The 288,358-nt window shown below is 39.8% G+C and overlaps 2 protein-coding genes and 3 pseudogenes across 6 annotated transcripts; 1 reads left to right on the top strand and 4 right to left on the bottom strand.

Moving 5' to 3' along the window:
* Nucleotides 1-4,244: 4,244 nt before the first annotated feature.
* Nucleotides 4,245-5,307, bottom strand: LOC150056637 (uncharacterized; annotated as a pseudogene).
* Nucleotides 5,308-119,302: 113,995 nt separating this feature from the next.
* On the top strand, nucleotides 119,303-159,547 carry Naalad2 (N-acetylated alpha-linked acidic dipeptidase 2). Of its 4 annotated transcripts, XM_090342478.1 has the most exons (21): nucleotides 119,303-119,379; nucleotides 120,120-120,249; nucleotides 123,941-124,074; nucleotides 124,944-125,055; nucleotides 126,447-126,633; nucleotides 128,610-128,711; nucleotides 129,817-129,942; nucleotides 131,681-131,867; nucleotides 135,869-135,962; nucleotides 137,193-137,291; nucleotides 139,589-139,674; nucleotides 139,827-139,946; nucleotides 140,045-140,127; nucleotides 142,843-142,906; nucleotides 144,075-144,142; nucleotides 144,569-144,660; nucleotides 147,588-147,678; nucleotides 150,591-150,855; nucleotides 153,859-153,940; nucleotides 155,877-155,969; nucleotides 159,357-159,547. In XM_090342478.1, the coding sequence occupies exons 2-21, from the start codon at nucleotides 120,185-120,187 to the stop codon at nucleotides 159,544-159,546; spliced, it is 2,340 nt and encodes a 779-aa protein (XP_090198604.1). In that variant the 5' UTR covers nucleotides 119,303-119,379; nucleotides 120,120-120,184; the 3' UTR covers nucleotide 159,547. The 4 variants fall into 4 exon arrangements, with proteins under 4 accessions (XP_090198604.1, XP_090198606.1, XP_090198605.1 ...); XM_090342480.1 differs by lacking the exons at nucleotides 155,877-155,969; nucleotides 159,357-159,547 and adding an exon at nucleotides 152,819-152,867; XM_090342479.1 differs by lacking the exon at nucleotides 119,303-119,379 and having other exon boundaries at nucleotides 120,184-120,249; nucleotides 123,830-124,074.
* Nucleotides 159,548-172,854: 13,307 nt separating this feature from the next.
* Nucleotides 172,855-195,567, bottom strand: Chordc1 (cysteine and histidine rich domain containing 1). Of its 2 annotated transcripts, XM_090343058.1 has the most exons (11): nucleotides 195,395-195,566; nucleotides 191,438-191,487; nucleotides 190,174-190,230; nucleotides 189,441-189,598; nucleotides 188,241-188,344; nucleotides 187,779-187,837; nucleotides 183,650-183,720; nucleotides 182,475-182,580; nucleotides 176,385-176,504; nucleotides 175,921-175,983; nucleotides 172,855-175,677 (listed from the first exon to the last, which is right to left on the bottom strand). In XM_090343058.1, exons 1-11 carry the CDS (start codon nucleotides 195,456-195,458, stop codon nucleotides 175,534-175,536), a joined length of 996 nt encoding a protein of 331 aa, XP_090199184.1. In that variant the 5' UTR covers nucleotides 195,459-195,566; the 3' UTR covers nucleotides 172,855-175,533. The 2 variants fall into 2 exon arrangements, with proteins under 2 accessions (XP_090199184.1, XP_090199185.1); XM_090343059.1 differs by lacking the exons at nucleotides 182,475-182,580; nucleotides 183,650-183,720 and having other exon boundaries at nucleotides 195,395-195,567.
* Nucleotides 195,568-198,437: 2,870 nt separating this feature from the next.
* Nucleotides 198,438-248,635, bottom strand: LOC150056634 (protein O-glucosyltransferase 3-like; annotated as a pseudogene).
* A 2,893-nt stretch (nucleotides 248,636-251,528) lies between these two features.
* LOC150056633 (transcription factor A, mitochondrial pseudogene) lies at nucleotides 251,529-252,282 on the bottom strand (annotated as a pseudogene).
* Between the last annotated feature and the right edge of the window lie 36,076 nt (nucleotides 252,283-288,358).

Here is a 288,358-nt window from a genome sequence, read left to right as displayed (position 1 = left end):
CAACTCAGGCAGAGGCTGTGTGGATTTGATTCTATTTCTTTTATATCCCTCAGCAAACCGGAGGTGGCCATACAGGTCATTGTGTTAAAATATGGGTGGTCTTCATACCTACTAGTCTCATGCCAATACCGAGCCGTTTAACTCAGGATAACAGAGTATGAATTTGGCATTGAAATTCCTCCTGCATTTTTCTATCTGCTAATAATTGTTTTGTCTAAAAGGGGGTCTTTTATTCTTCTGTAAGCTGGCCTCATCAGTGTATCTGCTTTTACTTTGAGGTCTTTGTTCCATTTGGAGTTATCACTCCTGGTGCATGGTGAAAAAGATGGGTCCAAGTTTAGATTTTGCCAGTGATTAACCAGATCTGTCATCATCACACATGTCGGAGGCTAGTGAGGCTTTATTCTATTACTTTTATCTCCATGAGCAAACCTTAGGTGGCCATATAGGTCGTTGGGTTAAGATCCGGTTGGTCTTCAGGATTTCTTGTCTCATTCCAATACCAAGCAGTTTAACTCAGTATAACAGTGTATGAATTTGGCATTATAATTCCCCTGCATTGCTCTATATGCTAAGAATTGTTTTGTCTAAACAGGAGTTTTTTTCATTCTTCTGTATGCCTGCCACTTCAGTGTATCTGCTTCTATGTCGAGGTCTTTAATCCATTTGGAATTATCATTACTGGTGCAGGGTGACAAAGAAGGATCCAACGTTAGATTTTGCCGGTGCTTAAAAATTCTGCCAGCACCATTCATGAAGACGCTGGGTGGATTGATTCTATTTCTTTTATTCCCCCAGCAAACAAGAGGTAGCCATATAGGTCAGTGGGTAAAGATACGGGTGGCCTTCTACTAGTCTCATGCCACTACCAAGCGGTTTAATGCAGGATTACAGAGTATGAATTTGGCATTGAAATTCCTCCTTCATTGTTCTGTCTGTTAAGAAATGTTTTGTCTAAACAGGGGTCTTTTTTTCTTCCGTATGCTGGCCTCTTCAGTGTCTTCTATTACTTCGAATCTTTGATCCATTTGTAGTTACCATTCCTGGTGCAGAGGGACAAGGAAGGATCCAACTTACTTAACAAGGTCTGCCAGCACCAGTCATGAAGAGGCTCTGTGCCTTCAATTCTATTTCATCTCCATTAGCAATCCTGCGGTGGCCATATAGGTCGGTGGGATAATATCCGGGAGGTCTTCAGGCCTACTAGTCTTGTGCCAGTACCAATCAGTTTAACTAAGCATGTCAGACTATGAATTTGGCATTGAAATTCCTCCTTCATTGTTCTATATGCTAAGAATTGTTTTGTCTAAAAGGGGGTCTGTTATTCTTCCATATGCCTGCCTATTCAGTGTATCTGCTTTTACTTCGAGGCCTTTGTTCCATTTGGAGTTACCACTCCGGGTGCAAGATAACAAAGATGGATCCAACTTTAGATTTTGCCAGTGATTAACCAGGTCTGTCATCATCACACATGTCAGAGGCTGTGTGGATTCGATTCTATTTCTTTTATATCCTTCAGCAAACCGGAGGTGGCCATATAGGTTGTTGTGTTACAATATGGATGGTCTTCAGACCTACTAGTCTCATGCCAATACCAAGACGTTTAATTCAGGATAACAGAGTATGAATTTGGCATTGAAATTCCTCCTGCATTGTTCCTTCAACTAAGAATTGTTTTGTCTAAACCGGGGTCTTTTATTCTTCTGTATTTTGCCTCTTCATGGTAACTGCTTTAACTTCGAGGTCTTTGATCAATTTGGAGTTACCAGTCATGGTGAAGGGTGTCAAAGAAGAATCTAAGTTTAGATTTTGCCGGTGCTTAACTAGGTCTGCCAGCACCACTAAATGAAGAGGCTGTGTGGTTTTGTTCTAGTTTTTTTATTTTCCTTAGCAAACTTGAGGTGGGCATATAGGTGGGTGGGTTAAGATCCGGGTGGTTGCTATGCCTACTAGTGTCATGCCAATACCAAGCGTTTTAACTCAGGATTACAGAATATGAATTTGGCATTGAAATTCCTCCTGCATTGTTCTATCGGCTAAGTCTTGTTTTGTCTACATAGGGGTATTTTATTCTTCTGTATGCCTGCCCCTTTAGTGTATCTGCTTTTACTTCGAGTTCTTTGATTCATTTGGAATTTCCACTCCTGGTGCATGGTGACAAAGATGGATCCAAATTTAGATTTTGCTGATGATTAACCAGGTCTGTCAGCACCACATATTTCAGAGGCTCTGTGGCTCCAATTCTATTTTTTTTATCTCCATTAGCAAACCAGAGGTGGCCATATAGGTCAGTGGGTTAAGATATGGGTGGTCTTCAGACCTACTAGTCTTGTGCCATTACCAGTTGGTTTAATGCAGGATTATAGAGTATGAATTTGGCATTGAAATTTCTCCTGCATTGTTCTATCTGTTAAAAATTGTTTTGTCTAAATGGGGGTCTTTTATTCTTCCATATGCCTGCCTCTTTAGTGTATCTTCTATTACTTTGAAGTCTTTGATCCATTTGTAGTTACCACTCCTGGTGCAGAGGGACGAGGAAGGATCCAACTTTAGATATTGCCAGTGGTTAACCAGGTCTGCCAGCACCACTCATTGAAGAGGATGTGTGGTTTCGATTCTATTTTTTTACAGTAAATTTAGTACTTTAATTTCTCCACTGTATATGATTTATCACATCACAGACAATGTTATTTCATTTATTTTTGTTGTTTGTGGGGCCTGTGCCCTATACCTGAGCTTGCTTTCTTTCTTTCTTTCTTTCTTTCTTTCTTTCTTTCTTTCTTTCTTTCTTTCTTTCTTTCTTTCTTTTTTGGTGGGTTATGGGTCTTGAACTGGCTTGGACACTGTTCCTGAGCTGTTCAGCTCAAGGCTATCAGCCTGCCCTTGGGCTAAACCCCACTTCTGTTTTCTTTCTTTTTTTTTGCCAGTCCTGGCCTTGAGCTCGGCCTGAGCACTGTCCTTGGACTTTCTCAAGGCTAGAGCTCTACCACTTGAGCCTCAGCACCACTTCCGGCTTTTTTCTATGTATGTGGTACCGAGGAATCGAACCTGGGTCTTCATGCATGCTAGGCAAGCACTTTAACCACTCGGCCAAACTCCAGGCCCCCCCACTTCTGTTTTCTAGATGTTAATTGGAGATAAGAATCTCAGGTCCTTTTATGCCAGGACTGGCTTTGAACTCCAATCCTCAGATCTCAGCCTCCTGAGTAGCTAGGATTACAGGCATGATCTGCCAGTGGCCAGATAAATTTTTTGTATTTTAACTGGCATATGCCTAGGGCATATTTTACCCATCTGCTTCACAACCAACAAACATCTGTGTCCAATTTTAGCTGTTCATGCCACAATGAACAGACTCGTTGGTATAGGATGCCTTGGGTGGCGTCCACTTCTTAGACACATATAGTATGTACTCAGAATTAATAGCTAAGTATTCTGGTATTTAGTAATTCTAACCCCAAGGTTTTATGAATATTATTTAGGATATTTCTAATTTTCAATTTTTGTACTGTAGCCTTCAACACCTCAAAATTTGTCATAAGCAAATGCTTTAACCAACATATAATAATGACAGAGGCTTATTTTTCCATAAGAAGAGCCAACAACCATGAGACCCCTTTATCAGTCATCACAATCTCCCAAAGAATCTGGGCAATATTACCAGTACTAATTATCAGTTCCCTTTAAATTCATGCACACACATCTACATTCAATATTCTGCCTCAATCTCAACTTTCAACAACTGCAGCGACAAGTAATTCTGATGATTACAAGTTCAAAAATTACATTTATAGTAAAGGATGTAATAAAACTAATGTTACCTCTTAAAGTTAAAATCCTATCTCTCACACCCTGTCTTAACACATTTGGCAGGCCATCCAGTGACATGCTAGTGTCTCTGACTAGATCCTAATTTTGTATGTGCCTGCACATACCCATGAAGGTCCTGGGGCTTGAACTACCCCTGGCCTTCTTCTGCACAAGGCTCACCACAGTGCCAAATCTGTCTTATTCTATGTTGTACTGAGGGATTGAGCCCAGGGCTTTGTACATGCTAGGAAAGTACTCTACCACTAAGCCACATTACCAAACCCCGATATTTCTCATTAAACATCTTAGTCTTTCAGCTTTGAGTTGGTGAAGTCCCCATGTGAATATCACTTTCATGTAAAAACAAATTTGCTGATAAATCATCAAGTGTAAATTCTACAGTTTTTCCCCAAATGTGAAATGTTCCCTGAGCTTTAGTGAGTGTGAATTTGTTGGTGTCTGATATGGTGTGACTTGTGGCTGAAAGCTTTGCCACACTCACTACACTGACAAGGCTTTTCACCAGTATGGATTCTCATGTGCAGAGCAAGTGTTGAGAACTGGGAGAAGGCTTTTCCACACTCATTGCATCCATAGGGTTTCTCACCAGTATGGCTTCTCATATGCACAGTGAGTGAAGAGCTTTGACAGAAGGCTTTGCCAGATATTTTACACTCATAAGGTTTATCCCGTGTGAATCCTTGATTCGAGAAAAGGCTTTTCCACATTTATTGCATTCATAGGGCTTCTCTCCTGTATGGGTGTTGTGATGTTCAATGTGGTACTGCTTCTGCCTGAAGATTGTTCTGCATTCATTGCATTTATAAGGTTTCTCACCAATATGAATTTTCTCATGCTCAGTGAGATTTGATTTGCCACTGAAAGCTTTGCCACACTCCTTGCATGTATAGGGTTTCTCTCCAGTGTGACTTCTCTGGTGTCTGATGAGGCTTGACTTCTGAGTGAAAGCTTTCCCACACCCTTTACACTCATAAGGCTTCACTCCCGTGTGGATTCTCTGGTGGATGAGGAGGTTTTCTTTCTGGCTAAAGGCCTTGCCGCACTCATTACACTGAAAGGGTTTCTTTCCACTATAGATGTTCTGATGCTTAATGAGGTACTGTTTCTGGCTAAAGGCTTTGCCACACTGATGACATTTGAATGGTTTCTCTCCAGTGTGGATTTTCTCATGCTCAGGGAGATAAGATTTGCCACTGAAAGCTTTGCCACATGCCTTACATGCATGTTTCACTCCTGGATAATGTCTCTGGTGCCTTGTGAAGGCTGGCATCTGATAAGAAGCTTTTCCACAGTCATAGGTTTTCTACCATATGTTTCTGATGAGAAAGGAAGTTTCTCTTCTGGCTGAAGGCTTTCCCACACTTTGTACATTCGTATGTTTTGTCCCTATATGACTTTTCAAATAGTAAGAGATGATACTTAAGAGAACATTTTGCCACATTCAGTACATTCATGTGATTTCTCTCCTGGAAGCATGTTTTTGTTTTTCGTGGGAGCTGGCCCTGGGGCTTGAGCTCAGAGCTTGAGCTCTGTCTTGACGGTTTTTTATTTACTGATAGTAGCACTCTACTTGAGCCACAGCACCACTTCTGGCTTTTGTTGCTAGCTCACTGGAGATTAAGATGGACTTTACAGCCAGTTGTGGCATTAAACCATGGTCCTCAGATCCCAGGCTCCTGAGTAGCTAGGACTATAGGCATGAGCCAGCCACACCTGGTCTTCCAATGCATTAGGCTCTATAAAGTTTTGCCTCACATAAGAGGTTTTTATGCCTTCATTATAATCATGAGATTTCAATTCTGAATGAATTTAATCATACTGAGGATCTGCCTCAGGCAGAAGATGTTCAAGCATTCTTGGCATGCAAAGGGATTTTACTTCCAAGTTTTACTAGTAGTTTCTGGTTAAGCAGAAAGCTTTTCACAGTCACTCAATGTAGATGATCTCTTTTTAAGATTAATTCTCATTTAATATGGTATTTTCTAAGTCTTTCCATTTCCTTACAACTGGGGTGATGTGAAAAAATCATATTAAGTGAAGTAAGCTAGACTCAGAGGAACATGAGCTCAATGGTTTCCCTCATTTGCCATAATCACTAGAAACCTTGCACTCTTCTAGCAGAGATTTGCAATAGAGCAAAACCTAGATACATAAGGCCATACAGTATGACACTAAATGAAAGGACCTCTAGGATATAGAAACCAAAGCCATATAAAGTGTGATTGTTGTCCTTAATGTACTGTTATCTCTCATCTCTTTTGCTTTCCCTTGATTATCTCATATTGTTACAGTATTTCACATTGTTATCTGATATATTGGATATATGCGTATTTGGTTATTTGAAATTGGATATTAAAGGGGGGAAAACAAGATGAGGGTGGGGGTGGGGGGAGGGAAATGGGGACAAAGACATGAGAAAGGGTATCAATGTATATGAAGTAATACACCTTCCATCTGGCGATTGTAATGTAACCCTTCTGTTAATTACAATAAAAATATATGGAAAAAAGATTAATTCTCACATAGTATTCAATAAGGTTGAAATTATAGCCAAAAACTCTTCTCATGTTGATTACAAAAGAGGATGTAATGCCATTGTCTCTATATTAATAGTTCTCTTTCATAATTAATTAGATGAGTATGAATTATGTGTGTAAATTATGTTGCAAACTACCTTAAAATGAATCCCATGTATAGAAGAACGCCCATGAGGAATCAATGTCAATATTCAGAAAAGATGACATTAAACTTACAAGTTTTTTCATGCTGCGTCCTGATCTGGGAAATTTATAATCTTCTCAAGCTGCTTCAGCAGACAAAGACCCTCGATTCTATTTTTTAATCTGCCTTAGCAAATTTGAGGTGGACATAGAGGCCAGTGGGTTAAGATCTGGATGGTCTTCAGGCCTACTAGTATCATAAAAATACCAAGCAGTTTAACTCAGGATAACACAGTATGAATTTGGCATTAAAATTCCTCCTGCATTGTTCTATCTGCTAAGAATTGTTTTGTCTAAATGGGAGTTTTTTTATTCTTCTGTATGCCTGCCTCTTTAGTATATATGCTTCTATGTCAAGGTCTTTGATCCATTTGGAATGACCACTACTGGTAAAGGGTGACAAAGAAGAATCCAACTTTAGATTTTGCTGGTGCGTAAACAGTTCTGCCAGCACCACTCATGAAGAGGCGGTGTGGATTCAATTCTATTTCTTTTATATCCCTCAGCAAAGCTGAGGTGGCCATATAGGTAGGTGGGTTAACATCTGGGAGGTCTTCAGGCCTACTAGTCTCATGCCAATACCAAACGGTTTAACTCAGGATAACAGAGTATGAATTTGGCATTGAAATTACTCCTTCATTGTTCTATCTGCCAGGAATTGTTTTGTCTAAATGGTCTTTTCTTCTTCTGTGTGCCTGCCTCTTCAGTGTATCTGCTTTTACTTCGAGGTCTTTGATCCATTTGAAGTTACCATTCCTGGTGCAGGGTGACAAAGATGTATCCAACTTGAGATTTTGCCAGAGATTAACCCGATCTGTCAGCACCAAACATTTCAGAGGATCTCTTGCCTCAATTATATTTCTTTATCTTCCTTAGCAAACCTGAGGTGGCCATATAGGTCAGTGGTTTAAGATCCGGGTGGTGATCAGGCCTGCTAGTCTCATGCCAATACCAAGTGGTTTATCTCAGTATAACGATGAATTTGGCATTGAAATTCCTCCTGTATGTTTCTGTCTCCTGAGAAATGTTTTGTCTAAATGGGGGTCTTTGAATCTTCCGTATGCCTGCATCTTCGGTGTATCTGTTTTACTTTGAGGTCTTTGATCCAGTTAGATTACACCTCCTGGTGCAGGGTGACAAAGAATAATCCAACTTTAGATTTTGCCGGTGCTTAACCAGGTGTGCCAGGACTGCTCATTGAAGAAGCTGTGTGGCTTCAATTCTGTTTTTTAATCTCCCTTAGCAAACCTGAGCTGGACATGTAGGTCGGTGGGTTAAGATCCAGGTAGTCTTCAGACCTACTACTCTTGTGCAAATAGCAAGCGGTTTAACTCAGGACATCGAAGTATGAATTTCTCATTGAAATTCCTCCTGCATTGTTCTATCTGCTAAGAATTGTTTTATCTAAATGGGGGTCTTTTATTCTTCCCTAGGCCTGCTTTTACTTCAAGGTCTATGATCCATTTGGAGTTGCCATTCCTGAAGCAGGGTGACAAGGAAGGATCCAACTTTAGATTTTGCTGGTGCGAACCAGGAGTGCCAGCACCACTCATTGAAGAGGCTCTGTGGTTTCGATTCTATTTTTTAATCTCCATTAGCAAACCTGAGGTGGACATATAAGTCAGTGGATTAAGATCCCGGTACTCTTCAGGCCTTCCAGTCTCATGCCAATACCAAATGGTTTAACTCAGGATAAGAGAGTATGTATTTGGCATTAAAATTCCTCCTGCATTGTTCTATCTGCTAAGAATTGTTTTGTCTAAATGGGAGGTTTTTTTTATTCTTCTTTATGCCTGCCTCTTCAGTGTATATGTTTCTACGTCGAGGCCTTTGATCTATTTGGAATTACCAATACTGGTGCAGAGTGACAAAGAAGGATCCAACTTTAGATTTTGCAGATGGTTATACAGTTCTTCCAGCACCACTAATAAAGAGGCTGTGTGGATATAATTCTATTTCTTTTATATCCCTCAGCAAATCTGAGGTGGCCATATGGGCAGGTGGGTTAAGATACAGGTGGTTTTCAGGCCTACAGGTATAGTGTCAATACCAAGCCCTTTATCTCAGGATAAAAGAGAATGAATTTGGCATTGAATTTCCTCCTGCATTGTGCAATCTGCTATGAATTGTTTTGTCTAAATGGGGGACTTTTATTCTTCTGTATTTTTGCCTCTTCCATGTACCTGCATTTATTCGAGGTCTTTGACCATCAGAGTTACCACTCCTGGTGCAGGGTGTCAACAAAGAGTCCAACTTTAGGTTTTGCCAGTGCTTAAGCAGGTCTCTAGGCATGACATATTTCAGAGGCTGTGGTTTCCATTCTATTACTTTTATCTCCCTTAGCAAACCTGAGATGGCCATATAGGACTGTGGGTTAAGATTCGGGTGGTCTTCAGGTCTTCTAGTCTCGTGCCAATACCAATTGGTTTAACTCAGGATAACAGTATGAATTTGGCATTGAAATTCCTCCTGCATTGTTCTATCTCCTAAGAATTGTTTTGTCTAAATGGGGGTCTTTTATTCATCCGTGTGCCTCCCTCTTCAATATATCTGCTTTTACTTCGAGGTCTTTGATCCATTTGGAGTTACCACTCCTGGTGCAGGGTGACAAAGAAGGATCCATGTTTAGATTTTGCCGGTGCTTTACCAGTTCTGCCAGCACCACTCATTGAAGAGGCTCTGAGGCTTAAATTATATTTCTTTTATCTCCATTAGCAAACATTAGGTGGCCATATAGGTCAGTGGGTTAGGATCCGGGTGGTTTTCAGGCCTTCTAGGGTCATGCCAATACCAAGCGGTTTAACTCAGTATAACAGAAGAGCAATTTGGGATTAAAATACCTCCTGCATTGTTGTATCTGCTAAGAATTGTTTTGTCTAAACTGGACTTTTTTTTTATTGTTCTGTATGCTTGCCTCTTCAGTGTATCTGCTTCTCCGTGGAGGTCTTAGATCCATTTGGAAATACCAATATTTGTACAGGGTGACAAAGAAGGATCCAACTTTAGATATTGCCGATGCTTAAACAGTTCTGCCAACACCACTCATGCAGAGGCTATGTGGATTAGATTCTATTTCTTTTATATCCCTCAGCACAACGGAGGTGGCCATATAGGTCGGTGTTTTAATATCTGGGTGGTCTTCAGGCCTTCTCGTCTCGTGCCAATACCAAGCAGTTTAACAAAGTGTAACATTGTATGAATTTGGCATTGAAATACTTCCTGCATTGCTCTATCTGTTAAGAACTGTTTTGTCAAAATGGGAGTTTTTTCATTCTTCTGTATGCCTGGCACTTCAGTGTGTCTTCTATTACTTCGAAGTCTTTGATCCATTTGGAATTACCACTCCTGGTGCAAGGTGACAAAGAAGAATCCAACTTTAGATTTTTCCAGTGCTTAAACAGTTCTGCCAGCACCATTCATGAAGAGGCGGTGTGGATTCAATTCTATTTCTTTTATTCCCCCAGCAAACTGGAGGTGGCCATATAGGTCAGTGGGTTAAGATACGGGTGGTCTTCAGACCAGCTAGTCTCATGCCATTACCAAGCGGTTTAACTCAGGATAACAGAGTATGAATTTGGCATCGCAATTCCTCCTGCATGGATCTATCTGGTAAGAATTGTTTTGTCTCAACTGGGGTCTTTTATTCTTCTGTATGCCTTCCTCTTCAGTATATCTACTTTTACTTCCAGGTCTTCGATGCATTTGGAGTTTTCACTCCTGGTGTAGGATGACAAAGAGAGATCCAACTTTAGATTTTGCCGGTGCATAACAAGGTCTGCAAGCACCACTCACTGAAGACACTGTGTGGCTTACATTCTATCATTTTATCACCCTCAGCTAACCTGAGGTGGCCATATAGGTTGGTGGGTTAAGATCTGGGTAGTCTTTAGGCCTACTAGTCTCGTGCCAATACCAATCGGTTTAAGTCAGGATATCAGAATATGAATTTGGCATTGAAAATCCTCCTGAATTGTTCTATCTACTAAGAAATGTTTTATTTAAACTGGGGACTTTTTTTCTTTCCTGTGTCTCCCTCTTCAGTGTATCTGCTTTTACTTCGAGGTCTTTGATCCATTTGGAGTTTCCACTCCTGGTGCAAAGAAGGATCCCACTTTATATTTTACTGGTTCTTAACCAGGTCTGACAGCACCGCTCATTGAAGAGGCTGTATATCTTCGATTCTATTTTTTATCTCCCTTAGCAAACCTGAGGTGGCCATATAGGTCTGTGGATTAAGATTCCGGTAGTCATCAGGCCTACTAGTCTTGTGCCAAAAACAAACGGTTTAACTCAGGATAACAGAGTGTGAATTTGGCATTGAAATTCCTCCTGCATTGTTCTATCTGCTAAGAATTATTTTGTCTAAACGGGGGTTTTTGTTCTTCCATATGCCTGCCTCTTCAGTGTATCTGCTATTACATCGAAATATTTGATCCATTTGGAGTTACCACTCCTGAAGCAGGGTGACAAGGAAGGATCCAACTTGAGATTTTTAGGTGATTAACCAGGTCTGACCGCAAAACACACTTCAGTGGATCTGTGGCTTCCATTCTATTTCTTTTATGTCCCTTAATAAACCTGAGGTTGCCATATAGGTTAGTGGGTTAAGATCTGGGTAGTCTCAGGCCTTCTAGGCTCGTCCACAATGACACTACTTACAATCTCAACTTGATTTCCAGACTGCAGGAGTCCTCCAAAATCGTCAAGGCCTTGATCTGCTTAAAAAGGCTGTGGGAGGTTCTCAAATGCCTCCAAAATGAACTCAATGCAAACTATCTATGGACTGGACTAGGGTTGACTCCCTTACCTTCTCCCCTTTGTGGGCGGGACCGTTGGTTACAGTGGGTTTTGTATTCACATTCAGATCTTGTGTAATCAATAAGCTCCTTCAGTGTCTTAGAAAGCAGGATCAGGGAAAGCTGTACAGCTAATGGTTGTGTGGCAACAATATGCTGTGCTGTGAGATGGTGAACTGGGAACACTGTGAGGTTGACCCCAGCCCTTACCAGGATGTGCAGGTGTACAGAAGGGTTTCCTTTGCTGATGTTGGCCATCCCCCTTATTTCAAACCTCCGTTTGGGTCTGCCAACCCTACAGGTAATTTTCCTGAAGTGCTAGAGTGATAGTCAATGATGGGTAAGATCTCCAGAGGGGGACAACCTAAGACAGGCACACTTCTGAAGTAAGGCAAATACCTGCTTAATAAAACAAAAGGGAGGACATGTGGGGCACATCACATCAAGGGTAAAAGGCCTACCTCATGGCCCAGTGCTCACTTCCTGGTTTTGGAGATCCAACCTGCCTGTCTCCTGGTTGGGGGGTTTGGCTGTGGTTTGTGATATAAAATAAGGCTAGCTCGAACCCACCACCCTCTCTGACCGCACCTACCTCCCCCGTCCCACCTACTTTTATGTTAATAGACAATCTTGCTTCTTAATTTAGCCTCTGGTATTTTTCCATTAAATGAGTCTGCTGTGACATTCTCCCTGAAGCATCTGTGTCTTCCCTCTAGAGAGGGAGGGCTGGGTGAAGGCTACCAGCTGGCCCTATTCTTTCTCAGTCTCCTCTTTGTCGGGGCGTGTTCTCTTTGCCCTTCCTGCTGGTCAGGAGGCAAAGAGTGCTAAAAACCCGACAGTTGATAGTTGATGTTGAGGGTGAGGGAGAGGGGTTAGGGTGAGGGTGTGGGTGAGATTTAGGCTGAGAAGAGGGTGAGGGTGAGGGGTAGGTTTAGGGTTAGGGTTAGGGTGAGGGTGAGGTTGAGGTTTGGGGTTAGGGTTAGTGTTAGTGTTAGGGTTAGAGTGAGGGTGAGTGTGAGGGTTCGGGTTAGATCTATGGTTAGGGCTAGGGATAGTGTTAGGGTTTAGGGTTTAGGGTTAGGGTTAGGGTACTGTTTAGGCTTAGGGTTAGGATTAGGGTGAGGGTGAGGTTGAGGGTGAGGCTGAGGGTGAGTTTGAGGGTGAGGTTAAGGGTTAGGGTTAGGGTTAGGGTGAGGATTTGGGTTAGGGTGAGGGTTCAGGTTATGTTTAAGATTAGGGTTAGGATTAGGGTAAGGGTGAAGGTGAGGGTGAGAGTGGGGGTGAGGTTTAGGGTTAGGGTGAGAGTTTTAGTTTGAGGGATAGGGTTAGGTTTAGGGTGAGGGTTAGGCTTATTGTTATGGTTAGGGTTAAGGTTAGTGTGAGGGTGAGGGTGAGGGTTAGGGATAGGTATATGTTTAGAATTAGGTTAGGGCTTTAGGGTTATGGATAAAGTTAGAGTTACAGATAGGGTTAGTGTTATTGTTATAGAATTAGGGTTTTAGGGTTAGTGTTAGGTTTAGGGTTGGTTTAGTCTTAGGGTTTGGGAAAGGGTTAGATTGAGGGTTAGAGTGAGTGTATGGGAGAGTGTGAGGTTTAGGCTTAGGCTTAGGCTTAGGCTTAGGCTTAGGCTTAGGGTTAGGCTTAGGGTGAGGGTGAGGGTGATGGTGTGGGTTAGGGTGTGAGTGAGTGAGAGGTTTACGGTTAGGGTTAGGGTTAGAATTATGGTAGGGTTTTACGGTTAGTGTTAGGTTTGGGTTTAGGGTTAGGGTTTTGGTAAGGGTCAGGCTTAGGGTTTGGGTTAGGGTGCGGGTGAGTGTGAGGGTGAGGTTTAGGTTTAGGGCTAGGGTTAGGTTAAGGGTTAGTGTTAGGTGGAGGGGAAGGGGAGGGGGAGGGTGGGGGTTAGGGTGAGGATTAGAGTGAGGGTTAAGGTGAGCTTTGGCATTATGGTTAGGGTTAGGCTGAGGGTGAGGTTTAGGTTAGGGTGAGCTCATGGTTAGGGTGAGGATTAGGTTAAGTTAGGGTTAGGGTTTGGGTTAGGGTGATGGTGAGGTTGAGGTTGAGTGTGAGGGTTAGGGTTAGTTTTAGATTTAAGGTTAGGGTAAAGTTAGGGCCAGAGTTATGTTTAAGGTGAGGTTGAGCGTGAGGGTGAGGGAAAGGGTTAGGGTTAGGTTTGCTTTATGGTGAGGTTGAGGTTTAGGATTAGGGTTAGGGTTAGGGTGAGTGTTTGGGTTAGGGCGAGGGTTTTAAGGTTAGGGTTTTAGAGTTACGGTTAGGGTTAAGGTTAGGATTAGGGTTAGGGTGAGAGTGAGGGTGAGGGTCAGGGTCAGGGTCAGAGTGAGGGCCAGGGTTAGGGTTGGGTTAGGGTGAGGGTGATGGTTAGGGTGAGTGTGAGGGTTAGGTTGAGGGTTGGGTATGAGTTTGGGTGACGGTTAGGGTTGGGGCTGAGGGTGACGGTGAGTATGAGGGTTAGGGTTAGGGTTAGCATAGGGTTATGGTTGGGTTATGGTTAGGGTTAGGGTTAGGGTAGTGTTATGGTTATGGTTAGAGTTAGGGTTAGGGTTACGGTTAGATTTAGAGTTATATTTAGGGTTAGGTTGAGGGTTAAGGTTTCAGGGTTAGAGTTAGAGTTAGGGTTTAGAGTTAGGCTTTTAGCCTTAGTATTAGGGTTAGGGTAAGTGTTAGGCCTAGGTTTAGGGTTAGGGTGAGGGTGGGGTGAGGTTTAGGTATAGGGCTAGAGATAGTGTAAGGGTTAGTGTGAGGGTGAGGGTGAGGCTGAAGTTTAGGGTTAGGTTTAGGTTTAGAGTTAGTATAGGGGAGGGTGAGGAGGAGGGGAGGGAGAGGTTTTGGGTGAGGGTTAGGGTTAGGGTGAGGGTGAGGGTGAGAGTGAGGTTGAGGAAGAGGGTTATGGTTATGGTTAGGGTTAGGGTTTGGGTGAGGGTTTGAGTTATGGTTAGTGTGAGTGTGAGGGTGAGGGTGAGCATGAGGAAGAGGGAGAGGGTGAGGGTTAGGGTTAGGGTTATGGTTCTGGTTAGGGTAAGGGTGAGGGTGATGTTTAGGGTTAGGGTGAGGGTTAGGGTGTGTGTCAGGGTTAGGGTTAGGGTTAGAGTTGGTATGAGGGTGTGGGTGAGGGTTAGGTGTAGGGTAAGGATTAGGGTTAGGGTGAAGGTGAGGATGAGTGCTAGGGCTGGGTTAGGCATAGGGTTTGGTTTAGGGTTAGGGTTAGAGTTTTAGGGTTAAGATTAGGGTTAGGTTTAGGCTTAGGGCTAGGGCTAGGGGTAGGGTTAGGGATTTAAAGTTAGGGTTTTAGGGTTAGTGTTAGATTTAGGGTTAGTGTTAAGGTTAGGATTAGGGTAAGGGTTAGATTGAGGGTGAGGTTAGGTTGTGGGTGAAGGTGTGGATCAGGGTTAGGGTAAGGATTGGTGTTCGAGTTAGGGTTTTAGGGTTTGTGTTAAGGTTAGGATTTAGGGTTAAAGTTTTAGGGTTAGGGTCAAGTTTAGGATTAGGCTTAGGCTTAGGCTTAAGGTTAGGTTTAGGCTTAAGGTGAGGGTAAGGGGTAGGGTGTCGGTGTGGCTGAGGGTGAGGTTTAGAGTTTGTGTTAGGCTTATGGTTAAGGTTACGGTTAGGCTTTTAGGGTAAGGGTTAGGTTTGTGTTTAGGGTTTGGGTTTTAGGATTAGAGTTACGGTTTTGGAAAGAGGCTTAGGGTTAGCGTGAGGGTGACGATAATCGTGAGTTTTAGGATAAGGCTGAGAGTGAAGGTGAGGGTGAGGGGGATGGTTAGGGTTAAGGTTAGAGTTAGTGGGAGGGTGAGGGTGTGTTTGAGTGTTAAGGTGAGGGATAAGTTGAGGGTTATGGTTATGGTTATGGCTAGGGTTAGGGTTAGGGTTAGGCTAAGGGTGAGGGTTAGGTTAGGTTGAGGGTTGGGTTTAGGAATAGGGTGAAGGTTAGGTTCGGTTAGGGTTAGGGTTAGGGTTGGGGTTAAGTTGAGGGTGAGGTTTATTGTGATGATTAAGTTAGGATTAGGGTGAGGGTTACATTAGGAATAGGGTTAGCATTAGAGTTTTAGGGTTTGGGTTTTAGGGTTATTGTTAGGTTTATTGTTATGTTTAAGCTTAAGTGTAGGGTAAGGGTGAGATTGAGGGTAACGGTGAGGGTGTGGGTGAGGGTGAGGTTTAGTGTTATGGTTAGGCTTAGGATTAGGCTTAGGATTAGAGTTCGGGTTAGGGTTTTAGGATTAGGTTTAGGATTTGGGTTTAGGGTTAGGGTTAGGGTTTTAGGGTTAGGGTTAGATTTAGGGTTAGGGCTAGGCTTAGGCTGACGATGAGAGTGAGGGTGACGGTGTGGATGAGGTTGAGTTTTAGGGTTAGGGTTAGGATTAGTGTTAGGGTTAGAATTAGGTTAGGGTTCAGGTTCAGGTTCGGGTGAGGTTGAGGGTGAAGGTTACTGTTAGAGTAAAGGTTAGGTTGAGGGTTATGATTAGGGTGAGGGTGAGCCTTAGTTTTAGGTTTAGGGTTATGGTGAGGGTGAGGGTGAGGGAGGGGAAGAAGGAGTGGGTGAGGTTGAATGTTAGGTTGAGTGTTATGGTTAGCTTGATTGTTTGGATTAGGGTTAGTGTGGGGGTGATGGTGAGACTGAGGGTTAGGGTTAGGCTTAGGCTTAGGGTGAGGGGAGAGTGAGGGTGAGGCTTAGTGTTGGGGTTATGGTTAGGTTTAGGGTTAGGGTTAAGGTTAGGTTGAGCGTTAGGTTGAGGGTGAGGGTTAAGGGGAGGGTGAATGTGAGAGTTAGGGTTATGGTTAGGGTTAGGGTGAGGGTTAGATTTAGGGTGTTAGTGAGGTTGAGTGTGAGTTTTATGGTTAGTGATAGCGTTGGGTTTAGGTTTAGGTTTAGGGTAAGGTTTAGCGTTAGGGTTAGGGTTAGGGTTATGGTTAGGTTAGGGTTAGCCTTAGGGTACTGTGGGAGTGAGGATGAGAGTGAGGGTGAGGGTGAGGGTAAGGTTTAGAGTTATGGTTAATGTTAGGGGTAGGGTTAGGCTTAGGCTGAGGGTGAGTGTGAATATTAGGGTTAGATTTAGGGTGATTTTGGGGGTGAGTGTTAGGGTTCAGGTTAAGTTAGATTTAAGGTTAGGGTTAGGGTTAGGGTTTGTTTAGGGTGGGGGTGAAGTTGAGGTTGACGTTGAGGGAGCGGCTAAGGGTTAGGGTTAGGATTAGGGTTCGGGTTAGGGTTAGGCGCAGGGTTAGGGTTAGTGTTAGGGTTAGGGTGAGGGTGATGGTGAGGGTGAGGGTGAGGGTGAGGGTGAGGGTGAGTGTTAGTGTTAGGGTTAGGGTGAGGGTGAGCGTGAGTGTGAGGGTGATGGTGAGATTTATGTTTAGGGTGAGGGTGAAGATGAGAGTGAGGTTGGGGGTGAGGGTAAGGGTGATTTCTAGGGTTATATTCAGTTTTAGGGTTAGGTTTAGGTTGAGGGTTAGGGTAAAGGTGAGGGTGAGGGTGAGAGGGAGGGTTAGGATTAGGGTTAGTGTTTGGGTGAGGGTTAGGGTGAGGGTGAGAGTGACAGAGAGTTTGAGGGTGAGGGTTAGGTGTAGGGAAAGGGTTAGGGGGAATGTTAGGGTTAGGGGGAGGGGAGGGGAATGGTTAGGGTTAGCGTGAGGTTTACGTTGAGGGTGAGGGTAAGGTTTAGGTTTAGGGTGAATGTGAGGGTAAGGTTTATGGTTAGGGTTAGGTTTAGGGTTATTGTGATGGTGAACGTGAGGGAGAGGTTTAGGGTAGGGTTAGGGTTACCGTGGGGGTTAGGGTTAGGGTGAGGGTAGTGTGAGGGTAAGGTTAAAGGTTAGGGTTATGGTTCTGGTTTTAGGGTTAGGGTTTTGTTGAGTGTTAGGTTAGTGTTAGGGTTTTAAGCTTAGGTGTCAGGGTTTTTAGCACTCTTTGCCTCCTGACCAGCAGGAAGGGCAAGGAGAATACGCCCCGATTAAGACGAGACCAAGAAAGGTTAGGGAGGGCTGGCTGCCTTCACCCAGCCCTCCCTTCTCCAGAGGGAAGACACAGATGTGCCTGGGAGAATGTCACAGCAGACTCAGGTTATTGGGAAGATACAAGGGTCTAAAGTAAGAAGCAGGAATCTATTAACATAAATGTAGGCAGGACAGGAGGAGGTAGGTGCCGGCAGAGAGGGCAGTGGGGCCAATCCATGGGTTCCAGGTAGCCTTATTTTACATCACAAACCACAGCCAAACCTCCCAAGCAGGAGAAAGCATGGTTGGATTTCCAAAACCAGGAAGTGAGCAATGGGCCACGAGGTAGGCCTTTTACCCTTGATGTGATGTGCCCCACATCTCCTCCCTTTTGTTTTATTAAGCAGGTATTTACCTTACTCAAGAAGTGTGCCTATCTTAGGTTGTCACCCTCTGGAATCTTACCTGTCATTGACTACCAGTCTAGCACTTCAGGCAATTTACCTGTAGGGTTGGCAGACCCAAACAGAGGTTTGAAATAAGGGGGATGGTCAACGTCAGCAAAGGAGTACACCTGCACATCCTAGTAAGGGATGGGGTCAACCTCACAGAGTTCCCAGTCCACCCTCTCCAATTTAAGTGAGTCAGTTCATGTAACCCATGAGATAATTGAAGTTCCTGGCGAGGCTGAGCAATAGCTGTAATAATCCCATTGGTTGCCAATTGATCAGCCATTTGGTTTCCTCACATCAGCGTCCCAGGCAAATCCTGGTGTCCTCTGAGATGTTGTAAAAAATGGGATTAGCTCATTTGTTTAACAGGGATTGAACTTGAATCATTAAAGGAATAATTTGGTTCCTGTCTAGTTTTATATAGGCAGTTACTAAGGTTGGTATCAAACTGACTACATATAGGCTATCAGAAAACAAGTTCATTGATCCAGGAACATGGGTTAAGGCCAAGGCAACTGTGTACAGCTCCTTAAACTGTGCAGATCCTATGACTGGCTCAAAGTAGCGAGTGCCTTTCCTTTCCTTGGTAGGTAGGGAGGCGGGACATATCACGACCATATCTGGACCATAATGCCTCAGGGAAATATCTCTACCCTTAATTATCAGGTCTGCCAACTAGTCAAGTTGTGAATAAACTCTAGGAGCCCCTCCTGTCGACACATGTATCCATTGAAGGGGCTGGCCTAGCTGAGTAATTGCTGGGAAAAATAGGTTAGAGCAGGGGAGAATCCAAAGACAGAGGGAGAATTGGGGACTATAATGGGCCAATTGTGCTGCATTTAAGGCTATCTGAATTTTGTTAAATATTGACTGATGTAATGAGGTCATGGTAATAACATCTGTAGGGGCCTTATCCTTACAGAATTAAAAAGCGGAAGGAGTTCTTCTGTAGACAGGTGGAGCCAAGGCCTCAGCCAATTGAGCTCACCTAACAGTTTCTGTAATTCTACCAATGTGTAGGACGATTGGAAGAATAATTGGGGTTTGAGAGGACAGGCAGAGTCCAGTCTAAGTTCAGTCCCCAGAATCATAAAGGGAGGCAAGATCTGGACCTTGTCATTAGATATATGCAATCCTCCTTTCTGTAAAAGAATCTGGAGTTCTTTATAGGCAGAGCTTAATGTCTCATTGTCAGTTGCCCCAATAATAATATCATCCATGTATACATATATAGTTATATCCGATCTCCTCTGAAGGGGTTGCAGTATTTGTGAGACATAATGTTGACAAAAGGCTGGGCTATTGGCCATGCCTTGGGGCAGCACCACCCACTCATATCTTTCATCTGGCCCCTGAAAATTGATTGAGGGAACAGAGAAAGTGAATTTTTCACAGTCCTGGAGATCCAGAGGCATAGGAAAGAAACAATCCTTAATATCAACTACAATGAGGGTCAAATCCCGATGGATGGAAGGAATCCAAGTCAACCCTTGCAAGGGGGTAGCAACATGAACTATCTGCTCATTAATCTTTGTTAGGTCTTGTAATATTCTCCATTTTCCCGAGGACTTCTGTATGACAAACACAGGACTATTCCACGGGCTTAGAGAGGGCCTGATATGCCCTAAAGTCAACTGTTCTGATATTATCTCTCTTAGCTTTTGCAATTTATATAGAGAGAGCGGCCACTGTTCCACCCAGACTGGAGGGCCTGGAAGCCATTGGATGGGGGGGACGGTGGGAACAGTGTCCTCCAGGACTGGGGGTGAGGCTTTGCACTGGGTTCAGGAGTATCCTGCCTTGTAGCAAAGGGCGAGTTCCCCCTACACTCTAGGGCATCATTGCAAAATCTTTCGTAGTCTGTAGTGATGAATGCCTCTGCTTCTCCCAAAATATCTTATCCCAGTAAGTTGGCTGTTAGGCCAGATGCCACTAGGGGACGCACCTCCCCCTGGCTACCATCCACATCCTTCCAAAGGAACCAGTCCCTAGTTTCCTCAGACTTGGTATCAACCCCCACCCCTAACAACTGGGGTCCAGGAATCAGCTTCCACTGGAGTGGGACCTCCTCCTTTTTCAGCACTGTCCGATCTGCTCCGGTGTCAGTTAGGCAGTGGAACCTTTTTCCCATTATAAAATATCCATTTTTGGCCTAATCCCTGGGATTCCTGGGACGGTCCAGGGAGCCCTAGGCAGATCCCTAGATAAGACACCTCCTTTGGGTGGTGGAGCTGGAGGGTGCCCCGTTATTAGTTTAAAGGCTTTCCCTTGATATCAAATTTAGATTTACAATTTCTTTGCCAATGGAATCCCTTCCTGCAGCTGGGACAGGGTGTTTTAGGTGGAGTTTGGACTTTGGTCTGACTTGAAGGATGTCTCTGTGGGGAATCAGGTATCTGTCCCCCAGGGCAATCTCTTTTGAAGTGGCCTTGCTGGCCACACCCAAAACAAACTCCTCTCACAGCCCCATTGAAAGAGGTAAGGGCAGTGGAAAGAGCCTCAGTAAGTGAAGCCGTTTGGGCTTGTAGGGTGGCAGTCAGCGTCTGTGACTGGTGGGCTTGAGTGCCCACATGCTTAGTGGCAATTATCCACTTCCCCATAGAGTTTTCCTTCATTCCCGCACAGGTCAGTTTGTGGTCTGTAGTCATCTCCTCCCAGACCAGCATCCTGATAAACTGGTGGCGAAGGAGCCCCAAGGGGAACTTTCTATGGAGGCTCCATTCTACTCTGTAGCCTTCTGAGTAATTCCTGCTATTGGAGGCTGTGATGGGCCTTCATCCAATTTTTTCCACACAGCTAGTCCCAAAGCCCACACCTGTTCTTGGTAGGGGGCAGGGATAGCGGCCTGCTGGGGGCCTGTGGAAAATGCATCATTGGTTCCTGACAGCATCCCATAAGTCACAGAGACTGGGGGATTAGTAGCCTGGTTCCTGCTGGCCTGGGCATGGCACTCCTCATAAAAAATGCACACCATTTAAGATACAGGGGACCAGGGAGCACAGCCTTAGTTAAATCTTTCCAGTCTTCTGTGGTGCATTGCTGGTGAGCCAGGCCTTGGAGGATGGTTTCTGCCCAGGGAGAATTAGGTCCATCCTCAGAGACTGCCTTTTTAAGCTCTTTTAAATCTTGGGTGCTCCCAGGGATACCACTGGGCCGGTCTATTGCCCCCAGGGCTAGCACTTACAGGAAAAGCCAAGCATGGTAGGGAGCAAAATGGCGGCTGAACCCGCCCTTCCGGTTCAGGGGAGGAGCTGCCGCTGTATGGCGAGTTAACCTCCTCTTCCAGTGCAGGGGAGGAGCAAGATGGCGGCTTGACCTCCTCTTCTGGTTTAACACATGGTGAAGCATGGGAGGAAGGATAGCAAAATGGCGGAGGCTGCTCTGCTCCCCAATCATCTGAGCAGGAGCACTCGGTATAGGGCTTAGAGGCCCTACCTCAGGATCAAGGGGGGCCAAAAATCTCTCCTCCTCCTGATCGGCGGAGGGCCCACTCGCCACGACCTTGAGCACCCCTCAGTAAAGGTTTCCCTGGCTGGGTAGCCCTTGGAGGCTGCCCTAGGGGCATCTCCCCTGTCCCTAGATATCTCCTTAACTGAGCCAGGATAAAAGCAGGCCTTAAGGGCAGACAAAATCGGGTAGACCCCGAAGGGAAGGTCCTCTCCCAAGTCAGACTTCCTCCTTCTCATCAGGTTTTCCATGTGGTCCGAGGTAGCCCAATTGTAAAGATTGGCTGCCATTAACCAGGGATCAGCACATGTTAAGGCCTCCCAGACCTTCTCAGCCTGGGGATCTGAGATCTCTAAACCTTGGCTTCTAAGAATAAACTTAGGGGCTGGGAGTTTGGCCTAGTGGTAGAGTGCTTGCCTAGCATACACGAAGACCCGGGTTCGATTCCTTGGTACCACATACATAGAAAAAAGCCAGAAGTGGTGCTAAGGCTCAAGTGGTAGAGCTCTAGCCTTGAGAAAGTCCAAGGATAGTGCTCAGGCCCTGAGCTCAAGCCCAGGACTGGCAAAAAAAGAATAAACTTAAACATTTTAAGCACCAGATCCTCACTCTTGGCGTAGAATTGCCCCATCTGTTCAGGGAGACCCGTACCTTGTAACCTGCTTGGCTCTGCTTGCAGACAATTCCGCTTCTGATGAGCTTTCCTTTCGTGTCCCATGTTCGGGTGCCAGAATGTCGGGGTTTTTAGCACTCTTTGCCTCCTGACCAGCAGGAAGGGCAAAGAGAACACGCCCCGATTAAGACGAGACCAAGAAAGGTTAGGGCCGGCTGGCCACCTTCACCCAGCCCTCCCTTCTCCAGAGGGAAGACACAGATGCACCAGGGAGAATGTCACAGCAGACTCAGTTTATTGGGAAGATACAAGGGGCGAAAGTAAGAAGCAGGAATGTATTAGCATAAAATAGGTACGACAGGGGGAGATAGGTTCGGGCAGAGAGGGAAGTGGGGCCAATCCATGGGTTCCAGGTAGCCTTATTTTACATCACAAACCACAGCCAACCCTCCCAACCAGGAGACAGCATGGTTGGATTTCCAAAACCAGGAAGTGAGCAATGGGCCACGAGGTAGGCCTTTTACCCTTGATGTGACGTGCCCCACAGTTAGGGATTTAGGGTTAAGTTTAGGGTTGGGATTAGGATTAGACTTATAGTTAGGGTGAGGGTGAGGTGTGTGTGAGGGTGAGGGTGAGGGTTATGGTTAGGGTGAGGGTGAGCTTTAGGGTTAGGGTTATGCTTAGAGTAAAGGTGAGGGTTAGGTTAGAGTTAGGGTTATGGTGAGTTTTAGGGTGAGGGTGATGGTGACAGTGAAGTTTAGGGTTAGGCTTAAATTGAGGGTTAAAGTTAGGGTTCGCGTTAGGGTTAGGGTTAGTGTTAGGGTGAGGTTGAGGATTAAAGTTAGGGTTAGGTGTAGGGTTAGGGACAGTGTTAGGTTTAGGGTTAGGGTTTGGATTAGGGTTGGGGTGTGGGTTAGGGTTAGTGTTAGTGTTAGAGTTAGGGTGAAGGTTAGGGTTAGGGTTAGTGTTAGAGTGAGGGTAAGGGGAAGGGTTAGGGTTAAAGTGAGGGTTAGGGGTAGGGTTAGATTTAGGTTTATGGTTAGTGTGTTGATGAGGGTGAGGTTGAGGGTGAGGATGAGGTCAGGGTAAGGTTTAGAGTTAGGGTTAGGGTTAGGGATAGGGATAGGGTGAGTGTGAGGGTGAGAGTGAGGGTCAGGGTGAGGGTCAGGGTTAGGGTTAAGGTTTGGGTTAGATTTAAGTTTAGGGTTAGAGTTAGGGTTACGTTTATGGTGGGGGTGAGGTTGAGGGTGAGGTTTAGGGTTAGGGTTAAGTTAGGGTTAAAGTTAGAGTTAGGTTTAGGGTGAGGGTGTGGGTAAGGGTTAGGGTAGGGGTTAGGGTGAGGGTTAGGTTTAGGGTTACGGTAAGGGTTAGATTAGGATTTGGGTTACATTTAGGTTGAACGGGAGGGTGCAGATGAGGTTTGGTTTAGGGTCATGGTTAAGGTTACGGTAGGATTATGGTTAGTGTAAGGGTTACTGTTCGTGTGAGTTTGAGGATGAGGTTGAGTTTCAGGTTAGGGTTAGGGTTTGTGTTATGGTTAGGATTTAGGGTTAGGTTTAGGGTGAGAGTGAGGGTGAAGGTTAGTGTTAGGGTTAGGTTTAGGATTAGTTTTAGGGTTAGGTTTAGAGTTAGTGTGAGGGTGAGTGTGAGGGTGTGTGTGAGGGTGAGGGGTAGCATTAGGGTGAGGGTGAGGGGAAGGGTACAGATTAGAGTGAGGGTGAGTGTGAGGATGAGGGGGAGGGTTAGTGTTAGGGTTAGGGTTAGAGTTAGGGTTAGGGTTAGGGTTAAGGTGAGGGTGACGTTTAGGTTTAGGTTTAATGTTTGGGATAGGGTTAGCGTTAGTTTTATGGTTAGGGTGAGAGTGAGGGTGAGGGTGAGGTTGAGGTTTAGATTAGAGTTAGGGTGAGGGTGAGGGTGAAGCTGAGAGTTAGGTTTGGGGTTAGGGTTAGTGTTAGGGTTAGGTTTAGGGTGAGAGTGAGGGTGAGGGTTAGGGTTAGGGTTAGGGTTTGGGTGAGGTTGAGGTTTTGGGATAGGTTATGGTGAGGATTAGGGTTAAGGTTAGGTTTGGGTTAGGGTTATGGTGAGTGTTAGAGTTAGGTTTAGGTTTAGGGTTAGGGTTAATTTTGGGGTTATGGTTATGTTTACATTTACGGTGAGAGTGAGGGTGAGGGTTAGGTGATGGTGAGGGTGAGGATGAGGTTTATGGTTATGGTTCGGGATAGGGTGAGGTTGAATATGAGGGTGAAGGTCAGGTTTAGATTTAGGGTTAGGGTTAGAGTGAGGGTGAGGGTGAGGATGAGGATGAGGAGAGGTTGAGGGTGAGGGTTAGGGATAGGGTGGGGGTTAGGATTAGGGTGAGGGCAAGGGTGAGGGTGAGGTTTGGGGTGAGCATTAGGGCTAGGGTTCGGATTAGGGTTAGGGTGAGGGTGAGGGTTAGGGTGAAGTTGAGGGTGAGGGTGTGGTTTGAGTGAGGGTTAGGATTAGGGTTAGGGTTAGGGTGAGGTTGAGGTTTAGAGTTAGGCTTAGGGTTAGGTTAGGGTGAGGTTGAGGGTGAGGATGAGGGTGAGGGATAGGGTTAGGTTTAGTGTTAGGTGTCCAGTTAGGTTTAGGATGCGGTTGAGGATGAGGGTGAAGATGAGGGATAGGATTAGATTTAGGATGAGGGTGAGGGTGAGTGTGAGGTTTAGGGTTAGGGTTAGGGTTAGATTTACATTAGTGTTAGACTTAGGGTTAGAGTTAGGTTTACGTTGAGGGTGAGGTTGAGGGTGAGGGTGAGGGTTCGAGTTAGAGTTAGGGTTAGGGTTAGGGTTAGGGTGAGGGCTTGGGTTAGGGTTAGCGTGAGGATTAGGGTGGGAGTGAGGGTGGGTTTTACAGTTAGGCTTAGGTTTAGGTGAGGGTTAGGGTTAGTGTTAATTTTAGGTTTAGGTTAAATCTTAGAGTTGGGTTAGGGTAAGGGTTAGGCTTAGGGTTAGATTTACGATTAGGGTTTTAGGGTTAGGTTTAGTGTTAGGGTTAGAGTTAGGGTTAGAGATAGGGTAAGGTTTAGGGTGAGGGTTGATTTTAGTGTTAGGGTTAGGGTGAGTGTGTGTGTGAGGGTGATTGTTAGGGTTAGGGTGAAGTTTTGGGTGAGGGTGAGTGTTAGTGTGAGGGTGAATGTGAGGAAGAGGGGGAAGTTTAGGGTTACGGGTAGGGTTAATGTGAGGGTGAGAGTATGGTTAGGGTTAGGGTTAGGGTTTAGGATATGGTTAGCGTTAGAGTTAGGGTTAGGGTGAGGGTGAGGTTATTGCTTAGTGTGAGGTTAGCATGAGAGTTAGGGTTAGGGTCAGGATTAGGGTTAGGGTGAGTGTTAAGATCAGTGTTACAGCTAGGGTTAGGGTTAGGGTTAGAGTGAGGGTGAGGGTTAAGGTAAGTGTTATGGTTCGGTTTATTGTTAGCTTCAGGGTTAGGTTTAGGGTGAGGGTGAAATACAGCTTTATGGTTAGGGTTAGGTTGAAGGTGAGGGTGAGACTTTCTGTTAGGATTAGGTTTAGGCTGAGGATTTGGGTTAGGGTTAGCTTGAGTGTTAGGGTTAGGGTTAGGGTGCCGGGAGGGTGAGGGTCAGGGTTAGTGTTAGGTTTAGGGTAAGGCTTAGATTTTTGGATAGAGTTGGGTTAGGGTTAGGATTAGGTTTAGAGTAGGGTATGGTCAGGGATAGGGTTGGGGTTTTAGGGTTTCAGTTAGAATTCTGGTGAGGGTTTTAAGGATAGGGTTTTAGGGTTAGGGTTAGTTTTAGGGATAGTGTTAGGCTTAGGGATATGGTAAGGTTGAGGGTGAGGGTTAGGGTGAGGTTGAGGGAGAAGGTGAGTGTGAGTGTCAGTGTGAGTTTGAGAGTTAGCTTCAGGGTGAGGGTAAGGATTAGGGTGCGGGTTATGGTGAGGGTGAGTGAGAGGATGAGGGAGAGGCTTAGGGTTAGGTTAGGCTTAGAGTTAGGGATAGGGTTAGGGTTAAGGTAAGGGTGAGGATGAGGGTTAGGGTGAGTGTGAGGGTAAGAGTGTGGGTGAGGTTTAGGGTTAGGTTGAGCCTTAGGGTTAGTTTTAGTGTTGTTTAGCGTTAGGGTTGGGGTTAGGGTTAGGTTTAGCATGATGCGAGGTTGAGGGTGAGGGTTAGGGTGAGGCTGAGCATTAGGGTCAGGGCCAGGGTTATGGTTAGGATTAGGGTGAGGTTAGGGTTAGGTTAGGGTTAGGGTTAGGTTTAGGTTGATGGTGAGTGTGAAGGTAAAGGTGAGGGTGAGGGTTAGGATTAGTGTTGGGGTTAGGGTTAGGGTTGGGTTAGGTTTATAGTTAAGGTTAGGATACGGTTAGGGTTAGGGTTAAGGTTAGGTTGAGGGTTAGGGTTGAGATGAGGGTTAGGGTTTGGGTGAGGGTGAGGGTATGGGTGAGGTTCAGGGTGACGTTAGGGTTAGGGTTTGGTGAAGGATATGGTGAGGGTGAGGGTGAAGGTGAGGGTGAGTTTGAGTGTCATGGTTTGAATTAGTATAAAATTTATGGTTAGGGTTAGAGTTAGGAATAGGGTATGGTTTAGGGTGAGGGTGAGGGTGAGGGTGAGGCTTGGGTTTAGGGTTAGGTTTATGGTTAGGCTTAGGGTTACGTTTAGGGTGAGGGTGAGGGTGAAGGTTAGGGTTAGGGTTAAATTTACTTTAGTGTTAGAGTTAGGGTTAGGTTTAGGTTTAGGGCGAGGTTGAGAGTGAGGGTGAGGGTTAGGATTGGGTTTAATTTAGGTTGAGGATTTTGGTTAGGGTTAGCATGAGGATGAGTGTGAGGGTGAGGGTGAGTGTTAGCGTTAGGGTTAAGGATAGGCTGAGTGTAGAGTGAGAATGAGGGTTAGTGTTATGGTTAGGGTTAGGTTTAGGTTTAGAGTTGTGTTAGGATTAGGGATTGGGTTAGGATAGCGGTAGGGTTAGGGTTAGGGTTATGGTTTTAGGGTTAGGATTAGGGTTCGGGTTAGGGTTTTAAGGGTCGGGTTTTAGGGTGAGTGTGAGGGTAAGGGTTAGTTAGATTGAGGTTGAGGATGAGGGTGAGGATTAAGGTGAGGGTGAGTGTGAGGAAGAGGGAGAAAGTCAGGCTTAGGTTTAGGATTACAGTTAGGGATAGGGTTAGGGTAAGGGTGAGGATGAGGTTGAGGGTGAGTATCAGTATTATGCGTAGGGTAAGGTTTAGGAGTGAGGGAGAGAGTGAGGATCAGGGTTGGTTAGGGTTAGGGTTAGGGTTAGCATTATCGTTAGGTTTAGGTGAGGGTGCGGGAGAGGGTGATGTTAGGGTTACGGTGAGGTTGAGGGGAAGGGTTAGGGTGAGGGTGAGGGTTATGGTTAGGGTCAGGGTTTGGGTGAGGGTGTGTGTGAGGATGATGGTGAGGCTTAGGTTGAGGGCTAGGTTTAGGGTTAGGGGGAGGGTTAGTGTTAGGGTGAGTGTTACGGTTAGTGTTAGGGTAAGGGTTAGGGTGAGGGTGAGAGTGAGGATGAGGTTAAGGGTTAGTTTGAAGGTTAGGTTTTGGGTTAGGGTGAGGGTTATAGTCAGGGTGTGTGTTAGGGTTAGTATTAAGTTTAGGGTTAAGTGAGGGTTAGGCTGAGGGTGAGGGTGTAGGTTGATGGTGAGGGTGAGGTTGAGGGTTAGGGTTAGGATTAGGGTTGGGTGAGGGTGAGAGTGATGGTGAGTTTGAGGGTGAGGGTTAGCGTTAGAGTTTGGTTGAGGGTTAGGGTTAGTGTAAGGGTTAGTATGAAGTTGAGGGTGAGGATGAGGTTGAGGGTGAGGGTAAGCATTCGGGTTAGACTTAGGTTTAGGGCTAAGTTGATGGTGAGGGTTAGGGTGAGGATGAGGAAGACCTTGAGCGTTAGGGTTAGGGTTAGGTGAGGGTGAGGGTGAGTGTTAGGGTTAGGGTTAAGGTTAGGGTGAGGGGAGGGTGAGGGTGGTAGTGTTAGGGTTAGTGTTAGGTTTAGGTTTACATTTGGAGTTGGGTTAGGGTTAGGGTTAGTTTTAGGGTAAGGGTAGGGTTATGATTAAGATTAGGGTTTTAGGGTTAGGGTTAGGGTTCTGGTGAGGGTTTTAAGGTTAGGGTTAGGTTTAGGGTTAGGGTTAGTGTTAGGGTTAGTGTTAGGATTAAGTTTAGGGTTAGGGTTATGGTAAGGGTGAGGGTGATCGTGAGTGTGAGGGTTAGGGTGGTGGTTAGGGTTAGGGTGAGGGTGAGGGTGAAGGTGAGGGTGAGGCTGAGGTTGAGTGTGAGGGTTAGGGTTAGGATTTGGGTGAGGGTGAGGGTTAGTTTGAGGGTGAGAGTAATGGTGAGCTTGAGGCTTAGGGTTAGGTTTAGGTTGAGGGTGAGAATGAGGATTAGGGTTAAGTTTAAAGTTAGGGTTAGGGTTAGCATTAGAGTTAGGTTTAGGTGAGGTTGCAGGTGAGGGTAAGGGTGAGGTTGAGGGTGAGGGTTAGGGGTAGGGTTAGGTTTACTGTGAGGGTGAGGGTAAGGGTTAAGTGTAGCGTTCGGGTTAGGCTTAGGGTTAGAGTGAGTGTGAGGGTTAGGGTGAGGATTAGTGTTAGGGTTAAGGTTAGGGTGAGATTTGGGTTAGGGTTTGAATTTCGGTTAGGATAGATTGTTAGCATTAGGTTTAGGTTTAGAGTTAGGGTTGCGGTTATGGTTAAGTTTTTGGTTAGGGTTAGGGTTAGGGTTAAGATGAGGGATAGGGTTAAGGTGAGTGTTCTGTTGAGGTGAATGTGAGGCTGAGGGTGAGATTGAGGTTGAAATTTAGGTTTAGGTTTATGCTTATCATTATGATTAGGGTAAGGTTTATGTTTAGGGTTAGGGTAGAATTAGGGTTCGGGTGAGAGTGTGAGTGAGAGTGAAGGTTAGGGTGAGGATGAGGCTGAAGGTGAGAGTGAGGTTTAGGTTTAGGTTAGTGTTAGTGTTAGGGTGAGGGTGAAGTTGAGGTTGAGGTTGAGGTTGAGGGATAGGATTAGGGTGAGTGTTAGGAATAGGGTTAGGGTGAGGGTGAGGATGATGGTGAGGGTGAGGGTTAGGGTGAGGGTGAAGGTGAGTGTGAGGGTTAGTTGTAGATTTAGGTTTAGATTGAGGTGATAGGGTGAGTGTGAGGTTGAGGGTCAGGGTTAGAGTGAGGGTTTGGATTAGGGTTAGGGTGTGGGTGAGGGTTAGTGTGAGTGTTAGGGTTAGGGCTAGTGTTAGGGTTAGGGTTAATGTTTGGGTGAGCGTTAGGTTTTGTGTTAGGATTAGGGTTAGAATTAGGGTGAGGGTTATAGTGAGGGTTAGGATTATGGTCAGTGTTAGGGGTGGGGTGAGGGTTAGGGTTAGGTTAGGGTTAAGGTTAGGTTGAGGTTGAGGGTGAAGTTGAGGGTAAGGGTGAGTGTGAGGTTTAGCATTAGGGTTATGATGAGGGTTAGGTTAGGTTTGGGGTTAGTGTTAGGGTTAGGGTGAGGGGGAGGATTAGGGTGAGTGATAGGGTTAGGTTTAGGATGAGGGTGAGGGTGAGGGTGAAGATAAGAGTGAGGGTGTGGGACAGGGTTAGGATGAGGGAGAGGGGGAGAGGAAGTGTGATGATTATGGTTAGGGTTATATTTATGTTAGGGTTAGAGTTAGGGTTAGGCTTAGGGTGAGGGTGAGGTTGAGGGTGATGGTGAGGGTGAGGGTTAGAGGTAGGATTACGGTTAGGGTGAGGGTTTGGGTTAGGATTAGCGTGAGGATGAGGGTGGTTGTGAGGGTGAGTATTAGGGTTAGTGATAGGGTTAGGGTGAGGGTTAGTGTTAGGCTTAGGTTAAGGGTTAGAGTTGGGTTAGGGTAAGGGTTAGGCTTAGGCTAGAGTAGTGTTTGGGTTTTAGTGTTAGAGTTATTGTTCTGGTTCGGGCTTTAAGGTTCAGGTTTTAGAGTTAGGGTTAGTGATAGGGTTAGGGTTGGGGTTAGGGATAGGGTAAGGTTGAGGGTTAGGGTTAGTTTTAAGGTTATTATTAGAGTGAGTGTGAGTGTGAGGGTTAGGGTTAGGGTCAGGGTGAAGGTGAGTGTTAGGATGAGGATGAGTGTGAGGTAGAGGGGGAAGGTTAGAGTTAGGGTTAGGGATGGATTTAGGTATAGGGTTATGGTTAAGGTGAGGGTGAGGGTTAGGGTGAGGGTTAGGATTTGGGATATGATTAGAGTTAGGCTTAGCTTTAGGGTGATGGTGAGGGTGAGGGTGAAGTTATGGGTGAGAGTGAGGTTAGGTTAGGGTTAGGTTGAGTGTTAGGGTTAGGGTGATAAGGTTAGTTTTAGAGCTAGGATTAGGGTTAGGGTTAGCGTGAGGGTGAGGCTGAAGGTTATGGTTAGGATTAGGGTTAAGGTTAGGTTTTTGTTAGGTTTAGGGTTCAGTTTAGGGTGAAGGTGAGGGAGAGAGTGAGGGTTATGGTTAGGTTTAGGGTAAGGATGAGGGTGTGGGTGAGTGTGAGTGTGCGGTTAAGCTAAGGGTTAGGGTTAGGGTGAGGGTGAGGGTGAAGGTGAGAGTTTGGCTTAGGGTTAGGGTTAGCATGAGGGTTTGGGTTAGATTTACCTTGAGGATGAGGGTGAGAGTGAGTGTTAGGGCTAGGGGGAGGGGAGGGTGAGTGTCATGGTTAGGGTTAGGGTTAGGGTTGGTCAGGGTTAGTGATAGAGTTGGGTTAGGGTTAGAGTTAGGTTTCATGTAGTGTAGGGTTAGGTATTTAGGGTTTGGTTAGAATTATGGTGAGGGTTTTAGGGTTAGGGTTAGTGTTAGGGATAGCGTTAGGGTTAGGGAAAGGGTAAGGTTGAGGGTGAGGGTTAGGGTGAGGTTTAGGGTGAGTGTGAGACTGAGTGTCAGTATGTTTGTGAGGGTTAGCGTTAGGGTGAGGGTAAAGTTTAGGGTGCGTGTGAGAGTGAGGGTGAGTGTGAGGATGAGCGAGAGGGTTAGGGTTCAGGTTAGGCTTAGAGTTAGGGTTAGGGATAGGGTTAAGGTTTGGGATAGGGTTAGCGTTAGGGTTAGGGTGGGTGATGATGAGGGTGAGAATTAGGGTTAGGGTTAGGGTGAAGTTTAGGGTGAGTGTGAGGCTTAGGGTTAGGCTTAGATTTATGTTAGGGTTATAGTTAGGTTTAGGGTTAGGTTTAAGTTGAGGGTGAGTTTGAGGGTGAGGGTCAGGTTTAGGGTTAGAGTTAGGTTAGGGTTAAGGCTAGGATTAGGGTTAGGGTTAAGGTGAGGGTTAGCATTAGAGTTAGCGTTTCGGTTACTGTTAGGGTTAAAGTTAGCGTGAGGATGAGGGTGAGGGTGAGGGTAAATGTTAGAGTTAGGTTTAGGGTTAGGGCAGGGTAAGGGTGTGGGTTAGCATGAGTGTGAGGGTGAGGGTTATGTTTAGGGTTATGGTAAGGTTGAGGGTGAGAGTGAGGATGTGAGTTAGGATTAGGGTTAGCATTAGGGTTAGGTTTAGGTGATTGTGCAGGTGAGGGTGAGGGTTATAGATATGGTGAGGTCTCAACCTCACGATACGGTAAGGGTTAGGGTGAGGGTGAGTGTTTCAGTTAGGGTTAGCTTGAGGATGATGGTGTGGGTGAGTGTGAGTGTTAGAGTTAGGTGTAGGGTTAGGGAGTGGGAGGGTATGAATGACGGTTAGTTTTAGAGTTAGGGTTAGATTTAGGTTAGGGTTAGGAATATGTTTAGAGTTGGGTTAGGGTTAGGGTTAGGTTTAGTGTAGTGTCAGGGTTTTGGTTAAGGTTAGGGTTTTCGGGTTAGGGGTAATGTTAGGGTTAGATTTTGGTTTAGTGATAAGGTAAAATTGTGGTTGAAGGTTAGGGTTAGGGTTAGGGTGAGGGTGAGGGTGAGAGTGAGGGTGAGGGTTAGCATTAGGATGAAGGTGAGGGTGAGATTGCGGGTTAGGGTGAGGTTGAGTGTGAGGATGAGGATGAAGTTTAGGGTTAGGGTTAGGGTTAGAATTACAGATAGGGTTAGGGTTAAGGTAAATGTGAGGGTTAGAGTTAGGATTAGGATTTGGGATAGGGTTAGGGTTAGTGTTAATTTTAGGGTTAGGGCTACGGTAAGGGTGATGGTGAATGTGAGTGTGAGGGTGAGGGTTATCATTAGGGTTAGGGTACGAGTGAGGTTGAGGGTAAGTGTGAATATGAGGGTTAACGTTAGGGTTAGGGTGAGGGTGAGTGTTAGGTTGAGGGTGAGAGTGAGGGTGAGCTTGAGGTTTAGGGTTAGGTTTAGGGTGAGGGCAAGTGTGAGGGTGAGGATTGGGGTGAAGGTTATGGTTATGGTTAGGGTTAGCATTAGGGTTAGTTTTAGGCGAGGGTGTGGGTGAGGTTTAGGGTAAGGGTGAGATTGAGGGTGAGGGTTAGGGTTAGGGTGAGGGTTAAGGTTAGGTTTACTGTTAGGGTGAGGGTGAGGGTTAAGGTTAGGTTTACTGTTAGGGTGAGGGTGAGGGTGAGGTTGAGGGTCAGGGTGAGAGTGAGGGTGAGGGTGAGGGTGAGGTTTAGCGTTAGTTTTAGGCTTAGGGTTAGAGTGAGAGGGAGGGTTAGCGTGGGGGTTAGTGTTATGGTTAGGGTTAGGGTTAGGGTTAGGTTTAGGATGAGGGTTAGTGTTAAGGTGAGGGTTCTAGTGAGGGTGAATGTGAGGGTGAGGGTGAGGTTGAAGGTTAGGTTTAGGGTTATGGTTAACTTTATGATAAGGGTGAGGTTTAGGTTTAGGTTTAGGCTTAGGGTTAGGGTTAGGGTTAAGGTGAGGGTGAGGGTGAGGATGAGGGTGAGGGTGAGAGTGAGGTTTAGGGTAAGGGTTAGTGTTAGGGTAAGGGTGAGGGTAAGGGTGAGGTTGAGGTTGAGGGATAGGATTAGGGTGAATGTTAGGGTTAGGGTTAGGGTGAGGGTGAGGGTGAGGGTGAGGGTGAAGGTGAATGTGAGGTTTAGTGTTAGATTTAGGTTTAGGTTGAGGTGAGAGTTAGGGTTAGGGTGAGGGTGAGGGTGAGGGTCAGTGTGAGTGCTAGGGTTAGGGCTAGTGTTAGGGTTAGGGTTAATGTTTGTGTGAGGGTTAGGTTTTGGGTTAGGGTTAGAGTTAGGTTTAGGTTGAGGGTTATGGTAAGGGTGAAGATTATGGTCAGTGTTAGTGTTAGGGTCAGGGTTAGGGTTAGGTTTGGGGTTAGGGTTAGTGTTACAGTGACGGTGAAGGTTAGGGTTAGGGTTAGGATCACAGTTAGGGTTAGGTTTAGGAGCATGGTTAGTGTTAGTGTTAGGGTGAGGGTTAGGGTTATGGTTAGGATAGCATTAGGGTTAAGGTTACGGTGTCGGTGAGGGTTTGTGTTAGGCTTAGGGTTATGATTAGGGTGTGGGTTAGGTTTAGGGTTAGGGTTAGGTTTAGGGTGAGGGTGAGGTTGAGAGTTAGGGATAGGGTTAGGGTTAAGATGAGGGTGAGAGTGAGGGTGAGAGTGAGGTTGATGATGAGGTTGATGGTTAGCATTAGGGTTAGTGTTATGATTAAGGTGAGGTTTAGGTTTAGGGTGAGGGTGAGGGTGAGGGTGAGGGTGAGAGTTAGGGTTAAGGTTAGGGTTAGGATGAGGTTGAGAGTGATGATTAGAGTTAGGATTAGGGTTAGGGTTAGGGTTAGGTTTAGGGTGAGGATGAGTGTGAGAGTGAGCGTGAGGGTGAGGTTGATGGTGAGGTTGAGGGTTAGTGTGAGAGTAGGGTAAGTGTTAGGGTTAGGGTCAGGGTGAGGGTGTATGTTAAGGGTAAGGGTGAGCGTTAGGGTTAGGGTGAAGCTTAGGGTTATGGTGAGAGTGAGGGTGAGGGTGAGGTCTAGGTGAAGGTGAGGGTTAGGGTGAGGGTGAGGGTGAGGTTGATGGTGAGGTTGAGGGTTAGCGTTAGGGTTAGCGTTAGGGTTAGTGTTATGATTAGGGTGAGGGTTACGTTTACGGTAAGGGTGAGGGTGAGGTTGAGAGTTAGGGTTAAAGTTAGGGTTAGGATGAGGTTGAAAGTGAGGGTTAGAGTTAGGATTAGGGTTAGGGTTAGTGTTAGGTTTAGGGTGAGGATGAGTGTGAGAGTGAGCGTGAGGGTGAGGTTGGCGGTGAGGTTGAGGGTTAGCGTGAGGGTAGGGTAAGTGTTAGGGTTAGGGTCAGGGTGAGGGTGTATGTTAAGGATGAGGGTGAGGGTTAGGGTTAGGGTGAGGCTTAAGGTTAAGGTGAGAGTGAGGGTGAGGGTGAGGTCCAGGTGAAGGTGAGGGTTAGGGTGAAGGTGTTGGTGATGGTTAGGATTAGGGTGAGTGTAAGTGTTAGGGTTAGGGTGAGTGTCAGGGTGAGGGTGTAGGGTGAGGGTGATGATGAGGATTATTGTTAGGTTTAGGTTTAGTGTTAGTGTTAGGGTAGGGTTAGATGTGGTTTTGGGTTAGGGTTTGGGTTACGGTTAGGATAGGGTTAGGGTTAGGGTTAGGGCTAGTTTTAGAGTTAGGGTTACAGTTATTGTTTATTTTAGGGTTAGGCTTAGGGTTTGGGTTAGGATTAAGGTTTTTGGTTTAGAGTTAGGGTTAGGGTTAGAGTTAGGGTTAGTGTTTTAGGGTTAGGGGTTTAGGGTTAGGGTTAGGTTTAGGTTAGGGTGAGGGTGACTGTGAGGGTTAGGGAGAAGGTCATGGTGAGAATGATGGTGAGGATTAGGGTTAGGGTGATGGCTAGGGTTAGGGTTAATGTTGGAGTTAGGGTTAGGATTGGGTTTAAGGTTAGAGTTATGGTTAGAGGGTTAGGGTTAGGGATAGAAGGTTAAGGTTAGGGTTGGGGTAAAGGTTAGGGTTAGGGTTTGTGTTAGTGTGAGGGTTAGGGTGAGGGTAAGTGTTAGGGTTTTGGTTAGGGTTAGAGTTAGGGTGAGGTTGAGGTTGAGGTTGAGGATGAGGTTAACGCTTATAGTTAAGGTTAGGGTTAGGGTTAGGTTTAGGGTGAGGATTAGGGTTAGGTTTAGGGTTAGGTTTAGGATTAGGATTAGGATTAGGGAAAGCTTGAGGGTTAGAATGAGCGTGAGGTTTATGGTTATGGTTATGGTTTTTTAGGGTTAGGGGTATAGGGTTATGGTTAGGAGTAGGGATAGGGTTAGGCTTACGGTTAGGATGAGGGTTAGGGTGAGGGTGAGGTTGAATGCGATGGTGACGGTTAGGTTTAGGGTTAGGGTTAGGCTGAGTGTTAGGGTTAGTGTTAGGTTTAGGGTTAGGATGAGGGTGAGGATTAGTGTTAGGGTTAGGTTTATGGTTAGGGTTATGGTGAGGGTGATGTTGTACGTGAGGGTGAGGGTGAGGGTGCGGGTGAGCATTATGTTTAGGTTTAGGGTAAGGGTGAGGGTAAGGGTTAGGTTTACTGTGAAGGGAAGTGTTGGGGTTAGGGTTAGGGTGAGGTAAGGGTTAGTTTGAGGGTCAGATTAGAGCTAGGAATAGGCTTTGGGTGAGGGTTAGTGTTAGGGTTAGGGTTAGGATGAGGGTGAGTGTTAGAGTGAGGATTATGGTTAGGGTGAGGTAAGGGTTAGGGTGAGGGTGTAGCGTGAGGGATATGGTGAGGATTAGGATAATGGTTAGGGCTAGGGTGAGGGTGAGGTTCAGGGTGAAGGTCAGGTGAGGGTTAAGATTAGGGTTTGTGTGAGGGTTAGGTTTAAGTTGAGGGTTCTGGTGAGGGTAAGTGTGAGGGAGAGGGTGGCAATGAGGGTGATGGTTAGGTTTAGGGTTAGTGTTAGCATTATTATTAGTGTGAGGTTTAGGTTTAGGCTTAGATTAAGGGTAAGGTTAAGGTTGTGAGTGAGGGATAGGGTTAGGGTTAGGGTTAGGGTTTGGTTTAGGGTGAGGATGAGTTTGAGGGTTAGGATTAGGGTGAGTGTTAGGGTTAGAGTTAGGGAGACGGTGAGGGTGATGATGAGTGTGAGAGAGAGTGTTAGCTTGACAGTGAGGGTGAGGGTGAGGTGAGGGTTAGGGTTAGGGTTATGCTGAGGGTTTCGGTTAGGATTAAGGTTAGGGTTTGGGTGAGGGTGAGGGTGAAGGTTAAGGCTAGGGAGGCGGTTAGGGTGAGGATTTTGGTTAGGGTTAGATATAGGGTGAGGGTTTGTTTTAGGGTTAGAGTTAAGGTTAGAGTGAGGGTTAGGGTTAGGTGAAGGTGAGCGTGAGAGTGAGTGTGAGGGTGAGGGTGAGAGTAAGTTTGAGGGTTAGGTTTAGGGTTAGGGTGAGGGTGAGGTTGAGCGTGATTGTGAGGGTGAGGGTGAGGGTTATGGGTTAGGGTGAGGGCGAGGGTGAGAGTAAGTTTGAGGGTTAGGTTTAGGGTTAGGGTGAGGGTGAGGTTGAGCGTGATTGTGAGGGTGAGGGTGAGGGTTATGGTTAGGGTTATGGTTAGTGTAAGTTTGAGGGTAAGGGTTAGGATTAATGTGAGGGTGAGAGTGTAGTATGCTTGTTAGGTTTAGGGTGAGGATGAGGGTGAAGGTGAGGATCAGGTGAGGGTTAGGATTAGTGTTCGGGTGAGGGTTTGGGTTAGGGTGAGGCTTAGTGGGAGGTGAGGGTGAGGGTGAGGTTGAGGGTGACGGTTAGGTTTAGGGTTAGGGTTAGGTTTAGGGTGAGACTTAGTGTTAGGGTGAGGTTTAAGGTTAGATTTAGGTTTAGGGTTAGGGTGAGGGTGAGGGTGAGTGTGCGGGTTTAGTTTATTGTAGGGTTAGTTTTAGGCTTAGGTTGAGGGTTAGGGTTAGGGTGAGGGTTAGGGTGAGTATTAGGGTTAAGGATAGGGTTATGGTTTCATGGTTATGGTTTTAGGGTAAGGTTTTAGGATTAGGGTGAGGTTAGGGTTAGGCTCATGCTTAGTGTTAGGGTTAGAATGAGAATGAGGTTGAGTGTGAGGGTAAGGTTGAGTGTGAGGTTCATGGTTGGGGTTATTGTTAGAGTAGGGTTTTATGGTTAAGGTTTTAGGTTTAGGGTTAGGATTAGGTTTGGGCTGAAGATTAGGGTGAGGGTTAGGGTGAGGGTGAGTGTGATGGAGAGCTTGAAGTTGAGTGTTAGGGTGAGGCTGAGGGGGAGGGGGAGCGGGAGGGTGATTGTGAGGGTTAGGGTTAGGGTTGGGTATAGGGTTAGGGTGAGGGTTAGGTTCAGGGTTAGGGTTAGGGTGAGTGTGAGGGTTAGGGTGAGGGTGAGGGTGAGAGTGAGGTTTAGGGTTAGGATTAGGTTTAGGATGAGGGCTAGTGTGAGGGTTAGGGTGAAGGTGAGGGTTAATGTTAACGTGAGGTTTAGGGGTAAGTTTAGGGATAGACTTAGGGTTCCAGTTAGGGTAATGGTTAGGGTTTAGGGATAGGTTTACGGTTAATGTTAGGGTTTTAGACAGCGTTTTAGAGCAAGGGATAGGGTGAGGGTGATGGTGACGGTGAGGGTGAGGCTGACGCTTAGGGTTATGTTTAGGGTGAGGGTGAGGGTGAGGATGAGAGTGAGGGTTAGGGTTACTGTTAGGGTTAGGGTGCAGCTGAGGCTGAGGGTGAGGGTAAGGGTGAGGGTGAGGGTTAGGGTTAGGATTATCCTGAGGGTTTCCATTATGGTTAAGTTTAGGTTTAGTGCTAGGGTTAGGATGAGGGTGAGGGTGAGGATAAGGGTGTGAGTTAGGGTGAGTGTGAGTATGAGTGTGAGGGTTAGGGTTACAGTTAGTGTGAGGGTTAGTTTTAGGCTTAGGGTTATGATTTGGGTTAGGGTTATGGTGAGGGTTTGGTTTAGGGTTAGTTTTAAGGTTAGAGTGAGGTTTTGGGTGAGGATGAGAGTGAGGGTGAGGGTGAGGTTTAGGGTGATGGTGAGGGTTAGGGGGAGAGTTAGTGTTAGGTTTATGGTTAGGGTTAGAGTGAGGGTGAGGGTTTTAGGGTTAGGGATAGGGTGAGGGTTAGGTTTTAGGGTTAGGTTTTTAGGGTTAGCGTTAGGTTTAGGGTTACGGTTAGGCTTAGGGTTAGGGTTAGGCTTAGTGTTAGGATTAGGGTGAGGTTGAGGTTGAAGGTGAGGGTGAGGTTTAGGCATAGGGTTAGGGTTAGGGTTAGGGTTATTTTAAGGGTTAGGGTGAGGGTGAGGGTTAGTGTGAGGGTTAGGTTGAGGGTATGGGTGAGGGGAGGGCGAAGTTGAGATTGAGTGTAAGGGTTAGAGTTAGGGTGAGGGTTATTGTTAGGGTTAAGATTAGGGTGAGTGTGATGGTGAGGTGAGGGTTAGGGTGAGATTGAGGGTGAGTGTTATGATTAGGGTTAAGTTTAGGGTTAGGGTTAATGTTACAACGAGCATTAGGGTTTGGGTTAGGGTTATTTTTTGGGTTAGGGTTAGTGTAAGGGTTTTGGTGAAGGTGAGTGTGAGGTTTAGGGTTAGTTTTATGATTAGGGTTAGGGTTAGGGTTGGGTTAGGGTTAGGGTAGGGTTAGGATTAGAGTTAGGATTATGGTTAGGATTAGGGTTTGGGTTAGGGTGAGGTGGAGGGGGAGTGTGATTGTGAAGGTGTGGTTTAGGCTTAGGTTTAGGGTTAGCGTGAGGGTGAGGGTGAAGTTTAGGTTTAGGGTTAGGGTTAGGTTTAGGGTTAGGGTTAAGGATGGGATTAGGGTTAGGTTTAGGATAGCGTTAGGGTTAGGTTCAGGGTTTGGGTTTTAGGATTAGGTTTAGGGTCATGATTAGTGTTAGGACTTTAGGGTTAGGAATTTTGGGGTAGGGTCAGGGTTAGGTTGAGGGTGAGGGTGAAGGTTAGAGTTAGGGTTAGGGAGAGGGTAGGGGAGATTGTGAGGGTGAGGGTTAGTGTTAGGGTTAGGGTGAGTGTGAGTGTGAGGGCTAGAGTTAGTATTAGGGTTAGGTTAATGGTTATGATTAGGGTTAGGTTTGAGTTAGGGTTAGGGTTAGGGTTAGAGTTAGTTTTCGGGTAGGGTTAGGGTTAGGGTTAAGGTGAGGGTTATGGTTAGGGTTAGGATGAGGGTTACGTTTAGGGTTAGGTTAAAGGTTAGGGTTTGTCATTGGCTTTTAGGTTTAGGGGTATGGTTATGGTTATTTTAGGGTTAGAGTTTTAGGGTTATGGTTTTATGGTTATGGTTAGGGTGAGGGTGAAGTTGAAGGTGAGGATGAGTGTGAGGGTGAGGTGTAGTGTTAGCATTAGGGTTAGGGTGAGTGTGAAGGTGAGGATTAGGGTTAGGTTTAGGGTGTGTCTTAGGGTTAGGGTTAGGGTTATGGTGAAGATGAGGGTGAGGTTTACGGTGAGAGTGAGATTGAGGGTGAGGGTGAGCATGAGGGTTAGAGTTAGGGATATGAGAGCGTGAGGATTGGGTTAAGTGTTTGGGTTATGATTAGAGTGTTAGGGTTAGGATTAGGTTTAGAGATAGGGTTCAGGTGAGGGATAGGTTTAGGGTGAAATTTAGGGTTAGGTTTAAAGTTAGGGTTAGGGTGAGAGTGAGGGTTACAGTTAAGGTTAGGGATGGGTTTGAGTTAGGGAGAGGGTGAGGGTTAGGGTTGGGTTTAAGTTTACACTGAGGTTCAGGGTGAAGGTGGGGTGAGGGTGAGGGTTAGGCTGAGGGTGTGGGTTAGGGTGAGAGTGTTAGGATAGCATAGGATTATGGTGAGGGTGAGGGTGAAGGTAAGGGTAAGGGTTAGGGTTAGGGATAGGTTTAGGGTTAGGGGTTTAGGGTTAAACTTAAAAGGTTAGTGTTAGGTTTAGTGATAATGTTAGGCTTGGGGCTAGGGTTAGGGTTAGGTGGAGCGTGAGGTTGAGGGTGAAGGTGAGGTTAAGGTTTAGGGTTATGGTTATGGTTAGTATTACAATGAGATTGAGGGTGAGGTTGAAGTTTAAGGTTAGGTTTAGGGATAGGGTTAGGGTAAGGATGATTGTGAGGGTGATGTTGACGGTGAGGGCAAGGGTAGTGTGAGGGTGAGGGTGAGGCAGATGGTTAGGGTTAGGGTTAGGGTTCAGGCTATGGTTTGGGTGATGGTGAGGGTGATGGTGAGGGTGAGTTGAGGGTTAGGGTTCGTATTAGGGTTAGGTTGAGGTTGAGGGTTAGTGTTAAGTTTAGGGTTAGGGTTAGTATGAGGTTTAGTGTTATGGTTTGGGTTAGGGTGAGGGTGAATGTTGTGGTGAGGGTGAGGTTGAGAGTTACAGTGAGGGTGACTATGAGGGTGAGTGTGAGTGTTAGGGTTAGGATTAGGCTTAGAGTTAATGTTAGGGTGAGGGTTAGGTTTTGGGTTAGGGTTAGGTTTAGGGGTAGGTTTAGGGTGAGGGTGAGGGTGAGAGTTAGGGTGAGGGTGACAGTGAGGGTGAAGTTGAGTGTGAGTGTGACAGTGATGGTGAGGGTGAGGGTTAGGATGAGGGTGAGGTTTAGGTTGAGGGTGAGGGTGAGTGAGTGTGAGGGTTAGGGATAGGAGTAGGGTTAGGTTTAGGGTTACAGTTTGGGTTAGGGTTAGGGTTTAGTGTTCAGGTTTGGGTTAGGGTTATTGTCAGGGTTTTAAGGTCAAAGGTTGGGTGAGGGTGAAGGTGAGGGTTAGAGTGAGACTGAACCTTAGGGTTAGGGTTAGGATTAGGGTGAGGATGAGGTTGAGGCTTATTGTTATGGTTATGGTTAGGGTTAGGGTGAGGGTGAGGGTGAGCATTAGTGTTAGTGTTAGTGTTAGCGTTATGCTGAGGGTTTTCTTTAGGGTTAGGGTTAGGGTTAGGGTAAGAGTGAGGGTAGGGGTGAGGATGAGTGTGTGAGTAAGGGTGAAGTTAAGGGTGAGGTTGAGGGTAAAGGTGAGGGTTAGGGTTAGGGTTAGGTTTAGGGTTAAGTTTAGAGGGTTAAGGTGAGTGTGAGGGTGAGGTTTAGGGTGAGGGTGTGGGTTAGGTTTAGAGTTCGTGTTAGGTTTAGGGACATGATTATAGTGAGGGTGAGGATGATGTTTAGGTTGAGGGTTTTAGGGTTAAGGATAGGTTTAGGTTTTATGGTTAGAGTTTTAGTTTTATGGTTTCAGGGTTACAGTTATGTTTAGAGTTAGGGTTAGGCTTAGATTTAGGGTTAGGGTAAGTGTGAGGTTGAAGGCTAGGATGAGGGTGAGGGTGAGTTTTATGGTTAGGGCTAGGGTTACGGTTAGGTTTAGGGTAAGAGTTAGGGTGAGGATAGGGTTAGGGTTATGATTAGGTTTAGGTTTAGGTTTAGGGTTAGGGTTAAGGTCAGAGGGTTAGGGTGAGAGTGAGGGTGAGGTTTAGGGTGAGGGTGAGTGTTTAGGGTGACAGTTCTTGTTAGATTTAGTGATAGGGTTAGAGTGAGGGTGAGGGTCAGTTTTAGGGTTAGGCTTTTAGGGTTAGGGATAGGGTTAGGGTTAGGGATAGCATTAGGAATAGGGATTTAGGGTTAGGGTTTTAGGGTTAGGGTTTTAGGGTTATGGTTAGGTTTAGAGTTAGGGTCAGGTTTAGTGTGAGGTAAGGGTTAGGGTTAGGGTTAGAGTAGGGTTATGCTTAGGGTTAGGTGAAGATTGAGTGTGATGGTTAGGGTTGGGGTGAGGTTTAGGGTGAATTTGTGGATAAGGGTGAGGTTGTGGGTAAGGGTTAGAGTTAGGGTGAGACTGAGGTTTAGGGTTAGGGTTAGGATTAGGATTAGGTTTAATGTTAGGGTGAATATTAGGTTTTGCATTAGGGTTAGGGTTAGGCTGAGTGTGAGGGAGAGGGTGAGGGTGAGTGTGACCATTAGTGTGAGGGTGAATGAGGGTGAGGATGAAGGAATAGGTTTAGGGTTAGGATTGCGGTTAGGGTTAGGGTTAAAGTTAGGGTGAGCGTTAGGTGAGTGTGAGTGTGAGGATGAGGGTTAGGGTAGAGGAGGTTGAGGGTAAGGGATAGGGTTAGAGTTAGTTTTAGGGTTACGGTTATGGTTAGGGTAAGGGTAAGTGTTAGGTAAGTAAGTTAGGATTAGTGTTAGGATTAGGGTTAGGGTTTGGGTTAGGGTTAGAGATAGGGTGAAGTTTAGGATGAGGGTTAAGTTTAGGGTGATGTTTAGGCTGAGGATGAGGGTGAGCTTTAGGGTAAGAGTTACGGTTAGACTTAGGGTTACAATGAGCGTTCGGATGAGTGTTCGGGTGAGAGTTAGGTGTAGTTTTAGGGTGAGGCTGAGGGTGAGGGTGAGGCTGAGGTTGAGTGTTAGGGTGAGGGTTTGGGTTAGGGTGAGAGTTAGTGGTAAGGTTACTGTTAGGGTTTGGATTAGGGTTAGATTTAAATTTAATTTTAGGGTTAGGGTTAGGGTTAATGTTACGGTTAGGGTTAGGCTGTGAGATATGGTTAGGGCTGGGTTAGGGTTAGAGTCAGGGAGAGGATGAGGGTGAAGGTGAGGCTGAGGTTGAGGGTTAGGGTGAGGGTTTGGGTTAGGGTGAGAGTTAGTGGTAAGGTTACTGTTAGGGTTTGGATTAGGTTTAGATTTAAGTTTTGTTTTAGGGTTAGGGTTAGGGTTAATGTTACGGTTAGGGTTAGGCTGTGAGATATGGTTAGGGCTGGGTTAGGGTTAGAGTGAGGGAGAGGATGAGGGTTATGGTTATGGTTAAGATTAGGTTATGGTTAGGGTTAGTGTTAGTGTTGGGTTAGAGTTAATGATAAGCTAAGGTTAGGGTTAGATTTAAATTTAGGTTTAGGGAGATGTTGAGGGTTATTGTAAGAGTTAGGGTTAGGATTAGGGTTAAGGTTAGTGTGAGGGTGAGGGTGAGGGTTAGTTTTAGGGTGAGGGTTAGCTTTAGGGTTAGTGTTCGTGTTAGGATTGGATTTATGGCTAGAGTTAGCATGAGGATAAGGGTGAGGTTGAGGGTGAGGAGAGGTTTAGGATGAGGGTGGGGGAGTGGGTGAGGGTTTGGGTGAGGTTTAGGTTAGGGTTAGTGTTAGGGTAGGGTGATGATGAAGGTTAGAGAGGTGGTTAGGCTTAGGTTTAGTGTTAGGTTTAGGGTTAGGGTGAAGGTGAGGGTGAGGGTGAGGTTGAAGGTGGTGGTGATTGTTAGGGTGAGGGTGAGGGTAAGGGTGAGGGTGATGGTAAGGGTGAGGGTGAGGTTGAGGATGAGGGTGAGTGTGAGAGTTAGGGTTAGCATTAGGAATACAGTTACAGTTGGGGTGAGTGTTAGGGTTTGGGTAAGGGTTAAGGTTAGGGTTAGGGTTAAGGTTAGGGTGAGGATGAGGGTGAGGTTGAGGGTGAAGTTGTGGGTTAGGGTTGGGTGTAGAGTTAGGGTGAGGTTGGGGGTGTGGTGTAGGGTTAGCGTCAGTCTGAGTGTGAGGGTGATTGTGAGAGTGTGAGAATGAGGTGAGGGTTTGGGTTAGGGCTATGGTTGGGGTAGGGTTAGGGTTAGGATTAGGGTTAGGGTTAGGATTAGGGTTAGGGTTAAGGTTAGGGTGAGTTTGAGGGTGAGAGTGATGGTGAGGGTTAGGGTTATGGTTAGGGTGAGGTTAAGGTTGAGGGTTAGGTTTAAGGTGAATATTAGTGTTAGGGTGAGGGTGTGGGTGATGGTGAGGGTGAGGTTGATTTTTGGGTTGAGGGTGAGGGTGTGGGTTAAGGTGAGAGTTAGTGTTAGGGTTAGGGTTTTGGTTAGGTTTAATATTAGGGTGAATGTTAGGTTTTGCATTAGGGTTAGGGTTAGTGTTAGGGGGAGGGAGAGTGTGAGGGTGATGGTTAGGGTGGGGTTAAGTAAGGAATAGGCTGAGGAATAGGTTTAGGGTTAGGATCAGGATTTGGGTTAGTGTTAGAGTTGTAGTTAGTGTTAGGGATAGGAAGAGCTTAACCTTTTGGTTTAGGGTTAGGGTTAGTGTTAAGTTTAGGGTGAGCCTTAGGTAGAGGGTGAGGGTTAGTATGAAGGTGAGTGTTAGGGCAATATTGACCGGTCAGTTTAGGGTGACGGTTATGGTTAGGGTAAGGATTAGGGTTAGAGTTAGAGTTAGGGATAGGGTGAGTGTGACAGTGAGAGTTAGATTTAGGCTTAGTGTTAGGGTGATTGTGATAGTGAGTGTAAGGTTGAGGGTGAGGGTGAGGTTGAGGGTTAGGGTTTGAGTTAGCATGATGGTGAGTTGATTGTTAGGTTTAGGGTTGGGTTTAGGGTTAGGTTTAGGGTTAGGACTACAGTTATGTTTGGGGTTAAGTTCAGGGTGAGAGTGAGGGTGAGGGTGAGGATGTGGGATAGGGTTAGGTTTTGGGTAGGGTTAGGTTGAGGGTTAGATTTAGGGTTAAGTTTATGATTAGGTTTAGGGTTAGTGTTAGGGTTGGATTAGAGTTAGGGTTAGGGTAAATGTAGGGTTAGGGTTAGGGTTAGGGTTAGGATGGGGTTGAGGGTTAGGGTTAGGTTTAGGGTTAGGGAGAGGGTGAGGGTGAGGATGAGCGTTAGGGTGAGGGTTAGGGTTAAGTTTAGGTTGAGTGTTAGGGCTACGGTGCGTGTTAGAGTTAGGGTTTGGGTTAGGTTTAGTGTGAACATGAGGATGAGGTTGAGGGTGATGGTGAGGTTTAGGTTTAGGGTGATGGTTAGTGTTAGGGTTATTGTTCATGTTAGGATTGGGTTTATGGTTAGAGTTAGAGTTGAGATGAGAGTGAGGGTAAGGATTAGGGTTATGTTTAGGGTTAGGCTTAAGATGACGGTGAAGGTGAGGGTGAGGATGATGGTGAGTTTAAGAGTTTGGGTTAGGGTTAGGGTGTGGGTGAGCGTGATGGTGAGCGTGAAAGTGAGGGTTATGTTTAGGGTTAGGGTGAGGCTTAGGGTTAGGCTGAGGGTAAGGTTGAGGGTTAGGGTTAGGGATAGGTTTACGGTTAGATTTAGGGTTAAGTTTATGGTTAGGGTTGGTTAAGGATTAGTGCTAGGGTTATGGTAGGGTTAGGGTTAGGGTTAGGGTAAGGCTTACCCGAATGTGAGACACGAAAGGACCGCTCATCAGAAGCGGAATTGTCTGCGAGCGAGCCAAGCGCATTGCAAGGTATGGGTCTCCCTGAAAAGATGGGGCAATGTCACACCAAGAATGAGGACCTGGTGATCCCAGCATCTAGATTTAAACGCAGAGGTTTGGAGAATGAGGACCAGGTTCTCCCAGCGTCCAGATTTAAAAGCAGAGGTTTGGAGATTTAAGACCCCCAGGCTGAGAAGGTCTGGGAGGCCTTAACAGGAGCTGCGTTAATGGCGGTCATTCTTTTCAATTGGGCCGCATGGGACCGCTAGAGAAGGAGCAAGATTAACTTGGGAGAGGATCCTCCCCTTGGGGTCGCTCTGGCCTTGTCTACCGTTAAGGCCTGCTTCTATCCTGGCTCAGTTACATCTAGGGACAAGGAAACTTTAATTGAGGAGAGCTCAGGCTTGTGGAGAGTTGGCCGTCCCGCTGCTCAGGAAGAAAAGGGTTTAGAGCCTCGCTCTGAGGAGGGATTTTTGGCCCCTTTGGTCCTGGGATTGGGCCCCAGAGCCCTACACCAAGTGCTCCTGCCTCGGAATTTGCGGCAGACAATTGGGGAACAGAGGGACCCTTGCCATTTTACTATCCCTCTTCCCTTGCTTCACCTCATGTTCAGAGGAGGTTAAGCTGCCATACAGCAGCAGCTTCTCCCCTGAATGGAAAGGGTGGGTCAAGCTGCCTACTCCTCCCCACCATGCTTGATAAATGCTAACCCTGGGGGCAATAGACCGGGCCCTAAAAGAGCTTAAGAAAGCAGTCTCCAAAGATGGGCCTAATTTGCCCTGGGCCAAAACCATCCTTCAAGGCCTGGCTCATCAGCAGTGCACCACCCAAGACTGGAAAAATTTAATTAAGGCTGAGCTTGCTGGCTCCCTGTATCTCAACTGGTGTGCCTTTTTTAATGAGGAGTGCCATACCCAGGCTGAAAGGAACCAGGCTGTTAATCCCCCAGTCCCTGTGACTTATGGGATGCTAGTGTGATTAAAAGTTTATCTCCTTATAATTTGGTTTCATACAACTTTGTAATTGGATGTATCTTAGACAAAGAAGGAAACTAAGTCCAGATTTACACTTTGGTGCACTGATGATGTTTGTAGTTCTTGCATTAAGGAAAAACTTATTTGAATTTAAACTATTGGAGTTCAAGGCAGTAATCGAAACTGCAGGGAAAAAAAAGCCTCTTCTAAAAGGCAAAGGGAGTACCTTGAGCCCTTAAAGGTTTTTCAAATGCAAATAAAGACTAAAGTGTTAAGTGTTTAAGCAAATATCTGTAAAATTTTTAAAGAACATTAGAAATGGGTTTCTGGGAGAAGGAAGATGGCGCCGAGACAATAGGGAGGCTGCCTAGCTCTCTCTCACAAAAAGAGAGAACAAGGGAGTCCCACGAGCCAACTACCTTAAGAAATCTAAAACAACAAACTCAAAAAGCAACAGAGAAGGACTCAAATAGGAAAAGAAATCCAGATAAAGCTTACATCCAACTTTCTCAAAGAATTCGGAATGCGAGGACCCCTCTCCCACCTCTCTCCGCCAGCTCCAAGCCGCAAAAAGAGGCGGCGGGTGCCAGCTCCAAGCTGCGAAAAGGGGTGGCAGTGGAGGGCGCCAGGCCGGGAGCACAACTGCTGCAGAAACCAGCATAGAACCGGGCCAGTAAATGGCGGAAGCAGCGGAACCCAGACATGGAACCAGAACAGCAAGCAGTGGAACCCAGATGCAGAACACAGGCGGTGGTGGAGACCCGAGGGGAGTGAAAGACTCCCCACCGCCGTGGAGCACCCGCAGATGGACGCAGAGGAGTAAGTAATACAGCGTGTCCCCAAACACATCGGGAAAGCAGAGCGTTGCCAAGCAATAGAACTTAACTCAGACCCCAACACCTCGCCCGAGAAAGACTGGCCGGAACAGGGGGGCAAGGAATTTAGAATCCTGTCCCTTCCCTCAACAGCCCCCTCCATCAGGCCATTGACTGGAGATTGACAGACAGGCTACCTAAGACCCAGCACCCCACCAAGGGAGGCGGGGCTGTCCCAACTCCCACCCGCCCAATGGGCTCAACCCCCAATCCTCTGACTGGAGACTGACAAGCGGGCGGACTCTAAGACTCAGCACCCCACCAGGGGAGGCGGAGAAATGGAGCTGTCCCAGCTCCCACTCTCCCACCAGGCTCCTCTCCCAGGCCTCTGGAGAGTGGAGGGCGTTGGGACCCTGCCTTACAACAGTGGGTAGGGGGTGCGGGAAAATAGAAGCCAGAATCTGCCCCCCCTCAATTCTTGAGCAGGGAATCCTCCAGCTGGGAATCCTGAGCAAGACAGCACTGAGGGGCTCCCCACAGTTACAGACTCTGACAAAGCAGTGGAAACACAGCAGGGATCTGAAGGGTTGACCAGCAGCCAAGCTCCCCTTCTGAGAATCAAAGAGGTGCGACTCCGCCCTTGGAGACCACATCCTCAGGTGGGCACCACCCCTGGGAACAGAGGGGTGTCCTGCTGGTCCTGCTGAGAGCCCCTGGAAACTCTCAATCCCCAGACCCTTGGCTTGGGGCTGCCCCGGGAAGCAGCACAGGAAAACGTCTGCCAACCGTGCTCAGACGGAAGCTCGCAGATCCATCCCATGGTCCAATGTGAGGCCACTGGTTGGGCTAAGAGCTTGTCATGCAGCAACACATAAGTTTTATTCTAATAGTTTCCAAACTTTGTACTCAAATACACTACCTACTTACCAACTTACGTCAGTTAACCTTACGCTATACATTTTCTTCATTACTACAATATTCTTACACTCCTACGTTAATCCTCTTGTACCTCCCCTGACCTCTCTCATTCTATTTTTCTATCTCAGGACCTCTGTTCATCTTTCAACTGCATGGATCTACACTTGATGGCTGTTGAGCAATACTATATATCAAGGTGTTTAATTATTCTCTAGGCTCAGAGGGACTTAAAGACAATAGAGATTGGATTGAGAGGCTTATAGTTTTGGGTATAAATTGCTTATCAGTGGATGTGTTAGACTGGTCTGTAAGTGCACAAAAAGAAAGAGTGATAACACCAAACAAAATTTGTGAACATCTAGTGTCTGCGAGGTCTAGGTTGGTTATATCTGAAAAACTAAAATCATGTTTAGTATTAATCTTGATCCCACTTTCAAATGGGCAGAACAAGAAACTCAAGAAAAATGTCAAATCAAGAAACAACATCCCCCACCCAATGTAAACAGACAATGGAACACTCACTGGCAAACCTAGAGGAGAGTCTTTCAAGTGCTACATAAATGCAATTGATAGACATCATTAATGAAAAATGTGAAAAAATAAAGAAAGAGATAAGGGAGGAAGCCATAGCTAAACAAGAGGAAACCATTAACAAGGTGTTAATTGAAAAAGAAGAAGCCACAAATGAGGCCATAATAAAGGTTTTTCAAAGAAACATGGATGAATTCATAGAATCCACAAACAAAAAAGTGACCGAACTCCAGCAAAGTCCAAAGAAAATAAAGCTACTGAGCTAACCAGACAAATGGAAATCAATGATCTAAAGAAATCCATACATGATCTAAAGAAGAGATGCAAGGCATCAAAAATGAGCAATTAGAAGCAAGGGAGATGAAAAATAAAGTAGATAGCTTTGATAGCAGGTTAGACACTGCAGAGGAGAGAATTTCCAGGGCTGAAGATAATTTAGTTATTATAGAGAAAGAACAGAAAATGAGTCAATCCAAATCTAGGAAATATGAGAGAGCGCTTCAGGAGGTCCAAGACACAATTAGGAAGCCTAATTTGAGGCTAATTGGTATTGAGGAGGGCCTGGAGAAAGAGGTCAATGTTATTGGAAATATACTTCAGGGAATCATCTCAGAGAATTTCCGAAATATCCAGAAGGGCAGGCCCATCCAGATACAAGAAGCTTTTAGAACCCCAAACAGACCTGACCAGAAAAGACCATCTCACCGCCACTTCGTAATCCGAACTGGATCAATAGAAACCAAAGAAAAGATCCTAAAGGCAGCCAGGGAAAAGGGATCAGTAACCTATAATGGCAAACCAATAAGAATAACCCCAGATTTCTCAGCAAAGACCATGCAAGCAAGAAGTGACTGGAAGCATATATGTCATGCCCTTAAGTCAAATAACTACCAACCAAGAATACTGTACCCAGCTAAGCTCTCATTCATAACTGAGGGAACAATAAAAACATTCCATTCCAGGGAAAAGCTGCAACAATATGTCGCAACAAAACCAACACTACAGAGAATTCTCAAAGATGTTCTATACAGAGAAAACCATAATAAATGCAACATAGGGAAAGAAACGGCACATAAACATCATACCATCTAAGGACCACAAGAACTATTAAGACACAGGGCCTAATAAAAGCTTTTAAAAATGGTAGGAACTAATAAATATCTCTCAATCCTAACTGTCAATATCAATGGATTTAACTGTCCAATTAAACAGCATAGGCTGTCTAGTTGGATCAAAAAGCAAGAGCCATCGTCTTCAATAGACACATCTTACACACACAAAAAAATCATCTTTTGAAAGTGAAAGGTTGGAATAAACTGTATCAAGTTAACGGCCCCCATAAACAGGCTGGAGTTGCCATCCTCATATCAGATAAAATAGACTTCAAACTAAAATTAGTAAGAAAAGACAAAGAAGGTTACTACATACTACTAAAGGGATCTTTCCTCCAGGAAGACATAACAATCCTAAATATTTACACACCCAATCCCGTGGCTCCGAACTTCATTAAGCAAACTTTATTTACACTGAAACCATACATAGAATGAAACACAGTAATTGTCGGTAACTTTAACACACCAATCTCACCTATGGACAGATCAACAAGGCAAAAACTCAAGAGAGAAACCTTAGAACTGAACAACTGTATAGACCAACTAGATTTAACAGACATCTACAGAATATTCCTCAAAGCAACAACACAATATACATTTTTCTCAGCAGCACATGGTATATTTTCCAAAATAGACCACATCTTAGGCCATAAAACAAACCTGGACAAATTCAGAAACACTGAAATTATACCATGCACACTCTCAGACCACAAAGGCATCAAATTGGAACTGAACACACATCTCCACCAACGAAAACCCTGTAACTCATGGAGACTAAACCACACATTGTTGAATCACCAATTGGCCATCGAAGAGATCAGTAGTGTAGGGTGAGTGTGAGTGTAGGGTGAGGGTGAGGGTGGGGTTAGGGGTAGGGATAGGGTTATGGTTAGGGTGAGGGTGAGGGTAAGGGTAAGGGTTAGGGTTTGGTTTAGGATGAGGTTTAGGGTTCTGTTGAAGGTTAAGGTTAGGGTTAGGTTTATGATTAAGGTAAGGTTGAGGATTAGGGTTAGGTGAGAGTTTAGTTTAGGTTTAGGTTTAAGGTTAGGGTTCTGGTTAGGGTGAGGGTTAGGGATAGGGTTAGGGTGAGGTTTAAGGGTGAGGGTTAGGATAAGGGATAGGTTTATGGTTAGGGTAAGGGTGAGGATTAGGGTTAGTTTTCTGGTGAGGGTTAGGTTTAGTGTTAGGGTTAGGGTTTGGGTGAGGGTGAGGTTGAGGGTTACGTTTAGAGTTAGGTGTAGGGTCACGGTGAGGCTGAGGGTGAGAGTGAGTGTGAGGTTGAGTGTGAGGTTAAGTATTGGGTGAGAGTGAGCGTTAGATGTGGGTGAGTGTGATAGTGAGAGTGAAGGTGACAGTTAGGTTTAGGGTGCTGTTTCGGTTAAGGATTAATATTAGGATTAGGTTTATGGTTAGGGTTATGTTTAGAGGGTTAGGGTTAGGGATAGGGTGAGTGTTAGGGTTAGGGTGAGGGTGAGGTTGAGGGTGAGTTTTAGGGTTAGGGTTAAGGTTAGTTTGAGAGTTCAGGTGAGTGTGAGGGTTAGGGTTAGCATGAGGGGTTGCAGTTGGATAAGGGTGAGGGTGAGGGATAGGGTTAGGTTTAGTGTGAGGGTGATGATCAGGGTGAGTGTGAGGGTGATGTTGAGTGTGAGGTTGAGGGATAGGGTGAGGGTGAGGGTGACTGTGAGGGTGAGGGTTATGGGTATGGTTAGGGTTTAGGAGAGATTGAGTTGAGGATGAGGTTGTGGTTGAGGGGAGGGTTGGGGTTAGAGCTAAGTTGAGGGTTATGGTTCTGGTGAGGGTTAGGGTTAGAGTTAGGGTTAGGGTTAGGGTGAGAATGAGGGTGAGGTTGAGGCAAGGGTTAGGGTTAGGGTTGGAGTCATGGTGAGGGTGAGGGTGAAGGTGAGGATTCGTGTAATGGTGGGGGTGAGAGTTAGGGTTATGGTGAGTGTTAGGGTTAGGGCTATGGTTAGGTTTAGTGTAAGGATGAGGGTTAGGGTTAGGATTAGTTTAGTTTGAGGGTGGTTGTGAGGGTGAGGGTTTGGTTTAGGGGGAAGATTTGGGTTAGGCTTAGAATTGTGATTATACTTAGGGTTTGTGTTGGAGGGTTAGGGTTAGGTAAGTGTTAGGGTGAGGGTGATAATGAAGGTGAGAGTTCACATTAGGGTTAGGGTTAGGGTTAAGGTTAGTGTTAGGTTTAGGGTTGGGTTAGGGTTAGGGTAGGGTTAGGGGTAGTGTTAAGTATAAGGTTAATTTTTGGTTGGTTTTAGGTTTAGGGTTAGGGTAAGAATTAGGGTTAGGGTTAGGGTTTTAGTGTTAGGGTTTTAGGGTTATGTTTAGTGTTAGGGTTAGGGTTATTGTTAGGGTTAGGGTGAGGGTGAGGATGAATGTGAGGTTTAGGGTGAGGGTGACCTTGGGGGTGAGGCATAGGGTTAGGGTTAGGGTGAGGATGAGGGTGAAGTTAGGTTTAGGGTTACGGATAAGTTCAGGTTTAAGTTTAGTTAGGATTAGGGTGAGGGTTTGGTTTATGGTTAGGATAAGGTTGAGGATTAGGTTTAGGTTTTTGGTGAGGTTAGGTTTATTGTTAGGGTTTGTGTTAGGGTGAGGGTTAGGGTTCTGGTGAGTGTTAGGGTTAGGGTTAGGGGTGGGGTTAGGATAAGGTTTACGGTTAGGGTTAGGGTGAGGTTTACGGTTAGGGTTAGGGGTAGGGTTAGGGTTTGGGTGAGGGTAAGGGTGTGGTTAGGGGTTAGTGTGATGATTTGTTTAGGGTTAGAATGAGGTTTAGGCTACTAGTTAAGGTTAGGGTTTGGATAACGTTTAGGGTTAGGGTTAGAGTGAGGGTGAGAGTGAGGGTGAGGGTTATGGTTAGAGGTAGGGATAGGGTGAGTATTAGGGTGAGGGTGAGGTTAGGTTTAGGTTTAGGTTTAGGGTCAGGTTTTATTTTAGGTGAGGATGAGGGTGAGTGTGACGTTGAAAGTGAGATTTAGGGTTAGGATTAGGGTGTGGGATAGGGTGAGAGTTAGGATAAAGATTACGTTAATGGTTAGGGTAAGTTTGAGAGATAGGGTTAGGTTTCTGGTGACGGTAAGTTTAAGGTAAGGGTTAGTGTTAGGGTTAGGGTGAAGATGAGGGTGAAATTTATGGTTAGAATTAGGTGAAGGATTAGGGTGAGGGTGAGCGTGAAGGTGAGTGTGAAGTGAAGGGTTAGGGTTAAGGTTAGGTTGAAGGTGAGCATGAGGATGAGGGTGAGCTTGATGGTGAGGGTGAACGATATGGTTAGGTTTAGCGTACGGTTTATGGTTGGGGTTAATGTAAGGCTGGGTTTATGGCTAGGGTTAGGTTTAGAGGGTTAAGGTGAGAGTGAGGGTTAGGATTATGGTTAGGTTAAGTTTGAGGGTGATGGTGAGGGTTAGGGTGAGAGTGAGGTTGAGGCTGAGGGTTAGGGTTATGGTTTGGGTTAGGATTAGGGTTAGGGTTATGGTGAGGGTGAGGGTGATGGTGAGGGGGATGGTGAGGGTAAGGTTGAGGGTTATGGTGAGTGTGAGGGTCAGGGTGAGTGTGAGAGTTAGGGGTAGGGTTAGGGATAGGGTGAGGTTGAATGAGGGTGGTGTTGGGGGTGAGGGGATGGTTAGGATTAGGGTTAGGGTGAGAGTGAGGGTGATGGTTAGGGTTCTGGTTAGTGTTAGGATTAGTGTGAGGGTGAGTGTGAGGGTGATGGTGAAGGTGAAATTGAGCCTGAGGTTTAGGATTAGGGTGAGGGTGAGGTGAGGGTTAGGTTTTGAGTTAGGGTGAGGATGAGGGTGAGTGTTAGGATGAGTGTAAGGGTGAGGGTGAGGCTTAGGGTTAGGATAAGTGTTAGGGTTAAGATTATGATTTGGTTAGGATTAGGGTGAGGGTTAGGGTTAAGGTTAGTGTGAGGGTGAGAGTGAGGGTAAGGGTTAGGTTTACGGTGAGGGTTAGGGTTGGGATTAGGGTTAGGATTAGGATTATGCTTGGGGTTAGGGTTAAGGTTAGGGTTAGTATAAGGGTAAGTACTAGGGTGAGGGTGATGGTTAGGGTGATAATGAGGGTGAGAGTTAGAGTCAGGATTGGCGTTAGTGTTAGGGTTAGTGTTAGGTTTAGGGTTGAGTTAGGGTTAGGGTAGGGTTAGGGATAGGATTAGGGTTAGGGTTAAGGTTACGGTTAGAGTTAGGGTGAGGGTTAGGTTTACAGTTAGGGTAAAAATTTTAGGGTAAGGGTTAGGTTTTGAGTGTTACTGTTTTAGGGTCAGGTTTAGGGTTAGGGTTAGGGTTATTTTAGGGTTAGGATGAGGTTGAGGGTGAATGTGAGGGTTAGGGTGAGGGAGACAGTGAAGTTCAGGGTGAGGATTAGGGCTAGTTTAGGGTTAGTTTTAGTGTTAGGATTAGGATTGGGTTTAGGTTTAGGGCTATGTTTAGAGCGTTATGGGTTTTGGTTACAGGGTTTGAGTTAGGGTTAGGGTTAGGGTTCAGTGAGGGCGAGGGTGAGGGTTAGGGTGAGGGTGAGGGTGAGAGTCAAGTTTAGGGTTAGGTTAAGGGTTAGGCTTAGGGTTATGTTAGTGTTAGTGTTAGGATTAGGGTTCGGGTTGGGGTTAGGGGTATTGTGTCGGTGAGGGTTAGGGTTAGGGTTAGGGTGTCGGTGAGAGTAGGGTAAGGATTAGGTTTAGGGTTTGGGTTAGGGTGAGCTTTAGAGTGAAGGTGAGGTGGAGGGTGAGGGTGAGGTTGTTGGTGAGGTTGAGGGTGAGTGTGTTTTGACGTTTAGGGCTAAGGTTAGGTTTAGGGTGAGGGTGAGGGTGAGGGTTAGGATGAAATTTGAGGTTAGGTTTAGGGTTAGGGCCAGTGTTAGGGTTAGGGTTACGGTGAGGCTGAGGTTTTGGGTTAGATTTAGGGTAAGGGAGAGGGTTAGGGTTGGGCTAGGTTTAGTATTAGAGTTTTAGGTTTAGTTTTAGGGTTAGGGTGTGGGTTAGGGTGAGTGTTAGGGTGAGGGTGAGGGTTGATATGCGGGTGAGGGTGAGGTTAGGATTATTTTTAGGGTTAGGTTTAGATTTAGGCTAAGGGTGAGGGTTAGGTCTAGGGCTAGGGTTAGGATTGGGTTAGGGTTAGAATTAGAGTTAGGGTAGGGTTAGGGTTAGGGTCAGGTTTAAGTTTAGGGTGAGTGTGAGGTGAGCGTGAGTGTGAGATTGAGAGTGAGATTTAGGGTTCGGGTTAGGGTTAAGGATAGGTTTAGGGTGAGGTTAGGGTAGGGGTTAGGGTTAGGGTTAGGGTGAGGGTGAGGAGAGATTTAAGTCTCTGGTGAGGGTTAGGTTTAGGGTTAGGGTTAATGTGATTTTGAGGGGTAGGGTTACACTTAGGTGTAGGGTGAGGGTGAGGGTGAGCGTGATGTTGAGGGTTAGGGTTAGGGTTTGGATGAGGGTGAGGGTGAGGGTGAAGGTGAGGGCTAGGTTTAGGGTGCGGGTTATGGTTAGGATTAGGGTTAGGATTGGCTTTAGGGTTAGAGCTATGGTTAGAACGTTAGGGTTTTGTTAGAGGGTAAGAGTAAGGGTGAGGGTTATGGTTAGGGTTCAGATGAGGGCGATGATGAAGGTTAGGGTGAGGGTGAGGTTGAGGTTGAGGGTGAGGATTAGGGTTAGTTATAGGGTAAGTGTGAGAGTGAGAGTGAAGGTGAGGGTGATGGTGAGGGTGATAGTGAGTGTGAGGGTGAGGGTGAGGGTTAGAGGTAGGGTTAGGGTTAGAGTCTAGTTGAGGTGAGGGTCAGCTTGAGGGTGTGGGAGGGTTAGGTTTAGGGCTAGGGTTAGGGTTAGAGTTAGGTTTAGTTTTAGGGTTAGGGTGCGGGTAAGGGTGAGGATTAGTGTGAGGATGATGGTGGAGGTGAAGGTGAGGGTGAGGTTAGGTTTATGGTTAGGGTTAGGTTTAGAGTTAGGGTGAAGGTAATGTTTAGGTTAGGGTTAGGGTTAAAATTAGAGTTAGGCTAGGGTTAGTGTTAGGGTTAGTTTCATGGTTACGGTTAGGGTTATGGTAAGGGTTAGTTTTTTTAGGGTAAAGATTTTAGGGTTATGTTTAGGGGTAGTGTTAGCGTGAGGGTGAGGGTGATTGTGAGGGTCGGGTGAGGGTGAGGGTGAGGGTGAGGGTGATGGTGAGGGTTACTGCTAGTGTTAGGGTTAGGATTAGGATTATGGTTAAGGCTAGGATTGGGTTTAGCGTTAGGGCTATGGTAAAAGCCTTAGGTGTATGGTTTGTGGTTAGAGTTAGGGTTATTTTTAGTATTAAGGTTCATATTAGGATGAGGGCGAGGGTTAGGGTGAGGGTGAAGTTGTCGTTGTGGGTGAGGGTGTGGGTTAGTGTTAGGGTTAGGGTCACGGTTAGGGATAGGGTTAGGGTTAGGGTGAGGATGAGGGTTAGGGTTAGGGTTAGGGTCAGGTTTAGGTTTAGGGTGAGGGTGAGTGTGAGAGTGAGTGTTAGGTTGAGGGTAAGATTTAGGGTTAGGGTTCTGGTTAGGTTTAGGGTGAGGTTAGGGTAAGGGTTAGAGTTAGGGTGTGGGTGCGAGTGAGAGTTAGTTCTCTGTTGAGGGTTAAGTTTAGAGTTAGGCTTAGGGTTAGGGAGAGGGTGCGGGTGAGGGTTAGTGTTAGGATAGTGTTAGGTTAGGGTTTGGGTTCAGGTTACCATTAGTTTTAGGTTTAAGGTTATTGTTAGGTTTAGGGTTAGATTATAGGGTTATGGTTAGGCTTTTAGGGTTAGGTTTACGTTTAGGGTTAGGGTAATTGTTAGGGTTAGGTTGAGGGTGATGGTTAATGTGAGAATTAGGGTGAAGGTGTCGGTGAAGGGGAAGGTTAGGGTGACGGCTAATTTAGAGTTAGGGTGAGGGTTAGGATTGGCTTTCGGTTAGTGTTTTGGTTAGAACGTTAGAGTTTTGTTGAGAGGGTTAGAGTTAGGATTAGGGTTAGGGTGCAGGTGAGGGTGAGAATGAGGGTAGGATGAGGGTGAGGGTGAGGGTGACGCTAAAGTTTAGGGTTAGGGTCAGAGTTAAGGTTACACTAACGGTTAATGTTAGTGTTAAGGTTAGGTTTAGGGTTAGTGTTGGGGTTAGGCTTAGAGTGAGGGTGAGGGTTAATGTGAGGGTGAGGTTGAAGGTTAGAGTTAGGATTAGGGTGATGGTGAGGGTGAGGGTGAGGGTTAGGGTGAAGTTCTAAGTTAGGATGAAGGTTAAGGTTAGGGGTAGAGTTAGAATTTGAGTGAGGGAGAAGGTGAGTGTTAGGTTTAGGTTTTGAGTTAAGGTTAGGCTTAGGGTTAGGTTGAAGATGAGGGTGAGGGTGAGGGTGTTGGTTTGGGTTAGAGTTAGGGTTGGGGTTTTAGGGTGAGTGTGAGCTATAGGGTGATAGTGAGGCTGAGGCTTATTGTGAGGGTTAGGGTTAATGTGAGGGTGAGGGTGAGGTTGAGGGTGAGTGTGAATGTTAGTGTTAGGGTGACGGTTAAGATTCGGGTGAGGGTGAGGTTTAAGGATAGGGTTAGGGATTGGGTGAGGGTTAGGGTTAGGGTAAGCATTAGAGTAAGATTAGGGTAATGGTGAGGGTGAGGGGGAGGAGTAGGATGAGGGTTAGCCTGAGTTTATGGGTAGGTTAAGATAACGGTGAGGATTAGAGTGAGGGTGAGGGTGCCGGTGAGGGTGAGTGTTACAGTTAGGGTTAGGGTTAGGGTTAGTGTTACGGTTAGGTTTAGGGTGAGGGTGAGGTTAAGGGTTAGGGTTAGGGTGAGGGTGATGGTGAGGGTTAGGGTTATGATTAGGGTTACTGTAAGGGCGAGGGTCAGGTTTAGGGTGAGGATGAGGGTGACGTTGAGGTTTAGTGTGAGGGTTAGGGTTAGGGTTAGGATTGGATTTATGGTTATGGTATGGTTAGAGGGTTAGGGCTAGGGTTAGGGTCAGTGTTAGGGTTAGGGGGAGGGGGAGGTTGATGGTCAGGTTTAGCCTTATTGTTAGGGTTAGGATGAGGGTGAGAGTTATGGTGGGGGTGAGGGTGAGGGTCAGTGTGAGGGTTAGTGGTAGGGTTAGGGTTGGGGTGAGTGTGAGGTTGAGTGTGAGGTTTTGGGTTATGGTTAGGGTTAGGTTTAGGGTGAAGGGAGGGGTTAGGGTAATGGTTAGGTTTAGGGTTTGGGATACTGTGAGGTTGAGGGTGTGGGTGAGGTTGAGTGTTAGTGTGTGGGTGAGGGTTACGGTTTGGATGAGTGTTAGTGTTAGGGTTATGATTAGGGTTAGGTTTAGGGATAGGTTGAGGTTGAGGGTGATTGTGAAGGTTATGGTGAGGGTGAGTGTGAGGGTGATGCTTCAGGTTAGGGCTAGGTTTAGGGTTAGCGTTAGGGTTAGAATTGTGTTTTGGGGTTGGGCTATGGTTAGAGGTTTAGGGTTAGGGTTATGGTTTAGGGTTCCTGTTAGTGTTAGGGTGATAGTTAGAGTGAGGGTGAGGTTGAGGGGAAGCTGAGCGGGAGGTTTAAGATGAGGGTATGGGTTAGGGTTAGGATTAGGGTGAGGGTGAGGATGAGGGTCAGATTAAGGATTAGAGTTAGGTTTAGGGTTAGGGTTAGGATTATGATTGGTTGTAGGGTTAAGACTGTGGTTAGAGGTTTAGGGTTAAGGTTAGGGTCATGGTTAATGTCAGGGTGAAGGTTAGACTGAGGGTGAAAGTTAGTGTGAGGGTGTGTGAGGGTAAGTGTTAAGTTTAGGTTTACGGTTAGGGTTAAGGTGAGGGTGAGGTTTAGGGATAGGCTTATGGTTTGGATGAGGGTGACGGTTAGGGTAAGAATTAGGGTTAGGTTAGGCTTACGGTGAGGGTTAGGGTAGGGTGAGGATGAGGGTTAGCATGAGGGTCATGGGTAGGGTTAAGGTGAGGATGAGTATTAGGGTGAGTGTGAGGGTGATGGTGAGTGTGAGTGTTAGGGTTAGGGTTACGTTTAAGTTTAGGCTGAGGGTGAAGGTGCGTGTAAGGATTAGGGTGAGGGTTAGTGTTAGGGTTATGATTATGGTTAGTGTTAGGGTGAGAATTAGGGTTAGGGTTAGGGTGAGGTTGATGGTGAGGGTGCGGGTGAGGTTTAGGGAGATGGGTAGGGTTAAGGTTAGGATTGGATTTATTGTTTGGTATGGTTAGAGTGTTAGGGTTAGTGTTAGGGTCAGTATTAGGGTAATGGGGAGGGGAACAGGGAGGGTTAGGATTATGGTTAGGGTTAGGGTGAGGGTTAGCATTACTGTTAGGGTTAGTGTTAGGTTGTGGTGATGGTGAGGGTGAGCATGCGGGTTATAATGAAGGTGAGTTTGAGGGTAAGTGTGAGGTTGAGTGTGAGAGTTAGGTTTAGAGTTAAGGTTGGGGTAGCATTAAGCTTACGGTTTCAGTTATGGTTATGGTTAGGATTAGGTTTACGGTGAGAGTGAGGGTGAGGGTTAGGGGTAGGTTTAGGGTTAGGGTTTGAATTGGGTTTAGGATTAGGGCTAAGGTTAGAGGGTTAGGGTTCAGGTAAGGGTTCAGTTTAGAGTTCATGTTAGGTTTAAGGTGAGGCTTAGTGTGAGAGTGATGTTGAGGGTGAGGCTGAGGCTGAGGGTGAGGGTTAGGGTTAGGGTTAGGTTTAGGGTTAAGGTTAGGTTTATGATTGGTTTTAGAGTTAGGGCTATGGTTAGAGGGTTAGGGTTAGGGTTAGGGTTAGTGTTAGGGTTATTGTGAGGGTGAGTGTGAGAGTGAGAGTGAATGTTAGTGTGAGGATTAGGGTTAGGGTTAGGGTGAGGGTGTGGGTGAGGAATAGGGTGAGGGTGAATGTGAAGGTGAGTGTGAGTGTTAGGGTTAGGTTTAGCGTGAATGTGAGGTTGAGGTTTAGGTACAGGGTTAGGGTGTAGGTGATGATCAGTGTTAGAGTAAGCATTAGGGTTAGGGTTAGGGTCATGGTGAGGGGAGGGTGAGGGTGAGGATGAGGGTTAGTGTGAGAGGTATGTGTAGGATTAGGGTGAGGGTGAGAATTAGAGTGAGGGTGATGGTAAGGCTGATGATGAGGGTGACTGTTTGGGTTAGGGTTAGGGTGAGGGTGACGGTGAGGGGGAGGGTGATGTTTAGGGTGAGGGTAGGTTAGGGGTTAGGATTGAATTTATGGCTATGTTATGGTTAGAGGGTTAGGGTTAGGGATAGGTTCAGTGTTAGGGTGAGGGTGCGGGTGAGGTTGAGGGTGAGGTTTACACTTATGGTTAAGGGTAGTGTGAGGGTGCGAGTGATGGTGATGGTGAGGGTGAGGGTCAGTGTGAGGTTTAGGGGTAGGAGTAGGGTTAGGGTGAAGGTCAGGGTGAGGGTGAGTGTGAGTTTGAGGGTGAGGTTTTGGGTTAGGTTTAGGGTTGGGGTTAGGGTGAGGGTGAGGGTCAGGGTAAGGGTTAGGGTTAAGGTTAGGATGAATGTAGTTTTAGGGTTATAATTAGGGTTTGATTTAGGGTGAGGGTTAGGGTTAGGATTGGGGTTAAGGTGAGGGTGATTATGAGGTTTAGGGTGAGTTTGAGGGTGAGTGTGATGGTTCGGGTTAGGGCTAGGTTTAGGGTTAGGGTTAGGTTTAGGATTGGGTTTATGGTTAGGGGTATGGAAAGAGGGTTAGGTTTAGCGTTCAGGTTAGGGTTCCTGTTAGGGTTAGGGTGTAGGTTAGTGTGAGGTTGAGGGTGAAACTGAGGGTGACGTGAGGGTGAGGGTGTGGGTTAGGTTTATGGTTAGGGATAAGGTGAGGGTGAGGTTGAGGATGAGGGTGAGGGCTAGAGTTAGGTTTAGGTTTATGGATAGGGTTTGGTTTATGATTTGTTTTAGGGTTTGGGCTATGGTTAGAGGGTTAAGGTTAGCCTTAGGGTTAGTGTGAGGTTGAGGGTTAGTGTGAGGATTAGGGTTAGTGTTAATATGAGGGTGATGGTGAGGATTAGGGTGAGGGTGAGGGTGAGGTTGAGGGTGAGGGTTAGTGAGAGGTTTAGGGTTATGGTTATGGTTATTGTGAGGGTGAGGGTACAGTGTGGTTTAGTGATAGGGTTAGGTTTTCGTTGAGGGTGAGGGTTACGGTAAGCATTACCGTTAGGGTTAGGGTTATGGTGAGGGTTAGGGTGAAGGTGACAGTGAGGGGGAGGGGGAGCATTATGGATATGATTAGGGTTAGTGTTAGGGTGAGGGTTAGGGTTAGGGTTAGGGTAAAGTGAGGGTGAGGATGAGGTTGATGGTGAGGTTTAGGATGAGGGTTTGGGTTAGATTTAGGATTGGTTTTATACTTATGGTATGGTTAGAGGGTTAGGGTTAGGTTCAGTGTTAGTGTTAGGGGAGGGTGAGGGTGAGGATTAGGTTTAGGGTTAGGTTTAGGATTAGAGTGAGGGTGAGGTTGAAGTTGTGGGTTAGCATTAGGGTTATTTTGAGGATTAGCATTACTGTTAGTGTTAGGATTAGGTGATGGTGAGGATGAGCGTGAGGGTGAGGTTTAGAGTGCAGGTGAGGATGAGGGTAAGTGTGCATTTGAGGCTGTCGGTTAGCGTTGGAGTTAGCGTTAGGCTTATGGTTTCGGTTATATATATGATTAGGTTTAGGTTTAGGGTGGGGGTGAGGGTGAGGATGTGGGTGAGGGTTAGGTTTAGGGTTACAGTTAGGGTAAGGGCAAGGGTCAGGGTGAGGTTTAAGCTTAGGGTTAGGGTTAGGGTTAGGGCTAGGTTTAGTTTTAGAGTTAGGGTTTGAATTGAGTTTAGGGTTAGGGCTATGTTTAGAGGGTTAGGGTTAGGGTTAGGGTTATTTTGAGGGTGAGGGTTAGAGTAAGGGTGAGGGTTAGTGTGAGGATTAGTGTTAGGGTTAAGGTGAGTGTGAGGATTAGGGTGAGTGTGACGGTGAGGTTTAGGGGTAGGTTTAGGTTTTGGATGAGGGTGAGAGATAGGGTATGCATTAGGGTTAGGGATAGGGTTACAGTGAGGGTGAGGATGAGGGTTAGCGTGAGGGTTATGGGTAGGGTTAGGTTTAGGTTGAGGATTAGGTTGAGTGTGAGAGTGACGGTGATGGTGAGCGTGAGTGTGAGTGTGAGTGTTAGGGTTAGGGTTACGGTTACGGTTACGGTTAGGGTGAGGGTGAGGGTCCGGGTGAGGGTAAGGTTTAGGATGATGGTTAGTGTTAGGGATATGATTAGGGTTAGTGTTTGAGGTTGAGTGTGCGGTTTTGGGTTAGGGTTAGGGATTGGGTTACAGTGAAGATGAGGGGTGTAAGTGAGCATGAGTGTTAGTGTGAGGGTGAGGTTTAAGGTTAGGATGAGTGTTAGTGTTAGGGTTATTATTTGGGTTAGAGTTAGGGTGTGGGTTAGGTGTTAGGGTTAGGGTAAGGTGAGGTTGATTGTGAGGGTTAGGATGAGGGTGAGGGTGATGGTTCGGGTTCGGGCTATGTTTAGGGTTAGGGTTAAGGTTACAATTGGGTTTAGGTTTAGGGTTATGGTTAGAGGGTTAGGATCAGGGTTAGGGTTTGGGTTATTGTTCGGGTTAGGGTTAGGGTGAGGGTTAAGGTGAGCGTGATTTTGAGAGTGTGGGTGAGGGCTAGGAGTAGGGTTATGATTAGAGTTAGGGGTATGGTTGGTGTAAGGGTTATCCCTGTGGTTAGAGGGTTAGGGTTAGGTTTCAGATTCCGGTTGGGGTTAGGGTGAGGGTGAGGGTGAGGGTTAGAGTTGGGGATGGGATTAGGGTGAGGGTGAGGGTGAAATTGAGTGTGAGAGTGAGGTTTAGGGATAGGGTTAGGGTTAGGGTGAGGTTGAGGTTTAGGGGTAGGGTTAGGGTCTGGATGAGGTTTAGGGTGAGGGTGAGTCTAGGGTTAGGGTGAGGTTTATATTAGGGTTATGATTAGGTTTAGTGTTAGGGTGAGGGGTAGTGTCATGGTTAAGGTTATGACTCGGGTGTGTGTGAGGATTAGGGTAAGGATGATTTTTAATGTGAGGATGAGGGTGAGGGTTAGGGTTATGGTGAGGATGAGGGTGAGGGTGAGGGTTAGGGTTAGGGTTAGTGTTACGGTTAGTTTTAGGGTTAGGGTGAGGGTTAGGGTTAAGGTTAGGGGTAGTCTTAGGGTGAGTGTTAGGGTTAGGGTGAGAGTGAGGTTGAGGGTGAGAGTGAGGGTTAGGTTAGCTTTAGGGTTAGGGTGAGGGTGAGTGGTAAGGTGAGGGTGAGAGTTAGGGTGAGGGTTTGAGTTAGGGTAAGGGTGAATGTGAGGGTTAGCGTTAGGGTTAGGGTCAGGGTTAGGTGAGTGTGAAGGTGAGGGTGAATGTGAGCATGAGGGTGAGAGTTAGGGTTAAGGTTAGGGTTGGGGTCAGGGTTAGCCTTACAGTTATGGTTATGGTTAGGATTAGGGTTAGGGTTAGGGTTAGGATTAGGGTTAGGCTGAGGGTGAGGGTGAGAGTGAGGGTGAGGGTGTGGGTGAGGATGAGAGTTAGGTTTAGCGTTTAGGTTAGGATTTGGTTTGGACTTGGGTCAGGGTTAGGATTAGGGTAAAGTCAGGGTTAGGGTTAGGGTTAGGGTTAGGTTTAGGGTAAGGGTTACAGTTCAGGTTAGGGTTAGGGTTATGGGTAGTGATGGGTTTAGGTTTAGCGTGTGCTTTTAGGGTTAGGGTCAGCGTTAGTGTTAGAATGAGAGTGAGGGTGAGGGTGAGGGTTAGGGTTTGTATTAGGGTTAGGTTGAGGGTGAGGGTGACAGTTTTGTGAAATTTAGGGTTGGGGTTGGGATTAGGGTTAGGCTTAGGTGAGGTTGAGAGTGAGGGTTAGGGTTAGGGTTAGAGTTATGTTCAGGGTGAGGGTGATGGTGAGGTTGAGGTTGAGGTTTAGTTTAGGGACTGGGTTTGGGTTCGGGTTAGGGTTAGTGTTAGGATTGGGTTTAGGGTTAGGTATGGTCAAAAGGTTAGGGTTATGGCTAGAGGATTAGAGTTAGGTTTAGGATTAGGGTTAGGGTTCTGGTTAGGTTTACGGTGAGGGTTAGGGTGAGGGTGAGGTTGACAGTCAAGTTGAGGGTGAGTGTTAGATTTAGGGATAGGGTTAGGGTTAATGTAAGGATGTGGGGGAGGTTTTAGGTTAGTGTTAGTCTCAGGGTTAGAGTTATTTTTAGGGTGAGGGTTAGGGTGAGGGTAAAGTTGAGGGTGAGAATGAGGGTGAGGGTGCGGTGAGGGTTAGGCTTAGGGTTAGAATTAAGTTGACGGTTAAAGTGAGGGTGAGATTTAGGGTGAGGGTTAGGTTTCTAGTTAGATTTAGGGTTAGGGTGACGGTGAGGGTGAGGGTTAGGGTGAGTGTTGTTATTAGGAATAGTGTTAGGGTTAGGGTTAGCGTGATGGTGACGGTTAGGGTTAGGTTTAGGGGGAGGGGGAGGTTCAAGTGAGGGTGAGAGTTACAGTTGGGGATAGGGGTAGGGTTTGTGTTAGAGTTAGGGTTAGGGTGGAATGAGGTTTGGGTGAGAGTGAGAGTGAGGTTGATGGTTAGGGTTAGGGTTAGGGTGAGGTTGAGGGTGATGCTGAGGATGAGGGTGGGGGTTAGGGTGAATTTGAGGGTTAGTGTTAGGGTTAGGGTTAAGTTTAGGGATTGGTTTAATGTTAGGGTGAGCGTTAGGATTTGTGGTAGGATTACCGTTAGGGATAGGGGTAGCATGAACTTGAGGGTGAGGGTGAGCGTGAAGGTTTTGATTAATGTTAGGGTGATTGTTAGGACTTGTGGCAGGGTTAGGGTTAGTGTTAGAGTTTGGGTTAGGGTGAAAGTGAGGGTTGGGTGAGGGTGAGGGTAAGCGTGAGGGTGAGTGTTAGCGTTAGGGTGAGGGTTTGGATTGGTATTATGTAGAGTTTTCAAGTTAGGGTGAGGTTGAGGGTTAGTATGAAGTTTAGAGTTGGGGTTAGCGTTAGGGTTACTGTTAGAGTGAGGGTGAGGTTGTCTGTAGGTTAAGAGTTAGGGTTCGGGATAGTGTTAGGGTTAGTGTTAGGTGAGGGTGAGGTTGAGAGTGAGGGTTTGGGTTATGGTTAGACTTAGGGTTATGGTGAGGGTGATGGTGAGGATTAGGGTTAGGTTAGTGTTAGGGTTAGGGTTAGGTTTAGGGTAAGCATTATGGTTATGGTTATGGTTAGGGTTTGGTTTAGGGTTAGGATTAGGTCTAGGATGAGTGTGAGTGTTAGGCTTTTGGTAAAGGTTATGGTTAGGGTTAGGGTGAGAGTTAAAGGGTTAGGGTTAGGGTTAGGGTTAGTTGAGGGTGAAGTTGAGAGTGAGGTGTGATTGTTAGGCTGAGGGTTAGTTTTAAGGTCAGGTTTAGGGAGATGATGAGGGTGAATGTGAGGGTTATGACGAGGGTGAGAGTGAGCGTGAGTGTGAGGGTTTGTTTTAGGTTTAATGTTAGGGATTGGTTTAATGTTAGGGTGAGCGTTAGGGTTTGTGGTAGGATTACTGTTAGGGATAGGGGTAGCATGAACTTGAGGGTGAGGGTGAGCGTGAAGGTGTGTGTCAGGGTGAGAGTGAAGGTGAGGGTGATAGTGAGGTTAAGGGTTAGTGTGAGCATTAGGGTTGGGGCTATGATAAAGTTTAGTTTTAGGGTGAGGGTTAGGGATTAAGTTTGTGTGTAGGGTTAGGGTAAGGGTTAGTGTTAGGGTTGGGTTAGAGTTAGGGTTAGGGTTAGGGTTAGGGTTATGGTTAGGATAAGGGTTACAGTTGGTGTTAGAGTTAAGTTTAGGGTGAGGGTGAGGGTTTTATTGTTAGGATTAGGATTAGAGTTAGGGTTTTATGGTGAGGGTTTTAGGATTAGGGTTACAGTTAGTGTTAGGTTTAGGGTGAGCGTTAAGGTGAGGCTGAGCGTGATGGTGAGGGTGAGAGCTAGGCTTCGTGTTTGGGTCATGGTTAGCCTGAGGGTGAGGGTGAGGGTGAGGTAAGTGTTAGGGTGAGGATTAGGGTTGGCTTAAGGAGACTGTCCGTGTTAGGGTTAGGTCTAGTGTTAGAGTTAGGGTGTGGGTAAGGGTGAGTGTGAGCGTGAGGGTTAGCTTGAGGGCGAGGCTGAGAGTGATGGTGAGGGTTAGGCTTAGTGTTAGGGTGAGGTTAGAGTGAGGGTGAGGGTTAGGTTTAGTGTTAGGGTGTGTGTGAGGGTTAGGATTAGATTTAGGTTTAGGTTGAGGGTGAGGTTAAAGGTGTGGTTAGGGTTATGGTTAGGTTAAGGGTGAGGGGGAGGGTGATGTTTAGGATTAGGGATAGGGTAAGGGTTAGTGTGAGGGTTGGGTTAGGGTTAGGCTTATGGTAAGTTTAGGGTTAGGGTTAGGATTAGGTTTAGGGCAAGTGTTACAGTGAGGGTTAGGGTTAGGGTTAGGGTTTGAGTTAGGTTTTCACTACTCACCTGGGTTTCAGGATCCAGGGGGTTCCGCTCCGTGTTCGGACAGAACACATCCTCAGTGGATGTCTCAGCTACCTCTTCCTGCTTCTGTTTCCCTTCCTGATCCAAATCCTCCTCCTGCTATCTCGTCTCCTGTTCCCGCATCCCCTTTTCCACAGGATTCCCCATGGGCTCTTGAGCCCTGTCTGGCTCAGGCACCTGACCCAGAAGCACGGGAAGAAGAGCTGGGTTGTGGCCCAGCAGAGCCAAGTTCTTCTAGCGTTTGGCCAGTTCCTTGGCCAGACAGCCAGCCTGCGGGCATTTCCGGAAACCCTTCACCTTTCTTCGAATTCCTGGGGCAGCCAGCATCTCAGACGTGACAGGCAAGACAGACAGCAGATGCAAGGCTATGCGCACTGGGTCTGCATTGGGGCAGTAGGCCGGGCGCCGCTGGAGCAGCCCTTCAGCTTCGCACACTGACAGGGCTTGCATCTCATGTCCACCCCGGACCAGAGCTGCCGAGTTGCATGAGCCCCTCACCTGGCTTCCTGGATCCACCAGGTCACTCATCCAAAAGGGGACGCAACCTTCTCCTTCCATTGCTCCTCCTCCTGCTCCTCTTCCCCCTCCGCTCTGGCCTCTGGATTCCCTGGCTGCCCAGGGACTTGGCCCAGCAGAAGCTCGGCCATTTGCTTCGAGTTGCGACCTAGGAGAACCAACATCTCCCAGCGCATGGCCAGCTCCTGGGTCAAAATGCCCACCCGCAGGTGTTTGCGGAAGCCCTCCACTGTGCTTCTCACACCTGTGGTTTCCAGCATTTCTGGGGTGATGGGCAGCACTGAGAGCAGCCTCAAGGACTGTCGCACCCTCTTCCCTTCTTTTCTAGAGATCAGGTGCTGCTGGAGCTGCCTCAGGGCTCCCAAATCCCACTCTGTCTCCATCCCACTCACCACCCCCTCAGGGACTCTCCTGTCACTCACCTCAGCTCCAGGATCCAGCGGGTTACCCCCGGTGCTCTGACACGTCACGTCCTCACTGGATGACTCCAAAATCTCCTCCGGTTCTGCTCTGCCTCCTGCTCCCACTCCTCCTCCTGGTCCTCCTCATTTTGGTACTCTTCCTTCTGGTCTTCTTCCTACTGTTCCTCTTTCCCCTGCACCGGCTCCCCCTGCCCATCTCTCTGCCCCAGACCCTCCCTCGTGGAGTCCTGAGTGTCCTCCTGCTCAGGGATCTTACTCGGAACCTCTGATTTGAGGCTCAGCGCAGCCAAGGTCTCCCAGCCCTGGACCAGCACCTGAGCATCCAGGCCCACCCGTAGCTGTGTCCGCAAGCCCTCCACCGTCCTGCTGACACCCGTGGCCGCCAGGATTTCGGGCGTGATCCGCAGCACCGAGAGCAGCCTCAAGGATTTGCGCAGCTCCTTCCTGTCGGTGCTGGAGCCCACATGCTCCTGGAGCTGCCTCACGGCCCTGATCGCCCACTTGTGAGCCTCCATCCCAATGCCCATCCGGCCGAGTCATCTCACAGATGCCTGGGTCACTCACCCGCATGGTTGGATCCTGTGGATCACTCCCTCAACGCGTTCTTGCACTGCTCTTTCTCGTAGATTGCTGCAAGGCACTCCTCTCCCTCCTGATCCTCCTGGCGCCATCATCCAGAAAGAGCCAGTGGGCCAGTTCCGCTCCTTATATCTGCTCAGGCTGCACCCGACAGCTTCCCTTGTAAGCTCCTCCCTGGTTTGCAACAGCCAATGCCTGGCTTCCCAGCCCAGGGTCTCCCAAAGTGAACTTCGCCTGGTCTTCTAGCCACACCCTCCTCACAACACCCCAGGCACCACTTGCTAGTCCTGTTGGGGCCTCTGGGTCAAGGTCATCTGCCAAGAAGCCCTTGCACTGGGGCCTTGCTCTGGGGCAACACAGATGTGTGGCCTCTTGTCTTCTCCACCAACAATCCCGGTGAACAGCACCTGTGCATCTGACCTTTCATTCCCTCCTTGAATGCTATCATGAAGGCCACTTTAATATCCACATCCCATATTCCAGGGCTTTGTCCACCCATGGCATCCCACTTGATGCTTGTTGGAACTTCCTAGTCTGGACCCCAGGTGAGGGAACAACCATGCAACAATCAACCTGAGGACAGCGGTCATTCCTTTTGTGTGAAATTCTAGGACACCTTTAAATCCTGGAAGGGAGTAAAGACATGAAGTAATATGGTCTTCCTCCTGATTGTCTGGATTGCAAGTTCACTCAACACTCTCAAAGGTTGATAAGAACGTTTGGTAATGATAAGAAAACCAGCATTATCTGTTCAGTGTGAAAATATCAGCCTAACAGCACACTCAATTACTGAGAGAAACCAAAAAAAGCAAGTTAGAAGAATGGTATATATCCTTTTACTAACATATTCAAACTAAGTATCATCCCAAAAGTGTCCATTTGCCCTTGTCTTGAGAACTGGTGTCCCGGTCTCTTAGAGTCTGGGCCTGTCTCTTCCAACTCCTCTATATATGGCTACAGTGTTTTGTGCTCCTGATTCATTCCTTCTGGTTTGGTAGAAAGCAGGCCAGGTTCATGTCAGTTCATTATTTCAAGTCATTTTTTGTTTAAGCAGATGAGTCTTTGAATTTGATGTCATAGGTAAATATTTAGGGAATTCCTGATTAGGTATGCACCAATACCAGTGGAGTCATTGCCTTTTGTCTTTCTTCCCTTCTGGCATTCCTCCTTCTTTTCATTCAATATTTCTTTGTCTCTAAAAGATCCAGTCTACACATCCAAGGCTAGGCCAGAGACATTGGCCTAATAATAGAGTACTTAGGGAGCATTCATAAAGACCTGCACAAAATTTTAGAGGAGGGATACATTTAGGTTTTTTTAGTTATTTTTTTGGTAGTTCTGATACTGGATCTGGAACTTTCCTTGGGTTGTTGTTGTATGCCTATTGCTCTACCACTTTAGTCAGAGTACTATTTCAATCTTTTCTATATATGTCCTTTCAAGGAATGGATTTGGTGTGTCTGTGAATCCTGGGCAAGCATCTACTAGGAGAGTGTTAGAGGGCAGCTTATTTCTGTAGAGATAATAGGCTCCTCTACCATTTGTAGGTCTTTGGGAACCATGGATTTCAGGTCAAATTTTCCTGAGCAGGGAACCTCTGATCAATTAGGCATGCTTCAGAGTTTGAGCCTGACCTGTGTGTTCCCCTTCCTCCATCCAGAATTATCAGTTTCATGTGAAAATATAAAGGTAATAGTACAGTGAATTACTACCAGAAGCAATACAAAAATAGTAGTCCTCTATGTGTACATTTATTAGGATATTCAACTAAGAATCTTCCAAAAGAATGCATTATCCTTTATCTTGAGAATTGGTGTCTCTGCCTCTTGGAGCCTGGGATGGTCTCCTTCCCAAATCCTCCCTACGTGGCTAGAGTGTGTAATGATTTTGGCTCGTTCTTTCCGGTATGGTAAAAAAAAAAAAAAACAGCCTGGGTTGATGACAGACAGTTCTTCAAACTCTTTTTTATCCAGATGTTTGTTATCATTTGCCGGATTAGGAAAATATTTATGGAATTCCTGATTAGGCATGCACAATTGGCCTTTTAACTTGCTTTCTTCCTTGAATGCCTCCTTTCCATTAAGTTTTGCTTTCTCTCTTTAAAGATATATTCTAAACAACACAGGCTAAGTCCTTGTCATCGGCCTACAGGTAGGGTGCTTGGTGAGCAGGCACAAAGCCCAGGGTCCTATTCCTTGGTTGCCCATACACTAAGAAACCCAGAAGGGGTGCTCTACTTCAAGTGATAGAGGGATATCCTTGACCAAAGGAAGCTTAGGGAAAGTGCTCAGGTCCTGACTACAAGCAACAAGATTGGCGGGAGAGGAACCCACATGCGAGCCTCAAACTCTGCAGCATACCTGATTGATCAGAGGCTCCCTAATAAAAAGACCCACCATGGAAGTGCCAACACACAGCAAGGGAGGAAGGACAGTGAAGGATTCTCTCCATTGAACCCACACTTCTTTTCCACACAACAACAGGTACCAACACAAGGGAAAACTCATCTTTAGGCCAGGGGATTGGAGGGAGGGTTTGGAGATCAGTGTGGATTGCCCACACCTGTAGGCACAACTTACAGCAAGCAGAGACACCAGGTTCCCAAGCTCAATCTTCCCTGTTCTTCTCTGTGACATCGTCTCTTAAACCAAATAAGCCAAGAAGGTCCTCATAGTCCAGCCAGTGGGCTCAAATCACCACAAAGATCCAAGAATAAGGAAGACAAGCCCGGAAGAAAACACTCACCTCTATAAATATGCATAAACAACATTTGTACATATATTTGCATATATCTGCATACTTAAGTTATTATCTCTGAATATATATATATACACATATACATTAGGAGGCATGCATACACATATTTACATATCCACATAGGTAGTAAATATTTCTATGTGTTCATGTATTTATTTCTCTGGAGAAGAGGAATGGCCGCTGTCTTAGGTTGATGGGTGCATGGTTGCTCTCATAGCATGTGTCCAGCCTGGGAAGTGCCAACAATAATCAGGTGGTGATGAAGGCCCTGGAGTGCCATGGATGGCCACAACCTTGGAGTAGGTGGTGTGAATATTAAAGTAGACTGAGGGTTAGCATCAGGGGGAAAATGAAGGGCCAGATGGACAGGTGCTAGTAACCATGCTGGGGGAGGGAAGCTGTGTTGGTTGAGAGTTCTAGAGGCTACATCTTCTCTTGCCCTAGTGTGAGGCCCCTGGCAAGGGAACCTTGGTGGATGTCTTTGACCCAGAGCCCCAAAAGAACTAGCAAGTGGTGACTGGGGAGTTGTGAAGAGGGCGTGGCTGGAAGACCAGTCTAGAGGCATCCTGGGATACCAATCCTCCCCAGGGGAACTTCATCATGCCGAGTACAACTTTTGTAGATGAAAAACATTGAATACCATGGGTAGTGGGTTGGTTTAAGTTTATTGCCAATTTTTGCTATCATTTTTAAGTAGTTGCTCTAAGGTTTTGACAGTTAACACAGCAGTTTTTGAATCAATATACTCTCCCTCCCCTACTCACCCCTTCACCCTCTCTTCATAATTTTGTGGGATATACATTGGATGATTGTCGGAATTCTCCCCATCTTCTCCTCTTCATCTACTCCTAGACACTACTCAAACCCTGCCTCTACCCACTTACTGGTGTTTATTTCTGTGAACTTTGATTTTTGCCTTTCTGTGGAATTACACCATTTGAGACCTTCCTGAATCTACTATATATCAGTGAATACATTTTTTATACAAGATCATACCACCCTATGTATTTACTGAGGATTTGTAAGCTCAAAGAACCTTCAAGGTACAAGGAAAAATATGGATCCCATATCTCTCAGAGTCTAGCTTCCTTCATTGAACTTAATTTTTTCCACATCTGTCCACTTCTTTACAAATGATACAGAGAGAGAGAGAGAGAGAGAGATAGAGAGAGAGAGAGAGAGGGAAAGAGAGAGAGAGAGAATGTTTTCACTCTTATTCTCTCACATGCTATGTGTGCAGCTCTCCCATAATGAATGACATATTGACTAATCTGTGAGACTCTGGAAAGAGCAAAGAAAACAAATGGGTTCAAAACATTTGGAAGGGCATTAGACTTTTGGATCTAGTATACAATCCTACTCAGGAAATTTTACTTGAATTTCAAAGTTCCCCAAATTAGGGCAAAAGGAACAGGTTCATTATATTTGTACAGACCTAACCACCTCTCAAGAACTCTACTGGAAGACTGCTTACATAGGATGCACAAAAACCTGAATTGCATTCCTTGCATCCACATACATAGAAAAGCTAGAATTGGTCCCGTGGCACAACTGGTATAGCAATAGCCTTCGAACAGCAAAACAATGGGAGTTCTCAGGCCCTTAGTTCTAGTCTTAGGATTGGGAATAGAAAAAAAATAAAGAACTAGCATCCCGAAATACAACCCTCGTTTTGCTTGCTGCAGAGTGGCCCCAGAGGTGTGGGAAACAAAGACCTACCTCCTCTGCTTCTCTTCCATCACCTGGGGTTAAGGGTGTGTTTGGTCTTGGGTTTGTACGTTCTGTTAGGTTGAAAGAAAGTGTGGATTGATGGAGCAGAATTTTTCACTGTCCTTCATCCCCTGATCTGTTTTGGCATTTCCTGGGTTGGTATTTATTTATGGAATCTCAAATCCATCAGATGCCCCAAACCTTATGGTGCTCCTTGGATTTTTTTTCTTTGTTTTTTTGTTTTTCTTGTGTTTTTGTTTACCCAGCCTAAGGCTTAAACTCAGTGCCTGACAACTTTCCTGGAGATTATTCTTCATCAGGTTAGCACTACCACTTGACTCCCTGCACCACTTCCTGGTTTGTTTAGGATGTGGAAGGAAAAATATTACCTGGATTTTCATGTATGCTAGTCAAACACACTTCCACCCAGCGAAACTCTCAGACATAGCCTGTGCTTTTTAGAGGGTCTCTTTCTGAGAGTAAGTGTGGGGGAAGGGGGAAGAATGGAAGGAAAGAAGTAAGAAAGGAAGGAAGACAAAAGGCCTTTACCTCCAGTTGCATTGGTGCAGTACTAAGCATTCTATTCTAAGAATGATTAGTTCCACTTTTACATCCATCACATTGCAATATAACAGGAAATTAGTTTCAGCTAATCATAAGAAAACAGACTAGCTACAAGAAACCTGCTCCTGGGGACTGAGCAAAAGAAACTGAATTGTGTACCAAGTCAAAACAGTTAAGATCCAAAGTCTTCTGATCTCATGCCTCCATCCATAAGCAATGATCCAATTCAAACGTAGCTGAAATAATTCGGTTTAAACACTGAAAATTACATTACTATAGCTCATTTGGAGATGCTATTCGCTGATGATTTACCCTGTTGCACAATCTATGATAATTTAGGCACAGTATATACAATTGTCCTAGGATCTTCTGGGGCTGAGTTGACAAGGTACAACTTAGATGTTTGTGCACTCTGTGCCTTCTGGTCAGAATTCTATCAGAGATGTAATTCAATCATTGCGGAGAAGGAAGATGGCGCCAAGACAATAGGGATGCTGCCTAGCTCTCTCTCACAAAAAGAGAGAACCAGGGAGCCCCACGAGCCAATTATCCTAAGACATCCACAACAACAAACTCAAAAAACAACGGAGAAGGACTCAAACCTGAAAAGAAATCAAGATAAAACTCACATCCAACTTTCTCAAAGAATTCAGAACGCGAGGACCCCACTGCCACCTCTCTCCGCCAGCTCCAAGCCGCGAAAAGCGGCGGCGGAGGGCGCCGGAGGGCGCCGGGCCGGGCAGCCCAAACGCTGCAGAAACCAGCACAGGACAGGGCCAGCAAGCCCTGGAAGCAGCAGAACCCAGACACGGAACCAAAGAGCAAGCAACGGAACCCAAACGCGGAACACAGGCGGCAGAGGAGACCCGAGGGGAGTGAAAGACTCCCCACCACCGTGGAACACCCACAGAGCGAAGGCAGAGGCATGAGTAATACAATGGGTCCCCAAAGACATAGGGAAAGCAGAGCTCATGCCAAGCAATAGAACTTAACTCAGCCCCCTACACCCCACCCGAGAAAGACTGGCAGGAGCAGGGGGGCAAGGAATTTAGAATACTATCCCTTCCATCAACAGCCCCCCTTACTCAGACCATGGACTGGAGATTGACAGGCAGGCTAAATAAGACGCAGCACCCCACCAAGGGAGGCAGAGCTGTCCCAACTCCCACCTGCCCAACGGGCTCAACTCCCAGCCCTCTGACGGGAGACTGACAGGCGGGGGGACCCTAAGACTCAGCACCCCCCAGGGGAGGCGGAGTTGTCCCAGCTCCCACCTGCCCTCCAGGCTCCTCTCCCAGACCACTGGATCTGGAGAGTGGAGGGTGCTGGGACCCTGCCTTACAACAGTGGGTAGGGTGTGCGGGAAAATAGGAGCCAGCATCTGTCCCCCCTCAATTCTTGAGCCATACATAGATCAAAACACATACATAAATCTTGAAACCATACACAGATCGAAACACAGTGGTTGTCGGAGACTTTAACACACCACTCTCACCTATGGACAGATCAACAAGGCAAAAACTCAACAGAAAAACCCTAGAACTGAACAACTATATAGACCAACTAGATCTAACAGACATCTGCAGAATATTCCACCCAGCAACAACACAGTATACGTTTTTCTCAGCAACACATGGAACATTTTCCAAAATAGACCACATCTTATGCTATAAAACAAACCTGGACAGATTCAGAAACACTGAAAATATTCCATGCACACGATCAAACCACAAAGGCATCAAATTGGAACTGAACACACATCTCCACCAACGAAAACCCTGTAACTCATGGAGATTAAACAACACATTGTTGAATCACCAATGTGTCATCGAAGAGATCAGAACAGAAATCCAACAGTTTATGAAATTTAACAGTAAGGAGCACACAAAATACCAACTCCTTTGGGACACAGCAAAGGCAGTACTCAGAGGAAAATTTAGAGCACTGAGTGCCTAAAACAACAAGTTGGAAAAATCACAAACCAACAAGTTAATGTCTTACCTTAAGGTCCTGGAAAAAGAGCAACAAACCAACCCTAATCCCAGTAGAAGAAAGCAAATTATTAAAATCAAAGCAGAATTAAATGATTTGGAATAAAAAAAAAACTATAGAAAGAATCAACAAAACAAGGAGTTGGTTCTTTGAAAGAATTAACAAAATTGACAAACCCTTAGCAAATCTTACCAAAAAAAGAAGAGAGCATATGGAAATAAACAAAATCGCAGACGAAAAAGGAAAAATCACGACAGAAATTACCAAGATGCAGAATATCATGGGGGAATACTTCTCAAACCTTTATGCCAACAAATTTGAGAATCTAGAAGAAATGGATGAATTCCTAGCCAATATTAACATACCCACACTGAACCAAGAAGAACTAAGCCAACTCAACAGGCCTATTTCAAGCTCTGAAATAGAAATGGCAATTAGAGAACTTCCACCTAAGAAAAGCCAAGGCCAGATGGATTCACAGCTGAATTCTATAAGGTCTTCAAAGCAGAGCTCACACCAATACTCCTCAAGCTCTTCAATGAAATTGAAAATGAAGGTTCCTTAAGAAACTCATTCTATGAAGCCAGTATAACCCTCATCCCCAAACCAGACAGAGATTCATCAAAGAAAGAGAACTATAGACCTATATCTTTGATGAACATCGATGCAAAACTTCTCAACAAAATACTGGGCAACCGTCTACAACAACTCATCAAAAAATTATACACTACGATAAAACTGGATTCATCACAGGGAGGAAAAGCTGGTTCAGTATACGCAAATCAATTAATATAATTCAACACATCAACAGGAGCAAGGACAAAAGTCACATGATTGTCTCAATAGATGCAGAAAAGGCATTTGACAAGATCCAACACCGCTTTTTGTTAAAAGCTCTGGAGAAACTAGAAATCCATGGAACATTCCTCAATGTAATAAAGGATGTGTATGAGAAACCCACTGCTAGTATTACACTTAATGGTGAAAATCTAAAGCCATTCCCTCTAAAATCAGGAACGAGACAAGGATGCCCACTCTCTCCACTACGCTTTAACATAGTACTAGAATTCTTAGCCAGTGAGATAAGGCAAGAAGCAAGCATAAAGGGGGTCCAAGTAGGGACAGAGGAAATAAAACTATCCCTCTTTGCAGATGACATGATTCTGTATTTAAAGAATCCTATAGACTCTACTCCCAAGCTCCTTGAACTGATTCAAAACTTTGGAAGAGTAGCAGGGTATAAAATCAACCCGCAAAAATCAACTCCCTTCCTTTACGCCAACAGTAAGAGGAACGAGGCAATAATCAGGAAAGAAACTCCTTTCACAATAGCCTCAAAGAAAAAAAAAGTACCTCGGAATTAGCTTAACTAAGAATGTAAAGGACCTTTTGATGAAAACTTTAAATCCCTAAAAAGGGAAATTAAAGCAGAACTAAGGAAATGGAAAAACCTCCCAAGCTCCTGGATTGGACGAATCAACATTGTGAAAATGACATTCTTGCCAAGGGCTATCTACAAATTCAACGCAATACCCATCAATATCCCAATGGCATTCTTTAAAGAAATAGAAGAGGCAATTCAAAATTTCATATGGAATAATAAAAGACCCTGTACAGCAAAAACACTTCTTAGCAGAAAGAACAGCGCAGGAGGAATTTCAATTCCAAACTTTAGACTCTATTACAGAGCTATAATTCTCAAAAGAGCTTGGTACTGGCACAAGAACAGGCCTGAAGAACAATGGAATAGAACTGAGGACCCAGATATTAAACCACAGACCTATGGCCGCCTAATCTTTGACAAGGGAGTCAAAAAAATAGAATTGAAGAAAGACAGCCTCTTCAACCAGTTGTGCTGCCAGAACTGGTTAAGCACCTTCAGAAAAATAAAGTTGGATCCTTCTTTGTCACCCCGCACTAGAATTAACTCCAAATGGATCAAAGACCTGGAGGTAAAAGCTGACACACTGAAAACTTTACAGGAAAGAATAGGAGATACACTAGGCCTCCTTGGCACAGGTTGAAACTTTCTTAATAAGGACCAATAATCACAACAAATCAGAGAAAGGCTGGATAAGTGGGACTGCATTAAACTGCAGATCTTTTGTACGGCAAAGGACATAGCTAGCAAATTAGTCAGGAAGCCTACAGAGTGGGAGAAGATCTTCACCAACCAAACAACGGACAAAGGCCTCATATCTAAAATATATCAACAACTCAAAAAATTGAATCACTCCAAAACTAATCTCCAAAGTAACAACCATCCCATTAAAAAATGCGCCAAAGATTTAAAGAGAGTCTTCTCTGAAGAAGAAACAAAAATGGCCTATAGACACATGAAGAAATGCTCAACATCTCTGGTCATAAAAGAAATGCAAATCAAAACAACTCTAAGATTCCACCTCACTCCAGTTAGAATGGCCAGGATCAGGAAAACGAATAATAACAGATGCTGGAGGGGATGTGGCCAGGAGGGATCACTATTACACTGTTGGTGGGAGTGCAAACTCGTTCAACCACTATGGAAAGCAGTGTGGCAGTGCCTCAAAAGGCTAAACATAGAACTCCCCTATGACCCAGCAATTCCACTACTTGGCATTTATCCAACCATCTAGAAACAAGGGCATACTAAATCCACTAGCACAACAATGTTCATTGCAGCACTATTCACCATAGCAAAGATATGGAACCAACCTAGATGCCCCTCAGTTGATGAGTGGATCAACAAGTTGTGGTATTTTTACACAATGGGAATCTATGCTGCTGTGAGAAAGAATGACATCGCTCCATTTGTTAGGAAATGGAAAGACTTAGAAAAAAATCACATTAAGTGAAGTAAGCCAGACTCAAAGGAACTTAGGCTCAATGGTTTCCCTCATTCATCATAATCAGTAGAAACATTGAGATCTACTAGCAGAGATCTGCAATGTAGCAAAATCTTGATACATAAGGCCATATAGTATGAAGCTAATTGAAAGGACCTCCAGGATATTGAAACAAAAGCCATATAACGAATGATTGTTGTGCTTAATGTACTATGTTATCTCTCATCTCCTTTGCTGTCCCTTGGATATCTCATATTGTTACAGTATCTCACTTTGTTATCTGATATATTGAATTTATTTGTATTTGGTTATTTGAGATATGATAGGGAAGGGGGGAAAATCAAGACAGGTGAGGGGGGTGGAGGGAAGTGTAATGGGTACCAAGACGTGTGAAAGGGTGTCAATGTATGTGAATTAATGCACCTTCTATCTAGCAAATATCATGTAATCCTTTTATTAATTACAATAAAAAATATTTTAAAAAAGCTGACAAACTGAAAACTTTACAAGAAGGATTAGGAGATACACTAGGCCTCCTTGGCACAGGGATACATTTCTTTGTTGATCATGGTGGTGAATTCAACCTGAGCGCTGTCCCTGAGCTGTTCAGATCAAGGCCACTGCCCACCATTGGCCAAAGCCCCACTTGCCATTTTCTAGAGGTAAATTGGAGATAAGAGTCTCAAATCCTTTTGTGCTCAGGCTGGTTTTGGAACTTGATTCACAGATTTCAGCCCCGTGATTAGCTAGGATTACTAACTAGAGCCATTCCAAAGGGTAGGATCTAGTGCTTGTTAAAGGAGAGGTCTGGCTTAATATCAGAGCTAAGCCAAACCACTTCTTTTGAATATGTGTGAATGATATAGGTATGCCTTTACTTGCTTCTTAGGTCACTTGCATTTTCCTCTTCTGTCTTCAGGATTTTCTATCTGTCCTGTGAATGTAATTAAGTTATTCTGGCTAGAAAAAAGGTTTGAAAACCCATTTTAATTATTCAGTAAAAAGGCAGGCTGGAGATGTAGTTCAAATAAGGAAACAAGAGATGAGAAAACAGGATAGAAACAGGAGATCCTGAATTTAAACTCTGGTATTGGACAGAAAACCCCACTGGTGTTATCATTACGTTTCATGTCAATCCATGAAATTGTAATTGGGCATATATTTATACTTAGAATAGCTCAGATATAAGGATAAGATAAGTACAACCTCTCCATATTCATAACTAGAACCCTATACAAAGAGGGTCTGTGCGTATGTGTGAATTGTGAGCTTCTGACTTTGAATAATACAGGGGTTTCTTTAATGTCCATGTGTGGGGCTGCCGATACTTTTAACTCAGGTTTAATCAGTGGATTGCCAGAAGCACTGTGGTATCACAATAGGTTTATGATGTCACAATAAGACAGTGATGTCACAGGTATTCTAAGGTCAAAATAGTTTTCTGACATCACAATGGCACAATGATGCCAAAATGCTGATGTGAGGTTATGATGATTTTTTGCTGTCACAATGCCTGTCATGTCTGAAACTTAGGCTAATATCAAGACATTAGGTCAAAGCTTCTCTGCTGTCAAAATAGCCACGTAATGTCACACATGTTAGAATGTTATTGTAGGTCAGTCATGTCATTCCATCAATGTGATGTCACAAACTATGATTTTACACTATTTGTGTTAGGTCACAATGAGATAATGATGTCCTAAGAACAATATTATTAACAGTAAGGATAAAAACTAAGGCAAGGTAGTGAAAGCATGACAATTGTTACTTGTCTTAAACATCATCACTGGTAATTCCGGTGGTAGACATTGAATCTCCTAGTTGAAGTGTCCAAGTACATCAGGTTTTTCATATAGGGAAATGTTGAGTATGTTATGGACTTGCTTGTCTATATCTCCTATTACTCTTGGGACATTAATTGAGTTAAGGGGATATAAGTGTTCTTCAAAATGTTCCTAATTATCTGGACCACAATGTACCATACATTTACAAGTGTGTAAAGACTTCATAGGAAGTGCCATTGAAATCCATACAAAGACATTGAGGAGGAAATTGCATACATAAATGTTTCCTGCAGGAACCTCTCGAGTTGAAAATAAAGTAAGTAGGTAAAAAGCAGTTGACATGGGATACAGTGGTCTCAGCCAATCCCATCAGATGCTCTGCACTTTGAGTGGCCGCTCAGCTTGGCCTGGATAGACACAGAAAGGCCAGCAAGTCCTTTGCATTTGTGCATTAACCAACACTGGATGTTAGGTACATCAGTGAGAGAATCTTCCTGTCAAAGGTGGGGACTGTACACTGCATTTCAGATCCACAAGTTGATGCCCCCTGAGTGTCCCTGTCTTGACAGCGATAAGTGCATGGTGAGGATGCGGCTGATATATGAAAGATGGGATAAAGTGTGGGCTAGAGATGGCTGCTTGAGTCTTGGAAGGCCAAGACTAAGCCGATGCCCCTTACTCTTGGTTTTTCTCCAAGTGAATTAGAGATGAACACTCCACTGTCTGCCCAAGGAACCACTCACATCCCTGTAGATTAGTTAATGGATTGCTCTTTCATTGCTTGCTCCAACTTAAGCATAGAGTTCATGTACCCAGAAAATCAAGCATCCTAGAATCAAATGTAGGCACCAGTGCTTTAGGAAACAAGATTTTCAATTTTCTTTGAAAGATATTATGGAAAAAAAGGAAGGAAGGAATTACACTGTCCAGAATGAAATGCATGCTTGAATTATACAATGGTAACCCATCTACATATCACCTTCAAAATAACAAAATGCATCACAAAAAACAATTAGGGCTAAGATTCCACCTCACTCCAGCTAGAATGGCCAAGATCAGGAAAACGAATGACAACAGATGCTGGAGGGGATGTGGCCAGGAGGGATCACTACTACACTGTTGGTGGGAGTGCAAACTCGTTCAACCACTATGGAAAGCAGTGTGGCAGTGCCTCAAAAGGCTAAACATAGAACTCCCCTATGACCCAGCAATTCCACTACTTGGCATTTACCCAACCACCCAGAAACAAGGACATACTAAACCCACTAGCACAACCATGTTCATTGCAGCACTATTCACCATAGCAAAGATATGGAACCAACCTAGATGTCCCTCAGTTGATGAGTGGATCAACAAGTTGTGGTGTTTGTACGCAATGGAATTCTATGCTGCTGTCAGAAAGAATGACATCGCCCCATTTGTTAGGAAATGGAAAGACTTAGAAAAAAATCCTATTAAGTGAAGTAAGCCAGACTCAAAGGAACTTAGGCTCAATGGTTTCCCTCATTCGTCATAATCAGTAGAAACCTTGGGCTCTACTAGCAGAGATTTGCAATAGAGCAAAATCTTGATACATAAGGACATATAATGTGAAGCTAATTGAAAGGACCTCCAGGATAGTGAAACAAAAGCCATATAATGAATGATTATTGTCCTTAATGTAGTATGTTGTCTCTCATCTCCTTTGCTGTCTCTTGGTTATCTCATATTGGTATAGTATCTCACTTTGTTATCTGACATATTGAACTTATTTGTATTTGGATATTTGAAATTTGATAGGGAAGGGGGTAAAACCAAGACGGGGGGGGTGTGGGGGGGAGGGAAACGGGTACCAAGACATGTGAAAGGGTATCAATGTATGTGAATTAATGCACCTTCTATCTGGCAAATATCATCTAACCCTTTTACTAATTACAATAAAAAAATGCAAAAAAAATTAAAAATAAAAAAAAATTTAAAAAAGCAGATACACTGAAGTTGCATGAGGAAGAATAAAATACCCCGTTTAGACATAGATGTTCTTAAAGATAGAGCAATGCTGAAGGAGGTTCAACGCAAAAATCTAGTATCCATTACACGGGATAAAATACTCCAAGATGTAAAAGCAGACATATTGAAGTTGCTTGTGGAAGAATAAATAAACACGTTTAGACAGACCAAATCTTAGGAGATAGAGCAATGTCGGTGGAATTAATGTCTCTATTGTACTGAATTAAAGACCACGAGGAAATAAATGCAGATACAGTGAATTTGCGTAGGGAAGAATAAAATACCCCGCTTAGACAAAAAGTTCTTAACAAATAGAGAAATGCTGTAAGAAGATCAACGCAAAAATCCAGCATCCATTACACTGGATGAAACACTCAAAGAAGTAAAAGCAGATACATTGAAGTTGCTTGTGGAAGAACAGATGACCACGTTTTGACAGAACAAATCTTAGCAGATAGAGCAATGTTGGTGGAAGTACAGTCTCTGTTGTACTGTATCAAAGACCACGATGAAATAGAAGCAGATGCACTGAAGTTGCATGAGGAAGAATAAAACACCCCGCTTAGACAAAAAATTTCTTCACAGACAGAGCAATGCTGTAGGAAGTTCAATGCAAAATCAAGTATTCATAACACTGGATGAAATCCACCAAGAAGAAAAAGCAGATACATTGAAGTTGCTTGTGGAAAAATAAATGATGACATTTAGACAAAACATAACTTAGCCGATAAGGCCATGTCGGTGAAAGTTGTGTCTCCGTTGTAGTGGATCAAAGACCACGATGACATAAAAGCAGATGCACTGAAGTTATGTAAGGAAGAATAAACTACCCCGCTTAGACAAAACAATTCTTAACAGATAAAGCAATGCTGTAGGAAGTTCCACGCAAAAATCTAGTATCCATTACACTGGATGAAATCCTCCAAGATGAAAAAGCAGATACATAGAGGTTGCTTTCGTTAGAATAAATGAGCACATTTACACAGAAAAAAATAGCAGATAGAGCAATGTCAGTGAAAGAACATTCTCCGGTGTACTGGATCAAGGACCATGATGAAAAAAAAGGCAGATACACTGAAGTTGAATGAGGAAAAATAAAATACCCCGCTTAGACAAAAAAGTTCTTTGCAGAAAGAGCAATGCCGAAGGATGTTCAATGCCAAACTCCAGTATCCATTACACTGGACAAAATCCTCCAAGAAGTAAAAGCAGATACATTGAAGTTGCTTCTGAAAGAATAAATGACCACGTTAGACAGAACATATCTTAGCAGATAGAGCAATGTTGATGGAAGTGGTGTCTCCATTGTACTGGATCAAAGACCACGATGACATAAAAGTAGATGCATGAAGTTGTGTAAGGAATAATAAAATACCCGGCTTAGACAAAAGTTCTTTTTTTTCTCTTTTTTTATTGTAATTAGTAAAAGGGTTACATGATATTTGCCAGATAGAAGGTGCATTAATTCACATACATTGATACCCTTTCACATGTCTTGGTACCCGTTTCCCTCCCCCCCACACCCCCCACCCGTCTTGGTTTTCCACCCTTCCCTATCAAATTTCAAATATCCAAATACAAATATATCCAATATATCAGATAACAAAGTGAGATACTATACCAATATGAGATAACCAAGGGGACAAAACAGTTCTTAACAGATAGAGCAATGTTGTAGGAAGTTCAACGCAAAAATCCAGTATCCATTAGACTGGATGAAATCCTTCAAGAAGTAAAAGCAGATACATTGAAGTGGCATGTGGAAGAATAAAGGACCAGGTTAACTAAAAAACTCTTAGCAGATAGAACAATGTCGGTGGAAGTGCAGTCTCCGATATACTTGCTCAGAAACCACGATGAAATAAGAGCAGGTACACTGAAGTTGAACGAGGAAGAATAAAATACCTCGCTTACACAAGAAGGTTCTTATATGAAAGAGCAATGCCGTAGGAAGTTCAACGGCAAAATCTTGTATCCATTACATAGGATGAAAACCTCCAAGAAGTAAAACCAGATACATTGAAGTTGCTTGTGGTAGAAGAAATGACCACGTTTACACAGAACAAATCTTAGTGGATAGAGCAATGTCAATGGTAGTTCATTCTCCGTTATACTGGATGAAGCACCACGCTGAAATAAAAGCAGATACTCTGAAGTTGCAGGAGGAAGAATAAAATACCCCGCTTAGACACGAAGGTTCTTAGTAGAAAGAGCAATGCCGTAGGAAGTTCAACAGCAAAATCCAGTATCCATTAGACTGGATGAAAACATCCAAGGAGTAAAAGCAGATACATTGAGGTTGCTTGTGGAAGAATAAACGACGACGTTAACCGAACAACTCTTAGCAGACAGAGCAATGTCGGTGGAAGTACAGTCTCCGTTGTACTTGCTCAGAGACCACGACGAAATAAATGCAGATGCACTGAAGTTCAATGAGGAAGAATAAAATACCCCGCTTAGACAAGAAAGTTCTCAGCAGAAAGAGCAATTCCGTAGGATGCTCAAAGGAAAAACCCAGTATCAATTACACTGGATGAAAACATCCAACAAGTAAAACCACATACGTTGTTGTTGCTTGTGGTAGAATAAATGACCAGATTTACAGAGAACAAATCTTAGTAGATAGAACAAAGTCAGTGGTAGTTCAGTGTCCGTTGTACTGGATGAAGCACCAGGCTGAAATAAAAGCAGATATACTGAAGTTGCAGGAGGAAGAATAAAATACCCCGCTTGGACAAAAAAGATCATAGCAGATAGAACAATGCTGTAGGAATTTCAAGGCAAAATCCAATACCCATTACACTGGATGAAATCTTCCAAGAAGTTAAAGCAGATACACTGAAGTTGCCTGTGGAAGAATGAACGACCATGTTAACCGAACAACTCTTAGGAGATAGAATAATATGGGTGGAAGTGCAGTCTCCCGTATACAGGATCAAGCACCACGATGAAATAAAAGCAGATACACTGAAGTGGCATGAAGAAGACCAAAATACCCCGGTTCGAAAAAAAGGTCCTTAGCAGATAGAACAAGGTCGAGGGAAGTTCAACGCAAAAATCCAGTATCCATTACAATGTAAGAAATCCTCCAAAAAGTAAAAGCAGATACATAAAGTTGCATGTGGAAGAATAAATGACTACATTCAGACATAACAAATCTTAGCAGTTAGAGCAATGTCGGTGGAAGTACAGTCTCCGTTGTACTGGATCCAAGACCATAACGAAATAAAAGGAGGTACACTGAGGTTGAATGAGGAAGAATAAAATACCCCGCTTAGACAAGAAGGTTCTTAGCAGAAAGAGCAATGCCGTAGGAAGTTCAATGCAAAATCCAGTATCCATTACACTGGATGAACAGCTCCAAAAATTAAAACCAGATACAATGAAGTTGCTTGTGGTAGAAGAAATGACCACGTTTACACAGAACAAATCTTAGTAGATAGGGCAATGTCAGTGGTAGTTTAGTTTCCTTTGTACTGGATGAAGCACCTCGCTGAAATAAAAGCAGATACACTGAAGTTGCAGGAGGAATAATAAAGTACACCGCTTAGATATAAAAGATCATAGCAGATAGAACAATGCTGTAGGAATTTCAAGGAAAAATCCAGTACCCATTACACTGGATGAAAACCTCCAGGAAGTAAAAGCAGATACATTGATGATGGTTGTGGAAGAATAAATGACCGCATTTACCGAACAACTCTTAGCAGACAGAGCAATGTCGGTGGAAGTACGTCTCTGTTGTACTGGATCTAAGACGACGACGAAATAAAAGCAGGTACACTAAAGTTGAATGAGGAAGAATAAAACACCCCGCATAGACAAGAAGTTTCTTAGCAGAAAGAGCAATGTCGTAGGATGTTCAACGGCAAAATCCAGTATCTATTACACTGGATGAAAATCTCCAAGGAATAAAAGCAGATATATTGAAGTTGCTTGTGGAAGAATAGATGACCACGTTAACTGAACAACTCTTAGCAGATAAAGCAATGTCAGTGGAAGGACAGTCTCCTTTGTACTTTTTCGAGACCACGACGAAATAAAAGGAGGTACACTGAAGTTTAATGAGGATGAAAAAAATACCCCGCTTAGAAAAGAAGTTTCTTAGCAGAAAGAGCAATGTTGTAGGAAGTTCAACGGCAAAATCCAGTATCCATTTCACTGGATGAAAACCTCCAAGAAATAAAACCAGATACATTGAAGTTGCTGGTGGTAGAATAAATGACCACGTTTTCACAAAACAAATCTTTGTAGATAGAGCAATGTCAATGGTAGTTCACTCTCCATTGTACTGGATGAAGCACCACACTGAAATAAAAGCAGATACGCTGAAGTTGCAGGAGGAAGAATAAAATACCCTGAAGGACAAAAAAGCTCATAGCAGATATAACAATGCTGTAGGAATTTCAAGGCAAAATCCAGTACCCATTACACTAGATGAAATCCTCCAAGAAGTAAAAGCAGATACTGTGACTTTGCTTGTGGAAGAATAAATGACCACGTTATGACAGAATAAATCTTAGCAGTTAGAGCAATGTCAGGGGAAGTTCAGTCTCCGTTGTACAGGATCAAGCACCAAGATGAAATAAAAGCAGATACACTGTAGTGGCAGGAGGAAGACCAAAATACCCCTCTTCCACAAAAATGTTCATAGCAGATAGGACAGAGCCGAGGGAAGTTCAACGCAAAAATCCAGTATCCATTACAGTAGATGAAATCCTCCAAGAAGTAAAAGCAGATACATTGAAGTTGCATGTGGAAGAATAAATGACTACGTTCAGACATAACAAATCTTAGCAGCTAGAGCAATGTCGCTGGAAGTACAGCTTCCGTTTTATTGGAACTAAGACTGTGACGAAATAAAAGCAGGTACACAGAAGTTGAATGAGGAAGAATAAAATACCCCGCTTAGACAAGAAGGTTCTTATCAGAAAGAGCAATGCCGTAGGAAGTTCAACGGCAAAATCCAGTATCCATTACACTGGATGAAAACCTCCAAGAAGTAAAAGCAGATGCGTTGAAGTTGCTTGTGGAAGAATAAACGACCCCATTAACTGAACAACTATTAGCAGATAGAGCAATGTCAGTGGAAGTACAGTCTCTGTTTTCTTGCTCAGAGACCACAACGAAATAAAAGCAGGTACACTGAAGTTGAATAAGGAAGAATAAAATACCCTGCAGAGACGAGAAGGTTCTAAGTAGAAAGAGCAATGCCGTAGGAAGTTGAAAGGCAAAATCCAGTATCAATTACACTGGATGAAAACCTCCAAGATGTAAAACCAGGTACATTGTAGTTGCTTGTGGTAGACTAAATCACCAGGTTTACACAGAACAAATATTAATAGATGGAGCAATGTCAGTGGTTGTACAGTGTCAAATGTCGGTGGTAGTACAGTGTCCATTGTAATGGATGAAGCACCACGCTGAAATAAAAGCAGATACACTGAAGTTGCAGGAGGAAGAATAAAAAACTCCATTAGACAAAAAAGATCATAGCAGATAGACCAATGCTGTAGGAATTTCAAGGCAAAATCCAGTACCCATTACACTGGATGAAATCCTCCAAGATGTGAAATCAGATACATTGATATTGCATGTGGAAGAATAAACGACCACATATCAGAACAACTCTTAGCAGATATAACAATGTCGGTGGAAGAACAGTCTTTGTTGTACTTGCTCACAGACCATGACAAAATAAAAGCAGGTACACTGAAGTTGAACGAGGAAGAATAAATTACCCCGCTTATACAAGAAGGTTCTCAGCAAAAGAGCAATGCCGTAGGAAGTTCAACGGCAAAATCCAGTGTCCATTACACTGGACAAAATCCTCCAACAAGTAAAAGCTGATACATTGAAGTTGCTTGTGGTAGAATAAATGACCAGGTTTACACAGAACAAATCTTAGTAGATAGAGCAGTGTCAGTGGTAGTTCAGTCTCCGTTGTACTGGATGAAGCACCACGCTAAAATAAAAGCAGGTACTCTGAAGTTGCAGGAGGAAAAATAAAATAGCCCGCTTAGACAAAAAAGCTCATAGCAGATAGAACAATGCTGTAGGAATTTCAAGGCAAAATCTAGTACCCATTACACTGGATGAAATCCTCCAAGAAGTAAAAGCAGATATATTGAAGTTGCATGTGGAAGAATAAATGACTATGTTCAGACATAATAAATCTTAGTAGATAGAGCAATGTCAGTGGTAGATCAGTCTCCGTTCTACTGCATGAAGCACCACGCTGAAATAAAAGCAGATACACTGAAGTTGCAGGAGGAAGAATGAAATTGCCCGCTTAGAAAAAAAAGATCATAGCAGATAGAACAATGCTATAGGAATTTCAAGGCAAAATCCAGTACCCATTACACTGCATGAAATCCTCCAAGAAGTAAAAGCAGATACATTGAAGTTGCATGTGGAAGAATAAATGACTACATTCAGACATAACAACTCTTAGCAGTTGGAGCAATGTCGGTGGAAGTACAGTCTCCGTTGTACTGGAACAAGGACCACGATTAAAAAAAAGCAGGTACACTGAAGTTGAATGAGGAAAAATAAAATACCCCGCTTAGACAAGAAGTTTCTTAGCAGAAACAGCAATGCCGTAGGAAGTTCAACGGCAAAATCTAGTATCCATTACACTGGATGAAAACATCCAAGAAGTAAAACCAGATACATTGAAGTTGCTTGTGGTTCAATAAATGACCACGTTTACACAGAACAAATCTTAGCAGTTAGAGCAATGTCAGTGGTAGGTCAGTCTCCGTTCTACTGCATGAAGCACCACGCTGAAATAAAAGCAGATACACTGAAGTTGCAGGAGGAAGAATGAAATTGCCCGCTTAGACAAAAAAGATCATAGCAGATAGAACAATGCTATAGGAATTTCAAGGCAAAATCCAGTACCCATTACACTGCATGAAATCCTCCAAGAAGTAAAAGCAGATACATTGAAGTTGCATGTGGAAGAATAAATGACTACATTCAGACATAACAACTCTTAGCAGTTGGAGCAATGTCGGTGGAAGTACAGTCTCCGTTGTACTGGAACAAGGACCACGATTAAAAAAAAGCAGGTACACTGAAGTTGAATGAGGAAAAATAAAATACCCCGCTTAGACAAGAAGTTTCTTAGCAGAAACAGCAATGCCGTAGGAAGTTCAACGGCAAAATCTAGTATCCATTACACTGGATGAAAACATCCAAGAAGTAAAACCAGATACATTGAAGTTGCTTGTGGTTCAATAAATGACCACGTTTACACAGAACAAATCTTAGCAGTTAGAGCAATGTCAGTGGTAGGTCAGTCTCCGTTCTACTGCATGAAGCACCACGCTGAAATAAAAGCAGATACACTGAAGTTGCAGGAGGAAGAATGAAATTGCCCGCTTAGACAAAAAAGATCATAGCAGATAGAACAATGCTGTAGGAATTTCAAGGCAAAATCCAGTACCCATTACACTGCATGAAATCCTCCAAGAAGTAAAAGCAGATACATTGAAGTTGCATGTGGAAGAATAAATGACTATGTTCAGACATAACAAATCTTAGCAGTTAGAGCAATGTTGGTGGAAGTACAGTCTCCGTTGTACTGGATCTAAGACGATGACGAAATAAAAGCAGGTACACTGAAGTTGAATGAGGAAGAATAAAATACCCTGCTTAGACAAGAAGGTTCTTAGCAGAAAGAGCAATGCCGTAGGAGGTTCAATGGCAAAATCCAGTATCCATTACACTGGATGAAATCCTCCATGGAGTAAAAGCAGATACATTGAAAGTTGCTTGTGGAAGAATAAACGACCACATTAACTGAAAAACTCTTAGCAGATAGAGCAATGTCGGTGGAAGTACAGTCTTTTTTATTCTTGCTTGCCGGGGCCTACAGGCAGCAAATTGGGGTTCCTGAAATAGGGGGCAGGGACTGGAAAAAATAGAAGAGAGACAAACACATGGGGTCCGGGAGGTCTGCAGCCCAGGTAAAGACTGCAGCCCCGTTTATTCTCAACTCCAGGCTTATATGCCTTCTTGAAACCAGGGAACTTCCAGGTGTTACATTCATATGGTAAATCTCAGGTCATTTAAACAGAATAAGGCCAGAAAACAGTAAGACAAGAAAGCAATTTTCTGATGCAAATCAAGGTAAAGTTTGATTCCACTCTGGCTCCCAACATATCCCGTTTTTATTTTAAAAGAAACACAACTGCAATTTCTACGCTTTCCAATACCTCTAATTTATCCTGTCTCACTTTCCAAAAATGACTCTGGTCCCTTCATCTAAAGGGGATTGATGGGTGGAGATTCAGCTTCTGTGACTTCTTCAAGCTGACTCAGGGGCGTTGTCTCTGCTTGACCAGGGACCTTAAGAAGCCTAGCCTGTTTTATCAAGGGGTTGCAAGGATTAGATATCAGGAACAATAATTTGCTCCAAACTAGAGATCATATTTAACATTTAACAACTGCACAAACCATCTTTGGCTACAATAGTGTAGCTTACTTAGCACCCATTTGCAAAGGCATTTTCTTGATTGTCTGGGGAACTAAATCTCTGCAACCTTAACAATGCTTCAGTTGTCAGATCTAAACAGATTAATAGAGACACAAGCCCTAGATCCACAAACTTTCCTGAATTTGTGGCTGGTGTCAAATAAAAAATTCGCTCAATTAGGACTTTAAACTACCCACTATCACAGAAGACTGACAAGTTTCTGCCCAGTTATGAAAGGCATGGGCATTAGTAAGGCATGCTTACAAACTGTTCTATGACCTCCCGGCTCTGATTAATTTGAATGGCCAAGCACAAGTGACTCTAGGATCTGACACCATCTGTGCCAATCAAGCAGAGGCTTTCTGGATGCTTTATTACTTTCGTCCTGATAGTGTCTCTTCACAACAGGTTAAACATCCCATTGGCATTTCCCTTTGTTGGTTGCTGGATTTGAACTCAGGGTCTGGGCGCTGTCTCTCAGCTCTCCAGCTCAAGGCCACTGTGAGTCCCGAGTGTGGTGCTTGAGTGCTGCCCCCCAGCTTTTCAGCTCAGAGCTAGCACTCTGCCACTTTGAGCTCCAAAGCAACTCTGTTCCAGCATCCCGCTGGCAGATTAGACACCACAGTCTCACAGGGACTTTGCTTTGCCCGGGCAGGCTCAAAACTGCAGCTTTCAGATCAATGAATCCCACAAAAGGCCACTTTACTCCAAGTAGAAGCAACAAGGTGGTCAACTCAGAAATAGTCTCTAAGCATGATCTTACCTGGAACTTGGTGAGTGCCAAACTTACATCTGAATGAGGATCTGCTGTCCTTCTCCATGGGCCTGCTGGAGATTGCTATAAAGTAACTTACAAGAGTAAACTGAAATAGCAATTAAGCAACCATTTCGATAGTCCTAATTTTCCTTGTTTCTTTTTTTGAAACTTTGCTTTTAAATTTTGTTCAGAAACCATTTCTAATTTTCTTTAAAACTTTTACACTTTTTAACTTAAATTCTTAACACTTTGGTCTTTATTTGCATTTGAAAAACCTTTAAGGCTCAAGGAACTCCCTTTGCCTCCAGGACCCCTAGGGCCCAAGTCACTCCCTTTGCCTTTAGAAAAGGCTTTTTGCTTTATTCTGCAGTTTAGCTTATTACTGCCTAGAACTCCATCAACAGTTTAAACTCAAATAACAGTTTTTCCCTAATGCAAGAATTACAAGCATCAGTGCACCAAAAGTCTAAATCTGGACTTAGTTTCCTTCCCCCCCCCTTTTTTTAATCCAACATTTTATCATCAGATTTCCAGTGTCAGTCTGCAAGAAAAGAGAGATAGGCAAAGTTTCTAACATTAATGAACAATTTTACATTTAAAACTCTAATACATGTCTCCAAACTTTATCTAAAGTTAATAAATCCCAAATTCCCTAATACATCTGGGCTAAACAGGATACATTGTTTACAATGTAAACAGCTCTATGTATTACAAAACCAGACTTTTTGAAATGCAGATTTCAAGATCTTTAGAAAAATACATTTTACCAATTTGTCTTTAACACAATGTAATAATCTTGTGAGACATTGTAAAACATTCAAACCTAATACTTTTCTTGAAGTTTTAAGCTTAGATTTACCCAATTGTCTTTGTGTTTAAGTACAAATTTATCCATTGTTTTATACAGCATGCTGACAATTTAACCTTGAACATGTTCACTCACTCATTCACACACATTCATACTCAAAGATCTTAAGGCACGCAAAATTAATATCGGCCGTTCATTTTCCAGAAGTTTGTGTCAAGAGAGCTTTGCCAATTTTACTCTTGCAGGTGAGAACCAGGTTCAAAACAAAACTTTTTGCAAGGCAACTTAGCTGGAATTTAATTTTCCAGGGCTTGTTACATCTGCAGACACGCGGGAGTGGCCATAATAGGCCCAGAAATGTTCAAATAAATAACAAGGGTATGTGCTTGAGTACGCACAGAAAAACTATAAGGATCCATATTTAGAACTGGTACCAATTTTAAAGACAAAACTGGACAAGGAAAATATGTAACACGAACAAGACAGAGAAGCAGAGACTTTTAAATAACTTCTGATGGTATGTCCTGTTAGCGACAAGAAACTCAAAAGGGGGGTCAAGGCGCCCCTTAACCACCCAGGCCTCTGTTTTAGGCCCACAGTGCACCTTTTAAAAAACAAAAACAAAAACAAAAAAATAAAACAAAACAAAACACAGACATACAGGTGCTCGGCCGACTTCTACTTACCTCTGGAGGCCTTTGCTTTTCACCTGGGCATCTTTTACAAAAAAGGTTGTTAATAAGAGGGATGGTAAAAACAAAATAAAAAGAACAATCCTTTATCTCAATAGCATACATTTTGTAAAAGAAAAATTGTCACATATTAAATTGTGTAGAGTCAATGAATATGTTAAAAGGTCCCTACATAATAGCAAAAGGAGAAACACAGCTCATATGAATGTGTTGAACAAGTGGATCAGGAGCAGTCTCATTGACATGCACAAATAACTCAGGTCCTTCCTACATCACAGGATGCACCACTGGAGGGTTGGGGGTGTAGGCCCAGTGAGTCGCTGCTTGGATGGTCACTGTCACTCTCCACAATCCAAACGCAACGTTCAGGCAGCCAGTGGGCATCATTTTCTCCTTGTGAAAAAACACATACATGCCCTCGACCCCATGTTAGAAGAGGATCGGGTCCGTGCCAAGCACCAGTTAGGGGATCCTTCCACTTTACTAAAGCAAAAGCACGCTGCTCTCTTTTTTCCCAGAATCGCTGAGCAGTGGATAAATTATTTAAGTCCAAAGTCAAAAAATTTAAAACAAATAAAGCACGATTAAGTATATTCACAGGGGTAGCAGGATACAATTCCGCTTTCTTTATCTTAAAAATTTGATGTTTTAGTAATCCATTAGCTCGCTCCACAATACCCTGGCCCTGAGGATTATAAGGAATGCCTGTAATATGAGTGATGTTATAAGATTGGCAGAAGGATTGAAATGCACATCCTGCATAACCAGGACCATTATCTGTTTTAATTTGTGAGGGAATCCCCATCACAGCAAAACAGCGAAAGCAGTGGGAAATACAATGCTTAGTAGCTTCCCCAGCAAGGGGGGTGGCCAGGATGAAATTAGAATAAGTATCTACTGTAACATGAACATATTTTAACTGGCCAAATGATGGAATGTGCGTGACATCCATCTGCCAAATGTGATTAGAAAGCAGACCCCGTGGATTTACACCTGTATGGGGGGCTGGTGAAAAAGGGGCACAGTTGGAGCAAGTCTTAACTATTTGTCGTGCCGCTTCTCTAGATAATTTAAACTGTCGGCAAAAGGCTTGACTGTTTTGATGGTGGATGGCATGTGACTGCTTAGCAAGTTCAACCTGAGTTAAATAAACTCTGGTGGCAGAGTCAGTAACTGCATTGCCCTCACTTAAAGGGCCAGGAAGATTAGTGTGAGCTCGAACAAAGCCAAAAAAACAGGGGTGGTTGCGAGAACAAAGCAAAGTTTGTTCTTGGCCAAATTGGGTCTGAATATTGGAGTTAGTAGTTCCAATAAAGGGAACAGTTTCTATGACTTGAAGAGCACGAATTACATATTGACTGTCTGAGTATAAGTTAAAGGGCTCGCCTTGTAACAGGACAAGTACCTGTAAAACACCCTCTAATTCTACCTCTTGGGCAGAGGAAAAACCCGTAACCCAAGACTGAGTTTTCCCATTAATGGTTAAGCAGCCGTTCCTTTAGAGGATCCATCTGTAAAAACTAAGGCAGCAGAAGACAAAGGTGAGGCCCATACTATGGAAGGAAAAAGAAACGTATGACATGCAGCAAATTGGAGAAGTTTGTTAGATGGGTAGTGATGCAAAATTTTTCCTGTATAATTGGCCCAAGCAATAGCCCAAGAATCACAATGGGCGAATAGCCAATCTTGTTGTTGTAAATTATATGGAACAAACAAAATGCGGTTCCTGGCCTAAATATTTGTAGGAATCCACTTGGCACATATGTACCAGATTAGCTACCAATTCATAATAGGGGGTCAGCACTTTGCGAGGTGTTGATGGCAGATAAAGCCATAAAAGTGGGCCATTCTGCCACAACACAGCAGTTGGGGAGTGAGAAGTAGCTAACATGTAAGCTCCCCAGGGTAACGAGTAGTCACAATAGTTCACCTGTTGCTGAGAAATTGCCTTTTCTATGATTTGGATGGCCCTCCTGGCATCAGGATTTAAATCGCGCAAGGATGTAGGGTCGGTATCTCCCTTTAAGAGATCAAAGAGGGGTTTTAACTCTTCTGTGGATAGTTTTTAGATAAGGCCAGAGCCAGTTTACATCTCCCAAGAATTGCTGAAAATCATGCAGAGTACTTAAGTGTGAAGTTTTTAATTGTATTTTTTGGTTCTTAAAGTAGTGAGGGCCTAATATATGGCCCAAATATGTAAATGGGGGGTGTTCCTGAACCTTTTCAGCTGCTATTATGAGGCCAAAGAGGCTCAGATTTTGCTTTAGTTGTCCAAAGGCGTGTCATACCACAGTAGGGTCAGAACAAGCCAACTAGATATCATCCATATAATGAACAATACAAACAGAAGAAAATTTTTCACGGGTGGAAGAAATGGCTATAGCTACAAAACTTTGTCATAAAGTTGGGCTATTTGCCATGCCCTGTGGAAGCACGAGCCAATGATACCGCTTCATGGGTTCTTTAAAATTAACAGAGGGGACACTAAAGGCAAAACACTTACAGTCTTGAGGTGCCAGGGGTATAGTATAGAAGCAATCTTTTAAATCTATAATAATTTTATAAGTATCCTTTGGGATTGCCATGGGTGAAGGCAAGCCGGGCTGTAATGTCCCCATCAGTTCCATAGTTGCATTTACTTCTCTTAGATCTTGTAACAGCCTCCATTTACGTGATTTTTTCTTTATAACAAAAATTGGAGAATTCCATGGAGAGTTAGTAGGGGTTATATGTCCCAAATCCAGCTGTTCCTGCACCAGCTGCTGAGCTGCAATGATCTTTTATAGGGAGAGGGGCCACTGCTCCACCCACACCGGTTCCTCTGAAAGCCAATTTATGGGATCGGTGTGAGGGGCAGGACAAACAGCAGCCCCCGTTAAAGAATACCCTAATCCTTGTCTCGGTGGGGGAGACTGGGGTTGGAGTGGCTCTGGCCCTCCCTGTGCTGCTCGACCTAGTCCCCCAAAAGGAAGGAGGCCTTGATCAAGCAGCTGCTTAGTGACCGCAGCACTAGGACTAAACATATACACTCCCATTTTTTCCATGATATCACGACCCCATAAATTAATTGGCAGATGATCCAGGACAAATGGCTGAAAATGACCAGAGTGTCCTTCCTCATCTCTCCAAGCAAGGATCACACTGCTCTGCTGTGGGTCAGTTGCATACCCAATCCCCTGTAGGGAAGTCATACAGGTTGTTAGGGGCCCTTGGGTTGGCCAATGTTTTTTAGATATCACAGACACATCTGCTCCAGTGTCTAATATTCCTTTAAAGGGCTTTAATTGTATAAATAAAGTCATCTCAGGCCTCTCTTGTTTTATGCTTTGTACCCAATAGATATCAGAGGATCTAAATCCTCTCTGTCCATGTGGGGAATTGGCAGGCTCTCGGGAGGTAAAGACACAAGCACTAGCTGCTATTTTTTCTCCTGCTGTGATTGATATTACATGTCTCGGGGCAGAGGCCATAACCTTTATTTCTCCAGTAAAATCCTGGTCAATTATGCCAGGTGTAATTTGTATCCCTTTAAGGGCTGAGCTACTTCGCCCTAATAGCAATCCAGCCACTCCTGGGGGAAGGGGGCCGAAGACTCCCATGGGGAGAGCCTGTATCCCCATCTCTGGGGTCAATACTGAGCAGGTGGAGGAACAGAGGTCCGATCCTGCGCTGCCTGGGGTGGCACAGAAGAGGCCGGAGACTGATTTTGGGGGGTTGTTAGAAGATGTACTTGTGGCTGAGAAGAGGGAGGGACTGCCCCATAGTTTTGTGGGTCCAGGGGCTGGCCCCTTCTCCAGTTTCCCGAAAACAGGCAGCCATTGTGATTTGTTGTTGACTTGCAATCTTTAGCCCAGTACTTCCCTTTACCACAGCGTGGACATGTGTCAGGTGATGTTTTTTCTCTAACTTGGCCTGGTATGGGCATTGCGCCATCCAATGTCCTATTTGTCCACAAGAGAAGCAACGCCCTGGGGGGTCTAGCAGCCCGAGAATGCCGCTGGCCTCTATATTTTATAAATTCGGTAACAGTCTTTCCTTGAGGAGCGGCAGCTAAAGTGAGGCCTTGTACATGGGAGGGTTCTATAACAGCACACAGTGTAATATAGTCTGTATTTCCTCCCTTATTCCTATGGGGTCTGATAGCCGCCTGAAAGGAGGCATTGGCATTTTCATAGGCCATTTGTCTAACTATAGCCTTCCTTGCATCCTCATCTTGTACTAGGAGGTCTGCAGTCCCATTAATCGAGACAAAAATTCTTGATAAGGTTCATCAGGTCCCTGTCTAATTTCAACTAGATTTTCAGTACGGTTAGAATTTGGTAATTTTTTCCAAGCCTCTTTTGCCACTGCACTTATTTGGGTTTCTTTTATTTGTTTTGTTTTTTTTATTGTAATTAGTAAAAGGGTTACATGATATTTGCCAGACAGAAGGTGCATTAATTCACATACATTGATACCCTTTCACATGTCTTGGTACCCGTTTCCCTCCCCCCCCACATTCCCCACCCGTCTTGGTTTTCCCCCCTTCCCTATCAAATTTCAAATATCCAAATACAAATAAATTCAATTTATCAGATAATAAAGTGAGATACTATACCAATATGAGATAACCAAGGGACAGCAAAGGAGATGAGAGACAACATAGTACATTAAGGACAACAATGATTCATTATATGGCTTTTGTTTCACTATCCTGGAGGTCCTTTCAATTAGCTTCACATTATATGTCCTTATGTATCAAGATTTTGCTCTATTGCAAATCTCTGCTAGTAAAGCCCAAGGTTTCTACTGATTATGACGAATGAGGGAAACCATTGAGCCTAAGTTCCTTTGAGTCTGGCTTACTTCACTTAATAGGATTTTTTCTAAGTCTTTCCATTTCCTAACAAATGGGGCGACGTCATTCTTTCTGACAGCAGCATAGAATTCCATTGTGTACAAATACCACAACTTGTTGATCCACTCATCAACTGAGGGACATCTAGGTTGGTTCCATATCTTTGCTATGGTGAATAGTGCTGCAATGAACATGGTTGTGCTAGTGGGTTTAGTATGTCCTTGTTTCTGGGTGGTTGGGTAAATGCCAAGTAGTGGAATTGCTGGGTCATAGGGGAGTTCTATGTTTAGCGTTTTGAGGCACTGCCACACTGCTTTCCATAGTGGTTGAACGAGTTTGCACTCCCACCAACAGTGTAGTAGTGATCCCTCCTGGCCACATCCCCTCCAGCATCTGTTGTCATTCGTTTTCCTGATCCTGGCCATTCTAGCTGGAGTGAGGTGGAATCTTAGAGTTGTTTTGATTTGCATTTCTTTTATGACCAGAGATATTGAGCATTTCCTCATGTGTCTATAGGCCATTTTTGTTTCTTCTTCAGAGAAGACTCTCTTTAAGTCTTTGGCCCATTTTTTAATGGGATGGTTGTTACTTTGGAGGTTAGTTTTGGAGTGATTCAATTTTTTGAGTTGTTGATATATTTTAGATATGAGGCCTTTGTCCGTTGTTTGGTTGGTGAAGATCTTCTCCCACTCTGTAGGCTTCCTGATTAGTTTACTAGCGATGTCCTTTCCATACAAAAGCTCTGCAGTTTCATGCAGTCCCACTTATCCAGCCTTTCTCTGATGTGTTGTGATTCTTGGTCGTTCTTAAGAAAGTTTCGACCTGTGCCAAGGAGGCCTAGTGTATCTCCTATTCCTTCCTGTAGAGTTTTCAGTGTGTCAGGTTTTACCTCCAGGTCTTTGATCCTTTTGGAGTTAATTCTAGTGCAAGGTGACAAAGAAGGATCCAGCTTTAGTGTTCTGCAGGTGCTTAACCAGTTCTGCCAGCACAACTTGTTGAAAAGGCTGTCTTTCTTCCATTCTATATTTTTGGCTCCCTTGTCAAAGATTAGGTGGCCATAGGTCTGTGGTTTAATATCTGGGTCCTCAGTTCTATTCCATTGGTCTTCAGGCCTGTTCCTGTGCCAGTACCAAGCTGTTTTGAGAATTATAGCTCTGTAATAGAGTCTAAAGTTTGGAATTGAAATTCCTCCAGCGCTGTTCTTTCTGCTAAGAAGTGTTTTTGCTATACGGGGTCTTTTATTATTCCATATGAAATTTTGGATTGCCTCTTCTATTTCTTTAAAGAATGACATTGGGATGTTGATGGGTATTGCATTGAATTTGTAGATAGCTCTTGGCAAGATTGTCGTTTTCACAAAGTTGATTCTTCCAATCCAGGAGCATGGGAGGTTTCTCCATTTCCTTAGTTCTGCTTTAATCTCTTTTTTTAGGGTTTTAAAGTTTTTGTCAAAAAGGTCCTTTACATTCTTAGTTAAGCTAATTCCTAGGTACTTTATTTTCTTTGAGGCTATTGTGAAAGGAGTTTCTTTCCTGATTATTGCCTCGTTCCTCTCACTGTTGGCGTAAAGGAAGGCGGTTGATTTTTGAGGGTTGATTTTATAGCCTGCTACTCTTCCAAAGCTTTGAATCAGCTCAAGGAGCTTGGGAGTAGAGTCTATAGGATTCTTTAAATACAGAATCATGTCATCTGCAAAGAGGGATAGTTTTATTTCCTCTTTCCCTACTTGGATCCGCTTTATGCTTGCTTCTTGTCTTATTGCACTGGCTAGAAATTCTAGTGCTATGTTAAAGAGTAGTGGAGAGAGTGGGCATCCTTGTCTCGTTCCTGATTTTAGAGGGAATGGCTTTAGATTTTCACCATTAAGTGTAATACTAGCAGTAGGTTTCTCATACACAGCCTTTATTACATTGAGGAATGTTCCATGGATTCCTAGTTTCTCCAGAGCTTTTAACATAAAGGGGTGTTGGATCTTGTCAAATGCCTTTTCCGCGTCTATTGAGACAATCATGTGATTTTTGTCCTTGCTCCTGTTGATGTGTTGAATTATATTAATTGATTTGCGTATGTTGAACCAGCTTTGCCTCCCTGTGATGAATCCAGTTTGATCATAGTGTATAATTTTTTTTGATAAGTTGTTGTAGACGGTTAGCCAGTATTTTGTTGAGAAGTTTTGCATCGATGTTCATCAAAGATATAGGTCTATAGTTCTCTTTCTTTGATGAATCTCTGTCTGGTTTGGGGATGAGGGTTATACTGGCTTCATAGAATGAGTTTGGTAAGGAACCTTCATTTTCAATTTCGTTGAAGAGCTTGAGGAGTATTGGTGTGAGCTCTGCTTTGAAGACCTTATAGAATTCAGCTGTGAATCCATCTGGCCCTGGGCTTTTCTTAGGTGGAAGTTCTCTAATTGCCATTTCTATTTCAGAGCTTGAAATAGGCCTGTTGAGTTGGCTTAGTTCTTCTTGGTTCAGTGTGGGTATGTTAATATTGGCTAGGAATTCATCCATTTCATCTAGATTCTCAAATTTGTTGGCATAAAGGTTTGAGAAGTATTCCCTTATGATATTCTGGATCTTGGTAATTTCTGTCGTGATATTACCATTTTCATCTGCGATTTTGTTTATTTCGATATGCTCTCTTCTTTTTTTGGTAAGATTTGCTAAGGGCTTGTCAATTTTGTTAATTCTTTCAAAGAAACAACTCCTTGTTTTGTTGATTCTTTCTATAGTTTTTTTGGATTCCAAATCATTTAATTTTGCTTTGAGTTTAATAATTTGCTTTCTTCTACTGGGATTAGGGTTGGTTTGTTGCTCTTTTTCCAGGAGCTTAAGGTGAGACATTAACTTGTTGGTTTGCAATTTTTCCAACTTGTTGTTGTAGGCACTCAGCGCTATAAATTTTGCTGTGTCCCAAAGGAGTTGGTACTTTGTGTGCTCCTTACTGTTAAATTTCATAAACTGTTGGATTTCTGTTCTGATCTCTTCGATGACCCATTGGTGATTCAACAATGTGTTGTTCAGTCTCCATGAGTTACAGGGTTTTCGTTGGTGGAGATGTGTGTTCAGTTCCAGTTTGATGCCTTTGTGGTCTGAGAGTGTGCATGGAATAATTTCTGTGTTTCTGAATCTGTCCAGGTTTGTTTTATGGCCTAACATGTGATCTATTTTGGAAAATATTCCATGTGCTGCTGAGAAAAACGTATATTGTGTCGTTGCTGGGTGGAATATTCTGCAGATGTCTGTTAGATCTAGTTGGTCTATATAGTTGTTCAGTTCTAAGGTTTCTCTGTTGAGTTTTTGCCTTGTTGATCTGTCCATAGGTGAAAGTGGTGTGTTAAAGTCACTGACAATCACTGTATTTCGATCTATGTATGGTTTCAGTGTAAGTAAAGTTTGCTTGATGAAGTTTGGAGCTCCTGGATTGGGTGTGTAAATATTTAGAATCGTTATGTCTTCCTGGAGGAAAGATCCCTTTAGTAGCATGTAGTAACCTTCTTTCTCTTTTCTTACTAATTTTGGTTTGAAGTCTATTTTATCTGATATGAGGATGGCAACTCCAGCCTGTTTATGGGGGCTGTTAGCTTGATAGAGTTTATTCCAACCTCTCACTTTCAAAAGATGATTGTTTCTTTGGGTAAGATGTGTCTCTTGAAGACAGCAGAACGATGGCTCTTCCTTTTTGACCCAACTAGACAGCCTATGCCATTTAATTGGAGAGTTAAGTCCATTGATATTGAGAGTTAGGATTGAGAGATATTTATTAGGTCCTACCATTTTTAAAAGCTTTTATTAGGGCCTGTGTCTTGACAGTTCTTGTGGTCCTTAGATGGTATGCTGTTTAGGTGCCATTTCTTTCCCTATATTGCATTTATTTTGGTTTTCTATGTATAGAACATCTTTCAGAATTCTCTGTAGTGTTGGTTTTGTTGCGACATATTGTTGCAGCTTTTCCCTGGAATGGAATGTTTTTATTGTTCCCTCAGTTATGAATGAGAGCTTAGCTGGGTACAGGATTCTTGGTTGGTAGTTATTTGACTTAAGGGCATGACATATATGCTTCCAGTCACTTCTTGCTTGCATGGTCTCTGCTGAGTAATCTGGAGTTATTCTGATTGGTTTTACCCATAAGACCCAGCACCCCACCAAGGGAGGCGGGGCTGTCCCAACTCCCACCCGCCCAACGGGCTCAACCCCCAGCCCTCTGACTGGAGACTGACAAGCGGGCGGACCCTATGACTCAGCACCCCACCAGGGGAGGCGTAGCTGTCCCAGCTCCCACCCGCCCACCAGGCTCCTCTCCCAGGCCACTGGATCTGGAGAGTGGAGGGCTTTGGCACCCTGCCTTACAACAGTGGGTAGGAGGTGCGGGTAAATAGGAGCCAGCATCTGCCCCCCCCCCTCAGTTCTGGAGCGGGGCATCCTCCAGCTTGGAATCCTGAGCAAGACACCACCGAGGCCCCCCCCACAGTCACAGACTCTGACAAAGCAGTGGAAACACAGCAGGGATCTGAAGGGCCCACCAGCAGGCAAGCTCCCCTTCTGAGAACCAAAAAGGCGCGGCTCCACCCTTGGAGCCCCCGTCCCCAGCTGGGCCCCGCCCCTGGGAACAGAGGGGCCTCCTGCTGGTCCTGCTGAGAGCTCCTGAAACTCTCAATCCCCAGACCCTTGGCTTGGGGCCGACCCTGGAAGCAGCACAGGAAAACGTCCACCAACCACGCTCAGACGGAAGCTCGCAGATCCATCCCATGGTCCACTGTGAGGCCACTGGTTGGACTAAGAGCTAGTCGCGCAGCAACTCATAAGTTTTATTCTAATACTTTCCAAACTGTGTACTCAAGTACTCTACCTACTTACCCCGTGACCTCTCTCATTCTATTTTTCTATCTCTGGACCTCTGCTCCTCTTTCAACCCTTATACTGCATGGATCCACACTTGATGGCTGTTCAGCAACATTGTATATCTAGGTGTTTAATTATTCTCTAGGCTCAGAGGGACTTAAAGACAATAGAGATTGGGTTGAGCGGCTTATTGTTTTGGATATAAATCGCTTATCAGTGAATAATTAGACTAGTCGGTAACTGCACAAAAAGAAAGAGTGATAACACCAATCAAAACTTGTGAACATCTAGAGTCTGCCAGCTACAGAGGTCTAGGTTGTTTATATCTGAAAAACTATAATCGTAGTTAGTATTAATCTTGCTCCCATTTTCAAATGGGCTGAAAAAGAAACTCAAAAAAAATGTCAAATCAAGAAACAACATCTCCCACCTCCCCCATCCAATGTAAACAGCCAATGGAACAGTCACTGGCAAACCTAGAGGAGAGTCTTCCATGTGCTGTACAAATGCAATTGATAAACATCATTAATGAAAAATGTGAAAATATAAAGAAAGAGATAAGGGAGGAAGCCATAGCTGAACAAGAGGAAACCATAAACAAGGTGATAAGTAAAAAGAAGAAGCCATAAAGGAGGCCATAATAAAGGCTGTTCAAAGAAAGATGGATGAATTCATAGAATCCACAAATAAAAAGGTGACTGAACTCCAGCAAATGTTCAAAGAAAATAAAGCTACTGAGCTAACCACTCAAATGGAAATCAAGGAGCTAAAGAAATCCATACATGATCTAAAAGAAGAGATGCAAGGCATCAAAAATGAGCAATTAGTAGCAAGGGAGATGAAAAATAAGGTAGATAGCTTTGATAGCAGGTTAGACAAAGCAGAGGAGAGAATTTCCGGGGCTGAAGATAATTTAGTTATTATAGAGAAAGAACAGAAAATGAGTCAATCCAAATCTAGGAAAAATGAGAGAGCGCTTCAGGAGGCCAAGATACAATTAGGAAGCCTAATTTAAGGCTAATTGGTATTGAGGAGGGTCTGGAAAAAGAAGTCAATGGTATTGGAAATATACTTCAAGGAATCATCTCAGAGAATTTCCCAAATATCCAGAAGGGCAGACCCATCCAGATGCAGGAAGCTTTTAGAACCCCAAACAGACCTGACCAGAAAAGAACATCTCACCGCCACATCGTAATCCGAACTGGATTAGTAGAAACCAAAAAAAGGATCCTAAAGGCGGCCAGGGAAAAGGGTTCAGTAACCTATAAAGGAAAACCAATCAGAATAACCCCAGATTACTCAGCAGAGACCATGCAAGCAAGAAGTGACTGGAAGCATATATGTCATGCCCTTAAGTCAAATAACTACCAACCAAGAATCCTGTACCCAGCTAAGCTCTCATTCATAACTGAGGGAACAATAAAAACATTCCATTCCAGAGAAAAGCTGCAACAATATGTCGCAACAAAACCAACACTACAGAGAATTCTGAAAGATGTTCTATACATAGAAAACCAAAATAAATGCAACATAGGGAAAGAAATGGCACCTAAACAGCATACCATCTAAGGACCACAAGAACTGTCAAGACACAGGCTCAAATAAAAGCTTTTAAAAATGGTAGGACCTAATAAATATCTCTCAATCCTAACTCTCAATATCAATGGAATCAACTCTCCAATTAAATGGCATAGGCTGTCTAGTTGGGTCAAAAAGGAAGAGCCATCGTTCTGCTGTCTTCAAGAGACACATCTTACCCAAAAAGACAAGCATCTTTTGAAAGTGAAAGGTTGGAATAAACTCTATCAAGCTAACGGCCCCCATAAACAGGCTGGAGTTGCCATCCTCATACCAGATAAAATAGACTTCAAACCAAAATTAGTAAGAAAAGACAAAGAATGTTACTACATACTACTAAAGGGATCTTTCCTCCAGGAAGACATAACAATCCTAAATATTTACACACCCAATCCCGGAGCTCCAAACTTCATCAAGCAAACTTTACTTACACTGAAACCATACATAGATCGAAATACAGTGATTGTCAGTGACTTTAACACACCACTTTCACCTATGGACAGATCAACAAGGCAAAAACTCAACAGAGAAACCTTAGAACTGAACAACTATATAGACCAACTAGATCTAACAGACATCTGCAGAATATTCCACCCAGCAACGACACAATATAGGTTTTTCTCAGCAGCACATGGAATATTTTCCAAAATAGATCACATATTAGGCCATAAAACAAACCTGGACAGATTCAGAAACACAGAAATTATTCCATGCACACTCTCAGACCACAAAGGCATCAAACTGGAACTGAACACACTTCTCCACCAACGAAAACCCTGTAACTCATGGAGACTGAACAACACATTGTTGAATCACCAATGGGTCATCGAAGAGATCAGAACAGAAATCCAACAGTTTATGAAATTTAACAGTAAGGAGCATACAAACTACCAACTCCTTTGGGACACAGCAAAGGCAGTACTCAGAGGAAAATTTATAGCTCTGAGTGCCTACAACAACAAGTTGGAAAAATTGCAAACCAACAAGTTAATGTCTCACCTTAAGCTCCTGGAAAAAGAGCAACAAACCAACCCTAATCCCAGTAGAAGAAAGCAAATAATTAAACTCAAAGCAGAATTTAATGATTTGGAATCCAAAAAAACTATAGAAAGAATCAACAAAACAAGGAGTTGGTTCTTTGAAAGAATTAACAAAATTGACAAGCCCTTAGCAAATCTTACCAAAAAAAGAAGAGAGCATATCGAAATAAACAAAATCGCAGATGAAAATGGTAATATCACGACAGAAATTACCAAGATCCAGAATATCATAAGGGAATACTTCTCAAACCTTTATGCCAACAAATTTGAGAATCTAGATGAAATGGATGAATTCCTAGCCAATATTCCACACTGAACCAAGAAGAACTGAGCCATCTCAACAGGCCTATTTCAAGCTCTGAAATAGAAATGGCAATTAGAGAACTTCCACCTAAGAAAAGCCCAGGGCCAGATGGATTCACAGCTGAATTCTATAAGGTCTTCAAAGCAGAGCTCACACCAATACTCCTCAAGCTCTTCAACGAAATTGAAAATGAAGGTTCCTTACCAAACTCATTCTATGAAGCCAGTATAACCCTCATCCCCAAACCAGACAGAGATTCATCAAAGAAAGAGAACTATAGACCTATATCTTTGATGAACATCGATGCAAAACTTCTCAACAAAATACTGGCCAACCATCTACAACAACTCATCAAAAAAATTATACACTATGATCAAACTGGATTCATCACAGGGAGGCAAAGCTGGTTCAACATAGGCAAATCAATTAATATAATTCAACACATCAACAGGAGCAAGGACAAAAATCACATGATTGTCTCAATAGACGCGGAAAAGACATTTGACAAGATCCAACACCCCTTTATGTTAAAAGCTCTGGAGAAACTAAGAATCCATGGAACATTCCTCAATGTAATAAAGGCTGTGTATGAGAAACCTACTGCTAGTATTACACTTAATGGTGAAAATCTAAAGCCATTCCCTCTAAAATCAGGAACGAGACAAGGATGCCCACTCTCTCCACTACTCTTTAACATAGCACTAGAATTTCTAGCCAGTGCAATAAGACAAGAAGCAAGCATAAAGCGGATCCAAGTAGGGAAAGAGGAAATAAAACTATCCCTCTTTGCAGATGACATGATTCTGTATTTAAAGAATCCTATAGACTCTACTCCCAAGCTCCTTGAGCTGATTCAAAGCTTTGGAAGAGTAGCAGGCTATAAAATCAATCCTCAAAAATCAACTGCCTTCCTTTATGCCAATAGTGAGAGCAACGAGGCAATAATCAGGAAAGAAACTCCTTTCACAATAGCCTCAAAGAAAATACAGTACCTAGGAATTAGCTTAACTAAGAATGTAAAGGACCTTTTTGACGAAAACTTCAAAACCCTAAAAAAGGAAATTAAAGCAGAACTAAGGAAATGGAGAAACCTCCCATGCTCCTGGATTGGAAGAATCAACTTTGTGAAAATGACAATCTTGCCAAGAGCTATCTACAAATTCAATGCAATACCCATCAACATCCCAATGTCATTCTTTAAAGAAATAGAAGAGGCAATCCAAAATTTCATATGGAATAATAAAAGACCCTGTATAGCAAAAACACTTCTTAGCAGAAAGAACAGCGCTGGAGGAATTTCAATTCCAAACTTTAGACTCTATTACAGAGCTATAATTCTCAAAACAGCTTGGTACTGGCACAGGAACAGGCCTGAAGACCAATGGAATAGAACTGAGGACCCAGATATTAAACCACAGACCTATGGCCACCTAAACTTTGACAAGGGAGCCAAAAAAATAGAATGGAAGAAAGACAGCCTCTTCAACAAGTTGTGCTGGCAGAACTGGTTAAGCACATGCAGAAAACTAAACCTGGATCCCTCTTTGTCACCTTGCACTAGAATTAACTCCAAATGGATCAAAAACTTGGAAGTAAAAGCTGACACAGTGAAAACTCTACAGGAAGGAATAGGAGATACACTAGGCCTCCTTGGCACAGTCGAAACTTTCTTAATAAAGACCAAGAATCACAAGAAATCAGAGAAAGGCTCGATAAGTGGGACTGCATTAAACTGCAGAGCTTTTGTATGGCAAAGGACATAGCTAGTAAACTAATCAGGAAGCCTACAGAGTGGGAGAAGATCTTCACCAACCAAACAACGGACAAAGGCCTCATATCTAAAATATATCAACAACTCAAAAAATTGAATCACTCCAAAACTAACCTCCAAAGTAACAACCATCCCATTAAAAAATGGGCCAAAGACTTAAAGAGAGTCTTCTCTGAAGAAGAAACAAAAATGGCCTATAGACACATGAAGAAATGCTCAACATCTCTGGTCATAAAAGAAATGCAAATCAAAACAACTCTAAGATTCCACCTCACTCCAGCTAGAATGGCCAGGATCAGGAAAACGAATGACAACAGATGCTGGAGGGGATGTGGCCAGGAGGGATCACTACTACACTGTTGGTGGGAGTGCAAACTCGTTCAACCACTATGGAAAGCAGTGTGGCAGTGCCTCAAAACGCTAAACATAGAACTCCCCTATGACCCAGCAATTCCACTACTTGGCATTTACCCAACCACCCAGAAACAAGGACATACTAAACCCACTAGCACAACCATGTTCATTGCAGCACTATTCACCATAGCAAAGATATGGAACCAACCTAGATGTCCCTCAGTTGATGAGTGGATCAACAAGTTGTGGTATTTGTACACAATGGAATTCTATGCTGCTGTCAGAAAGAATGACATCGCCCCATTTGTTAGGAGATGGAAAGACTTAGAAAAAACCATATTAAGTGAAGTAAGCCAGACTCAAAGGAACTTAGGCCCAATGGTTTCCTTCACTCGTCATAATCAGTAGAAACCTTGGGCTCTACTAGCAGAGATTTGCAATAGAGCAAAATCTTGATACATAAGGACATATAATGTGCAGCTAATTGAAAGGACCTCCAGGATAGTGAAACAAAAGCCATATAATGAATGATTGTTGTCCTTAAGGAATGTACTATGTTATCTCTCATCTCCTTTGCTGTCCCTTGGTTATCTCATATTGGTATAGTACTCACTTTGTTATCTGATATATTGAACTTATTTGTATTTGGATATTTGAAATTTGATAGGGAAGGGGGGAAAACCAAGACGGGTGGGGGGTGTGGGGGGGAGGGAAACGGGTACCAAGACATGTGAAAGGGTATCACTGTATGTGAATTAATGCACCTTCTATCTGGCAAATATCATGTAACCGTTTTACTAATTACAATAAAAAATGAGCAATTAGTAGCAAGGGAGATGAAAAATAAAGTGGATAGCTTTGATAGCAGGTTAGATAATGCAGAGGAGAGAATTTCCGGGGCTGAAGATAATTTAGTTATTATAGAGAAAGAACAGAAAATGAGTCAATCCAAATCTAGGAAAAATGAGAGAGCACTTCAGGAGGTCCAAGATACAATTAGGAAGTCTAATTTAAGGATAATTGGTATTGAGGAGGGTCTGGAGAAAGAGGTCAATGGTATTGGAAATATACTTCAGGGAATCATCTCAGAGAATTTCCCAAATATCCAGAAGGGCAGACCCATCCAGATACAAGAAGCTTTTAGAACCCCAAAAAGACCTGACCAGAAAAGAACATCTCACCGCCACATCGTAATACGAACTGGATCAGAATAACCCCAGATTACTCAGCAGGGACCACGCAAGCAAGAAGTGACTGGAAGCATATATGTCATGCCCTTAAGTCAAATAACTACCAACCAAGAATACTGTACCTAGCTAAGCTCTCATTCATAACTGAGGGAACAATAAAAACATTCCATTCCAGGGAAAAGCTGCAACAATATGTCGCAACAAAACCAACACTACAGAGAATTCTGAAAGATGTTCTATACATAGAAAACCAAAATAAACGCAATATAGGGAAAGAAATGGCACCTAAACAGCATACCACCTAAGGACCCCAAGAACTGTCAAGACACAGGCCCAAATAAAAGCTTTTAAAAATGGTAGGACCTAATAAATATCTCTCAATCCTAACTCTTAATATCAATGGACTCAACTCTCCAATTAAACGGCATAGGCTGTCTAGTTGGATCACTGCACTTATTTGTATATAGGCTTCCATTGCATAGCCCAATTGATCTTTGGTGGTTTTATACGTTCCCTCTCCTAGCAACTGATCAAGAGTGTAAGGCAGGTTCTCAGCCCTATTTGCTTCAATTTTATCTCGACACTGTGCAGTGAACTCTGTTTCCCATAATAAGTACTCTCCCCCACTAAGGCATGCTCTGGAAAGCTGCTTCCAGTCATTTGGGCATAAAATATCAGCACACGTGGCCTCCAATGCTACTTGAGTAAAAGGGGCAGTTGGTCCATATTGGGAACAGGTACTCTTTAAGTCCCATAATAGTTTAAAAGGAACAGGTCGATGGTATACTTGTTCATCATGATCAACTAAAATGGGGAAGCATCGAGGCCCTGAAATATCTTCCCTCCTTTTAGCAGCCTGAGCCAAGTTTAGTTTGATGCACTGTGCCTGATTGTAGTGCCTGTTAGGAGGCACTTGTTGCTAGGACCTTTAGACATGCATAAAGGTTGAGAAGAGGGTTGGGGCTGCAAGGCTGCATCCGGAGGCATTGGGAATAGGGGGTAAGGATTAGATTCCACGGAGATTGTGGCCGGGGCTTCATATCTATTTCCTACTTCTGGGGGGGATCTCTGCACTATCCCCGTCTTACATAGTAGATAGAGGATTTCTTCTAACTTCTTCTCCACTGTAGCCAGCCATTCCTCATCATATCTTTCCTTCCTGTTATCCAAACCTGAATCTTATACTCGATATCTGCTGGCTGTTCCCTTCTCAAAATCTCACTTAGATTCTGAGGCTGTGGCATACGGCTCAGCCTCAGGTTTCTCAGAAGGGTTAATTCAAGATTAAGTTCAACATTCTCTTGTCGAAGATCTACGCATTCATTTACTAAATTCCATAAAGTAAAAGCCTCTGCTGGGGTCTTTCCAGGGCCATAAACACTATAATAATCTTGAATTCCTTTCCCTATCCTCGGCCAGGTTTCTAAATTTAGGGATTCCTCCTCTGGAAACCACAACCTCCTCAACAAACTGTAGGAAGCTCTCAAGCTGCCCTTGTCCCATCCATGTTCCGTGGGCTTCAAGTATGCCTCTTAGGACCAGTACATATAGCCTGTGGCCATTAACTTGACCCATAATTTTTACTCCCGACAATACAGCCTCCCGCTCTCTCACTCTCTTAAAATTCTCTCCTAATAGTCCTACGACGCGTCACTCACCACAGCAGGGTCCTCCACCTTCATCCCAGATATTCAGGGTCCCTGTTCAGGCACCACTTGCCGGGGCCTACAGGCAGCAAATTGGGGTTCTTGAAATAGGGGGCAGAGACTTGAAAAAATAGAAGAGAGACAAACACATGAGGTCCGGGAGGTCTGTAGCACAGGTATAGACTGCAGCCCCATTTATTCTCAATTTCAGGCTTATATCCCTTCTTGAAACCAGGGAACTTCCAGGTGTTATATTCATATGGTAAATCTCAGGTCATTTAAACAGAATAAGGCCAGAAAACAATAAGACAATAAAGCAATTGTGTGATGAAAATCAAGGTACAGTTTGATTCTACTCTGGCTCACAACACTTGCTCAGAGACCACGATGAAATAAAAGCAGGTACACTGAAGTTGAATGAGGAATAATAAAATATCCCGCCTAGACAACAAGGTTCTCAGCAGAAAGAGCAATGACATAGGAAGTTCAATGGAAAAATCCAGGATCCATTACACTGGATGAAACCTACAAGAAGTATAACCAGATACATTGAAGTTGCTTGTGGTAGAAGAAATGACCACGTTTAGACAGAACAAATCTTAGTAGACAGAGCAATGTCAGTGGTAGATCAGTCTTCATTGTACTGGACGAAGCACAACCCTGAAATAAAAGCAGATACACTGAAGTTGCAGGAGGAAGAATAAAATAACCCGCCTAGACAAAAAGATCATAGCAGATAGAACAATGCTGTAGGAATTTCAAGGGAAAATTCAGTACCCATTACAATGCATGAAAACCTCCAAGAGGTAAAAGCAGATACATTGTCGTTCCATGTGGAAAATAAAAGACATGTTAACTGAACAACTCTTATCAGATAGAACAAGGTCGGTGGAAGTACAGTCTGCGTTGTACTTGCTCAGAGACTGGATCAAAGACCATGAGGAAAGAAAAGCAGGTACACCAAAGTTGCATGAGGAAATTTAAAATATCCCCCTTAGACAAAAAAGATCTCAGCAGATAGAACAATGCTGTCTGAATTTCATGTCCACAATCCAGTACCAATTACACTGGATGAAATATTCAAAAAGTAGAAGCAGATACATCGAAGCTGGTTCTGGAGAATAAATGACCACGTTCAGACAGAACAAATCTTAGCAGATAGAGAAATGTCGGTGGAAGTACAGTCTCATTTATAAGGGATCAAAGACCATGATGAAATAAATGAAGATACTGTGAAATTCCATGAGCAAGAATAATATACCCCTATTACACAACAAAGTTCTTAGCAGATAGAGCAATGCCGAAGGAGGTTCAAGCCAAAAATCCAGTATCCATTACACAGGATGAAATCCTCCAAGAAGTAAAAGCAGATACATTGAAGTTGCTTGTGGAAGAATAAATGACCCTGTGTCGATATACAGTACAATGGACACTGTACTTCCACCGACATTGCTCTATCTGCTAAGATTGGTTCTGGGTAAACGTGGTCATTTATTCTACCACAAGCAACTTCAATGTATCTGGTTTTACTTCTTGGAGGTTTTCATCCCTTGTATCGGATACTGGATTTTGCCTTTGAAATTCCTACAGCATTGCTCTTTCTGCTGAGAACCTTCTTGTCTAAGCGGGGTATTTTATTCTTCCTCATTCAACTTCAGTGTACCTGCTTTTACTTCATCGTGGTCTCAGAGCAAGTACAACGGAGACTGTACTTACACCGACATTGCTCTCTCTGCTAAGATTTTTTTGGATAACGTGGTCGTCTATTCTTCCACAAGCCACTTCAATGTATCTGCTTTTACTTCTTGGAGGATTTCATCCACGCAATGGACAATGGATTTTTGCATTGAACTTTCCTCAGCCTTGTTCTATCTGCTAAGAACTTTTTTGTCTAAGCGTGGTATTTTATTCTTCCTCCGGCAACTTCATTGTATCTACTTTTATTTCATCGTGGTACTTCATCCAGTACAATGGAGACTCTACTTCCACCAACATTGCTCTAACTGCAAAGATTTGTTCTGTGTAAACGTGGTCCTTTACCCTTCCCCATGCAACTCAATGTATCTGCTTTTACTTCTTGGAGGATTTCGTCCAGTGTAATGGATACTGGATTTTTGCTTTGAACTTCCCTCGTTCTTGTTCTATCTGCTAAAAACTTCTTTGTGTGGGGGGGTATTTTAAATTTCCTCATGCAACTTTAGTGTACCTCCTTTTCTTTCATCGTGGTGATTCATCCAATACTAAGAACTTTTTTGTCTAAGGGTGGTATTTTATACTTCCTCATGCAACTTCAGTGTCCCTGCTTTTCTCTCATCGTGGTCTTTTATCCATTGCAACGGAGACTGTCCTTCCACCGACATTGGTCTAACTGCTAACATTTGTTCTGTGTAAAGACGGTCATTTATTTTTCCACCAGCAACTTCAATGTATCTGCTTTTACTTCTTGGAGGATTTCAACCAGTGTAATGGATTCTGGATTTTTGCGTTGAACTTCCTCGTCCTTGTTCTATCTCCTGAAAACGTTTTTGTCTAAGGGGGGGTAATTCAAATTTCCTCATGCAACTTTAGTGTACCTGCTTTTCTTTCGTCGTGGTCTTTGATCCAGTACAACGGAGACTGTACTTCCACTAACACTGCTCTAACTGCTAAGATTTGTTATGTCAGAATGCAGTCATTTTTTCTTCCAGATGCAACTTCAATGTATCAGCTTTTACTTCTTGGAGGATTTCATCCAGTGTAATTGATACTGGATTTTGGTGTTGAACATCCTGCAGCGTTGTTCTCTCTGCTAAGTACTTTTTCATATAGAGGGGTATTTTATTCTAACTCATGCAACTTCAGTGTATCTGCTTTTATTTCATCGTAGTCTTTGATCCAGTACAACGGAGACTTTGCTTGCACTGACATTGATCTATACCCCTCTCACACAAAAAAGTTCTTAGCAGAGAAACAATGCTGTAGGATGTTCAACACCAAAATGCAGGATCCATTACACTGGATGTAATCCTCCAAGAAGTAAAAGCAGAAACACTGAAGTTGCTTGTGGAAGAATGAATGACCACGTATAGACAGAACAAATCATAGCACAGAGAGCAATGTCAGTGGAAGTACTGCCTCGATTATACAGGATCACAGACTTGATGAAATAAAAGCTGATAAAATGAAGCTGTATGTGGAAGACGAAAACCACGTTTACACAGAGCAAATCTTAGCAGATAGAGCAGTGTTGGTGGAAGCACAGTCTCCATTGTACTGGATCAAGCACCACGATTAAAGAAAAGCAGATACACTGACGTTGTCTGAGGAAGAATAAAACACCCCTCTTAGACGAAAAAGTTCATAGCAGAGAGAACAATGCTGTAGGATGTTCAACACCAAAATCCAGTATCCATCACACTGGATGAAATCCTCCAAGAAGTAAAAGCAGATATATTGAAGGTGCTGGTGGAAGAATAAATGACCACTTTCACACAGAACAAATCTTAGAATATAGAGCAATGTCGGTGGAATTACTGTCTCCGTTATACAGGATCACAGAATTGATGAAATAAAAGCTTATAAACTGAAGTTGCATGTGGAAGAAGAAAACCACCTTTACACAGAAAAAATCTTAGCAGTTAGAGCTGTGTCGGTGGAAGCACAGTCCGTTGTACTGTATCAAAGACTCTGATGAAATAAAAGCAGATAGACTGAAGTTGCATGAGGAAGAATATAATACCCCTCTTAGACGAAAAAGTTCTTAGCAGAGAAAACAATGTTGTAGGATGTTCAACACCAAAATGCAGTATCGATTACACTGGATTTAATCCTCCAAGAAGTAAAAGCAGATACATGGATGTTGCTTGTGGAAAAATGAATGACCACGTTTAGACAGAACAAATCTTAGCACATAGAACCATGTCGGTGGAAATACTGTCTCCGTTATACATGATCACAGACTTGGTGAAATAAAAGCTGATAAAATGCAGTTGCATTTGGACGACAAAAACCACGTTTACACAGAGCAAATCTTAGAGGTACAGCAGTGATGGTGGAAGCACAGTCTCCGTTGTACTGAATCAAAGACTACGATGGAATAAAAGCAGATACACTGAAGATGCATGAGGAAGAATAAAACAACCCTCTTAGATGAAAAAGTTTTTAGCAGAGAGAACAATGCTGTAGGATGTTCAACACCAAAATCCAGTATCCATTACAGTGGATGAAATCGTCAAAGAAGTAAAAGAAGATACATTGAAGTTGCTTGTGGAAGAATAAATGACCACGTTTACACAGAGCAAATCTTATCAGATAGAGCAATGTCAGTGGAAGTACTGTCTCCATTATACAGGATCACAGACTTGATAAAATAAAAGCTGATAAAATGAAGTTGCATGTGGAAGACGAAAACCACGTTTACACAGACCAAATCTTAGCAGATAGATCAGTGTCAGTGGAAGTACAGTCTCCGTTGTACTGGATCAAACACCAGGATGAAACAAAAGTAGATACACTGAAGTTGCATGGGGAAGAATAAGACACCCCTCTTAGACGAAAAAGTTCTTAGCAGAGAGACCAATGCTGTAAGATGTTCAACACCAACATCCAGTATCCATCACACTGGATGAAACCCTCCAAGAAGTAAAAGCAGATACATTGAAGGTGTTGGTGGAAGAATAAATGACCAATTTAGACCGAACAAATCTTAGAATATAGAGCAATGTCGGTGGAAGTACTGTCTCCGTTATACAGGATCACAGAATTGATTAAATAAAAGCTTATAAACTGAAGCTGCATGTGGAAGATGAAAACCACGTTTACACAGATCAAATCTTAGCAGATAGAACAGTGTCAGTGGAAGCACAGTCTCTGTTGTACTGGATCAAACACCACCATGAAATAAAAGCAGATACACTGAGGTAGCATAAGGAAGAATAACATACCCCTCTTAGACGAAAAAGTTCTTAGCAGAGAGAAAAACGCTGTAGGGTGTTCAACACCAAAATCCAGTATCCATTACACTGGATGAAATCCTCCAAGACGTAAAAGCAGATACATTGAAGGTGATTGTGGAAGAATAAATGACCATGTTTAGACAGAGCAAACCTTATCAGATAGAGCAATGTCGGTGCAAGCAAAGTCTCCGTTGTACTGGATCAAAGACTACGATGAAATAAAAGCAGATACACTGAAGTTGCATGAGTTAGAATAAAATACCCCTCTAGGTGAAAAAGTCCTTAGCAGAGAGAACAATGCTGTAGGATGTTCAACACCAAGATCCAGTATCCATTACACTGCATGACATCCTCCAAGAAGTAAAAGCAGATACATTGAAGATGCTTGTGGAAGAATAAATGAACCCATTTAGACAGAATAAATCTTAGCAAGTCGAGCAATGTCGGTGGAAGTACTGTCTCCATTATACAGGATCACACACTTGATGAAATAAAAGTTGATAAAATGAAGTTGCATGTGGAAGAAGAAAACCACATTTACACAGAGCAAATCTTAGCAGCTAGAGCAGTGTCGGTGGAAGCAAGTCTCCATTGTACTGGATCAAACACTACGACGAAATAAAAGCAGATACACTGAAGTTGCGTGAGGAAGAATAAAATACCCCTCTTAGATGAAAAAGTTCTTAGCAGAGAGAACAATGCTGTAGGATGTTCAACACCAAAATCCAGTATACATTACTCTGGATGAAATCCTCCAAGAAGTAAAAGCAGATACATTGAATTTGCTTGTGGAAGAATAAATGACCACTTTTAGACAGAGCAAATATTATCAGATAGAGCAATGTCTGTCGGTGGGTGTACAGTCTCCATTGTACTGGATCAAAGACTACAATGGAAAAAAAGCAAAAACACTGAAGTTGCATGAGGAAGAAAAAAATACCCCTCTTAGATGAAAAAGTTGTTAGCAGAGAGAACAATGCTGTAGGATGTTCAACACCAAAATCCAGTATCCATTACACTGGATGAAATCCTCCCAGAAGTAAAAGCAGATACATTGAAGGTGCTTGTGGAAGGATAAATGACCACGTTTAGACATAAGAAATCTTAGCAGATAGAGCTATGTCGGTGGAAATACTGTCTTCGTTATACAGGATCACAGACTTGATGAAATAAAAGCTGATAAAATGGGGGGAGGAAGATAGTGCCGAGACAATAGGGATGCTCCCTAGCTCTCTCTCACAAAAAGAGAGAACCAGGGAGTCCCACGAATCAATTACCTTAAGAAATCTACAACAACAAACTCCAGAAGCAAAGGAGAAGGACCCAAACCAGAAAAGAAATCCAGATAAAGCTCACATCCAACTTTCTCAAAGAATTCGGAACAGGAGGACCCCTCCCCCACTGCACTGGCTCTGAGCCAAGAAAAGCGGGTCGGAAGGGGCAGTGCCAAGAAAAGCGGGTCGAAAGGGGCGGCAGGGTGAGCCGGGCCGGGCAGCCCCGACCCACAGAAACCAGCATAGAACCGGGTCAGCGAGCCGCAGAAGCAGCGGAACCCAGACGCGGGACGGAACCCAGACGCGGACCACAAGCGGCGGCAGAGATCCAAGGGGAGTGAAGGATTCTCCAACACCATGCAGCTCCCACAGAGGAACACAGAGGCATGAGTACCGCAGCAGGCCCCCAAACACAGAGCTGATGCCAAGCCATAGAACTTAACTCAGACCTCTCCACCCCGCCTGAGAGGAGCAGGAGCAGGGGGGCAAGGAATTTAGAATCCTGTCCCTTCCCTCAACAGCCTCCTCCCCCAGGCCAATGACTGGAGATTGACAGGCAGGCGGCGCTAAGTCCCAGCATTTCTAGTAGAAATGGATGATTTCTTAAATAAATATAGGCTACCCACACTGAACAACGATGAGGTAAACAAATTGAACAAACCAACCTCTTACAACTAAATTGTGGGAGCAATCAGAGAAATGCCAACCAAAAAAAGCCCAGGTCCAGACGGTTTCACTGCTGAATTCTACAAGACATTTAAAGATGAAATAACACCTATATTCTTGAAACTCTTCCGAGAAATAGAAACAGAAGGAGCAATACCAAACTCATTTTATGAAGCTAATATTACTCTCATACCCAAACCAAGGAAAGACCAACAAAAAAAAGAAAACTACAGACCTACCTGTCTAATGAACACAGATGCAAAACTCCTCAATAAAATATTAGCCAACAGAATCCGGAAACAAATTTAAAAAATCATACACTATGATCAAGTGGGCTTCATCCCACATTTGCAAGGCTGGTTTAACATTCACAAATCAATCAATGTAATACATCGTATCAATAGAGCTAAGGATAAGAATCATATGATAATTTCTCTGGATGCGGAGAAGGCATTTGACAAAATACAACATCCATTCATGTTGAAAGCACTAGAAAAAATAGGAATAAGAGGTACATTCCTCAAAATAGTGAAAGCCATATATGAAAAGCCTACAGCCAGTATTATACTAAATGGTGAAAGACTGGAACCATTCACCTTAAAATCAGGAACTAGACAGGGATGCCCACTGTCTCCACTTCTCTTCAATATAGTGCTGGAACCCTTAGCCAGAACAATAAGACAAGAAAAGGACATCAAAGGGATCCACATAGGGAAAGAAGAAATTAAACTATCCTTATTCGCAGACGACATGATCCTCTACTTGAGTGACCCAAGAAACTCCACTCCCAAACTACTAGAATTAAAAAAACACTTTAACAAAGTGGCAGGATACAAAATCAACCTTCAGAAGTCAGTAGCCTTCTTGTACACCAACAATACACAAACAGAATGCGAAATCAAGAAAATTATCCCATTCGCAATAGCCCCCAAAAGAATAAAATACTTAGGAATATACTTAACCAAAGAAGTAAAGGAATTATTCAATGAAAATTATAAAAGCCTAATGAAAGAAATTAAAGAGGACACTAGGAAATGGAAAGACATCCCATGCTCATGGCTAGGGAGAATCAACATAGTGAAAATGGCTATACTGCCAAAATTGATATACAAATTCAGTGCAATCCCCATCAAAATCCCAAAGACATTCTTTACAGAAATTGAAGATATAATCCAAAGATTCATATGGAACAAGAAAAGACCTAGAATAGCCAAAACAATTCTAGGCAAAAAGAGCAATGCTGGTGGTATTACAATACCAGACTTCAAACTCTGCTATAGAGCCATAGTAACAAAAACTGCTTGGTACTGGCACAAAAACAGACCAGAAGATCAGTGGAACAGAATAGAAGACCCAGAAATAGAACCATATACCTATAGGCAACTTGTATTTGACAAAGGAGCCAAAGATATACAGTGGAACAAACACAGTCTATTCAATTATTGGTGCTGGCAAAACTGGGCAGCCACATGCAGAAAACTAAAAATTGACCCTAGCCTTTCGCCATGCACAAACAGTAACTCAAAGTGGATCAAAGACATCAATGTCAGACCAGAAACCGTGAAATTGCTACATGATAATGTACGAGAGACACTGGAACTCATAGGCACAGGCAACAGATTCCTGAACAGAATCCCAGGGTCACAACAGATTGGAGAGAGACTCGATAAATGGGACTACCTAAAAATAAAAAGTTTCTGTACAGATAAAAACATAGTTGCAAAAGTAGAGAGACAGCCAACCAACTGGGAAAAGATATTCACCAACAACATATCTGACAAATGCTTGATATCCAGTATCTAAAGGAAACTCAAGAAACTAATCCCCCGAAAACCCAATAAATGGGCAAGGGAATTAAAGAGAGACCTATCAGAAGAAGAGATTAAAATGGCAGAAAAACATGTGAAAATGTTCATCATCTATGGTCATAAAGGAAATGCAAATAAAAACAACCCTAAGATACCACCTTACCCCAAAAAACATGGCCAAGATTTTGAACTCAGAAAATGACAGATGCTGGCAGGGTTGTGGAGAAAAAGGAACCCTACTGCACTGCTGGTGGGATTGTAAACTAGTTCAGCCACTCTGGAAAGCAGTGTGGAGGTTCCTTAAAGAACTGAAAATAGACTTTCCCTAAGATCCCGCCATACCACTTCTGGGCATCTATCCTGAACAGCATGACCCAGGATATTATAAAGACACCTGCTCAGCTATGTTCATCTCTGCACTATTCACAATAGCCAGGCGATGGAAACAACCCAGATGCCCTACTGCAGATGAATGGATTCAGAAAATGTGGTATATATACACTATGGAATTCTACATAGCCAACAGACAAGATAAAATAATGGCATTTGCAGGGAAGTGGATGAATCTAGAGCGAATCATGCTGAGTGAGACAAGTCAAGACCTAAGGAACAAAAGATGCATGGTATCCTTAATATGCGGTTATTAAATCCAAAGAGTACAAGAGCGAGGACTCAGTAACTGCATACCCAAAGCTATGGACATGGTAATGGAAATACAAACATAACTATATAGACAAAAAACCTGTAACTCTATAATCATAATGTTTTATTTCATAAATTGATATGTTTCTATGACATACAAACCGTTAGCCTAATTTTGATTAAGTTCTAAATACTAAGTCCCAGAGAATGTAATTAGAGATTCCCTCCTTGAACAATTGTTTGTTAAACTTGTCATTTAAAATATGATGTAAACTTAAGCCATATAATTAATGATTGTTGTTCTTAAGTTACTATGTTATCTCTCATCACTTCTACTGTCCCTTGGTTATCTCATATTGTTACACTATCTCACTTTGTTACCTGATATATCAGATATATTTGTATTTGGTTATCTGAAATTGGATAGGGAACGGGGGAAAACAAGATGAAGGATGGGGGAGGGGAGAAGGGAAATGGGGACCAAGACATGTGAAAGGGTATCAATGTATGGGAATTAATGCACCATTTATCTGGCAAATATCATGTAACTCTTCTATTAATTACAATAAAAATATATAAAAAAAGTGTTTACATTTCATGGTCTTTTCTTACTACACATGTTGATTTCTTACTACCTCTAAGATTACTTACCTGCTCTATGGTTCTTTTATATCATTCCAAGTACCAGCAATCCAACATTTTGTTGTGTATTTGCAATTACTTTGGTCTCCAAAGTCTTACAAATTCCTCAACTGAAATGTCTCCCTTGTTATCCGGAATGTCAAAGTTGTCAGAATAACCTTTCATTTGTTGGTTGGTTATGGAATTTGAACTCAGAGCCTGGGTGCTGTCCCTGAGTTTTTTTCTCTACCACTTTCAGCAACAGCCCCACTTCCAATTTTCAGGTACTTAATTAGAGTATTGTAGAATTCTTGCCCAAGCTGGCTTCAACCTAGATCCTCAGATCTTAGCCTCTTACTCCTCCTGAGTAGCTGACTGGAGTGAGCCACCAGCACCCATATATGTACTCTTTTGGGGAAGTGAGTATGGCTGTGTATACGGCCATATCATGTGGGGAAGTTGTCATCTCTGTAGTGGTGTGACCTTGTGACATCATTAATGGCATAATGTGTATGTCTATATGACAGTCATGGCAGTGAGCATGTCTAGGTAATAGCTACAAGACAGAAGGAAGAGAAGGCAACATCTTCAAACAAAACAAGGCTTGTAATGCAGCAGCAGGTGAGACTATGGCTTTCAGATACCTAGTTACCTTATCATCAAGCTAAATATTACTTGTTTGTTAGTTGATTGTTAGAATTTTTACTAAGCCATTCATATTTGTTGCTTTACTAGTACCTATATATTACTCTGATTTCAAACTTAGCTATAATCTGTTTGAAAGGACTTTGGAGTTACAAGATGCTCCCATAATCCATAAAGAGGAAAATATAAAGGATGTTATATGAACATTTTAATTTCTTCAATGGAGAAACTGTGAATTTGTCATATTGAAGGCTCAGAAAATCAAGAGCAGTCTTGGTTCAAAGCCAGCTCAGGCAGAAAACCAGAAAACCAGAAGTGGCACTGTGGCTCAAAGTATTAGAAACCTAGCTTTTAGCTGAAGTACTCAGGGACAGCACAGCACCTGGGCCCAGAAGTCACGCCCCAGTGTTCAAGACAAAAAAAAGCTTGTCTTATTTAATTAAATTTATTTCTTTCAATTTTGAGACAGATCCTCACTTTATAGCTCAGGCTGGCCTTGGACTCATAATGGTCAATAGACTGGTTCCTACCCTGAGATCTTCGAGGAAAAAATTGAAAGGAGTTAATATAAACCAGCAATATTTCTTTATTTAGTGTGCAAATATGGGTCAAGATGCCAATAATTAGAAACTCCTGTTTGATAGCAAGCAATCTCCTCTTATAAACTTCATGAAGATGGATTTTTTTAATGAAGATGGAATTTTGAATGCTTCCAGATTCTATATCAGTAACAGGCTGATGACTTCTTGAACCAGCCAGCTGGAGTTTTCTGGAGGTTCTAATGGATTGTAAAGACACAGATCATAGATGGCATCTATTGAGGCATCGGCCATGCACACAAAGGAGGTAAAACTGGTTTGCCTTTGGAATTTACTATAGTTAATTACTGATGTAATATTTACTATTTCACTACATCTTAGACTTCTTTTTTGTGACTCATAGTTGCAGTTTCATTCCATGTTTTGTGTGCCATATTGCTTCTTTAATTGAATTTTATTGTTGGGGTAATGTATAGAGGGGTTACAGTTACATTTGTCAAGTACTGGGTGCATTACTTCTTGAACCTTAATACCCCTTCTCATGTTTTTGTCCTCATTCCCTCTCCCCATGCCCTCCCCATCTTAGACTTTTTAAGGGCAAAAAATACAGTCTCAGAATCATCCACAGTGTATAGTGTGCTATACATACTTATTGAACATTGTTTAGATCAATCATCCTTTTTTTAACTTGGGGAAGATTAATCAAGTTTGCAAACTATTAAAATATACAACTTCTATTAGTAAAAATGTCTAATCACTATTAAAATTAAGTCAAAGAAAAAAATTTCACAAATAAGTCAGTTATTATAATCATTAGTTCTACTTTCTTTCTTAAAATTAAATCTTATAGGAGTAATTTTGATATACCATAGAGAACAGTAGGAAAGGTCCTGTAGGTAACAGATAAAAAAGCCAAATATCTAGAAATTAAAAAATCCCATAATGAATTCTTAAAATGTTTATGGAATATATATGTATATATGGTATCATTTGTGCATGCAGCAGACACTTGTCTCAAATGTTAAACATCTATATACTTTTTATGAATATCGAGAAGAGATAATTTTGCATGTTCTAGAATTAGAAGTTCTTTTTAAACTACATTCAAGGAATATGGTTTTCTCACTACATCACCTTTTCAATAATTTACTAATTTGCTGAGTGTCTATGGGGGAATGTATTTTGCTATGAAAGTATCTTTGGAAAGGTAGCCTCAGAAATACAGAGCATGAGAGACATAAGACCTCCTCCCCCCAGAAAAACCCCTCAGAAGTTGAATGATATTTAATGATACTAAAATTTAAAGAAAAATCACTATCTCATGCTGCGAGCTGGTGGCTCAAACCTATAATCCCCAAAAGTCAAGAGGCTGAGATCTGAGGATCATGGATGGAAGCCAGGTCAGGAAGGAAATACTGTGAAACTCTTTTGCAAATAACTATCCCCAAAAGCTGGAAGTGAAGCTGTGGCTCAAATGCTCGCCTAGAACAAAAATAAATGCCCAGGGACAAGGCTCAGGCCTTGTATTTTTGAAATGGAGATAGATAAGACTGTAGTCTAAGCAATCCTGGAAATAAAGAGTTCTTCATCTGACAAATAGCAAGAGCAAAAAAGCAAAACATAACAACTGTGAAGCATGAGTTCAAATATTAATAGTACCCGAAAATCTACTGCCCAATACTTACAATAATTTGAAATTTTCTTTCAGAAATTCTACACATTTTCTAGGAGGAAAACTATTAATCATATCAAGCAATAATTGTATCCAAGAGAAATACATTAGCAATATTAGAATGAAGGGTGCCTTACCTTCGTCCACATGGACCCCAGACTATGCAGGAAAGGTTGATCAAAACCCAAAAGGTGGCAGTTCTGATTCACTCAGTAATTCTGCTTTAGACGCAAAACTTTGAGTTTAATTGTTAAAGTTTTCTCTGAAATAAGATGGGAAAATGTAGAAATTCTATTAATAAGAAACAATATTTTGTAATCTTAGACACCCTTAAAGAGAAATTCACTAAGGATAGAGGATTAGGAGGTTACTTTCCTTAAGATTGTATTGTCAGTAAATAGTGAGGGGTATGGTTCAACTAACTGCTAGAGCAGCAGCTACTTTCAGGGGAAAAAATTACACAAGAACTCAAAGCCCTGAGTTCAAGCCCCAGTACTGGCAGAAAACAAAAACAAATAAAAATAAATTAACAATAATAGCCTTACTAATTGTACCATATTAATAGTAATCTTTCCAGTAGTTAATTTGACTGATTTGAATCTACAGCAATCAAGTGACGTATGTAGAAACATCAAGTAAAGGAGAGGACACAGAACTATAATAATTTCATGATTTGTTCAACTTATGGGGATCTCAAAAGTATCCTATGTCAGACATACTTTTGTCTTTCCACAATGCTAGGATTTATTGAATAACAATAAATCCACAATTTCATTGGCTTTAACTTGGCAAACACTACTTAGGTTTGGTTTGGTTTGGTTTGGGAGAAGCCAATTGTTAGCTGACATTCATTTCAAAGATCACTGATATTTGGCTGCACAGATTAAATCCTTTTTTCCTTTTCTGGGAGTTAGTTTGCAACATTTTTTGCAACATTCTGAATCCTGATTTCAAATGCTAATATTTCTCAGATCTGAAAGTACATGATAATATACAAATTGCAGAAGGATTAAAGCATTCATAGGATTCAGGAATTCTGCTTTGGTGGCAAAACTGGTATCTATGGGAGAAGTCAATAACTGCAAAAATTTCTCTTTGCAGTAAGACGAGTAGATGTAGGAATTCTATTTACAATGAACACTATTTTGTATATCTTGTCTTGCTGTAAGACCACAGCATAATCACATGCAATGAGTCATTGTAGTTAGTCAGATAAGACACTAGTAGGGAACCCACCAACCTAACTGATGACTTTGTCAAAACGTAGAGTTGCTCTGAGGTGCAATGAGCACAAAATGAAGTTCAGTATAGAGCAGAGAATTAACTTCAGTCATGGAGGTGATTTTCAGACAACTGTGTGGGTCACTTCAAGTACAGGATGAAGCTGAGCAGAAGTCCCGAAAACACAGTTGTAGATTTTTCAACTTGCAGGCCATTTCCCAGGGCTAGGGGCATAACCTATCTTTTGATGGGATTCAGGTGAGGAAGTTGCATGAATCTAGAGGTTTAAAGTGTTTGATTAGTTAGTTGGCCTGGAGTTCCTGACATAAGATTGCTTTGCGTCTCATACATTTTAAATTTCATTTTACAATCTTACAGATTATGGTATTTTATTTGTATAATCAAATTATTTGTCAGCTTGTTCATTTGTGGTTGTTTACTTGTAAAAATGAAGTGTAGACTTATTCTGTTTGGGCATTCATCCTCAAAATGGAATCACTTAGGTCAAAACTATTGCTTCATAAAATGGACTAAGTCAAAGTTAGGTAACAGCCTTGAAAGCCACACAATTTTGAGTAAATAAACTAGAGTAGGTCCCATCCGTTCTTTTCAGGGGAACCAGGGGAGTCTAGCCCATCTGCTCTTCTGTTTCTTTGAGATGACAGTATGTCACAGCGGACTAGCAAAGACATTATATTTCCCGCCCCCCAAATCTGACCAAATGGAAATTGGTACAGAGAATCTGGAGGAAATCTATCCCAAAAAGAAGGAAAAGAATTCAATCCTTGAAGCCAAATTTCAGTAGTGGGTATAACAAGGAAATAACAGTGGATAATAGATTTGTTTAGAAACAACTGGAAACATTTCAGCAGCTCCGCAGCCAACTGCTCTGTAACTGTGAGATCCACAGAAAAAGAAGTTGCTTGCCAACACCAACAAAGCGGTTCCTGGCTCTGAGGAGCTTTCTTTCTCTGCCCTCATTCGTTTTGTTCAGGCCCTGGACCTGAGAAGGGGAGTGGGCCGGACTTTGCAAAGGTCCTAAGCAGTCCAAACCCGTGGCCCTCTGTAAATAAGATCATCACCTACTTTCCCTGCTCCTCTGCAGCCCAGAAGCTTGCAACCTCATTCTTTGCTCCAGCCTCAGAGTCCAGGAAGCCATGGCAAAGTCCAGGGGCCAGCTGTACCTTTGGATGTGCTTGGCCGCAGCGCTGGCATCTTTTCTGGCGGGCTTTTCAGTGGGTAAGTGTACATAAAACTTCCCAGGATCCAGCAGCCTCTTTGTCTGCCCAGCTAGGGAAGAAAGCTCGAGCTGCAGAGTGGGGACAGAGCACTCTGGTTTCCAAGACTAGCTCAATTTCAGCTGTGAATTTCAGCCCAAGTAGAAACCAATGGAATGCATCCGTGATCAAAATTCAAATGTATTAAGTACTATTTTGAGTTTAGTGTACTGGTAGAGGCTTGTGGAAACACAATGTGGGGCTGCCACTAAGGATAGGGTGAAAGAGATGGCTTCATTCCCAAGGAATAATAATTTGTCAAAACTGGTCAGAGCTGAGGAGAGCAGTTTCTGAATTCCCAGTCAGCCTCTGTCACATCATTAGTTAGGCTAGTTTTGTCTTTCTAGCAAGATTTTCCCTAACAACAAACCAAAAGAAGAAATAAATTATTAACAAGTATAGAAAGCACTATCATTTAAATAATTGTTTTTGAGTTAGCATGCTAGTGCATGCCTCTTAGCCCAGGACTAAAGACAACAAGCAGAAGGATCATGAACTTGCAATCAGCCTGGGCCCTACAGTGAAGCACTGTCAAAAGAAAAGAAAAGCAAAAGTTAAGAAAGAAAAAGACTTAAACCCCAGGGGAGGAGAAAAATATCAAAAGCTTTGCTGTGCATATATAATATATAACAAATGAAAGTGCATCTCTTAAGTAGTCTGTTCTAAGAAGCAACTTATGTCCCATATGAGAATTTAAAAGATATCTGCATTTCAGCTAAATTTGTCTAGTATTGTCTTTTTCTTTTTCTTTCCAGTCTACCTTTATTTACAGTGTCTAAAGCAATTGTGTGTGTGTGTGTGTGTGTGTGTGTGTGTGTATTTTCCCCTCAGGCTGGTTTATTAAGCCTGTCAAAGAAACAACTATTTCAGCACATTATCAACAAAGTACAAAATGGAAGTTGTTATCAGAAATGAAAGCTGAAAATATTAAATCATTCCTTCGGTAAGTTTGTGGGTTTTGTTGTTGTTGTTGCTTTTAATTGTATTGTCAAGGTGATTCATAGAGGGGTTACAGTTACATTCATAAGGTACTGAGTATTTTATTTCTCAAACATTTTCATCCCCTCTTGTTTCCTTCTGCTTCCCTTTCCCCTGCTTCCCTTTCCTCCACCCCTTCCCAAGTTGTAAAGTTCATTTCCAACATATTGTCTTGTGAATATTGGGGTTTCATCTTGATTTGTGTTTGGTCAGTTGTAGGGCATGAATTCAGGGTCTGGGCATTGTCCCTGACCTCTTTGTGCTCAAGGATAGCATTCTATCATTTTGACTCACAGCACCATTTCCAGTTTTCTAGTGGTTAATTGTAGATAAGAATCTTACTGACTTTCCTGCCCTGGTTGTCTTTGAACCTTGATTTTCAGATCTCAGCCTCCTGAGTACCTAGGGTTACAGGTGTGAACTACTTGCTTCCTGCTAGATTTTTCTTTTTTAATCCTAGAAATAGTGTTTAAAATATTGTACAGTTAAATATATAAAAACTGTTTCTATCCATTTGGGCAGTCTTCTTTGTGTGAACTTATGCTAATCATCCATTTAAGGTCATTTTAAATGTACCTTTAAACTACTGTGAAGTGGTAGTCTGTTATAGACCTTGGAAATTCCTCCCTAAAACTTATCCTTACCTTTTTGGTTTATTGGGAGATGTTTCACCTTCATGACTGCAATTTAATACTCTTCATCGTTCCTCAGTCATTAACTTAATCAACAACTTGGATTTACTCAGGAATGTGTCTTTTTTTCTTTTTCTTTCTTTCTTCCTCTTTTCTTTAATATACTTCATTATGTTAGAAAGTACTGGAAAGTTACAAACTTAATGAGTTAGTGGAAAGGAGATCAATGTTCCATATTTTTGCTGCTAGTTAAGCCATTATCTTATCTTGCAAATATAACTTTTTTGTTTATTTGGGGTAGAACGAAAGTAAAAATAATCAATACAAATTTTCCTCCTGCCAAGGTTAAAAAGAGTCATATTCAAGGGAAACATTTTAAAACATTTTTGGGAGGGAGAGGAAGGGGAATTTGCCAGTGTGGGATTTAAACTCACAGTCTTGAGTTCTTACTAACTTACTCATTGCTTCTTCTCTGGCCTACTTCAAGCTACAATCTTCAGACCTTCTGTTCAACAAATCTATTACTTCAGTAATAGAAAAGAGCTAAGCCCTGTCTATCGTAAAATGAGGAGGGAAAGAAGGAAGATAGTAATTGATATGTCAAGTTGGGTTTTTATAGCTTTTTATATCGCATATAGGACAGTACCTCTGGAGAATTATTAGGTAATAATCGAATGTACTCTTTAAATCCTACTTTTTGTTTATATATTTTATTGTTTTTTAGTTCATTTACAAAACTTCCACATCTAGCAGGAACAGAACAAAATTTGCTGCTTGCCAAGGAAATTCAGATGCACTGGAAGAGATTTGGACTGGATTCGGTCAATTTGGTTCATTATGATGTTCTTCTTTCTTATCCCAATGAAACAAATGCTAATTATGTATCAATTGTAGATGAACATGGAACTGAGGTGATGTACAATTGTGTTGTCTTTCTATGTTTTGTAACTCCTCCCTCACTTTTGGATTAGAATGAAGCAAGAAGTAAAATGAGCAAATTGTTACTAGTGTAATAGAACTTACAACTTTAAAGAAGTTCTTTGCAAATTATTTGATGCCTACTATTTGTTGGATATGGTGCTCATTCTTCAGGCCAACACGATTAGGACATAGGTTCTTTATCCAAGCAAGGTGATGAGGACAGTTGGATATATTATCTTAACTCAGTAGAGTAAGTGCTATGAGGAGAGTAACTGGGGCTCTTTGTCAACAGAGAAATTGGGTAATTAAGCCCTTTTGGAGAGCCCTGTAGAGAAGTCTTCCTAAGAGAGTTGATTTGTGACTCATTAAAGAGCTTAAGAGAATAACCATGTGAAAAGGCAAAGAAAGCTAAGTGAAATATAGACAGAAAAAATACTTACATTGTATGAAGACATAATAATTCAGTATTATTGGTAAAACTGAAGTATTTTTTATAATATAGAATACAAACTGGTAAGGAATAGACTAGTTGCTATATCCTAGAAACAAGTATCTTAGACTTTAAGATTTCCTAAGTTCAGGAAGCATGTGAATAGAAAAACTCTTCAGAGTATACACATGGGGCAGTTTGTATATTTTACCAAGACTAGGCAAGAAGTTTAGTTGTTTGCAGAAGGCAATAATGCAGGTAACAGTTGGAGTTCTGAATTAGGATGTTAGCAGGGATGAGGATAATGGATGAATTTGAAAAACAGAAAGTATACTACCAGGCTGTTTCAGGAGAGGCTCTTATGTAGGTTGGGATAGAGAATAAAATGTAGATCTAGGGGTGATAAAAGAGGAAAAGACAACTTTATTATGTTGAGTTTAGACATCAAAACTAAATACTTATCAGGCTATTAAATGTATGAGTGTGAAATGCAGGACCTCAAAAGTGTATGAGTCGTTTGCAAAATTTTGGTAGTCAGCAAAGTCTCTCTCTCACAGGGAGAAAATATCTAAAGGCAAGCATAAGCCAGTATTAAGAAATGGGGAGACTCTGAAGTGAAAATGAAAAAGGAAAGAGGTCAACAAAGGAAGTTGAGAATGCATAGTCAAGGAAATCACAAGTGTCCCATTTTTTGTTTGTAGTGCTGAGGATTAAACCAAGGACTTATAGACACTAAGGATGCCTTTTTCATGCATACATATTAGATTTTATTATTTTTTATTTTTTATTTTTATTGTGATTAATAGAAGGGTTATATTATATTCACCAGATAGAAGGTGCATTACTTCACAAACATTGATACCCTTTCTCATGACATGGTCCCCATTTCCCTCCCACCCTCCCCCTGCTCATCTTGATTTCCCCCCTACCCTATCCAATTTCAAATAACCAATTAAGCACATTTAAATATATCAGATAACAAGGTGAGATACAAGATGAGCTAACCAAGGGATGGCAAAAGAGATGAGAGATAACATAGTACATTAAGGACAACAATCACTCATTATATGGCTTTTGTTTCCTTATCCTGGAGGTCCTTACATTTACTGTCATACTATTTGGCCTTATGTCTCTAGATTTTGTTCTATTGTACATCTTCTAAGGATGCCTTTTAGTACTGACCTACATCCTTTGAATATCTCCTTTCACTCTCCCTGTTTTTATTGTTGTGTTGTTTTGTAATTCTCCTCTTATGAGTACTGGGAGCACTCCTTACAAGGACTAGGATTACAGGTATCTGCTCAGTCCTGCTTTTACATTGTATAACAGACTTATAATAATCTCTCTTATGTTTGAACATAATAATCAGGTTTAAACTCTTGCTCACTGGTTTCACTTAGATTTACATGGTTAATTTTAGTGTCATGTTCTAGTATATTCAATCTTAGGTATTACATTTAACCTTGGGGAAAGTTGAATTATACCTTAATAACAAGTTGGAATGCATTTCTCTAACTTGAATTCAATTCTTGCTAGATTTTCAAAACATCATACTTTGAACCACCACCAGATGGATACAAGAATGTTACAAATATTGTGCCACCCTATAATGCTTTCTCACCCCAAGGCATACCAGAGGTAAAACTGAAAACATTCTTTAGTTATCTTTAAATCTTAGTCTTTTGTATAAAACTCTCTGTAGGAGAATTAAGCCAAGAAATTTTGGTTGGGAGTTTACATGTACTCATCCATTGTTTGATGTCCAGTACTTTGAACACCCCTCCAAAATAAAAACCATTTCTTTTAAATAGAAAGGACCACTAGAATTAAAGTAGATACATACACTGAAAGCAGAGTTCCTTATGATGTTCATGACACTCCAAATTTTTTTAAATCACCTTTTGAGTCAGTAAGGACTATAGTCATCCTGTAAGCTTCTTTCCAATATTTCTAATCTGAGATTTTTAGAAACAAATTTACAGACAAAAATTCTTCAGTTAACATTACGATGGGAAATGAAACAATGTTGACTTACTTTTAATGGTGTGTGTGTGTGTGTGTGTGTGTGTGTGTGTGTGTGTGTTCACACACATGCATGTATGTGCCAGTCCCACAGCTTGAACTCTGGACCTGAGTGTGGTCCCTGAGCCTTTTAGCTTTAGGGTAACACTATCATTGGAGCCACCACTCATGTTCCTACTTTTGGGGGTAGCTAATTGGAGATAGAGCCTCAAGGACTTTCTTATCTGGGTTTGCTTCAAATTGTGATTTTCAGATCTCAGCCTCCTGAGTAGGTAGAGGCATGAGCCACCAGCTCCCAGCTTAATGACATTTTAAAAATGTTATTTACTCATGTTTCTATGCTTCAGTATATATTGATAATTTTTCTAAACATACTTTAAAATATATCATCTATTCCCTGTTTAAATATTAAATATATCTTGATTTTGAAAGATTTTGAAAAGCCTTCTACACAGTATTCCATATCTGTTAATGATTCCCAAATAAGTAAAGAAAGATGGCTGGAGCAGTTTTGTGAAATACACATTTAAAAAATGTATTTTATTACATTTTAGTAGTTGTACCAAGGGTTTACCATTCCACAAATAAGTTTCTATGTACAATACATTGTGATTGATATCACCTATTTTATTATTCTCTCCCATTACTCTCAACCCAATGGATGTAGTTGTTATTCTCTTTAATTTTAACTGTATTCTATATCTATCCCCTTACCCTGCAGGGAGAGCTTTTATATGTGAATTATGCTCGCACTGAAGATTTTTTCAAACTAGAAAGAGAAATGGGCATCAACTGCACTGGAAAGATTGTTATTGCACGATATGGGAAAATCTTCAGAGGAAATAAAGTATGGCATTGCATTTTCTAAAGGCAAAGGGTGATCCACTTGTTTCACTGTTTCCAAAACCGTTTGAGTATTTTTTGGTGTTTGTCATGAGTGCACAAAACTTTGTGTTTCATACCTCATCTATCTAGAAAGGAAAATTGCGTTTTCTTGGTGGTATTAGGATTTGAACTCAGGGTCTCAGGATAGACTTGCTTACTAATGGACATGCTCAACAACTTGAGCCACACCTATTTGGAGATGGAGTCTCTTTTCTGCCCGAGCTTTCTATGAACTGTGATCCTGTGGATTGCAGTTGTGAGTCATTGGTACTTTGGTATAAATTATTTTTGTTACAGAAGTAATATTTGCCTTTTAAAATTTAAATGAAATGAATTCATATAAGTTAAGAATTCAACTTTATTGCTTACAAATCGAACCTTAAAAGCTCTTTTTCATTGATTTGCATGTACAATACACACAGACACAGAGAAATACATTTGTTTTTTTCCTAGGAGACTATACTATGATACACTATGATACATTATGATACACTATGCATTATGTAACTTTATATTTTCACTTAGCCACAGCTTATGAGTATATTTCCATCTCAACATATGGAGAATTATATAATGTATTAACAGTAAAGTGCATGAAACTGATACCACCTAGTTCTGTTCAGGTCTGGGCTTTTGTTCTCCATTTCCTTTACCATAAGCAAGTTACTTAACCTTGCTAAGCTGAACTTTAGCTATATACATGAAGTGGGAATGCTGCTAGTAACACCATCCTCATAGAAGTCCTTAATAGAAATGAGTTTATGTTAGACAAACTTAGAGCAGTAACTACCATTGTGATTTCTGAATAACCACTTACGAAATACCTCAGTTATTTAAATGGTTATATATTTTATAGAATTGTTGAAAAAATAAGTTAATACCTCCCATTGATGGATAGTTGCCTTAAATTTCTTAGCACTAAATTTTTCCATTGTGAAAATTTGTGTTTATACACACACACACACACACACACACACACACACCAAACACTGTATAAGAATATAAATATATTCTATAATAAATTCCTAGTACTGATATGGATGAATTGTAATTATAATGTACATTCTTTGGATGTTTGTGGTAGGCAAAATTGCCTATACTTCTAAGGTACTTTAATGCCTTCTGATTGTTACAATATAATTTTAGTGAATCACACTAATAGGTACATATCTTTGTGCTAATAAAGAATTTATTGCACACAATAGATATTCCTATTCTTGTCCAGTTTATTAGAGAAATATTTACAAAGGTTCTAAAACTATACTGTAGACTTTCTGCAAAAAAACAATGAAAATCAGACTAAGTACATAAATATTGTAAGTGTACAAAAATTTTACAGTAGAGTAAGCTATAATTAACATTCTCAAAAATACTATTGGCCTAATAGTAGAGACAGACAGTTATACAGTGTTTTAACTCATGATAATCTGTCCTGTCTTGGAAATATATACCATAATGTACAAAGAAGAGGTAGAGATAAAATGATAGCTTTGATAAATATTTTCGGGTTTTGTAAAGTAAGTCGCCATTTGTTAGGTATTCCAAGAAGGGTATTATTTTCAAAGCAAAGAAAGAAAGATGAATATTTACAAACAAGTTCAAAACCAGTGTCTACATTTTCTCACCTATCTAATTGATTTTGTACAAGGAAGCCAGTCGGTTAACATTTCTGCATCTTGGATTTCATATTGTTCCTGCAGGTTAAAAATGCCATGTTAGCAGGAGCCATAGGAATTATCTTGTACTCAGATCCAGCTGACTATTCTGCCCCTGGGGTGCAGCCTTATCCCAAAGGATGGAACCTTCCTGGAACCGCAGCACAGAGAGGAAATGTGCTGAATTTGAATGGTGCCGGTGACCCACTCACTCCAGGCTATCCAGCTAAAGGTAGTGGTCAAGTCAGTTGGTCTACCAGCTGTGAAATATACTCCTTATTCTTTTGGAAGAATGAAAGCACACATCCATTGAGTAACTGAAAATGGTGTGCACTTACACCATTTGGATTACTGCTACAAAGAAAGCCAAAGTATTTCCCTTGCACCTTATTTGATTTTATCACTTTTCATGGGGCTTGAACTTGGCCCCTAAGCATTTTTTACTCAAGGCTAGCACTCTAGCACTTGAGCCACAACTTCCCTTATAGTTATGTTTGTTTTCTTTTTTTTAATAGGGAGCTGGCAGTGTGTGAAGATAATTGTAGAAAAGTCTCATGGAGGGGCCGGGAATTTGGCCCAGTGGTTAAAAGTGCTAGCATGCACGAAGACCCGGGTTCGATTCCTTGGTACCACATACATAGAAAAAAGCCGGAAGTGGTGCTGAGGCTCAAGTGGTACAGCTCTAGCCTTGAAAAGTCCAAGGACAGTGCTCAAGCCCTGAGCTCAAGCCCAGGACTGGCAATATATATACCATGTAACCCTTCTCTTAATTACAATAAAAAAAAGAAAAGTCTCATGGACTTTCCTCATATCTCAGCCTTTGTGTAGCTACAGCACCTGGCCTCATATTACTTTAGCTTTAAATTTCCATGAAGTATATGATTAGTAGAGAGATATCCAACTGAAACTTTCTTTTTCCCTTATTAGAGTAGAGGGTTAGTGACTGCCTTCATCCTCAAGGAATTACTGCACTCAACAGCTAGAAGCTAGATTTACTAGATTATAAAAAAAAAATATCTTTAGGCATTTTATCCTTTATTTAGATTATATGTTTCAACTTTTGAAGTTAATGAATTTTAATGTTATTTTAAATCTGATATTTGAAGTTTCAACATATGGGAAACCAACTTCTCTGAAAAGAAGGACAATATTCTCTGATTGCAATTTCTTTTCTCTTGCCTTGTTGTATTTGCTAGGACTTCTAGTACCATTGATCAGAACTGGTTAGCATGATTGTCCCTGTCTTATTCCTGTTCAAATGGGGAAAATATATGATCATTTTCTGTTAAATATAATTTTATACCTATATATTTTATAGACTGTTACTGTCACACAGAGGAAATTCAATTCTGATCTAATGTGATTGGAATTGTTTTTAGGAGTATATACTAGTGTTTCCAAATACTTTTTCTGTGTATATGAGGGTGATAATATATTACAGGTAAATTTTGTTAAGCAATACTTGTTTTGTGGTTTTTGGTTTTTGGGCTTTTTTGTGGGTCAGGGTGCTTGAACTCGGCCTGGGCAGTGTCACAGAGCTCTTCAGCTCAGGGCTAGCACACTATCCCTGGGCCTGAGCTCTTCAGCTCAAGGATATTGCTCTGCCCTGAGCCAAGCCCCACTTCCGGTTTTCTAGAGTTTAATTGGGGATAAGAGTCTCAGAGGTCCTTTTGTGCCTGGGCTGGCTTTGAACCTAGATCCTCAGATCTCAGTCTCCTGAGTACCTAGGATTACAGGTATTAGCCACCACACCTGGCACAATGCTTGTTTTTTTATCTTTAAACCAACACTGCCATTCTGGGATAAACTTTGCTTAATTCAGGTACATTGCTATTTTATGTATTACTTAGTGAGTTTTCTAAATCGTTATCAAGCTGATATACAGAGGGGTCACAGTTACATTAGTCAAGTAAAGAGATGACTAAGAGGCTGGGAATGTGGCTTAGTGCTTGCCTAGCATGCATGAAGTCCTGGGTTCAAATCCTTAATACCACATAAACAGAAAAAGCCAGAAGCAGCACTGTTGCTCAAGTGGTAGACTGCTGGCCTTGAACAAAAGAAGCTCAGGGACAGTGCCCAGGCCCTTTGATGAAGCCTCAGGACTAGGGGAAGATTGGGGAAGGCCCCAAATTTTAAGAAACAGCTTTGTTTGTGGTCACAATAAAGACTGAAAATTTATGTTTCTGTGTCATTTTGGAGCCAGAGTAATTCTGATCACTTGGAATGAGTCAGGGGCAAATCTACTTTTGTCTGTAAATTCTCACAATGCAGATGAGTTCGAGATTGCCTTTGTAGGTATTTTAAAACAACAAATTAAATTATTTAATAAAAAATATGACTGTTCAAGGATTCTCTTATAAACCTTGATGGTTCGTGTTTTCCAAGGACTTTTGTCTATTTAAGTTTTAAAATTTGTTTGTATAAAGTTATTGATGATATTTTCTTCTTCTTTTGCCATGCTTTTTCCCTTTCTTTGGGTCTTATTACCTATATTCACAGTTTCTTCCTTTTTTTGTTGCCAGTCTTTCCAGAAGGTTTTCAATTTTATTGATATTCCTAAAGATCTAGCTTTGGGATTCCAATTTTAGTCAGTTATTTTTGTTTCTTTTGTATTTTTTAGATTTGTTTGCTCTTATATTTATTATATCCTGTCTTGCTTATATTTTGACCTTTATTTTCTTCTCTTTGTATCTTAGGTAAAATCTGGTTTTATTTTTGGTACTGTCTTTTTTTCTAAGATAAATGTTTAGTTTGATAATTTTCTCTCCTGAATAGTGCTTTATTTGCAACCTGCAGTGTTTTTATTTCTATTCAGTTTCAAACACTCTTATCATTTTTCTTTTCTACTTTGACCTAATGTTTATTTATAAATGTGTAATTTAAGGTTTCAAACATTGAGGTATCTCTACATATTTTTCTCAGATTGATTTCTTATTAATTGCCACAGTGATGAGAGAATATACTTTGTGTGACTTTTTTACATTTATTGAAACAAGTTTTATGGTTTAGAATATAGTCTAATAATATTCCATATATGCTTGAAAATAATATATACTCTTTCAGTTAAAGTATTAAAATATTCATTGACTCAAATTAACAGTATTATTTTAGTTATATGTATACTGTTTTTTCTATATGGTCCTGTTTTTTGTTTAAACAATTATAAACATAATAGGAAAAAATCTTATGGCATAATTTTTAGTCAATTTAAACATTGTTTCAGACATGAATGTAAAACCTATTTCTTTTTTAGTATTATTATTGTTTTTGCTGGAGCCAAAGTTCTAGTGAAATTTGAAGACAGGAAATATTTTTCTAATATTCCTTTAAAAGAATATTACATTACTGTTTTATGTTTTCCCTCTGTTTCTAATTTTTGAGATGCATTTCTCTAACCATTTGATTTGCTGATAGGTGTTTGCCTTAAATTTATTAAGCACTTACGTAATTTCATTGTGAACATTTGTGTGTGTGTCTCTATGTTTATATATATATATATGTATATATGTCAAAATCTTGCATGAAAATTTCTATAGTATAAATTCCTAGGGCTGGTGTGGATGAATAATAATGTATATTCTTTGGATGTTTGTGGTAGGCAAAATTTCTTTTTCAAAATTGTGACAAAGTGTATGTATCCCAAGGTAATCTTAATGTCTTCGAATTATTAGAAAACCTTTTCAGAGAATCATACTAATATCTGGAGAAGATAAAATATTTTTATAAAATTTAGGAGAATTGTGTGCATATATAAAATAAATTTGAGGCTATAAGCTCTATAACTAATATTCTTAAAATATAAGTGACAAAATCTTTGTGGTTGTATTGAAGAAGCCATATTGAGTGAAGCAATCCTTGACTCTTAGGGAACTTGAAATTTTTATGTACTTTCAACCAGGTGTGGAAGTTCACACCTGTAATAATAGCTATTCAGGAGGCTGAGATCTGAGGATTATGGTTCAAAGCCAGCCTGGGCACAAAAATTCCATGAGATTCTTATCTCCAATTAACCACCAGAAAACAGGATGTGCTGTGGCACAAGCAGTATGACAGTAGTCTTGAGCTGAAGAGCTCATGGACAGTACCTAGACCCAGAGTTGAAATCCACTGACTGAAAAACAAATTATGTACTTTAAAGTACACAGCATATATGTAATAGTAATTCAAGAAATTCCTCCATACTTCCTTCTTCAGATTCCAAAATTGTTTTTATTTTTGCATTTGATTTTACAGAGTACACTTTCAGACTTAATGTTGAAGATGGAGTGGGAATCCCCAAAATACCTGTACATCCTATCGGATATACTGATGCAGAAATATTACTACGGTATATAGCATTTTAGTTGGTATGATAGTAAGAAATTTTGCCTTAAGATATCCATTTCTGATCTAAAATCAGTATTATATACTGTGGTAAAAAAATAAATTCTTGTAATAAAATAACTGCTGAAGTAAGTACAATAGAACAGATTTTGTTCTATAAGAATAGTCAATTTATTGACAAAGAAATACCAATAAAATATTGCTCTCTTTGCTACAAATAAATTTCTTAAATGCAAAACTGAAAAAATAAAACATTAAATATTGATTTGATTTTTCCCATTTCTTGGAATTCCTTGACTGCTCATTAGATATCTGTACTTTGTAATGTAAAAATATGATCTTATGTATAATTTACCAAATCAGTAATATCAAACCATTACTGAATTATCCTCTAGCTTATTTTTTATATATAATATGAGGGTATCAATATTTCTTTCTGATCTGTTATTATGAAATCATAATGGTTATTGTAGTAGTATCTAGATTGTGGGAAATCTTAATTCATGTTGGCTGCCATTGTAGTCTATAGCTGATATGCCTTAATCTGTTGCCCATCTTTTTTGTTGGTATTTTTTTGTTTTTTGTTTTTGTTTTTCTTTTTTTGTCATGGGACTTGAACTCTGGGTCTGGACACTGTCCCTGAGCTCTTCAGCTCAAGGATAGAACTCTACGCCTTGAGCCACAGCGCCATTTCTGGTTTTCTGGTTAATTGGAGACAAGAATCTCATGGATTTTCTGCCTGGGCTGGCTTTGAACCATGATTCTCAGATCTCAGCCTTCTGAGTAGCTAGGATTACAGGCTTGAGCTACTGATGCCTGGCTCCATCTTCCATTTTTAATATCTGCCCCTGGACAATACAATGCTTTCTTGATGCCACCCTTTGCAGTCAGTACTATCTTTACAAATTAATTTCTTTGTGGCACAGTCAGTTTTATATTGTAGCTATTTTCCCCACATACATAACTAAGGTCTTAGGCAAGAATGTTGTGACTTCCCATCTGCCTCATCGTTTTAACTCTTCTTTTTAGTTCATATAACTAACACATTTTCTGTAATATGTTCATCTCCTTTATGAATCTTGCTAGAATATGAGCCCAAGAAAGGCAGGGAGTTTTGACAACTTGTTCGATAAAGATTTATCAGATATAGAGTGAGACATTTTATTACCTTCAACTTCATTATTTCTTCTTAGAAATTTAACCTCAATATTTTTCTGTTATTATCTCCTGTAAGCCACTTGGGTGGACCTGCCTCACCTGATGAGACCTGGAAGGGAACACTTAATGTTGCTTACAAAATTGGGCCTGGCTTTACAGGCAGTGACACTTCCAGGTAATTTTGTTGTTTGACTACTAACTTTCATACTGAAGTTGGAGTGGAGCATCAAGTCAAATTAAAGGAAGGAGGCATAAAGAGGAAGAGCGAAAGGAAATAATAGTTATTGAAAGTGTGTTCTCTATACATTAATCAATTAAAATGAGTAAATCACTTAGCTATAAGTAATTAGACTTACTATAATTATTGTTTTAATGTGTTATAAGCAGTATAGTACAGGAATAAACACAATCATATAGAAAGAATAAAAATTTTCCATTAGTTAAGAAAACTACAAAGATCAGATTATAGCAAACAGAGAAATAGCATCAATTAGGCAGAATTTTGAGAACTTTGATTTGTCTGAGATGCTGACGTGGGGGTTGGGATGTTAACACTGATAAGTCAGATTTAAAACAGCTGTTTTATTAAAAATAATTTTAGGCAATTATTTTCCATACTTTTTTTGAGCAATTGATCCTTTGAGTTGGTATTAGAAACTCAATTATCAAGTTTATTTATACCCTCTTAAAGTAGGAACTTACAATGAAAAACAAAAGCTTCTAGGGGGCTGGGAGTTTGGCATAGTGGTAAAAGGCTTGCCTAATATGCATGAAGCCCTGGGTTTGATTTCTTGGTACCACATATGCCGAAAAAGCCAAAAGTGATGTGGTAGAGTACTAGCCTTGGTTAAAAAGTAAATAAATAAAATATAAAAGCTCAAGGACTGTGCCAAGTCCCTGAGTTCTAGCCCCCAAATTGAAAAAAAAATAATTCTAGGAACTGGTGACTTATACCTCTAATTTTAGCTAATCTGTACAGGGATAAAAACCTGGAGAGTCTCTGTCTTCAAAATAATCAGCATAAAGCTGGGCTGGTATTGTGGCACAAGTGGTTAGACTTTTTTTTAACTGCTTTCTTTTTCTATGTAAAGAATTTTCTTTAAGCCAGGTACAGTGGTTCATGCCTGTAATCCTAGCTACTCAGAAGGCTAAGATCTGAGGATCAAGTTTCAAAGCCAGCGCAGGCACAAAAGGACCTGAGACTCTTATCTCCAATCAACCTCTAGAGAATGGAAAGTGGGCCTTGACTCAAGGGTAAGGCAGTAGCCTTTAGCTGAAGAGTTCCAGACAGCGCCCTGGCCTAGTTCCAGCTTCATGACTCACAAAAGAAAAAGAAAAAAAAGAAATGACACAGTGCTGTTCATTCCCTAGATACTACCTCATCACAATAAATAGACTTGTAAAGATGAGATGAGACTACCACTGACATAATATGGTATAATGTCTTAGAGAACTTAAAAAAGTAAGTCAGTACTTACATTGTACTTCATCTAAATGAACAATAATAAGTACAACATAATGGACTTTACATAACTTTATCAATACACTTAATTTTGGTAGGGGAACAGTACATGCTCTTGAACACAGGGCCCTATCCTTTCTCTTGGCTTTTTTTTTTAATCAACACTTGGGCTCTGCAACTTGAGCTATACCTCCATTTGCACCTTTTTGCTAGTTAATTGGTGATGATTCTCATGGACTTTTCCACTTGGACTGGCACTGAACTGTGATCCTCAGATATAGTCCTCTAGTTTTGCTTTTGATTTTGTGTGTGTCTGTGTGTTTGTGAAATTTTTCAAATGAATAACAGCACGACGTGTTTGCTCACTAGGGTAACTATAAACACATGAATAATACATTGTGATGTGACAGTATGGCAGCTTGATTATAGGCAATAGAACCTTCCAGCTCTTTTACAATTTCAGGTGCCACTGTCATGTATGATCTTTTTCTGATTGGCTACACTGTCTTGCTTGAATTATGTGATTAGGTAGGTTATATTTATTTAAGTTTAAAAATCAATACCCAGGACCTCTAGTACAATATTTAAAGTTATACACAAATATCAACAATACAGTAATCAGGAAAGTGGAATATTAATAAAGAATTTTTAAAACTTTCACTTTAAGGTAAATAAATGCTTAGGTATAAGAAGCGGTTTGTCAGAAGTGGCATTGTGGTTCAATGTGGTTGAGTGATAGACTTGAGCTAAAGAGCTCAGGGGCAACAACCAGGACCAGTGTTTAAGCCCCATGACTGACCAGAAAAAAAAATAAAGCAGTCTGTCACGTTGCCATCATCTTCTTTGCTAATGGTTCAACCATTTAAAGAGATGGTTTTAGGTGGCAGACATGTGTGAGTCTAAAGTGACAATTTTTTGTAGTTCTGAGAATTTTCCTAACAAAACAAAGGAAGAAAATCGTAAATATAATGCCATATATAAAATGATATTTATCCTTTCTGAAATTCTAGGAAAGTTCAAATGCATGTTCACAATACCAATACAATTACAAGGATTTACAATGTGATTGGAACGATTAGGGGATGTGTGGAACCTGGTAAGTCACTGAATTACCATCAAACAAATGTGGGGAGCAGAAGGGAATTCTACAGCTCTATAAAAAATTTGCACTACACTGTTGGTTTTTTTTGGGAGGGGGGAATCTGGAGCTGGGGAATATTTAAATTAAATGTATAAATTATTCTCCAGACAGGTATGTTATTCTGGGAGGCCACCGGGATTCTTGGGTATTTGGAGGGATTGACCCAACTACTGGAACTGCAGTTCTGCAGGAAATTGCTCAAAGTTTTGGAAAACTGTTAAAGGCAGGTAAATAACATTTATTTGGTAGGTGCTGACAGAAAATGACATGTTTTATACTCCTCCCTTTTAAGTTGGTGTCCCTAATCATGTAATAATGATTACAGGTTGGCGACCTAGGAGAACCATCATTTTTGCCAGCTGGGATGCTGAAGAATTCGGATTACTCGGTTCCACCGAATGGGCGGAGGTAATTAAAACAAGCAAGGGCTTTGTTATTTATCTTGTTGATTATGCTTTGTCTCCAAGAAATATTTATATATTTATATATATTTATATACCTACATCTATCTAGTAATTACAATACATATATTCCTAATTGACACAGAAAATTATACATATAAAATATATCATGCATATATAATGTAGAGATATATAATAAATATATGCAATGGAATATTACATGCATTATATATTACATTATTTGTATGTATATGTCTTTATAGATGTGCAGATATAAAGACTATCACAGATCCTATTGCTTCACATGAATTTGGCAAATGATTCAAGATGCTACTTTCACAAAACCAAATGATACACATTTGTGCCATTTGTAATCAAAGGCTATATTTACTCACTGTCAATATTTCTTTTATATATTTTGTGAAAATTAAATCTGTAAACTTAGAAGATAATCAAATAGAAGGGGTGTCTGTGTGTGTGTGTGAGTGTGTGTGTGTGTGTGTGTGTGATGGCATGAGCCATCAGCACCCAGCTCAGAAGGCTGGTTTTACCTTTGACAACTGATAAATCTGTAAATTACTTGATTACTTGGTTTTGTTTTTTAAATTTTACTTTTGTTAGGTCTGAACTCAGGGACTGAGCACTATCCTGAACTTTTTTATTCAAAACTAATGTTGTACCATTCTGAGCCACAGTGCCACTTGTTTTTTTGGTAGTTAGTTGGAGAAAAGAGTCTCACAGCCTTTCCTGTCATAGCTGGGTTTGAAACATGGTACTTAGATTTCAGCCTCCTGAGTAGCTAAGATTACAGGCATAAGCCACCAATCCCAGCTAGTAACCTACTTTATAATTTTACAGGATTTTAAAAAATCATCTTTCAGATAAGATGTTTACTTTCATTTGCTCTTAATTCTTTCCTTAGTCCCTTTCTTTTATCCTCCTCCCTGAGCTTTCTTTTTGAGTAATTTGTAAATTTTTATGTGTTTAACACAATCTCACACATGTTTTATAGACTGGCACACTAAGTAACTATTTGGCTTTTGCTCCACCATTTGTCCATTATTTGTGAGTCCAGATTCCATGGAAGTGTCATAAAGCATAGTACAGTTTGCCATTGTGAGTAGTTCAAAATAATGTCCTCCCTTGACTTGACAAAATAGTAAGACATAGATGAATCATATGAATATCAGAGTGAAGTCATATGCAATTATTTGACTGATGGCACTTTTCCTTTGTTGATAATACTTACATTGAAATTTTTAGTTTCTTCAATAGGAACATGAAGCAAATAGCTCATTTAAATCAATCAAATATCATTCATTAAATTCATTTGTTTTGAGAAATATTTTTATGATACCTGCACATATAAATACATCTGTCTGTTTTAGAAGCTCAAATGAACAGAGATACAAAACAAAATAAGTATGCTTTGTATTACTTTTGTAATTACTTTTGTTAATTATATGCACATAAGATGAAGAGACAATTTCAATTCTCTTCAATTTTCTACAAATTCTGTCATATTCAGCAACATCTTTAACATCTATAAATACAAGTAGGGGATTCTCTTTATTTACACCACAAATGTTATAGAGACTTTCTTTGCATTTCTCAATAAGGAATACTACACAGCCAACCCTGAGAACTGTGGTTAGGTGAATAGCCATGAAGTAGTGGCGTAAGTTATCCCTTGCTATGTCGTGGTTCATTGAGTGGTACTTCGTGAATTTTCAACATTCCCTGGAACTTAGCTCCTGCAATAGGCGAGGGACCACTACTTACAATTTATTTCAACACACACCCACACACATACACACCAAAAAACAAATACCGTGATACAGTGAAGCCCCAACGAGTGAATTGTGATTTAGTGAGGGACAACTATAATCATGTTTGTTGTTCAAACAAGATCAACAAGATGATGGAATTTATTAGTACCATGGACAAATAAGCTTTGTGATGGTTACCCCCTCCCACCACTCTACCACTAGGCCAAATTCCCATCCCCCCCTTTGTGATGTTTTTGTGTAATAACTTTTTCTCAGTTAATGAGCAACAGAGAGGAAGACAAAGAGACAGGTAAATTTGAAGGGCGACCTCGGCACATTCCTTTTCTGTGTGATGCTTTCTTGGCTGTATTTTATGGATTTTGGTAGTCCTGTTTTTGTCCTAAAATGTCCTTCCCTCTTTTCCAACAATTTTTTTCCTCTGCTTTGCTGTCCTTTGTAAAAATTCTTTCAGTACCCGTTTGTTTTTTTATAAACTTGAGTTACTCTATTTTTCATTGTTAATGCAAGAACTGTTTCTAGGTGTCCACTCCTAGTAGATTTTAGAATTTGATGCTGTAAGTATTCATCCTTGGGGATGTCTATTGGAAAATACAAATTTCAGGTCTGCCTTTGATCTAGAACAGGGCAACAATTTTGAAACCTCCCTCCTGGCATATTCTGATTCAGAGAATCAGAAGCCACATATGAAAATGCATTTTTCTTTGAGTCTCTTTGATGATACTATAAACTGAAATTATACCTCATAATATTCTGACTAGTTTTACTCACATTAATGTTGTCCATCATTTAGTTATCCTCATTTCTCAGGATCTATGGTCAGAATTAAGATTGCTTTTATAAAGCATGTGAAAACCATTCTTTCACTCTTACTTTATTTATATTTTCACCAAGTAAATGCTGTAAGTTAGGTCACAACTTTGCTTCAACTACAGGAGAATGTGAAAGTACTCCAGGAGAGAAGTGTTGCATATATCAATTCAGATTCGTCTATCGAAGGTAAGTTTTATTTGAAACTGAAATAAAATGCAGATAATTTACTTCAAGTATTTTATGGTAATTAAAGAGTATATTAAGTTTGAATTCTACAAACTCTCACCTGTCAACTATCTCAGATGCTTATTTTATGCTACAAGATTCCTCACTAATAATTTCATTTACAATTGTATCATAGGGAAATATATTTTTATCAATCACAACCATTCACAACTAAGCTACTATTCCTAATTTCTTTAGTATATATATTTTAAATAGCTTGAATTACTCCTTAAAATTCTAGTATTAATCACATTTTTCTATTGATAAAGGAATTTGTTTGAAATATTTCTGAGACTAACTCATGCAGGAAATATTTCCTTCATGAAATAGCATTTTCTACATTTATTGGGTGAGTATGAAGTAAGCACAATCTACAACTTGATTTTTTTTATTTTGTGTAAGTATAATGGTTTGAACTTAGTTGTCTCTAATGGTTAGTTTTGTATCACTAACTCTAGCTCAGCTTTTTGTTGGGTAATTGGCAAGGTCATCTCACAGACATTTCTACTTGGGCTGGCTTTCAACCAGAACCTCCTAAATAGCTGGATGAAAAGATGTGAGCCAGGAGTGTGTAGCTTTTACATTATAACATTTGCCTTGAATTCTTATTCCTCCTAGATGAATATCAGAACTTTTATCTACTCTTGTCTAGTGCTTTGATACACACCATTACATTCATGGAAGAATGAAGAATTAATTCTGTGCTCTTGTCATGTTCCTTTGGCAATGTCTTCCCAAGAGATTCTTGTACAGGATAGTGGTTTCATAGCTGTGGAAGCTGCTTCCTTAACTGTTAAAGTCTACCTTTCCCTTCTTCATTCCAAAACACATTCTGTAATATCTTTCACTCTTGAAATGTCCTTTCCATCATGGAAATTGTACCTCTGATTTATTTACTGTTATATCTTGATTGAAGTTAGAAGATACTAGAGTGTGGTAGTGTGATCCTAGGATTCTGGGAGTGGAAGCAGGAGGATCAAGAGCTCAAGACCAGTCTGAATTATATAGAGAGTTTACTGGTCAGCTTGAAATACAAGCCAAGTTTTGTGTCTCAAAAAGAAGTATTTGAAGTAAATATAAATGGTATTTCATTTCTAAGTAATAATATTTTTGTTTTATCTATTTTCAGGCAATTACACTATACGAATTGACTGTACACCTCTTCTTTATCAATTGGTGTATAAATTGACAAAAGAGGTATAGAAAGAGATCTGATTTCCTAATGTTTTCTGATGAGTGTATCAATGAATAACAGTAGCACTTATTTTTCAAGTGATAACAGTGCATTGCAGACTTTTAAGCAAAACTTAGGTGCCAACATGAAAAGGATAATGTTTGTGAAAATTTTGAAAATCTCTAGAAAAGTTTGTCAGCATAAACAGGAAATTGTATCTTAGGTACTTTGCAAAATTGTCCACAGTCACAAATCATAAAGGAACATGAATTTGGACAAGACCTTTTCCTTGATATTTTCAAAAAGATATTTTTCTATAAATGATAATGATACATAAATATTTATATCAATAGTTAGCAAAAGTTGATACCAACTAGTATATTGTTTTATGCTGGTTTAAATTTGTTTGCTTCTACATCTAATCTCCAGTATGTAATTTATCTTCTTAGATTTCTAGCCCTGATGATGGTTTTGAGAGTAAATCACTTTATGAAAGTTGGCTGGAAAAAGACCCTTCACCTGAAAATAAAGATCATCCTAGGTAAATTAATGTATTTGTATCTTTCCTACCACAGGATTAAGTTATGACTCCTGTTTCTCAAACATACAATTAATAATGTATATAAAGTTAATAAAGTAATCTTCTGTCCAATCATTATCAGCACAGCCAAATCTTTAACCTCCAAAGGAGGACAAAAGGATCTAAATTTGCAAATTTTAGCTAAAATGATTTTTTGCAACTTTATTAGTCATTATTTAGCATCCTTACCTAAAAATCCCTGCAGATAAGTAACAGGTGCATTAATAAATAATACAACTAAAAAAACAGTGATAAAGGAAATTAGATGACATATTATTTCTAAATTTATTCAGGGGAATTAGCAACTAAAATATGTGCTTACAAACATTTAGATTTTATAGAAGTACTTTATTTTGCCCCTTACCAGATTTGGATTTTTCTTTACCACTCTAGGTAGATTTTCCCTACAGCCAAGCCCTTGGTAGAACTGTTTTTAGTACCCGCTTCATGTCATATCCCAAATCCCAGATCAATATTGTGAAATTTCAAGAATTTTTCTATTATAAAATTTCATGAGCCAGGCGCAGTGGCTCATGCTTGTAATCTTAGTTACTCGGGAGGCTGATATCTAAGGATTGGGGTTCAAAGCCAGCACAGGCACTAAAGTCAGTGAGATTCTTAACTCCAATTAACCACCAGAAAACTGGAAGTGTCACTGTGGCTCAAGGGGTAGGGCTGTTGCCTTGAGCTGAAGAGTTCAGGGACAGCACCCAGGAAGAGTCCAAGCCCCATGATTGATTAAAAATAAAATAAAATTCATAATCTGCCAGGTACTAGAGGCTCGCGCCTTTAATCCTAACTACTCCAGATCTGAGTAGGATCTATTACCTGAAGATGACAGAAGCCAGCCCAGGTTGAAAGTCTATAAGAATGTTTTTCTTCAATCAATTAAGTATCACATAAGCTGGAAGTGGAGCTGTAGCTCAAGTGGTAGAGTGCTAGCCTTGAATAAAATAGCTCTGGGACAGTGCCCAGGCCCTGAGTTCAATTCCCAAGACCAGCATAGTTTCATAACAAAAATAGTCAAATGAAAATGCATTTAAAACCATCCAGGGTGACTTCAATCACCAGTTATCACCAAAACATAAATTAAAAATACAAACACACAAAAATCTCAATCTCGAAAACACATTTAAGGGTCTAATAGCTTGGGAATTTTATAGTTAAGATCTTTTTTGCTGTTCTTGTTAATTGTACTAGTTCTGGGGCTTGGTCTCAGTTGCTGGGTGCTGTTCTCCTTTTGAGCCATAGCTCCACCCCAGGTTTTTGATAGTTAATTGGAGATCAGCCTGAAGGACTTTCCTGCCTGTTGGCTTCAAACTACAGTCCTCAGATCTCAGCCTCCTAAGAAGCTAGGATTACAGGTGTGAACCACCACTCTGCCCCAGTACCTAACATTATATTAAATGTCCATTAAGAATGTGTAATTGTATATCCTGATTACTGAACTTTATTATAACAATAAGTTTTTAAATTTTATTTTATTGTCAGAGTCATGTATAGAAGGTTTACAGTTACATTCATAAGGTAATGAATACATTACTTCTTGAACATTAACAAAAGGTTTTTTCTATGTCTTACAATATATATGTCTAGTTGTATATAAATATGTATACATGAATAGACAATGACTTTTAAAAGCAAAGAAATATATCACCATTGTGCTTTATGTTTATTATTTATTTTATTTTTATTTGTTGATCATGGGGCTTATACTCAGGGATTGAGCATTTTTGCTCAAGGTTGGCATTCTACCACTTTGAGCCACAACTCCATTTCCTGTTTATAGTGGTTAATTGGAGATAGTTGTCTCATGGCCTTTTCTGCGGGGCTTTAAACTGTCCTCAGATCTCGGCTTCCTGAGTGGCTGGGATTATAGACATGAGCCACCAGTGCCCAACTTTATTGATTTCTAAAATTATCTTTAAGTAGTTTTGCAAAGGTGTTAACATTTAACAAAACAGTTTATGAACACAATATATCTGATCAATGTCACTCACCCATTTCAACAGTCTCACAATTTACTGCTGAAATGAAACAAGGCACACAGATTTTTTATGATCTTAACCATACATTTTCTGTGGGTGTTCTCTTATTACACTGTAGTGTGTGTGTGTGTGTGTGTGTGTGTGTGTGTGTGTGTGTTCACATTCCTCAAGACCTAGTATTCTCCCTTAGCTTTTTGAGTCATGTATGATGCTCTACTACTTGAGGCACACCTCCAGCCTGGATTCTTTCTGGAAAATTGGAAATAAAATCTCATAGACTGTTTCATGGTCTGAGACTTGTACTTTTGTATGTTGTTTTTCCTGAACTGCCTTAGATACTCTAGGTATCAGCCTAGTGCATGGCTCTCATTCTTTTTTTTTTCTTTTCTGGCAGTCCTGAGCTAGAACTCAGGGCCTGGGCACTGTCCTTGGGCTTTCTCAAGACTAGCATTCTACAACTTGAGCCACAGCACCACTTCTGGCTTTTATCTGTGTATGTGGTACCAAGGAATCGAACCCAGGACTTCGTGCATGCTAAGCGAGTATTCTACCACTAGACCAAGCTCTCAGCCCTGCTTCAAGTTCTTATATAGGTTATAGCTTCATTCCTCCCTCCCCATCTAAACAAGTACCACAGGTGGTGAAACGTCAGAAGACAACATTCTTATTATGAAGCAGCTTTTGCAGCAATATTCAACTCTGGTTGTACCCAGTGCAGATGTGTAATATATTTTGACAGTCTTCCAGCAAATGATAGGAAAATATCTTGAAAGTAGGTTAGCTTTTTAGTACTCTTTTATGTTCTTTGTAATTCCTTGCTCTATTCAATCTCCTATCAATTTGATTTGTATTGTTTATTTTTCACAAGCTTATATTTATTTATCTATATTCTACATTTAGAATCAATAAGCTTGGATCTGGAAGTGATTTTGAAGCTTATTTTCAGAGACTTGGAATTGCTTCAGGCAGAGCACGTTACACTAAAAATAGGGTAAGGCATTTTATCATTTTAAATAGATAGTTTATGTGTAAGTTAAACTTTGTACTACATTGAAAAACCTAATGTAAAAAATCATAAAGAGGTTATTTTGGCTTACAGTTCCAGAGGTTTCTGATCAGAGCCAATTGTCCTTATTGCTTTTAATCCTATTGTAAGCAGGAACACATGATAAAGGAGCAGATGGAAAACAAAAAGGAGAAAAGAAGGGGCTGAATCGCCCCCACTCCTTCAAAGTCCTGACATAAGGACATAAGACCTCCCACTAGACCTGGCTCTTGAAGGCTCCATGAGCCTTTGAGGACATTCCACATCCACACTCCAGTAGATTATGAATATTCTGTGAATGAGGAACTCTGTACCAAAGTTGTTGCAACTGACACTAGTAGGATATTGACCTGAGAGGAGTTCCAGAAATAGAGATAGCCTGTCTGTCTGCTTCTTTGTACACAGACTAAGAAATAAATTAAGGTATTTTGAAAATACTTTGATCTTAATACTATTCACACAGAAATGCCAGATCCTTAGCGGGTTATCACTGTTAAGCAATTCTTATACTTTATTGGAAAAATCTTATTTCCTAGACAGTCTTTTAGGTTCTGATATGCTTTTCTGGAGAAAAGGTACAGATAGAGAACATGTTCTGTTGGAAGTATGCTAACCTAAGATTCTCTGTTGCCATGGATACCTTTATGCCTAACACTAGCCAATGCTCCTTGAGTAGAAAACAAATCAATTTCCTCAACATTTTAATGCTTCTGTTCTGTACTTGATGCATTATTATCATTGCTACTTGAGCATCTTGATGATACACAACTACTGGAATGCAGCCAAAGAAAACTCACCACATTGGCTTATCTAAATTATCAATCACATCAGAAGTCTACATTAGTAGACATGGGATTTTCATAGTTTTAATTAACTTTCAGCTCAAAAGTACAATATTCCAAGATCTTGGTCATTAAATAGTCATATACAATTTGATTATTCAATATATATCTAAGAAGAGAGTAAGGAAATCAGCTCCTGAATATTAAAATGTCAGTTTATAAGTTCTGGATACCAACACTCATTAAGTACCATTGGCAGTTGGATGCTGGTGGCTTCCACCTTAGCTGCTCAGGTGCTACAAAGCCAGCCCAGGAAAGAAAGTCAGTGACATTCTTATTGCCAATAAATTACTCAGAAACAGACAGAAGAGAAACTGTGGCTCAAGTATTAAAGTGCTAGCCTTGAGCACAAAGAGGCTCAGGGTCAGGGACAGTTCCCAGTCCCTGAGTTCAAGGCCCAGAACCAGCATCAAAACAAAAGTACCATTGGCCTTTCAGCAACATGGGTTTGAACTGAATAGTTCCACTTACATTCAAATTGTTTTGACAATTTGCAAGAAATTGAAAAATCTTACAAAGTGCATATTCTAGAGATATAATAAATTCTTCTCTGCTATGAATGCATAAAATATGAATGTATATGTTTATCTTGTTAACACCATAAAATGTATAAAATGTATTATTAGAAATTGAAAAGTGATCAGAATGTTATACAAACTATATGTATAGTAGAAAGCAATGTGAGCATAAGTGAAGTCATAGTATAAAATTATAAGTGCAAAATTAATTATAATACATATTGAGCCATTGAAATAATTTCATTGTTATGTCTTTTTAGTGAACTCCAGTGGTATCTGTTTGTAATGTCACATGATCTGAACCTGTCTGCTTGGATGATTTCTCCCCCAAAGTTAAATCTATAAAAAGTGCTTTCTTATATCCCTCGTATATTTTTCACCATGTTTTCTTTATTTGTATTGTCATTAATTTAAACAAAAATATCTGTTTCCTAAGTTTCTATCTATGTGCCTAAGACTAAGCACATGGTTAGATGGGAAAGAGATTGATACAGGATTTTAAAAAATAATACCAAAAGCAGTCAGAGTGACTACACAGATAATAAGGTAGTAGATGGTACAAAGGTAGTAGATGGTAAAAGATAAAGTTAAGATAGGAAGACTCGAGAACTCAAAAATTTCACAGGATATCTCTATGTAGTGACATAATAATGTATGTACATTATTGCTGGGATCTTTCTCGGATGTCTAAGAGGGGGGTAAGATGGCGACAGAGCCCACGAATAATCCTGGGAACACAGACTCCAGAGACCAGACTCTAGGTGCAGATCTAACTTTATTTTAGAAAACAGGCTCGCTAAATACAGATCGAGTGGTGGCCGCCACATCAGCAAATAGGGACCTCCCTGAATGTGACTGTCAGCCAATGGTGTCCTGAGACACACCCCACTCGCCTGGAGTATCCGGGAACTCCTACTCCAGGCAGGAGGGGCCAGGCGCCCTCTGGCTCCAGTCTGCTTGTGTCACTGAGTGTGTACTTGCTTCTGAAGCACAGGTGGCAAGCAGCGGGGCTCCTATACCACTAGCTAGAAGTCCCCATGCAGTATAGTAAGCTCTTCATTGTGAGATCAGGATTAAATGGTATTTGGTTGAAGAGGCTTTAAGAAGAGAGGGAAGACTTTAAATGCATCATAATTTTGCTCTGTATATAGTTAAGTGTCAAAAACTTTTCATCCCTAATCCAAAGATAATTTTAAACTACACAAATGCAATTTGAATATATATTTCTTAATTTTACTTATCAGGGACTCTTGTTTATAAAAAGTTGTAAGAAGCAGAATTTGAAATCAAGTTTACATAAATTGTAAAATGAATCTTTATCTTTATAAAACTTTAAATCAGTGAACAATTTGAATGTAATGATTTATTAGACTTTCTTTTTACTTTTTGCTTTTTATAATGAAACTCAGAATACTGTATAATTTTCTTGTACTCATTTCTGTGATTTTATAAAATGTTTTGACTTACTTATTTACTCTTATGTCACTCTTCATTTTAGAGAACAGAAAAATATAGCAATTACCCAATGTACCACACAATTTATGAGACATTTGAACTAGTGGAGAATTTTTATGACCCTTCATTTAAAAAACAGCTCTCGGTGGCTCAGTTACGAGGAGCACTGGTGTATGAACTTGCTGACTCGACAATCATTCCTTTCAATATTCAAGACTATGCAAACACTTTGAAAACTTACTCAGAAAGCATCTTCAATTTATCTAAGAAATATGGGCAACAACTGACAGAAAATGGAGTGTCATTTGGTAAGATAATTTATATGTATTTTTTGCCAGTCTTGGGCCTTGAACTCAGTGCCTGAGCACTGTTCTTGGGCTTTCTCAAGGCTAGAGCTCTACCACTGGAGCCACAGCATCATTTCCTGCTTTTTTTATGTGGTACTAAGTAATTGAACCTGGGTCTTTGTTCATGCTAGGCAAGCACTCTTACCACTAGGCCAAACTCCTGACCCTATTTGTATTTTTTAAGTTAGAACTTGAAGGTATTATCTGCTATCTGCTATCCTGATCAGTGTATAATATTTCATTCTAGAACTACCCTTTTTCTCCTGTTCTCTGACTTCCAGACAAAAGTTTTAAATTAATACCTCTTTATGAACCTGATTTAATCTAATGAGTCTAAAATGAATCCATTGTGGTTGAGTTAGTGCTGCAAACCCTGAATCCATAAATATTGTCCTGCATTACTAAAATATTTTTTAGCTTGATTGTATTGGTTGACACTCAGTCACAGCACTTGAGAACCAGAGGCAGAAGTAATTCTAGTTTGAGTCCAGATTATATTACAGCTACTTAGTGAGGCACTGCCTCAAAATAAAAGTCTTTTTTTTCTCCTACTGAAAAATACAACCATATTATGAAATGACTGAAAAATAGAGGAAACCATCTGTTCCACTGACTACAGTGTTATTATTATCCATTAGCTTTTATCTACATGAAGGATTTTTATATGGTGTAAGCAGGCTTTCTTTTTATAACTGGCTACGCAGAGTCCTTACTTTACTCCAGGTACTTGCCCTATCCAGTGTGGACAAAATATGTTATGCTGTAGTGTTCAGCATTGCATCTAAAAGTAGTTCCAAGACTCAGATACTCACTCTACCCTTTCATCTCTGTAACCCTTGTAAAGTTAACCTCTCTAAGCAGAGATGAATTGAAAAAAGAATATAACATGTTTCAGAAAATGTTATGTGGTGCATAGTAGTAGTGGTAGCTGGTGCTAAGCAAATATTGAGATCAATGTTAGTGCTTAGTAAGTATTGCCTTTTGCTAGTGTCATGTACTAAGTGCTATTTTTTCCTGAGAAACACACACACACACACACACACACACACATATGAAACAAAAATTTTTCAAAGAATAGAAAGCTTTTAAATTATTCAAAGTAACTACAAGGAGTGGTCAATGACTGCTTTTGAATATAATTTTGAACACTGTAATTTAAGGATTAGTAGTGTATGTATGAAATTATGAAGAACTATAGATATAATGAAATAGAAAGGAAACAGAACAAAGGCCAGGCACTGGTAGAACACCTATAATCCTAGATACTTGGGAGGCCAAGGTCTTAAATTTGCAATTAGAAGCCAGAACAGTCAGGCAAGACCTCAAGGCTCAAAAAGCTAGAAGTGGATCTCTGGCCAAGTGGTAGAGTGGTAGCTTCGAGTGCAAAATCTCAGGGAGTCGAAAAGCTCAGGGTCAGTGCTTAGACCCTGAGTTACAGCCCAGTAGAGAGAGACCAGGGGCAGGGAGTGGGGAGTAAGGATCAAAGGTAGCAGTATGAGGAATATGGGGCAGAAGAGCAAAGATGAAGAGGGAGAGAGACATAGGAAATTTGGTTATTTCTGAGTAATTGGAATATCTCTGAATTATGAAAAGGATTAAAAAAAAACTGGAGACACAAGCCGAGCCTACAAAAAGAACACAAGTGATCCTATGACTGTGTAGAATTTAGGAACCCTCCTAAGACTGTCCTTTGGTGAATTTTCTCTGTTTGGTAGAAGTTAGGGTCCAAACAAGAGACAGATAATAATAAGCTCAGTGGAAAACCTTTTTTGTACCTCTAACCACTTACTTTCTTGGGAAGCTCTTGCTATCTGTTTATGCCATTCTCTTCACTTCCATTGGTGCCTATATCATTGGAAAAATTTTTTTTTCTGGCTCAACAATCGTATGTCTCCTCTTGATTTGCCTCATTTCCTTCATCTAGTGACAGCCGAGCAGTCCCTAGAAAGTGTTTTCATGAAGGACAAGGCATGGTGAGTGAAGGAATACATAATCTGCACACACTGTTTCCAGATGTTTGCCTTCCGGTGGCCTTATGTACCACTATCGAAAATATTCTTGCCACAGTTATCATCAACTGTGTTACTATACCCTAGGGGCACACTTCAGTTCTCATCTTGATTTCTGTATTTGGAACTTAAAATCTTCTGTATTGGTCTCTTAGCTCCCATCATATCTCTTACTAGATTATTTAATTTGAACATAATTGAAAAACAAGTAGAGCTTAATGAAAGAAAATATAGGATCAGTGTCCATATATGGAAGGTACCACCTCCTAGATGTGTAACGTAACAGAAATCTTGTGGTGTGAGAGTAAATGCTTTATCAGTAAGTGAATATTGTATTCCCTATTGTGCCTGCATCATAGAATTGATGAAGTCCTAAGTAAATAATGTTAAGACCTATTAGAAGGCAATACTACTTAGAAGACAACAAGTTATGATTTTTAAAAATGTTATCACTTTCCTTAGAAACTTAAGGAGTGAGACAAGTTTAGTCATACCAAACCTGATCCATTTTTCCAGAGTGTGGGCATATAAGTTTATCACAAGTTGCCTTTTAAATAAGAACTTAAATGTATTATGTGAGAGTAAGGAGTGATACTGTTTGAATTTTGAAATTATTACAGGAGTTATATCTCATTTGCAAATGTGCCTGGTGTTTCACTATAGTAATTGTCCCAAATAATGTATAGCAAATGAATAATAGGTTTTGATAAAGTGTAGTGTAGGTCAAATAATGATTCATGTAATAGGCAATTAAAGGATAATTCCTTAAAAATCAATTGAGCCAATTGTTAATATTCACACAATGTTTAAAATAATTTATAGTATCATGACTCTGCAAGAAATCTCAAGTAGAAAATGGTTCTAGTACATATTCAATTACATAAATCTAGAACGAATTGGAATATGAACCACTGGAATAATAATTACTGATGTATACTTATTTTCTTTTTAAAAGATCCTTTATTTTCTGCTGTGAAAAACTTCTCAGAAGCTGCTTCAGATTTCCATAGAAGACTTAAGCAAGTTGACCTTGACAAGTAAGTTTTAAATGCCTATTGTTTTGAAGAGCTGTCTGTTGTTTAAGATTGAAGACTGAACTGTTTTCATTCAGTCAGCTCTACCTCAGTGCTATTCAAATTGTGGTCACCAAAACTTCTTCATTATCACCACCACCAACACCCTGGAGCTTGTTAGAAGGAAAAAATCAGACCCCACTCTCTGCAAATTGGATTAAAATCCTGCTTTTTAATAAGACTATAAGATGATTCATGTTAGGCTTTCAGCAGGGGAGCACTGCCAATCCTCATAGGCTGAAAGATAAGGGCTAGAGGAATGTCTTGAGTTTACATGATGAGAATTCAGTTCCCAGCCAGCAATTCCATGGATTTAAGTGCATATGAAAAATATTTAAGTCTTTGTCCAATATGCTGCTTGTCAGTTTACAAATACTTCTTTGATAAGTGTTCACATGTCATTAAACATCTTGCAATTTTCAGGTTGAAATTAGTTTAAAAGTTATATTCAAAGCCAATCATTATGTAATAAGTGTAAATTGATCCAATGGAAAGTCCACAATGTATTTAATCTTTTACTTAATCAAAAAGCAGAAAGCATATTACTTATTTTGAAGAGCCTCCCTTCCTTTTTGGATTGTAATAAAGGGAATTTGTGTAGCTTACAGACATTGTAAAGATTCCCTGTGGGAAGAGACTCTCCCACACATGTGTGCTGCTGCCATGGCTTCTTATGGATCCTGGCACTACCACTCATTCTTGGTTACTCAGCCCCCATTCTACTCCTTGGATCCACAGTAAATGGAATTTCTTATCAGGAATGACTTGATAGGAATATTCACTCTATCTACTTTCCAAAAGACATGTTTCTTCTGCAGAAAAGTAAAGAGTATCCGTTCTTTGGACAAGTTTCTACTTTTGAAAAATGAAACAATGAAATCCTGGTAGGATTCTGTTAAATATTTATTTTTTAAACTAAAACAAAACTGTTTTTCCCCATTTCTTGGAGTTTATTTCTGCGTCATTTTATATGGTCATATACACAGAGCTATTGAGATATTGTAGTCTTCTTACAAGAACATTCTAGGCATATTCTAGTTATTACACATGAGGGATACAAGCAGTAGATATATTGGTGAAGTGATAATTTTACTTCTTTTGTGTAAATGCACAAAAGGTCACTCTGAGTCTATAGGTAATTCTATTTTAAATTTCTCTAAAAATCTCTAAGCAACTTTTCTTTTTACAATGACTATAGAATCTACATTTCCACCAATAGTGTATAAGATTTCTCTTTAACCACTTTTGTAAACACTTACCTCTTCATTTTCAGATCAAATTCTGATAGTAATGGATATCTCAAAGTGGTTTTTATTTGAATTTTCCTGATTAGTAATGATATTGAGCACTTATAATCATCCCTTTGTCCATATTTTGAGTTCCCCCCCATTTATTTATTTATTTATTTATTTATTTAATTGTTGGGGTAATGTATAGAGGGTTTACAATTACATTCATCATGTAGTGGGTGCATTATTTTTCACACATTGATATCCTTAAAAACAAAGATGTTGTTATTTTAAATGCTAGAAGCATGACCCTGCTGATAGTATATATTGCTTACCATGTAAAGCATAATGGTGCTAATAGGAATTATGTTTAAAAAGCTTATTTTTATTTTTTCCAAGCCTTATTTTTATTTGATATTACTTTAAACATAGTTCCATGGTAAAGTCTTCTTATTTTGTTTTATTGAAGTGTGCAACATCATCAGTTTCAGGACATGTTCACACACACTACTTTGATGAATTTACACACCCTACATTCTGCATTACCTTCTCTGGTTTCTTTTCTCTCTTGTGGGTTCCCTTTCCTCTTCACAAATAGTCACAGCTTTAAGAATGCTTATGACGAAGTTCTTTTCTATTTATGGTTCTAATTATGTTTTTTGTTGTCAAAGTCCCATTGCAGTGAGAATTGTGAATGACCAATTGATGCTCCTGGAAAGAGCATTCATAGATCCCCTTGGCTTACCGGGGAGGAGATTCTACAGGTAAGGAAACTGGGATTCCCTAAAAGACACTTAAAATACGTACATGGAAAAAGAAACAAAAGCATACCAAAACTTGGTTTAAAACATAAGCCATGAGTAAGTGAATGTGTTCACTGATGAGATGATGGTTATGATTACTTATTCAATAATATAATATATAATGTAAGAAAAAATTAATTATACATGTGTTCAATGGAAGTTTAAGAAGATCTCTGGAACAAAATCTTCAAGCTTTAGAATTTTAAAGGTCTTAGAATTCATTCAAACACATCCATTGACATGAAACCTTTTTACAGGGCTCATACATACTTACCAAGTCGGCATTTATTTCAATTTTAGAACTATGAAAACCTTATTATTGAATGAGATGGCGAAATTTTTCGAAAATTCTCTTCGTAAAGATCTCAGATGTATTATTCTATAACATTCTCTGTTATCCTCTTTTGTTCTCTATAATAAATTAAGTCTAATTGTATTTTCTTACATTTTTGGATTTGTAAACAGTTCCTCTGAAAAAGCACCCTGGTTATTTGTATCTCCAGGCATGGTTTTGCTATGAAGGACTATATACACTTTTGATAGTCTTGTCTTTCTTAAGGTCCCTTTTAATTAACTTTGGTTTCTTGGTGGAAATGAGAAAGGTTCTAGCATTTAGAGTGAGAGCATTCAACTGTGTTGAAGTATATTTATAGATGTGTAGTTTAGTCACACATACAGATTTCTATGTGTTAATAGTCTTTAAAAGCTTATTACTGTTCATATTTGAAGATACCATTAGGGCTGTTTGCCGTTTAGGAAGTATAATCTGGGAAAGTTATTTTTCTAAGTCTCAGATTGATCAGCTATAAGAGAGATTGTAATTGCTTTAACTCCAATTGCTTTCACTTTTCACTTTTTAGATTTAATACATGACAAAGATTTAGCTCAAAGAGATATATACCTAAAAATGTCAGCTTTCCTTTTTCTTTTTCTCAGTCCTGAGTCTTGAATTGAGGGCCTAAGTACTGGCCCTGAGCTTCTTTGGCCTAGTGACCACAGCTTCACTTCCAGCTTTTTTTGGAATTTTATTGGAGATAACAGTCTCATAGACTTTCCTACCCAGGGTGAGGTTGAACTGCAATCCTCAGATCTCAACCTCCTGAGACATTACAGGCATGAGCCACCAGTGCCCAGCTTAATGCCAACTATTTTGATGTTATGCATACATTGATTGACAAGTGGAGTAACTGTTTATATAAAAGTTGCAATGCCAACATTTAGACTTGTTATTATTAGATATTCTTTTAAATTTGTTTTTAACTCAATCATCTATTTCTTATAAATATAAAAAGTGCATAATATAGAAGCACATGGTATAAAGAGAATTCTTCTTCAGGCATTCCCTCACACACTACATCAAACCAAATGTAATAGATGGTAGGAAACAATCCTAGAACACTCAGACAGGAGCTAAACATGGCTAGAGCACTGTTAAATATTGTTAGAATGCTGTCGCTGACACACTTTTGTTATAAGAATTCTTTTGAAAGCTGCTCTTAGCCTAACAAAAGACCAGTTGTCCTAACTTCCACACCAGCTTTGGGGGGAGGGGAGAGGGAGAAGGTTTAGAGGGATGACACATTAGTCCAAGAGAATTCTTGTGATTATAGTAATCAGAATCCTTTATTTGCATAATGGTCTGTACTATGACTTTTCTGTTTGGTGGGGACATTCCCCTGCCCCAAATCAGGCTGACCACTGGCTTTGTGAACAGCTAGGAGACACCTTCTATTGCCTTGCTGAGTTATAACACCAGATCCAATAAAGACTTTCTTTCAAGTAATTTGCCCACATCTTTTGAACTGGCAACATGAAGAAAAAGGTGAAAAGCAGCAGCAGAGGGAAAGAAGATGTCTGAAAGGTCAACAGTGAGGCCAGCAAGCTAAGTCACCCAGCAAAAACTGATGAGAACAAAGGTCAGCCACCAATTGGGAGCAGTGGATTGGCGAGAGAGAGAGAGAGAGAGAGAGAGAGAGAGAGAGAGAGAGAGAGAGAGAGAGAGAGAGAGAGAGAGAGAGAGAGAGAGAGAGAGAGAGAGAGAGGGGGGGGGAAGCAAAACTAACAGTAGCTGGTTGGATCTGGTAGGCAGAGACCTCTCTGGTCCCCAAAGATACTTGCTTATAGAGCACTGAATCCTAAGTGGGCCCTTCCAGGGACCTCAGACCTGAACCCCAAGGACCAAATCTCATCCATGATCCATCATCCTTGTCAAAGATTACCCATTACCCACTGTCATCCAGGCAGCTGGACCAACTGGAGGAGCTCCTCACTCATGGACCCCAGCAACCTGGTTTCTAACATAAGCCAGCCAAAACTATCAGTTCCACTGTTCTTGGGGAAAAAATCGATTTTCAACATGAAGATTTTTGGCACATTCATTTGAATATATACATCTATACCTGTTCATGTTCGTGAATGTAAAAATGTCTATACATAAAATTTGTATGTCCATGCAAATGTGTGTATCTTCGTATATTGTCTGTATTTGTTTATAAGTGAATATATACTTATATACACATGCATATTTTGGTAAAACATGTAACTATTTCTTTACATGAATGGAATCATGTACTATTTTAAAACTTGCTTTAAGATTCTATCTTGGAGATTTTTCAATGTCAGCTTAGTTCTAGTTCCTCATCAGCTGGATACCATTTGTAGCTGTGTGTGGCTTTTTTGGTGCTTAATTGCTGATAATTGTAGTCTCATGTACTTTACTGACTGGGCTGGCTTTGAATTCCAAACCTCAGCTCTCAGCCTCCTGAGTAGCAAGGATAACGGGTGTGTGCCATCAATGCCAGCTAATTTTATAATTAATTTTTCTTTATTGAAATTTTTAACTAGTCTTTTCTCCTACTTACTATTATTTAGTGTACTTCAATAAGATTCCCTATGCCATATCTGAACATTTATTAATGTACCTATTGCCAGAATCAGAGGACATTTTCAAATTAGTATACTCTAAAAATCTCTTCCCAAAGGATAGCAGTGTTTCTTAGCTACACTTTAATAACCAAGTATTAAGACTTTGAAGGAGTTCAGGGCTGTTTCAATTTTTTTCATGGCATTCTCTATTCTTTGCCTTCATGGTTTTGAGGGCTCCTTGATGAAATCGATATGAAATCGATATGTTGCACACTGACAATTTTCCCAGTGGCTTCTGAGATGTGTATTGATATTAACTGTGGTTACTAAGATTTTTTTTTTTTTTGGTCAGTTGTGGGGCTTGATCTCTGGGCCTGGGCACTATCTCTGAGCTCTTCAACTCAAGGCTAGCATTCTACCACTTGAGCCACAATGCTCCTTCTAGAACTTTTCATTATTTTAAATGTTTTGTTTTCCTTGTAGGCACATCATCTTTGCTCCAAGTAGCCACAACAAATACGCTGGAGAATCGTTTCCTGGAATTTATGATGCAATGTTTGATATTGAAAATAGAGCTGACCCTCATCTAGCTTGGACAGAAGTAAAGAAGCATATTTCTATTGCTGCTTTTACAATTCAAGCAGCAGCAGGGACACTGAGAGAGGTGTTATAGGAACATCTTGGTCAAATGCCTTACCAATTAAAGGTGTTTCAGAAACTCTGAGGATGAAATCAGTCTTCTTTTCTAACCATTCATGAAACCAAAATATTCTGGACTTGTGCATTATTCAACATGTAAGATTTTTCACTCTTGCATACATGTCCAGAATCTGGAGACAAACCAAGTGTCCATCAATGGATGAAAGGACAGACAGTGGTATACTACTCAGCAACAAAAAAAAAAATGAGGGCTGGGAGTTTGGCCTAGTGATAGAGTACTTGCCTAGCATGCACAAAGATCCAGGTTCGATTCCTTGGTGCCACATACATTGAAAAAGCTGGAAGGGGTGCAAAGGCTCAAGTGGTAGAGCACTAACCCTGAGAAAGTCTAAGGACAGTGCTCAGGCCCTGAGTTCAAGCCCAGGACTGGCAAAAAAAAAAAATGAAAGGGCAGCTGGGAGTGTGGCCTAGCGTTAGAGTACTTGCCTAGCATGCACGAAGATCCAGGTTCGATTTCTTGGTACCACATACACAGAAAAACCTGGAAGGGGTGCTAAGGCTCAAGTGGTAGAGCACTAACCTTGAGAAAGTCTAAGGACAGTGCTCAGGCCCTGAGTTCAAGCCCAGGACTGGCAAAAAAAAAATGAAAGGGCAGCTGGGAGTGTGGCCTAGCGTTAGAGTATTTGCCTAGCATGCACGAGGTCCTGGATTTGATTCCTCGGTGCCACATACACAGGACTGGCAGAGGAAGAAGAAGAAGAAGAAGAAGAAGAAGAAGAAGAAGAAGAAGAAGAAGAAGAAGAAGAAGAAGAAGAAGAGGAGGAGGAGGAGGAGGAGGAGGAGGAGGAGGAGGAGGAGGAGGAGGAGGAGGAGGAGGAGGAGGAGGAGGAGGAAGAATCTGTCAATATATGCAATATTATTGCCAGACATTTTTAGGTAAAAATTGCTACGTACAAAAGTACTTAAAACGGGTTCATTTTAATGTATGAAAGTTCTTTTCCACTTACCCTCCTTCCCACCACAAACATACAAGAAATAAGAAGTTGTTAGGGAAATTGAAGTGGAACATCTGTAAAAATCATCATAGGATGCAATCATCAGAAAGAATTCAATAATACCTCCACTTTTGATCATTTCATCTCTACTAAAGAAACATGGAAGTCTGATGTATATGGAAATAACTACCAAAAATCTCCACACTTAACTTCTATAAAGCAAGCATGTTACTGTCTAAAATTGTCAGAAATAATTAAAGCTTCATTAAGAAAGGGAGGGATGCTGGGCGCTGTGGCTCACTCCTGTAGTCCTAGCTACCCAGGAGGCTGAGATCTGAGGATCTCAGATCGTGAGACTGTTATATCCAATTAACCACTAGACAAATGGATGTGGCACTGTGGATAGCTGAAAAGCTTAGGGACAGCACCCAGGCCCAGAGTTCAAGCTCCACGACCGACCAAAAAAGAAAAAAAAAAAGGTGGGGTGAGGTATAATAAGGTCTTGCCTGATTCAGGCTAGCCCTGGGTTCAATACACAACATGTACATTCTCACACATTACAACTTTGGTTGTTCTACAATATCCGAGTTAAGAATAAAACACAATAACAACAACAAAAACTAAAAAACTAGAAGAGCATTTATAGAAACCTATTTCTTATATACCCCAATATGGCATCTCACTGGCTCCCCATAAATGACATGTACAGTAAAAGCCATCAAGAAAAATTTATGTTCTATTTATTCTATTTTTGTTTCTTCTGCTTAAAAGAAATAACTAATATTCTGCTTAAAAGGGAATGCGGTATGTAATTTATGAAGCACTTTTTTTTTTTTGGCCAGTTCTAGGCTTGAGCTCAGGGCCTGACCACTTGCTCAGCACCACTTCCAGCTTTTTTCTATGTATGTGGTACCGAGGAATCGAACCCGGGTCTTTGTGCATGCTAGGCAAGCACTCTATCACTCGGTCAAACTCCCAGCCCCTGAAGCACTTTTTAAAACATACAAAATCAGTGTTTTGTAAAAATATGTTCTCAGATCAGGGAGTTAACTTCATAGCCAGGCTAAAACACTTCAATAGATCACTTTAGTTGGAGCTTCAGAGCTTTCTTAACATATTGTTTGTAGAAAAGATAGGCGGTTAAAGCCTATAATTCATACTTTTCTACTGTATCTCTGGATATCAGTTCCTTCTATTACTTCCAAAATATTCTAACAGACAAAATTTCTGACTGGGATTGAACCTAGGTCCTTGCAAGTTCTCTACCACTCAAACTACACCATGTCCTTTTATATTTATTGCTTTTGTTACTGGGCTTTTCCCAGCAGGCTTCAAACTCAGAATACTCTGAGTAACTGGGATCACAGGTGTGAACCACTATACTTGGCTACTGTTGGTTAGCTTTCTTGAAGCAGACATAGCTTGACAAAAAACTAAGTAAGACTTGGGGTATGTCTGTCATCTTTGAAACTTTTCTTCCAATTTATTTTGTCTTTTAATCAACTGCTGATCAACATGGACAGAGCATGTGATTATGTGGCATATACTGCTATCTATGACACTAGATGAATTATATGTATAGTACAGCTAGTACCACATAAACTGTTTGAAATTTTTTTCTCTTGACCATTTGAGATTACTTGAATAGATACTCTCCTTTCACTTCCTTGTTCAAAGCCCTCTGTGAAGGATTATGTTCCTTAAAGATATTTTGTTAATCAAAGTGTCTTGCATGATTTATGACTGTTAAAAAATCAACTTTAAATAATCCAGAAATTCATTGTCATTTAAAAATTTAACCACAATGTGAATATAACAAATTGTCTAATAAAAGGAAATTAACAGGCAATGTGTTTTAGCAGAAACTCTAAAACTTTATTCTATAGAGAATACTGAATGAAATAGGACACAGGGTGTTCACTTAATATTATGAAAAATAAGAAATGAATAGTCTTGGAAGTGACCAACTTACAGGATAAGTTAATCATGTAAACACATTTATATATACACTTTCACATGACTTACTGCTAAAAAAATATTGATAAAATATGGACAGAAAATACCATTTCTTCCAGTCTTCAATATTATTCTAAATTAAGATGAGCATTTGTTCCTTGAATGAATGAGTAGCCATGGACACTTAAAACTTTTAACAGGGATTTCCATACCGGACCTTGTGCTTTTAAATAGCAGTCAATTGCTTTGATTGCAACCAACAGGAAAAACCAGATCAAATGCAAAACATATTTAAAGACAGTACAGAACTACAGAATTAATGACTAGAGGCACTGAAGCTTTTAACATACCTTTTGATTTAACTTTTGCTGTTGTTGGAAGTGGTACTGGAATTTGAGTTCATGCCTCACACTTCAGCCATACCTCCAGCCATTTTTATCTTTTGAACAGTAGTAGATTCTACTTTATGCTTCTCATATAGCTAGGCTTGGTGCAAACTACTGCACCCAAGTTTTTATTTGATGAAATAGGGTCTTATGAACTTTTATTTACTCTAGCATTGAGTTGAATTTTTTTTCTCATCTTTCTGAATAGCTAGGACAAAATAACAACAATGAAGCACTGTCTCACCGTGAGAACATCTTTTTAGAAGTCTTAGTACATCTAGACAAGAGTACTTCTCACAGGGCCTCCTAGACAGTAAACAGTACAAGTTTTTCTTGAGGGAATTCATTAACTCCAGTTAAAGGTCATAGTTCAAACTTGGCACAGACTTAAGCACTTTGCTGAGGATAATCAGGTTACCTCGGTAGCTCCATGTTCTACCATGATGTACTAGAATCTAAAGAAAGAAAGCTCAATCATATATCATGTTTACTTAAGGGAAAAAAAGAATAGGAGCTAAGCAGTTTTTCAGCCTATCCCAGGCCATCTCAGGCTGTTTCACACCCAACTCTTTCTTCATGTTTGTCTCAGTTTTTGTTTTCTGTTTTAAATTTTATGATCAGGGTAATGTATAGAGGGGTTGCAGTTACATTCATATGGTGATGAGTACATTACTTCTTGAACGTGGTTACCCTTTTTCATGTTTTTTTTCCCCCTCTTTCCCTCCCCAACCCCCTCCTAAGTGTAAAGTTCATTTCCAACATATTGTCTTGTGAACTGATTGTTACACTGGTTTATCCTTTGGCCTTTATCTCATCATGTTGTTTTATTCCTTCCTTTCCCTGATTCAAATAAACAAATGAATGCATATACAATACACCAGGTACCAAAGTCAGATACAACAACAGGGGATAAACCATAAGGGGGAAAAAAAAAGAAGAGAAAAAAGAAAAACAAGAGTAAAGAAATAACTTCATGGGGCTGGGAGCATAGCCTACTGGTAGAGTGCTCTCCTAGCATGCATGAAGCTGGGTATGATTCCTTAGTACCACATACACAGAAAAAGGCTGAAGTTCTGCTGTGGCTCAACCAGAGCAGAATGACAGAGTGCCAGCCTTGAGCAAACAAACAAACAAAAACGTGTACAGGGACAGTGCCCAGGCCCTGAGTTGAAGCCCTAGGAGGAGCAAAAAAATAATAATAACCTCTATGGAAAGCAGTATGGCAGTTCCTCAACACTAAACACAGGGCTCCCCTAGGACTCAGCAATTCTGTCACTTGGTGGATGCCAATCGTCCAGAAACAAGGGCATACTAAATACGCTAGCACAATGATGTTCACTGTAGCGCTGTTTAACATAGTGAAGATATGGAACTAACCCAGATGCCCCTCAGTGGATCAACAAGATGTGGTATTTATAAACAATGGAATTCTACGTGCCATCAGAAAGAACGACATCACCCCATTTGTAAGGAAATGGAAAGACTTGGAAAAAATCATATTAAGTAAGCCAGACTCAAAGGAACATAGGCTCAATGGTTTCCCCCATTTGTCATAATTAGTATAAACCTTGCACTCTCCTAGTCGAGCTTTACAACCTAAATACATAAGGCCATATAGAATAAGGCTAAATGAAAGGATCTCTAGGATATGGAAACAAGAGCCATATAATGTGATTGTTGTTCTTAAGGTACTATGTTATTTCTCATCGCTGTTGTTGTCTCTTAGTTACCTCATATTGTTACAGTATCTTACCTTGTTACCTGATATACTGTACATGTTTATTTATTTGAAATAGGATAGGGAAGAGGGAGAAACAAGATGAGTGAAGGGGGTGGGGGAAGAGAAATGGGGACAAAAACATGAGGAGTAGCAATGTTTGTGAAGCAATGCACCTTCTATCTGATGAATATAATGAAACCCTTCTATTAATTATAATAAAAACATATTAAAAAATAATAATAGCTTCATATAGTTTGTTAAAAACCACCACTACAAGAATATACCCCGTTTCCACATCCTGGAGTTCATTTCAATTAGCTTCATTCTATAGGGCCATATGCACATCACTTTTGAGCTACTGCACTCCTCTACTAAGAAAATATTAGACATGCTAATTATTACAAATGAGGGATCTTCAGATCTCAGACTCCTGAATAGCATGGATTACAGTTGTGAGCCACCAGTGCAAGCTTGAGCAATGTCTTTAATAAGATACAAATTGATAAGCAATATTGTAGCCATCTTTTGCTTATTTTGCCTAATACAAAAGAAAAAAATTAGGACACTTAGATGCTTAAGATAATTAAACTTGGCCTCCACTTCCAAGAAAGGTCCAAAAACAGGAGACAAAAGACTATTAAATAAAAAGTTAGTAAAGACAGGTTTTGTAAAGAATTGTGTGACATATTTTGGTAGACTTTGTGGGTGTTTTTTGTTGTTTTGTTTTGTTTTTAACCAGTCCTGGCCCTTGACCTCAGGGCCTGAGCACTAGTCATTGGGCTTTCTTGAGGCTTGAGCTCTATCTCTTAAACACAGCATCACTTCTAGCTCTTTCATTGTATATGGTACCGAGGAATTGAACTCGGGTCTTCTTGCGTGCTAGGCAAGCACTCTACCAGTAGGCCAAACTCCCAGCCCCGTGTGGTGAATTTTCAAGCAGACTGAGGGGTTGAAAAGGAATTAGCCAGATAAAGGACTGCATTAAACTGCAGAGCTTCTATATGGCAAAGAACATAGCCAAGTTAATTAGAAAGCCCACAGACTGGAAGCTGTTTGTAAAGGACAACTTTGTGGTCACAAGATTTTCTCCCCATGCCCATCTTCAGTACTTTACTTGTGGAACACAATTTTTTTTTTTTTTTGCTAGTCCTGAGGCTTGAACTTAGGGCCTGGGCACCGTCCTTGGACATTTCTTGCTCAAGGATAATGCTCTTTCACTTGAGCCACAGCTGCCACTTCCAGCTTTTTAGGAGTATGTGGCTCCAATTAATTGAATCCAGGGCTTTGTGCATGCTAGGCAAGTACTCTACCACTAGGATATGCGCCCAGCCACAACTCTAATTGTTAGTGAACATTTAGATTTGTGTGTATGTGTGGCCAAAGCCATATGTGTCCAGTTCCTGTAGAGGATTTAAAGTTTCTTATCTGATTTAAAAAAAAACAAACAAATCCTGGAAGTATGGTATTTTTTAAAAAATAGCAATTTGGGTATTGAGTATCAGTCAGGAATGAACACTAAGTAGCAGGCAATAATTTCAACTTGGGGCTTTCCATGTTAACTTTGTTGTTCTTAGTATCTTGGTTAAGAGTTTAAGAACTTTAGAGGAAAAGTCCACAATTCTAAAATTGAATGTCAGCATTTTCTGTACCTAATATCGAATAACACAGTTCTTTTACTTCTGAATACATAGTACAGTATACATAATACACATAGCATAGTATAATGGGAATATAGTAAATGAAGTTACTTAGTACTTGAAAAGGATACTGTAACTTATGGGACACAGCAAGAGCAGTTTTCTTTTTTTGTTTTCTTTATTTTTTTTATTTAGCAAGAGCAGTTTTAAGAGGTAAATTTATTGCACTAGGAGCCCATATTAAAAAGACAGAAGCTCATGTAAACAACCTAAAGAAATTGAAGCACCTAGAGGAACAAGAAAAAGTAACAACTAGAAGGACAAAAAGAACAAAAATAAAATCGGGAATATCAGAGATTGAAAGATCTACTATAGGGAACAAAATTAGTAAATTAAAAAGTTCTTTGAAAGAGTCAACAAAATTGACAGACCCCTGGCAAGATTAATCAAAAAAAGGAGAGGGAGCACTCAAATAAACAAGATTAGAGATACTACAGGAACAATCACAACTGGTATTCAAGAAATTCAGTCCATTGTGAATAAGTACTTCCAGGGCCTATATTCAAAGAAACAGGAAAATTCAGTAAAAACGGATGATTTTTCTTAAGGAAACATAGGCTACCCACATTGAACCAAGAGATAAGCCAACTGAACAAACCAATTTCATATAATGAGATACCGGGAGCAATCAGTGAAATGCTAACCAAAAAGAGCCCAGGTCCAGACAGTTTCACTATAGAATTCTACAAAATGAATTAATATCTATACTCTTAAACTCTTCCAAGAAACAGAAGCAGAAGGCGTCATACCAAACTCATTTTATGAAGCTAATGTCACACTCATCCCCAAACGAGGGAAAGACCCAACAAAAAAAGAGCACTACACTACAATCAAGTAAGCTTCATCTCACAGGTGCAAGGCTGGTTTAACATTCACAAATCAATTAATGTAATACACCATATCAATAGAGCTAAGGTTAAGAATCATGATTTTTCCAGGTGCCGAGAAGGCATTTGACAAAATAGACAACATCCATTCATGCTGAAAGCACTAGAAAAAAAATAGGAATAGGAGGTACATTCCTTAAAATAATTAAAGTCATATATGACAAATCTAGAGCCAGTAGAAGAGTAGAACCATTAACCTTAAAATCAGGAACAAGGCAGAGATGCCCACTCTCCACTCCTCTTCAATATAGTGTTGGAACCCTTAGCCAGAGCAGTAAGACAAGAAAAGGACATTAAAGGGATCCACATAGGAAAAGAAGAAAATTAAAACTATCCCTATTGGCAAATGACATGATCCTGAACGACTCAATAAACTCCACTCCCAAACTCCTAGCACTAATAAACCACTTTACCAAAGTAGCAGGATACAAAATCAACCTGCAAAATTCAGCAGTCTTTCTGTACACCAACAATGCACAAACAGAAGGCAAAATCAAAAAAATGATCCTATTTGCAATAGCCCCCAAAAGAATAATATATTCAGGAATTAACTTAACCAAAGATGTAAAGAAATTAATAAAACTTATAAAAGCCTAACGAAAGAAATTAAAGAGGATACCAGGAAATGGAAAGACATCCCATGCTCATGGGTAGGGAGAACCAATACAGTGAAAATGGTTATACTGCCAAAATTGATATACAAATTCAATGCAATCCCCATCAAAACCCCAAAGACATTCTTTATGGAAATAGAAGGTGTAATCCAAAGGTTCATATGTAACAAAAGACCTAGAATAGCCAAAACAATTCTAGGCAAAAAGAGCAATGCAGGTGGTATTACAATACCAGACTTCAAACTCTACTATAGAGCCATAATAACAAAAACAGCATGGTATTGGCACAAAAATAGACCAGAAGATCAATGGAACAGAAGATCCAGAAATAAAACTACATACCTACAGTCAACTTATATTTGACAAAAGAGCCAGGGATATACAGTGGAACACAGCCTATTTAATTATTGGTGCTGGCAAAACTGGGCAACCACATGCAGAATACTAAAAATTGATCCCAGCCTATCGCCATGCACTAACTCAAGACAGATCAAAGACATCAATATCAAACCTCAATGAAACCTTGAAACTGTTACAAGAGTAGGAGAGACACTGGAACTCATAGGCACAGGCAAAAACTTCCTGAACAGAGCCCCAGGGTCACAACAGATTGGAGAGAGACTCAACAAATGGGACTACCTAAAAATAAACCAGTCACTAAATGGGCAAAGAGAGACTTAACTAAAGAGAGACTTATCAAAAGTGGCTGAAATGGCGAAAAAAAAAAAAAGAGAGAGAGAGAGAAAATGCTCATCACCCATGATCATAAAGGTAATGCAAATAAAAACCCTACAATAACATTTTACCCCAATTAGAATGGCCAATATTCTGAACTCAGACAATGACATATCCTGGCGGGATTGTGGAGAAAGAGTAACCCTTCTGCACTGGAAGGCAGTATGGAGGATTCTCAAAGAACTGAAAATAGACCTTCCCTATGATCTGCCATACCACTCCTGGGCATCTATCCTGAACAACATATTCCACGATATGATAAGGACAGCTGCTCAGACATGTTCATCTGTGAATTATTCACAACATCCAAGCGAAAGAAACAACCCAGATGCCCTACTGCAGATGGATACAAAAAAATGTGATATATATATACACACACACATATACACACATACACACACACATACACAATGGAATTTTACATAGCCAACAGACAAGATAAAATAATTGCATTCACTAGAAGTGGATGAAACTAGAGCAAATCATGTAGAGTGAGGTAGGTCAAGACCAAAGGAACATAAGGGGCATGGTCTCCTTGATATGTAGATATTAGATCCGAACAGTACAAAAGCGATGAGTTAATATTTGGGCATCTAAGATTATGGACATGGTCTCAGAGATATAACTACACAGACATAAAAATCTATGCTGGGCTATATACTCTATAGACATAATGTGTTATTATATAGTTTAGTATCTATGACATACAAACACTCAGCTTAATTTTAATTATGTTCTAAAATCTATGTGCTGTGACTATAGATTTCTTGAATACATTTGAAATATGATGTAAAAATCAATGTTAATAAAATCAAAACCAAAAATTAAAAAATAAATACTATAGCTGCCATGTCTACGTTTCAAGTTAATATTTGTAATATCCCCAAATTCCTAAACCCAAATTCCAAACAGAATGTCTGAAATATGTAGTTGAGACTAGAGGCCTAGTAATGTCTAGCTTTGATTTTAATTGTATTATTGGCTTTCCGCTCTTTAAAATGTTCCCTTCTGCTACCACTAGATCTTTTTTTTCTGGCAAGCTATGTAGCTTTAATTGAAGACAAAGGGGGACTTAAAGAATCCTTTGAAGAATGGAAACTGGCCCAAGTTGGCTTCTAAAAGGAGTAGACATTGTGGTTATAACTGTTGTTGGAATTGGCTTTGCATTAGCCTGTTTTGAGGTTTTACAAGGAATTGTAGTCATTATAATCTTACTTTACATATTAGATTTTATTTTTTCTTAACGCAGATAGCCCTTGTGTTTTCCTCTAAGAATATAGCATGCAAATTGTTGTTCTCATCAATGACAAATCCAGTGTCTATGTTTGAATTGTGTACATCTTTTCTATCCAATCTTCTTTTCCTATTCTAAAACCATTCATATGGGTGAATCAGACTATTTGGGTGGCATATTCTCAGTATTCAGTACATTTTCTGGATTCATTTATTTCCAAATCTGTGAACTACTACACCATACATAAAAGGCAGTCATCATTGTTTTCTGATCAAAAATAACATGCTTTGCTTGCTTATAGTTAAAACAACATCTATATCGTGTCTGTTTGATTTTCAAATCCTGAGATCCAGCAAATTGAATTTCAAATATTAATAATTTGGACAACCTTGCTGCGTACACAAACTTCATGGAGTAAAATCTGCTCCCAAATCTTTGCTTACATTCTATCTTGTTTAACTTCTTTTTCATTTAACCTAGGATTATCTTCAATTTTCATTCTCCTGTCCCATGGGGGACTACGAACCGTTGTTTAAACGGAATTCTACATAGTCAACAGACAAGATAAAATAATGGCATATCCTAAAGTTGGTGAAATCATCAGATGGGTTTTTAGCAGGACATTTAACACTCAGACACAACAACTATGTATTTCATAGGTTTATTCTCTAATAAAATACATCTAACAAAAAACATGGCTCCTGTAGCCTACCATGTGACATGCCAGTGGGTTATGAAAGTCTATTCAGTAAACTGACAAGCAAAAGCAGTGGAGAATAGTGGTTAAAAGCACAGAATAAATAAAGTTGCCTAAACCAGAAGTATTTACTCTAATTTAACCTCTTTTGACCCTGGACAAATGCTACAAATTAGTTTTCTCCTGTGTTCTTTACAAGAGAACTCACCACACTGGGGCCATAAGCATCATGTCCAGTCATTTCAATTCTTAGGATGGAACCTGGTCCATTATTGCTATGTCTGACATTTCCAACAGCCAACCAATATGTCAAGTACTGGGAAAGCTGACCAAAATTGCAAAAATTACATGCATTTGGCAAAGGAATGTAAACAGCAATAAACAGCATACAAAAGTAAAACAATGACATACTTCATTAAGATATTAAGGGGAAAATTACGCTTGGAGAGGTTTCCTTTTCTAAGCTTAAACAGCAAAAATCCTAAAAGAAAAAAAGTTTACAATCTAGCCATATGAGTAATGTATCTATTTAGTGGAGAAATGAGAAATTAAGGTACTTAATACACTATCTTCAAGATCACTATATGTTTAAGGCTGTTAAGTTTCATTTTACTTGACATTAAAGTTGGCCTACCAAATTGGCAACTAAGAAAAATCATTAATGAGCATTTAATAAAAAATTTTCAAGAAAACTATTTTTTTTTCTTTTGCCGAATTTTATTTAAGAAGTAAAACTGAGCAACGAGGATCATGCTTGCAATCTCAGCTGTTCAGGAGGCAGAGATCAGAAGTATCATGATTAGAGGTCACAGGCAAAGGTTAATGAAACCTCATGTCAGGGGCATGACACATACTTAAAATCTCATGTTCAGATAGGAGGATCACAATTTGTGGCCAAGCCAGGAAAAGTTCTGAGATCTCATCTGAAAAATAATGTAAAGCAAAAAGAGATGGGGGCATGGTAGAGCATCTGCTTAGTAAGTGTGAGGTCCTGATTTTGAATCTTAGTATCATCAAAAATAAGAGACACTACCTCATTCGATGTGTGCACACATATAAAACTCTTTTACGGGGCTGGGAGTTTTGCCTAGTGGTTAAAGTGCTTGCCTAGCATGCATGAAGACCCGGGTTCGATTCCTCGGTACCACATACATAGAAAAAAGCTGGAAGTGGTGCTTTGGCTCAAGTGGTAGAGCTCTAGCCTTGAGAAAGTCCAAAGACAGTGCTCAGGCCCTGTGCTCAAGCCCAGGACTGGCAAAAAAAAAAAAAAAAAAAACCAAAAAAACTCTTTTACAACAAAAATTGAGAAGAGTACTGATGTGCCATCCGAAGATTTTTTTCCCAACTACAATAAATTCATCAGAGGGTTCTCTCTTATTCCTGCAGTCACCTAATGACTAGCTGTGCTCATCTATAAGGCCCAATGATGCTAACAAGTAGAATTAATAGACCAATATGGAGATAGCCCTGTTCTGCTTAGAATACAGTCCCAATCAAAACACAGTCTGGACCTGTGCACTCCCTACAAATTGTTTGTTTACAAATAGTGCTAGAGTCATCAACATTTTTCTTCTTGAAGAAAGCTATTCTTCAGGAAGTCTATATGCATTTAAGAACTCATGAAAACATAGCAATAACTATACTGAAAACACTTTTGCAAGACAAATATTTTAGGGACAATGTCACTTACCGCAAACTGAAGGTTTCTGCAATTAAAAGAGCAAATCATGAAACACTGGAGGAACTTAAGTGGTAAGAATAGTAGTGACACAGTTATGGGTAAAAAAAAAAAAAAAAAATCAACCTCTCAGGCTGCAAGTTTGGCCTAGAGATAGAGTGCTTGCCTAGCATGCACCCTGTTTCCATCCCTCAGTACCAAATACATAGAAAAAGCCAGAAGTGGTGCTGTGGCTCAAATGGTAGAGCTCTAACCTTGAGAAAAGCGCAATGACAGTATCTAGGTCCTGAGTTCAAGCCCCAGGACTGGCACAAAAAAAAAAAAAAAAAAAAACCCACTTAGCAAGTGGAAGGTCAGTAAAACCAAAACAAGGCAACTAAGCCAACAGAATAGTCTTGAAATGACCAAATGTAAATATCTACATAAAAGCCAAGTTAAAATAATTTAGATAAAGCAACAGAAAATAATGTGATTATAAAACAATGAACTTTAGTGTTCAAATAGATAAATGTACAGGGGTTCTTTTTTAAATGAAGTTACACTGTATATATATCTGAATACTTCTGAATAGTCTCACAAATAAGCTTTACCCAAAGTCTCCTTTTGGATGAGGCTTAGGAATTACTGATTTTTTTGTTGTTGTTAACATGAGCAATAATAAGGATTATTATTAAGGTTCTCTTCAATTTTATTGTCCACAGAAAACCTGTAGCAGAAAATATAAATTGTATAGTTGGTTCTTTCATCAAGAAGATACACGATTAAGATAAACATTTGTTGCATTTAATTCTTTTCTTTTGTGCTGGCCCTGGAGCTTGAATTCAGGGCCTAAGAGTGCTTTCACTGATTTTTTTGCTCAAGACTAGCACCCTACCACTTGAAATACAGCTCCACATCTGGCCTTTTTAATACTTAAAGAGATAAAAGAGTTTCATAGGCTTTCATGCCCTGGTTGATTTTGAATTGTGAAACTCAGCCTCCTGAATAGCTAGGATTATAGCCACTGGTCGCAAGCTTAATTTTTTTTCTTAACTGTTTACACAATTGGCTTAAATTAATACAAGAAAAGTACGATAGGTTTCAACAACTACCATTTTGAGAGTATCACTGAAAATAGATGGCTAAAATTAAATACTCTACCTGGGCTTGATAGTGTATCCCAGCATTTTGAAATGGGAGACAGAAGCTTGAGGCCACCCTGGGTTATGACACTGTCTAAAAATAATTTTTTTAAAAAAAGAAGAAAAACTCAAAATAAGAGGTTATAGAAGAAAGCCCAATTTTTTGAGAGTTCCTTTATACTATACCAAATATGGTAAGAAAAAGTGATTTTAATTTCCTGAGTTGAGACTGCACAGGTTTAATAGCTTTTCTGTAATACTTTGCATACCAAGAAAGAAAAAGCATATTTCTAAAAATTGTTCAATTAAATTAATAGCAGTTTTATTAACACTTATGAACATGTTGAGGGACTGAAATATCTTCTAGTCAATGCTATGTAACTTTTAAGGTAAATTTCACTTAGAAAGTGTATGGACAGCACATTCAGAGATTCTCAGGAGTAAGAAACAAACTAATGTGTATACAACATAGCTCTATCAGGGAAAAAAAAGTGCCTTGCAACTAAGTCTAAAAGTAGAACATTTTACTTCTTTAATAGTTTAATTGTAACAGAGTAGGATATTGTTCAGAGAAAAACATTCTCAAAGTCATTTATAAGGTTTAACTACTATTCCAAATAAAATCAGGATTTCATGCCTCAAAATGAACCCATTTCTAAATCTAAAAGGCAATTGTAAAAACTTTAAATACTTCTCTATCAGAACTAAATTTGAATATAATCTTTACTGCCAAAAAGTTTTCATATTATTATTCTGAAAACTCAGTTGCCAGACCTTTTGTTTTCAAACTTGTAACAGAGCTAGATCTCTAGAATACATTAGTATTGGTAACAGAACACTGGTAAAAGTTATCTCCTACTAGTAGAATAGATATAAACTACTAACTGAAACATTACTTCCACTGAAATTTTCTTCACAGACTCCCATTAATACCAAGAAAATTTCCAGAAGATTTGAAAAATAACCTTCCCTTTTTTAACCTTTCCTATCTCTATTAGTTCCATAGTCCCCAAATTTATTAAATTTGGACAGACTTGTGACCTTTATAACATTTCTAAATTTAAATGTCCATCTTGAGCTCAGCATCAGCTCAAAAAGTAACCTATGTATTAATGAATCCAATTGAATCAAATAATCAAACTTCTGTTCCATATATATTTAATACAAATAAGACACAACATATAAAATCAGCACTGTATTAAAAAAATTGTCAAGGACTTCATAAAAGCCTGAAGAAAAATTCCAGAAGAAATATGCTCTTTTATTTAGCTGTTGTTATAAACCAAGGGCTATATATTTATAGTTTTGCTATGCCTTAACAGATTTTTCCACAAACCCTTAAGAAAACGACTGTTATGGGTGCAATTTTCCCAGTAGGAAAACCAAATATATAAAATTTGTTTTCATGTGTGACTAATTAAGATGGTTTATTTAGGCTACAAACCAGAAACAATTTAGTCATAACACCATATAAAGATATACAAATAGGGGCTGGGGATTTAGTTCAAGTGGAAGAGTACTTGACTAGAAAGAGCAAGGTGGAAAGGTGCCAGTTCAATTACCAGGACCAAGCAAAGAAAAAAACAAAACAAAAAAACAAAAAGAAAAAAAAGAAAAAAAATCCACTTTTTAAAACATTATTGCTTAATCTTATAAATGGTGAATTTTAAATGGTAACTTCTATAACCTTATCTATGCTTCTCCTCTCTCAAATCATACTGTTTGGCAAGTAATGGTTTTTAAATTAAATTGTAAACAAATTCTCATTTAGTAGCCATATCGTCCTGTGTACTGTCTTAGGATCAGTCCTAAAAATAATTGAATAACCTAGGAAAACAAAAAAGAGCTTCTTCAAGATTTTTCAAGCATTATAGGAACAAAGATCAATGAAAAAAAACAATTGGAATTTAAACATTTCATCTCAATTTCTAATTAGGGAAAACAGACTGAAAAAGATGGGCAGACAGGGGCCTTTTATCTCACCATTTAACATAATAGAAATACAAAGAAATACTTCAGTGACACTATTGAGCAATTCTCTAGCTTCTTCAAGGCTGGGGTCCAAACCAATGAGGGAGGAGAAATGAATAATCAACATTATAGGACTTAAGAGATGAGAAGCACAGAAAAAGAAAATGACTTTGGCTTTGAGAACCTTACATGTTGACCCTGAAATGCCAGATTTTAAAACAATAATGAAAAGATTACAGCAGCAAGCCACCACTTCATCACACATTACTAAGTATTCTGAAATTGCCACAGCTTTTGATTTTTCCCTATTCAATCTGTGATCTCTTTTTGTTTTTCCTGCTTTTTAGTGGTAGGTAGTTCAAGACTTGCCCACTGCATGGGCTCAGCTTTTCTCATGGTGATCTCAATCTTAGTTGCAGTCATAGTTACATAACTTCGCTTCACATCAATCACCTGAAATGTATCAAGAAGAGTGAGAGAAAAGTTAGGTATGTTTATTATTCTCAGTGGAAAAACTCTTCTTACTTTGCTAACAATTCTAAACCTATGCTCTCAAACAATGTTTATTCCATATTTAAAATTTCTTGGTAAGGTAACTTATATACTTGAATTTCTTGTTACGTGGTATATAATGTCTTTTTAAAATTGGTATTTAAAATTTTCAGAAAAATATTTTGATGGATTAATAATACTTACACCCCATAATTTCACATTTTGATGAAATTCCTTCTCTCCTTCAAACACAATGTGTACATTTAACTGAAAGACACAGAAAATCAATTATGAGTATCATTTCAGTACTGAGGATGGAACCCAGGGCATCACAGAGACTAAGTACACACTCTACATGAAAAAACACACTTTTATATAAATTAAGTTGTGAGAAACTATCAGTTTATAGGTTTTCTTCATGAAACAAACATTAACAGAAAAGCAAAATTGATTTGAAGGTCCACCCTAAGAACGAATATCTCTCATTATTTGATAACTCTTTAAGCTACTGCATTACCGCCAGACTGTTGAAAACATGGTAATTTTCATTTAAAATTCTCTCCAAGAAATTAACTTAAAATTATTTTTCTGTAAAAATTAAGGATATTTTATAAGATATTAATACAAAAAGTGTATTTAGCAATTGTTACTATTATTTGTGAACTTACCAATGTACTATTTGCTTCTATTCGACTGAGTTCTGGAAGTGAATTTTTAGCATACACTGAAATGGTGACTTCACCTCCAGTCTGATGCCAGTCATGTCTACATGGAACAACTTTTTTCCCCTATAATAAAAGAAAGCTTGAAGTAAATTTCAAAATTAACTTCTTTAACTGTTTTAACAAGATACAAAGTATCTTATTAGTTTTGTAACACTGTAATCCTACTAGTTTTTTTCTCTTTTAAGACAACTATGTTCCTAGACAAAAAATTTAAGAAGTCTTAATAAAATCTATCCAGTTTTAACTTTCAAACATCATTTACAAAAACAAACAGCTTATTATACAGTGAGAAAGGCATATGCTCAGTGGGAAATGCCAAACAAAACATTAGTCTCAGGCACAGGTAGCTAATTTTTACATGTAAGAATCTGAGAGGGGAAGGAAGGAAGATGGCGCCGAGACAATAGGGACGCTGCCTAGCTTTCTCTAACAAAAAGAGAGAACTAGGGAGTCCCACGAGCCAACTATCTGAAGAAATCCACAACAACAAACTCAAAAAGCAACGGAGAAGGACTCAAACCGGAAAAGAAATCCAGATAAAGCTCACATCCAAAGTTCTCAAAGAATTCGGAATGCGAGGACCCCTCCCCCACCTCTCGCCCAAAGCCATGGAAAGCCGCGCCAGACCAAGCCACGAACAGCAGCTTGAGCTGGCACAGGCTCCATGCGGGGAAAGCGGGGGCGGGCACCGGCTCTAATCCACGAAAAGCAGCGGCAGTGGAGGGCACCAGGCTGGGAGCTCAACGGCTGCAGAAACCACCACAGAGCCAGGCCAGTGAACGGCGGAAGCAGCGGAACCCAGACGCCGAACCAGAACAGCAAGCAGCGGAACCCAGAGGCAGAACACAGGCAGCTGCTGAGACCCAAGGGGAGTGAAAGACTCCCCACCACCACGGAGCACCCACAGACGGACGCAGAGGCGTGAGTAATACAGCACATCCCCAAACACATCGGGAAAGCGGAGCGGGTGCCAAACAATAGAACTTAACTCAGACCCCAAAACCCTGCCCGAGAAAGACTGGCGGGAGCAGGGGGACAAGGAATTTAGAAAGAAACTCCTTTCACAATAGCCTCAAAGAAAATAAAGTACCTAGGTACTAGCTTAACTAAGAATGTAAAGGACCTTTTTGACGAAAACTTTAAAACCCTAAAAAAGGAAATTAAAGCAGAACTAAGGAAATGGAAAAACCTCCCATGCTCCTGGATTGGAAGAATCAACATTGTGAAAATGACAATCTTGCCAAGAGCTATCTACAAATTCAATGCAATACCCATCAACATCCCAATGTCATTCTTTAAAGAAATAGAAGAGGCAATCCAAAATTTCATATGGAATAATAAAAGACCCCGTAGAGCAAAAACACTTCTTAGCAGAAAGAACAGCGCTGGAGGAATTTCAATTCCAAACTTTAGACTCTATTACAGAGCTATAATTCTCAAAGCAGCTTGGTACTGGCACGGGAACAGGCCTGAAGACCAATGGAATAGAACTGAGGACCCAGATATTAATCCACAGACCTATGGCCACCTAATCTTTGACAAGGGAGCCAAAAAAATGGAATGGAAGAAAGACAGCCTCTTCAACAAGTTGTGCTGGCAGAACTGGTTAAGCACCTGCAGAAAACTAAAGCTGGATCCTTCTTTGTCACCTTGCATTAGAATTAACTCCAAATGGATCAAAGACCTGGAGGTAAAAGCTGACACACTGAAAACTCTACAGGAAGGAATAGGAGATACACTAGGCCTCCTTGGCACAGGTAGAAACTTTCTTAATAAGGACCAAGAATCACAACAAATCAGAGAAAGGCTGGATAAGTGGGACTGCATTAAACTGCAGAGCTTTTGTATGGCAAAGGACATAGCTAGTAAACTAATCAGGAAGCCTACAGAGTGGGAGAAGATCTTCACCAACCAAACAACGGACAAAGGCCTCATATCTAAAATATATCAACAACTCAAAAAACTGAATCACTCCAAAACTAACCTCCAAAGTAACAACCATCCCATTAAAAAATGGGCCAAAGACTTAAAGAGAGTCTTCTCTGAAGAAGAAACAAAAAGGGCCTATAGACACATGAAGAAATGCTCAACATCTCTGGTCATAAAAGAAATGCAAATCAAAACAACTCTAAGATTCCACCTCACTCCAGCTAGAATGGCCAGGATCAGGAAAACGAATGACAACAGATGCTGGAGGGGATGTGGCCAGGAGGGATCACTACTACACTGTTGGTGGGAGTGCAAACTCGTTCAACCAGTATGGAAAGCAGTGTGGCAGTGCCTCAAAAGGCTAAACATAGAACTCCCCTATGACCCAGCAATTCCACTACTTGGCATTTACCCAACCACCCAGAAACAAGGACATACTAAACCCACTAGCCCAACCATGTTCATTGCAGCACTATTCACCATAGCAAAGATATGGAACCAACCTAGATGTCCCTCAGTTGATGAGTGGATCAACAAGTTGTGGTATTTGTACACAATGGAATTCTATGTTGCTGTCAGAAAGAATGACATCGCCCCATTTGTTAGGAAATGGAAAGACTTAGAAAAAATCATATTAAGTGAAGTAAGCCAGACTCAAAGGAACTTAGGCTCAATGGTTTCCCTCATTCGTCATAATCAGTAGAAACCTTGGGCTCTACTAGCAGAGATTTGCAATAGAGCAAAATCTTGATACATAAGGACATATAATGTGTAGCTAATTGAAAGGACCTCCAGGATAGTGAAACAAAAGCCATATAATGAATGATTGTTGTCCTTAATGTACTATGTTGTCTCTCATCTCCTTTGCTGTCCCTTGGTTATCTCATATTGGTATAGTATCTCACTTTGTTATCTGATATATTGAATTCATTTGTAGTTGGGTATTTGAAATTTGATAGGGAAGGGGGAAAAACCAAGACGGGTGGGGGGTGTGGGGGGGGAGGGATACGGGTACCAAGACATGTGAAAGGGTATCAATGTATGTGAATTAATGCACCTTCTATCTGGCAAATATCATGTAACGCTTTTACTAATTACAATAAAAAAAAAAAAAGAATTTGAGAGGGAAAAAACAAGCCTTTACAACAACAGCTTTTACCTACCTTTTATTAGTATTGAAAGTGTTGTCCTCTTATAATATAAAGAAAAATGTAGAAACTGTTAAACCTAAATAATGGTGACATGACTCTGGAGGAGTTTTAAGTCAGTACAGGAAGAATTCTCCAGGTTTTTTGTTTTTTTTTTTTCTCTTTTTCTGAGGAGCATTCTCAATCTTGACAGCTCCTTTTTTGCAAACCCGAGTGTTGCAAGATACCGCTCAAGACTTCTCACCAATACCATTGTGGCCTTCATTTCAATAGCATAGCACTTTCTCCACTGTTTCCTTCTGTTTTTCCCTGCCTTTACCAGTGCTGGCTGAGCATTTGCTACATTTTATCTCCCAGTCAGTTCCCAATATTAAAAAAAAAGTTGAAAAGGCTGAAGATGGCCTTCAAACACCACCTCCCCCCTTAAGAAGATGTGAGCATGGCCTTTAAGGTTTTCAACAACTGTGGAGAAGACAAAAAAGCCAATAAGGCTGCCTGTGATAGAAAAAAATACCAGCTGCTGCCCTTTGGGCTCCTCAAAGAAGAGGCACCTAACACATGCTACCCAGATCATGCTTTAAGTATGGTATGGAAGGCCACTGGACTGGAGTCTGCCGTACTCTGTGACCAGCTGGACCCTGACAAAGTGTGGACAACCATGACACTGTGAAGTCTCTCCCATACTCCACACACAGGAAGAAATCCAATACTCGGCTTGGCAACAAAAGACTGATGGTGCCCAGGACCACAGGATCTCATAAACATCACAATGGAGGAGCCCTGGGTATGTCTCCAGGTTGCAGGCAATCTACATATGTTCTTTCTTTTGGATATGGGAGCCAGTTACTCAGTGTTACTTGAGTATTCCAATCTATGTTTCCCCTCTCAGACTGCCCTGGCGAACTTTCCTTTTTCATATTCCTTCAAGGCCCCTTTCCTTTTCCTTTTCCCTGAGTTTTGCTTGGGTATTAAATCTTTCTCAAGAACCTTTGGTTTACATCCAAAGTGCATAGGCTTTCATCAGGACCTGCTGACTGCTTCCACTGCAGTCAGGCTCAAGTGACAGCCACAGTGGATTCATCTGTCAAGAATAAAAAGGCTTCAGGTCTTGCCTCTCCTATACCTCAAGCTCTTTCCTCATGAGATTTGTTCCAGATACATCTACCACCAAGGAAAAGTTGCTGCTTGCATGAAATTTCTAACAAATTGACTCCACCAACAAGAGACAGCTGATTCTTGCTGTCTTCTCCCAGAGGGGACTACATTTCTGCCTTTTACCCCTAATTTCAATGCCCTTTGCCAGCACGAAGTAGCCAGAAAGAATCTGCGTACTTCTTCATAATCAATAAAAGGCTGAAATGTAAGGTCCACCTGGTGAATGAAGCTTTGGTACCTCCTAAATTTTCAACTCCACCCAGGGCAACCCTTGTTATCTGGCTAACGGGCACACCTGGAGGCTACCCCCCTTCCTCTGAAGTCACATCCTGGACTGCCACCCTGGGACCAAGGGAGGATACCAGGTTCTGAGGTCACATCAGCATCCAGTTGGCCACACCTTCCCTACCTGGGTGTACCTCTCTTACACCTGGCCAAACCCCCTCCCCTAGAAAAAACCTTAGCCATAGAGCAGCTTGTCTCTTCTCCCACCAGACACTGAGAGCCTCTGATTTGGTCTGAGGCTAGCTGTAATTCATAGGCATTAAAGCTTTCTTTCCTACCAGAATAGCAGTAGTGTTCCCTTTTATTGGCCTTACTTAATTTAAATCAGAAAGAAGTGATCTTTTGGTCACCATCATATATCATTCAGGAAACAGTAACATTGTTATAAAACAATGTGAACAAAACGTACATAATTTTTTTAAGAATGACAACCTGAAATCAATCTATCTATTTTTTTTTCTTTTTTTGGCCAGTCCTGGGGCTTGAACTCAGGGCCTAAGTGCTGTCCTTGGGCTTTCTGAAGGTAGAGCTCTACCACTTGAGCCATATAACCATTTCTAGCTTTTTTTCTATGTGTGCGGTACCAAGGACTCAAACCCAGGTCTTCATGCATGCTAGGCAAGCACTCTACCACTATACCAAACACCAGCCCACCCTGAAACATTTTTAACATAACAAAAATATTTTATTTTTCTCAAGCTAACACTTTAAGCTTTGAGCCTAACTTAGTTTTTGATAACAGAATGCTCTCAAAAGTTCAATGGTTAACTACAGAGGATGCACTTATATGTGCACAGGAACTCTAATATTGAAAAAATTTCCAAAGTGACTTGAAAATTTATAGTATTTTAGAAATTTTATTTCTTTTAATTTTAAGAGGTTTTAGGGAATTAAATTCACTGTCCCATGTCTTTAAAAAAACCTCTCCAAGTAATACTTAAAAAGTTATGGGCTAGATCCAGGACTGGCCAAAAAAAAAAAAAAAGTCATCTTTATGTTCCCCTCACAAAGGGGAGTAGCACCTATTTAACTGGAAGAATTTCAAAACAACACAACAAACCAAACAACAAAACATCTATCCAGGGAAGAACAAATGCTTTTATGGGCATTCAAAAGAAATGTATTCAAACAAGTTTGAAATCCTCTTTGGCCACTAGATGAAGATTTGAGTCTGAAGTCTTAAGTTTTAAGGTTTCCAGTGGCCCAACTGGACTATAGTAGCATCAAATTAACAGAAAAGTATTAGAAAACAGAATGTGGCAACAGCCTAAAGAGTTAATTTTAATTTTTTTTAAAAAAGGCAAAGGTGCATTAATTTTCAGCCTGCTAAGTCTGTCCCCAAAACCCACAGATGTGCACCAAAAAATATAATGGATATTTTACACAGTACTTTGAAAGTTCCCTTCAGCTTATTTTGTAGGCATATTAATGCTCCACTGTGATGGAATTTTTTTTTAATGTAAAAGCTTAAAACCGACTTAAGTAAAATACAGTATACTAGCATGAAATTACTTACAGCATCCTTTCTAGTCCATACATGTTTTCCTGTTGTACAACCCTCCTGGGCTAAGAACGTATTAAAATCAGATGTTTTCCTCCTACAACAGCTCCAGTATTTCATCCTTTAACATAAGGAAGATCTCACAATCAATTAAATCCAAACGTATTATAGAGATAAATGATTTTAATAAACCAAGTCACCTGTATGACCTGAACTATAGTCTTTCAAGTTGTCACATTATTAAAGTGTTACAAATAGATATATTATGAGGAAGATTAAATTTAAAATGGGCGTGAACTTGGCCTGGACATTGCCCCTGAGCTATTCAGCTCAAGGCTACGCCCTACCCTTAGGCCAAGCCCCATTTCCTGTTTTCTAGAGGTTAATGGGAGATAAGAGACTCAGGTGCTTTTATGCTGGGCTGGCTTTGAACCTTGATCATCAGATCTCAGCCCCTAGAGTAGGTCACAGCATGAGCCACCGCACCCAGCTTCAGTAAAAATTTTAAGGCAGGTTTTCACTAACAGCCCACACTCTGCAACAAAGTCAATCTTTACATTTTAAAAACCCTTTGGAAAATGTGTAAACAAACTGAAAAACAATGTTTATAAACTTGTAGGCAATCTCCAAATAAGTGAAAACCACTATTCTTAAGCTAAGAATCACAGAACTACATGTTTGAGATACAGAAGCACATAGAAACAACAGAAGTCTTTAACATAATACTCTTAACTAAGGACTACAATATAATGTAAAAGATAAGTCTTAACCCAGAGAAAAGAATGGGTTTTCTTGAATAAATAATCCTTAACAGTCCTAGAGACAAAAGTTCTAAATGTTTCACAATATGCAGGGCAGGTTTTCCAACAAAAAAGTGAATTTGGGTTATCCATATACTGCTATATACCTATAACTATAGGAAGCTAAATCATGGGAATTACGAATTTTGCACAATTTCAGGAAAAAAAAGCAGAACTACATGAAAAATACTGGATTGAGTTAGAATGGTCACCTGTTAACTGAAACTTTGTTGTTAGGACAAACCCCACATTTTTAGGTCACTGTAATGATTAAATGGGAATGAAGGTACAATTCTTTGCAATATTCTATTGTAAATTACAATTAAAAATTTAAAGGTTAAGCATTTCTAACCTCCATTATAAAGTATTTTAATTAGTCATGCATATTACCCCTCATGGAAAATAGGTACTCCAGAATGAAATACACAGATTTCTTCTAGACTTTGTAGACCCTGATATGTCTAAAAGAAAAAATATAAAGCAAAAGGAATTAGTTGGTTATCACTCAATTACATCTCAGACAGTTCTTATAGTACTATGAACTTTGCAGTGTTTTAAGTTTCTTCCAACCTATTCCATTAAGGAATGAAAAAAAATGACCTGTTTATTGCAGGACATGATTAAATTTTAGGTCCGTATGAGAGAAATGAATAGAAAAGTATACAACACAACACATTAAGATGTCTTCAGCCTTCTGAGGATGAGATCTTACCCTATCCAGCCACATTTAATAAAAAAAAACAAGCTGAAATTAAAGGATTAATATTCTCAACATTAATATATGAGCAGCATGTTTCAGTCTACAGTAAACTCTATGTGGGCATTATCAATATAAGAAATCCAGTGTCTGGAAGTGGTGGTGATTTTTTTATCCCTAAAAAAGGCCAAACATACTGCAGACCTGTATGTACATCCGTAGTTTTTCTGGAAGATCTGAGCCTTATTGCTGCAGTAGGTGAGAATCTACAGATAAATTCCTAAACTGTTAAAACATGGGTGTAGCTAGCAGCATTTCAATTTCTGTATTTATATTACTCAAGTACAAGAAATAAGATTTGGTAGAGGTCTCCCTACTGCCCTAATTCTATTCTTCTCATCTTTTGTCAGCTGATGGTTCCACATCTAGTCTTCCAAATGTCTTAAGCAAAATTCTGAAGTTCCACTTCACTTTCTTCCATGTCCCTACAATACATTCCATGAAGAAAATTAAGTACTTCCAATGAAATTGACCTGTAAATATGTTAGTCTTTCCTACTCATAAAAAAGGAGATTTTAAATGATTAAACTATATTGTTGTCTAAGTCATTTTCTACTCCTTCATTTCTTCTATTATCTTATTACAGTTTCAAATTACATCAACGATCTCATTTTAAGTATGTACCATACACTTTCTACAATAATCAGTTTCACGTGTTTTAAACATTTAAATGTGGCTATAAGAGCAAATATTTCTCTAAGGGGAAGTATTTATGGCCCTGAAGTATTTCTCAAATAAAAGGCATAGAAAAATACTAGTCATAAAAGAAAAGATGGGCAAACCATTTTTGTGAAAATTATAAACGACTTGTTTACTAAGGACACAGTTACAATAACGAAAAGGCACAGAATTTGAGACAAAAGACTGGATACAAAGGTGAGAATTTACACATTTCACTAAATATGTATAAAGCTGCACAGTAAACATTAAAGCAGGTATACAACATTACTACTAGGGAAGTATAAATCACAAGAATATATTTTAAGTAAGGTTTAACTCCCTAGTACTACTAAAGACTACTGTATATGGCTATTGCTTATGCTCTTTAATTCAATGCAGCAAATTGGGTTAGCATTCTTTCTTTTTTTAAGAGCAAATTTATTGTCCCTCACTAAGCCTGGGGCCCCATTGTGCTCACCGTCACCGTCCTCTTTTTGCCCAGCCCTATTTTTTTTTGGTGGGGGGAAGGAGGTAGTCCCCATGTTTGAACTCCCGGCCTGAGCACTGTTCTTTGGCTTTTTCAAGGCTAGAGCTCTACCACTTGAGCCACAGCACCACTTCCAGCTTTTTCTATGTATGTGGTACGAAGGAGAGAACTCTACCAATAGGTCAAACTCCCACCCATAACTTTTTCATTTCAAATAATCACTCCAATTTTGTTGTGGCTGCTGCCGTTATTATGTTACTAGGATCCCTTTTTTTCCTCTTTTAAACAGGGAATGGATTTGGCTTTATGTAATCTGCTTAGGTCTAGGTACTTGTTTTCATCCTGAAGAATCATGTTTCACTCCATTTTGGAGAATTCTGTCATTTCTCTTTTGTTTGTGGTGGTGGTGGTGGTAGCGGTCATGAAGCCTAAACTCAGGGCTGGGCTCTGTCCTTTAGCTCTCCATCTCAAGGCTAGTGCTCTACCACTCTGAGCCACAGCACAACTTCCAGTTTTCTGGTGGTTCATTGGAGACAAGAGTCTCAGAGACTTTTCTGGTTTTGAAACATGATCCTCAGACTTCTCTGCCTCTTGAGTAGCTAGGATTAGCGTGAGTCACTGATGCCTGTCTACTTTAGATTATTATTTTTTTAATTTGGCTTTTCTTTAAAATATCATACAATTCTGAGAACAGTGTGGAAAATGAACTGGATATCTTGTGGGTGGAGAAGGGAGAGAAAAATCAGGAGAAAGGAAAGGAAGACATGGTTTCAAAAAACATTATACTCATTGCCTGATTTATGTAACTATAATCCCCCTATCAACTCTACAGCAACAATTAAAAATAGAAAATACTCTTCCTCCAATTTCATACACCCTCCCAAATTTTTCCAAGTATCTGACAGACCAAGGTCTGAAAAATAGTAAGTTCAAGATGTAAACACGGGGTACTACTTTCACGAAGGTGGGAAAGTATCTGTCTCCAAGGAAAAGGCACTAGAGAATTCTCACTAAGAAACCAGGGCCTGAACAATGTGTAGAACATACTCAGTGAACAAAGGTGGAGAGGACATTCTAGCGAAGATATAGTGTTAGTAGGATCTTGAATTATGGGCATCAAGCTGTTCCTGGGGCTTAATCATTCCATTTTATTTACTACCCATGGCTCATGGACATGTAAATACATTTCAATTTTTAATATGCAAAATAATCTAAAAATTAACAGTTAAAACCTAAACTCCCATCCAAAGTTTACTTTCTCAGTTTATGGGCACCACCCTAATGAAGAAATGTAATCCATATATCAACTACTGTCAATACTTTCCAATTATATCATTCACTCTACATGGATTTGCTAGGTACCAGACTATCATTCAAAGTTAAAACAAAGAATTATGCAAAACCTATTTTTCTAAATCTTTCCATGGAGTAATCACAAAGTGCACAGATGGTACCAAAATGAATAAAACTGCCCCACAAAGAGGAAAAAAAGGAGAGATGCAATAAAGGGTATGTCAACAATCAACGTGTTTGACAATACTTCATATTCAGTCATCTCTCAACAGTCTTCTGCCTAATCTCACTACCTAGTCATTCACAAGATCTACAGCTGGTTTTTCCTCTGTAGATCTGTTCATGTCATGACATGAATTTTACTACAATCTCCTCCCTAAATTGGGCATAGCAGAAATATCAAGAATTAAGAGGTGGCCTGAGCTATAGTCACTTAAGAGGCCAGCCTAGCTAAGACACACAGTGAAACTCTGCATCAAAACAAATAAGCCCCGAACAAGTCTATTTAAAACATGTAATGGCTATTATATTTAGAAGAAAGCCTAAACCCCTCTTCAATAATCACAATAACTCCATAGCTTATCTATTTCTTTATTCAATAGTTTGCTCTTCAAATTTTTCTGATCACAGTTCCTTGAACAGCCTCTCTAAAGCCTCTAATCATGCTTCTCCCCTAACCACAGCTCTTTTCCTCCAGAATTACAACTCATTTTCTACATTATTCAGAATTCTGACAAGAGTAACACATCAAAAAGAACTTTACTGACCATCTTAATCACACGCATTCCTTAGCCTCCTTTTTTACTTGTTTAACCGAATTTCCAACATCCATTTGCCTCTTTGTAACTGTCTGCTCACAAGAACAAAGCAAAGTGCAGTACATACTAAACACTCAGTAAATAAGCAAATATTTATTCTATAATTTCATTAGACTCTTTTTGTCAGTCCCTAATCGATGTTTAACCTCAGCTGTCAATATAAAGCCCAACATATCACACACAAATGTTTGCTAAAATGATAGTGAATAGCACTCCTATGCTTTACAATAAAAAGTTTTAGTGGGGTATTTAGTGTGTAGCTCACATGTGCAATCCTATTCATGAGGCTGAGATCCGAGGATTAAGATTTAAAGACAGCTCAGGCAGAAATAGTCGTTAAGTCTCTTTATCTCCAATTAACCACCAAAAAGCAAAAATGGAAGTATGACCCAGTAGGAGAGCATAGCCTTGAGCTAAAAAGCTTAGGAACAGTGCCAAGGCCCTAAATTCAAGCCCTAGCACTAACACCAAAAAAATAAAGTTTTAGTTCATAACATCACAAACCTTTGAACATCCTCCATTTTTACATGAGGTCCCAATCTTAATTTCATCACCATCTTCTTCTAAAATGAAGAAAAAAAATTACATTTTATCACTCTTTTGTAAAAAAAATAATAATTAAAATATTAAAATAGAATCTCAACATATTAAATTCTTAAATAGTAATTTTTACACAAGTCTTATTAAAACGAAAACCAACAAATTCAGGTTTTGTTACTATTACCAAAATGACATACAACCTATATACTTAATAAATACTTTCAATTACCAAAGAAATTTAAACGTTCTCATATTCAATAAAAATTTAATGGAAAGAACCACATATATTCATTTTGTAAAATTATCTGCACTTAAGAAAAATCAACTCATCCCTACATGGTAGGATATATTCAAACTTAGAATTTGCAAACTACTTCTGTATCAAGGATGTTTACAATGTATGGGAAAAAATAAAATAAAGTCTACCTTTCTTCTCTTCTTCACTTCCTGATGACAATTTAAGCTTATCCAGTGCTTGTTTTAGGGAGGCAGATATTTTTAATTCCAAATTTGTCATTGGCTCATCTGGGCTGGAGAATTTCAAACATTATCATTCTTATTTAACATACCAAATGTTTATTCATACATAAAACATGCTTTATGAGAAGCAATTGTGTATAAAATATTCTTCATGAAAAATATCTTACAAATAATTGCAATAACTTGCCTGCATTTTAAATTTTAATAATTCATACATAAAAATAATTGTTCTTAAATAGTTCTGCCGTAGTATATTAAATTAATGAATAGGGTTAATAACATGGAATAAAGGTAGAAGACAGTACCAGAACATAACATATATATTCCATGCCCAAGCAAATGCTGAGAACATAAAGAGGCAGTATTTAGCTGGGTATCAGTAGCTCAAATCTGTATAATCGTAGTTACTCAAGAACAGATCTAAGATTGTGGTTTAAAGCCAGCCTGGGGCTGGGAGTCCATACTACTGAAAAAGCCAGATGTGGAGCTGTGGCTCAAGTGGTAGAGTGATATGATAGCCTTGAGCAAAAGAAGCTCAGGGACAGCTTCCAAGCCCTGAGTTCAAGCTCCAGAACCTACATACATATACACATGCATGCAGTTTACCTTGTATAGGAAACCTAGTACACATGTAGGAATTTCTTTTTTAATTTTATTTTATTGTAAAGGTAAACACAGGGGTTACTCATAAGGTAATGAGTACATTTCCTGTTGAACATTGCTGTATGTAGGAAGTAGGAATTTCAAAAGCCTATTTGATCAAAAGGTGATTACAAACAATTTAATTCTACTTCAAAATATGCAAAAGCTATTTTAAGATTCAACTAGACAGTTTATCTTTTTCAATTCAAATTAACTCCATGAAAAACAAACTTACCATGCTACAAAATACACATGCCTAGCAAAAGAAAGATGTGTGACTCCTCAATCCAAATGAAACAGGCACCTATAGTTATGAACAAATCTACAGTTGACTTTTCCTGTATATATTTCATCAAATTAAGAAGGGATAAAATTAAAAGGTAAGCTAAGAGAGAAACCAAATGGTGGTCTACATAGTAGCTACAAATGCTATAAGGCAAAATAAGAAAAGGAACAACAGCTACTACTCAAGTGTGACAAAATAAGTACCCATGTAAAGCATACCTTGGTCTTTTTATTGCTTCAACTGGTTTGGGGGCTTGAATGATGTGTTCCTGAAACCTGGGTTTCAATTCAGATAGTTCTTTCTTCTCAGTAGTCTTTACTTCAGGCTTGACTGGTTCAGGTGGCTTCTCACTATTATGCCTACCTTTAGTACAGCCCTGTTAGTAAAAGGCATTAATTATGAAGCATCTACTTAACAGGCCATGAAGTATTTTTATTGCATTCACTCATTTAAGAAACTTAAAAATGAAACTCCAAATGTCCTATTATTTGTAAAATACTTTTACCTCTCATAGTATAAAAAAAAGCCTTTATAAGTTACTCATATAATTCACAAATTATACATAAGAAGCCTTGACTTTATAACCCTGGGCAAGATAATCTGTAAAATTTAGGTAATGACATAGTTTTCTCTCTGAGTAGTATAGAAAATACGCATCTCAATATCTAAGATTTGATAAGTAATTGCCTACCAGTTCCTTCTTGATGTTTTTTCAAGACTACTAAAATCAAGAACCTAAAATAACAAATGAGTAATTAGTATCTTACAACCTTAGTCTCCCAAACAGACAAATTATTTATTTTAGAGGCTGTAGAAAGTAGGTGAACTCCATTTTAAGGGTAAGGTATTATCTGGTAGTTAATGAGGATCCATGAATACCAAAACTCAAATCTGGTACTTCCTATAAGAGGCAGTTTTAAGGAAATGATCAAGAAGCAAAACAGTACTTACTGCAATGCTTAAGAAATCAGAAAAATCAGTTGTTCTTCTCTTACAGCAAGACCAGCCCTATAAAAGGTAAGGAAAAGTCACTGAAAAATTTATCTCCTTAGAAACCATGACCTACAATACACTTCTTACCAAGTATCTCATCAAATCTGGAAGTAATTTCCATATACACAATTTCAGTTTCATAATTCTGTATGTGGTTATCATAATCAAGTGAAATGATTTTTAGTGTTTGACTTATTTAGTTTTTGGCCAGTCGTAAGGCTTGAACTCAGGACCTGAGCATTACCCTTGGGCTTTCTTAAGGCTAGAGCTCTACCATTTGAACTACAGCACCACTTCCAGCATTTTGTATGTGGTATTGAGGAATCAAACCCGAGTCTCTGTGCTTGCTGAGCATGCAGGAAGACCCAGGTTCAATTCCTTGGTACCACCTACATAGAAAAAAAGAAGGTGCTTGACTTAGCAGAATGCCAGCCTTACAAAGCATGAGGCCCTTACACCCTAGAACCATATTTTTTTTAAAAAAAAAAAGAGGATTAAAAACAAAGGAAAGATAAGATTACCTACTGTAGCTCAAACAGTAAACATTCTTATTTTCAGTGCATGAGAGATTACCATAGCAAGCTCCCAGGCATTCAACTTTGCAGTGAAATGATCCTTTCAGCTAGAGACAGAAGGTATAGAAAATGTACTAATCTATGTGTAATTTTATTTAACAAAGTGTATCAAATGGTTTAACAAAAAATGGCTAAGGTATCATTTCTAATTCCAACAGGGAATAGGGAAATAGAAATGAAGTAATAGTAAGGAAAATGACTTGAATAAAAATAATTTTAGAATTACTGTAGAAAATACCACCATCTATTGTCTTTGTTGACTTTAGTGGAATACATGCTCAGAAAACCAGCCCAGTGGTTATCAAGAAAGCAAAACCTCAAAGTGAGAAAAGGCTAAACGTCCACATTTAAAACACCCCAAACTTTGGGCCGGGAGTTTGGCCTAGTGGTAGAGTGCTTGCCTAGCATGCACAAAGACCCGGGTTGGATTCCTCAGCACCACATACTTAGAAAAAGCCGGAAGTGGTGCTACGGCTCAAGTGGTAGAGCTCTAGCCTTGAGAAAAATCCAAGGACAGTGCTCAGGCCCAGGACTGGCAAAAAAAAAAAAAACAAACCCACCCCATCCACATCCACACAAACGACCCCCGCCCCCACCCAGACACACATGGAGGAGGAGGATAAACTACAATGTAATCAAGTTCCTACCTTCAGTGCATCATGAAAGACTGGAACACCTGGGTGATATGTGCAAGCATCTAATCAAACACAAAGGAGAAAAACAGAAGTCTTAGAAACAAAGAAAGGAATTGTTAATATTCAAGCTCATTTTTAGTGCAGAAAATATTGTTCCTTAAAATTCCCTAATGCTTATGTTTACTATGTAGTGCAAAGTGTTTGTTAAAATATTAACAATTGAAACTAACTCAGTTTCACAGAATAGCTGGATTCACATAATATATACCTGTTGCAAAGTGACAAATTACATGCTTATTTCTCTAATCTTTGTAGTAAATTATTTAATTCTGAAACTACAAGTCTTACATCTTGACCATAGCTCAATTCTTCCTTTATAAAAATATCAAATTTGGGGGGCCGGGAGTTTGGCCTAGTGGTAGAGTGCCTGCCTAGCATGCACGAAGACCGGGGTTCGATTCCTCGGCACCACATACATAGAAAAAAGCCGGAAGTGGTGCTGAGGCTCAAGTGGTAGAGCTCTAGCCTTGAGAAAGTCCAAGGACAGTGCTCAGGCCCTGAGCTCAAGCCCAGGACTGGCACCAAAAAAAAGAAAAAAAAAGAAAAATATCAAACTTTTAAAAAATAGTTGACAAAATATAGAAGGGAAAGAAGGCATACAGTCTAGAAGAGAAATTCCCCCCCAATTGTGCACTGAACTATTAAAAGTTGCTAAAAAGGCATTTTGGAAAAGTAAATTAAATGTCTTGAAAGTTTCGGCAGATAATTGGTAATTCAACTCTTGTAGGTAGTGTCAATTGCCAGGTGCAGAACTCACTTTAAAAAGTTATGCTCAAGCAAAGCAGTGGTGGCTCCCGCCTGTAATCCTAGCTTCTCAGGAGGGTTAGATGGCCATTCAAAGCCAGCCTGGGCACAATAGGTTCCATTTGTTCAAGGATGTAAGTCCTACATTGGTCTGAGTTCAGACCAGAGAAATCCAGGTCAGTCAGTTTATATTATTACATTCTCTTCGTATGAAAGGACCAGAGAAATATTCCTTAGACTCTTATCTCCAATTAACCACCAGAAAACCAGAAGTTGCACAGTGGTTCAAAGTAGTAGAGTGCTAGCCCTGAGTTGCAAAGTTCAGGGACAGTGCCCAGGCCCAGAGTTCAAGCCTCATGACTGGGAGAAACAAGAGAAAAAAAGTAGGCCAAGTGCCAGTGGTTCGCACCTGTAATCCTAGCTACTTAGGAGGTTGAGATCTGAGGATCTCGGCTCAAAGCTAGCCAGGGCAGAAAAGTCTGAGTCTCTTAGCTCCAATTAACCAAAAAGGCGGAAGTAAAGCTGTGGCTCAAATGGTAGAGAGCTGGCCTTGAGCAATAAAGCTTAGAGACAGCACCCAAGCTTAGATATCAAGCCTCAAAACTGGCAAAAAAGAAGAAAAGAAAGAAGAAAAAAGGAAAAGAAAAAGAAAATAATTAGCAGTGTGGAATATTTAGTTTAGGCAACAGACTAATTAGTATGAGCTAGAGAAAACATTCTCTAATCCTCATTCTTCCACAACTTTCTTATATAGCTAGCTACTTTATTCAATCTTTCAAATCTTTTCAGTTCTCTACAAGTTCTGATTCCTGCAGCTGCCTTCAAATTAACCAAGGCCTAGTACTGAGAGAAATCTCTCTGGTTGAGATTAATAGTTATTGGTACATCTGTAGCTACAGCTACTTCTGCTGTAGGGGTACTACACTAGATAATGGAATAGGAATGAGTAGTTCTCTGGAAGAATATGTAAATTCATGGATTAGGCAGAGGCATTAAAATTAAGGTCAGTGGTAAAATAAAGAGCTGAGAAATGGAGGGTGGACATAAACAGGTATATTCAGAAGAATACAATGTTAAGAGGACACAGAACTAGAGAATAATTACAGTATTACCCACTATCAGATTTAACTCCCAGTCATAGGAATAAATTGTACAGATATATAAAACCATCTCCATATTAAATAACCACAATAGTGGATTTTGTAGAATGGTATATAAGTAATGAGACGATATTTACAAAGCCTACCAGTTAATACTTTATGGGGAAGATGCTACAACACAGCAATAGTTAAGGCAAGGGCTTTTCACATTGGGGTTGTATTACAAACTAAACTGCACTATTTTAAAAGAGCACCTGTTCATAAGAGGGGAAAAAAATTCTTAGTGATGACATAGTAGCATGGAAATTGTGCTATACCTATAAGAAAAGAAGTCCTATGCACAGATTAAAAGACTTTTTAAGCATGGCAGATCCAGCATTAGACTACATGCAAAACAGAACTTTCTGGCACCTTCACCTTTAACACCTGAGGTGATTATTTTATCAATGAATAAATCCGACAACTTTCTCCTAGCCAATTTGCCTTCATCCTCCATTCATTCAGCCAATTTACTTGACATATCCAATCTCTAAAACCATCCTATCCTGTTAGAGTGAACAAACTTCCATCAATCTCACAGGAGAGTGCCTGCTAGTCTTCTTGTATTATTGGCTAGGCAATCCTTGAGACTATTCCTATGGGCTTTACTGGGTTCATTTTTTTTTAATCTCCCTTGAATTCTGAACCCTGAACATAATCGTTTATTACCAAATAATAATAATAATAAAAATTGTCCCATATGAACCGGGAGGTGGGTACACTGCTTGCCCAGTATGCGTGAAGCCCTGGGTTCGATTTCTGGGTACCACACACAAAGAAAAAGCCAGAAGTGGTGCTGTGGCTCAAGTGGTAGAGTGCTAGCCTTGAGAAAGCTCAAGGACACTGCCTAAGCCCTGAGTTCAAGCCCAAGGTCTGGCAATGGGAAAGGGGGGGAGTTGCAAACAACAACAGAAAATCAGCATCCTCTACACTGGACATTAAAACAGAATATGTGCACACATCAAGATTATTATTTACCAGGCTTAAAATTTCATTTTCTCAATTTTGTTACTCACTAAAAAAAAAAAATCACAACTTTTCCTTAAGTATCTACATTATTGTATGGGTGTGATACAGCATTGTGTAGACTGTACTTATCTTTTTCTTACAAGGCTGTGAAGAGATCTTATTTCAATGAAAGTAGTGATTAACTTGCATGGTAAGATACATGTTTCAAATGTCTCAGAAGTAGAAATGAACCATGTTTCCATATTAAACTCCGCGGCTCTCCACTAGTTCAAGTGCTGACCCGTTCGAGGCTGGCAAGATTAAGTTGCACAATAAAGAGGCAGACTTTTATACTTGCCATAAAATAAATACATTCAATAAATGCTAGCTGAGTCTGAAAAAGTGGCGTCATTTCCCTCCACATTGGGTGCTGGGCCCCATTCAAACCATCGAAGCCAGGGCACGATGGCCGGCCAGGGGCACTAACTTCATTGAACTTCCCTCTGACCTCAGCCCCCAGGGAGCTCCGGAAGCCACGCCGGGCTCCGGACTGCACGCTCGGGACCAAATGGGGTCACCAAGAAGAGGCCGCACCGGGACTGCAATCCAGGCCGCCCAGGGTTAAAGGCCGGGGCGGGGGGGGGGGGGGGGGGGAGGAGTAGAACGCAATCCTAGAGCCAAAACAAAAACTCAGACTCTTCACCGTGACCTCCTAGCCGGAGGTGACTGGCTGGCCAACCCACACGTGGATGAGACACGGGTGCAAGTACACCAGTCTCCCCGGACCTGGGCGCCTGCGGCGCTAACCGCTCCCCCGCGCGGTGCGATGGCTGTGTCCCGAGGGGACGCCACAGCCGTGGACGCCAGGGAGAAGCAGGCCCGGCGGGGCTCAGATGGGAGCTGCGGGCGGCTGCGCGGACGCGGGGTCCGGGACACACGTGGGCGCGGCGCCAGGGGAGCTGCGGGGCCCGGACCGGCAGCGCGCGGCGGGACTCTGGCGGACTCCGGGCTCCACTCAGGGCTTCCGCGGCCGTGCCTGAGGAGAGGCCGCGCGCGGCGGGGGACTCGCTTCTCTTACCGTCCGCATTGGCCTCGGGATCGAAGCGCTGGCCGCAGCCCCGGTTGTAGCAAAGCAGGGCCATCGTCTTTTTCCCCGAGCTCTAGGAACGGCGAAACGGTGCGGCCTCAACTCCCAGGTTGCCAGACACCGTCTGACGGATTGGGCGGCTATCGGCTTCCGGAAACGGCCGGGTCCGCTTCAGGAACCTTCGCGAATTTTCCGGTCACGCCTGCGCAGGAAGGATGAGAAAGGGGCGGGGGTGGGGAGCTGCAGAAACCACCGAGCTCCCGGAACGCAGCATGCGGACGCCCGCCGCAGTCGCGGGTGCAGTCCGGACGTTTGTAGGCGTGACACTCTCGGAGCGGAAGAGGGCGGGGCCCGGGGAGGCTGTGGCGCCGCAGTCGCGGGTGCAGTCCGGACGTTTGTAGGCGTGACACTCTCGGAGCGGAAGAGGGCGGGGCCCGGAGAGGCTGTGGCGCCCCAGTCGCGGGTGCAGTCCGGCGTTTGTAGGCGTGACACCCTCGGAGCAGTAGTGGGAGGGATATGGAAGCGTTGCTGTTGACCATTGCCGGTCCTCTATGTCCTGGATCTGTGACGTGCACTGTTCCCAGAGTCCCGGCCGGGCCTAGTGCTCCCCAGCCGATGCTGGTCCACCCCGGAGGGCATGGCGAGCAGCGAATGAAAGGAATCCCACCTTCCTCCTCCTCCCTCCCCTCCTCTCCACCCTCCAGTAGGCACACACACAACATTTTTAATATAACTGATTTTTTTTTTCCAGTCCTGGGCTTGAGCTCAGGGCCTGAGCACTATCCTTCGGTTTTTCTCAAGGCTAGAGCTCTACCACTTGAGCCCCAGCACCACTTCCGGCTTTTTTTTCTATGTATGTGGTACCAAGGAATGGAGCCCACGTCTTCTTGCATGCTAGGCAAGCACTCTACCACTAGTCTAATCTCCCCAGCCTATAACTGAATATTTTAAAATAACTGCAACTGTTTAAATAAATGAATCACTGTGCTCAAACCACTTGAAAATGCAAAGCAACACTTTGAAAACGCAAAGGGCTTAAATACAGGGTTAATAACGAAAATGATAGACCTAATACTAATTGCAGAAATGGAATTATACTAAGATCTTAAGCTAATAGTTAATGTTTCGTATTAACTGCTAGTTACAAGTTTATCAACTTTCAATCCTTCAATCTTCGCACTTCTAGTAAAATTTCCAGTACTTTACAAAATACATTGTAAGCCTAGGCCCAGTGGGTCATAACTGCATCCCAGCTGCCTCTGGAGGCTGACATTGGTGATTATAGCCCAAAGCCAGCCCTGGCAGGAAAGTCCATGAGACTGGCCTCCTGTAGTCATCAAAAAGCTGCAAGTGGCCCTGTGGCTCAAATGACAGGGCTGGCCTTGAACTAAAGAGCTCAGAGACAGTGTCAAGGCCTTGAGTTCAAGCCCCAGGAGCGGAAAGCGAAAAAGGAAAAAAAAATAAATAACAGGAATACATATTTCTAAAATATCAGTGATACTATTCAATAGACTGTAAGGGAAGAAACAGTGATAACTTGGTTCTAGTTATATGGTTATAATTCTCCCCCCCCAACACACACAAAACATCATTTTGTATATTTCCTTTCTGTCCTTATACACAGAAGTAGGGAACGTAATTTACACAGTAATCCTAATATAGATACATACATAGTATGTTCTTAAATTATCCTACAATTAATACTTTTCTATTTTATTTCAGTCATCATTAGAGATAACATTGTTCAACAGTATTCTGTTGAATAATGCAGTTATTTAACCTTTCATTATTAATATAACACATTTTCTCAACTTCAGCAATGATTCAGTGATCACTTTATTATATATTTTAAGTTTTAGTATTTTTTAAATGCTGGTACAGGGGCTTGAAACTAGGTCCTGGGTACTGACCCTGAGCTTTTTTGCTGGAGGCTAGAACATCAGTCACAGCTCTGCTTCCAGCTGTGAGTGTGTGTGTGTGTGTGTGTGTGTGTGTGTGTGTGTGTGTGTGTGTGTTTGATGTGAGATTAATTGGAGATAACATTTTCACAGACTTTCCTCCCTGGGCTGGCTTTAAACCATGATCCTCAGAAGCTAGGATTACAAGTATAAGCCATGGGCCTATGTGCTGTCCCTAGTTCCTTTTGCTCAAGACAGCACTCTATCATTTGAGCTACACCACCACTTCTGACTTTTTCTTTGATTAATTAGGCATAGGAGTCTTTTTGGCTGCCATCTTCAGGTCTCAGAGTCCTAGCCTGAGTGTCCAGGATTACAAGCATGAGCCATCAGCTCCAGGCTCAGCTTTGTAATTTTAAGAAGTGACACAATGAAGTAAATGGCATAGCCTTTTAAAGTAATCTTAAAAGATTGAAGACAATGCATATTACCAGATACTTTTCAATAGATGTTACCATTTTTCTCTTTCACAAACCACAGAAATTGATCAGACATAGTTAGAAATAAAATGAAGCATAGCTCTAAAAAGTTACAACGTAGTCAGATGCATTGGCCGAGTATCCTTGGATCACTGCATCATTACCAAAATTGTTTATAAGCTACATATTTGAGATAGTTTTAATGTTTAATGACTTTTGTCTCTTATAGCACTTACCATTAGAAAATAATTTCTTAGTTAAATAGAAAAATGCAAAACATGTCAAGAACAAAATTACAAAATCAGTAATTTTACTACAAAGAAATAAATATTGAGTATTTAATGTCCTGTCAAACTTAACTTTCAGTGTTCCCCCCAGTAGCTAACATGGATGGATGGTAAAACAACAAACAACAACAAAAAGAATCCATATATGAAAGCTCATGTTCCTTCTTTATATACTTTAATAAACTGTATTATTTTAACTATATATTATAATCATCACACTAAGTGTAGAATTTAGTCCTTCATGTGATAAAAATAATTCAGTACAAAAGGATATTTCATTGTCACCATTTCCACACCATTCCTGCAGAACATTGCTAACCAACCTAAAATTCTCCTAGTTACAGATTTACCGGTATAGTTTGTACAATGATTAAGCTAATTTCCTGTTGGGGTCCTTCTCGGATGTGTAGGAGGGGGGTAAGATGGCTACGGAGCTCACGAATAAACCCAGGAACACAGACTCTGGAGACCAAACTCTCTGGTGCAGATCTAACTTCATTTTAGAAGACAAGCTCACTGAATACAGATAGAGCCATGGCCACCTGGTCAGCAAACAGGAGCCTCCCTGAATGAGACTTCAGCCAATGGTGTTCTGAGAGTATCTGGGAACTCCTACTCCAGGTGGGAGGGGCCAGGAGCCCTCTGGCTCCTGACTGCTTTCATCACTGTGTATGTGCTGAAGCACGGGCAGCAAGCAGCAGGGGCTCCTACACAACTAGCTAGGAGTCCCCACAATTTCCTTAACTTTCACAGGCCTTAACATCATTGATTCTTCTTAAATTTACTTTAAATATTAGCTGTAGTAATATCTTTAACTTTCAGCATTTGAAAGTATTTCTAACAATATTATAAGAAATGACAAAACTGTAAATAAACTATTATTATTTAATTTGTATAACAGTTATTTTATAAACAAGATATCCATCACCATAGAAATAATCCCTTATGTGGTTATTTCTTCTGTTTATGATTTTCGAAGCATATGCACGATGCATCTATAAAAATGATATAGCATTATTTAAATTTTGTAGCAGTTATTTTTATTAACAAAAGTGTCCATCAAGATAAAAACAATCCTTTATGTAGTTGTTCGTTCTGTTTTTGTATATATACTTGATTATACATATGTATTTGTCTATGTGTGTTCATGTATATATATTTTTTGTTGTTGTTTTCATTACCTGTAGCAAATACCATCTTGGAAGGTTGGGCTGTTCTCTCCTGCGTCTGTGTCCTAGGCAGATCAGTAGAAATATGAAAATACCCATAATTTAAACTTTCTAATAGAAACATGAAAAAGGTGAAGTTAAAAATGAGATATGTCTCCTTTTTATATACTATAAAAAATATGGTATAGACTACAGAATCACATCATGTTTTTGGCTTCACCACATTTCAATCACTGTTACAAGTTATCAGTGGATATTACACTAGGCAGAATTAATCTGTGGTCCATTACCTGATCAATTAAAGTGACTGAGTGAATGAACTGCATTAAGTCATTGAAGGGAGGCATTATTGCGTAGGTCAATTATTATTATTATTATTATTATTATTATTATTATTATTGTAGTTAGGTTGACTGACTTGAGAGATGTTATGAAAAAGTGAAAAAAAAGTTTCATGGCTGGGAGTTTGGACTAGTGGCAGAATGCTTGTCTAGCATGCACAAATTCCTCAGTATCACATACATAGAAAAAAGCTGGAAATGGTGCTGTAGCTCAAGTAGTAGAGGACTAGCCTTGAAAAAAGCCCAAGGACAGTGCTTAAGCCCAGAGCTCAAGCCTGGGACTGGCAAAAAAAAAAAATTCAGGGCCCGGAGTGTCCCATAATGATAGAGTGCTTGCCTAGTATGCATGAAGCCCTGGGTTCAATTCCTTGGTACCGTATACCCAGATAAGGCTGAAAGTGGTGCTGTGGCTCACATGGTAGAGTGATGGCCTTGAGAAAAGTCCAAGGACAGTGCTTAGGCCCTAAGTTCAAGCCCCAAGACTGGCAAAAAAAGTTTCAATTTTATGTTGTAACAATTGTGATTATGTTATGCTGTATATGTTTATGTAAATACATAAATTGTATTGATAAACATTAGTAAATACTCTTAGTCTTTGACAATACTGACTAAATAAAACAATGATAAGTTTAAAGCATAAATCTGGTATTTTGCTTTTATATTGCATGTTTTGGGACACGCATGAGGCTTCAACTCGCTTCTTCAGCTCAAGGCTAATGCTGTGCCACTTTAAGCCACAGCACCACTTTCAGTTTTCTGGTGGTTAATTGGAGATAAGAGTCTCACAGACTTTCATGCTAAGCAGGCTTTGACCCACTATCCTCAGATCTCAGCCTCCTGAGTAGATAGGATTGCAGGCATGAGCCATTGGTACCCGGCTATCATCATTTTCTATATAATCTAATATGATGAAGAACAAAGCTAACTTTCCTATGACTACTTTTGACCTATGTAACCTTTAGAAGGATGTGTAGTCTCACCATTATTGTTTTGAGAAATTTCTGGCTTACATACGTAGAATTTATTCATGATACAAATGTGGACATAATTACATATAGTTACATATATTATAATGAGATAATTTATTTTGTATTTCAGTATAAGAAAGACTTCTAAGAGACCTTCCACCTAAGAAAAGCCCAGGACCAGATGGATTCACAGCTGAATTCTATAAGGTCATCAAAGCAGAGATCACACAAATACTCCTCAAGCTCTTCAACAAAATTGAAAACAAAGGCTCTTTGCCAAACATATTCTATGAAGACAGTATAACCCTCATCCCCAAACCAGATAGAGATTCATCACAGAAAGAGAATTATAGACCCATTTCTTTGATGAATATTGATATAAAACTTCTCAACAAAATACTGGCCAACCATCTTCAACAACTCATCAAAAAATTTTACTCTGTGATCAAACAGGATTCATCACAGGGAGGCAAAGTTGGTTCAATATGCTCAAATCAATATAATTCAACACATCAATAGGAGTAAGGACAAAAATCACATGATTGTCTCAATAGACTCAGAAAAGGCATTTGACAAGATCCAACACCCCTTTATGCTAAAAGCTCTGGAGAAACTAGGAATCCATGGAACATTCCTCAGTATAATAAAGGCTGTGTATGACAAACCCACAGCTAGTATTATACTTAATGGCGAAAAGCTAAAGCCATTCCCTCTAAAATCAGGAATGAGACAAGAATGCCCACTCTCTCCACTCCTCTTTAACATAGTACTAGAGTTTCTAGCCAGAGCAATAAGGAAAGAAGCAAGTATAAAAGGGATCCAAATATGGAAAGAGGAAGTGAAACTTTCTCTTTGCATATGACATGATTCTGTATTTAAAGAACCCTATAGACTCCACTCCCAAGCTGCTTGAGCTGATTCAAAACTTTGGCAAGGTAGCAGGGTATAAAATTGGCCCTCAAAAATCAACTTACTTCCTCTATGCCAACAGTGAGAGGAACGAGGCAACAATCAGGAAAGCAATTCCTTTTGCAATAGCCTCAAAGACAATAAAATACCTAGGAATTATCTTAACTGAGAATGTAAAGGATCTTTTTTTTTTTTTTTTTTGCCAGTCCTGGGCTTGCGCTCAGGGCCTGAGCACTGTCCTTGGACGTTCTCAAGGCTAGAGCTCTACCACTTGAGCCTCAGCACCATTTCCGGTTTTTTTCTATGTATGTGGTAAAGGCATTCCCTCTAAAATGAGGAATGAGACAAGGATGCCCACTCTCTCCACTCCTCTTTAACATAGTATTAGAATTCCTAGCCAGTGCAATAAGGCAAGAAGCAAGCATAAAGGGGATCCAAGTAGGGAAAGAGGAAATAAAATTATCCCTCTTGGCAGATGACATTATTCTGTATTTAAAGAATCCTATAGACTCTACTCCCAAGCTCCTTGAGCTGATTCAAAACTTTGGAAGGCTATAAAATTAACCCCCCAAAATCAACTGCCTTTCTCTACGCCATCAGTGAGAGGAACGAGGCGATAATCAGGAAAGCAACTCCTTTCACAATAGCCTCAAAGAAAATAAAGTACCTAGGAATTAGCTTAACTAAGAAAGTAAAGGACCTTTTTGATGAAAACTTTACAACCCTGAAAAAGGAAATTAAAGCAGAACTGAGGAAATGGAAAAACCTCCCATGTTCCTGGATTGGAAGAATCAACATTGTGAAAATGACAATCTTGCCAAGGGCTATCTACAAATTCAGCGCAATACCCATCAATATCCCGATGGCATTCTTTAAAGAAATAGAAGAGGCAATCCAAAATTTCATATGGAATAATAAAAGACCCTGTGTAGCAAAAACAATTCTTAGCAGAAAGAACAGCACAGGAGGAATTTCAATACCAAACTTTAGACTCTATTACAAAGCTATAGTGACCAAAACAGCTTGGTACTGGCACAAGAACAGGCCTGAAGACCAATGGAATAGAACTGAGGACCCAGATATTAACCCACAGACCTATGGCCACCTAATCTTTGACAAGGGAGCCAAAAAAGAGAATGGAAGAAAGACAGCCTCTTCAACAAGTGGTGCTGGCAGAACTGGTCAAGCACCTGCAGAAAACTAAAATTGGATCCTTCTTTGTCACCCTGCAGTAGAATTAACACCAAATGGATCAAAGACCTCGAGGCAAAAGTCGATACACTGAAAACTTTACAAAAAGGAATAGGAGATACACTAGGCCTCCTTGGCACAGGTTGAGACTTTCTCAATAAGGACCAAGAGACACAACAAATCAGAGAAAGCCTGGATAAGTGGGACTGCATTAAACTGCAGATATACATATACATATATATATATATATATATATCTGTGTGTGTGTGTGAACATGATGCTTATATTTGTTTTTTGAGACAAGATCTCACTGTATACCCCAGGATGACCTTGAATATGAGAGTTTCCTTTCTTGGCCTCCTGAGTGCTAGGATGAAAAGCATTTACTACCACTCGCAGCAACATGATGTTTTGATATATGTCTATACTGGGAAAGCTTCCCACACTTGAGATCACTGAAATACCCATCATGTTACGTAGTTAATGTTGTATATGTGTGTATGCATGTGTGCGTGTATGTGAGAGAACAATTAAAATCTATTACAAGTTTCAAATGTACAGTATGTCACTGTTAAATACAGTCATCTTGATATACATGAGATATGCAGAAATTAATGTGATTGTGTTATTTAATTATTAATTATTGTGTTAATTATTTATATTTGCTAGGCAGGAGTTTTACTTGATTTTTATTCTAAGCCCTGCATAGAAACTTCTGAGACTCTGACTATTTGTCAAACAAACTGTGCCATTTCTTCTACCTTATTCCCTAAACTTTACCCCACCTTCTCCTTTACTGTATATTTCCTTATGTTAACTCATACAACACTTGTATGTATGTGGGTATGTTTGTTTCACACAGTGCAAGAGATTGCATCCAGGTCATTTCAATACTAAGAAAGTGCTTTACCACTGAACAGCATCATCATTCACAGCAGTAGTCTTTATTTTACTTTCTTTTTTCCCTTACATAACATTCTCAAAGATACTTTATGTTGTCATATATGATAACATCTCCTTCTTTTCCAAGGCAAAGTAGTATTCCATTATGTATGTAGTTCCTAAATTGCTTATACATTTGTCAGTGCACCTCAGACTTGTTATCACATTTTGACTGTTGTGAACATGTTGCAGTGAACATGGGAAATCTAGTATATTCTTGTTATATTGATTTGCCCAGAGGTTGTGTGGCTAGAACATAGGAAGTTCTATTTCTATTCCTTTGAGGAATCTGTATTCTGTTTTCCACAATGACTCATCAGTTCACCAGCAGTTTACAAGCATCTGATTTCTTCAACTCTACACCAACCTTAAATATTATTATTATTGTTATTATTATTATTATTATTATTATTATTATTATTATTTCCTGTCTGAATGTTTAAACTCAGGATAGGGGCTTAGTACCTGAACTTTTGATAAACTTTTGAGCCAAAGCTCCATTTCCATCTTATTTGGTACTTAACTGGAGATAGAGTCTCAATAGACTTTCCCATCCCAATGGGCTTCAAATTACTATCTTTAGCTCTCAGCCTCATGAGTAGCTAGGGTTACAAGGGTGAGGCACAGGTGCCACAACTCTTGTCCTTTTTAACATTCACTGCTGTAAGAAGTGATACCACATTGTGTATTTACCTGATGCTGGACATTTTCATAAATTCCTTCCAGAAATGTTTGCTCAGGCCCTTTGCTCATTTGTTACTGGAGTTATTGGTAGCACGTGCGCGTGCACAAACACACACACACACACACACACACACACACACACACACACACACACACACATGCGCACACCGGTAATGTCCCTTGAATTAAGGACCTTGTCTTCTTTTGATTTGCTCTTTCTTTCCGGACTAGTGTTCAGCCAGTTGAGCTACCTCTCCACTTTCAGGTTTTTGATAGTTAATTGGAAATAAGCATCTTATGAACTTTTCTGACCCAGGTCGATCATAGTCCTCAGATCTCAGTCTCCAGAGTAGCTAGAATTATATTTGTAAGCTACCATACCAGCACCCACTGTATTCTCACATAGTTTATATTTGAATCCAACATATCATTGAATTAAAAAAGTATTAAACATCTTTAAATAATTTGGATTACCAGAAAACATTCAGTGAAAGTTTTAGAAAGTCACGAATTTGTAGAAACAAAAATTACAAACAAGAATGTCTTGAATGAAAGACCTCAATGTCAGACCTGCAATTTTGAAATTACTACAACAATAAGTAGGAAAAATGTTAGAACTCATAGGCCTATACCCAAGGGAAAAAAGTCTCAAGGGCACAACACAGAAGAGAGACTTGACAGATCAAATTACATCAAATGAAAAAGTTTTTGTAGAGAAAAGGATAGAATTACTAAACTAGAAAGATGCCCAACAGACTGGGAGAAGATCTTTACCAGAAATACATGAGATAAAAACCTAATATCTAAAATAGACAAGGAGCTCAAGAACCTAACAGCTACCAAAGCTAATAAATCCACTACTAAATGAATAAAAGAGGCATTTCAGAAGAAGAAAAAACAAGAATGACTGTGAAGAAATGCTTATCACCTTTGGCCATAAAGGAAGTGCAAATCAAAACAACTCTGAGATTCCCACCCAGTTAGAATGACCAACCCTATAAATTCAGATGACAGATGTTGGCAGGGAGATGTGGGGCAAAAAGAACCCTATTGCACTGTTGGTGGGAGTGTAAACTAAGTACCACCACTCTGGAAAGCAGTCATAACACTCCTGGGCATCTACCTAGAACATCACGAGCCAAGATACACAGACACCTGCACATCCATGTTCATTGCTTGCATTATGTATAAACTTGTGGAAACAGCCCAGATACCCTTTAATAAATGAATGGATCAAAAAACTGTGATACCTATACACTGCCATTTGAAAAAAATAATATTATGAAATTTGCAGGAAAGTGGATGGACCTAGAATGAATCATGGTAAGTGAGGTAAGCCCAAGCTCAGAAACAAAAAAAATTGCTAGATCTAAAATCCATCTGAACATAATAAATTATACAGGCTTCTAGGCATTCATACACAGAAAGACCAAAGGACTCGGGAGAGGAACAGAAATACACAATGCCGATATGTATCTGATCATACTAAGTAATAGTTATTGAAATGAGATCCAAGAAATAAAGAGGTTTTAGCTCTCTTTTGTGTGGTTTTACTTTTATTTTCTTTTTGTTGTGTTTGTTTATATGACTTGAGGAATATAAGGGAGGCATAGAAATGAAAGGGCAAAAGGTGAACAAATACAGTGATGATACTCACTGGGCATGATGTTGAAAATGAACTATACAACTTGTTTTTGTTTGGTTTTTGGCCAGTTCTGGGGCTTGAACACAAGGCCTGAGCACTGTCTTTGGGCTTTTTCCTCAAGTCTAGCTCTACCACTTGAGTCATAGCACCATTTCTGGCTTTTCTATGTATGTGGTACCGAGAAATCAAACCCGGGTCTTTGTGCATGCTAGGCAAGCTCTCCACCACTAGGCCAAACTCCCCAACCCTGAACTATACAACATGTAGGTGGTGATGGAAAGGAAAAACTGGAGAGAGAAAGAAAAGGGTGACATTGTCTAAAAAGAAATGTACTCTTTTCCTGACTTAAGTAATTGTACTCCCTCTGTATATCACCTGTATAATAACAATTAAAAATAAAAATACCTTGAAATTAATCCTTGAGATATAAGGGAGGAACTGAAATTCAAATGTTAAGAATGACTAGAGGTAAGGACATTTTTTTTTCCAGTCCTGGGGCTTCAACCCCCAGGCCTGGGCATTGTTCCTGGGCTGCTTTTTCCTCAAGGCTAGCACTCTACCACTTGTACCACAGTGCCATTTCCAGTTTTTCTGTTAGTGGGATACTGAAGAATCAAACCCCAGGACTTCATGCAGTCATATTCCCAACCCTACAGGTAAGGATATAAAGAAAACATTTATAATTTTGCTTAATAGCAAATGTATGCTCTAGAATGCACAGTTATTTAAAGAGTACAAGTTTTATATTAATTGTAGTTGAATTTTATGTATATAAATCCTGATATAAATGACTTATTAAACCTCTTACTAGAGTTTTGATACAGGTTTTCTTGTGACAAAAGTCTCATTATGAGGAAAAATGGCACTTGACACCTACAATTCCAGCACCTGGGAGACTGAGTCAGGAGTTTATGCATTTGAAACCAGCATGGACTACATAGAGATTCTGAGTGCAGATCAGACTGTATAATAACGCTTTCTCTCAAGAACACACCAAGTAAGATGGATTTTGGTGGCTCATGCTTGTAATCCTAGCTACTCAGAAAGCTGAGATTAGAGAATTGTGATTCTAAACTATTTGCCTGGAACAAAACAGATCAAGGACAGGTAGGCCCTGAGTTCAAGCCCCAGTACTGGCAAAAAAAGAGAGGGGAAAGGAAAAAATAAAAATCCTTCTTTTACAATTTTACTTTTTAACTGTTCATCTCTTCATCATAAAATAAAGATGTATGAGTCAAACACATTTTGCATCCCAACTTCCATTCTCCTTGAACCAATTATATCTTCTCTTGCTGGAGAATCTGTGTAATCTGTTCAATGTATCCTTTGCTTCACAGACTCCTCTGGTGTCAGTATATTAAAAATTCTTGGCAAGATTCTATCAGCCTTTCTAATGACTACCAAACCAGGAGAAAAAAAGAAAGACACAAATGATGCAACTTTTATCCAACATAGCATGAGACATGCTGAATTATATGCCTGATTCTATGTCTCAAATGAACAACAAAACTTAGGCAGACTGAGCCCTGGGTATACAGCACATTGCTTATTTAATAATGAATACCAAGTTTCCATTTTCTTCTTTGATTTTTCCTCTCAGTTTTTCAATTTCAGATAATTTCTCAAATTTTTACCTACAATTTTTGTTTTCATCTGTGCTTTTGGAGACAATCTAGATTAAAACAAATGTAAAGATGTTGAAATAGTTTATTCTTACTTTTCCTAAAAAAATATCAGTAAGTGAAATTCACCAAATCTAAGTTTGTCCTTACTACTTGGAAGGTTGGAATTGGCCAGCCTGAGTGAACAGTTCATCTCAACAAAAAAACCTGGAGATAGTGAGCACTTCCCAGAGAATTACCAGGAAGTCTGCAGTTTGGATGGTGCTAATGTGGTACTATGAGTAGTTACCTTAGTAGGCAAGAGAGTCTGAGTTCAGCCCCAAGTTCTAGAAATAATAAATACAAGTTTGCAGAATTAAGCTATCACTGATTAGAAAGGATGACTTCCTTGTGTGAACATACTTTGCTTTTTGTCTAACATGTCAATTTTTCAATTTTAATTAAACTTTAGCCCCTCAGATGATACAAATGAGTGCTAAATAACTTTACAATCCATATTTCCATAGACCAGCAAAAATCCAAAAATTTTTGATGACTTATTTATGCTAATTCAGTCTCCTGTGATTCTATCAGTAGGGAAAGTTGCAAAGTCTTGTAGTTTGTACACAGTTTTATAGACCATCCTAATTTTGAAGTATTCTTAAGTTTCTTTATCAAGGAAACTCCTGGTGTAGAGGTAGTTTCTCCTGTATTTTTCTTTATTTTAAACTTGGAGCTTGACTGGGAATGTGCCTTTGTGGCAGAGTGCTTGCCTAGCATGCATGAAGGCCTAGGTTCAATTCCTCAGTACCATAAACAGAAAAGTCTGGAAATGGCACTGTGGCTCAAGTGGTAGCATGCTAGCCTGGAGCAAAACAAGCTCAAGTACAGTCCCCAGGCCTTTGAGTTCAAGCCCCAGCACTTCCAGAAAAAAAAAAAAGGAAGGAAGAAGAAAGGAAGAAGAAACGAAGGAAGGAAGAAAGGAGAGAAGGAAGGAAGAAAATAAATTTGCTCTTTTGGTCATAGTGGGAAACAAGTTTAAAAAGAATAACAGAACATAAAAATCTACCTTATAACTTCTGGGAAGGAAAATGGTGGCTCATGCCTATATATGATCACAGTTCAAAGACAGTCTAAACTACAAAATCTGCAACACATTTACCTCCAGTTAACTTCCAAAAAGCCAAAAGTGGAAGGGTGGTTCAAGTGTGATAATGCCAGCCCTGGTCGAAAAAGCTAAAGAAGAGTTTCCAGGTCTTGAGTTCAAGCCCAGTAATGAACAAATAAATATAAATACACAAAACAAATAATAAAGTAAAATAAAATATAACTTCTGGAAGGCAGGGATTTTTGTATGTTGGATGAGATTATTACATGTAAATACATATATATATATATATAACTTTGATTTGCTCTTGAGTGTTTAGAGAAATAGCTGATGCAATATATGCACTCAATAAGTATTTGTTGAATAATTGAACTTATACATACTAAATATGAAAAGAACTTATCAGGTAAATTTACAAATATTGAAATGTTTCTTTAACAAAATAAAAAAACATTTAAATAAAGAAATTAACTTAGAAGTATTTATAACGAGTTTGCACTCCCACCAACAGTGTAGTAGTGATCCCTCCTGGCCACATCCCCTCCAGCATCTGTTGTTAATAGTTTTCTTGATCCTGGCCATTCTAACTGGAGTGAGGTGGACTCTTAGAGTTAGTTTGATTTGCTTTTCTTTTATGACAAGAGATGTTGAGCATTTCTTCATGTGTCTATAGGCCATTTTTGTTTCTTCTTCAGAGAAGACTCTCTTTAAGTCTTTGGCCCATCTTTTAATGGGATGGTTGTTACTTTGGAGATTAGTTTTGGAGTGATTCAATTTTTTGAGCTGTTGATATATTTTAGATATGAGGCCTTTGTCTGTTGTATGGTTGGTGAAGATCTTCTCCCACTCTGTAGGCTTCCTAATTAATTTACTAGCTATGTCCTTTGCCATACAAAAGCTCTTTAGTTTAATACAGTCCCACTTATTCAGCCTTTCTCTGATTTGTTGTGATTCTTGGTCCTTATTAAGAAAGTTTCGACCTGTGCCAAGGAGGTCTACTGTATCTCCTATTCCTTCTTGTAAAGTTTTCAGAGTGTTGGCTTTTACCTCCAGGTCTTTGATCCATTTGGAGTTAATTCTAGTGCAGGGTGACAAAGAAGGATCCAATTTTAGTCTTCTGCATGTGCTTAACCAGTTCTGCCAGCACCTCTTCAGGCTATCTTTCTTCCATTCTATTTTTTTGGCTCCCTTGTCAAAGATTAGGTGGCCATAGGTCTGTGGGTTAATATCTGGGTCCTCAGTTCTATTCCATTGGTCTTCAGGCCTGTTCTTGTGCCAGTACCAAGCTGTTTTGATAATTATAGCTCTGTAATACAGTCTAAAGTTTGTTATTGAAATTCCTCCTGCGCTGTTCTTTCTGCTAAGAAGTGTTTTTGCTATATGGGGTCTTTTATTATTCCATATGAAATTTTGGATTGCCTTTTCATGGAAAGCAGTATGGCAGTTCCTCAAAAGAGTAAACAGAGCTCCCCTATGACCCGGCAATTCCACTACTTGGCATTTACCCAATCATCCAGAAACAAAGACATACTAAATCCACCAGCACAGCAATGTTCATTGCAGCACTATTTACCATAGCAAAAATATGGAACCAACCTAGATGTCATCAGTTGATGAGTGGATCAACAAGATGTGGTATTTGTACACAATGGAATTCTATGCTGCTGTCAGAAAGAATGACATTGCCCCATTTGTTAGGAAATGGAAAGACTTAGAAAAGATCATATTAAGTGAAGTAAGCCAGACTTAAAGGAAATTATGCTCAATGGTTTCCCTCATTTGTCATAATCAGTAGAAACCTTGGGCTCTCCTAGCAGAGATTTGCAATAGAGCAAAACCTTGATACAAAAGGCCATATAGTAGGACACAGAATGAAAGGATCTCTAGGATATAGAAACATAAGCCATATAATGAATGATTGTTGTTCTTAAGGTACTATGTTATCTCTCATCTCTTTTGCTGTCCCTTGGTTATCTCATATTGTTACAGTATCTCACTTTGTTACCTGATATATCGGATATATTTGTATTTGGTTATTTGAAATTGGATAGGGAACAGGGGAAAACAAGATGAGGGGTGGGGGTGGGGGGGAGGGAAATGGGGACCAAGACATGTGAAAGGGTATCAATGTATGGGAATTAATGCACCATCTATCTGGCAAATATCATGTAACCCTTCTATTAATTACAATAAAAATATATGGAAAAAAGAAGTATTTATAATTAATAGACAATAGTATGGTCAAGTTTCTGAGAAACTGAGGGTGTGTCTCAACTACCTAGCAGTACAAGGGCTCCAGTACAAATCACAGTATCACACACACACAGGCACACACACAAATACATGCACACACACAAATCTATGCAGACTGTAAAGTAAATTTGATGAAAGAAAGTACACCAACACTTTTTAATGTTAGGTATTAACTTAAAGATTCCCTTTAGGGGACTGGGAGTTTGGCCTAGTGGTAGAGTGCTTGCCTAGCATGCACGAAGGCCTGGGTTCTATTCCTCGGTACCACATATATAGCAAAAAGCTGGATTGGTCCTGAGGCTCAACTGGTAGAGCTCTAGCCTTGAGAAAGTCCAAGGAGAGTTCTCAGGCCCTGAGCTCAAGCCCAGGACTGGCAAAAAAAGATTCCCTTTAGGTTAAGTGGAAATAATCATATACTTAGTTAATTAAAAAAATTTAAACTTGGATAAATGGTAACTTTATGTGGTCCAGTTTGTGATCATTTCAGTAAATGCCCAGGACTGGTTTTCTGGATCATAGATGAGTTTTCTCTTTAGCCTTTTGAGGAAACCTCACACTGCTTTCCAGAGTGGTTGCATTCCCACCAACAGTGTAGTAGGGTTCACTTTTGTCCAAATCCCCAAAGCATCTACTATTATTTGTTCACTTAATAAGGCCATCTAACTGAATTGAGGTGAATGCTTAATGTTGTTTTCATTTGCATTTTTTATGGCCAGAGATTTTGAATATTTCTTCAAGTGTCTATTGGCCATTCTTATTTTCTCTTCAGTATTTAGCCTACTTTTTAATGGGTGGTTGTTTCTTTGAGGATTTGTTTTTGGGGATTTAATTTTTTGAGTTCTGAGTGTATTTTAGATATGAGGCCTTTATCTGTTGCATGGCTAGTGAAGATCTGCTCCCACTCTGTGGATTTTTTTATCTTTCAAGTTATGTTCTTTGCTATGAAAAAGCTCTTCAGTTTAATGCAGTCTCATTTGTCCAACCTTTCTTTGATTTACTGTATGTCTGGGTCTTTATTAAGAAAGTTTCTACCTATTCCAAGGAACCCTGGTGTTTTTCCTATTCCTCTCTGTAATATTTTTGAATTTACCATTGCGAAGATACGGAACCAACCCTTATCCCCTCAATAGACGAATGGATCGGGAAAATGTGTTATATATACAGAAAGGAATTTTATGCTGCCATCAGAAAGAATGACATCACCATATCCATAAGGAAATGGAAAGACTTGTAAAAAATCTTATTAAGTAAAGTAAGCCAGAACCAAAAAAACATAGATTCCATGATTTCCTTCATTGGGAATAATTAGTATATTTCTAGGATTTCCCTAGGAGAGAATCACAACAGCTCAATAGCTATGTACCTATGTCCATAAAAGATGATGCTAAGAAAAATGAACTCCAAGATATGGAGACAAAAAGTTTTTCTTTGTGTTTTTTTTTAACACACTATGTGAAGTTATTTCTTTCTTTTTCTTTCTTTCATTTTCCCCCTATGGTATACCATCCATTGTCATTGTATTTGATTTTGGTACCTGGTGTTTTGTATATACATTTATGTGAATTAGGGGAGGGAAGGGAAGGGAAAACACAAGGTGGTGAGACAAAGGACAAAGGGTGAACCAATGCAACAGTGATTCTCACAAGACAATATGTTGGAAATAAACTTTACAACTTGGGAGGGAGCATTAAGAGGGAGAGAAAGTGGGAGAAAAGCGGGAACGACAACAATGTTCTACAAGAAATGTACTCACTACCTTGCAGGTATGTAAATGTAACCTCTCTATACTTCATTCTGACAATAAAATTGAATTAAAAAATAGACTGAGGCTGGGAGTTTGGCCTAGCGGTAGAGTGCTTGCCTAGCATGCATGAAGACCTGGCTTTGATTCCTCGGTACCACATACAGAGAAAAAAGCTGAAAGTGGTGCCGTGACTCAAGTGGTAGAGCACTTGCCTTGAGAAAAGCCCAAGGACATTGCTCAGACTCTGAGTTCAAGCCCCATGACTGCAAACACCAACACCAACAACAAAACTGATTCAAAATATGAATCAATACTTGTTCTGTCCAAAAGATGGCAGCAAAGCTTTATCTTAGATTCTTACCCTATAATGTACATCATCAAAGCTGCATAAAAGGTGGTGGAAGATTTATTATTTTTTTCCTGTTTTACTTTCATAGATGTACCATTTCATCAGCAAGGTTCATCAATTCTTAGGATTCCTCTGATATTTTATACTTGCCTCAACTCTTCACATCTGATTCATTTTTTTAAATATAGTCTACATCACATAATGATATTTTGAGCAATATATGCCACGTGGTCCCACACTCAAATTTGAGGAGTTGCTGATGTAAAAATACATGTTGCCTGTGGGTTCTGGAGGCTAATCCCTGTAATTCTAGCTACTCAGGTGGCTGAGATCTGAGGATCGAGGCTAGGGCACTAAAGTCATTTATTTCCAATTAACCACTAGAAAACCAGAAATGGCGTTATGGCCCAAGGTGTAGGGCAGTAGCTTTGAGCTGAAGAGCTCAGGGACAGCACCCAAGCCCAGAGTTCAAGCCCCACGACTAAGAAAGCATTCTCACTTCCTTATAGTCTCACTAATTCTTGTTCTTTCTCTCTTCCTGTCTCCCTATCTTCCTCCCTATTTGATTGTTTCTCAGGTGTGCTTCTTTGTCTATTCGTGGCTTTTTGGTGCTAATAAATTAGAATTATTTCTTCTATTTGTGTTCAAAATGCCATTGGGAACTTGATAGAGATTACACTGAGTTTATAGACTGCTTTAAACAATGTGATTTTAGTAAGTCTAGTTTATTCCAGTGCAAGAGCACAAAATTCTATGTTTTAATTTGTTTCTATCTTAATTTTTATATTTATTTCTTGCTTCAGTTTTTATTTTATTTTATCATTGGAGTGATGTACAGAGGGGTTACAGTTACATTATTCAGGTAGTGGGTAAATTACTTCTTGAATCTTGTTACCCCTTCCCATGTTTTTCTCCCACTTTCCCTCCCCCTCCCCCCCTCACTAATCTTGTTTTTCCCTTAACTTCCCATTTTCAAATACACAAATAAAAATATATATAATATATCAGATACCAAAGTCAGATACAATAACAACATGAGATAAACTTTAAGGGGAAAAGAAGAAAAAAGAAATAGCTTCACATAGTACATTAAAAGCAGTAATCAAAAATAACCTCTTGTTTCCATATCCTAGTGTTTATTTTGCTTAGCCTCATCTTATATGGACATATGTACATAGCTTTTGAGCTACTATGATCCTTTGTTAGGAGAATCCTAAACATTTACTAATTGTTACAAATGAGGGAAACCACGGGGCCTATATTCCTTTGGGTCTGGCTTACTTCACTTAATATGGTTTTTTCCCAAGTCTGTCCATTTCCTTCCAAATGGGGCATTGTCATTCTTTCTGGTGGCAGCATAAAATTCCATGGTGTAAATATACCATCTCTTCATGATCCATTTATCTACTGAGGGCCATCTGGGTTGATTCTATGATATAACCAGTTTCAGAATACTATTTCTCATGAAATTTGGCACTCAAGTTTTGTGGATGGTATTATAATCAATTTTGTAATGCTGTTTCTCATCACATTTTTCCTAAAGACAAAAATAAGAGAGCTCAAAAATGTTTTCTTAACTTTTGTGAACCTTAGGACATTGCATTGGAAGCAAAACAAACTGGCACCTGGATGGGAAATTTTCATCTTAAATGAGCTAAATATTAAAACAGTGACTCTTAAAGGTAGCAAGGGGAACAAAAAACCCAAGATTTGTTTTATGTTTTCATTTCAATTAATTCTATAGTAAGTTATCTTTTCCAAGTTTTGGCAATTCTGGGGTTTGAACTCTGGGCTTTGTACTTGCTAGGCAGGTACTCTATAAGAGAGCCTCTCCCATGTGGAGCCCTCTTACTTACTTACTTACTTACTTACTTACTTACTTTATTTAGTCCTAGGGCTTGAACTCAGGGCCTGAGTACTGTCCTTGGGCTTTCTCAAGGCGAGAGCTCTACCACTTGAGCAATAGCACCACTTCTGTCTTTTTCTATGAATGTGGTACCGAGGAAACAAACCCGGGTTTTCATGCATGCTAGGCAAGCATTCTACCACTAGGCCAAACTCCTGGTTCCTGGAGTCTTTTTTTGCACTGCTTATTTTTGAATCAGCATCTTGTTTCCTGCCTACTCATGCATAGGGCTTGTTTTTACACTTTTTATTGTAGCTGACATGACAATGTAACACCATGCCTCAATTTTTTCATTAAGATGAAATCTCATAGACTCTTGCCCAAGCTGGCCTAGACCTATCATACTCTCAAAGTCAGCCTCCCCTATAGCTTAGGAAGACACGGGTCCGCCACCAGGCCCAGCTATGGATTGAGAAGGCGTCTAGAAAACTTTTCTGCTCAAGCTGGCCTGGAATGAAGGTCTTCCCATTTTTACTCTCCCATGTAGCTAGGATGAAAGTTGTGAGCCATGGGTGTCCATTCTAGTTTTACCATTAAAGTAAAATTATTTCTTTACTCTATCTTTCCTCTGTACTCATACCCTTTCCTTCCCACTTTTTTTCCTATTAGAATATGACAGGGCCCCTATTATATAGCCCAGGCTGGCCTTAAAGTTGAAATGTTATTGCCTCACACTCTTGAGCACTAATATTATAGATATTTGCCATATATCTGATATATCTGATGATAGACCTGTATTTTAAATTTTCTTAATTTTTCGAGAAAGACATCTTTTTATTTCTTGTGCAAGTGCTTTACAGCTTGAGCCTTGCCTCCAGACCTTTTTGGTTTAACTAATTTCTTTATATGGTCTGACTTTTTGCAGGCATTGCCAAAGACACTGATCTGCCTATATTCATCTCCCTGACAGTCCAAGTTTGTGCCACCATGCCCAGTTTATTGAGATGCATTCTTTATTGTTCTTTACTTTTAGTCTTTTTCAGGTCCTGGGGAACCCTGCTGAGATGAGTTCTTGTCAATCATTTTTACCTAGATTGGCCATGAATAGAGGCTATGAATAGCCTCTCTGTCTCCTAAAGCTTGTTAACTGGACTCCTGAAGACTCTCAGCTATTTTCATTCAGATGCAGTTAATTATCACCTTTTAAAAGGAATGAAGGCTAGCTACTTTGACTCCATCTTCCTGATATAATTCTTCCTATTTGTTAATGCCAAATGTGTGTTTGATTTTGGTATCAAGGAAATCATATTTATTATTTACTTCTACTCATGTTTCCCAATGGTAATGCTAAAATATTGTTAAATAGTTCGTATATGACTTTTTATTAATGTAAAATCAGACAACAAAATAAAAGTAGTTATATATCAGAAAACACACATACACGAGAAGAGTATTTGAGGTAAAACTGAGGATAAGTGTATAATTTAGGTAATATATTAACATCTATGACTTTTCCTACCTACAAGTAGGTTGTTATGAACGTCAATTAAAAATCTGTATTTGGAGCTGGTCACTGTTGGCTTATGCCTAAATATAATCCTAGTTATTCATGAGTCTGAGATCTGAGGACCACAGTTCCAAGTCTGCCAAGGCAGGAAAAGGTATATAAAGATATTATTTTCAGTTGACCATCAGAAGACCAGAAGTGGATCTGTGGCTCAAGGTGTATTGGAAATAGAATTCCATCAGAAGTCAGCCTCAATCTCTACCTATCACACAGTTCTTTCCTGAATCTCCTATCTACAGAACTTGAACTTGCCAGCCTCATCACCACATGAACAAATTTCTTAAAATAAATAGCATTCTCTGGGAAAAGAATAAACAGTTGCATCCTGGGAAATGTAGTCCATAGACTCCACCAAGGGGAGAAAGGGAAGAATATATTCATCTTGGCTTTTTTATTATGCTTGTATTGAGATATGCTGTCACTATGCAGCCCAGGCTGACCTTGAACTTGTGACCCACTGCTTCGGCTTTTTCTAAAGGCTTGACCTTGCCCTTGAGACAGAAAAACAGGATTCCTTAGCCTAGGTCATGTTTCTCTCCCATAGTGTGTCAGTTCAGACATGTGGAATGTTGGGAGCTGCAGTGTGTGTGACCCGGATGCCTGGTGCAGTCGTGGGGCTTGAGCTCAGGGGCTAAGCACTGTCTTTGGGCTTTCTCAAGGATAGAGCTCTACCACTTAAGCCACAGCACCACTTCTACCTTTTTTTCTATGTATGTGGTACCGAGGAATATAACCGGGGTCTTTGTGCATGGTAGGCCAGCACTGTACCACTAGGACAAGCTCCCTGCCCCCATTGTCCCTTTTGTGGCCTTTGAGGACCTGAGTGCCTATGACTCAGCCTGCAGCTGCCCCCTGAATCTGGAGGATGGCTCCCAGTATAATTACCCTCCTCCCAAATACAGCCTCTCATCTCACCCCTTTGCCAGGAGGCCTGCATATTGAAGAAGAAAGGTGGGGGGGAGCTGGCTAAGGAGAATGATGCATAGGATGGTGCCATCAACGAAATGAACATGTTTATCCCACATGCCTCTTACTAGCACACTGTCTTGGATCTCAAGACAGTGGAATAAATTGTTCACTTAGGCAATTATGAGCATTGAGTGGTACCCAAGAGTCTCCTTAGGTTCACACCAGTTATGCCATATGGAATACATGTGGAAACCTTTGCGTGTGTGTGTGTGTGTGTGTGTGTGTGTGTGTGTGTGTGCTTGTGGGGGCATTTTTGTTGGCCTGGGCTTGAGTGTATGTGTGTACCACAGGTGCCCATTCATACACATGTGCATAGGTGCATATTTGACAATCTGCCTGGAACCAGGTATGTGTAGACATCTATCTTATATGAATATGTGTGTGTCAGTGACCAGATGTGACCCAGTCCTCAGTGAGAGTACACATGCTGATCCATGAATAAGTGTATATACAGATGTAACTATGATTACAGGACCAGGCCTGAGCCTCTCAGGTCAACAATGAGGCCTGTGTATGATGTGTGGGCATGTTTCAGGTGTGATTATAGGCCTTGGTGGCTAGTGCATGTATGTATGTTTCCACTAGGTTATGTTCATGAGTGCTTGTGTGTGCAGTTGTGCCAAGTGTTTAGTGTATATTTGGGATACCACATGTGGCATTCATATAAGCATTTGTAGCTGGTAGGGAAGGATTGAGTTTTAATGATAAACAGAGAATGTTCCTGCTCTAGGAATCCAGGTTTGTGGAGAATCAAGGGAGAGTAAAATCTGGGACCATGTGGCTTATGTCAAACCTCGTTACTTGGAGCAACACTTTCATTCCCTTGAGTGAAACACTTCTGTAGCAATCTACAGACAGTGTAGCCAGATTCCAGAAGCTGTGAACCAGTGCTGCTCTTCTAGGGAAGAGAGTTTCCATAAGGGAGAAAGATTTCCACTGGGTTTTAAGGACTGAGTTCATGATGTTCCTGCAAAAACCACATCAGGCAAGATACCAAGACAAATTATTTTAGTAAAGCAAAACAAAAGGAAGATAGAAAGAATGCAACCCAGATAAGGGTGTGGGGTGTTAAATGATACCATAAATGTTCTAACATCACATTTATGATGAAAAGTAGGTAAGGGGTTTGTCTTAAATTTACCTCAAAGTGTGTGCTCTCCCTTAATCTGAATATTTAATCATTCTTGACATATACTTTTACCAATTGGGGCCAGAGGTTTCATCGATCAGCTGAAACGTTTGGGTCATTGTGGCATAGATATTTGAATATTGTTTTTCTTTGGGGGAGAAACACAAAGGTACAATGCCTATTTGCCTCTGATCATATAAAATAATACATATTGAAATGAACTTCAAGAAATGGAAATAAGAACCTTATTTCTTTGTTGTTGTTGTTTTCCTTTCTGTCTTCTTCATTTGTTTGGAGGAGGATAAAAGAGGGCACAGAAATGGAGGGAAAGGATGAACAAATGCATTAATGTTGTCACCAGATAGGTTGAAAATGAATTATATACAACTTGTATAGGGAATGGGGGGAAAAACTGGGAGAGAACTAGGGAAGGGGTGACACTGTATGAAATGTATACTGTATGAAAAAACTATAGTGAATGAAAACTGTACTCATTACCTAACATTTGTGACTGTAATCCCTCTGTACTCAACTATACAATAACAGTAAAAATAAATGAATCAATTTGTTTTGAATATCCAATATTTCCAAGCACATAAATATTGCTTCCCACCCACCCTTCTTTTTTCATATATTTTATTGTAATTCATAGAAGGGTTACATTATATTCACCAGATAGAAAGTGCATTACTTCACAAACATTGATACCTTTCTCATGTCTTGGTCCTTCCCCCAACCCCCACACCTCCCCCCCCTTCTTAATGGCTAGGTTTTACCAAATGCTCATTTCAACACACATGCCAATTCCTAATTTCAATATTTTCCTTGCAAGATATTTTTTATCCAGAGCTTCAATAAACATAAGTCTATAGGTGTCAAATAAGCAAGTACAAACAAATACATAAATGTGTATTTTTGAAAATGTCTTGTGAAGCACAAGAAGTTAAAAAGTTACTATACTTTTTAGATGTCTTTATATTAAAGTAGATGAACAAATGTAGCAGTGGTGCTCACAAGACATGTTGAAACTGAACTATGCAACTTGTAGATACCTTTAAGTGAGGAAGCTTTAATTTCCAACACAGCTCTCTGTAAGTCTCACAGATTTGAACTTCAAATGACAGCTATTTGATCTTTATAATCTTAAGTATTCACAGTTTCTTATTTATGGGTCTACTGATAATGAAGCATTTAAAAATAGTTTTGTTAAGGTATTATATTCTTAAATATACATTCAAGGTATTTCAGTCTCACTGTTTTGAACTAATGAATATAATCAAGTTTGGATTTTAATGGAAGTTAATTTTTGCCCTTTGTTTATGCATATAAACTATGACAAAATTGTTTTTCATGAAAATATTTGTGGTAATATCATTTTGCATGTTTAATTTGTCGATCATTTTCTAATGTTATCATTTAAAGATTTTGCTTTTTATTTTAAATTCACTAAGAATTTTCATCAATATATACACTTTCTTATGTGAAGTTCTTAACTAAGACTTCTAAATCTGTATAAATAGTATTGTAATTACCACTATTGAGAATTTTTGTTTCTGGTGACATCTCTTTCTTCAAAGTACTTGCATAAAATTTTGCATACATGATGTTACACAGCAGAATTTAATTACTTGCAAATTTAGTTTTCTTAATTGTACATCTTTATTGTCATATATTCACCATCATTTTTAATTTAAAATATATGTCTCTTAGGTAAATTTATATTTATATTTGTCTTTTTAAAAATCTTAGGTAGGGCTGGGAGCATGGCCTAGTAGTAGAGTGTTCTTCTAGCACGCATGAAGCCCTGGGTTCGATTCTTCTATACCACATATACAGAAAAAAAAAAGCCTGAAGTGCTGCTGCGGCTCAGATGGGTAGAGTTCTAGCCTTGAGTAAGCCCAAGGACAGTCCTCAGGCTCTGAGTTCAAGCAACAGGACTGGCAAAACAAAATTTAAAAAACCTTAGGTAGTAATATTGAATAATTGTCTTCAAACAGGTTTAGGTTATGTTAACATAAAAGACTGCTTTATTGTATGTGTCTTTGGACCATATAAGTTTAAAAGAACTTGGTCTTTTCTATACCAGTATGTCTTTGTAATGTTTCCAATTCAGTTTTTAGAATTTGTTGCAGTATTTGTTATGTATCTTTTCTTTTTCTGAATTATCTAAAATAAGCTAACTTACTAAATTAAAACTTCACTTGGTAGATATTAGTAAATCACATTTGATCAATTATCTGTGATTCCAGATAAATACATGTTTAGGCTTTTCTTGATATCTTTCAATAGCTGATTACTTTAAATTATTTTTAATAAATTATTTTTTAATAATTTAAGGTATACAATAGTTTTTGAATTATATAATAGCAGTAAATAAATATTCATGAGATAACTGGATGAGGAATTAATGAAAAACAAATGGAGCCAGGCACTGGTGGCTCACACTTTTAGTCTTATTTACTCAGGAGGCTTAGATCTAAGGATTTGTGGTTCTAGGCCAGCTCTGGGAGAAAAGTCTTCATGAGATTCTTATCTCCAGTTAACCACTCAAAAGCCAGAAATAGAACTGTGTCTCAAAGTGGTAGAATACTAACCTTGGGCAAAAGAGTCAAAGACAGTGCCCAGGCTCTTAGGTCAAGTCCCATGATGAGAAATTAAAAAAAAATGGAGGGTATATTTCAAGGACAGAGTAGATGTGGTATTATAAGCAAAAATTTAAATGAATATAGTTGCAATAACAATGATTACTAATAAAATCTATTACTATGTCTAACACTAGAATCTACTACTAAAATCACCTTTCCTATAAGTATTATGAAAATTTCAATTATTCAAAACCAGCCTAGAAACACATTAGAAATTAATCTCTTGGAGTAATATCATGTAGTGTTTGAGCCAACGCAAACCCTAATAGACCTTTAGCAAACCTGCCTTGTATGAATGAAATACATGGCAGTTTTACTTAGTGTTTGACAAGTAAATGTAGAAATTTAAAAATATGACTAATGTAGGTGGTGGCATGATAGTTTTAACAAACAGTCACATTTTACTAACCTCTCTAATAAGAATAACGATGACTTTCAACTAGCCTCCTGTTTTACATGTGACAAGTGATGTGTTTTTATATACATTGTAAAATATTTTATTCACAGATTACTATTCTACAAAAATAATTATGTAAAATGAAAAGTGGGAAAGGGGACTAATATAATGAAAAGAAAAAGTATGAATAAGAGTATAAAATTATAGTGTAAATAAGCAGGAAACATCTGCTAAGTCCTTTAAGAGTACAAGCTTTAATAGGGCCAATTCAAGGAGTTTGTTCACATTAAAAAAACTCAGAGCAGTTCCAGATGTTTGTTTCAGACGTGTTAGAAAAATACCCCAAATTTTCTTACTGTGTTTTTGTAAGTCATGATAGCATTGTAATTTGGCTGAACTTTTGATTTCCTGTTTCATAATATTTGTTGCATTTTGCCCTTGAAATAAAGATTTCTGAAATATAGTGGTTACTACAACTCCAAACATTGAAGTTTCTTCAATGAGCATAAGTTTTAATATTTTATTTTTATACTTCAATAAAAGTAAAGAGCGTTTTGAACACAAAACCCAACTGAAATGTCTTAATATGTACATATGTGTAATAATAAATATTTGAAATATCTAAAGCATTTAATATTGTTAAATATGACTGTAATATATAACAATAATGTAATGCAAATATTGTTTTTAATCATAGCTCAGAATAGGATCATTCTAATCTTTTATTTTATTTTATTTTTTGTGATAACAGATTTAGATCTTGAGACTTTCTACTTGCTTAGCTTTGCTTGCTCTATTGGCACTTTACCACTTGAGCCACATTTCTAGTCCTGCTTATTTTCACTGGTCATTTAGGAGATGGAATGTCTTCCAGTTTTTCTGTATGGCTAGTATTGAACTGCAATCCTGCAGATCTTAGCTTCCTCAGTAGCTATGATTGCAGGTGTAAGATATTGGCAACTTCCATTCGGTTTGTTTTATTCATTACTACACTTCACAAGAAGACATATTCATTTAGTGCATGCTTTTTTTCCCCCTCCAGGATATTTGCATTTAATACTCAAAAAACTGTCATAAGCAAATGAATTTGATTATTGTAAATAGGAAGGTGGGGCAAAAAGTATTCAGTCAACTTGCTTACATTGTCATAGCTGTTAGATGGCAGAAATCAATTCAAAGTCAGATGTTCAGAATCCAGGGCTTAGGTACTTTATGACTGACCAAGAAATTTTCAATAGGTTTATCACATCACATTGCATTTTGGATCTATAGAATTAATATATTATAGAATTAATAATTTTAATATATCAAAATTTATAATTGAAGATTTTTTTGTTGGAAATAATTTTAAATGATCCCAGTAAATGTTATATTTTAGCCATATTTTAGACTTTCATTTTCTTGTTTTCTTTTTCTATCTCTGTCTCTGTCTCCCTTTTTTGATTGTACTGGGGTTTCAATATATATATATATATATATATATATATATATATATATATATATACTGGGGTACTAGGTTTGAATCCTGTAAAATTGTAGCAAATACATAATTATATAACAAGTGTTACAACATATTAATATATTCTGTAGTGACTCATTTAATTGAATGGAAGGTATTTTCTGGTGGAAATAATTTAAAATGATCTCAGTAAGTGTTATGTTTTAGCTATAATTTAGCCTTTCCTTCCTTCCTTCTTTCTTACTGTAAAGGTGATGTAAAGAGGAGTTACAGTTGCATAAGTAAGGAAATAAGTACAACTTTTGTGAAACAGTGTTACTCCCTGCTTGTTTTCTCCCACTTTTTGTTCTCCTTGGCTTGCCTCTGCTCCTCTCTCCCTCAAGTTGTAAGGTTCATTTCCACCATAGTGCTTTGTGCGTATCATTGTTGCAGTAATTCATCCTTTGCTCTTTGTTTCACCATTTCTGTGATTTCTCTTTTCTCATCCCCAAATAAGATAAACTTTAAAAAAAATATTTATTGCTACGGACATGGTAATGGAAATATAAACCTAACTATATAGATATAAAAACCTATGACTCTATAAACATAATGTTTTATTTCATAAATTAATACGTTTCTATGACATACAAACCCTTAGCCTAATTTGGATTAAGTTCTAAAAACTAAGTCCCAGTGATTATATATATAAATTCCTTTTTAGAACACTTGTTTGTTAAACTTGTCATTTGAAATATGATGTAAAAATCAATGTTAAAAAATTCTTTAATGAAAAAAATATTTATTTATTTATTTTCTTTTTTGTGGTCCATGGGGCTTGAACTCTGAGCCTGGGCGCTGTCCCTGAACTCTTCAGCTCAAGGGTACCGCCCTACCTTTTGAGTCACAGCCCCACTTCCCGTTTTCTAGTGATTAATTGGAGATAAGAGTCTCACGTGCTTTAGTGCCCAGGCTGGGTTTGAACCACGATCCTCAGATGTCTGTCTCCTGAGTGGCTAGGATGCCAGGCGCGACCCACGGCACCCAGTGGTGTTATACAACAAAAAGGGTATCACAATCAAAACTAGTAACAACAGGGGGTAAATCATACATACATAGCTATTGAGTTATTGTGATCTTCTGTTACAACTATCCTAGATATATACCAGTTATTACAACCATGGAGTCTATGTTTCTTTGAGTGTGGCTTACTTCACTTAATACAATTTTTTTTTCTCCCCAAGTCTTCCATTTCCTTATGATTGGGATGATGCTATTCTTTCTAATGGAAACAGAATTTTATTTTGTATATATACCACTTTTTCTTGATCCATTCTTTCCTTTCTTCGGCCTAGGATTCTATTTTGGGCTTCCTTCTGTAGCTGAGATGACAGATGCGTGCTACCATGCCCAACTATTGATTGAGAAGGGATCCTGTGACTTTTTGTCCAGGCTGCTTTGATCCTCTCAATCTCTTTATGTTTGCCTACATGTTATGGGCATGAGTCATTGCACTTGGCTTACTTTTACATTTAAGGTCAAGTCATTACACATTATTGCAGATAACCGATACATATACACTGAATAAATTATGCATTGCATTTTCTCAAAAGCAGGAGATCAGACTTTTAAAAGCAACTTTTATTCTATGGAGTAGATTTTTTTTGGAAAAAATGATTTATTTTAAAAATATGTGCAATAAAATCATGGTGTAAGATTAGCTACAATAGAGTAAAAAGCAGCATTATAGGAAACAAATAAGTTCTTTTCCTAGTTACACCTTTTGTACATATGTTGTGCTTTGCTAGCTGAACATTTTCTTTACAATTTGAAAGATAGAAAAGCAACTTAAATACTATAAAAAAGCATAAAGTAAAAATCCTTCTCCCCATTCTTTTCTTAGATACTGATGCTCCATCCACACTTTCTGACATTTTGGTTTTGACATAAATACCTTCACATTATACATGTTCTGGAACTTCCTTTTCACAGACACAATCATGGAAGTCTCTCATGATCACGCTGTTGAAACAATTTCATTTGTACTGTCTGCCCACAATTCCTTCATTTAGCAGTAACCAGGCAATACCCTATTGAGGCTCCTCAAGGTCTTTGTGTTGTAGAAATGAACATGCTGTCTGCTCCTTTAAACTAATGCAGCTTACTATCTGTCCTTACAGCCAATGCATGACAAGTTGACCTTGACCTCACCTTGAGGTCATGATGGACTGAAACCTCGGAATCCAAATAAACCACTCCTCCTTTGACGTTTTCCCATTGGATCTTCTGATTCAGGTATAAAAAACTAGCACATAGGTCTCCTTTTTATCTCCTTCTGTTCCACTTCCTGAAGATTCTTAATCTGTCTCAACTTGCTTTCGAGTATTACAACCTTTTGGCCTCAAGTGGTATCAATTTTAAAAGATGAAAACTACCTGAGTGCTGGTGGCTCATGCCTATAATCCTAACTACTTAGGAGGCTGAGATTTGAGGATCACCATTCAAAGACAGCCTGGGCAGGAAAAGTCGTATTTCCAATTAACTATCAGAAAACCAGAAGTGAAGCTGGGCTTATAGTGATAGCATGCTAGCCTTGAGCAAAAACACTCAGGGATGGCATGGAGGCCCTGAGCTCAAGCCCATGCCAGACAAAAATAAACTAAATTAATAAAAGATGTAAAGTCTTTGTAGCAAATATCTAACAGTCATTAGGACATGGTATGCATAGGGGAGCAGGGAGAGCCTTCTATAATAGTTTTGTCAAGCTACTACCTTTATGTGCAAAGTATATAAGCACACTTGAGAGGGTATAGCCCGTGAGGTTATGGTACACAGACTTTCCCTCAGATCTCAGCCATCTGAGTAGCTAGGATTACAGGTGTGAGCCACCAGTTCAGTGGCTGGATAACTCTTTAAGAGCATGATCTGTCAACCAGCTGTATCTTGGGTTGATGGTCCTTTAAAATCTAATTGCTACAATGTAATCTTAGCAGGGCAATACAGCCCACAAAAAAGAGGAGGAGAGGAGTGAGGAATGAATACAGGCCTATTTTTGGCTTCTGAGTATATACCAGGCCTCTGGGTTTCCTAGAGATGCTATAGAAGTTTCCATGTTTGCAAGGATCATTTTTTAAAGTTAAAAATTGCCACTACAGTTATCATTTCCTATTCATGATATAGCTAATGGAAGAAACCCATAGGGTGCTATGAGCTACACTAAAGAATGAAGTCTCAGGTAGGTGTATAACCAGACACTGGGATTCACCAGCCTGAGGCACAATTCCTTCTTAATTTTGTTTCAAGTCTTGGAAAAAATTTAACCAAAAAGATAGGAGCAAGGCTTTTTTTAAAAATTATTTTTTATTTTTTTAACACAGAAATAAATACTCTTCTGGTTTGTTTTTTGTTTTTGTTGTTGTTGTTTTGCATATATGCTGGTATTGGGGTTTCAAATCAGGGCCTCACCTGTCCCTTAGCTTTTTTTTTGGTCAGTTGTGGGCTTGAACTCTAGACCTGGGCACCATCCCTGAGCTCTTCAGCTCAAGGCTATTGCTCTACCACTTGAGCCGTAGCACCACTTCTGGTTTTCTGGTAGTTTATTGGAGATGAGTCTCAAGGACTTTCGTGCTCTAGGTGGCTTTGAACCATGATCCTCAGATCTCAGCCTCCTGAGTAACTAGGATTACAGGTGTGAGCCACAAGCCCTCGGCCATTAGTTTTATTTTCTGCTCAAGGTTGATGCTCTACCACTTGAACCACAGATCCACTTCCAGCTTTGTGCTGGTTAAATGGAGATAAAACTCTTAGATTTTTCTACCCAGGATTGCTTTGAGCGATGATTCTCAGATCTCAGCCTCTTTTGTAGGGGACAGGTGTAAACCACTAGTGTGCAGTTTAATCTTGTTTTATAATTCTCATCAGGCCTTCTAAGTGGATACTGGAGGCAGCTTGCAAGAGGGGAAATCATGCAGTGAGGAGGTGACAAAAAACCCCTAAGATACTTTCCCTTCCTAATTAACTGGAAATAAGTGTGAGGAAGTGAACAGGAGATTAAAAAATGGACTAATAAAGTGATATCATCAATAGATATACAAAAGATTGTTCTCGGGCTGGGAGTTTGGCCTAGTGGTAGAGTGCTGTGGTATGTGGCCCACTGAATTTTCTCTAGTAAGTCGCTGAGATTTCTTTTCACTGGAACATAATGTTTCCAGGGCTGTAGTTCCATGTAGAAATGTTCATAATAAGGCGAGTCCTGCTTCAGAACCAGGCTATCTTCCAACATGAGATATGGGAACCTCTACACAGCCACAGTCCCATCCACATTCACCTGGTACTTGTACTTTAAAAAATCAAAGAACCCCATCAACTTGGTTTTTCCCAGTCCCTTCTCTTTCCCTTGGAAAAAGAAATATCCTGTAATTCTTGCATCCACTAGCTGTGGATTTTCTTTGGACAGCTGTACCAACTGCAGCCTCTCCCGACTATCTCTACCTCGGAAGAAAGCTTTCTCTGTTTTGTTGATTCAGGAAGGCCCTGTATGTCCTTGAATGGACAGGAGATCATTAGTGGCTTCTACGGTGGAATACTGGCTGACATCATAGATTGGAAGGACAATGTCTCTGGAATCTGGGGGTTTCCTTGACCTTCCGATGCTCTAAAGGTCAATCTCCAAGATTAATGTAAAATTCCAAATCCGGCAGTAAGACCTTTCTTGCCAGGGAGAGCAAAATCTCATCAGAGAACATTTTGAAATCTGGGTATTTCCCTAGTGCTCGTCGGTAAATCTGGTTATTGAGAATCGTGTAATGAACAACAGCACCTCTCTCTTCCCCAAATCTTCTGGGGACTTCATGTAGCATCTGCTGGAGATCGATGTTAGGGAAGGAAACAAAATCCTTGGCAATCTGTGGCTCCTCAAGTGGACAGGAAAGAATTTCCTGCCAGGCCTCAGGATCTTGTGGACCATTGCAATACTCATGGTACACAGGACCTTTCTGAATATAGAGAGATTGAGCCACATGTTCATCTCCATAAAAGACTTCTATCTTTAGTCCTTCGTTGACGGTATCATATAGTCTATACCTCACCAAAAAGGTTCCATCATTCCTATCCAATGGTTTAGGAACCTGAATCCGGACTAACTCCACTCCTTAGAAGAGATTTTACTACTACTCTGAACAGTGTTTGACCTGGGGGCGATCACGTGAGGTTGTGGCCCTAGGTGTGGACAGCCTGCAGGTAGAAGTAGCAGATGGGAAGGAGGATGGGCGCCCGCAGCCCGGATCCCCACACCAGGCTCTGGGTGCGCTGACCAGTGCCCCCGGGGCGCCCGCCGCCAGCAGGGCCAGCTGCAGCATCAGCAGAGGCAGCAGCAGCCTGACCACGGACGGAGGCACATGGTCTGGCAGTGGAGGCGGGAAAGGGCCGGGCCTAGTCTGTTGTCGGTGGGTCCAGGCCCACCGGGGGCTGGCCTCCCTCGGCTTGGCTCCCGGCCACCGCCCTCCTCCTGGAAGGCAGGCGCGGGTCCAGCACCCAGGGCGGGGCAGGGACCGACGCCCCGACCGGGCTGGAGAGCCCCTCTATGAAGCAGATTTTTAAGGTTGTTTTTTTTTTTTTTTTGTGCCACTCTTGGGGCTTGAATTTGGGGCCTGAGCTCTGTCCTTGGGCTTTTTCCTCAAGGTTAGCACTCTGCCACTTGAGGCACAGCACCACTTCCGGCTTTTCTATGTATGTGGTACCACAGAATCGAATCACAGTCTTCATGCATGCTAGGCAAAGCATTCTACCACTAGGCCAAATTTCTGGTCCCAAAAGTTTGACCTTTTAATTAATTCATTTATGAGTGAAGAGTCATATGAAATTATAAAAATATAATTCCAGCAGTAATAAGAACCTGTGTACCCTTGTCGCGTATTTCCTAATAGTAACAACTTGTACAATGAAGAAATTAACATTAATTTCATTTACTTATCATATTCAACACATTCCCAATTTTACATGTTACACAACGGGGATGTAACACAGATAAATGGTTCTATCATTATGTGAACATTGTGCAGTTTCATAAACTTAGATACTGTAGCCTGTTTACCTTTACTGTATTTTATACATATAAATACCTATTCCTGTGGCCACAGCAAACAAAATAACATGCAATTCAATCCAGCCATTATGCAATCAAATGATGTAAGCTTGAGTTGAATAAAGCTATTCTGTCTTAATAGCAAACCCATGGCTCAAGCCTGAAATTCCATCTACTCAGAAGGTGAAGGCTGGCAGGATCATGGTTCAAGGCCAGCCTAGGCCTTGAATGTTCATGAGACCTCATCTCAACCAAGAGTTGGGCGCATGCTTATTATGTGAAAGGTTATCAGGTGGACCATGGTTCCAAGTCAGACCCGTGAGTAAAAATATCCTGTTAATTTATTGTTACAGAGCAATTGTTGGGGACCGGTCTACAATCTCTGAGGCCTGTTCATCATCCTTTAATGGCTCAGCGGCCATTAAAGGGCTTTGGCCAGGCATTCCTCGCCTACCTCTCTTGAGGTATTCGCATACCTTGCAGACCTCTCCAGGTATTTCTGTGTAAGTGACTCAACTGAACCCCCTCCTAGGGCAGGTCCTCTGCCCATGAGCTTTCTTGCACCGGTCCTGCCCAGTACTTGAAAGTTTTCCCTGACCCTTAGTTATAGCACCTTGGCCCTCTTCCTATTTGTCCTTTTTTGCTTCCTGATCCCCTCTTTCCCCCACAGTATATAACTATGTGCCCGATGCAATGAACCTGAAATCTGCTTCGCTTTCATGGATGACACAGCTCCTGGCTCAGCGTTGTTTTCTCCCTGGTAATTGGGGGAGGGCTGGGCTATTGATATCTGCCATCTCCCTCGGCTCCCGGAACTTCAGGCTGGCCCTGGGTGTCCCTCTCATACCCGTGTTGCAACAAGCAATTGTTTATAATTTATAACAATTCTTACTCTAAGCTAATTACTTAACAATATATTGACTTTCATAGTTGATTGTCCTTATGGAAATGAGGGCTATAGAAACTAAACGTCGATGAATTACTGTCTTATTTACTCTAATAACATTCAGTGATTGTACTGATTTTATGTATATCTTTAATTGTCAATGTAATGATGACAGTATACAAATAGGATATATTTGAGTATAATTTCAGAAAATAACATTTTATCTTTTAAAGAGGTGGTTTAGTTTAGTAGTTTTAGAAGCAAGGTTTTGTGATGCAATAGGAATAATTACATTGATTAAAAACCATGAGTTTCAATAAAAAATGAACATGCATTAAATGATAATACTCATCACATATACAAGGTGCATATCAACATTCAATTATGTAGGAAGTACAGAAGATACTATAGGATATAAAAATGTTCCATACATAAAACTTGCTTTTTGTTTTTTTTTTTAAACTTGCTTTTTGTTACATAGGTTGAGCATGATGTAGCTATTCAAAATGTTTACTAATTCACTAAAATTTTATTAATTTAAACAAAAACTGTAATGAGAACCTGACATGTTTTCTTTGGATGCAGAAATGTGTTGCATTCAAACACTCTGATCATTTGAAATTGAAATATATTGTTTAATCCATGATAAATTTAAAGCCTCATTGCCAACCTTTGGTAAAGTAAAGAATTGCTATATGGTCCTCACTGCACACAAGCTTAACTATGTGTAGAGGCATATTTGTCTAATTGTCAAATCAGCTAGTTAATTTGCAAGTTGGTAACCAAAATGAAGATTAAGTTGTAATTTAATTGGGGATCTTAATTACAGTTCAAAATTCATGAAAATTATTACCTTTGAGATATACTGAGATGAGGAATATTTAGTGCATAGAAGCATAAAGTAGATTCACAAGATAGAAAATTATAAATGGAACACATATTAGTCACTGTAATGTTATGTATATTTATATTTTTATTAAGTAGTTGTATAAAGGGGTTTCAATTCCAGAAGTCAGCTTATGAGTACAATGCAGTGTCAATCTTCAATCATTCTCCCCCATCTTTCATCATTTCATCCCTACCCTCAAATTACATAGTTCAATTTTTACCCAATATTTTGAATAAGAATGACTGTATTTGCTAACATTTCCTCCCTCCATTTGTGTCTGTATTAGCCTGTTCTTTACCCTCCTTTCTCAAACATATTTCAGCTTCCTGGTATTCATTTTGTTAAAGTTCATTAATTGCTTGTTGGAGTTACTCTTCCCCTAAGTACAGCATGCTTTAGCCAATTTGTGTTGTATATAAACCTGGGTATATTATGCATGCTTATACTTTTGATCTAACTTTCACATGTGAGAGAAAACATGTGCCATTTGTCTCTGGGCCTAAAACACCACCAACCAAATGATTTATAGTATCTAACTAAACATATAACAAAATTATAAAACTGAATTTCATTTTGTTATTGAGAAGAATAAAGTAGGTTTTCTGGTTAGAATCTAGGCAATACAATAAAAACAGAAGGCTGGGTGTGGTGGCTCATGCCTGTAATCCTAGCTACTCAGGAGGCTGAGATCAGAGAATCAAGGTTCAAAGCCAGCCCAGGCACAAAAAGATCTGAGACTCTCATCTCCAAATAACCTCTAGAAATCAGGAAGTGGGGACTTGGCTCAAGGATAGGGTGGTAGCCTTGAGCTGAAGAGCTCAGAGACAGCGCCCAGGCTGAGTTCAAGCCCGATGACACATACCAAAAAAAAAAAAAATTGAAGAAATTGCCAAATTTCTTGCAACAGATCAGACAATTTTCAAGACTGGGAGAGAATGATGTGACCAAGTCAAAAAAATGTATCCTTCAGATGAAGAGCATTTAGCTTTCAATGGCTTCCAGTTAACTTTAAGAGAAACTGTTAATTTCTAGAGATAGCTAAGTCCTATAGGAAAAAAAGGAGACACTAAATTAATAGAGAGTGTGAATAAAATCTTGACTGCTTAAATGATATTGTACCATCGATATGGTCAAAATACTAAGCCCAAAGTATGAAAAGCAGCATTTCTCTCCTGTAGAATTAAATACTGGAAGAGATTCAATAGAAGCTTTTGAAGTTTGAATTGTTGAGAACAATCCTGTATTCTCACCCCAGGTTTATTACTCAGCTAATGCACTAAAGGCTTCTAGCCTAAGACACCCACAATTCTCTGTGGAAACGAGGTGGTAACACTAAGTATTAGTGAGTAAGCTATAAATGAGGATGAGTAAGGATGCTAAGACACAGTAAAATAAATAGGTGGTCTCCATTACTTTGAGGTTCAATCCATGGGAAGCCAATAAAAAGAGGAAAAAGAGGAATAAACAGAGAGAATGGAGAAAGCCTATTAAATATTACATTACAGAAGTAAAATACTGGAATTCAAAGGAAAGGTGGTCACTTCTATCGAATACTGCGACTTACATCTAAATACTAAGAAGCTACAGTGAAATAAATTTTCAGTGTCAACTATTGTTGGAGACTGAGTGTGGGGTCAGAGTGACCTTGGACCTGTACAACTGAGTACACAAGGAAGTAAGCTTTTGTCATGATGACTTTGGGCTATATCAATCACTTCTCATTTAACTTATCTGAGACTTGATTGCTGTTTTGTACGAATGTAATCCCTGGCAGTTTTCTGGTTTTAAGAAAAGTATTTAAGATTGGAACTTGAAATAAATGGGGATACAGTCTTAAGCTCACAGCCTTCTTGAGCTGCTGACTTAAGCTGTAGACCTCCTGACCCCATCTTTTCCTTGTCTTCTTCTTTTCCAAGTCCTCACCCCCTAAATCAGGAATCCTCATTCACTGCCGGCTGGCTCCAGCAAACTATGGGCAAACAGAATGTACATGATGGTTACTGGAAGTAAGATGCATATTTTTAGTTATCATTAAGCAATTGTGCAAAGGGGTTATAATTTTATGTCAGGTTATAAAACAATGCTTTTGGATAATGTCACCCCTTCCTTTACTTTCTCCACCATTTCTCCAATCCTGTTCCTACTTACAAGTTACAAAGACCTTTTTATTTCATAGTGTACATTAAATACTATGGCTGGCGTGTACATGTTTCATAATTCCCATATATACATAATCTGTTTACATGAAGGTCATTTTATCATTATACCATTACTTACCACTTACAGGTTACTTTTTTATTTGAAATTTTTTTCATATTTTTTATTGTAATTAATAGAAGGGTTACATTATATTTGCTAGATAGAAGGTGCATTAATTCACATACATTGATACCCTTTCACATGTCTTGGTCCCCATTTCCCTCCCACCAACCCCCACCCCTCATCTTGTTTTCCCCCCTTCCCTATCCAATTTCAAATAACCAAATACAAATATATCCAATATATCAGATAACAAAGAGAGATACTAAAACAATATGAGATAACCAAGGGACAGCAAAAGAGATGAGAGATAACATAGTACCTTAAGGACAACAATCATTCATCATATGGCTTATGTTTCTATATCCCACAGGTCCTTTCATTTAGCATCATACTATATGGCATTATGTATCAAGGTTTTGCTCTATTGCAAATCTCTGCTAGGAGAGCCCAAATGAGGGAAACCATTGAGCCTAAGTTCCTTTGAGTCTGGCTTACTTCACTCAATATGATTTTTTCTAAGTCTTTCCGTTTCCTGACAAATGGGGCCATGTCATTCTTTCTGACAGCAACATAGAATTCCATTGTGTACAAATACCACATCTTGTTGATCCATTCATCAACTGAGGGACATCTAGGTTGGTTCTATATCTTTGCTATGGTAAATAGTGCTGCAATGAACATTGTTGTGCTGGTGGATTTAGTATGTTCTTGTTTCTGGATGATTGGGTAAATGCCAAGTAGTGGAATTGCTGGGTCATAGGGGAGCTCTATGTTTACTCTTTTGAGGAACTGCCATTCTGCTTTCCATAGTGGTTGAACGAGTTTGCACTCCCACCAACAGTGTAGTAGTGATCCCTCCTGGCCACATCCCCTCCAGCATCTCTTATTAGTTTTCTTGATCCTGGCCATTCTAACTGGAGTGAGGTGGAATCTTAGAGTTGTTTTGATTTGCATTTCTTTTATGACCAGAGTTGTTGAGCATTTCTTCATGTGTCTATAGGTCATTTTTGTTTCTTCTTCAGAGAAGACTCTCTTTAAGTTTTTGGCCCATCTTTTAATGGGATGGTTGTTACTTATTACTTTGGAGATTAGTTCTGGAGTGATTCAATTTTTTGAGCTGTTGATATATTTTAGATATGAGGCCTTTGTCTGTTGTTTGGTTGGTGAAGATCTTCTCCCACTCTGTAGGCTTCCTAATTAATTTACTAGCTATGTCCTTTGCCCTACAAAAGCTCTGCAGTTTAATGCAGTCCCACTTATCCAGCCTTTCTCTGATTTGTTGTGATTCTTGGTCCTTATTAAGAAAGTTTCAACCTGTGCCAAGGAAGCCTACTGTATCTCCTATTCCTTCTTGTAAAGTTTTCAGTGTGTCAGCTTTTACCTCCAGGCCTTTGATCCATCTGGAGTTAATTCTAGTGCAAGGTGACAAAGAAGGATTCAACTTAATTTTACTGCAGGTGCTTAACCAGTTCTGCCAGCACCACTTGTTGAAGAGGCTATCTTTCTTCCATTCTATTTTTTTGGCTCCCTTGTAAAAGATTAGGTGGCCATAGGTCTGAGGTTTAATATCTGGATCTTCAGTTCGATTCCATTGGTCTTCAGGCCTGTTCTTGTGCCAGTACCAAGCTGTTTTGATAATTATAGCTATGTAATAGAGTCTAAATTTTGGTATTGAAATTCCTCCAGCACTGTTCTTTCTGCTAAGAAGTGTTTTTGCTCTACGGGGTCTTTTATTATTCCACATGAAATTTTGGATTGTCTCTTCTATTTAAAGAATGACATTGGGATATTGATGGGTATTGCATTGAATTTGTAGATAGCCCTTGGCGAGATTGTCATTTACACGATATTGATTCTTCCAATCCAGGAGCATGGGAGGTTTTTCCATTTCCTCAGTTCTGCTTTAATTTCCTTTTTCAGGGTTTTAAAGTTTTCATCAAAAACTTTATTTGAAAAACTTTATTTGAAATTTTTAAGAGCAGTCATTTTTTCTTCATATATTTTTAATTGTAATTAATAGAAAGGTTACATGATATTTGCCAGATAGATGGTGCATTAATTCCCATACATTGATACCCTTTCACATGTCTTGGTCCCCAATTCCTTCCCCCCCCCACCCCTCATCTTGTTTCCCCCCCTTCCCTATCCAATTTCAAATAACCAAATACAAATATATCTGATATATCAGGTAACAAAGTGAGATACTGTAACAATATGAGATAACTAAGGGACAGCAAAAGAGATGAGAGATAACATAGTACCTTAAGAACAACAATCATTCATTATATGGCTCATGTTTCTATATCCTAGAGATCCTTTCATTCACCGTCCTACTATATGGCCTTATGTATCAAGGTTTTGCTGTATTGCAAATCTCTGCTAGGAGAGTCCAAGGTTTCTACTGATTATGACAAATGAGGGAAACCATTGAGCCTAAGTTCCTTTGAGTTTGGCTTACTGCACTTAATAAGATCTTTTCTAAGTCTTTCCTAACAAATGGGGCAATGTCATTCTTTCTGACTGCAGCATAGAATTCCATTGTGTATAAATACCACATCTCGTTGATCCACTCATCAACTGAGGAACATCTAGGTTGGTTCCATATCTTTGCTATGGTAAATAGTGAAGAGCAGTTATTTTTATTTGAAATAGTTCTTCTAGTGTTTAGATAGTTGTTGTTTTTGCATAAAGATCATTATTTCCTCACAATCTCAGGCACTGATATTAAAGATCATTCACCACAGTGGAACATGTAAGGTTACTTTACATTAGAGAATTGATTATTTTGCCCTTGTGACCATGCTGTTCTGATGTCACAATAATTGAGATCATGCAGAATGACTGAGCATAAGCTAATGGTTTTGTTGTGTAATAGTATAAATAACTATGTGTCTAAATATAGAGCTCTGCAAAACCTTACATTTCTTCATTTTATTAAATCCTAAGCATGGCAGAACATTCATTTCATGAAAGGTGCTGTACTTCAAAAGAGGCAGAAGAAACAGAAAGACTTGGAAATTGGCCTCTTTTTGGTGCTATCCTATTGCCTTCCTGTAATCACTCTCAAAATTGAGATTAATTTTAGGGTTTGAAAATGCCCAGTGGGTTTGAAAAGCATTTGCAATATATAACATCTATTTTTGAATAAGCAATAGCAAATTTCATCTGAAAGTTTTTCTTTGGTGCAAGTGAGGAAATGACATTTTAAAGAATTATAAAAATTAATGATAATTCCCATTATTTGTCTTCTACTATAATTGTCACTCTACTATTTTATTTATTTATTTGTTTATTTATTTATAAACAGTTGAGAGTCTACATTCCTACCAACAGTATAATAGTGTTCCCTTTTGGTCACACGCCCACCAGCATTCATTATTGTTGTTTTTCTTGATAATGGCCATTCTAATTGGACTGAGGTGGAATCTCAAGATTGTTTGGATTTGCATTTCTTTATGGCCAGTGATGTTGACCATTTCTTCATGTGTCTATTGGCCATTATTTTTTCTTCCTCTGAGAAGTCTTTCTTCACATCTTTAGCCCATTTATTATTTGGATTATTGAGTTTTTTCTTTCTTTGCCAGGTCTGGTGCTTTGAATTCTGGGCCTGGGCACTATCCCTGAGCTTCTTTTGCTGAAGGCTAACATTCTACCAGTTGAGCCACAGCTCCATTTCTATCTTTTTCTGATAGCTTATTGAGGTAAGAGTCTCATGGACTTTCCTGCTTTGGTTGGTGTGGAACTATGATCCTCAGAGATCCGTGTCCTAAGTAGCTAACAGGTGTTAACTTCTTATCCCAAGTGAGCTATCCATGCCTAACTTGATTGTTGAGATTTTGAGGTTTAAGTTTTGGGCTCTAAGTATAATTTAGATATGAGGCCCTTGTCTGATGCATAGCTATTGAAGATTTTCTCATATTCTTTAGGCTTTCTTTTTATCTTGCTATCTGTAACCTTTGCTATGTAGAAGCTCTCCTAGTTTGGTAAAATCGTACTTATTCAATCTCTCTGTGATTGTTGTGTGTCTGCATCTTTGTTTAGGGAGTTTTACCCCATGCTTAAAAGGCCTAGATTGTACCCTACCCCTTCATTTGATTGCATAGTATCTGTCTTTGCATTGAGGTCTTTGATCTATTTGTTGTTGATTATGGTGCAAGGTGATATATGAGTTTTCTGCACATAGATAGCCACTTTTGACAGAACCAATTGTTGAAAAGGATGTTTTTCTTCCAATGTATGTTTTTGGCTCCCTTATCAAACAGTAGATGGCTATATGTTTGTGGGCTTATTTCTGGGCTTCTATTCCATTCCATTAGTTCTAAGGCCTGGTCTTGCACCAGTACCAAGCTGTTTTTATTATGATGGCTTTGTAATAAAGCTTGAAGTTAGGTATCGACATTACTCCACTGCTATTCTTCCTGCTAAAGATTGTTTTTGCAATTTCAGATCTTTCATTATTTCATATGAATTTTTGAATTTCTTTTTCTTTTGAAGAGAGTTATTGGGATTTTGATGGGTATTGCATTGAATTTGTATATTGCTTTGGGCAGAATCGCCATTTTTTAATTCTCCATAACCAGGAGCATAGGAGATTTATCCATTTCCTAAGTCTGCTTCAAATTCTTTCTTTTTCATAGTTTTAAAGTTTTCATGGGAATAAAAGACATGGCAGAAAATTAACAGGAGGACAACAGTTCTCTCTCCAAAGAAGCAGAGTTTTAGGGTGTCACCAAATTATCCAGGTCTAGAGAGTCACACTAAGTAAACATAATTATACAGAGATGTATACTAAAGAAGAAAATTACAAGCAGCCTGCTAAAGGAGACAGATCAAAGCACCTGCTGGGGCAATGGTGGCAGCAGCTGGGGGAAGCCATGGAAAAGTAGCATACATTTTGGCTTTCCACACATCTCCAGTGCAAACTTAAAGGCAAGGAATGGGAATCTACATCTGAGCTGGATATGGATAGATTCAGAAACAACTCATCACCTCGTGGATGGTCCAAAACAGCAGGGTGAAGTGTAAGTACCCATAAAACACATCCTCCTTTCCCACTTTCCCTTCCAAAATAGAGGAAGGAAACCCTCCCCTACTTGAAGAGAACACTATCTTTGATAGTGGCACAGAGCCTGCCAGAGTAGCTGTCTGGTAACATGGCTGGAGAAGAGGCCCCATTTTTCAAGAGGGCAAAGGAAACTGATATCCTTACCCCTCTCCTCTCTGGCAGAAAAAAACCCCCACACAGTAGAAGGCAGTTCATCCAGGGGGGCACAGGCTAGTTCAGAGAGAGGAAGGCTCAGGAACAGATGGCCCAACCCCTCAACTGCAAACAAAGACAAGCTCAGCATTCCAGATATGCTGCAGTTAAACCCACAGGTAGCTGGCATCTTGGAATTACAAAACCAAAGATCTGCAAAATCTCACTGGAAAAAATACTTGACAGGCTGTAAAAGTTAAGGATGGTTTGGAGTTTTACTAAAAGAGTCTCAGAGGCCAGCCCCTCCAAGAAAAGCCTCTGATTCCAAACATGTCACAGTCCCACCCACACAAACTTCCCTGCAGAGATTCTAATGGCAAAAAATAGCCACCTTTCTGGAGCTCTGTCACCCAAAGCAAATGGCTTCTCTCACTGAGTTAGTATGGGAGGAGTACAAAGACAAAGAAATGGAAAGGCTTAGAAAAAATTATATTAAGTGAAGTAAGCCTGACTCAAAGGAACATAGGCTCAATGGTTTCCCTCATTTGTCATAATCATGGAAACCTTGGGCTCTTCTAGCAGTGATTTACAGTAGAGCAAAACCTAGATACATAAGGCCATATAGTATTGCTTGGGCCAGCCGGCAGCGAACCAGGATTCCTGAAATAGGGGGCAGGGACTAGAAAAAAATGGAAGAGAGACAAACAGATGGGGTTCAGGAGGACTACAGCCCAAGTCAGCAGTCCAAGAAGGCTGTGAGCTTAAGACTGCAGCCTCATTTATTTCCTTTTTTTTTCTTTTTTTTTTTTTTTTGGCCAGTCCTGAGCTCGAGCTCAGGGCCTGAGCACTGTCCTTGGACTTTCTCAAGGCTAGAGCTCTACCACTTGAGCCTCAGCACCACTTCCAGCTTTTTTCTATGTATGTGGTACCGAGGGTCTTCATGCATGCTAGGCAAGCACTTTACCCACTAGGCCAAACTCCCGGCCCTTGCCTCGTTTATTTCCAAATCAAGGCTTACATACTTTTCTTGAAGCCAGGGAACTGCCAGGTGTTACATTCAGATGGTAAATCAGGGAACTGCCAGGGGTTACATTCATATGGTAAATCTCAAATCAGTTAAACAGAACAAAGCCAAAAAACAATAAAGCAATGTGTACACAATTGTGTGGGTCCAAGATCACTGACCCCACAGTCACGGTCACTGACCCCACACTCTGCCCCCAACATAGTATGACGCTAAATGAAAGGACTTTCAGGATATAGAAACAAAATCCATATAACGAGTGATTGTTGTCCTTAATGTACTGTGTTATCTCTCATCTCTTTTGCTGTCCCTTGGTTATCTCATATTGTTACAGTATTTCACCTTGTTATCTGATATATTGTATATATGCTTATTTGGTTATTTGAAATAGGATAGGGAAGGGGGGAAAACAAGATGAGGGGTGGGGGTGGGAGAGGGAAATGGGAACCAAGACATGAGAAAGGGTATCAATGTTTGTGAAGTAATGCACCTTCTATCTGGTGAATATAATGTAACCCTTCTATTAATTACAATAAAAATAGATGAAAAATACATAATAAAAAAAGATTGAAAAGAAGAATTTTTCCCCCTAAACAAAATGATATGAGAATCCATTCATTTTTGAGTTGTAAGTTAGGTTAAGAAAGGCCTGAGTGTGAGAATCTAGGTAACAAGAAAGCTTCTGAATCCAATTGAGCAAGAAGAAAAGCTGACCACCATAAGGAAATAAAGTCCACTAAGATCGAATAGTGGATATTGGGAAAACACAGGGTCCTCCAAACCAATTTGAGATTTTTTCCTCCTCTTTGTAAAATTTTAAAAACATTTCTTCATTCATCATTGCTGTTCTGTTTAGTCCTACAGTCAAGCGATTAGTAGGCTTCTTTCTTAATTGTGTGTATACTTAACTCAGGCTATATTTTTTAGTACTCAATTTCTTATTAATATTTTTCCTTTCTTTCCATTTTATTTTATTTATTTATTTAATTAATTAATTTATTTTTTGTCAGTCGTGGGGCTTGACTTCTGGGGCTGAACACTCTCCCTGAGCTCTTCAGCTCAATGCTGTTGCTCTTTCACTTAAGCTATAGCACCACCTGGCTTTCTGGTGATTAATTGGAAAGAAGAATCTCATTAGACTTTCATACCTGGGCTGGCTTTTAACAGATCTTTAGATCCCTGCCTCCTTAGTAGCTAGTATTACAGGTGTAAGCCACCAATGCCTGCAGGATTACAAGCATGAGCCACTGGTGCTGGCGATTCTTTTTATTTTTAACTGTTTCTGTTATTATTTTGAATCTTAGTTCTTTTACTTCTGTTCCCTTCCCTTCCTTTTCTATATTCCTCTATTCTTTGTTTCTCCCCCTATTTTTCATTATTTCTTAGTATTTCTTTTAATTCCACGTTAACCTGTTTTCCTTTAGCTCTGTTACTTCTCTCCTTCATTGTCTTTGGTTCATTGATCCCTAATTGTCTGTGAATTAGACTGCATTTGTTTCCATTTTGACTGGGTCTAATGGGTCTGTTATACTTTCAGTTGTTTTATTGCTCACAACAGACTTATTTACTGGCTACAACTATGTATAATCTTCACTCCTGAACAATACCTCTCCCCAAACAAAGAAAAGGAGAGGTATATAGGGGAACCCTTATCTATGATTTTGAATTTCTAAAGGCTGTGCAATTATAGGAGTCTGGATTAGTTTTTGTCTTAACCTTTATTTTATTGTACTATTAGATTTACTATTAGATTTGCTACGGGCAGAACAAGCCATAGAAACACAAGGAAAATGTCAAGTCAAAGGAAACTCAACTCCAACTCAAAATAAACAGGCAAAAGAGCAATCAATGAAAGATCTAGATGACAGTAATCAAAATGCTGTAATTACACTACTAGTAAATATGCTGAATGAAAAGACTAAAAGCCTGCTCATGGCTATGCATGAACGTGATGACACTAACAAAAGATTATTATAGGAATTTATTGACTCCATAAACAGAGCACTCAATGAATTCTAGGAAAAGAAAAGGGAGTCCAATGAAAACAACAACCACTTAGCTAAAGGGTATGAGAAAAGACATTGAAAATCAATTCAATGAAGAAAAGGCATCTATACAAGATCTAAAAAAGCAACGCTTCAATGAAAAGATTGAAGCTGCAAAACTGACCAATTAGAAAGCAAGAGATACTAAAGTGTGTAAATACCAATTTCACATTAGTACACTCAGAACATTCAAGTTGGAAATTTGTGTTCTCTAAAAACTGAGGGAGAGAAAGAGAAGAGAAAAGAGAGGGGTGTGTATGTGGGGCAGGGTGGTGGGGGGACTCTGCTGGGCTCAGGGATTCTTTTTTGCCAGACTTAGGGCTTGAACTCAGGGCTTGAGTACTGTCCTTGAGCTTTCCTCAACACTATCACTCTAGCACTTGAGCACCACTTCCAGCTTTTCTGTGTATGTAGTACTGAGGAATCAAACTGAGATCTTTGTGCTAGGCAAGCACTCTACCCACTTTTCCAACTCTTAGCCCTCAGGTGTGTCATTCTTATCTCCTCTTGCACTGTCTGGGGCATTGTGAAGCTGAGAGGCTACATGCTTCTTCTGAAATCTTCACCTGGATTTTTGTTGACTATTTTAGAGATTGAACCTCTTAATTTTCTGTGAGGGTTGATCTCAAAATGGGATCCTCTGGACCTCAGCCTCCTAAGAAGGTAGGATTATAGGTTTAAAGCCACCAGCACATTTCAACTGTAATATAACAAAGTGTAAAAGGCAAGATGTCTATTTGGAGAGAAATTATAAAGCAAAAATAATCCGAATTGATTCAGCCTCACAACTAAATATTGATGTCCATCAAAATTATTTGTATATTTTCTATAGTTAATCAACTATATTATCTGTCTCACCTTATTGTTTACCAGTAACAGGAAAGTTTTGGAAAGTAGGGCAAACATTCATTGAAATCTCTCCCCTCAACAGTTTATTATAAACATGTTATATGCAGGGATGAACTTCTTCCCAAGTGATAGACTCTCAAACGGTCAGAAAATTAGCAGAGATGAATTGTTACTTCATTTCATATCCAACAGAGGAGATGAAAATAAACTATGTTTAGAACAGGCTGGTCACCATTTGAATATTGTCTTCAATAGCCACCTGAAATAGTTCCACTAATTTTATTCAAAAAATTATGAAGTTTTTTTTTTTGTGAATCCTTGGGCTTGAACTCAGGGGCCTGGGCACAATCCTTGGACACTTTTTATTTTTTGCTCAATGCTAGCGCTCTGCCACTTGAGTCACAGCACCACTTCCAGCCTGTTCTCCGTCCCTCCTTTCCCCTCCCCTCTGGTACTGAGGAACCTAGGGCTTTGTGTATGCTAGGCCAGCACTCTACACCTAGACCATGCTCCTAGTCCTTGTAAAGCATTCTTTTGGGGGAGGGCATGGGGTTTACACTTTGGGCCTTGGCACTGTTCCTGAGATCTTCAGGACAAGGCTATTGCCATACCCCTTGAGCCTCAGCCCTACTTCCCATGTTCTAATGGTCAATTGGATATAAGAGTCTCACATTCTTTAGTGCCCTGGCTGGGTTTGAACTGTGATCTTCAAATCTTTGCCTCCTAAGTAGCTAGGATTACAGGCATGAACTAGTCTGCATTCCCACCAGCAGTGAAGTAGGGTTCCCTTTTCTCCACAACCCTGCCAGCATCTCTCATTGTCTGATTTCAAAATCTTGGCCATTGTTGTTGGGGGCAAGGTGGTATCTTAAGGTTGTTTTTATGTGCATTTCCTTTATGACCATGGATGATGAACATTTTCTCATATGCTTTTCTGCCATTTTAATCTCTTCTTCTGATAAGTCTCTCTTTAGTTCCTTTGCCCATTTAGTGAATGGTTTGTTGGGTTTGGGGGAATTAGTTTCTTGAGTTTCCTGTAGATACTGGATATTAAGAATTTGTCAAATGTATTATTGGTAAATACCTTTTCCCAGTTGGTTGGCTGTCTTTCTACTTTAGTAGCTATGTTTTTATCTGTGCAAAAACATTTTATTTTTAGGTAGTCTCATTTATCGAGTCTCTCTCCAATCTGTTGTGACCCTGGAATTCTGTTCAGGAATCTTTTGCCTGTGCCTATGAGTTCCAGAGTCTCTCCAACTCTATTGTGTAGCAGTTTCAAGGTTTCCGGTCTGACATTGAGGTCTTTCATCCATTTTGAGTTAATGCTTGTGAATGGTAAAATTCTAGGGTCAATTTTTAGTTTTCTGCATGTGGCTGCCCAGTTTTGCCAGCACGAACAATTGAATAGGCTGTGTTTGTTCCGCTGTGTATCTTTGGTTTCTTTGTCAAGTACAAGTTGACTATAGGTATGTGGTTCTATTTCTGGATCTTCTATTCTGTTCCATTGATCTTCTGGTCTGTTTTTGTGCCAATACCATGCTGTTTTTGTTATTATGGCTCTATAGTAGTTTGAAGTCTGATATTATAATGCCACCTGCATTGCTCTTTTTGCCTAGAATTGTTTTGTATATTCTAGGTTTTTCTTGTTCCATATGAACCTTTGGATTGTATCTTCTATTTTAGTAAAGAATGTCTTTGAGATTTGATGGGTATTGCATTGAATTTGTATATTAATTTTGGCAGTATAGCCATTTTCACTGTATTGGTTCTCCCTACCCATGAGCATAGGATGTCTTTCCATTTCCTGGTATCCTATTCAATTCCTTTCATTAGGCATTTATAGTTTTCATTAAGTAATTCATTTACATGTTTTGTTAAGTTAATTCCTAAATATTTTATTCTTTGGGGAGCTATTGCAAATGGGATCATTTTCTTGATTTGGCCTTCTGTTTGTGTATTGTTGGTGTACAAGAAAGCAGGTATATTTTGTATCCTGCCACTTTGCTAAAGTAGTTTATTAATTCTAGGATTTGGGGAGTGGAGCTTATTGGGTCACTCAAGTAGAGGATCATGTCATCTGCAAATAGGGGTAGTTTAATTTCTTCTTTCCCTCTGTGTATCCCTTTGATGTCCTTCTCTTGCCTTATTGCTCTGGTTAAGTGTTCCAGCACTATACTGAAGAGAAGTGGAGAGAGTGGGATCCCTATCTAGTTCTTGATTTTAAGGTACATGGTTCCATTCTTTCACCATTTAGTATGATACTGGCTATAGGCTTGTCATACATGGCTTTAATTATTTTAAGGAATGTACCTCTTATTCCTATTTTTTCTAGTGCTTTCAACATGAACGGACGTTGTGTTTTGTCAAATGGCTTCTCCGCATCCAGAGAAATTATCATATGATTCTTATCCTTAGCTCTATTGATATGATGTATTACATTGATGGATTTGCGAATGTTAAAACAGCCTTGCATCAGTGAGATGAAGCCTACTTGATCGTAGTGTATAATTTTTAAAATTTGTTTCTGGATTCTGTTGGCTAGTATTTTATTGAGGAGTTTTGCATCTGTGTTCATTAGAGAGATAGGTCTGTAGTTTTCTTTTTTTGTTGGGTCTTTCCCTGGTTTGGGGATGAGTGTAATATTAGCTTCATAAAATGGGTTTGATATTGCTCCTTCTGCTTCTATTTCTCAGAAGAGTTTCAAGAGTATAGGTGTTACTTCATCTTTAAACATCTTGTAGAATTCCACAGTGAAACCATTTGGCCCTAGGCTCTTTTTGGTTAGCATTTCCCTGAGTGCTTCCACAATTTCATTGTAAGAGATTGGTTTGTTCAGTTTGTTTACCTCATCATTGTCCAATGTGGGTAACCTATATTTATTTAAGAAGTCATTCATTTCTACTAAATTTTCTTGTTTTTTTGAATATAGGCCCTGATAGTACTTATTCATAATAGACTGGATATGGGTCATGATTGTTCCCATGGGGTCTCTAATCTTGTTTATTTGAGGCTCCCTTGTCCTTTTTTTGATTAATCTTGCCAGGGGTCTGTCAACTTTGTTAACTCTTTCAAAGAACCTACTTTTTGATTTATTAATTTTATGTATAGTGGATCTTATTTCAATCTCTGATATTTCTGATTTTATTTTTGTTGTTTCTGTCCTTCTAGTTGTTTTAGAATTAACTTTTTCTTGCTGCTCGAGGTGCTTCAATTTCTTCTTTAGGTTATTTACATGTCTTTTTAATATGGGCTCCTATTGCAATAAAATTTCCCCTTAGAAATGCATTTGCTGTGTCCCATAAGTTCCTTTGCAATGTTTCTTGACTGTCATTACATTCAAGAAAGTTTTGAATTTCTTGTTTGATTTGATCTGTAACCAGGAGTTATTCAGAAATGTGTTGTTCAGTTTCCAAGTGATGGAAGGTGTTTTAATTTTTACTGTATTGTTCAGAACTAGTCTGACTCTACTGTGATCAGGTAGAATGCATGGGATTATATTAGTCCTCTTGTATCTGCTCAAGATTTCTGTATGAACTATTATATGACCTCTTTTGGAGTATGTTCCATGTGCTTCTGAGCAAAATGTATAAAGTTTCACAGTTGGATGGAAGACTCTGTGTATATCTGTTAAGCCTAGTTGGGCTATGGTGTAGTTTAAGTTAATGGTGTCTGCTTATCTTTTGTTGAGTTGACCTGTCATTTGTTGAGAGTGGCGTATTGAAGTCTCCCATTATGATTGTGTTTGAGTTATCTTGTTCTGTAATTCTAAAAGTTTGCCTGACAAATTTGTGCGCTCACTTGTTGGGTGAGTAAATGTTTACACCTGTAATATTGTGGGTAGGGATTGTACCCTTTACTAATATCTTTATCTTTATGTACTGATATTACTGAGAAGGTAATTTTGTCAGAGATGATGATTGCTACTTCTGCTTTTTTGCTCATGTGTTGAAGTGGAAAATTCTTTTCCATCCTTTCACTTGGAGTTTGTTTCTGTCTTTGGCAGCGAGGTGGGTCTCTTGGAGGCAACATATGGATGGTCTTGTTTCTTAATCCAGACTGCTGTTATGTGTCTTTTGACTGGATTGTTCAGCCAGTTCACATTGTCCTTTGTCATTATTTATTTTTACTTCTGAGTTTCTTTCTCTCTCTTTTTTCCCCTTTTGTGTTTAGTGATTTCTAGGTAATTGCTTCTTAATAGGGGTTTTTGCTGTTCTGCAATTTGTTCTTGATTATTTAATATTTTTTGTAATGTTGGTTTAGTGTGCAGGTATTCATATAGCTTCTTTTTGGAATGAAATATTCTTGTTTCTCCCTCAAATATAAATGCTAGTTTCACTGGACATATCAGTCTGGGTTGGCAGTTGTTGGTCTTCAGGACTTGAATGGGGTTTTTCCAAGCTTTTCTTGCATTTAGGGTTTGCATGGAGAGGTCTGCAGTTATTCTAATTTTTTCCCATTGTAGTATAGCTTTTTCTTTGTTTTTGCAGCATTTAAGAACAGCTCCTTGGTATTTGGGTCTATGTTTTTATTATGATGTGTCTACATAAGTTTCTTCTAGGATCTTGCCTGCTTGGAGTTCTGAAGTGTTCAATAATGTGAGTATTTTCCCTTTTGAGGTTGGGGAAGTTCTCTGCTATGATTTTGGTGAATAAGGGTTGCATTGCTTTATTATGAAACTCTGCCCCTTCTTTGATCCCTATTATATGAAGATTAGATTTCTTGGCTGTGTCTGCTACATCCTAGAGTTCTCTTTGGTGAATTCTTACTGATTTCTCCAGACTGATGATTCTCTGTTCCAGCTCTTGTGTTTTATCTTCCGTTCCTGATGTCCTATTCTCCATCTCAGTCAATCTGTTGCTTAATGCTTCCATTTTTGTTTACATTGTGGACACTGAGCTGATCATGTCTTCTGTGAGGATATTAATATTTTCATCTATTTCTCTTTTGAATTTGAGGAGTTCCTTGGTGATTTCTAGCTTATGTTCCTGGAATTGTTTTTGGAATTCTGCTTTAATCTCTTTAGTCATGTCCACAATCATCTTCTTGAATAGAATCATGTTTTGTCTCTCTTCGGGTGTCATTTCTTGGGATGGTGACATCTCTCTCATCCCTTCACTCTTGTTTCCTTTTGGGCTTTGTGTGGGGCTTTGATTATTTATATATGTCATGATACTTCATTGTGCTTTCCAATGCACTGAAAACTGTTGTTGTAGGTTCGCTCTGTGGTGGGTAGGTGGTGATCTTTACTTGTTTTTGGATTGGTGGTTCTGGGAATCTTTGTATACATGTGGTTCTCAGACAAATTAGTAACTCTGCCGACTAGGTCAGAGTTTGCAGCTTTTACAGGTGTGTCCTCCCATTCACGGAGGCTGCACAGCTAGCTCTCAGCCCAACCAGTGGCCCCACAGTTTGCCATAGGATGGAGTTGTGCACTTGCATCTCAGCTAGCCTGGTGGGGGACTAGTTTTCCTATCCTGTTCCCAGGGGCGGGGCCCTGCAGAGGGCCTGGGGTTTGGGAGTTTCTGGGAGCTCTAAGCTAAGCCAGCCTAGTTTGCCCCCTGCTCCCAGGGGTGGACCCAGCTGAGGATGTGGGTTCCAAGGGCGGAGCCATGCCTTTCTGGCTCTCCCAGTAGGTGCTCAGCCCCTGCTTGTCTGCCCTTCAGTTCCCTGCTATGTTTCAAATAGGTACCTGACTGCTTTTGCTGAGAATCTTTCTGTGACTCCTTGGCTGGCGGGGGGGGGGGGTGGTGGTGGTGGTGGTGGTGGTGGGCTTGGTGCTGTCTTGCTGGAGGGGGGGGGGGCTTGGTGCTGTCTTGCTGGAGGATCCCAGCAGGAGGGCGCCCACTTAGGTTTGGTTCAGTCATATGCTGCCTCACAGACTCATGCACACCCCCATCCACTGTTGGAAGTCAGAGTCTTAGCGCCCCTCAATCTCCAGTTTCAGTGGCCTAGGGCAGGTGGGAGCAGGGACACCTCCGCCCCCTTTGGTGGGGTGCTGGGTCTTAGCAATGGCCCACCTGTCAGTCTCCAGTCAATGGCCTGGGGGAGAGGGCTGTTGGGGGAAGGGGCAGGATTCTAAAGTCCTTGCCCTCCCCTGCACTTGCCAGTCTTTCTTGGGCGGAGTGTGAGGGGTCTGGGTTATGTTCTGTAGCTTGCCACCAGCTCTGCTTTCTTGATGGGTTGGGGGGAACCCACTGCTCTACTTACTCATAGGAATTTGATGTGAGCTGCTCCAAGGTGTTGGAGGGTCATTTGCTTCCCCTCTGGTCGCCGTTGCTATCTGTGCCACCTGCGCCCGGTATGTGTGGGATTCCTGGAGTTCCAGGATGGCCACCACCACTTTAGTGCCCAGTCTTAGTGGGATTTCTGTGTCTGGATTCCACTGTTTGCTGGAGTTCCGGGCTTCCTGGGCTCCAGGGCCCTCTGCTGCGGCTTTCATGGCTTGGAGCCGGTGGCAAGGGATGGGGGCGGGGGTGCTCGTGTTTTGGATTCTTTGAGAATAAAGCTTATGCTTTATCTGGATTTCTTTTCTGGTTTGTGTATTTCTCTGTCGCTTCTTGAATGTGTAGTTGTGGGTTCTTAAGATAGTTGGCTCGAGGGATTCCCTGATTCTCACTTTTTGTGGGAGAGAGCTAGGTTGTTCCCTATTGTCTTGGTGCCATCTTCCTTCCTCTTTCTTTTCTCTTTCCATATATTTTTCATTTTAATTAATAGAAGGTTTACATTATATTCACCAGATAGAAAGTGTGTTTCTTTCCAAACATCGATACCCTTTCTCATGCCTTGGTCCCCATTTCCCTCCCCCCACCCCTAGCCCTCATCTTGTTTTCCCCACTTCCCTATCCTATTTCAAATATCCAAATAAGCATATATATCAGATATCCAAATATCAAATATATATCAAATATCCAAATATATATCCAAATATATATCCAAATATATATCCAATATATATATATATATCCAAATATATATCCAAATATATATCCAAATATATATCAAATATCCAAATATATATCAAATATCCAAATAAGCATATATATCAGATAATAAGATGAAATACTGTAACAATATGAGATAACCAATGGACAACAAAAGAGATGAGAGATAATATAGTACATTAAAGACAACAATCACTCAGTATATAACTTTTGTTTCTATATCCTGGAGGTCCTTTTGTTTAGAGTCATCAGAAAGAATGATATTGCCCCATTTGTAAGGCAATGGAAAGACTTAGAAAAAAATCATATTAAGTGAAGTAAGCCAGACTCAAAGGAACATAGGTGCAATGATTTCCCTGATTTGACATAATCAGTAGAATCCTTGGGCTCTCCTAGCAGAGATTCATAATAGAACAAAACCTAGATACATACGGCCATATAGTATGGGCCCAGCTTTGTAAAGCATTTTTTTTTTACAGCAGATCATTACATTCCTCACATTACTCTGAAGGAATGCTGGGGCATGTGGACTATGTCACACTGCTTTTCCCTCTCATCCATACTGCTACAGATACCAAAGTTGCAGCAAAATATGCATAATAATTGTATGAGGAAATAATTAAAAATAATAAAAAAAACTATCAATAAAAGTTAACCTATAATAATTAGTATATGTCTAAGATTCTTGTAGCAGAGGATTACAATGACTCAAAAGCTATGGACATATGGCCATATAGAATGAGACTAAGCAAAATGAACTCCAGGCTATGGAAAGAAGAAATTTATCTTTGTGATTGGTCTTAATTTATTATGTAAAGTTATTTCTTTTCCCATTTTTCCTCCTTATGGTTCTTATAGTTTATGTCATGTTGTTACTGTATCTGCCTTTGGTACCTGGTATGTTGTATATATGTTCATCTGTTTGCTAGAAACAGGGAAGGGAGGGGGAAAAACAAAATGATTAGGAGGGTGTAGGAGGAGGGAAAGTAGGACAAAAACATGGGAACAAGTATCAGTGTTCAAGAAGTAATATACCTACTACTTGATAAATGTAACTGTAACCCCTCTATGCATTACCTTGACAATAAAATATAATAAAAAATTAAACTATAAACAAGAATTCAAATGCACTTACTTTCGTCTTATTTCAGAGTTGTTTTTCTGTTCCTTCCTCAACCCCTCTTTGGGGGAAATAATTCACCCCTCGTTTTATAAATAGAAATTTCTCTACATCTCAATGCAGAGGAATATTGGCTTTAAATTTTTTGCATTGTTCCTCCTTTTAAAATTATTTATTTATTTATTTTGTCAGTCTTGGGGCTTAAACTCTGAACCTGGGCACTGTCCCTGCTTTCTTGAGCTCAAGACTCAAGAACTACCCCTTGAGCCACAGCACCACTTCTGGTTTTCTGGTGGTTAATTGGAGACAAGATTCTCACAGACTTTAGTGCCCAGAATGGCTTTGAACTGCTATTCTCAGACATAGCCTACTGAGTAGCTAGGATTACAGGTGTGAGCCACTGTGCTTAAATTATTATTATTTTTTTGAAAAGTGAAATATTAGAATTTTTATTCTATGCTGTATAAAATACATATAGTTCTAGTACATAATTCGTTTTCACTTTAGTAAAAGAAAAAGACAATGAGAAAATGGTTTATAAATTTCTCAATCCCTTTTATAAAAGATTGTCACTGAAACTAGCCAGTGCTTGAATGTACAGCCAACTCTGAATATGTACGGATTATACCTAGGGACTAGAATTTACCCAGATGTAAGTTCTGGCATTTGTTTTTAATGGCACAATTATATCAGACAACACTTAGCGTCTACAGTATTGAGAAATTTGAAAACAAGCCTCTGCCTCCATGGGGGAAGGGGGGAAAGGTGCACAGGCAAGAATATCCTATACATAATCAGCATCGGTATAAAAAAAAAGTCACAGTCTGATTTACCTTTATCAAGATAAAATAATTATCTGCTAAATTTGCAGGAAAGATTTTGACTCTATTTTTTTTTTTTGTCTGGGACTAGGCGTTGTCCCTGAGCTCTTCAGCTCAAGGCTACCCCCTTGAGCCACAGTACCACTTCTGGTTTTCTGGTGGTTAATTGGAGATAAGAATCTCGATGGACTTTTTAGTACCTCAGACCTCAGCCTCCTGAGAAGCTAGGAAAACAGGCATGAGCCACCGTGCCCAGCTGTGGTTCTTATAAACAAAATTTTTCATGACCTTCATCTGTTTGGCTTTTACAAATACTAACACAAAATATGTTCAATTGGTAAAAGTCCATGGGCTAAAGAAAAAGAAATTGAATATAAAATGTTTACCACCTTTATCTATTCTAATATTACATCCGGCATTGAGACCTACTTGGCTTCTTGTGGCTAACCATCATGAACACAACTCAGTCTTCTTTAATGGTTTCCTGCCTTGATGTACAAGATCACTTCTTCCAACTTCTATCATTCGTTCTTCCCAAGATCTCATTTCATTATCATAACGAATTCTATCATCTTCAGAAAGCTGAAAATAACTCCTGCTTTTGAGAATCAGGCATATTTTTCCACATATCATATAAAGTCCTCAGTTTTTCCTTAGGTAGAGCACCTGTGGCTTCTTGAAATTTTTCAGCTACAAAAATGTTGTAAGCTAAACGAAGTTTTTGGTTTTTTTTTTTGGTTTTCCGAGAAATGTTAACTACCCCCCCCTTTTTTTTTATCAATGCTTTCCTTTTCAAACGTTTTTGTTTGATTTTTTTCTAGAGATAGCAACTGAGTTGGAGTAAGCTGTTCTTGAATTCTATGTATTTCTTCTTTGTATATTTTCCAATCTGCCTAATAAGCATCTTCATATTTTTTTCTTTGACTCAGGAAGTCCCCGCCATGCCTCTGCAATTTGTTGAATTAGTTCTTTATTTTTTTACATCCATGTTCTGAGCTCTAAATGCTGGTAGCTGTTCTTGAGAAAACTGAAGGTAGGAAGTCATAGGTTTCTTTGGACAACTACTCAAGGTAGATGAGAAACATTTTGGAAAATACACGAAACTGAGAGATGAACACAGACGGCTCCCACAGCCAGTGCACAGCTCCGCTCCACATCTCCCCAGCACCCTCAGAGCTCCCCACACGCCCCAGAGAATCGACATTGTGCCACCCCTAACCAGTCAGCAGCCAGTGCGGACTCGGTCTCACAGAACCTGCCACTCCACACCGTGGAGCCCCCACGGGGCCCACCCGAGCCAGCATGTGGACGCTTAGGGCTTGTTATCATGCCCGCCACTCGCAAGGCACTATGGGAGTTCCGACTTAAATTATTTTTAAAAATTACTTTTAGGTAGTTGTACAACGGGATTTCAACTCATCATATCAGTTTGGCAATACAGCAAAGGGCTCTTAATTAATGTCACCCCTTGTATCATTTCTTCCATCACTCCCAACTCCATCTATATCCTCAAGTTACCCAGTTTCACCTTTACATAATTACATTGAATTTCCTGAATGTATTCATTCACCATTCCTCTCTCTATTAATTTTACTCTGTTCCCTTGATCTCTTCCTGATTTCTGATAAAATAAAAAATGCTGTACGACTCTCAATTTATTACTCATTTTCTATGAAGAACAAAACCAAACAAAATCCTGTGTAAATCTGGTAATGTGGCTCAGTGTTAGGGTGCTTGACTAGCATGCATGAAGCCCTGGGTTCAATTCCTCAGTACCACATAAATAGAAAAATCCAGAAGCGGTGCTGTGGTGGAGTGCTAGCCTTGAGTAAAAGAGGTTCGGGGACAGTTTCCAGGCCCCGAGTTTAAAACCCAGGACTGGGAAAAACAAAACAACAAAAAATAAACTTTTATAGAACACTCCTTTACATTGTTTTACAGCCAACACAATGCATTCTATAACTGCTTTTATTCATTTGTGATTGCTATATATCCATTTGTGGCTACTTCTAAAGGATCAATTTTGATGGAAGCTTCTGATTCATGAACATTTATTTACTGATCACCCTTGCTAATAATTGATTCAGTCAACTCTTCAGACATGCGTAAGTCCACTAACATCAGTATGTGAGCCACCAACCCATTGTGTAGTAATAATCACATGAAAACTCAGCTGTGGTTGATAAACCATTTATTATTGGGTGGAGGTTTCAATATGTCTATTGAAAAGACCCAGTGATCATTATCCATGAACACAACCATGGCACGGTAGCAGTCTCTAGACTAGATTCCACTGCCATAGGTCACTAGAACTTCTAGAATGGTGGTGGTGGTAGGAAGAAAGTTCCTGAACTCATAACCAGGCAGAGTTTCTCTGTGTGAGTTTACATCAACATCATCTCTTGTGGAAGGAGGCACAAGATGACCATATTGAGAAGGCCTACCTTGAAAACAGTCAAGCACATTTTTGCCACATGGGAGATCTCATAGAATGTCTGAGGTAGTCATTCAGTACCACCATAAAATTACCAAGAAGCAGAGATTTTTATCATAAGAGTTTGAGTCACCCGCTGTGTATATCCCTTGATGGGAAACTTAGTATAAGGATGACTATTCACTAGACAGCCATCAACTTTCCCAGTTTTTCACTATCAACACAGATACTCAATATTTGCTCAGAGACACTGTTGTGTGGCTTTCTTCAAATACAAATAGCTTTGTCAATGGAATCCTCATAGCAACCTGGTGTGATTGTTGTCTGAGTGCTTTTTCAAAGTTTTTTTTCTTTATAGTTCTGGGGCTTGAACCCAGGGCCTGGGCAATTGTTCTTGGGCTTTCTTAAGGGTAGAGCTCTACCACTGGAGCCACAGCACCATTTCTGGCTTTTTCTGTGTATGTGGTACTGAGGAATTGAACCTAGGGCTTCATGCTTGCTAGATAGGCACTCTACTACTAGGCCATGCTCCTGGCTCTTAAATTTTTGTGTTTAGCATGTTTGACACCAATAATTCCTCTTTCTGGATTCTGATGAATCGGGTCTCAACTCAAAAAGTCACTTGTTTATGGTGATGATAATGTAAACATCCCAATAGATTGGATTCAGTCAGGTGTTGAAGTGAATGACAGTGACTTTGTCCCTCTGCCAAGGTAGAGGTTGATTTTCATTAGAATTTCTCCATTTGTTTCACTGTCAACACTGATGCTCAACACATGTTCAGAGACAAAGTCGTTTGGAACTGAAACTGCATTATTGTCTATATAGATAGCTTTAATATTCCCACCTCATTTACCAATCATTGCCCTAGCAACAATTTTACTCTGAACTAGAATGTATAATTCAACTGTTTCATTCATATTTCTGTCTATTTTAAACTACACACATATATACTGCACTGCACAACTGTCTCGATGCACAATTTACTTGTACTAAAGGACATAGTTTATGGCCTATAGAGGCCATAAAAAATAGCATGCAGGCAAGACATCCAAAATTCTGTACAACAGGTTAACGGTATCTACAGTGCTGTTACTCAGAGTACCAGCCTCTTTTCTTTGCGCTCTCAGTCTATTTCAGTTTATTATATTCAGTTGCTGTGAGACTTGATCTCAGCATTCTTGAGATCTCTGATTTTACTTCATTCTTTAAAAAATTTTAATTATATTGTCAAGGTGATGTACAGAGGAGTTAAGTTACACATATAGATTGCAAGTATATTTCTTGTTGAAGAGTGTGCCTCTTCCCTCATTTTTCTCCCACTTTCCATCCCCCCAAACAACCCCTACCCCAAGTTATAAAGTTCATTTCCAACATACATAATGTCTTCTGAGGTTTCACTGTTGCATTGGTTTTCCCTTACTTTATTCCTGACCTAGTTTTGGCATAAATTTACATAGTATATACCTATCTCCTCAGCTTGAGATTCATATACTAAATTGTTTCTTGATATAATTTAAAAAGCTGCCAAAGATATCTTTTATTTAAGAAGTGAAAAAAACAGGTTGATTGATGTCTTTAGTCACTATTTTCCCTTTCTATTTGATTACCACCATTTCCTAGTCACCTTTTCTCATAAGACAAAGATTGAAGTATTTCTCTTCATTATTATCTTTTATTCATTTTGGAAGGCTAATCAGGTACATTAAGGTATTTACTATTGTGGAATCCTCTCAAAGTTCTTCCATTTTCTTATTGCTTTTCTTGCTGCTGTTAAGATTTCCTTCCGCAGATAAATGTCATTTTTACTTTCCAGGTTTTTATTCCCATGACAGTGTAAAGTAAGGTTCTTGTAAGACAGGATTGATTCCTATGGGCATTCTAGAAACAAGAACTAGACTAGAGGAAATCATTGAATTTATTTGTCAAGAGTAGCTATGTGAGGGGCCAGGAGTTTGGCTTAACGCTTGCCTAGCATGCACGAAGACTGAGGTTTGATTCCTTGGTACCACATACATAGAAAAAAGCTGAAAGTGGTGCTGTGGCTCAAGTGGTAGAACTCTAGCCTTGAGAAAGCCAAAGGACATTTCAAGCTCAGGACTGGAAAAAAAAGAGTAGCTATGTGAGCCACTGCATCAATTAAATCAGGCTATCTAAAGCACAGGGAGATAGAAAAGAAAGACCAATTCATACAGGAACATCAAGGCAATTTTTTAATTTTGTTGGTGGTGAGGCTTGAATTCTGGGCCTGGGCACTGTCCCTGAGCTCTTCAGCTCAAGGCTACCACCTTACTCCTTGAGCCACAGAACCACTTCCGGGTTTCTGGTGGTTAATTGGAGATAAGAGTCTCATGGACTTTAGTGCCACAGGTGGCTTTAAACCACAATCCTAAAATCTCAACCTCCTGACTAGCTATGATGACAGGCGTGACCCACTGTACCAGCTGAAGACATTATTTTTAAGAGGAGAGAAAATAGATATTAGGAGGGCAAAAATCAATATATCCCTACCATTTCCATTACTTCTCTCTAATGGATGAAATTTTGTCACCCTCACAATCATATTAAAACTCCACCCACATTCCTATTTTGAGAAACAGAAATTTGAGAAGATAAAGGGGTTCATGAGGCTTGAGTCTTCATGATGAGATTTCTGCTCTTATGAGATATTTTATTTCTTTCTCTGGTTCTATTTATTTATCTTCTAGGGCTTGAACTCAAGGCCTGAAATTTTTTTTGCGGGGAGAGGGTTGTTGGGCTTGAACTCTGGGCCTGGTCATTGTCCCTGAGCTCTTATGCTCAAAGATACCATCCTACCCCTTGAGCCACAGCACCCCTCTGGTTTTCTGGTGATTAATTGGAGATAAGGGTCTCACAGACTTTTTGGTGAGTGAGCTGGCTTTGAACAACGACCCTCAGATCTCAGCCTCCTGAGTATCTAGGATTACAGGAGTGAGCCACCGTGCCCGACTTAAGGCTAGCTTTCTTATGCAAAGCTAGCATTCTAACACCTGAGACACAGCTCTCCTACTAGATTTTCAGTGGTTAATAAGAGATGAATCTCCTTGCCTTTTCTGCCCAGTTGGCTTCAAACTATCATCATCAGATCTCAGCTTTCTAAGTAGCTAGGATTACAGAGGCCAGGCACCTGTCTCTGGCCTCTGTCTCTGTTGCCGCCTCTGTGTCTGTGTCTATCTGGGTGTCTAGGTCTTTCTGTTCTCTTTCTCCAACTCTATCCCCCCCACTTTCCTGTTTTATCATGATGTAAAGATATAGCAAAAAAAATAACACAAAGCAAAATGCTCAATGAGAATCAAATAAAAAAAATAGGACCCTAATCTTGGATTTTCCAACTTCTGCAACTGTGGTAAATAAACAACAGTTGCTTAAGTTACCTCATCTATGATATTTTGTTATAGAAGTCAAAAAAGATAAAGGCATCTTTTCACCATAATCTCTACACATTAGACTATGTGCTTATTTTCGAAACACAAGCTATATTTTGTTACTATATTTAAAAGACTTGTTTATGGCCTTGTTTTATTTAGCATAGATTCCAAATACACTTAAACGGCTCCAAGACTACCTTTGATCTGGAGCCTGCCTACCCTTCAGCCTTATGCCAATTTCTTCCTCACTCTCTTTTTTTTTTTTTTGCCAGTCATGGGCTTGAGCTCAGGGCCTGAGCACTGTCCTTGGACTTTCTCAAGGTTAGAGCTCTACCACTTGAGCCTCAGCACCATTTCTGGCTTTTTTCTATGTATGTGGTACCGAGGAATCGAATTTGGGTCTTCGTGCATGCTAGGCAAGCATTCTACCACTAGGCCAAACTCTGGGCCCCTTCCTTACTCTCTTTAAGTAGATAAAAGTTTCCATAGCAAAAGGCTTTCTAGCCTTTGTCTATTAGAATTATTGTATTCTCTGCCTAGAAACCTTTTGCCTGTTTTTACTATTTTAATATCACTTACCTTGCACATCTCAGCTCAAATGTCAGTTCTCCTGTGTCTATGTATTCTCATATTTGTATTTGCTTTAATTAAAGCACCATTTATCTGGCTTAGATTTCTCTACACTCTGAATGTTAGTTGTTATTGATTTTTCCCTGTAGTGGAACAAAAGCTGTGTAAGTAGATAAACTATATTTGTGTTTCCTAAACCTAGATTAGCCTACCACAAGTCTCTCCATTTCTACATTTTGAAAGAACCCTTAACAAATACCGACACTAAGAATAGACATTAAGACATAGGTAAGCATTAACTTTACAACAGGAATCTCTAATAGGTACTGGTAGCATATGAGAATTGGTCACCAATGCTTTTCTTCAATGGGTCTTTTGCATCTTTTAAATCTTGGAAGAATATGAAAGTGCTTCAGTATGTAAGGCTTAGTGGATTTTGATTGTCTAAATATTTCTACAAATCTTTCTTAATTATGCTAAAATTGCCTGGTCTCTTCCTAGAAGCTACATATTAAAAGAAATGACCTGATTTCCCTAGCGGCCTCACCGCGGCTGGCAGCCTGCAGTGGGTGGAGGTAGCGCCTGGGAGCGGGTGGGTTGGGGTTAGCTGCTGCAGACAGGGCCTGCACTGGGGTTTGTGGGCGGCTGCCGCATCTCTAGCTGCTGCTTTTGCTTCTCTGTTAGATGGCTTAGAACTTTTCTGACAACTGTTGGTCACTTTAAACAAAGTACTTTTCTTCTGCCAGAATTGAATAAGTTATGAATAAATGTAACGATTCTAAAATGGTAGTTGATGTCCAGAAGTAACACTGCTTCTTTTGCTTTGTATTTTTGTAGCACAGCACATGTTCTGTTCTTATTTGACCTATATGAGTTCTAAGAAATGTCAAGAAGTTAAACTGTTGTACATGTGACTTAATGAAATTCTGTTATTAAGCCTTCATTTATAGGGACTATTTGCTTTTGATTCTAAGGCATGAAACTCAGAAATAGTACACTGTATATGTGAAGAATAAAGTATTTAAGTAAAGATTAGTGAGAATATTGACAAGTTTGCCTGTGTGCCTAATCTAAGGCTTGAACATGTAGGTATTTCTAGGTGCTTATAAGTGAGAACATCTCTTTACCTCAGACTTGGTACTTATTGTCTCTATAACTGTTGGTAGAGAGACAATGACTGCTAGTGATAATCCATGATTGGGCATGGTATACTGTGCCACAACTGTGACAACACAGATTATGTTTCTTGCACAAAGCGTAGTCCACAAATCATTTTTTTTGGGGGGGATGCTGGTGGTCATGGGCCTTGAACTCAGGGCCTAGGTGCTATCCCTGAGCTTTTTTTGGCTATAGCATTCTCATCACTAAGCCAACTCTACTTTCTGCCTTTTGCTGGTTAATTCAAGGTAAAAGTCTCTTGGCTGGCTTGGAATTTTAATCCTTAAATCTCAGTCTCCTGGGTAGCTAGGATTATATGCAGCGTCTGGTTCCAGTTCAAATTTTAGTTGTTGAATTAGTTGGTAATTCAAATACAGATAAAATCTATACATTTTGAGATTTACAGTAGTCATTTTGTCTTATAGAAATAGTTTAGCCTCTAAGTTTGTCTCTGATTGTTCCAAGAATTGAAAAAAAATTGTGTGTGTTTGTATTTATTTCTTGTGGTCTTGTAGCTTGAACTCTGGGCACTGTCCCTGAGCTCTTCAACTCAAGTCTAGCACTGTACCACTTTGAGCCATAGTGCCACATCCAGTTTTCTGGTGGTTAATTGAAGATGAGAGTCTCATGGATTTTTATGCCAAGGCTGGCTTTGAACTGGGGTCCTTAGATCTCAGCCTCCTGAGTATGAGCTATCAGTGCCAAACCTGATAGATACTTTTTTTTATTAAAGAATTTATTAACATTGATTTTTATATTATATTTCAAATGACGTGTTTAACAAACAAGTATTCAAGAAGGGAATCTCTGTATACAATCACAGGCTCTAAATTTTTAGAACGTAATCAAAATTAGGCTAAGGGTTTCTATATCATAGATACATTTTAATCAATGTAATAAAACATTTTGCCTGTAGAGTCATTAAAAAAAGAAATGACCTTAGGTGTTTTTAACACATTTAAAAAATTTTTAACTTAACTGTAAAAGTATATATATTTCATGAACTGCACAACTTCTTTCTTATGAACATTTTCAGAATATTAAGAAAAAGGTAAAATTAAAGATATTCACAAAAAGCTCTAGCATGGTTTTTGAAAAAAATCTAGGATTTATTTAGATGTAAACAGAGAAGTAGATGGGGTAAGGGAAGAGACTATAACTCATTAAAATGTCATTAAATTATTGCTTTCTATTAGTACATATATTATGCAGAATACTATTTTTGGTTCTTTATGAATCATATGCAAAAGTATTCATAGCATTTTGAGCTCCTTGAATAATAATTACATATATGTGTAAACAGGAACAGAACAGTACTGTGTATGTGAAGCTTTTATAATGTTGAATGAAAAGTACAAAAACATACACTGAGGTTAGATCACTACATTTTCTTTCATGCATTTCTTCTTTTGTCACTAATGAGTATGCCACATGTCAGTAGGTTTCTCATGCTGGTTTATTTACCCTCAGTATATTTCCATGATGCTTGAGTTTACATTCTGAAATATATTCAAAGCATATTTTAAAGCTATTTTCATCTTTGTACTCAGTCTTATTTCTCTGACTATATCATTTGTTGACAATGGTAAGGAAATATTTCATGTCAATAAAATAACTTTGTCAATGCCAGAGAGAAAGTATCAAATGTTCCTTTTCATACTGCAGAGTGCTTATTGCACATGTCCCAGGAAACTTACGTCACTAATAATTTCACCAAACCAACTATTTACAAAGCATCATGTCCTCTGTGCCTTTCCAGTCAGTTGTGCCCTTCTAGTCAGTTGTGCTCATGGGTTCAGCTTTTAGTTAGATTTGTTTAAGATTCTTATTTTCTTTATTTTATTTTTCTATCTTAATCAATTTTTCTGTACTAATGCTAAAGTAGATCAAAATAGTGTTGAATTATTTCTCTATCTTTAATTGCACTAACTGGTACAATAATGAAATTGTCCCATTTAATTGTGGGGCTTGTTCTATTTCCTATATTCAATTTGGACAATACTAGAGGAATTAAAAAGAACCTAGCAAGTAGGGTGCTGTTGGTTCACACTTGTAATTCTAGCTATTCAGGAAGTTAAGATCTGAGGATCATCATGGTTCAAAGCCAATCAAGGCAGGAAGTCCATGAGGCCCTTATTTCCAATAAACTACAAAAGCTCTGGGAATGGTGTCATGGCTCAGTGGTAGACTGATAACCTTGAACAATGAAGCTCAGGGACAGTGCCCTGAACTTTGGACTCTCCCTCTCGCTCTCCCTCTCCCTCTCCCTCTCCCTCTCCCTCTCCCTCTCCCTCTCCCTCTCCCTCTCCCTCTCCCTCTCCCTCTCTCTCTCTCTCTCTCTCTCTCTCTCTCTCTCTCTCTCTCTCTCTCTCTCTCTCTCTCTCTCTCTCCCCCCAAGACTGGCAAAAAGAATATTGGAAGGAGGCCAAATGATAATGTTCACTATAAATCTTAAATCAGTGTTTACAAATGGACTATTCATTGTAATGATAATTTATGTATATGTTTTAAATCACTTTTTCCCTTTTATTATGGCATATTTGTTTTGTACTTCCTAGGCTTAAGATATTGAAAAACAAAATTTCCCATACAATAAATATTTGATACAATTTTTGTTATTTTTTTACTGTTTAGTTTTTTCTATTCTCTAATACTTTTTAAAAATTAAGTTGTATAAGACAAATTAATGAAGACAAATGAAGAAATAAATCTACAACAGAATGATGGTACATAATTTTTGCTATGGGAATATAGGTTCCTTTTTGTTAAGGAATTTTAAGCCCAATTTAATTGACATATTGATATATGAGGAAGATTCATGAATTAGAGAAAATCTGAATGCAATTATGTCAAAGATTCCTTCAATTTTTAGCAGTTTTTCTTGCATATATGATCAGTTTCAGGAGAAAATGTCTTTTAAATTGTTTCTTCTCAACTAAATATCTTTTGTAATTCACAATTTGGTGACAGAAAAATATTGCTTTCTTAGAATGGAAAAAGAAGCGATTGAGAACAGATGCATGTCAGCCTGTCAAAAATGATGTTTTTCTGTATAAACAGAAACTTGACCTTGTACAACTCATGCATTTAAATAAAAAAATCAATATAATTATTAGAAGAATTAGTTGATCTTCATTTAAAAAGTTTCTCCTCAGCAGACATTTAATTGAATGAATATAATTTACATAGTTTTAAGATTCTTAATTCAGTTTGGCCATTTTCATTTTACCTAATTTTGAAACTATAGTTAATGAAAATTATTTTTACATAATTTTACCACACATCAGAAATTTCTCAAAAAAGTTTTGTTTAAGCATTCAATACAACACGCTTTTGCTATAATTCATGGCAAGAATAATGAGAATAAGGCAAGTATGTTATTTTCATTTTGCTTTGTTATGTGTGTTGTGTGTGGGGGGGGGTGGAGGGAGAGAAGATGGTGGTTTCTAAGGCATTCAAAGTACTTCATTATATTAGTACATGTAAAGTCAATTAATGTATATAAATAAATGAATAATAAATGCATGATAGAATGATTATATAGGAACTTTTCCTCTGCAATCTAGTTTTCTTTCTGTTAGAAGATTTCAATAATTGATCCAGGCATGGTGGCTCACACCTGTAATCCTAAATACTCAGGAGGCTGAGATCTGAGGATCATAGTGCAAAGACAGCTCTGTCACTAAAGCCTATGAGAATCTTATCTCCAATTAACCACTGGAAAAGTGGAAGTGGCACTGTGGCTCAAGGGATAGGATGGCCTTGAGCTGAAGAGCTCAGGGAACAACGCCCAGGCCCAGAGTTCAAGCCCCATCACTGATTTCCACCCCTCCAATTTTTTGGGGGGGAGCTAGGAGTTTGGCCTAGTGGTAGAATGCTTGCCTAACATCACTGAAGATGCAGGTTCAATTCCTCAGCACCACATAGAAAAAAAATTCAGAAGTGGTGCTGCAGCTAAAGAGGTAGAGCTCTAGCTTTGAGAGAACCCAAGGACAGTTCTCAGGCCCTGAGTTCAAGCCCAGGACTAAAAAAATCAAGAATAGTTTAATAGAACATGTTCATATTCATATATGGAAGCCTCATATCTGATTCTCCACAGATATAATGTAGCTAAGGTAGAAGCTCATAAATCATTCATATCCTCTTAGTATGCCTCTACTTGTGCCTATGACAACTAATGAGTTATTGTTTAAATCCAGTGTCTATGGTCCCTCTGATTTTTCTTGGAAAAACCTAAGATTTTCATGGCATACCTTTTTCCATATCCACTGTCTCTTAGTGTAAGGATATTGTTTTTTTTTTCAAAAGAGCATAACTATGTCTTTTGTTATACACTTTCTTGTGGACTGAGTAGTATCTTACTTGGAATTGTTTTTTTTACAAACTTTGGGAAATACTGAATGCACAAGTAGCATTTCCAGTGGCCTCACAGATATTGGCTATGAACTGTAAGGGTGCATGCACTGAATGCCTAGTTTAAAGGAACAAATGATCCCAGAAAAATGAAGTATTGTTCTGAGTTTCTGGTTGAAATTACATTTTAATAGAATTTCAACCCAAACAATATACTATTTAATAAGTTTCATGACTTGCAATAGTTTCAAAATGCAAAAGAAATATCAAGAATGCCAATGCTTTGATCAGTGTGTATATATGTATAGTAACAATACATATGTGAATAGAATATTTATATGGAATGCATCTTTAACTTTATGAAAGGTTTTATGATAGCTGTAAATAGAGAATGAATTATATGAGGGGGGTGGAGAGATTGCTTGGGTATCATTGTGGAACACATCTATAGTTTGAGAATAATGTTCTACCCACTCTATTTAATTCTCATTGCCTTTATATAAGTATGTGTAATGACATGGCAGTACACTGGGGATATGGGTCATTGGTAGGGTCTTGCATGTATGAGACCCTAGGTTTGATCACCAACAGCACAGGGATTAAAAAGAGGGAAAAAGACAAAGAAGAGGAGGAGAGGGACAGAGCAAGAGAAATGGAGGGATGGAGGAATAGAGGGAGAGAACTAGTATTTTATTCAGAGCAGCATGGTTGCTAGCAGGTGTTCTATTCCTGAGCCATTCCCTGGTCTTTTTACCTTTGGTTATTTTTCAAATAGGGTCTTGTGTTTTCACCCAGGCTGTCCTCAGTTAGGAATCCTGTTTATTTCTTCCATGTAGGTGAGATTACAGGTGTGATTTGTCAGCTTAGCTTGTTTGTTGCCATAGGGTTCATAGCAAATTTGGCTTGGGCTGGTCTCTGCCATGATCCTTCCAATCTCTACCTGTAGAGTAACTGAGATTCTAGGTGTGTGCAGGTAGGACAAATTCTTCAAACATTCTCTCTCTCTCTCTCTCTCTCTCTCTCTCTCTCTCTCTCTCTCTCTCTCTCTCTCTCTCTCTCTCTCTCTCTTTTTCTTTTTTTGTGGTCCTGGAGTTTGAACTCAACTGGGCCTGGGTACTGTCCCAGAGCTCTTCAGCTCAAGGCTACAGCCCTACCCTTGAGCCAAGCCCCAATTTCTATTTTCCTAGATGTTAATTGGAGATAGGAGTCTCAGGTCTTTTTGTGTTGGGATGGCCTTGATGTTCAGATCTCAGCCTCCTGAGTAGCTAGGATTACAGACATGAGCCACTGCACCCAGCTCTTCAAACATTTTCTATGAAGGATAGAGAGAAAATCCTTCAATCTTGGGTTAGTCTTTGTTGCAGCTAATCACTTCTGTCATTGACCACAGGATTAGATTATCAAAAATAGGGCAGTCTTTCAGTATTATTTTGTTTACAAAAGGAAACCTTTAGATTCATACTTTTCAGGTCACATCTATCCTGACTCATAACATTAGCTAACCTCCTACATATAAAACATTTTTTGCATCATCATATATTTAAGAAATTGTACCAAGACTTGAAGTGGGAGGCTAATGCTTGCATGAGCTGACATTCTAGTACTTGAATCAAAGCTCTAGCTTAGCTTTTTATTGATTAATTGGAGATGAAGTTTCATGAACATTTCTTCCTGTGTTATCTTGGAAGCATAATCCTTTAGGATCTCAACTTCATGAGTAACTAAGTTTACAGATATGACCCTCTGGTGCCTAGCATTAGTTAAGAAATTTTAGATACCACCTAATACATAACAGACAGTATGTTATATCTTGCAGAAACAGCAAAGCAGATAGATTTATTTCTTCCCTTTAGTGTTTCAGACAAAGAAATAGGTGAGAAATATGTACATAAAAATTTTAAAAATATAGAGGATGATATATGATCATATATATGTATATATATGTATATACACATGTATGTTTGTAATTATATGACTGCTTGAATGGAATTAGAGGCAAGAGGTGAAAAAGTGTACTTAATGAATAACATTGAAACCCATTGTATCTGTAAATAAAGATGGTTAAACAAAACTCACTGAAAGCTATTGAATAATAAAAGGTAAAGTGGAGGGACAGAAATGGAGGGACAAAGGGTGAACAAAAGCATCAGTGGTCCCCAGTAGACACTATGTTAAAAAGGAACTAAAGACCTTGTGTGGGGACAAGAGGGAAAAGCTTGGAGAAAATGAGGAAAAGGGTGACATTGTTCAAAAAGCAAATATACTCATCTGACTTATATAACTTCAAGCCACCCTCCCATATCACCTTTACAATAACACACACATATATAATGCATATTATACACACACAAATACACACACAGATATCTGAAATGGTAGGTAAAAGGAAAAAATAAACAGGTGTGGGGATTGTGGAGGTGAAAGTAAGTGAAGCTGTATGTCAACCTGATTAATACTACAAATACATGTATGAAATACCATGGTAAAACTTTTTCCAACAATTAGCATACAGTAAGAAAATTGAATGACAGTAATGTAAAACAGATTCTGTAGAGGAAGCAGTCATTGCAAGAGGGGAAGCATAATGGAGAGAGTGAAAGATACTGAATGCAGTCAAAATATCTTACGTATACATGCAAAATGGAACAATGCAGCTTTCTGAGACAGCTTTAGGAAGGGAAAGGGAAGATAAGAGAGACTGACACATGGCTGGGTGCAGTGGCTCAAGCCTGTAATCCTAGCTACTCAGGAGGCTGAGATCTGAGGATCAAGGTTCAAAGCCACCCCAGGCACAAAAGGACCTGAGACTCTTATCTCAAATTAACCTCAAGAAAACCTAGAAAATGGGAAGTGGGGCTTGGCTCAAGGGTATGGCTGTAGCCTTGAGCTGAAGAGCTCAGGGACAGTGTCCAGGCCAAGTTCAAGTTCAAGCTCCATGACCCACTAAAGAAAGAGAGAGAGAGAGAGAGAGAGAGAGAGAGAGAGAGAGAGAGAGAGAGAGAGAGAGAGAGGAAGTTAGTCTGAAAAAGGTGTGCTGTGTATCTATATGGGCATATCTAAATGAAAATGACCTCTGCTTGTACAACTCATTGATGCTAATAAGTAAATGAAGCAGATAAATAAAATAATAATACCCACTGCACTTGAATATTATAAAATAATTAAGGACAACTATGTGAATAAAAGTAATAGGATGTTGGAGTCCAATTTCACATAATTTGATCAAAGAATCTGCTCTGAAGAAAGTGACATACAAATAAATCTGAATGATACATAGAAGCCAGGCATATTATGGGCTAGGGAAAAAGCATCTCAGGAAGGGTCTGTTTCACTGTAAAGCTTTACCTACTACATTGCACACTTAGCAGTTATTAATAATGTATAATCCAGTTTTGTTAACCTTGGGTAAAATCCAGAACTTGTTCATTTTGCTTTATAGAATAATAAACCTGTGGATTATCTTGTCCATATTTTCCCTTCACTCTAGCCTTGGAATCCATTTTCATTTGATTAATTTGATGATTACACATACCTTGATGGTCATATATATATAATAGGTAATATATTGTATGTATATATCTATACATACAATATGTATAGATATGTATGTATAGATATATACATACAATATATTATATGTATATATCTATATAATATATAATGTATAACATAATATATAGTATGTATGTATATGTATATACATATAATATATAATAGGTGTATATGCAATATATATAGTTTAGGATTTAAGCAGCCTCTTAGTGAGGTTAACACCTTTTTAAATTTTCTAAGCACATAAATCATGTTTTTTATGTTTTGTTTTGTTTTTGGCTAATCCTGGCCAGAACTCAGGGCTTGGGCACTGTCCTTGGGCTTTCTCAAAGCTAGTGTTCTACCACTTGAGCCACAGCACCACTTCTGGCTTTTTCTATGTATGTGGTACCAAAGAATCGAACCCAGGGCTTCTTACATGCAAAGCAAGCATTCTACTACTAGGCCATGCTCCCTGCCTCATAAATCAGTTTTAATGTTATGAAGTCAAGGTATATTTTCATACCATTTCTAATATTATTATCATATGTCGCCTATCAAGGAACAAATTCAATAGAATGACTTTTTTGTCTCTACTGCATTCTTTTGTGCAAATTGCTAAACACATTAAATGTGGGGACAGAATTGCAAATTAGTAAGAAAGAAGGTGTTATGAGATTTGTGTATTTTGGTATGCTCCTGAGAACTTTTTCTGGCAGGGTAGCCTATAGTTATTTAATCTTTTCCAAATATTATCTTCAAAAGTTCAATTTATTAACTAGTGTAGCTACCACTTATCTGTCTACTATTGGCAATGCAGAAAACAGGGGAAGAAAATGGAATGATCTTGTCCATCAATTTTCATAATTTGCCAATCTATGGATTTGGCTCAGTTCTAAATTCAATTTGGTTGGAATGAGTAAATATATTATCCAGGGTTTTAGCTGAAATGTAAGGGTAACAAAAATTTCATATAGAATAATAAAAGACCTCGTATAGCAAAAAGACTTCTTAGCAGAAAGAACAGCGCAGGAGGAATTTCAATAACAAACTTTAGACTCTGTTACAGAGCTATAGTGACCGAAACAGCTTGGTATTGGCACAGGAACAGGACTGAAGACCAATGCAATAGAACTGAAGACCCAGATATTAAACCACAGACCTATGGCCACCTAATCTTTGATAAGGGAGCCAAAAAAATAGAATGGAAGAAAGACAGCCTCTTCAACAAATGGTGCTGGCAGAACTGGTTAAGCACCTGCAGAAGACTAAAGTTGGATTCTTCGTTGTCACCCTGCACTAGGATTAACTCCAAATGGATCAAAGACCTGGAGGTAAAAGCTGACACACTGAAAACTTTACAAGAAGAAATAGGAGATACACTAGGTCTCCTCGGCACAGGTCGAAACTTTCTTAATAAGGACCAAGAAACACAACAAATCAGAGAAAGCCTAGATAAGTGGGACTGCATTAAACTGCAAAGGACATAGCTAGAAAGCCTACAGAGTGGGAGAAGATCCTCACTAACCATACAAGGTACAAAGGCCTCATATCTAAAATATATCAACAGTTCAAAAAATTGAATCACTCTAAAACTAATCTCCAAAGAAACAACCATCCCATTAAAAGATGGGCCAAAGACTTAAAGAGAGTCTTTTCTGAAGAAGAAATAAAAATGGCCTATAGGCACATGAAGAAATGCTCGACATCTCTGGCCATAAAAGAAATGCAAATCAAAAAAACTCTAAGATTCCACCTTAATTCAGTTAGAATGGCCAGGATGAAAAAAACTAATAACAACAGATGCTGGAGGGGACGTTGCCAGGAGGGCTCACTACTACACTGTTGGTGGGAGTGCAAACTCGTTCAACCACTATGGAAAGTAGTATGGTAGTTCCTCAAAAGACTAAACATAGAACTCCCCTATGACCCAGCAATTCCACTACTTGGCATTTACCCAACCGTCCAGAAACAAGAATATACTAAATCCACTAGGACAACAATGATCATTGTAGCACTACTTACCATAGCAAAGATATGGAACCAACCCAGATGTCCCTCAGTTGATGAGTGGATCAACAAGATGTGGTATTTATATGCAATGGAATTCTATGGTATTGTCAGAAAGAATGGCATTACCCCATTTGCAAGGAAGTGGAAAGACTTACAAAAAATCATAATAAGTGAAGTAAGCGTGACTCAAAGGAACATAGGTTTAATGGCTTCCCTCACTTGTCATAATCAGTAGAAACCTTGGGCTCTCCTAGCAGAGATTTGCAATAGAGCAAAACCTAGATACATAAGGACATATGGTATGACACTAAATGAAAGGACCTCTAGGATATAGAAACAAAAGCCATATAATGAGTGATTGTTGTCCCTAATGTACTATGTTATCTCTCATCTCTTTTGCTGTCCCTTGGTTATCTCATATTGTTACAATATTTCACCTTGTTATCTGATATATTTTATATATGATTAATTGGTTTTTTGAAATAGGATAGGGAAGAGGGAAAATCAAGATGAGCGGGGGGTAAGGGGAGAGGGAAATAGGGATCATGACATGAGAAAAGTTATCAATATTTGTGAAGTAAAGTACCTCCTATCTGGTGAATATAATGTAAATAATGTAACCTTCTATTAATAACAATAAATTTTTTTTTTTGTCCTGTGGAATGTCCTCCCCAAAGCCATATTAATGCCTGGTGATCTTCTAGTACTTCAACAGTATCTCTTAAACACCAGTAGATGGCAGTATTTCTTCACATATGAACTAAGACGGGATTGAAAAGGAAATGAAAATGGAAACATAAAGATAAATATTTAAAATTCAACCCACGGTGTTTATTTAATTTTGGTGAATGAATTTACAAAGGGAAAAAGAAGCCAGGAAAATTAAAATATTTCTTAAGTAAATTGGAAATAAGCCATCAAACACAATTGGTTTTGTGCCCACTCATCAAATTCCATAACGATGAGTTAATTTTGATTAATTGACATTGCATTTCTCTGTGAAAATCAGCTCATTGATAGTCATGTGTCCTGAGTACTTTTCCACGTTAATGGAAGCTAGTTTCTTGAGTAGCTGGTTCAGTGACATACCCTTTAGATTTTAGGATTTGGGGGACTGTTTTGTTATCTGCTATATGCTTTGCTTAGCCTTGAATTACTTATCTCTAAAATGGTTGGAATTTGTTGAGAAGCTTTGAATGCTGCAGCCGTCTGAACAAATAACATGTCCTGGGAAGCCAAACTCACAAGATGTCCCCAGACGGAGCTCATTACCTTTCTCTCCTGAGATTCCCACAAGGAGCATGCCAGTGCATTCAAATTCTTCCTCCTCGGCAGTAGTTGTAAGGGAGCAAACTTGAGATGACCAATTTCATTTCTTTAGAAAGAATCAGAATGTGAACCGTAAATCATGGGTTCTAGCATAATTTCCTCACCCTCTTTTTCTTATTATATTTATCATTCTTCCATGGACTTCAGCTCTTTCACACTGACCCAGTGCCAGTGGTGACAAAAGAAATGACTAAAACCCAGGGTACAAATCAGAATTTCAAAGACCAGATTCAGCTTTCACATTTTAGAATCCTTTTATTCACCCTCTTCTACAATTTTTCAAAACCTGAAAGAACAACTACCTTCAGTGTTGTTCTAGTCTGTAACTATTGTATAATGAGAGCAATCTTCATGCTGAAAGTATTTATATAGGGGCTGCTTTTCATATATTTCTCATAAAATAAACTCTCTTGAAAGAAAACTGCTATATGGATAGTGTGACCAACTTTATTTCCTATTTTGCATGGTATTTTTATTTTGCTATTAGTATTTGTGGGATATTTAAGAGGGCTGTGCCCCAGAAAGGATGGGACTACGATTGCAACTACTCCACATTTTCCACGAATATTTACTACATACGTTCTACTTATCTATCTGGAAATAACAGCATACATATCAGGCCACCACTGGAGCTTTGGATCTTTTTATGCTTTTTTTTGTGTATGTGTGTGCTGGTCCTGAAACTTGAATTCAGGGTAAGGGTGCTGTACATAGGCCTTTCCCCGTACCCCCTTCTTAATACTAGCACTGCACTGCTTAGTTCCACTTCTGACAATTTTTTTTTTTTGTGAGGCTGGGTACTAGGCGCTCTCCCTGAGCTCTTGAGCTCAAGGTTACTGCCCTACCCCTTGAGCCACAGCACCACTTCCTGTTTTTTTACTGATGAATTGGGAGATAAGGGTTTCTTTGGTGCCAGGGCTGGCTTTGGACCATGATCCTCAGGCTCCTGAGTAGCTAGGACTAGAGGTGTGACTCACTGTGCCCATCTAACTTCTGATATTTTTGATGATTAATCGGAGATAAAAGTCCCATGGATTTTTCTTGCCTTGGCTGGCTTCAAATCTTTAGATCTTAGCCTCCTCAGTAGACAGGATTAAAAACATGAACTACCAACACCTAGCTCTTTCTTTGATTTGATAATTATGTATAATTTCTCCTTAGATTTTTGAGACATTTGAGGGCAAGAATATTTTTTGCATTAGTGTATTTATGCACCTATTATATAAATCACTCCATAATGGTATCACTTTTATTACATGCTTAATATATGACAGATTTAAGACAAATGATGAATAAGACAGAGACTCTGTCCTTTAGAAGCTTCAAGTGTGTAAATTAACCACATAAAACTAAAACCAGTAATTCATAGATGCCATTATGGAAGTGAAGTATGAATTGCCTATGCTGGAATCATAAAAAGCAGACTGCCTTTTGGGATTTATAAGGAGGAATGATGGACAGAAGCTTGAACTATTTTGAAAAGTATATAAAAATTAACTGTGTTGAATTCACCTGGGTATGGTGGTATAATGCCAGTTAACTGAGAGGCTTGAGATAGGGAATATTAAAAGTTATTGACATATTATCTTAATCACTAGACTTGTGCATACAAAACTTTGAGACCTAATCACAAAACATAATCAAAGCAAAAGAAAGGCTGAGATATGAGGATGTGGCTCAAGTGACAGAGTAGCTCACTAGAAATTATAGTCCCTAAATTCAAACCCCACTAATGTCAATAACAAAAAAAGTCAGCTGTGAGGCAGAATATTGTACAACAGGTCCTTGGGGTGTGCCCTAGTGGTAGAGTGCTTGCCTAGCATGCATGAAGTCTTGGGTTTGATTTCTCAATATTACATACACAGAAAAAAGACGGAAGTGGCACTGTGGCTCAAGTGATAGAGCACTAGCCTTGAGAGCCTTGAGTCTGATGCTTGAGGTTTGAACAGAAAAAGAGAGTGAGGAGAAGCTGAAGATGTATTTTTTCATTCAAATATGTCATTTATGCAGAATGGAAGAGCTTTCACCATCATAATAAGATACTTGTGGATCTGATTTTACCAAGCACACTTTATCATCTATATAACATTCTTTGTAGACATTAGTATGATTCTAGAAAACATTCATTTTTCTTTATTTTATTTTTCTTTTTCTGGATAAAAGACACAAGAGCAGAAATCAGGAATGTGGTCACAAAAATAATTCCAGAATGCCAAGGATAACAGAGGCCTATTCAACATCACTGCTTTCTAACTAGAAATGGAAATTGACACTTAGAGAGAGAAGTTCTCTTGTCCTGGTGCACAAAACCTCAAAGGGCAAAGGATCTGGTCATGAGATTGCAATATATTGTTTCCAATTTCTTCTCTGAGGCTTTAATTCCCTGCATTACTTACTTTCAAAACAATTTATTTTGTGTTCTTTTCACGTGTTTACTGCTTCCAGACCTGGATTTTGATTTTCATCTTATTTCAGTGAGAAACAAAACAGTCTCTCTCTCTCTCTCTCTCTCTCTCTCTCTCTCTCTCTCTCTCTCTCTCTGTATATATATATATATATATATATGTTTCAGTCTATATATTTCTCAAAGCTTTGTACTATCTTCAATCACAGTCCTTCGCAGAGATATTTTCCCACAAGTGTTCTATTTAGCTAATAAATTTTATTTCCTGATGCTTTATGTTGACCAAAGCATTCTTTATACTGTATATCATCCCTTCCCATATACATACTTAGATAATCAGTAGAACAACCAGTTGCAGTTCAGCCAGAGGTGGATGCTGATGAACTCCTACTTTGATGTACAATGCATTTCATAACTCAAAGGAAGTCTGTAAGAATACCTTGTCCCTGTTTGGTGCTGTCAGCAGGATAGACTATCTAACATAGGACTGAAAAGAAAATGACTAGATGGAAGTTAAGAAGAAGTATTCATAAACTATGTGAGTTGCAACTCTTCAAAGAGCATCTGGTCATAGTATTTTTAATGCTTTCCTTCAGTTTTCTTTGGTAGGATCTTTATTTTTCTTTTTTCTTTTACAAAATACAGTAATATATGTCATATGAGCATACATTACTGACAGACTGTAATTCAATTACTGTGAATTTATGCTATAAATTTCAGTTTATAGCAGCCAATTATTTTGATCTTTTTCATATATTTTTATTGTAATTAATAGAACGGTTATACTATATTTACCAGATAGAAAGTGCATTACTTCACATACATGGATACCCTTTCTCATGTCTTGGTCCCCATTTCCCTCCCCCCACCCCACCCCTCATCTTGTTTTCCTCCCTTCCCTATCCGACTTCAAATAACCAAATATGCACATATACAATATGTCAGATAACCAGGTGAAATACTGTAACAATATGACATAACCAAGGGACAGCAAAAGAGATGAGAGATAAGGACAACAATCACTCATTATATGGTTTTTGTTTCTATATCCCGGAGGTCCTTTCATTCAGTGTCATCCTATATAGCCTTATGTATCTAGGTTTTGTTCTATTGTAAATCTCTGCTAGGAAAGCTCAAGGTTTCTACTGATTATGACAAATGAGGGAAACCATTGAGCCTATGTTCTTTGAATCAGGTTTACTTCACTTAATATGATTTTTTCTAAGTCTTTCCATTTCCTTACAAATGGGGCAATGTCATTCTTTCTGACAGCAACATAGAATTGCATTGTGTATAAATACCACATCTTGTTGATCCACTCATCAACTGAGGAACATCTGGGTTGGTTCCATATCTTTGCTATGGTAAGTAGTGCTGCAATGAACATTGTTGTGCTATTGGACTTAGTATAACCTTGTTTCTGGACAATTGGGTAAATGCCAAGTAGTGGAATTGCTGGGTCATAGAGGAGTTCTATGTTTAGTCTTTTGAGGAACTACCATACTGCTTTCCATAGTGGTTAAGCAAGTTTGCACTCCCACCAGCAGTTTAGTAGTGATCCCTCCTGACCACATCCCCTCCAGCCTCTGTTGTTATTAGATTTCTTGATTCTGGCCATTCTAACTGGAGTGAGGTGGAATCATAGAGTTGTTTTGATTTGCATTTCTTTTATGGCCAGAGATGTTGAGCATTTCTTCATGTGTCTATAGGCCATTCTTATTTCTTCTTACACAATGAGTGTGTTTTGATGAAGAGAGCATTTAAAAATCTCAAGTCACATTTCCATTAGCCCCAGCATACAATTTATTTCTATACTTGTTTTTGGTTGTGCTCTTCAGAAAAAATTCTGATCCATACAGTAATTCTTTGGAACTGGAAACTATTTTTTAAAAATAGATTTGTTGGACTTTAAGGACTCTCATGAAACAAACCAGAAAAATTGCAAGAATATTTAACATTTATCTGTTCTTGATGGAAATAGACTGTTATCAAACATATGCTATATGTATTCCAGTGTACAAAGTACTAGTTTGAGGCTTAAATTTAATCATAAAAACTCACCCTTTCATTAGTCCTTCTAGTACAGATCCAAAATGAATTAAAAAAAATCTCTGCTTTTAAGAAATTTAGCATAAAGAATAATTAAATATACACTAATGAAAGTAATAAAATAAATACAGAATCTTTGTTACCTGATATATCTAATATATTTGTATTTGGTTATTTGAAATTGGATAGGGAACGGGGGAAAACAAGATGAGGGATGGGGGGAGGGGGGAGGGAAATGGGGACCAAGACATGTGAAAGGGTATCAATGTATGGGAATTAATGCACCATCTATCTGGCAAAAAATAAAAAATAAATAAAAAAATAAAAAAACACACACACACAAAATAAATAAATACAGAATAATACAAATAGTATCATACAAAAGAAATCATAAACACATTATCATACATAGGCTCTTTAATGGAGAATGAAAGGAGAAAACTGTGCTGCTTAGAATTTTGTGAAACACTATAGAGAAGTTGTCACTGTGTCCTTATTCATGGTAATATTTCCTATGTTGCTAAAGTTGCTAAGATTATTAGTAGTTGATACCAAATATCTTTTGTTCATGATTGGAAAAGTCTTCACCATTATGTAACAACTGCTGTTATTTGTTTTGTTTCTGTTTTTCTTCTTTTGTCCCGAGTCTTGACAATATCTGGATATAGGTCAATCTGTAGGCTGTAGGGAAACAGCCATATATCTTCTCTTTAACCAGAAGAAAAATATATATTGGCAAATATGGAATTTTAATATGAATTCCATTGTGAAATTCTCTTCGGTATGTTTGTACATTTTCCTCCTCCTCCTCCTCCCCCTTCACATCCACACACACACACACACACACACACACACACACACACACACACACAGAGAATTTATTAATTAAGCTGAAGGACTTAAAAACATATACAAGGTTCGGGGCCGGGAGTTTGGCCTAGTGGTTAAAGTGCTTGCCTAGCATGCATGAAGACCCGGGTTCAATTCCTCAGTACCACATATAGAAAAAAGCCGGAAGTGATGCTGAGGCTCAAGTGGTAGAGCTCTAGCCTTGAGAAAGTCCAAGGACAGTGCTCAGGCCCTGAGCTCAAGCCCAGGACTGGCAAAAAAAAAAAAACATATACAAGGTAAGAATTCTGCTCGTATTCTTTTTTTATTGTAATGTGTAGTACATTTTCCTTCTCCTCCTCCCCTACACACCCCCTCACCCCCTCCACAGAATTTATTAATTAAACTGAAGGAATTAAAAACATATTCAAGGTAAGAATTCTGCTCGTATTCTTTTTTTTATTGTAATGTATAGAGGGGTTACGATTATATTCACCAGATAGTAGGTGCATTACTTCACACACATTGATACCCCTTCTCATGATTTTGTCTCCATATCCCTCCCCTACCCTCTCCCAATCATCTTGTTTTCCCCCTTCCCTTTCCTATTTCAAATAAACACATAAATGTGTTTACAATATGCCAGGTAACAAAGTCAAATATAGTAACAATATGAGATTAAGTAAAGGACAACGAAAGAGAAGAGAAATGGCATAGTACATTAAGAACAACAATCACACAGAATAAAGCTCTTATTTTCATATCCTGGAGATTCTTTCATTTAGCTTTATCCTGTAGTAACTTATGTACCTAGGTTTTGGGCTATTGTAATACTCTGCTAGGAGAGTCCTAGGTTTGTACTAATTATTTTAAGTGAGGGAAACCATTGAACCTATGTTCCTTTGGTCTTCTCTTATTTCTTATCAGGAATATAAAATTTCATTCGCAAATCAACCACATTTATAAAGTAAACATGGTATAACATCATCATAGGATGTATTCACATGTACTTGGACAAGTAACAAACCCTTAAGAAAACATGACCATGTGGGAACACTCAAGTGTTCAATGACAGATGTATTAGGCAACTTTCTAATGCAATGACAAAATAACCTGATAAAAACAACTTAATAGCTGAAATGTTCAATTTCCAGAGCTTTCAGTCCATAGTTGGGTAGATCTAGTGCTTTGAACCAATGGTGAGAAAGATGGAATGAAGTGGAAGCTGCTTACCACAATCAGCAACAAAAAGGACAGAGAGCAGAGAGACAAGTTATACCACCATCAGTATACTTCCAGGGGCATACCCTCTCCATCAAGGCTCTACATTCTATAGTTTCCATCACCTCCTCATAATCCAGTTAAGAGGCCATCAATGGATATGCTCACTCATGAAATCAAAGCCCCCACGGTCCAATAATTTCCCCAACTCAGCCCTCAGCTTGCAGACATATCTTAAGCCTTTGGGGACATTGTAGATTCAAACCACATTAACTTTTTTATATATATTTTTTATTGTAATTAATAGAAGGGTTACATGATATTTGCCAGATAGATGGTGCATTAATTCCCATACATTGATACCCTTTCACATGTCTTGGTCCCCATTTCCCTCCCCCCAACCCCTACTCCTCATCTTGTTTTCCCCTGTTTCCTATCCAATTTCAAATAATCAAATACAAATATATCCGATATATCAGGTAACAAAGTGAGATACTGTAACTATATGAGAAAACCAAGGGACAGCAAAAGAGTTGAGAGATAACATAGTACCTTAAGAACAACAATCATTCAATATATGGCTTTTGTTTCAATATCCTGGAGGTCTTTTCAATTAGCTTCATACTATATGGCCTTATGTATCAAGGTTTTGCTCTATTGCAAATCTCTGCTAGTAGAGCCCAAGGTTTCTACTGATTATGACAAATGAGGGAAACCATTGAGCCTAAGTTCCTTTGAGTCTGGCTTACTTCACTTAATATGATCTTTTCTAAGTCTTTCCATTTCCTAACAAATGGGGCAATGTCATTCTTTCTGACAGCAGCATAGAATTCCATCATGTACAAATAACACATCTTGTTGATCCACTCATCAACTGAGAGACATCTAGGTTGGTTCCATATCTTTGCTATGGTAAATAGTGCTGCAATGAACATTTTTGTGCTAGTGGGTTTAGTATGTCCTTGTTTCTGGATGATTGGGTAAATGCCAAGTAGTGGAATTGCTGGGTCATAGGGGAGCACAATAACTGGATTGGTTGAGTATGTCATCTGAGAGTTTTAAGTGTACAAATTATTTTATACTGATTTTTTAATTTTCTTTTTAAATTTATTATTATTTTAAATTGTACAAAAGAATTGGCATTTAACAAAGCATTTTATGAATGAAATATGCCTTGGTCATCCTTTTAAATATTCTCTCCTACCCCTCCCCTACCCACTCTTTTCTTACTTTTTAATTTTGGAGGATATACACTGGAATATGATTTTCATTTCTTCCCTCATTTTACACATGTAAAAAGTACAAGCTTAAATGTAATTAAAGGCCAATGTCATAGTATTAGCTTTGCAGCAAATGAGATTTTGGTTTGTATGTGCCAGTACTAGGATTCAAACTCAGGTGAGGGTATTGTTTATTAGTTCATTCAAAGTTTTAATTCCACAACTCGAGCTATATGCCCACTTATGGATTTATTTTTGCTGATTAAGTGAAGAGTCTCATGTTTTTTCTTGGTTGATCTGACTTCAAACTGAATTCCTCAGATCTTAGCCTTCTAAATATCTGGGATTATAAGAATGAGCACTGGACCCTGGTTTGTAGCTAATAAGATAAGTATAAAAAATCAGACATAATAAATATAAGAACAGGCTAAATGTTTTCTTTTCTTTTCTGCCATTCCTGGGCTTTGGCTCAGAGCCTGAGTATTGTCCTTGGACTTTCTCAAGCACTACCACTCAAGCTATATCACCATTCCTGGCTTTTTTCTATGTATGTGGTAATGAAGAATTGAGCCCAGGTCTTTGTGCATACTACTAGGCAATCACTCTACCACTAAGTCAAACTCCTGGCCCTAAACTTCCTTTTCAAAATTGATCATAAACCTATCTCTACTCAGGAAAACATTAAGTAGGTGAAACATTGTTTACAACAAATTTTAGTGTTCACTTGTTCATTTCTAGCCTATTTTACAATCTTAAAATATACCAGATATTTTTCTATCTGTGTTCATGGAAGTGTTATTCATAATAGCCCTCAAAAGTAAACAATTCAAATATCCAACAATAGATAAATAGAAAAATAAGTACATACTTAATACAGAACATTATGTAGCCTTAGAAGGGAAGAGAATCATACACCAAATACCAAAGGAAAATTATTGTATGACTCCACCTGTGGTAAATACCTAGAGAAGTTAAACTCATGGAAACAGAAAGTAGAATTCTCCTTTCCCTGGTTTGGACAGGGAAAAAATGAGTCTTAATGAAAATAGACTTTATTTTGAAATAAAAAAATTCAGAGTGTATATTGTAGAGATGTAAAAGCGATATATATAGCGAATAAGATAAAATATATATAGAACTAGTATATTGATATTGAAAATGGTTAAGATGAGAGTTCAGTTTGGTTGTTCACACATAATCTCAAATACTGGTGAGGATGAGATTGAGAGAATTATGGGTGACATTCAGCGCAGGCCAAAGGTTTGTAAGAACTTACCTCAGCAAATAATCTGTATGTGAATAGACGCTCCTGTCATTCCAGCTACTGCAGGTATGCACAGGAGGAGAGCTATCAGGTCAGTCCAGTCAAATATGACAGAAACTTTTAGAATAACGGAAGCTAAAAAGGGTTTGAGGTATGACTTAAGTAGTGCAATTTCTGCCTAGTAAGCATTAGGCAGAAACATGACAGATTTCATGTTCTATATATTTTAATCATATATATATATATACATATATATATGTTTTTTTCAGCAGCACATGGAACATTTTCCAAAATAGAATAAGAAAGGCCTTATCCCAAATTCATTATTGAAATCGTTACCTCTAGAATTTTAGGTTCTCATCCTGAAGAATACTGTAACATGGTAGAAGTTGATTTAGTAACGGTGCACCCCGACTTCAGTAATAGAGATCAGAAGTGGCTGGAGATGGAGCTCAATAAAATAGCACTGACTTTTATGCTGAAATCCTTTGGTTTTATAAGTAGCAGCTACTCCTCACAAAACTTCACAAAGTTGGGCCAGGAATATGGCCTAGTGATAGAGTGCTTGCTTAGCATGCATGAAACTCTGAGCTTGATTCCTTGGTACCATATACGCAGAAAAAGCTGAAAGTGGTGCTGTGGCTTAGTGGTAGAGTATTAGCCCTGAGAAAGCTCAGAGATATTGCCCAGGTTGATCAAATAAAGCACCTCACAAAGTACATATAGAGCATTGATATCTATCTATATTGTTTATATATAATAATTTATATAATACATAATAATATCAATATACAATTATTGTATCATATTTAATATATAATTGTATTATATTTATATATGAATATATAAATATATACTAATTTATATTTTGTTTTAGATATCAAATATACAAACTAATTATACTACCTTACAAGAAGAAAAAAATTATGATTCAACAATAAGTAACATATTTTAATCTGATTTTTCCCATTCCATTGTACTTAAGTGCCAAATGTGCTTTGTTTTCTAGCCAAAATAAAGGAAAAACAATCAATAAAACAACTTGACCATTAGTAAAATCATAGTATTTTTGTAATTAAGAGTAATATTGAATAGTCAATCAAATAAAAATGAGGTTACATAAATAAACATTTACCATCATGAGTTTGAATTTCTTTTTTGTGTTTGGTAGGAAGGAGAGACAACTTAAGACATTAATCTATTTACCTTTGCAGTTTTTATTTGGTCTCCCAGGTATATAAAATTTGTATGTGAGGTTTTTCAATGACCATGAACCGCATAATGTTTATTACATGATATTGTATATGTTCACTTAGGCTATATTTTTATTGAAAATAATTATACATACTTTATAGAGAATTCCACTTTATAGAATTTACCTAAGTTTTAGGTGTTGTGGCTCAAGTGGTAGAGCACTAGCCTTGGGAAAAACTCAAGAATAGTGTCCAGGCCCCGAGTCCAAGATCCAAGACCAGCAAAAAGAATATATATATATATATATTTTTTTTTTTTAACCTGAAAGATAAAAATCTGGGAGTATTTATTATCTAAAAGTTAAGAAATCATGAAGAAAATTAAGCACAGTGGTGTGATCTAGGCACATTTGAATCGGGGGAACTTTCAAGTTTGCGACAAGTTTGGGTAAATTAACGTGGCATTATCTTTAAGAAAATTTTAATATTGATTTTCTTTTACCCAGAACAACTCTTTTATACTCAGAGACCATGGAAGTACTTAATATATACTAAGAATTATGTCACTAAACTTAGTACTGACCATTTGAATTCATTTCCTAGGAAATCGCTCTATTGAAGCATCTTTAGGGGGATAGGAATTTGGCCTAGTGGTAGAATGCTTCCCTGGCATGCAAGAAGACCTGGGTTCAATTCTTTGATACCACATACATAGAAAAAGCTGGAAGTGATGGCTCAAGTGCTAGAACTCTAGTCTTGAGAAAGCCCAAGGACAATGCTCAGGCCCTGAGTTCGAGCTCCAGCAGGCAAAATAAACATCTTTAGATATCACCATTAATAAACTGGTATCAGTAGGTGTTTGATGTGCAGTTTCAAGATTACCAATGAGGAAAAGTCACAAATGCTCAGGACACATATAAACTGGCACTCTCAAATTACTGGACTTTGCTTATTGTCAACATATAGTAGGTTTGAGTCAACATGACTTGAATCCACATGGAATATCTACATTACTGTCACAAATTACAGCTGTCCACATTAACAAAAAACAACTAGATCTTCTTCCATGCCCTTATCTCAAATATTGTGGAAGCTTGATACATTTTTATGTTGCCGAACTTCCACTCAATATGTTACAATAAATCAAAATTTCACATCACTTAAATACAGCACATTTATTTGCCATACTGCTGGGGTAATATTTCCATGTTGGAGGCAGTTTTTCATATAACTAAGGACGGACAGAAACTCAGCAGATCACACAAAAGTTTAAACAGCAGATATCATGAAATTCCTCCATTTTTGAAGAGCTCTCTTTCATTTCAATGAGCTGTGAAATTTGATTTGGGGAAATTCTTTTGCTTTTGTTAATAATTAATTAATTAATTGACCATACTTGTCCCAAACTATATGCAATAAATACACAAATAATGTAGGTTATTGTAATATTAATTCTACAAGTATTAGAATTGTGTATATGAAATTAATTTTATATATTCTTACATCATGATCTTAATAATTTAAAGAAGTGTAATTGCTAATCTAAGAAAAACTCTTGAAATATTTAAACACAAAATCCCATGGAAAAAATCTCATTCTTGTTTTAGAGGAACTTTCTTGGAATAAAGTGTCCAATTCAGTTCAGCTTAGTTATACTAATTTGGATATCATCTATCATATCCTATCTGTGTCCTAGTGGTCTAATCTCAGCTTGTGAATCTGAAAGTCTTGACATGAAAGGCATGGCCAGATTTTTCCCTTCACTTTTGCTTTCCTTATGCTATATTTGACCTTTTAAGTGAATGATGAATAGGTACAGTTGATGGATATGAGAAAAAGTATTTTTACTCATTTGAAGTCCTCTTGGGTATTAGTGACATGAGTATTTAAGGCAATAAATGGTGACTTTGATGTGAAACATACATGAGGCAACAGGGAACTTTGACAGTTTTTCCTTCTGAAGAATTTTGCTATGTAGAAGGCATTCTCTTTATCCTTATTTTCTGCTGTTTCCTAGGGGAATATAAAGCATGTTCCTTGATGCAGGAATCCACAATGAAAGCAAATATCTAATTGCAATAACTTTGCTTGATTCTTACATAGGCTTATTGAGTACATGGAAAACATCCTTGTTATTGCAAAAGTTTGAATATTCTGCTATATTGCATTCCTTTGTTTTGCACTCTCTGTTTCTTTTCTCCATCTGTGCAAGAGGACCATATAGTGATGTCTTTAGATATCAAACATCCTCTTCTAGTAGACTCAGTCTCTTTATTGGACAGTAGAAGTATATCCATCCTCCTCTCACAAAAGGAATATGTGAATCTGTGCCGAAACAACTGCATTTGCTATCTGTTTAGCAGTGTATTTCAATCATGCAGACTTCAGTGATTCTATGAAGCCCCCCTTGAAATATCTTCTTTAGACTGCATTTGGATACAATCCTCAAACAACTGCAAAAGCCATATTCACAATATATTATATTTATTTCAAGATAGAGATTTATAGTTAAATCTCTTTATTCCTTAATATTTTCTTTTCTTCCTTAGAGACAAAAATGCTTAATAAATAAAAGTTCATTTTTGGAAGTACTGGGTTTAATAAATTATTTAAAATATTAAAATGATTTTGTCCTCCATGATTTCTCTAACTAAACTTGATGAATCCCATCTTTTTTAGATTAAGGTAGCTATTCAGTTTTGAAGTTTTTCTCATTTACTGTACCTTACACATCCAGAGGGTAAAAGGAGAATAAAGTCAAGTATTGGTAATTTTACCTTGGCGATTGTGACTCAGTTATTTACATAAAAGAATTAATAGCTCTTCTCTTTTCCTTATAATCATATAGATAATGAAACACCATATGCATATTTATTGCAAAAGAGATTAGATACACATATAAATCTAATCTATTTTTTTTTGTTAATCAGAATCTTGTAGTCTGAAGTGTGAAAATACTTCATGACCAGTCACAAAGAATATACTCTGGAGAGGTGTGGGGGGGAGGGAAATGGGTACCAAGATATGTGAAAGGGTATCAATGTATGTGAATTAATGCACCTTCTGTCTGGCAAATATCATGTAACCATTTTACTAATTACAATAAAAAAAAGAAAAAAAAAGAATATACTCTGATGGTAACTAGATTAAGACTATCTCTTCCAGTGAAAAATAAGTCTTTTTTCTTTATTTTATTTTTTCTTCAAAATATTTTTAGTATAAAGATGCTGTACAGATTAGTTACAGTTACATAAGTTAGGTATTGAGTATATATTGCTCTCAGGACACCCAGGACCGGCCTGAAGTCCCAAGGAGCCAAGCGAGATGGCAAGTATTGACAGCCCAGCCCATCCCCAATTACCAGGGAAAAAAGTAACACTGATCCAGGACCTGTGTCAGCCATGAAAGCATAGCAGATCTCAAGTTTATTTCATCAGGGCACATAATTATATACTGTGGGGGAAAGAGGAAGTAGGAAAGAGAAAAAGAACCAATAGAAGAAGACCACAGTGCTATCACCAAGGGTCAGGGCAAACTTTCAGGTTTTGAAATACTGCCCAGGACCAGTGCAGGAAAGTGAGTGCCTTGCCGCTTGCTCAGGCTGAGGAAGTGTGCTAGGGGAGGTCAGTTGAGTCATGTACACGGAAATACTTCAAGAGAGGTATGCGAGGTATGCGAGATATGCTGCTGAGCTGGAATGGTGAACAGGCCTCAGAGATAGCGACCAGGCCCCAACAACTCCCTCTTTTTGTTTGTTAAAAATAGGGAGGACAAGCACGCAAAGCCCCTGTCTTAGGTTGTCCCTTTCAGGGGATCTTACCCATCATTGAGTACCCTGCGGCCTTTAGTCCCACGGTACTGATCATCCCCTGGCCTGTCTTAGGTTGTCCCTGCTCCAGAGATCTTACCCATCATTGGCTCTTGGGGAGACATTTAGGGGGTGTCAAGGGATCCCACATCATCATAGGCTTCTCATTGGTCATAGGGGTCATTGGCATTGGTATCAAGCCTCTGGTAATGCACCTGTACGTTCATCAACTGAATGAATTCTATTCTGCTTTGAATGCATTGTGTTGCCTTATTGATAGCATAGGGCCCAAAAGTTAAAAGTAAGAGCAAGAGGAGCATAAGACCAAGAAAAGGAAGGACATAGGGTAGCCATCCATGCAGTCTGGTCCAGAGGAAGTTGGCTTGTAGCTCTTTCCTGTGCTTTTCAAGATCTTCTTGGAGCTGTTTAATCTTGTCTTGGACTATTCCTGATCGATTAGCATAAAAACAGCATCCTCCTGTAAGAAAAGACATAACCCTCCCTTTTCAGCGTTTAAGAGGTCGAGTCCCCAGCGATTCTGTAGGATTACTGCAGCCAGTCTAATTGGTCTTGGAGCTCTAAGAGAGTATTGGCAACAGCTTGGAGATGGCCAATCATCTGTTGAGATAAAGCTTTATAATAATGTAAGGAGGTTCTCAGGCCTGCCGCCCCAGTAGCAGTCCCACTGGCTACTCTGAGGCCTATAATCATAGGAATAATTTGAATTGCTCTTTTAGCTCTCCCCCCAATATGCTCAAATGTGGGAATAGGGAGGCTTTGATTATTTGGGACCACATCAGTATCGGGGAGCACAATAGCAGTGGCATGGAGCCCAATGATGTTTTTGGATAAGAAACTGAGTGCATCACCTCCACAAATAAAGACCGTTCCATTAGGAGGGCAGAGGAAGGTACCATTAATGGTAATATTGTTTTGACAAAATGAATGATGAATGTGCCCAACATCTATATTACTAGAACTGTCAGGGAATGGGTCAGATTTGAAACATGAGCTCTTGGAAGAAAAGGTGTACAAGGAAACTCCAGACCTTGGTGGCAAAAGGAGGCACTAGGTATTATGCTGAAAGGAGTTAATAAGAATAGCATTGACCTGTAATGGCCCAGGCTTCATACAGAGCCAGCAGTCTCCTGCTACGTTTGGATTTGTAATGTTAAGCAAATTAAAGGCAGATTGCAGGATAGATTGTGTCTCGGGGTCAAGAAACAGCTTGCCTCTTAGTTCAGGTATAGCAAGAGATGATAGAACGGTGGGGTCTGGTTCTCAATAATTTTATTTACTATCTTTTCATAACAATGAGCATGTACGGTGTCCCAAAACTCACTGCAAGGGCAGTGGGGTGGAGATTTCCCGGGTGCCTGAGGATTAACCTTTAGGCCTGGCCAGCAAAAATTATGAGGAAAGATATGGGGTACTAGGCCTCCTTCACAGCCGTAAGAGTGGCCACCCTTTTTCCATCTGGGCAAAAGTTACAGACAAAAGAGCAATGCTGAGGGGAGGGGTGGTGTCATATGCACAATCGTTAACACATGGGTTGGCAAGCTTCTTCTGGAGGATTGCTCTAGCTTGCCTGGGGTCGCCAAACCCCGCACTGATAATGGGTATTTCGACTCCAAGAAAAGACAGGATCAGCATTGTAAGGTCCATTATTTATTCTGAAATAGAAGAGAGAGAGAGATCCTCAGGAGGCGAAGAGCCTCCTAGGTCCTCGTCAATACTATTGAGGTCCCTTCCCATTTGGGGACAATATTTAAGATCCCTTGTAGGGACCCAAGTTGGCTTTGTTTAATCAGTGGGGAAAACACAATCAAATCCTCTTCCAGCCATAAGGAGGGGATTGGGGACCCTCCGTTCCCCATTAAGGGGGTCCTTCCACCGGATGTAGACCGTCCGATATGGAATGGAGGTTGTCCAATGTTTCTGGAAGGGTGAGAAATGCTCCCCTCTGGCAAAACTTAAAATATTGAGAGTAAACACTTTTGTTTTTTTAATTGAGATTTAAGGACATGGTTATATCTTTCTACTATTGCCTGTCCTCTGCGATTATGAGGGATACCAATAGTATGGGTAATTTGCCATTGTTTAAAGAAGTCATCAAGAGACTTGCTGACAAAACATGGACCATTACTGGTTTTTATTTGGTCTGGCAATCTGAGAGTAGCAAAGCATTGAAGAAAATGACTGATAGCATGTTTAACTCTCTCCCTGGAATGGGCCATGGCCCAGCAGGCATGGGAAAAGGTATCTATTGTTAAAAAAATGTATTTAAGTTTTACAAAGAGGGGAAATGTGTAACATCCATTTGCCACAGACTATTAGGCCTAAGATCTTGAGGGTTAACGCAGCCCGTTTGGAGTGGAGGAACTTGTAGAAAATGATGGCATGATTTACAGGTCCTAATAATCTTTTTTAGATCCTTTATGGCAACTTGGGGAAATCGGTGGTGTAGTTCTCTCCAGTTGACATGTATGAGCTGATGAAAAGAGGTAGCCTCCTGTAAAGAGTAGCATTCAGAGATAGAGGCTAACCTGTCAGCGAGGCCATTGCCTTTGGTCAAAATACTTGGAAGGCTTTGATGTCCCCTCAGATGTAGAACAAACATAGGGGCAATCCTTTGAGCAAATTTCTAGCTTGAATCATCAAAGGAATGATGGGGTTACTATCAAGTTTAATATGGGCTTCTTGGAGGTTAGGTAACAAACTGACCTCGTAGAGGCTGTCTGAGAATAGGTTAAAAGGACCAGTAACCTCAAATACCGCTAAGACGACAGCATAAAGTTCCTTGAATTGGGATGAGCCCTGTATTTCATGAGACAGGGTCACTGCAGGAGAAGAATTGCCTTTACCTGGGGAAAAAATAACAATGGAAGCCCCTTTCTTGCCTCCATCCGTGAATACGGTGGGGAGGGAGGGATTGGCTTCACTTAGAAAAAGTTTTGGAGGTCGCCACTCCAGCTGACAAAAGGAGCTCATCCATTTATGGGGACCATAGAGACAATCCACTTTACCTGGAAAGCCCTCCATAGTTATTGCTAGTCTAGCATTATTTCTTTGTAGCCAAGAGAAATCATTAATCCTAAAGGGGACAATAAGAGAATGGGGTTCACTCCTCCCAAAATGGGTAGATAAATATCGTCCTTTGACAATACAATCTGCCATTTGGTCAATCATGGAATAAATTCTAGGTGTGCCCCCGACTGAAGGTGAATCCAATGAATGGGTTCCCCTTCCAGACCTAAAAGGGCAGTAAGGAGGGTCTCTCCTAAAAGGATATAGAGCGCTAAGGGCATAGCAGGATTATACCTCTTTAAGGCTGCTTTATTAATAGCGAATTGAATTTTATTAAGAACCTTTTTATGATCCTCTGACAACGTTATTATGGAAGTCAGGTCAAGACCCTTTAAAAGATCAAAAAGGGGTGTGAGGGTTGCAGTAGTTATGGGGATCCATGGCCTCATCCAATTAATTTCATCAAGAAGTTTTTGAAGTCGGGGCATGGTGTAAGTGTCTTGGACATACAATTGAGGTTTTAAAGGAGATACAACATCCAGTGTTAGGACAGCTCCCAGGAATTTAAAGGGGGGGTATCTTTTGGATTTTTTCTGGGGCAATTTGGAAGCCATTATCTTTTAACAGTTGTAGACATTTATTAAAGAGGTTATTTAAATGCTGAGTGTCTGGGCTTCCTATAATGATATCATCCATATGTATGAGTGAGCCTGTCTCCTTGGTAAGAGGGGATAAGACTCTAGACATATAGTCCTGACATATAGGGGGACTGTTGGCCATACCTTGAGGGTAAAACTATCCACTCAAAGTGTAGGTCAGGGCCCTTATAGTTCAATGAAGTAAGGGACAAGGCAATCTTCTCAGTATCTTCTGAGTGGAGAGGAATAGAGAAAAAAACAGTCTTTGATGTCTATTACTATGAGATATTGGTCATTAGGAATGGCAGGTACCCAGGGCATCCCCCTTTGAGAGGTCTCAAAAGGTTCCATTCTCTCATTTGTTTTTCTCAAATCTTAGAGTAGTCTCCACTTGCCATTGGCTTTTTAATCATAAATACTGGGGAGTTCCAAGGGCTCAGAGAGCACTGGAGGTGTCCCAACTGGATTTGTTGGTTAACCAGGTGATGAAGTTGCTGTAAATTTGGCAAGGTAATGGCCACTGCTCCACCCAAACACTTCACCTTTTTTTTTTTAACGGGGCTGGGGTACACCCCTCTTGGAGTTTAAAGTCCTGGCCTGAATATCAGTTTTGAATCTGCAGTCTTCAGCCCAGTTTGGCACTTATGACTGAGGGTACAAGGCATGGTAGGGGCTTGTGACTTATTGGGGCAGTCCCTCTTAAAATGCCCCTCCTGGCCACACCTACAGCAGGTGTGTCCTTTTCCAGGAATGCTTGTTCAAGAGCACTCACAAGGGTAGCTATACTACTCCCTTCTACTCTATTAATAAAACTAGACTGATCTTCCCCAGCTCTTTGGCTTATCCCTGCT

Source organism: Megascapheus bottae, chromosome 12 (assembly GCF_031878675.1).
Source record: "Megascapheus bottae isolate mThoBot1 chromosome 12, mThoBot2.hap1, whole genome shotgun sequence".
NCBI classification, from domain to species: Eukaryota; Metazoa; Chordata; class Mammalia; order Rodentia; family Geomyidae; genus Megascapheus; species Megascapheus bottae.
The sequence above is the reverse complement of the archived record's forward strand: the minus strand, read 5'-3'. Positions and strand labels throughout refer to the sequence as shown.

Coding starts and splice junctions, on each gene's coding strand:
- Naalad2 (XM_090342478.1), top strand. CDS start 120,185: ATGGATTGTAAAGACACAGATCATAGATGGCATCTATTGAGGCATCGG. Junction 139,675..139,826: donor TAGGGGATGTGTGGAACCTG/GTAAGTCACTGA, acceptor ATTATTCTCCAG/ACAGGTATGTTATTCTGGGA. Junction 144,661..147,587: donor GAAAATAAAGATCATCCTAG/GTAAATTAATGT, acceptor TTCTACATTTAG/AATCAATAAGCTTGGATCTG.
- Chordc1 (XM_090343058.1), bottom strand. CDS start 195,458: ATGGCCCTGCTTTGCTACAACCGGGGCTGCGGCCAGCGCTTCGATCCC. Junction 183,721..187,778: donor AAAATGGAGGATGTTCAAAG/GTTTGTGATGTT, acceptor TTTTTCTTTTAG/ACATATCAGGGTCTACAAAG. Junction 176,505..182,474: donor TATGGACTAGAAAGGATGCT/GTAAGTAATTTC, acceptor CTTTTATTATAG/GGGAAAAAAGTTGTTCCATG.